At 49.8% G+C, this 287,530-nt stretch overlaps 1 protein-coding gene across 5 annotated transcripts; it reads right to left on the bottom strand.

Annotated features, from left to right (window-relative positions):
* Nucleotides 1-44,683: 44,683 nt before the first annotated feature.
* Nucleotides 44,684-237,102, bottom strand: NTRK3 (neurotrophic receptor tyrosine kinase 3). Of its 5 annotated transcripts, XM_035554697.1 has the most exons (20): nucleotides 236,855-237,102; nucleotides 209,496-209,570; nucleotides 208,133-208,204; nucleotides 192,272-192,340; nucleotides 185,757-185,914; nucleotides 183,789-183,931; nucleotides 183,049-183,190; nucleotides 180,595-180,891; nucleotides 176,802-176,825; nucleotides 176,027-176,097; nucleotides 174,178-174,280; nucleotides 136,546-136,734; nucleotides 84,367-84,497; nucleotides 80,223-80,395; nucleotides 74,950-75,193; nucleotides 66,127-66,132; nucleotides 53,742-53,757; nucleotides 48,364-48,383; nucleotides 47,769-47,927; nucleotides 44,684-44,869 (listed from the first exon to the last, which is right to left on the bottom strand). In XM_035554697.1, the coding sequence occupies exons 1-20, from the start codon at nucleotides 237,100-237,102 to the stop codon at nucleotides 44,684-44,686; spliced, it is 2,526 nt and encodes an 841-aa protein (XP_035410590.1). The 5 variants fall into 5 exon arrangements, with proteins under 5 accessions (XP_035410590.1, XP_035410587.1, XP_035410588.1 ...); XM_035554694.1 differs by lacking the exons at nucleotides 48,364-48,383; nucleotides 53,742-53,757; nucleotides 66,127-66,132 and adding an exon at nucleotides 64,627-64,701; XM_035554695.1 differs by lacking the exons at nucleotides 48,364-48,383; nucleotides 53,742-53,757; nucleotides 66,127-66,132.
* Between the last annotated feature and the right edge of the window lie 50,428 nt (nucleotides 237,103-287,530).

Here is a 287,530-nt window from a genome sequence, read left to right as displayed (position 1 = left end):
TTGAGCTGTGCTGAAGAGCAGTGTGCTTCTTCAATGGGTGCGTTCTACCCCTGTTCTCTGGAGGTCTTAAACACTACCTGTCATAGTGGCAGGTAAATATGGGACCTTGCTAAAAAGGCTGAGCATTTACAACAGCCTTTACAAATGAGGGATCTTGCCTGAAAGCAAGAGAGATGAAATTAAGACAAGTGCAAAGCACTCCTTTTAGATAGGCAAAACACAACACAAGATGGGGAATATGTGATGAGGCAGCAGTACGGCAGGAGAGGACCTTGGGGTTGCACTGGTTCACAAGTAGAATACGAATCAACCCCACAATGCTGCTGCAAAACAACTCATTGTATCCAACACCGTATTAACAAGAGTGCTCTTTGCCAGATATGAGAGGCAATTATTACAATCTGCTCAGGGATGGCAGAGCTTCAGCCAAGTGTGGGTGTCTGGAACTGATGCGAAACTTTGTCTACACCCATTAAAATTTTTGGAGAGATAGTCCAGCAGGGGGAGAAAAAAAGTGAATGATAAGAGGTTGGGCAAACAAGTTTTATAAACAATGATTAAAGACACTGCATTTGTTTATTTTAGGAGAGAAGAGATGGAAATGGGATGCAGAAAGTTGTCTTACACATAACTAGTACTTATAAAAAGGCTGTTAATGAGGTGTTTTCCATAGTCAGTGGCGTACAAAAAAGAAATTGCTTGAATTTATAGTGAGGATGATTTAAGATGTTTATTAGGAAAGCCCTTCTAATTCCTAGAGGGGTAAAAGCAGGTTGTGTAGGGAAGCTGTGGCAATCTCTTTCTCAGTGGAGTTTAGGAGTGGGTTAGACAAACAACTGTTAGGACAAATACTTTTTTAAGTATACTTGATCCTGCCGCTGATGATCCTATGAAACGCCTTTCTGCCATACATTTCTATAATTAAGCACAATATAAAAACACAGCCTCTTCCTTGAGGAGTTAAAAATCCATCTATAATTAGATAAAGTCTCTATCTTTTAATGATAAAACTAGGTTAAACGTGTCTTATGTGACAGTTCAGTTAATGTATCATTGTGGAACAAACATCAGGAGGGAAGGGAACTCTTTAAACTAAAGAATGGCGCTGGTGTAACAACATGAGTATAAAACTGGCCAGGCATAAATTAGGCAGGAAATTGAAAGAAAGTTTCAGACTGTCAGAACAGCGATGTTCTAAAACAGCCTTTCATAACGGGAATGCTGGGGGCAAAAATCAGAACGTGTTTTTTAAAATAGAGCTTGCTAAATTAATTCCAAGGGTTATACAGAGCTACTGCCTGTCATATTGGAGTCCGGGACTAGGAGATCCCTTTTGTTGCTGTATTTTAGGAGCTGAGGGGAACAAAAGTATTTTTATGCCTGTGGGGCTGTTTTTTTGCTGTGTATTGACACAAGCGTACCTCTTTCATCCCTGTGCTTCTTTCATGTGCGAGGCAGTTAATGATATTCCTTTTAAGAGATGAAGGTCACAGCTCAGTTTAAAATTGCATAATTGCGCTGCGATGAAGGAGAAAATTCCAACTTTTCCATCCCTCTTGAAGAGGACTGCAAATCCTCAGGTGCTGCAAATCTTCTTGACTTTTCCAAGGCTGCAAACACTTCATACCGATTGCGGGGAGTGTCATTTGGGGTTAATACAAGCAGCTGGGAGAACTGCCTCAGGGAAGAGCTGAGCCACTGTAGTGTGCTAAGCTGGAGCTGGATGCTCATGTCCCAGGTGGTCACCACTTGGCAGCTCGGGGGGGGACGACAAGGTGAGGTGTCAGAGTGGGGCAAGAAACTGCTGCAGTGCAATGCTTTGTGCCAAATATAGCGAATAGGACAGTGCAGGCTCAGTGCCAGGAGAGGAACTGAGCTTCTTTGCTGACAAATGAAACAAAGATGTGATTGGAAGTGCCATGCTTTAGAGGCATGAGCAATTTCCCTATAATCAATCATCCAAACCAAATTGTTTTCATTTTGTTGCATTATTTAGCAGCCTTTTGATGGCAGACAATACGAGCTGGATTTTGATTTTCACCTGTTCCTTATGTTGATGTGATTTGTAGGCTTTGGCAGTGGGATGCTGGGGTGAAGGAAAGCTGAACTGGATTTCTGTGTTTAAAAAAAAAACTTGGCAAAGATTATGTCTATGGTTATCAGCTAATCATTCAGCCATAGACATTGTTTGTCTGCTCTCATTAGGCTTGTAAAGTACCTGGCTATGCAAAGCTGACAGTGAAACACCTACAGAAGAGGATGTCAGAAGCAAGAGGGAGGGAATGAGGAGGTGATAAGGTAGAGCTGAGTTTGATGAGAGCCCCTGGCTCCTCCAGTAATAGCAAGGAAGGTGAGACATATTAAACTTCTCAGCATTCCTGGGTGTTGCTAGTTACGTGAAGCTACTGACATGGCTAGAGACCATGCAGAAACAGATAAATAGAGTAGGAGGGCCGATTCCTATATCCTGGGCTGACCTATATTGAACAATTCCTTTTCTTTTGCTAGGTGTAAGGGCATCTCTTAGATCTCCAAGGATCCATTTCACTTTGCCTTGGGCAATATGTTTGAGAAGGGGGAGAAAGGGGAAGTTTGTGGGAAGAGTGTGCTAAAGTAAATCCAGTGACTAGTTTGTTTCCTAACACGGATTCTGTAGTTCAGACATTTTCCAGCATTTGATGGTACTGGGTCAGGCTGAGAGAACTGCTTGGTGCAAATCTAATAGAGGAGAAAATTGTGAGGAGATATCGTAAGAATAATGCCTACTCTGGAGCATGTGCTTTTCATCCCTTCTGAGTCTGACGACTCTGGCCGCATTTCAAGTCGTGACCTGTTTACACCGTTCTATAATTCAGCTAGAGCCTGGTTTATAGAAGGGCACCCTACACACGCTGAATAACATCCTGTGTCCCTAGCTGAGACAAGAAAGTCTTTTTCCTCAGGCAGGCGATTCGCTGAGCAGGACAATCTCGTGCAGTAAATTCAGAACTGCTCTTAAGCTGTTCAGTAACAGGGTATGCCTCAGCAGGCTGCATCCCACTTCGTGGCCAAGATGCAAATATCACTGCATGCATATCAGGCCAGGTGTGTGTGACCTGTGCTGCAGCAAATGGCCTGAGACATCTCTATAGTGATCCTGTCCAACTGTGCAATGCTGCCCAGGGGACTCTTGGATTGGGACCTCCTGGTCCCACGGCAGGGAGCTGGTAGAAAATCTCCGCTGCTGGAAAATCTCCACTCAGCATGTCCAAGGACTGTCCAGTTTTGTTGTCCATCAGGGCAGGATGCAAGACTTCTCTTCTAAAGAGAGCTTTAGGACAGATAGAATTGGAGCCCAACATCAGGATCCATTTAGCTTTGGCTCAAAAGCTTGAATATTTGTCTAAGTATCACTGGTGTCTTTCAGTTTTCACTTAGCTGGCTTTCCAACAGTTACTAGTGGTGTGGCATGTGTGGGAGGGGTGATGGTGGGGTTCTTCTCACTGTCAAATCTGAACAACGACTAGGCTGGGAGCCTGTGCAGTTAACACTAGGAATCACAAAGGCATCAGGACCTCCTAGCACGTACCTGTAAACAAGAAGGGCATGTTGACTGCATCACTGGCACAGCAGATTAGCTCTAAGCACACACTTACCTCTCTGTGCTTTAGCCTCTTGTACAAAATGTGGGGATAATGCTACTTTTCCTCCTGCCTTTGTCCATGCTGCCTGTTTGGCTGGTTGCTCACGAAATGAGGAGTATTTCTTATTTAGGATTTCTATGGTTCTTTGTACAACGCACCCCTGATCACAGCAGGGGGCTTTCAAGTGCTGCTGTGTTAGAGTGAGCACAGAGATGTCCGAACCTGGCGGATGCAGCAGCCTGCGTAGCGCTAACGAAGGTTATAGAGGAGGCATGTGCTTGTCAGGCTGTAACAGTTGAAATTCACTGTAGGAAATTCTGCTTGTAACAAAGCTCTGTTTACAGACATCCCAACAGTAAGAACCATTATTTTTCCATTGCTAATTGGTTTTCCTTGATAGAGCAAATGCTTACAGGAGGTTGAATGGATGCAATGATCTTTATCTTCTTGCTTTCCCCAAGGTGTGCTGTACTTAGCCCACAAGGGTATATCTTCCCTTCTTCTTCATGTCTTTATTTTCCTTTTAAAGTGCCATTTAAATGTTGAGCAGTGCACAGCCTCAAAGCACTGCATATTTACGGACAATTCAAATGAAGTGTTTTTCTTCATTATTCTGAGGTGGTGAATTGCCCTCTCCTTTTATAGTGACTATCGAGATATAATGAAAATTTAGTCAGGGCTCTTGATGGCCACTTTGTGCAATACCAAAGGCCTTTATCTCTTCTTTCACTTCCTTCATCCTCTTTCTCCTGATCTTTAGAAAATAATAAAGCCACCTCTTGATCGTGGTGGTTGACGTTTCTAAGTTCTTTTAATTAAGCATGTTTTCTCTCCATTCTTCTCAACCTCGTCTTATCACTCCTCTCTGAGGTCAGATTTGATGGAAGCAGAAACTGCTTCAGACTTCAGGATTTATTCAGGTGAGACCAGCAGAAGCTACTGGCTCTTCAGAAAACTGCTTGTTTGCTTGGTGAGGAGTTAGAGGGTGGGACAAAGAGCAAAGGCCCTTTAATTCAGCTAAGTAGAATAAAAGTCAGTCTTCCACAGGCAAGCAAGGGATGAAGCTAGCTTAAACACTTCAATAACATTTGGAATAATGTTTGTCCACCATTTGAAACTCTGAGCCTAGCTTTATTTGAAAAGTGCACTAAATATTTCCCTTGAGCACCATCCTTTTCCCTGAACTGTCCTCAGTGTGTCACTACTTAATGGCTCCAGCCAGGAATCTGTCTCCCTGACCTCAAAGCCTGCCCCAGTGGTGAGGGTAAGTTTGGGGAAACACTCTGTAGCAGTCGTGAAAGGGACTTTTCGTTTGTCTCTGAACTATTGGTAAAGGCTGGATTTTGGATGGAGGTAACAAACAGAAATAGCTCTTTTTGCTTGGCTGGGCTGGTGAAAGAAGCCATGCTGTTGGTGCTTTTACTATCAAACTGTGTAAAATCATGCAGTCGATAGGTTTTTAGTGTCTTTGGGATGTGGAGAGGTTTAACCTTTTCTTTGGTTCCAATTTCACTGCTGTCCTGTTGCCTTCCTTGGTTCACAGTTTACCTTCCCTTACTTTCTTCTTGCTGGAGAGGCGTGGGAAGTACCTGCTGGGGGGAGGAATGTTTTTGTTTGCTTTTCTTTTGCTTTTTTTTTTGTTGTGCCTTGTTAGCACCAGTAGCGTGTACCAGCTGCTTCACGAGGGTCATTAATCTCTAGAACAAAACCTTCCATGCTGCAGCAACTGTTGAACCTGAAGAGGAAAAGTGGTAGCAAAATACTCTGCTGTCTTTCTGCTGTCATATTATCCTGTGTTTGATGGCTCTCTGCTCGCAGAAGTAGAGCAGTACTTAAACACTGAGCTCAAGTCAACCTAATGGCCTCAACCCTCACTTGAATAGGAGGGACAGAGAGCTGAGAAGTGACTCAGCATGTGCTATACACTTATCTGTGTGTTTGCATGTGCTCAGGGAGGCTTGTTGGGTATGTAGGCAGACTAACCAATTACCAACTTTGCTTATTCCCATCTCTTCTCCTTTTCCAGTGACCAACTCTTAGTAACCACGAGAGTCAACTCACAGGCATAGGTCCTTGAGATTCATCTCCCCCAGATGAAGGGGCAAAAAATTTCACCAGCCATGGGTGGTAGCTGTTAAAAGCTGCCTTGCTGAGGTTTCAACAGCTAGAGAAACTCATCCTGAGATGGTCTGTGAAGAAATTTCATGTTACAATGGCCACCACAGTCTGAGCAGCTTTACCCCTATGTCAGCCCATGAATACATGGCAGTGATGGAAGGCTTAGTCATAGCAGCAGGTCTCCAGGAAACCTCATGTGGGAGAATGTTGCCTTGAGGCAGCAGACAGCATTATCAAAAGGGACGTATGCAAAAAATGGGAGTTTAATTGCTGTATTTCCCCTTTATCTTAGTGTAATTAACAAGCTGGTGTCTCTGCAGCTTTAGTTGAAGGGAACTCTTAGAAGTATGTTATGGATGTGTTAAGGAACAGGGGAGCTGTGTTACTGGTACAGTGTTTATGAAGTCCTAGTGGCTCCTTACACAAAATCAGCAGACATCTCAAACTCTTGAAGAACAATCCTTTATTATAAAACACAGCAGTGAAATCCGAGTCCTCAACGTGTAACGTGGCTTAGCTGACCATCCACTTGCAGAGAGAAATAGGCACTAACACTTCAGACGAGAGGTGGACCGACATTTGCTGTGTGGCTGAGGCCGGCAACTATCTGTGAACGGTGACTCATGATCCGGTCAGACGCACATCCACACAAGTAATGCCAGCAGCCTGGTCCCAGCGGGACGTATACCGAGTGGGATGAGTCAACCCTGCTGTCTGCAGCGCTGCATTCAGCTGCACAGGAGGAGACACCTGCCGGTACCAAAAGGTGAGGGCTCGAGCTAAAATTTCCATTATGATTCAACTTAGTGTCATGTAAAAGCCTACCAGGTCTGACAACTTGTCTTGCATCTGGTGATCGCAGAAGTCTGCTTGGTTTGTGCCTGAAGTGGCATTTTACTGGAAAAACTGGGTTCTACCTCTTCCCTGTTCATACGTCCTTGATTTGCAGCCAAGATGACGTGTGTAGTCGCAGTGATGAGAAGAGAGCTCTGGAGTGTGAAAGCAAGCTTGGCTGAGCTTGGGTGCGAGTCGAGTTTGAGTGGGACTTATCTAAGGAGAAGGGACTGGCAATGGTTTCGAAGGCAGTACACTCCAGGCCTTTTACATTTCCAGGCCTTATCAGGGATCTGGCTGTTTTATCTATAATGGCTTTTCATAAGGGATGCAGAAAGCTACAGTGTGTTACTCGTGCATCGAGTATGCAGAAATCATCCTGGTTTGTAGAATGATAGGTGGAATTGCAAAACTGAACTTAATGACTGAGTGACAGTCATCTCCACTACGTGCTCTCAATATGATATTATGAAAGATCATTTTTCTCCTGCCTGCGAGCCTGAAAGAAACCCAGGGGAGAGGATCTCTTGGGTTTATTTGCTTTGTTTTTAATTGATTTTTCAAGATTAAAGCCTGAGTGAAAGTATCAGCTTGAAAGCCCTGGATACAGAGAGCTGCTGTTTTTGTCAGAGGATGTGCACAGGAAGCTATTGTCAGCCCATCTGGGTCCTGACCTACTGCTGTTGGGATGGTGTTGGTTAGTCCAAGTGATGTTATTCTGGGTGCTGTGACAGTTTCACAAGCCCAACAGGCTACAGAAGCTAACTGCTTTAGCTAAAAAGCACTGAAAACCAGGAAAGCTCTGGTATAAGGAAGAGAGGGGGATCTTTATTTCTGGCCTGATGATCTGTTCCAGGGTGTATGGCACCTTTCTCCAGGTCTGAGAGAAGCCAACAGCCTGCTTCATTCAGGTCTATGATTTTTGTCCGAAGAAGGTGAGGGCACAGTTGCAGATTGGACTCTGTAAATGGCCAGCAGAAATTCCTCACCTGTATGAATGTGTAGTTCCTTGTGAGGCCATTGATTCGTGTTCTCTGGTCTTTCTGGGCTCAATACAAGATCCCATTCAGCATCCCCTGTGTGGCTGCACAAGGCATTAAAACCACAGAGGTCTCTTCACTGAGCTGCTGACGGGTCAAGCATTCAGTCGGATGGTTGTGCTGTTAATCTGAGATGGCAGGGGGCACACAGGCACAGTTCGTTCTTATGCATGACAGTTCCAGCCTGGGTAGCTGTCAGGGATTTTGATTAGGCTAAAGGGTGTGTGTTTGATACTCTACATAATTTCTTTAGGAATCTGGAAAAAAAACTCTGGGTTCTCCTGTATTTTTCTGAAGGCCCTCTGCATTTTCATAATTAGCAAAGGTGCATATGTGGATACAAATGGAGATCTTGTGCTTACAGAGCTATTGATTGCATGCTTGTAAGCATACACGATCACCAATACCCTAAATGCAGCCCAGTGTAATGTGGCCCTTGCCATACTGAATTCATTCTCAACTTCTCTCATGTATCGCATTTCTCTTCTCTGCATATCTCTCAGCTGTGACACTGCTGCTGTTTTGGTGGATTGCTTCTTGTAATCTTTCTTTTTTCAAACGGTAAACTTGTTCCCGATGTAATTACTGTGATAAAGCTCTGTGGCATGACGGATCATCCTTAACAGCACTGTTGCTGTTGACTTCAGACAAGAGGATATTTTATTTCAATCCTTTCCTTTGCGGAAAATGTGGCAAACAGTAAACAAGTTTGTTTTCCTCAGCACCATCTTCTTCTGCATTAAGTCTGCCTGGCAGAGAAGGTGGTCCCCAGGTCCATCTTCCACGGCACTGAGGTTCCTGTGGGACTTCTGTGCAGCCTGGAATAATGCTGATATAGTACTGCAAGGTGGGCAGCGTCTTCTGCAGGAGGTGAATTTGGTCACCAGGACACATGGCCACCATGCTGATGGCAGCTGCTGATTGTCCCTCCTGTTGGTGCTCCCACTGAGGGTCAGTGTCTGCGTGCTGGGCTCTGCAGTGAAACCTCCACCCCGCCCTGAAAAACGGGGCAAAAGAGGTAACATAGATTTTTTTTTTTCCCTCTCTTAAACAGAGGAAAACAAATTTTAATCAAAACAAACTTGCTGATCAGAATGCAGAAGAAGAGCCTTATATGTACTCGTTGCCTGAATCCTGTTTGTCAGACTGTATGATCCAATGGATTTCTGAATAAAGGGGGAAAATGATTTGGGGGCTGGTCTGGCAGCTTTTCTCTTCTTACAATACTCAGTGACCTATCTTGTCTTTTGCTATTAAAAAATAAATAAATAAAATCTACTCACTCTCTGAAACTCATTTTTACTATTTGCTTTCACAGTCTCAGTTGACAACTAAAAGATGTAGCAATTGCAGCTTTCCAGGTTCCGTTGTACCGCATGCTCTGTGCCGTGGTGCCTCAGAACAATTTACAATAAATACAGGGATCCATAGGAAAGGGGGGATAAAAACAGATGAGTTGTCAGCATGATATAGAAGCGGGGAATTTGCTGGGTTTCTGAAGGAACCTCGCTGCAATGTGTTGCTGGAGCAAAGGGGGAAGATGCGATGAGAAAACAGCAAAAAGTGACAACTCCGTGGCATGTAAGGGATTTAACCTGCTTGGAGGAAGCATCTGAAGGACACTAGGCTGTTAGAAGGATGCTGGGGGAATTAGTGAGGCCAGCAGGGATTATGCTGCTTTGCACCTGCACAGTGTGGTGTGAGAGGTTCGGATGCATGTGTGCAAGTCAGGGGACTGAAGTTCATTTTGGGGGCAGAATGGATGAGCTGGAGTCAGTGTTGCCACCGGTTTTGAACGTGGTGATACGAACCGTGTCTGGGAACAGAAGCCGTGTTGTTTAAAGAGAAGTCAGCTCCAGGGAGTAAAATTTCCCCAGAACCAAAGTGCAGCCAGGAGAAGGGTTCATTGGTGCCTTTCCCTGTGAGTGCTGTGGATATTTCGGAGCTGTGGTTAGGAGCCTGGGCTGCTGTGGAGCCCAGGGAGCCTCCGGAGGCCAATTTCCATCACCTTGGTCCTTTGTGAGCCTAAGGGCTGACCTTGAGAGTTGCTTTGAATCCAGATGGAGTAAGGAGAGCTGGACTCAGGGGAGCCCTCTGGTTGTATTTCTCTGGTGACACAGCTCTTCAAGCTCAAGGACAGTAGCTGAACATAATGTCCAAAGCCCAAACCAGTCTACAAATCCCAGTGCTGCGAACGGGGAACTTCAGAAGGGCTGCTTCCCTCATCTTATCTCTCACAGACAGTTACTGTGTTCTTGATGTAATTATAGTGATAAAACAATGTGACATAACTGCTGGCTTCTATCATGGTATCACCACTGTTGACTTAAACGACAAGGTAATAATTTTATAAGAGACCTTTTATTTTTCTTTCCCTGGCAGCCACTAAGCATAGGAGCCGATATCTCCGATAAAGCACATTATGCACATTCCATGAGTCCTAAAACTTTTTATCGGTTTTATTTATGCGCTTCTCATCCAGGTGAAATTCTCATTTGTTCCTACAACATCTAGGCAGTGGCTCTCCCCAGCTAGCACAGGGACCGGCGTTTGCACAACGGGACTGGAGCCGCAGCAGCAGCCAGTCACGCTTGATGCTTGGGAGAGGAGAGAGAAAAATACCCGTTTCTGCACAATTCCCTCACTTTTCAGATGCTGGTGCATTGCAGACATGCTGATTCCCCCCACTCAGCTGGAGGAGGTGTCCTTGGGCTGGCTCCTGTGAGAGAGCCTGGCTAAAAATGAGCCACATGAAGAGGATTAGAGAGTGGACTCGGGCACCTCCCTTTTTTAATATATGAAAGCCCTGACAGCGTATACCTGTTGCTTTAAATTAGCTGGGAAGCTGAAGCCCAGAGGCAGACTGTGCGAGGAAACTTTCAAGCCAATGGGAATCTAATCATATGTATTTACGTCCCCACACTCCCTTATCTCAGCTGTACGTGTATTGATGTAGCTTTCACAGGAGCACAGAGCCTTGCTGATCTATGCTGCTGTCTCGCTGTCAATCAAGCCTCGCTGTGCGGCACGGGCCACTGGATAGGGAGGGACATGTGGTGCTTCTGGTCCACCTTACAGCCCTCCAAAATGACTACAAATACTTAGCAGTGCAATGCACAGATCTTCACAACGCCTCACAGAACCTGGAGAAGGGGCTGTTCTCCATAAACGTTTCCAGGTGACGTAAAGGGGCTGCACACATGGGGTCAGAGTAGCTGGTAGGACTGCTGGTGTGGCTGATATTTCCTTAACCAGCCAGCCTGGGTCTGAAAAATCCCCACGGGGCATCCCTGTGGCTGGGCTGCACGGGTTCCCTGCCCATTTCTCCTGGTTGCACCATCCCAGGTGTGTAATGCAGCAAGCAGGTTTGGCTGCTGAAAGCTGGAGCTGGGGACAGCCTTCAGAAGCTGTGCTTCACTGTGTGCAAAACAGTAAAAATACTTTTTATTTACCTGTACGGAGTTGTCAGGGAGGGTGATGAACTCAGACAATCTAGTTATAGGTAGACTTAGTGCTCATTTGCAAGATTTTGGATATTCAATTTTTTTTTTATTCTGACTTCCTTACTTTTTTGTTCGTTACAAGACATGAGAATATCTGGAAGAACTGATGTTTGCATTCGGTGGCAATCAAATAGAGGAAGGAATCACCCGAGAATATTAATGGGCAGCGAACCTTATAGTTTATAGTTTGAGCTTGTCAAAATGGCTCTGTGAGGAGTTTTGACAGTCTGCAGTTTTTGAACGTGAAGAATTTTTCATTGCTTTAAACCATCCCTGAGTCTTCCATGTGAGGAACATGGGTTTTATTTTGAAGGTTCAGAATTTTCTAGGGTTTGCCTCTCCACCCAAGTGGTAAAAGAGGAGGGAAAAACCTCAAACTTGCATAGTGTAAAATCATTTTTCTGTCTATGGTTTCTCTTGGAAAACAATATCAACAAGTTTCTGGGGGGTTAGACAGCTCTCTGGAGAGGCAGAATAGGATTTGAAAAATTTCTACCAGCTTTAATAGCTGTGGTTGGAAGCAAGCCCACTGAAGGTGAGGCTGTCGTAATGTCTTTCCCATCACACAGAAGAGTACAAAAAATGCCAAAGCAAACTTCCAGCAATTTCATTCCTTTTGCACTGGGAAAACATCCTTCCCCATGTTTTATCATCACTATTAGGGGAAAAAAGGGAGGTCTCTGCCCAACGTAGGGGTGCTGGTAGCTGTGCCCTGCTCTGCACTGGGGGCTTTCCTCACCAGCAGCATGCGGGGGGACCCGCGCTGCTCCCTGCCTGTTCGTGCTGCTCTTCCCTGATGCTGTCCCCTGGGGCAGTCCCTAATGACAGGCTGAGAAGTCGAAACAGGCACCAGGGGTAAGAGAAGGATGTAACTGCTGTTTTAATGCCTCTTTTGTAGTCTTTTCCATCTGTATTGAAGGTGTCTGTTTAATACCAAGTGATGACTGCCCTGACTGTCACTCTCTGGGAGATATTGTGTTTAGATGCCCTCCTGGGCTTTTCAGACAATCAAGCGGTGGCATATGGCTGTGATAAACAAATGCCTCTAAAAATTCTCCGCGTTGCTATTGAAGCGCTGGTCCTGCCGGACGTGTGACCCATCACACCGCGGAGCTGGGAGAGCTTTTCACCCAGCGCTGTCATTCTCCCAGCTGGCAGCTTTTGTGTGGCTCAGAGCTGTGGTGGAGCCCCAGACAAAGGAGAAAAGGATGTTTTAATAATAACCCTTTCTGCTGCTGATGGGAGCTGCCAGAAATCACCCTGGGGCTCCGGGCTGGAAAGGAACTAGGTTTGCCCTGGCTCTTGGTCTCACAGAAAGTGCTGCTCGTTGGAAGTGATGCTTGGCTGGGGATGGAAGAAGGTGGGCAATGAAGAAGAGGGACGAATCTGGGCTTGGGATTAATTAATATTGATCATAGGGGTGAGAGGGTACTGGACATCTTCACCAGTTATCCAAATGGGCCAGCAAAGAAGTGAGATCAGGCCTTTCTTTGTGCTGAGCTTAACCCTGGTTGCTGCTGAGGAGGAGATGGGATCACTCCCCACATGGGGATGCCTGGCTGGTTGGATAGAGGGTAGGTGGACAGAAACTTGTTGTCTGGGGACTTGTCTGTCATGCAAAGGAAGCATGTGACGTGGGGGCCAGCTGGGGAAAATGTGGGTTTAGATGCTGGGCCACACCAAGAGCACGTGGGAACGCTCCTGCTTCTGCCTGGTTTCCTTCATTCAATACCTCACCTGTTTCCTTCTTTCTTCTCTACTGTCTCCTGCTTTCCTGCTTCTCACATTAGTTATCACTGCATTTCTGCAGCCTCTTCCTCCTCTCCCCTCCCACCACCAGGATCTGTCCAAGAAAGGCCTGGAGCCCTGCAGGGATTTTTGTGCTCTTCTCATCTTTGCTACAGCCTCAGCTTGCCCGGGAGGTGGGCTGCGAAAGGACAGGACTCAGCAGTGCTTTCTTCTCCTGCCAGTGATGAATTTCCTCTTGCTCGATTTCCTCTTTCTAAGGCACACATGAGCCTCAGGGCCAAGCTTTCCACTGGTGTGTATGTGATAATTTTTGGAGTAAGCGTTGGCCATATGAGAGTGTTTAGTGGCTTGTTGCAGTACTGAAAAGGGAACCCATTCCTTCTAGTCTTCCCCTTCTAAAGTCAATCTGGTCACATAGTCCTGCTGCTGAGGGCTATGTGTGGCTCGGGGTTGGGGGAGTGAAGGGGTCCTAGCCTGTGTATTTTTTGCATTATATATTGCAGGCACACCTATGGGGCCATGCAGCCTCCCTACCTCTAGGTCAGGGCAATGATGTCCCAGGAAAACCGCTGCTTGGAAGTCACTGAGGTACTTAGCACTTAGGTCCTGCTCTCTTATTTATTTTCCAGATGAGTTGGTTCTGTAGCATGAGAATAAAAATATTAAAAGGGTTGAGGCACAGTGTCTAGGATTTTTTTTACAGAAATATAAGATCAGGTTTTGCCTTATTTAAATTCTTATTTCATTTTTAATAAAAATGAAATTCCAAATGACTTTACTTTCAACGTGAATGTTTATTTCCTAACACCTATTTGGGGGCAGAGGGTGAAAATTTTGACTTTTGGAGCTTATGTGCCTTTTAAATTTTTTTCCCCAACTTCCTTCTTGGACACTGTTCTTTGAAGAAAATTTCAGATTTTTCAGTGCCTTCATTTTCCTGTAGATCCCATCCTTTTTTTTTTTTTTTCATTTTTTTTCTCTTGATGGTGCCAATGGAGAAAGAGAAGGGATTGCCTATTTTAAAAAAGTAAAATTAGTTCTGATTTCAAAACAACATTTTGTCAGTGTGGAAATGAAAAAGAAAACTTGCTTCCTTCTTTTGAGGTAGCTTTAATATTCTTTGGACAAGGGAGGAGGGAGAAGGGAGCGGTGGAGTCAGTCCCCTGTTTCAGCTAGTCCAACGTAATCTCTCATTCTTATAAATATTTCAGCAGTTTTCAGTCACTCTGAAAGCATTATGTTTTGGCCAGGTAGTTCAGATTTATAAGGGATGTAACATAAATTAATTTGCAACCACAGTCATCTATATTATGTCACCTACTCAATCACAGGCACAGGAGAGCTACTGACCCAGGGCTACAGCAACTTCTTTCCAGGGCAAGCAACAAGTCATCTAAATCTTTCAAACTCCTTTCCTTTTCCTGTTGGTTTCGGGAATAACCTCATCTGTGCTGTGAGATCTCATTATGGTTCCAGGTAAGTGAAGTCTATGCAGCCAAGAGAGATTCAGTGCTTGTTCTGGTGCTTTTCATCAATTCTTCTTTTAAATAAATAAGAAAAAGAAATCAGCCTCTGCGTAGATCAAGATGTAGGTAGGTAGGTAGCTGGTGGAGGAGCTCAGCCCCTTGTCCTTGGCTGAGGTGGTATTGTCTGGGAGCTGGGCAGAGGGTCCTTGGGAGATGATACGGTTGATGAATACATGTTCTTGGAAGACTGGCACGTGTCCTGCCTGAGAACGCAAAGCAAGGAGCAGTATTGTGAGCTGACCCAGCTCGCAATACTTGCTGCAGACATAATGCTTGATTTACCATTTGGGTTTGTCTAGTTTTATCTTCCAGCTGCTGCTGGTTCTTACTGTTCCTTCCTGTGTAAGCAGAAACCTAAGATTTGAGATCTTTGTTACTGAAAGTTGTTAAATTGCTGTCCCCCACAACTATCTGTTTTTGATAAAGTGACTTGTACTCCTCTTGGTCCCTCACAGCAAGGCATTTTCTCCGCTTCCTATGGTGGTTTTTGTAATTCTCTTCAGCATTATCTCCGAGTACTACTTAGGACCCTTTGAAAAACGTATTTGTGAAAGCTGTTATCAGCATACTAGCATAGGTCTCACTAGTGCAGTCTGAAGTTTCAAGACAACTTCTCCATCCCTTTGCCTTTGACTAAAGACTGACTGACTATACGATAGACGCCACTGACTATACCCTTCTCTGGGAGATCAGTTACTTCTTTATCAGAAAATAACTCTCTTTGGAGTGCTTTGCTTTCTTTGTTCTTTCTCATTGCACAGAGACTCCCTCACGCTTCCCTGCGGCCGTCCTCCCACAGCTGGTAGGTAGATCTGTCCTGATTTGTTTGTTCTTTGGTGCATACCTTTGTGTGTGCCTCTGTTAAAGTGTTTGGTTTGCACAGGCCCAGAGTACCAGGAGGTCTGCAAAGCTCTGTTGGACCTCCCGCTGAATTGCTGTCTGCTGCTCCGCCAGCCTTTGTGTTGCTTAGTCGCAGGAATTTTATTCTGCCTTCCTGAGCAGCACTGGAAACACTGACTGGTATCAGGTAATACCTGTCCCCCTGGAGCCCTACAAAAAACAGCCTTTTTGGATGCTAATTCCCCACGCTTCCATCTGTCTAGTTTTGATTTCAGCTCTTTGACTTCTTCTCAGTCTCAGATTGACGACTACTTTACAGCAGTTGTGGAAGAAGCAGGAGATGGTGTGAGAAGGTCTGGGGAATGAAAGGGGTGAATGGGGAAAATGTTGATTTTGCAGGTACTAGGCACGTTATCTGTGTGTACACGTACACATATTACAATGCAGAGCATAAAAGCATAAAGTCTCCTTTAGCACAGCCCGTAATCCTATTAGAAGGATTACTCTGTTGTCCTAGGCTATCTGATCGTGGTAAGAACTCATTTAGGTCAGCTGTTTAGGAAATTTACACACACGAGAAAAAAAAATTAAATAAGCCTCTTGCTGTATTTCAGAGGGATCGACGAGCTCCTTTCAGACATTCTCTGTGCTACTGATTACATCCTTGCTCTTGTAGTTTCTCTGCATCCCTCTTAAGCCCTTATGTAAATGACTTGCTTTCAGCTTTTTACTTCTGACAGCAGATGTTGGATAGACGGTGTGGTAGCTAGACCCCAGGTATTTCCAGACCTTGAAAGGATTAGAATTTTAAATACTAAAGTACTTTGGTTTTTGCTCTCCCTCTGTGTGCTTGTGCACATTATAACTTTGAGAGTAAGGGTATGGGTAGGCCTGATTTGTGGGCAGAACTTAATGAAAGCTAAATCTGGTCTGGCAGGGCCCCAATCAGTTTAATCCCTGGTCTGCTGATTATCAGCAATGTTATAATTTAATTTGAAGCTTCTGTATTTCTAAGGTCAGTGAAGCACTCCCATGCTTTCGTTTGTGGAGAGAGGAAGCACGGTGGCAGTTGGTTCAAGTGCCTGCCTTCCTCGGCACTCCAGCAGAGCCAGGTATTAAACAGAGGAATACGTAAAGCAGTTGACCAAACAAAGCAGCTGGACACAGAAACGTAATTACACAGCCAGGTAGGAAGCCCTTCACGTTAGGAAAAGCGTGGTGGGAACCTTCACCTCCCAGTCTGGAATAAAGCCACATCTGTTCCAGGCTTCACATTGTATTTCACAGCCTCCATCCAAATCTTTACTGCAGAGCAGGGAGGGAGATGTGTATAAAAAAAAAATCTCACCTTTTGCTGCCAAAACACAGTCTGCTCACAAGGGACTCCATTCTGGTTGTTGGCTGAGTCTGCGTTGAGCAGTTGAGCTGTTTCTTTCCATCTAGCTGAGCTGTTTCTTTCCATCCAGTCAAGCTCTTTCTTTCCATCCAGAGGGATGTGTTGTCAGTGCACACATACAGGTGTGAATCCCTGCTTGTAAGGGATGTGGCACATGAAGTTCTCCAGCAATCGGAGGATTCTGCCTGCAGCCCAGCAGGGCTTTGAGGATATCCATGCTGCTGTATCTGTGCAGGAGCTCCAGATGTCTGGCAGACCAGTGTGGATTGTGTCTATCCAAGCTGCTGCACATACTGTAATCCCAACATTTCTGCAGGAAGCAGCTAGATCAACTGTGCAACATGTGTTTGTGAGGTTGGGCCCTTCCAGAAAGCACCAGAGATGGTGTGAATGTGCTACTGTGGATCAAACAGATGCTCTGGTGCATACAGGCTGCTGCAGCAGCTCCTCTCCTCCACAGGCGCTTTGCCCTTCTGCAAGAGAGCCTGGACTTTGCCCAAAGTCTACTCTTCTCCTGTGACGGGATCTGAGCATCAGCCAGGTTGAGATCTTGTTGTTCTCTCATACTGGTCTGGGATGTTGAGATAGAAGAGTGCTTGGTGAGGTGACGGGAAGCAAAAGGCTTCCATGAGCACAGAAATTAAGGTGCAGCAGTAGGCTTTCTTCATCAGTAGATGTCAGATTATAGTGGCAGGTATACCTCATTTGCATTGATGAGCAGGGCCCTTCCAGAGAGCCCTCAGGCAATGTTGGTATGTGGGATGTGAAGGGGAAGGAGTGGGCTCCTACAACCCACCATCATTTTTTTTTGCCAGTTGTTAAGGCTCGTGGATTCTTGGATATCTGGGAGATCCTTACAGCATCCTTGGTCTTGCTTTGTCCTCCAAGTTAGGACAGCAATTTTCTTTCACCCTTTCCTTCACCTCTTCACTTAGGTCTCCTTTGCTAGATTCTGGCTCAATGATCTTTGTTAATTCATGCTCTGCCAACACGTCTTTTAGCTAACCAGACTCTGTGCTTTAAGAGAGGATGTTTTTACTGCCAGATACCTGCTCCCTCCTCTGCATTTCCAGTGGAGTGCTGGTGACATCCAGTGTTTAGTTTGGCTTATCACTGGCATGCGTGTGTGTCCTATGCTGATATCCCCAGGGGATGGTATAGATCTAAAGACTTGTTTTCCCCCTCAGCTAGTCTGTGTTTGAATGAGGAATCATGCACCATGTTGGAGGTGTTTGTGACATATGTAATTCCACAAGAAGAAAAAGGAACCTCTGGGGCCAGAACTCCTAGGAAAAGCTGTCTTTAAAAGGAGAGGCAACTGTGTGCAAAGCGAAATGAGAACTCAGAAGCAAATCACAGCTTCCATTGGAGATAATGAGAATCTCAGATAGTAACACGTGTAACTTACTGAGGCCAGAGCGGTCCCGTCTCTCCGTTCCCCAGAGGGAGGCTTAGTGCTTTGTAATACTCGCAGGGTCACCGCTTTCTTCCCCTTTCCGAAAGCAGCACTGGCCCTGCAGGAGAAGGGCTGGAAAAAGGTGCAGAAGAAATGCCAAGGGCCAGCAGCCCAGGCGGCTCTCTGCTTGCTGCTTTGTGGCTGCATGGGGCTCACACAGAGGGACTCTATTTTCACAGCCTGACAGGGAAGGAGGACAGTCCCCAAAGCCCAGATGCTGAGCTCTCAGATGGGATTCGTGCTGGTGAGAAGGACTTTGCTGAAGCACTGCTGGTGGGAGGTCCGGTACAAGCCTGACCCAAGTACTCCAGAGGGGTAGTATGGGCTAAAGCCAATATTTACCCTCATCCCCACTTTCCACCCCATTTAGCTAACTGGGACAAACAGAAGATTTCCTCCCATGGAGTTTCCTGAAGCCGTCGAGTCATTCCCTGAGAGAGTAAACAGAAGCCCTGGCTGCTTGGGTCATTAAACACAGGACAAAGCACAGGGGAGCGATCTGTCACTGGTGGGCTAGGAGAGAGCAAATGGACCTTTCCATCCCTAACCGCCGTGATTTTCTTCACTCCTCATTTCCTTTATGACATCCAGCCCTGAATGTAGTTGCTGTTCCTGCAGCTGTGTGCCCAACCTTGGGGGCAGAACATGCTGCTGCTTTTGTTCCCAGCATCCTCACTCCCATTTCACACATCTTAGGAGAAAATAGCCTTTTCTCAGCAGGGCTCAAGCATCCTGGCATGGTGTTGGGTGCAAGAGAAGCCTCTGAAATTCAGCTTTAGACTTCAGCAATTTACAGATACCTGAACTGTAAATGGTGGGCCTGGTTCTAAAGAAATGGAAGTCTGCTGCACATTGATTAACTCGGGATGGGTTGTGCCTCTCCTTGCTTTGAAGAAAACTTGAGATGAAGGCAAGTGATTTTACCCCCGAGGGTGTGAAGGGGCCCTGGACTGTGCTGCTAAAACCTGTTGGAGCAGGACCTATTCTGTAGCTTCACCTCCCAGGTCGCCCTGTTCTCCAGGACCCCTGCTGCTGCCAGAAGAGCAGAGGACGAATACGTTAGCCTGCCCAAGACCAGAGGCAGGTGACTCCCAGCAGGATGGTTTCCCCATCTTCTAGCTCTGATGATCTTAGTTTATGCTGTTTGTTTTCCTTAATTGAATATTTTATAAATTAACATGATCTCTGCATAGTGTTTATCTTTCTCTCTGTGAGCCTTTATGGCCAAGATAGCCTGGAGTAGACTAATTAAAACACTGAACCATGACTGTACCCCCAGCCAAAGAGCAAGAAGACCATATAATGTATGTGATGCTGATACAGATCTGGGAGCTGGCGAAGCAGAGCACCAGAAGATCTGTCTGCCCATCAGTCTTACTTAAGAAGCCTTTTCTATTCATTGCTGTTGAGGCCTGTCTCTTCTCCACCTTAAATGGATGCTAAGATTAGGAGCCTCTGGGTGAACATCATCCTCCCAGATACCGGTGCTGCCAATGATGCAGTCAGGTACTTCTGCAGATGTTAGTGGGAAGCGTGAGCAAAACTGCACACCGTTACTGCCCGGAAGGACTCTTTTTCTCTGCACTTTACTGGTGAGCACTGCCTTGAGAAGCAGATCAGGTTGTCTTCATTGCCCCATAAATGACATGTTCATGCTTATCTCACTAGCCAGAGACAAGCCTGAACTGCAGCTTTTGCAACCCTAGGTGCCTTGAGAGCTGCCACCGCGGGGGCTGGAGGCATAGGAGTTAAGTCTCCTACATTCAGCTCAGAGACAGTCTTAAAGGGACTTTTCAGAAGGCTGCCTCCTTCCTTTACAGGCCTTTTTTTCACTATTGTTCTCTCAAGATAAAGAACTTGGCTCAGTAAAGAAGTAAGCCAAGCACTGTTTTATTGCTACCAGCTGAATAGTAAAAAGCCAAGCATAACCTGTTTGCTATTGTGCAGTGGTTAAAATCCAGATCAGTACTTTGCATTCCAAGACATTCTGCCTCATCCTTTTTCATAGATTCCCTTGCAAGCAGTAAAAATATCTTGCAAACGACTTACGCCCAGCCACAGAAGCCCCCATGTAAATATGCTGGTGCTCAATTACAGAGGGGAAGTGACTGTACAGCAGCAGCTATAGGAATCTTTGTTTAATTTAAATGAAGCAATCTCTTTCCACATCCGTAAAGGCACTCTAAAGTTAACCTCAGACTGCGGGCTGGTTACCTGCACAAACAAAATCAGATCATAGCCATGTTGGTGTTAATGCCTTCAGTCTTAGCTGAACAAAAGCTTCCTCTGGGCATGGTCTTTTAAAATGTTTGTGGTTGCTGTCTGCACTCATATATATCTACAAGTATCTGGCCCCTTAGCTGTGTAACCAGAGGTAGGTTCCTGACTTGCTGGGTATCAAAGCTCGCTCAGAGGATTAGTTCTTTCCCATCTGTGGTCATTTTAACCTCTGCAACCCATCTTACTGTGCCAAAACTTGTTGTTTTGGCAGCAAGTGCCTTCCTTTGTGGGATGGCAAAGTGTACAGTAGAATTAAACTTGCACTGAGAACCTGCACAAATGAGACCTGGAGGAGGCTGGAAGTAGAAGCTCTGCAGGGAAGCAAGGACACAGCCCTGGGCCATCTGCCTTGAGACTTATTCCTGCAAGGCTGTAGGCTCATTACAAGAGGAGCAGACCAAAGTTGTGATGGATGAAAGGCACCCAGTGAATTAGGGTGGTGAGAGCTGTGGTGCGTAAATTCATTCTGTGCCCTCCACGATGTGCTTACAGTCTCTTCTGAAGACCCTCAACATAGACTGATGGGTACAAATCCTCTGTCCCACATTATCCTTTGGTTGATTTCCAGTACAAATGTGGCTTCTGACTCTATTTTCCATTTACCAGTATTGACTATAAGTGAATCTTCTTGTAAGATCAGCTCCAGTCCACTTTCCTGCTTGTCCTTTCCCTCAACCATATTGCTGTTTGAGCTGAGCTTTTATTACTTCTGACAGCCAGGGTTGTAGTCTCAGCAGAATGGCTTCTCTAACACTTGCAAACTCTCTGCCAAAATTAGCTATTCTCAGATTTAACCTCCAGTTCCAGACACAGATTTCCAGTATCCCTGGCCAAAGCTCTTGTTCCTGCCATAGCTCACCTCATCAGCACCAGAAGCAACCTAACTGGTCTTATTGCTTCAATCTGACCCTACTCTCTGCCTTTAAAACACAATAAACCTGAAACCTCCCCAGACGCCACCAGTGCTGCCACCCATTCTACTGGTAAGGAAATAAGATCACCAGGCTGGTTTCTCTCTCTCTCTTTTTCCTTTTTTTTTTTTTTTTTTTGACTGTCATTCTTCTAGAGACTCCGACAGCCATTGGGAAGGGGCTTGTAGGGCTCGATCCCTCCTGTGCTTGGAGCAGAGGTGTTCAGGATGTCTCCACAAGATGTATGGAAGTGACAACTGCTGAAGCCTTCAGAGCTTATTCCACCCCAAGGTTTGGGCAGTAAGAGTTAAAGACGTTGGTAAGATCCTAGGCTTTTTGGTGCTCACCAGTTCCTTGTGTAGATAGGGAAAGTTTAGGCGATCTTGCTGTGGCGCTGTCATTAGCATGCTTTTGTTTCTAATTAATTAAAAGCAAAGATGAGATTCCCAAATTCATTTAACTTCTTAATCTTTGTTCTCCAGGGAATGACAGTGCAAAAAAACAGCTGGGGACCCAACATGTCATTTAGAAAGGGATGAAATGCAGTTAATCCTAGTTATATCAAAGGAAAAGTAAATTCCCATTTGAAAAGATTTTTTTCCCCTGTGCATTTTCCCCTCTCTCTTTTCCCATACAAGAACTTTCTTGTCCAGGCAGGTTGGGAGATATTTGTAGTCCTGATTGTTTAAATATTAATCTGTACTTTAAGATTTGTTTGTATGTGTGAAAGAGAGAGACAAGTGCAGTGGAATCTTACAAATGTGCTTTCTACCCACTGGATAGAGCTGCTGCAGAGTGTGCAGTGATGTTAGTCAAAGCCAGGGATGTGATATGCTTTGACAGGACCAGTCTATTACGGGTTTCAGAAGTACTAACCTGCAGCAGGCCCACGTTATTAGTTGGATGCGTGGGGCCTGAGTTTACCTAAAATCCATTCATTACTGTTCCTAACCTGGAAAAAAAAAATATTTTTTGAGCTGAAAGCCTTTGCAGAAGTGGTGTCTATGTTGCATAAGGGAGGGTGCTTCGTCTGTAAAGACAGAAAGCAGAGGGCAAGCTGAGAGGGTGGGCTCCCAGGGTGCTGGCTCTGAAGAAAGAGGCGTAGGCACATTTTATTCTGCAAGAGAAATGTGTGAGTTGAGCGGTATGTAAATCTAGATTAAAACTCTGCTTTTTCCCTCTCCAAATAGCCTTCCATGTAGCTGGTTATTATTTTGAAGCAATTTTGCTCTCTGATGATTCAGTGAGGGAAGCTGCTGAAACAAAACAGAAGTGAATCGCAGAATAGTTAATATTGCAGAACGGTATAGGAGGCACACATCATCTCTGGTTTTTGGGTCTCAATCCTCGCTCAAGGCAGTTAACCCTCATCCAGCCAGGGAAAAGAGCTGCAGCATCTGCGAACTAGCTGTTCACTCATGCTCGAGCACTGAATATGGAGGACACGTTACAAAATATTTGCAAACAAGCTCTAAGAAGTAAAAATTCATAAATGGTCTGGTGAAAACATTTGAATAATGTATAAATAAGACAGAGGGAGGACAATTTATGTAGAGGAAAAACAGGCGCAATTTTTCACTACGCATTTATTTATCTTCCCTTAATTGACGTTTTCCACTAAGGCAGAACGTGAGGCTGGAAAAAACAGAGACTTGAGGTTTGGGATGCCATGGTAGCAGTGCTTTTGGGGACAGGGAGCTGACCTGAGCCCGGTAGCACAGAGCGTGCTGCTCTGGCAGCATTGGGCTGGTGCTGCGGGGTGTGCTGAGGCTGCACTGGAGTGCTGTATGAGGATGTTTTCATAGCACCTGCCCACGGTCTGCTCAGCTACGTCCCACAGAAATCTTGCACTTTCACACACGCTTTTTGCGGGTATGCAGTTCTTCTAAGTAGACACGAATGATGGAGGGAACGAACATTTCCTCAGAAAGCAGCAAGTTAATTAATGGCTCCAAAGCACATTACTATAGCAAGGAGTTGATGCATTAGAAATTGCTTCCAACCACTGACTGAAGGCTATATCAGTGTGCCATGGACCTTGCATATATGCACACGGTTTTCCTCATCTTTGGTAAACATCTGGAGCTGAAATTGGAATTCAGACTTTTAAAACAAGTGAGCACAGAAACCACGCTCCCAGAGCATTTGAAATAAAACCTGCAGCTATTGCATCTGATCTGTACATCTAAATGGGTTCTGGCGAAGCCTCTAGAGCTCTGGAGAAGCCTTTCCAAATGGATATGAGTCATATACCACTTAATCATTTAGATACTAATGAAGATTGTTTGTTTGTGAGATCTCCTTTTCTGTAAATTAAGTTGGCTTTTTTGGGAAAGGCAAGTGTTGGCTTTGCTGTGAGATGTAACTGGTCTGCAGCTGCTTGTTAAAACCAAGCTGTTCTTCTTTGTGCCTGTATCATTGAGAATCACCATCAGGCATTGCTTCCTGTGATGGAAGTGCCTTCCATTTAAGACGAGAAGTCATGAGGTGGAGGGAGACTTCAAGGGGAGAGGAAAGAGAAAAGTAGAAAGGAAGTGTGTCCTAATTTTGGCTGGGAGATGGGCTTATGCATCTGTTTGAATGAGAGCACAAATTTGCTGATCAGACTCACTGCACTAATTTAACTGCACCATTCTCCTGCTCAGCTGTTGCATGTTGCTGAGGGAGCTGGGGAGGTGTACGGGCGTTGAGGAGGTGTACATCTCCTTTGCAGTGTTTGTGTTTCATTCTGCCTCATTTATGATATTTTCCTTGGAAATAAAGTTATTTCCACTGTGTAGGCTTTTGCTTTTGCTTTCTCTGTTTAACAAACATTAATTTTATACTCTGAATCCTATGGAGAATCACAGTCCACCTGAAATCCGAGATGACTTGAAAATTGTATTAATGAAGGCAATTGCCTTCCTTTTACCTGTGCAGCTAGAACTTCCAGGCAATTTCTTGATACCAAAACAAATCATGGTGCCTCATTCTACTTTATTCAAATAAAAATCCACTCCTTTTGCAATGCTAAAGGAGGTTTGGTTTACTCCCAAAACATAAGAAGGAATAAATCTAACTAACACCTAGGTTTCTGGATGGGGTAAGCTTAACTGGAAACATGCTGGAGAAGGGGAGGGCAAAGATGTCTTTAAGGCAGTGAGGTCAGCACAAAAATTGGCTGGTTGCCTCCTCCCAGAGGCTTCCCCAGAAGGCAGGACTTCAGGAGCATCAGGCATACAGTAGCCACGCTGCAATTAGAGGGAATCCTGTGCACCTGCTTGAGGCTCTAATGGATGGATGACTTGTATCATGTGTCTTGGTTTTCATTTTTTGTGACTCAGGTTTGCCATACGAAGATTTTCATATCTTGGGATGAAGGCACCTGCACTTTTAGACCTTCAGGACCTTCTGTACCTTTTATCTTTGATTTGATTTCATCTCATCTTTCTAGCAGCCTTTGATTTCCCAAGTGAATTAAAGTTCCAAATGTCATATTTCTGAGGATTGGCATAAAAGGGGTTTTAAAAGGGCTTATTCTGGAGCACTAAGAACCACATGCATCCAGCATTGAACAGCTCCCAGATGTGGCAGCTTCATTTAATTGCTGAAATCAGAGATGTTGGGAATGGATTTCATCTGAAAGTCTGATCTCCTAAAGTAAAAGGCATAGGACAACATTTGCTCATCCCCTGGAGATGCTGCCAGAAGTCTGTCTCTGATTAGCAATGTTAATGGAGTATTAACATAAGCCATGCCAGGAAGGGAAACTGTAGAACACATTATCATCAGGAGAGCCAGCTGTGTATAGGCGTGTAAAGATGATGATGAATGTAGTTTGTGGCTTGGGAAGCCGGCTGCTGAACTGCTCCATCCCCTAATTCAGAAGAAAAAAAGTGGGGTTGGACAGGCCAGCCTGCTCTTCTCCATGCCGTTGCACTGAAGAGGGATGGAACAGGGAAAGAGTAGAATAGATGTTGTCTTCATACGAACAGGGAGATGAAGGGGACTTCCCAGCTGAGTCAGTACTTCTGCTGTCACAGGTTGAATATTTTTTGGCCTAGCTCCGTCTTTCAGCTGTTCAAGATCTTGCCTTTTGTTACCTCTGTGGAAGGATGGTCCAGGGTCTAAATATTTTGATGGCTCTAAACATCTCCAGAAATGCTTTGTACTATTTATTCGAGTTTTGTAGGTTCCCTTTTTTTTCCCTTGGCTCAGAGCCTGTGAATGGTCTGATTTGGTTTGAGAGTGACAGTCAGAGATATTGTAAAGCTACTCATTTTCTTTATTCTTTATAAGCAAATATGGGCCGTACAAATCACAAATCTTCACATGCTTCCCCACCACATCATGGAATCACAGAATGGTTTGGGTTGGAAGAGACCTTAAAACCTATCCAGTTCCAGCCCCCTGCCATGGGCAGGGACAGCTCCCACTAGATCAGTTGCCCAAAGCCCCATCCAGCCTGGCTTTAAGCACTTCCAGGGATGGGGCATCCACATCTTCTCTGGGCAGCATATGCCACTACCTCACCACCCTCGTAACAAAAAATTTCTTCCTTATATCTAATCTAAATCTACTCTCTTTTAGTTTAAAGTCGTTACCTCTTGTCCCATCACTACACTCCCTGAGAGTCTATTTCCTTCTTTCTTGTGGGTCTCCTCTAGGTACTGGAAGGCTGCTACAAGGTCTCCCCAGAGCCTTCTCTTCTCCAGGTTGAACACCCCCAATTCCCTCAGCTTGTCTTCATAGGAGAGGTTCCCCAGTCCTCTGATCATCCCTATGGGTCATCCTCGTACATCTACCTCCCTAACAGTCTCGATATTGCCAGATGACAGAATTTGATTCTCTGGGCTTGTGCTTGAAATCTGGAGCCTTCAAGCTGTTAAACTCAGTACATCAGCTCCATTGTTTATAAATTGTTTCTACTTTGTCATGAAGAGAGCAGCGAGCTTTAGATCAGCAATACGTAGAACACTGAAGCAAAGTGCTTGTGCTTTAATGTGGCAGGGCCAACAGGCACTTTGCAAGTGAGCAAGATAGTGCTAAATCCTACTGATACAAGCTTGTTTTCATGGCTTCCTGATGGAGCTACACATTTCACCCATTGACCTTTTTGACATTTTCCTGGTTTCCCTCCTGCAGGAGTACTTCAGCAGTAAAGTGCCATACTCTGCTGAACAAACTTGGCATCTCGTCAAGCTGACTTATTTGGTATGTATTTACACTTGTAGACTTTAGTACTCTCCTGGCAATTGAGCTTCCTTCCTGCCTACATAAATATGATTTCATTATTAGCTTTGTTTAGCTTTGTTTAGTTGTTGTTCTGCATCTGCGTGCTTGCCTTTCCAAAGCTGCCAAAGAGAGTTGCAGGTGTTGATCTCAATTTGTGCCCAAAGCATCCTGAACTCTACACCCCACCTGCTAGCTCTGATAATAAGCAGCACTCTTGACCTCCTACCTAAAACAAAGCATAAAACCTCACCCTATTTTCTTTTCCTTTGAGGAGCCCATAACTTCTATTAGAACTAAAGCCTGTTTTTGTTTCTTCTTAGAAAAAATGTATTCAGTTTCTCTCAAAGCTAATTTTCTGCCTTTTCTCTCCTACATTCAGACCTGTATTTACAGAAGACGCAACCCAAGACAGAGAGGTTGCCTTTCCACAAATGGTCCCAGAATACTTAGGATTCATCTAGTTTAAATTCTCATGAAGTGCAGGGAGAGATGTTATAAGCATGATCTGGACAGAGATCAAAATCAGAGATGAAAACCTTATTTCCACTAGAAATGACATCTATTTGAGTAGGTTAGATGAAAGAGACAGGAACGTTCTTGCATGACTTGCTCATAACGTTGCGCTGGCCCTCCAAAGGGATGAGCAATCTCTGCTCCCGCTGAAAGTAACATGTGTCTATGTTGGTCAGGCTTTGTCAGGTACAGGCAATGGCTTCTTAATTCTCTCCTAGAAGACAAGGTAACTTTGAGGAAAATTTTCCTGCATATTTCTTGGAACTAATGTCTACTTCAAATCCTAGAACTGTGTTTGAACTAAAGCATTTCTGCTAGGGGGGAAGAAAAAAACCATAACAACAAGACCAAAAAAAAAAAAAAACAGCAACAAAAAGGCCACCACAAATCTCACTTCACCAGGCTGGGACCTGGCTCTATAGCGGATGGAGAAGCTGCTGGAGTAATGGTAGATTTGTTTTTTCTCCTGGGTGGGGGCTGACAGGAAAGGTTTCATGAGATGGAAGAGAGTCAAAGAAAGAAAGTGAAACCAAGCAGTCAATTTGCTAGCTGCAATCTTTGATCTGTGGCTGTCTGCAAACAGAATTGGAGCTCTGTGATTAGACGTACATGCTCATTATATGTTGTACTCTCCAAGCAGGCTTCGTACATACAGCACAATGTATTCCGCTTCCTTCTGCCCAAATATCTTTTTTCATCTATATTGCATTAAGACCTTGAGGCCTATCATCGGGGAAGGAAAAAATACAATTTTCTTATTGTACAATGCATTTCATTCCCAGCTGCTGTATTAAATTTATTCTTATTTGAAGTGGTGTCTGCAAGTATAAATCATTTAAGTTTATATGTTTTTGTTGCTGCGGCAACAGTTTGACTAATTGAATTCCAAAGTGTCTCTCTCTATTTCAAAGCTATGATAAAGGGCACACACATTCTTAGCAGCAGAAGCCTGAAGCGAGAGGCAGGGGACAGGCAGCCCTGTCAAAATGACATGTCCTCCATCTCCCCTGCATGGGCTTACCGGTGGCACCCTTGGCAGTCGGTGGGGAGGAGGGCAAGGGCTAGGAGGAGTCACTGCTACCTGCAAGCTCCCCCTGAATACAATACTCAGAAATGCAGTCAATGCCCTTAGCAGGATGGAGAAGGCATGGAAAACCAGCGACTGAGGCTTTGGGAAGGTCACGATTTCCCTCTCTGTCTCAGTGTTCCCCATCATTTATCAGTTCCCAGCCTGAAGTGCTGGAGTACTTCATGGTTTTAGACGTGCCCACGTTATGTTAAGCCCATCTTCTTTCCACAGGGACTTTTTGTGAGCTCCTGGGGCTTGTCTGCTAGCTGGGATCACACATGTTCCCAAGGTATTTCTTGCCCCGTCAGTTTTTAGGAGGAAAATGCTCATCATAGCTATGGCAGAGGGATAGGGAATATCCTGGGCAGCCCCAAATTTTCCCTGTGGGACTTGCAGTACAAATTCTACCCTGCTGTATGATTTTTTTCCAATTGTAAACTAGAGGTATGTGTTCCCCTAGACTGAGCCAGGAAGACTGGAACGCTAAAGATTGGCTCTTTGGAAGGGAATTTGTCCTGAGAGGATGGAAGAAGCAATTCCTTTCCAGGCAGAAATTTCCAGACAGGAACCAGCCTCTCTGTGCTATTCCCAGCTCGTTCTGGCCACTTTTCGTAGCCTAGAGAGAGCTCATTTTTTGTGTTAATTATGTAGGTGTTTATTACGGCCACAAAATGTTAATAGACAGCCTAATGGAAATCATGCTGGCTAATGAGAAGCTCCTGAATACCTGCTGCTTTTCTCTGGGAATAACGGCAGCCACAATTCAACAGGAAATAACTTCCCCCACTCCTGCCCTGTGCTTTTACCTTATGATTACATCGTGCTGTTAATTTTGTCTGGAGCTCTGCGACCTGGGGGAAGGCCAGGACCTCTCTCTTCTGTCTGCCCAGAGGGGATGGAGGGGTCTGCTTCCCTCTCTTGCTTTTTAAAGGGTAATCTGTGAAGGGTTTTACAGAGCTTGAAAAGGTTACTGAGTGTGCCTGAGCTGAGGGTGGCAGGAATGAAGTACAGGGATCCCTGATGGACTCGCTCCTTCCTTTGCCTGCCTGCCCCCAGGGGATGCTGTCAGATGCGGGGCATATGCTGCAGACTGACAGCCCTGTTGTAGGCAGTCTCAGCTGCTGTTTATTTTGGTGTCATTTTATTCCCAGCCCCATTAGATGCTCCACCAGCCACTCCATGCTCATGTAATCATCTCAGATAGACAAATAGCAGGAACCTGCAACAGGCTCTGGAAGGGGGCAGAATGGGGTGATTCCTAGGTAATTTGTTCAGATGGTAAGGGTTTTTTGTTTTCTTCTTTATTTGCTTTTTAATGAATTTCCAAAGATTTCTATTACATAAGTGCTTTAAATCAATAATAAAAGGAAACTTTGTCCATCGGGCTGCCTAGCCACAGCTAATGAGGTTAAAATGCAAACTGTCAGCCTCTTGTTTGTTTTGCTGGTGTAGAGAAGGGAAAGGGAGCTGTCTGATGAGGGGTGAGGCTGCAGCCTAAATGTGGGGCTCAGAAAGCAGCAGGAACAAATAACTAGTATGGCATTTATGGAGAAAAGAGCAGACTAAATCTGGGCTCCTGTTGAACAAGAGCAGGAGCAGGCAGAAGAGTGGTGGGTGGGAGTATTGGGGTGTATGTGTACGTGCTGGGTTGGGAGGAGTGTTGCACTGGGAGGATGCTGGTGGGAAGACGCCTGTGTGGTGGGTTGGCATGGGATGTGTAAACTCATGGGGGAAGGGAGGCTTCATCCATTGGAGATACTGAAAAGCTATATAACTGAAGCTGTAAAAAATAAAAATAAAAATAAAAATAAATTAAAAAGATACTGTTCACAAGGCAATATAGGAACTCCCAACTGGGACAAAGTTTCACAGTTTTTCCCCTGTGGGCAGAAATTTTCTGCTTCCGTCTTTGCATGCCAAAAATAAAATTAAAAAAAAATGTAGTCTCACTACTGCTGAAAGAGCCAAACAGTTCTCTTGTGGGCCATATTAGTGAACAGTTGTGAAAACACCGGATTTCCTTGTGAAGGTGGGATTTCTCAGTAGTGAGGAGCTGCAAATGAGGCAACTTGCAGGGGTCCATATGGAGTTGCTGATAGGAAACCAACACCAGGCTCTTGGAAGTGTTTCAGAAGGGGGCTTTCGGGAAACAGCAGAAAAGCAGTTCAAAAGGTTGGTTCTAGGTAATACATAATGCCATAAAAATAGCATCTGAACATCTTTTGTTACCTGGACACTGGTACCCGGATCCTGTCAAGTGATTTCTCTGGCATCCGTTGTCCCTGCTTTGAGCACAACAGGTTGTGCAGATTATTTTATGATCAATAAATATCCAGGCAGACACTGTGAAATTCCAATCAGAAAAATTTACAACATTAAGGCAGATATTGTATAGAAGGATATAAATAAATAGAAATTGTCAGTCAAATTCCTGGCAGCTAGAGTGTGGTGTCAGTTGCAGTAAATTAAGTGTTACTTCACAAATCACCGTTATGGTTTTGCCCAGTAAGTGTATCTGTGAAAAGGCTTTTTTTCAACTTGCAGTGGTAAAAATCCTTTGCTTCTGGTTATTTCTGCCTGAAACCAGTGTCAGGAGTCAAGGTGACAGTGGTGAACTGTGCCATATTCCTGCATCTTGATTCCAGTCCCAAGATGTCCTCAGGGGTGTTCAGTTTACGTGCTGAGCTCTCCAAGCAACAAAACCCCAAAACACAAGGAAGTTATTGAATCCTTTTTGAGTCAAGGAGGGCTTTCTGCATTGTGAGGGGGTTGCTTGATGTGGCGGTGTGGAGACCCACTGACAGAGGGGAGGAGCAGCATGGACTCTGTCGTTTCTACCAGGATGAAGTGAGCTGTGAAGGCTGTACCTGGGGGCGGGTGCGAAGAAGAAATCAGGTCAATAGTCAGACCTTCAGTTGCTGCACTTTGGACAATATTTCACCTATGGATTATTGCATTTTGTTATAAGTATTATACTCGTTGGCCTGACACAAGCTCTAAAAAAAAGCTCTAAAAGCATCATCTGGAGGTTCCTGTGCTGTTGGGATGGCTGGAAAATGTGTTAATTTTCAGCATAAACTTTTATGAATTAAAGCTGAATGTTCAGCATGGAACAGAAAGGAGAGGAGGACCAGCTAGTGGTAGTTTTGTACTTTATTTGAGAAGAGAGAGCTACATAAACTATGTCAGGAGGGTACAGGTCTACACACAGTTTCATCAATCAATAAATGAAGTTGTTAACGTAACACTGAGGATATGATACTTTGAAGAAGACATAGACACATGACCAAGGAATATTTACAGCTCTAACATACAATATATTTATATTTGAGAGAGAGATTCGTGTGCATCTGTGCGCACAGATACCCCTGTGTACACGTGGTGCACGCACGCGCACACGTAAATAGGTATAAAAGGCTTTAAAAAAAAAACTTACGTAATTCAAGAAATGAGTCTGCCTTTCATTTGCAGCAACTGACTATTTTTAAAGGTGGAAATGGTTCCAGTTTGTGGCGGTCTGGAGCGGAGGTTTCGCTTTGAAATCTCGGTTCTCCAGCGGTCGTTGGCTGAACCTGGAGCACGTCTTGGTGGTGTGGTGGTGGCAGGGGATGCATGAGGTGCGTGGAGGGGAGGGCAGTGGACGTATGGAGAGGAGGGGGCACATGGCCTCGGGGCTGGGGCAGTAAGGTGGAAATGAAAAAAATGACCTTTGGTGATGCCATTAAATCATCCTTTATACTAAACATAAATTATCGACACAGTTTTAAAAAAATAATTTTCTGTTTCATTTCAAGGCTGGGGAGAGAGGAAGGGACAATGCAGGGCAGAAGGGAAGGGGAGGTCTGGGGAGGGGAAATACCTCAGCACTTTAGTAAAAGGTCCCTTGACCTCACTGCAAATCCTTAATTTTAAAAGTGTTCTTGTAAGTCTGACTAACACTGTATCAGTCGTCCCCTTCCATGGTGGCAGTGTGCTCGATACACGTGGCGTGGCAGGTAGAGGAGAAGCAGGGACCCTACCTTGGCCGATACCCAGATCAGGGGGTATATGCCTCTTCCTCTGAGCTGGGGCCAGTGGAGGTGGGCTGGGCAGGCAGACATTGCGACCACCTTGCTCTTGCCAGGTTCTCCCTTGAGGGGTAACCTGGGTTGTTCCCAGAAGGGGAGAAGGGTGAGTTGTGATTTGGAGAAGGGGAGACCGCAGGATGGAAAAGGTTGAGAACCAGCAATTCAGTTGGCAAATAGGATACAAAGGATGTAAAAAAAGCCCCAAACTAATAAAACACATGGATTGGTGCATGGGGTAAAAATAAATAAATTAATTAATTAAAAAAAAAAAGACTGTCAAAAAAATCAATTCAGCAAGCATCACCAGAGGATTTGTTTTCTGCTCATGCAGACTTTCAGTGACATTAACAGAGATTAAAATAAGCTGGTTTAAATAATAGTAACAACAAAATCTCTACCAAAATATCTTTCCTCTGGGATCTAGCCCCATCCCCCTCTTGTTGCCAGCTCTCCTCCCAGAGTGAGCTGTGGATCAGCACTTTCTGGGGCCAAGCCTGCTTGTGTGGCCGAAGGCCAGGTCAGCTAGGTGTAGGAGCAGTTTCCTGGATGTTAAATATACCCTTGGCATATTTTGGAGAGTGGTGTTTCTCCTGGTGACAAGACTGCCAGCATGGGAAATGCCTGAGGGTGTGTACCCTCGATTTTACCTGGGGAAACCTTGTCTCTTTACCTGACACACAAGAGGCAGAGGGAGCTGTAGTGCTTGCTGAAAGCTAAATCAATGTCAATTGTTTGCCTGCACAAAAATTCTTTGTTTCTATTGAAATAACATAAGTAAAGTAGCACTGTGTTAAGACAAGGTAGGGGAGAGGAAGGTTATTTAGAGTATTTATTTATTTATTTTTGTTCTGCTTTAAGCCTATCTATACGAAGCTCTCATGCAAGAAATTGCCTCCCAGTTTAGCTGAAAATTTAAAGGACACTTCTGGGGAAAAAAAAAAAAAAAAAGAAAAAAAAAAAAGGCAATTCTTTTTCACACAGGGAATTGGCTGGGTGTGGGGGCTGAGCAGGGCAAGTGAGGGGTCTAAAACAAGACAGCCTGTACTGAAACCAGAGCAATCAGAGAGCAGAATAAATGCAGTGGAAACCATAGTATTTGTAAGGGTTTGAAGCAGAGTAGGTGGGACAGGGAGAAGCCCAGCAAGGCTGAACATTTCTCCAAACCTTCAGCACTCATTCAGACGAGTACATCATTTTGTAGTGACTGCTTCCTCACATCCATAGCACTCTTCTGGTCAGAACTCTCTACTGCCTTACCCCAGTTCATATCTGACTTTTACTACTCTCACTATGGCTGACCGCTTACTGAGAATCGAGTCCTTGCCTATTTGCTTCCACTCCCCATGTCCCAGCAGGCTTTCTTGCTCCCTTCCCTCAGCACCATTTGCTCTCTGAGCCCCTTATTAAATCATCTTTGCAGTCCCCTGCAATTTCTTCCTTTCTGGATGTCCCTTAGCATCAGAAAACTGGCCACAATTCCTTATTTTCAGGACTGTTACTCACAAGTTTTGAGGTTCTGTGTCTCAGGCACTTCCCAGTCCTCACTTTCTCTGAGCATCAGTCCAGATGTACCATAGTCACGACTGCAAATCACTGCTGGAGTATGTGGGGGAAGGATATGGAGGAAGCTGTTTGTAGGAGGACGTATGTTCTGGGGAGGGAGGAAGAGCCCATCTTTCTGGCCTACCTTTCTATCTTTTCTTCCTCACCCTATGTTTTTCAGAGATGGGATTGGACCTTCATGTCCCTTTGCATAGCTTCTCTTAGTGAAATCCCAAGAATGCAGGCTAAGCAAGGTGGATACTGAAGAACCTGCCTTCTTCTATACATGAGGTATAACTTCTTTTCCATTCAGAGCCTTCTCTACTGATGCTTGCTCTTTCCTGCATAGCTTTTCATCTTTGGCTGACTCTTTTCTGACAGTTCTCCATTACACAGTAATGTGACTTTTTTATGGATTGATGTTGAAATGATTTTCAGAGGCTACAGTGTCATTTTTATGCCCCTTACTTTGAATTTTCCAGGAGATCTGTCCGTTGATTCGTTACAAACAGTAAATTTAGCTGATGGTCAGAGCTGAATCACATGAAATAAATACTCAATTTCTAAACTGCTAACAGTATAGTCTCCCTCCATATGTCAGGCTGTCCCCATAGACTAGAAGATAGGAAAATTTCACAATCCAACTAAGAGACCAAACGTTCCCAGGTGGAACACAAGTGTGGGGAAAAAGTGGAGCAGAAGGTTTAATTCTGGGGGAAGAATTGTTCTCTCGTATCGGATTGATTGTTTGGCGTTTTAACCCATCCTCCATCACTTGAAAACAGATACTGGCTGCCCATTTTGTGTAGGAGGAAGGATGGGAGGGGAGAGGGACAGGGTGAGGCCGGCAGCCGCTGTCCCCGGTGCTGATCCCAGTCGGTAGATCCGCGGAAATGCCCATCCTAGTGGCTGTTTTTTTTGTTCTTGAGGATTGAACCAGTTAGTCGTCACTGGGAATATTATGTCCCTCAAGGAAGGAGGGGTGTTAAAAAAAAAAAAAAAGGAAAAAAAAGAGGGAGAACAACAGACACCATCCAGCAGGATCTGGTCTCTCTCTTCCTCTCCCAAATCTGCCTTTTACCTTAATTTCAGATTTCAAGGAGGCCATAAAGCAGGATTTGTCTTGTATTAGCAGAAGGAGACAAAGGAAATTAAAAGTGAGGGGAGGTTTGTAGGGTAGAGATCTGCTCTTGTCTTGATGGCCAATGTTCTTTGTTGCCAGGGTGAATATTCTGATTCTTTTCTCATGTACAGCAGTGGATTTTCTTGTATTATAAACCAACCAATCTTTTTCATATGCAATGTGTTGGTTTTTTTTTCTTGTGTAATTTCTCTTCTTCTCTCCTGACATTCTGTTCCTAACATCACAGCGATCATCAGTATCCACGGCCTTCACTGACTTCAGACAAAGTTGTGGGTGTTCAACCCCTTCAAGGTTTAGCCGGCTGTTGCACAAGAAGGTTTAGTTACACGGCAACAACAAATCACTCCTTTTCTGATTATTTCTATTGTTTCAGTCTAGCTACATGAGAAGAAGTCTGGACTCGAACAGATCCCAGCCGGAATCAATCCCAACCATCTCTCCAGCAATCAGAACAACCTGCTGGGGGCTGAGTAACAGCTGAATTCTTGGTGAGAGAAATTACAGGCGTAAAAACAAAATCAAATAGACTCCTTGTGCTCATTCAACATTTCAAGGCATATTTATAGGTACTGCTGCATGGCATCTTAAATATCTCAGTTTAAAAAGAAACTGCATTACTCCTGTTGGGGAAAATAATTTTTCTATTCTGTCACTTTCACTGTCTTTGCCCCTGATGAAAAAGGAATAGAAATACACTGAATTAAATACCCATTCAGACCTTGCCGTCTCCTCTTTGGACTGTCTGGATACCCCCAGAGATAGATCTGTGAAGATGAGAAGATCTGAAGGTCATCTGAAGGCCATCAAAACTGGTGTAGGAACATGACAGCTGGACAAGAAGCTGTTAATTGAAAGCTGGGGTTTTCTTGCTCTGTGAAGGTAGGAAGGGCTTGGTAGGTGAAGAGGTGACCTTGCAGTCCAGCTCCTAGTTGAGTCACTTCCTTAGACTCCTGCATTGCATCCCTCTACCTGCTCCCAAATCTCTCTGTCAGTCGAAAGAAAAGCCCAAGAGAAATTGTACCACTGATGAAGATCCCTGCATAAGGGAGAGAATTCCACCCTATTCCACTTTTACTTTCAAGATAGAGAGACCCTAATTCTCATACTAGGTAAGCAGGAGGGAAAACCACACAAACCACAGCTTTGAGCTCCCTGCTGAGTGCATCAAAGTAGAAACAAGTTAACAGGACAGACTGATAGACAGCTTTTCCCTCTAGCCCAATGAAATTCTTTGAAAAGGTATGAACAAAAAATAGTGTAAAAATTGGGGAGGATGTTTTTTTACACTTTAAGAGGGAGAATATTCTTCCAAAATGTTCACAGGATTATTGAACAATGGATCAGCATTCGTTATAGACATCTGATGCAGAAGGTACATGGCTGACAAAGCTTGTGCTCTTTAATGGTCTGGGAGAAAAAAAAACATTTAGCAGATAATAGTATTTGCCTTGGGAACAGTAGTCCGGGAGCCTCGAGTGGGGAGGACTTTAGATACCAAACTCAATCAGCAAACTTGCCATTGGTCAAGGACTTGAGGGAGCTAAAACGCCTCTATCACATGCCTGAGACTCAAGTGCTCTGTAATCTCTGTGACATAGACATCTAGGCACCATTGTGGACAGCACATGGCTGCTGAATGGTGAAAGCAGATGACTGGGCAGAGCAAAACCAGAAGGCCTCAAATCACAATCACAAAAGTCAGCTCTTGAGATTAAATCAACCCAGCCACCTGAACAGAAGGGTGTCACACAGCATTGCAGAAAAACAACTTACTACCAGACACAGGAGGGCTCTTGTAAAAAGCTCCATGCTCCCACTTCCCCCATGCCTCTTCCCACCTCCACACACACATACACACTCTTCCATATACAGCAAAAAAATATCAAGGTTACGTGTTTCCTGAAATAAGGTTGACTGAATAGATACACTTACAGAGAATTCTTTGTAAAGCTATAGCAAAATGAGTAAGAGTGCATCACTACCATGGGAAATAAAAAGAAAAGTAACCCAACTGCAATTCAGCCAGAATCATTCCAAACCCCAAAGGTTGGCCTCTTTTTTTTTTTTTTTTTCTTTAATGTGTCTGACATTTTATGGCATCAATAATGCAAACAAAGAGGAAATCATATTTGCAGAACACTAATGCACGGATGTCTAAAGTGAAATACAATACTGATTACTTTTTAAATGAAGCCACCAGGTTTTGATGTGCTGTGGCTGTTAAATTGGTCCATCAAATTCCTTCCCCAGTCCAAAGCAACAGCTTGACCTTCTCTATAACCTTGGATAGCCTTCTCAGCTGCATTCTGATTGGGAATGGTAAATGTTAGTTTGAAGTGATCTTCCTTATGGGCCTGATTTCAGAAGTACCAGGAGCACATAGCTCCATCTGAATCTGAGGGGAACTTCAGGCATGTCACCACTTCATAGTCTATTCAATGACTTTGACAAACATAACAATAAACCTGCTACTAAGACCTGTTGGTGAAGGGATGGATAGGCTCTGAAAGAGATTTCCAGACGTACTAGTGAGATTTTGCCCTTATGGTTAGTGACTAATCTATTCTGCATCTGATAGCTGGTCTCTTGCTTAGACCTTTCTGCAGATGACTGCAGAGGAATGCCCGAGTTTGAAAATAAGTGTATGAATAAGAAGGTGTGGCAAAAACAAACAAACAAATACTTTCCCTTCCTCTTCCAGTTTTTTAGATGTTAGTGGTTTGATTTTTTTCATGAAAAAGTGGATTTCAGAGATGCATCTTGAATACCACAGACAGGATTTTCTCTACACATGAGGGTGAAGAAGCTGTTGGGCTCATGCCTCTTGCTGCTCAGCCTGCTCTTCCAGCAAAAGACAAAAGGGCTTGGTTCTGGCCTCTGCTTCCAACTTAACAGTGGGAGCACTGAGTTCAGGAATCAGGAGATTTATTTTGTAATGTGCTCTGACTTGCACTGAGTGAGCAGTTTGAACTTCTTTAATTTATGCAGTTCTGGTTTGGTAGACAGAGTTAATAGTGCGCCTGTGGGCTAGTGGGTAGGGTTGGATGCCATCGACTCTCATCAGCTGGGAGTTTGTCTGCCATTCAGTCCTGGATGAGGTCTGATCAGTGCTCTGTGGGGATTGCATGCTTTGGAGTTAGTCAGTGCGAGCAGCTAATTGGCACTGGTTAACTAGTGCCGTTTAATTAGGTCTGGGTTGTTGGATGGATGTGTGAAGGGAGCTGTTTATCACTAGCAAAAAAAGTCAGCCTTGTGATGTAAACCTCTTTAGGGAATTAAAAAAAAAAATCAAGCCAGAGCTACTGTCACTATAGCAGGGTAGAAAATCAGTTTCAGCAGAACTGGCCTGGATGAGGTTAGAGTCATGCTCTGCTGGGGTCAGAAATGATAGCGGCTGCTCCCCGACCCTTTCTCCTGTGCAGAAGGGTGGGACACTATGGGCTTCAGCTGGGATTTACAGGAGATACCCCACATGCATTACAATGAGCTTTGCTGTAAAATTCACTGCACAGAGGTTAATCTAGATGTCAACATTGCCTGACAGCAGTGAAATTACTCCGGGGCAGTGCTCCTTCTGAAGTCTTAATATAACAGTCAATTCCATCCTGCCTGCAGGAAATGAAAGTTTTCTGCTTTGTGTGCGGAATCATTCGGCGCCAATTTTCTCACTGTTTGAAGTCCAAACTGTTTGTGGTCTTGGGATTCACCTCACATTAAGACTTTCGCTTCATTTAAAAACTCTGCTAGTCAAGTCCTGAGAACTGCAAGGACAGGAGCTGCATAGGGAGAAAAAGAAGAGGGCAGGGGGAGAAATCTTCTCTCTCCTACCACATCGAAATCAAACAGCTTCACCAGCCCTCTGTGCTCTGAACGCAGTGAATGCAGCAACTCAGTTATCTAAATATCAAGCAACAAAGATTGGGGAGGTTGGAAACCAGCAGAGAGAGAGAGAAAGCACACGAAAAAATATCCGGACCTCCCAGAGCTATGATTTTCTTTAGAGGTATTTCAGTCCTTCCCTGCTGGGACCTTGTCCTAAGAAGCCAGTAGTTCAGCAGTTAAACACCCCGACAGAACAACTGCTCAAGTTTTTAGCTGTAGGATCAGTCACTTGTGCCGGGCGGGAGATCAGTTCCCACAGAGGATTCCTGATGGTGTGGGGAAGTGATGGTTAGATTTGTTGTGCCTCTTTTCTCCTTGGAGAGATGCTACTATTGTGGGGTTAGCAGGAAAGAGGAGAAATACTGGCCACTCCTTCAGTCTAAAGAGACCAATCAGATTGGGTTTGTGAGAAATTAAAGACATCGAGATGAAAACAACCTATCAGCTCACTTGGATCAGCCCCAGGAAAAAAAAAAAAAAAAAAAGAAAAAAAAAAAGATTGTTTTCTTCTTTCTCTTTGGTCTCTTATCTCTTTCCTTGGTTCAGTTTGTCGAAGTTGCAAGCAATGGGCCTCCTATCACTTCTCTGAGGGAGCTGTTTCATTGCTCAGTAGTGTACTGGGAGGGAATAAGAGACATGGAAGAGCCCAAATGCTCACATTTTCATCTTCGAGCAGCAACTGACATCTCTGCCTGTGTCAGTTATGACACTGCCATCCAGAATGAATGTTTGAAAACACCTACTTTCTCCAGGCTTGAAACTCAGTATGTCACTTGCAAAGGGGACGCTCTCATTTTGGGGGACTTAACAGCTTAACAGCAACTTAAAGAAACCTTAAAGGTGTACTGATGCAAGAGCCTGATGGGGAGCACCTTAGTGTTGAGCAAGTTTGGCTACTCCTGGAAAGCACTGCTGAGAGGGGAACTTTCTTGTCTTCTATTTTGGATACTCATTTGGAGCCTAGCTCCACTCTCATTCCTGGCCAGATCAGGAAACAAGGATGGACACAGTGCACCAAAAATTCAGCTACTTGCTTTGCCGTTTCATTAACCACTGGGATTCAGTGGGGTAAAGGATGTGGGCACTCCCTGGAGGGGAAAATCAAGCAAGATTTAATGCAACTTTTGAAGATCACATTGCCAAATGGAACACCCAGATTTGCACATGAATGACTGATGATTAAGTGTTCAGAAGTACTTATGGTTTTGTGGGTTTGCAGTGACCCAGGTCTGCATTCTTTGATCCATAGCCTGAACTCAGGGAAACTCATGCACTAGATTTTGGGGAAGTAAGAGCCCTTCATGTGGAAGGAACCAGCTCATGTAGTATTATACTCCTGTCTGTGGCCCCGAAAAACTTAACTTTGTCATTCCTTTTAACAGTTGTATTTTGTTACAGGAAAAAAAAATCACAAATGAACACAAACCTTGCCTATTTTTTTTCCCTGCCTGGATAAATGGTCCCTTGCTTTTATTGGTATATGTCTCCTTTATAAACCAGTATTTGCCCAGTATTACATCTAGAATGTCCTAGTGCTCTAGTATGTTTCTATTTTCCTTTGTTTTTTCTTTGCTTGTATACACTGTGGTACTTAAAATTCTACGCCACACTCCTGAAACCAGTCTCAATTTCCCAACCCAAGATACTCACTTGCCTTCTAAAACCAGCCCTTCCCTTTCCTTGGCTTTTTTATTTCCCCACATATTTTATCACCTTGTTCCGCCCACTCCTGGGGACAAGCAGACGGCTCAAAGCTAATGATGTCTCTCAAGCAAGCAGCCTCTCTAAAGGCATTCCAGACTTTTCACATTTGTCTGTGCAGCACATGCTCCCAGAGCCACCTGTCTGCGATTCAACACCCCATGGGCCTAGGCCCAGGCCTAAAATGAGACAGCCCAGGCTCTTTTGCACCCCCAAAATATATGCATCAAGGGACATTTAGTAAGATCAAACAGCAAATTTTTGTGGGAGACAGGGTGAGCTTCCACTCTGGCAAATCATTGCAAGGCTTCCCTTAGTTACATTTCAGCTTTCATCTTGCAACCTGCCAGACCGTGATGGAAGGAAAAATAATGGCTGGAAATGACAAGACAGGCCACTGATGAGCCCATAAGGCTAGAGCCAAATTTACTGCCCACAGTTTGCAGCCCTGGCATGAGATTGCCATCTCTACCGTGCACTAAACAGTGCCTTCACCACCAGGACAGCATCATGTCAGTGACACCGTTAAGGGACTGAGTTGGTGCTCACATTTGCAGTGCTCAGGAGCAGAATGCTGCTCGAATGGGCACCACGGCCCCTTGTCAGCAGTGCCCAGAGCAGCATTCCTCCCAGCTCCCTTTCAGGAAGGCCCTTCAGAAAGCTGCTGATGGTGGATGTTGGGTGGTGGGAACATCTGCCTGGGCACACTGGTGTGCTGGGAGTGAGGCCTAGCCTGCCCTGGACCTGGATGAGACCTGCTGGTGTTCCCGTGCAGCAGGGATAGCTCTCCCCTCTTAGCAGAGGCCGGGCAATGGGATGTCTCTCTCTTGGAAATGGAGAAGGAGCACATAATCATTTCTCTGTCTCCAAATGCTGCCCACGAGACTTATTGGAACTCTGTGATGGTTTCCCCCATATCTGCTCTTCCTCCTCCCTTGACATGCAGTGGGGCAGTGGCAGGATCCCCTCAAGAGCCCCTCGTTCCACAGGGAAGGGACCATCATCCATGCTGAAGGGCTGCTCCTCTTCTGGCCCAGGGAAGGTTCTTCTGCAAATGAGGTCTCAGGGTGTTCACCAGGAACTCGGCACAGATGCTTTCTCTCTTTCCCTCCAAAACCAGGCCTCTCTTCCCCACCTGACCAGGCCTGTCATACTGAAAAGGGATGCAGCAGTTTCAATCACATCTCCAAAATACAACACAGCCCCTTCTTCCCCGCCAGCAAACCTCCATCCAGCACCACCAGGCTAAGGGGCACAGGGCTGCAGCGGCAGCCAGGGAGATGTCACCGCAGCTCGTCCTGCTCTTCTGAGCAATTGCTCACAATTGGCTTTGACAAAAGGGCCTTTTTCTGAGGCAGTCACTGCACTTGGTGGGACTAATAGCAATGCAGACAGCCTGAACCTTGGTCTGAGCCAGTTCACATCTTCTGGGGGCCCATCCCCTCACCTCTCACAGACTTATTCCTCACCACGTGGCCCAGAGGCCTGGTGAGATGCTCGGCTCCTGCGCTTGCCTCACTGTCGTGACCACACAAATAGCTGGCACGAGGGACAGGGCGGTCGGTGGTGGTGGGGAGGAGAGGAAGGAGGAAAGAAGGAGGGAAAGGAATATATAGCTGTTATGCAGGATGGTTCTAGGGGAATAGCGTCAGCTATGGGAACACAGTGTCTTTAGGTAATTTGTTGTGTAAAGGCCTATGAAACTGGTAAACAGAGAAATGAGAGCCAGAGAGGCGGGCAGACAAAATGGTGGCCTGGCACAGGCCAGCACAGTGCCTGGGAGCCACGAGAGCAGGAGGCCTTTTGGGTATGGGGCAGGCAGCCCCAGGAAAGGGATTTCTTCTGGAGGCACTGGGCTATGAACAGCCATCACTTGTTCTCCCTGCATACACTCTGAAGTCCTTTCAGCCAAAGCAGCCTGCATACAGAGAGCCATGCCAGAGTTAGTAACCCTTCAACCTGTCTTTTTCACTTCCAAAGATGAACCTAAGCTGGCGGGTGAAGAAAAAGGCTGTGTCCTTACTCCCATGTGGTTACTGCCACCCATCCCCTCACCTAAGCACAGACTGAACCCACAGACACTGCTGCCACCACAAACTTCCTTGGAGAATTGTCTCCTGCCTCATTTGAAACCATAAGGTCAGAGCCATGAGTGGGAGGTAGAGAAGGGCAAGAGATGAGGAGAATGAGGAGAGGATGCAAAACCTTCCCTTTCAGTAGCTGGCCATAGCCAGTTCTCAGCCAGTCTCACCCATCTCCTCTTGCATCCTGGCCCTGAACACCACTCTGGCTTTGGGAAGGAGTCAAGATCCCTTCTGCATCTCCTCCTCCCCTATCTGCATTCCCTCCCAGACAAGCACCACATCCGAGCAGGCTATTTTTGTGCCGGCGATTGTCGCCTTCTCAAAATTGCCTTGACAATGCCTGTGGCATCTGCTCTCTGCCTCCTGAGAGCGGCTGCCAAGCTGAGGTTTCCCCCTCATCCTCCACTACTGGAGGAAAAAAAAAAGCAACCCAGGAATGTTTTGTTTTCTCAGCCCAGTCTGGATGGGCACAATTCAGCGTTTGAGTCAGCCTTTCCCCAGATAGGGATAATTTCCTGCTCCAGGGAGGTGGGCTGTAGGGAGGATGCTTCTCTCTCTCCCTGGCTGTCCCCAGCACCCCCTGTCACTGCTGTCAGCCCTTTATCCTCATTGAGATGCAAGGCTGGCCACTGCAGCCATCCACTGAGCTGTCTGCTCCTGAAGGCACCTTCCCTTCCTTCCCCCCTCCTCTCGGGGCTGCCTGTGGAGCTATTCTTCAGCCTCTGCATTTCACAACAGCTCAAAGGCAGATGCATCAATCCTTTCAGGGGATGGGGACGTGAGGAGAATGGCAAGGGGGCCGCAGGCAGGTGTTGGTAGGTTCCCAGCCATCTCACAAGCCTTGTCCCCCTTCCTCGCCCCCGCTGGCTTGTGCCTAAGGCTTGGACTGAGGCATGGGGCAGGGATGGGGAAGGGAAGAGGATGGGGAGGGAGAGCACTGGGATATGCTGACCCCATAGGCATGCTCAGCTGGCATGCAAGCGATTCCCAGCTGGTCTGCTCACTGCAGCCTTCCCCCATGCATGAAACAGGGGATGCAACCCTGTCTGCTGAGGGTCTACACCAGTATGGCTGTGGTGTGGACAGCTGAGGGAGGGGGAACAATCCCATGGCCTCAACGAAAGCGAAGGGTGGGGAGAAAAGGCAGGGGTGGGGGACGGGGGGGTTGTTCCTCCCAGCATCGCCATCTCTGCCGGGCACAGAGAAGAACGAAACTCCTGTCTCGCACACCAGAATGGGTTGGGATGAATCAGGAATGGGTCTTAGGTTGCCCCTCAGCCCAGGGGGGGTCCCTTCGGTCCCACTGCTCTCCTGCCCTGCAGAGGGAGGGAGGGCTGGGTCCGGCCGACGCGCTGTCTGCGGGAGGGCAGCTGGTTCCCGGCGTGTGTTTTACCCGTAGGTGCCACAATCCTTTGACTGTGTGAAAGCCTTGAGTCTATACAGTTAAGAATCAGCAAATTAGAAAAATTGTCCTGAAATGTTGGAGGGAGGAAAAAAGGCAGGAAGGCAGAGAGGGACAGGGAGGGATGGAGAAGGAGGAAAGGGCTCGGTAAAAGAGTTCATCCAGGGGCACTGCCCTGGCTTTGCGCCCATCACCTGTGGGCTGGGAAGGAGGAAGGGAGGCAAGGACAAAAAGGGAGGACTGATTTCACACATTCAGTGCATATCATACAACCGGGGCAAGGCTTTCCTCCCAGAGCTCCTACCCAGGCTGGCATCACTGCTGTAGCCAGACTAGAGCCCTGCCCAACAGCCCGAACCATACTCACAGCAGGGTTACAATTCACTGCTTCATTGCTCGGGGGAAGATACCTTCTCCTTTCTTCTTTTCTTTCTTTTTTTTTAATTATATATATATATATTTAAGTACTTTTTTTTTCTCCCTTTTTTTTTTAAGTCTTATAATTTTTTCTGTAACAGCAGCTTCTTTCTGTATTGGTGTGGAATTTATATATAGAGAGATATCTATAAATATATATATGCCAAACTGCCTTATAGGTCATTGTTTTGTAGGATTTTTGTTGGTTTGCTGTCTGTTTTGTTTTGTTTTGTTTTCAGTGTTGTATGTGTAGCAGGCACTTGAGTTTATATGAAGATGTTTGCTTGGGAGCTGAGGGGCAAAGGACTTGGGAGGGGGAGAGGGAAGGAAGGACGGAAGGAAGGAGCAGGGACTTTTGACAAGTGGCCACTGCTAGCCGAGGATGTCCAGGTAGATTGGTGTGGCCTTGCCCAGAGCATGAAGGATCTTGTAGATCTCCTTGATATTGAGCCGTTGCTGAGGTTCTCTCTGCCAGCAGCCCAACATGATGTCGTAAACCTCCTTGGGGCAGACTCGAGGTCTTTCCAAAACTCGGCCTTGGGTAATGCACTCAATGACCTGAAAGAAAGAAAGAGAAGAATCACTCAGCACCAGCTGGATAATGTCCTGTCCCGGATACTTCCTAGCCATTGAGGGAATGGAAAAGCTGAGGAGCCTAGAGGTCTACAGATCCTCAGTGCTCATCTGTGTGTCAGAAATGACGGTTTTACATTGAAAAGTTTGTCTCCAGAAGCAGTCTTGAAGCTCCTCAAAACTTTCATCATTTGGCACCTCCCTCCCTCACTGCACCCTCCAGGCAGGAGGTTACAAGCAAATTGCGTGATGTTTTAATTGAAGTTGTCAGGTTTTTCCTGATAGTTGAAGAATGAAAAAAAAAAAAAAAAAGCTTTACAATCCCCAAACTAAACTGATATTTCACACAGCCGAAATATTGTTTTATTTCCCTGAAAATCAAGAGTCCTTTCCATTGTAAAGCCCGGGAGAGTTCTACGAGAGAGTTCAGCACTTCTCTTTCTACCTTCATCTCCAAGGGCAGCTTTGCTTCATTTTGACGCAGAAAAGCAGTTGAAAAAAGAAGAAAAAAATTTCATCTCAAATCACATCTGTGACGGAGAAAAAAAAACTGCAGTGCTAACAGTTTGTTCTGGGTCAGGTCAGTGCTGCTAATGAGAGAAATGTGAGCTCTTGGACAGCATGAAATTCTCTTCAGAGGGATGCTAGTGGCATCCCCTAAGTGTCTGTTTGAGTTCTGCTCACCGAAGGAATGGATGCAAAGGGAACGAGGGTATGATTTGTCAGAGAGCTGCTATTACCTCCTGGCCTCCTTGGCTGGAGCCGATGAGTCCCGGCATTGCAGCGTGCGAGTGACCTGCCACGCTCTGCAGACAGACACAGATCCCAAGCAGTGTGTTGAGGGAAGCCACCCAGCAAGGGGTGTTTGGAATTTATCAGTTATGAATAGTAATGGCCCTGCCACACAGCTCAACGGATACTTATCGCTCTGCTGTTTGCATATAAATGCAGAGGGGAGCGATTAGGATCTGCTGAAAGCTGGCCAAGGCGGATGCAGTGTGCAGAGAAGCCTGCATCGCAGGCAAAGCTGTTGGCAGCACTGACATGTGAGAGGAGGTAGGAGGTACAGGAGGTAAGTTACGGTTTCTGACAGGCGTCCTGGACATGCAGAGGAGTCCTGCGGTGGGCCCTGTCTCTCCAGAGCAAAGGGCACAGGGCTAATGGACTGGCCGAGGCTTTCAGATTAAGTTGTTCCCTGCCTCATCCACGTGCTGTGGAAGGGTCTCCTCCAGCCTTGAACAAACCTGCTGAAAGTGCTCTGGAGGCACGAGGCCACGCAGGCACTGCAGGAAGGAAGGCAAACCTAAGCCTTGGCAATGCCCTCATCTGAGGTGCTGCTGCTTGGCCCACCAGGCCCTACGGTGGTGGCCAGGCTGCGTTGCTCTGATGTCTCCTCGTCCAGGAGCTGGTGGAGGCATCAGTCCCCTGGGTTCTGCCCCCTTCTCCATGACCCACAAACGAGCCAAATGAGAGCTAATACAGCTCCCTCCCAGCAGGATAGTGTGGTCTAGGTGAGAGCCCTCAGCTCTCAGAAAGAAGTGGATGCAGCAATAGGAAAGGGAATTACACAGCTCTTCCAGGGACAGTAGGAAAACCAATACCCTGCATCTGAGCAGCTCTTCACTATCCCTCCTCCTGCCAGGGGTACTTTTCTCAGCCCCACTACCCTGCAGAGGAAACTGAGGCAGAAAGCATGAGGACAGCTGAGCTCTCTTTTCCAGCGTGCCTCTCACCCATGTACAAGCCACATGTGCTCATTTGTGTGCGTTTGTATTTACCCTCCCAGGGAAATGCAAGAGCAGCTCATTAAGTAGCGTGACAAATAACTTCTGTTGCTGTCTATTCCATTGTTTGTGTCTCTAAAATGTTTGCGTGTGCTACTTTGGGATATGCAGTCAGGCCCCATTGAGCACACGAATGGGCAGGTATTAGAGATGTAAAGCAACACCTTGGATTTGCCATCTCTGCAACTCACTTAATTAAGGGATCTGTATCCAGAAAGCAGAAAATGCACATTTCTCATTACAAAAGGTGAAATTTCTGAAATCCATTAGATACACAGTAGGATAAAAATGTGCAAGGTTCTCACATACGGCTCTGTCAATGCATCTGGCTCCTCTTCTATAATACCCCCTGCTATTCTGAGCAAAAATCTTCCAGTGCATTTCTGCTGATGTGCCTCAGACCTCGGCTCTGACACTCTGCTAATCCTAGCCAGCCTTCCCTCGACTTTTTTACAGTGCAGCCGTACACTGTTATTCAAAGAAATAACAAGGATGAACCAGCCCCTTGGGTCCCATCCTCAAGGAACAGGGGCGAACTCTATAATAGGTGTCCCCATGGCAAACAGCCCTGCAGAAGTGTGCCACATGCCATATAACATGCTTCAAACACTTTCTCACAAACTGAAGGCTGCAGTAACAGTGTCAGCTACAAAATAAGGAGAAAGAGAGCATAGGAAATGCAGGGCGACTCAATAACTTATATCTGAGCAGTAATTTGGGTATTCTGTCAGCACCCAAGAGTTTATCAGGGGCGGCTGTTACGGAGGTATGTCAGGAACTCGGAGGGCAGAGACTGCGGATAACCCATTACATGGCTTTGGCAGAGCCCTTTGATTCCTGAATGCCTTGCTTTCCCCAGCTGTTAAATGGAGATAATGACACTTTTGCTATCTGAAGTTTCTTATCTCTGTATCTGAAAAAAGAAATAATTTGGAAAAAGAAAGAAATAATAAGAAATAATTTGAAAAAATAAATAATCTGAAAAAGAAATAATGCCAAGGAGAGGACCATCAGTGTATGGATTGCTTTGCAAGCAGTCTGGAAAGCAGAGATGGTAACAAGTAGTGTTTCCAGCTGAAGGTATCTCAGCACTGTTGTACCTCTGTGTTTGAGAGCTGGAACCAGGGCTGCTTCCCGTACGTGAAGATCTCCCAGAGGATCACCCCGAAGCTCCAGACGTCGCTCTCTGTCGTGAACTTCCTGTACATGATGCTCTCCGGAGGCATCCAGCGGATGGGCAGCATGGTGTGTCCTCCAACCTGCAGGAGGACAAAGGCACGAGGAGATCTGAGTAAACAGAGCCCTGGGAAGGGAGCAGCCCTTACATAATGTGAACAAACACAGGGCCTCCCCGTGAGCTCCATCAACAAGGAGCTGCTCGAAAGAGCTAGGTTGGATGCTGCCTCCCTGCCCACCCAGGGGCTTACCCACCAGTCCCACCTGGTTAATACGACAGATAGGGAGTGAAATGTATCGAGATAAATGACGTTGTCTCCTCCCAAAACGGGCTTGTAAAGAAATCAAATGACAAACTGCCAAGCACATCCTCAGACCCTACACTGGTGGTGAGCCAGGAGGCAAGGCAAGGAGCAGAGCATTCAGCGAGGTGCTGGGATGAGTTTTGCAGGGCCTCGGTGCTCTGAGGCACCCTCCAGAAATACAGAGAGGGCTTTGTCCCTCCTCGGCAAGGCTTGCTAAAATCCATACACAGGCATCTGCACATCACCTAATTGCGTGGAAGATTTTTGCACTCGTAAAACTGTGCTACAGGCCTTTTCAAAGAGTGCTTTGAATATGTAAATGACTGCAGGACCGCACTGCAAAAAGGCGGTCTGTTTGTAAAGAACAGGCTCTTACAGGCAGGGATATGCCCAGTGTTTGATGGAGGCGGGAAAGCCAGCCCCTTTGGAGAGCCTGGAAATGGAAGAGCCCGTGGGTGAAGTCCCATCGGGGCGTGCTAAGTGAGGGAAAGGCCCTCTCTCCATCACAGTCTGCCCTTCTCTAGGGCACGTGAGTCCAGCAGGTGAAAACATGCAAAGATGTCGAAAGCAGATGGATTTACCTTCAGATTCACTAGAGATTTCTAAACAAGTGTCTTTAAGCAGGGGAAGTTTGTTTTTTTTTTCCTCTGTTCTGTCCTACACAAGAAGCACCATCTGTGGGGAAGCAGCTAATTGATAAGCCCAGCCGGCGCTGGAAGCAGCACAGCCACGAGGCTCCAGCACTCGTTTCTGCTGAGGATAAAGTGTCCAAGGGTTTAGCGGTGATGAGAGACAGTGCTTTTGTGGTGCTGCTCAGAAGTCTGCTTGTCTCATTATGGACACCAAAAAAAGCAAGTGCTAATAACTTTGTAGCACCGCAGCTGAATCAAACAGGCAGAAATCTCTCTGGTCCTATGAAGGACTGGGGGAGCGGCTTTCTAGTTTTCCTGCACGTGTGTGGCTATTCAAAATAATGAGGTCGTTGTGCTTGTTTGGATGAAAACGTTTCTTGTACAAACAAAAGCTCTCCTCCAAGCTCCTGGCTTTCCAAAGCTCCCACCGGTTTCTGTGCCTGATTAAAACCAGAGTGGGGAAGGGTCAGTACAGAGACCAGCCGCATTTCTTGGAAGCAGGAGGGACAGTTTTGGGGAGCACTGCTGGAATAGGTTGTGAAATGGGGACGGTGCCTAGCATGCTTCCTGCACGGAAGGTGCCAGCCAGATCCCTCTGGGGTCTGACAGAATTTGGACCTGGGCTCGCCACATTGTGCTCAGAGGTCTCTGGACCAGCCCTGTTTCTAACTCTGAACGTCTCTTTCTACAAAAGAGAGAAGGAGTTTAAAAAGTCTTGGGAACATCTTTCATTCCTAAGTGCAGAGATGCTCAGAACTGCGATGCGTGAAGATAAAAAGCTCCGTGCAGCTCTACAGCTCCTATGCAGAGATGCCTCGGCTGGTGTGGTCTCAGATTGCTGCTCTGAACTCCCAGAAATGTCCTCCCTTAATGGAAATGGAAATACTCTTTCCTTGGTTTGTTCCTTTGAAACCCTGTCCGCAATTTTAGCTCTTTCCTGCTTTCTCAGCTTTTACAAGTTGCTTTCCCTTTCTATGAAGGGCTCCAAGGAAATGTTATCGACAGAACATGACATACATCAAATTTGATTGTTGCAAAAACTTTTGCACTAATGCTTACTTTTTTCCCCTTTAAGTAGCTCTAGCTCTTCAGTTCTCTGGCAATCTCAAAATGATTACATATCACAAAGCTCTCTGCATTTGCAATGTCCTGAATCTTGCAGGATCATCTGAGATCACAGGTAGTACAACATACTGAGCACATTTAACTGCCTTTCGAAGAGATCTTAGGGCAGTTCAGAATCTATGAACCAGACCCTCAGCTTACACAAACAGTATGAGCACTACTGCTTGAATGGGAGTGCCCTGAGTCACACCACTTGAGGATTTGGCTCCGAAAGCAGCAGAGAAGCCAGTAGACCCATTTCAGTTCTAATAAACTACAGCGCAGTCAAGGTCTTTGGTCTCCTCTAGACACATCCTAGTGACAAATTGCCAGTAAAGTGACATACACAGTCAATAGTTGTCCCAAGGACGTGACGACATGATCTTGGCTTAGCTCATATGGTAGAGTCCAGCGACTGCCAAACTCTCTGTTTGGCATCTCTGCCCTCTATGTCACATGAGACGTATCTTTTACTAAAAATAAATCCGGTACTAAGTAATACATTAATTCTGGGGAAAAAAACAAAGCCAAGCAATGCCCAGAACTGTGCGGATCCTGACATATGGCTCAGCTGTGCTCATAGGTAAGCACCTCAAAGGTATTCTCTGCATCTCACACAGAATGCCACATTTCTGAGAGCAAATGTTGTCTCGCCTGCTAGCTAACTGTATGCAGAACAAGCATCAATTAAATTGCACCACAAAATCACTCCAATGCCTAGCTTAGCACACAAGGCTGAGTATTACATTTTAAAGCATTTCCTTTGACTGTCCCTTAGTGCTCCCACTGCAAACTGATTAGGATTAAAATTCCCATTTCACAGATGAGAAAACAGATGCAGGAAGGCAGGGAAAGGTCCTGCTCTGAAGCTGTACAGTGAGCGAACGCTAAGTTGAGCCTTCCTGGTCTGCAGTCAGCTGTACCCTGCTTTCTGCTGATGTAGCAAAATGATTTAGAGCTGAGCACAGATGGATTGAGCTACTGATGCCATAGGAAACAGAGTGTGTCCAGGATGGAGGAAATCTTTTGCATAACACGCAGTGGCTGTGATCTGTGTTATGCCAGCATTGACTTGCACGTGATTGCCACGGCTGCACGCTTCATTTACAGGACCAGTCATTGCCAACAGCATGAAAGCAAAATGATGCTATTAAATCAGGCTAAAAAAAAAAAACCTAGATGCTGCTTTTTGGTGATTTTTTTTCTTTTTTTTTTCTTTTGCGGAGCCTGTTTACATGGCACGTCCTTGGCTCTGGAAGGAACTGTTAGTGTGTCATTCGAATCTGAAAGTTTGCTTTGGTCAAGTCTCTGCTCATGGCAGACTTCTGAACTAAGTGACCTCGTAGGACTCGCGGTCTTAATGCTCATCAAGAGCATGATACTGCTGAGTCTGTTCTGAAATAGTCAGGTCATCTTCCCACCCATCTTCCTCCATCCCTCTGGGGAGCCAGGGACAGGAAATCCCAGGCCACATTCAGGTGCACATCCCAAAGCCACTAAGGACAAAATGTCCTCCGACAGCAGCACTGCAGCATCTCCCCCAGAGGCACTCCACAACCTGGAAGAGGCTTTTGCTTTCAAGCAAATACGGCAAGCAAATCCTTTGCTGTTCCTCCCCTTAAATCCTACGATGCTGCCAAGCTCACCCTTTCTCCTTGTTATTTTAATGCTTCATAGACCTGCAGACTGGCCTCTTTATCCCATTGCCTTGGCTGTCTAGCTTTGCTTGACATTTTTAGCTCTAACTTCCTCTCCCTAGATCAACTCCTCGTGCCCACATTGACATGTTATTCCCGCTGCTTTGCTCTTTCGGTTTGCAGTGCTATCCTGGTAATAAATAGAGCAGTCAGTGTGTATCCTCTGAGCTGCCAAAGTTTCCTTCTTCTGTCTCCATCTCAGGGTTGCAGCATCGTCCACTCATTTCCATCACCTCCTAATGGATACTCCCAAGGGCACGACCTGGTCTCCAGCCACATGTTTCTGATACTCCAGGGCACCGAGGCTGTGCTCTGAAGCTTCATTACACATCCAAGCCCCCAGACGGCGAGATAACCAGCCACCCCCTTTGAGCAGCTTATTGCTGTATTACAGCTGAACCTCGGGGAGCTGGGGGAGGTTCGTGAAAGGCCAGCGTTAATGGCCATTAGGGAGAGAGATAATTACTTAATGCTAGTACAGCACTTTGAAGATGTAAAGCTATATAAGTGCTATGTACAAGTAGTATTATAAGGCTCTAGGTTTGTCTGCTAGGAAGGAAAGCGGGTGTCTAGGGAAAGGATTCTCCTTGTCCCAGCTTTCTGAATGACATCCAGCTGATTAGGAAGGGAAAAGATGACATGTCATCCCCGATGAGTTCGACAGTACAGCAGCAGGTAGTGGAGCAGCAGCGTTCAGCAAAGGCACTGCAATATATCTGCAGTTTGGGCCACTTGCAGAGATAACATGTAAAATCAAAACCAGAGCAGAGCTGAAAAACCCTCATGAGAACTTTGTATGCGCGGGAATCCAGACCTCAAAGCTCTGAAGGCAGGTATTAGCAGGCAGCACTGCTTCCCCCCTCCTGGCCCCCACGCTAGCTCCAGGGCTGTACCCCAAGGCAGCATTCAGAGGGGGCTGCTGAGCCATCCACGCCGTGCTCACAGCTGAGGGCTGCTGCAGAGATCTCAGCTCAGAATGGAATTTGCTCTCTGGCATGCTATAAGGCTGTGTTTTCTTTTTCCTTTTGTGCAGTTGCCTTCCCAACTTTGAAGTAAAAAAGAAAAAAAAAAGTAAATAAATAAATCAGTGCTCTGCTTCCCAAGGTCATTTGACATTTGTTTTCCAAGGCCATCTGACAGCTGTATTCCTGCTCCTGGCTTACTTTGGGGATGTTCTGCTCCTGCTCCTGCCTTGGGAAAGTCACAAGAACCACCATGAGGTGTCCTTGTATGGTGCAGCATTGCTTGATCTTCCCTTAGCATGCAGGAAGCTGGGATGTTTGAGTTTGTACAGAATCACGTAGCAGTAGTGGAGACCTTGGCACTATTTCTCTCCAGGAGAACCCACTCAACACATCACCTCTCTTTAGAGGTAGCGATAAGACACGTTCCCTGACTGCTGCCTCGGTTCCTGCTGCTGTAGGTAGGGATGACCCGGGCTCCTCTTTAATTGCAGACCTGGCTGTCATCCCGAGCTGGGCTGCACTACAACACGTGTCCTTTAGACCTCAGCTCTAGGAGCTGGGTGATCCCTGGAAGATTAACTCTGACCATTCCCCCAGCAGCCAGATGTACGGCCTCATCAGGACAAAAAAAAAGGTAATGGAAACGAGAAGCACAAAAAGCTGCATGTTTTGGCTAAGCTGAGTTCTTGGACAAAATAAAAATAAAAATAAAATTGAACAAAACCACTGTAGATTGTGCCCTTGTGAGCTGAAGTTTGTCAAATAAGGTTGGGGCAGGAGAAGGTGGCTTCTCAGGGAGAAGGCAAAGGGATGTACATGCTCATGGGTGAAAATTTTCTAGGAGGAGACAGTCCTTCCTTGCCGTCAGTGCTGGATCCAGAACTGAGAGACATCTAACTATCAATCAGATGTGCCAGCTTTTTACCTGTGTGAATCCCGAGAGATCCCTGGGCAAAAGCAGAGGGATCAACTCTGACATGCCAGCCAGATCGGGGCTTTGCTAATGGTTAGCTGTCCCAGAGTTCATGGTCTCAACTGCCACCTTACTGGGCTCTTAAGCCCCTAAGTACCTTACATCAGAGGCAGCTGCATTAAAGTGCACGTTGTGACTGGATGTGATTCCCCAGTACTTCATCTGTAATTTCCTTTCGGTTTATTCAGGAAGGAAGGTGCTAGCTGTATCTTAGACAGCACCATTTCCAGAGTTATTCTCGCCTCAGAAATCCCAGAGCTGTTCTCCTGACTCTGAAAGGCATCGTGGGTGTACCAGCCGCAGGCTGAAGCCCCCGGTCCCTCCTCTTCTAAAAAATTTGTAAGATGTCCCTGCAAACTCTCTCAACTGAGGTCTTGCCTTCAAGTCTTGTACCTTTGCTGTCCCCGCTGTCACAGCCAGTGCTGAAGGTAGGTTTTAACACTGTCAACAAACAGCGAAAAGCTTCTGCCAAACATTTCAACTGACTCGACTCATTGTGTCCTCTCCGTGCCTCACTCTGCATGTGTTTGCTACACTCTCTGGGCATGGTCTGATCCTGTGCCCATCCTCACCCCCCTGCACCCAACCATCTCTCCCAGGCCCTGGAGGTGCTGCAGTGTGGGGCTTGCAGCCTACTCCTCTGCATGCCAGTGAGTGAAGACACCATTTATAGCTATCTGCAAGGGGTCACAGAGGGTTTCGGGGGCTTACATGGTGCAGAGTGACCGTAGCCATATCTGTTATGTGCACGCACCTGCACCGGGTGTCCCAGACTCGCCCAAAGCAGGAGAGGTGCCTGCTGCCAGAAATTGGACTTACCCAGGGAGAACATGGGGAAAGCAACCAACTGTCCCTGTCGCGAGGTGATGTAAGGAGCCAGATGGACTTGTTCAGGAGCAGGGAGAGCTCAGGCAGGGTTAATGCGAAACTGAGAAGGGGGTGAGACCTTCCTGCTGTCAGTTGGACTCTTTGGCAAGGGACTGTTTGTTCCCCCCAGCTGCACATACTGTGTTTAAACATGAGCCTAAGAATAAAGCCTGCCATTGACATTGTTTTTCCTTACTTCATTTAACAAACTAGTTGCTTTATGACCTGTAATTCTGCATCACGTTGAATCAAGCAGTGTAATTTGCAAGCAGGGACGGTGGCCTTTCTCCCTGTTCCCCTCATCTCTGCTCCACTGAGTGTGTTTTAATCCCACGGTTTTCAGCATTCCTAATGAGCCATTAACAAGCTGCCAATTACTTACGCAAATGAGGGGGGGCAGACATGGAGGGGTGGCTGTAGCTAGAGGTAAATTCTGCTACCTCAAAACGGCCTGAGATAAATCACTGCTTCTCTAAGAGCTGCCTGTACCCAAGAGTCCTCTCACTTATATTATCTGCCATCTAAAAATGCCAGGGGTAATGCAGAGGATGGTTAAGAAAAGGGAAACAGAGGAGTAATTGCACATATATTTTTAATTATGTTTGCCAATAATCTATTTGGTGCGCTCCTTACCACAGATCACCACTCCCCTTTCCTTCCCAGCTCTCAAAGCAGCTAGGAGAGGGCTGCGCAACCAGCCTGCAGAGGAACAAGGGCCAGTTTCTCATTTTCATGTAAAAATAAATGTTCCAAAAATAATGATCTCCATCACGAACATGGGACGTGAGCTATGAGGAAGATATATATGGGAAGAGCAACTTTAGTTTGCAAAGCACTTGGAAAAGAGGTCAGTGAGGCCACCTCAACTCTCGTCCTACCGGGCGCTGCTATAGACGCCTGCCCCCCAGGCCCACCTGCTGAAAGCTTTGTGGGGCCCAGAATGAAGATACCCCGCATTAGGACATCTCAGACAGCTGAGGGAAGTGGGAGCACTGGGATGGATTCACCAGTGGGACACCCGATGGCTTCCTAGGAGTCCCACTGCTTGGCTGTGGCTTGGTGCTGGGTGGCTGGTCAGAGGGATGCATGCAGATAGTGGCCTCTGCGTTTTTTTGCACCACAGCCCCCACACGGGCACTCCATCCAGCATAATCTGGTAAGCCACTAAACCCTTTTAAACTCCAGCCATCAGATAACCAGTTTGTCAGGCACCACATGGATTTACTGATTTTCTCCACAAGGTAGGAGACCCTGGCACCGCACCGCGCTCTTTTTTAGGGCGGACATGCTCAGAGATGTGCAATACCCATGAAACAGCACAGCTATTAGCTGGTTCCAACTTCAAAGGGGATCTGCAGTCTGCAAAGACTGCGAGCACCAACAGAAATTGTCCATGACTGATCTGCATTATCGTTTTGCAGTGAGCCGGTAATACTACAAGAAGTGTTTAATAGCTCAAAAGCTAATCAGATAGAGGCTAAGTTAAACCATCACGATGCAAGGAACATGTCCATCAGGATTCTACTCTTGTGGCAACACAGGGAATGAAAATCAGCTCGGTTTCTGGCTCCAGAAAGTAGGAAGAATATTTGACCAATAAATCCTAACCTGGCGATATAAAAGCAACATCTCGTCGTGGCCTGAGAAATGCAGCTTAGGAAATAATATCAATAAAGCACTTGCATGTGCTATCACTCTATGCTAAAATGCTTTCAGATTGGTATCTCATAATCTCCCCTTCCATCGTTCCTCTCTGTCTGTCCTGACAGTGACTCCCCTCTGGGTAACCAATAATGCTCCGTCTTTGTCTGCAGCCAGAGCCATCCCTGACTGACGACTCTACATGATTTAGATAAGGCTCCATTACTTAACTTCTGGATACTGGATAATCAGTTCAACTGCCTTGGCATTAATCATAATAATATTCAAAATTCATTAGGCTAGATTGTTTGGGAATCTATTTCTTATTAATGTCAGATTCACTGAGCATAGGCCTGGCAGCAGAGAGACACAAATTTAATACAACGCAGGGCATGGGGACTCCCAGCAGAAGCAGAGCCCCTTCCCTTACACACAGCTGGGTGCTGAGCTGACAGTCTGTCATCTGGGAGGGCTGGTGGATAGCAGAGAAACACCGTGAGCATGCTGCCTGCCGGCTCACCAAGGGGCATCTATAGAAATGTGTAGAGTGTGGAGATTCTGGGGAGTCAGCTCCTCATGTAAATCTTAATAGCATCTGTTATTTCCAAAAATTGGGCTGGCAACTTGGAGATTTTTGTGCACAATCGTAGTGTGGAGGCACAAAAAATAGAAGTCTCTTTATGATAGGAATCTGCTCCTTGCTTTTCTGAAAAAGTATGGTATTTTAGCTTAGAGGAATGGGCTGTAGTGCTTTACCACGATGAAAAACTTTCAGCAATAAAGTAGCTGGATCGTCCCTTCTAGCTAATTTCCTGTAGGCCAGCTGAGGATGGTTCCCAGTGCTGTACCTAACGGTTTATTTGGCCTGTTTAAGCATTTTGGGTGCTGGTGCTTTCCTTCTGGTACGAGTTCTCACCCTGCAGTTGAACAATGGTTGCTCAGCAGGGAAACATCACAGAAATACCAAACAGCTCCAGAAGATGCTTATGCTTTCTCTCCTAATGAAGGCAGTGCAAGCACAGATGGCATCTCACACAAACATGTTGCAAGCCATGTTAAAATAAAGAGCTCATTATCGGAGGCTGCAGTGTCACACCTACTAACGAAGTGATTAAACTCATCAGTGCCTGTGTGAAAGCTGGGCTGGCTCTGGCAGCGCTGAACGGAGAGCCATGTCCCACCACAAAGGCAAACCCCAACATCCTCCCCCCATACACACACGATTTTAGCCACTGCAGAGACACGGGGATTAGATGAGGCTAATGGCTAAACTTCCAAAGTAGGGAAGGATGCCCTCGACGTGCCCTTCCCATGCCTGCCTCAAGCGTCCCTGTTACGAGGTGGTGCAGCACACAAAGAGCCCGCACGTGGTGGGCAGGTGGAGGAGAAGAGCGCACCCGCACCCGTCTAAGGCTGGGGCTTGGCTGCAGGTTCTGATGAAAAACAAACTAAACTTGAAACTGAAGAGTTGAGCATTTCATCCTTCTCTACTCAAGCACTTTTCACCCCAGACATCCTGTGCATTGAAGTTTCCTCTGCTCTTAACCAAGTTTTGCAGATGTCCTTGATTAGGACAGAGTTGCAGGAGTCCTATGCCTTTTAACCACTGTGAGTTAAAATCCTTCCTCCCTGCTTTACTTAGCCAGGAGCTTAAATAAATAAGCAAACCCACAAACACAGGAACCGGGTTGCAGATGTCATTAGAGCCTTCCAGCACTAAGTGGCCATCGCAGCGATCACTGGTTGCCTTCTGCTCCCCGTCCTGCGGCCAGCCAGGTGCTTCACCCCACCGAGCCCACTGGGATCATCTCACAAGCCCAGCACCTTGTAGGACACATGTGGCTGTTTTTGCCATGAAACAGGACTAGCTCCTGGACGGCCAGCTCTCTGAACAAGGCAGGTCTTCCTAGTGGAGTCTCCAGACACCAGCTCTCCATTAGGGTTAGCCACAAGAGGAAGGACGGAGAGAGAAAGTGAGCCTAAAGAAACCACTAATGTTCTGCAGCGTCTGGTAGGATGAATGACCCCCACAGACATATGCTGAGCAGACAGGACAGTCCTCAATTATGTCATTGCTGGAGCATTTACTTCAAGGAGAAACGTGACTGCAAACGCTGGGCTTAAAGCCCTGGCTGGTTTCGCTGCCTCTGGATAAGCTGCTGGAGCCCAAGAGCATTAGGTATGTGCATGCAGCATGCACAGGCAATGACACGCATGTCTGCGTATGAAACAGATTTACAGACCCAGGAGAAGAGCTGGAAAAAACGTGTTAAGTTCCATTCTGCCCTCTTTCCCTTGTGAACGAGGGACATAAAGGATTTGCTAAGGTATTGATGGGCACCAATTCAAACATCCCAGTGGGCAACCCCCAGCTTCCCTCAGGAAATCATAAGCAAATCTTGCCTACACAATGGAAAATTCCTGCTTGCCACACTGATTTTCCCCTGCCTCGTCTTCAGCATTTTATCCTTGTGCTAACTTCTATATACTTCCCTCAATAACATTTCCTAACCTTTAGGCTCACAACTATGTAAATATTTGCAATCAGGCAGCACATCTCCCCCCTCTGATCATTGCTTAGCCAAACTATTTACGTACAGCTCTTTCCATCCTGCCTCAGAAATCAATTGCTTTCCCCGTCTTTGTTTCAGCTTTACCTCGCCAGAAGTTGTTGACCTTATGGCTACTCTTTGTGGGCCTCAGTCCCGGGCACGTGGCCGTGCAATATTTAAAATAAGGATTGCTGGAGAGGCACACAGAGATTTCCATTTTGCTCTTTGGTGTGGGTTCTCCACGTGCTCGCTGGGGAGCTGTCACCCCACAAGGGATCGTGCGTGGTTTGAAGAGGACAGGATTTATGAGGATGAAGTGCAGCGTGGCCCGGGGCAGGCACAATCTCACTTCTCAGCGATATGCCGTGTATTGATCACGGCTGACTCGTGTTTGTTAACCACCCAAGAGGTGAAATGAGCTGCTGCTGGAATTTGTGCCTGGTAATAAAAGGTGTATGTCAGTCTTCAAAATGCTTCGCGAGTAGCTGCTTGATTTGGGTGCATGGAAAAAAAAGAAGAGGTTAGGTTCCCTAACCTCCTGGCTCCCGTAGCTCCCTCAAAGCCCAGCTTTCTGCCTCAGCTTCCCTGCATTTCCTAGACAAATTGCTCTGTTTTTTCCTCCCTCTCACTGGCTGAGAGGTGTTCTTGCTGCCTTCTCATTGCACCTCCCCCAGCCTGAATTTTAAGCTATTTAACAGCTTTAAATGCACCTAATGAGGTTTTGGTCTGCACTTTGCTGCTGGCCCTCGGCTTCTCTGACACTGGGAAGAAGAGAGGTTTGGAAACCTATGGCGGATTTCCCTGCGTTGGAGGTCTAATTATATGGTAACTGGTGACCCTGTAAGTACAGGGTAATCTGCTGTGTAATGCCGGAGTAAATTATCCCACTACTGCTGTCTTTTCCGCTGCAGCCTTCTGCAGAGATGGAAATGCAGCCGGCTAAATGGTAATTAATCTTTGACACCCACCCAGGCCGGTGAGGAGCAACCTGTAAGAGCCCCCCGGCTCTGCAGGGGCACGGGACCTGCTCGGGAGCCACCGCTGCGGTGTCACCTGGCCCTGCTGTCACCCGGGGACCAGAGCAGGGGACACTTGGTCACCCAGGTGCCAACTGCCAGGGGCAGGGCGTGTGGGCTGTGGCTCTGGAGCTGGATGAGGTTGTCCCCTGCCCAGGATTTAGGCATTGCTTATTCGGAGGGACTCATCCAGAGTCATTTGCAGGAGGAGGGCATGCACGGGTGGGTTTCCTTGGCTGCCTTCTGGCTGAATTTGGCCGTGGTGGTGTCCCGAAAACACCTGGGAGGGCAGAGCCGTGCCCACGTGGATGCAGGTTGGGAGCATCAGCACCCTGAGTCAGCAGGATGGGGACAAAGGTCCCGAGAGGCTCCTCCACAATGGGGGCAAGCTGTCTGGGGCACTTACTTTCCCTTATCACAAGGGAGGTGGGTGTGAACGGCACCAATACCTTCCTCTGAAGCCACCCAAAGCAGCTAGGCACAGACCCAAACATTCACCCATCCCAGCTCCAGGAAAACCAGCGGAGAGATCTGCTTGCTGTCCACCCATCAGGAGATGTTCCTCATCCTCTCCCCACCTTAATCAGCCTGCTGCTCTGGGGCCGGGGGCTGCCCGTCTAACCCCTGGGATCTTTATGGCGATGAAATATATTTGTACACGTTTTAGACCTACTGACATCCTTCCCTCTGGAGAGCCTCAGGTTTTTATAGTAACCCCGGCGATGGTTTTCAGGTAATAGACTAATAAAAATTTTAATTTGTTAGGAACTTTACGGTGGGTACTGTACAATTCTTATGACATTTAAGTAGTGATTAAACAAAACAAAACAAAACAAAAAAAAAGAAAAAGGGTTTCTGAGTGAATTTCTTTTCCAAACAGGAGCACTGAAATAGAATGTCAAAAATCCCACATGCTGGTACCCAGAACAGCTCTGACACCTCCTGCTCGTGCCTGTTTCACTTGAATACCTGCCAAGTTAAATAAGCAACCGTGTTTTTGTCAAGTGAGCCCTCCCCCTGAGTGGCTCCAGCAGTTTATGCTGCATCTCAGCCTGGATGTCTCCATGTGCCATTGCTCTCCATGGGCTGGGTCAGAACTAATGTGTGCTGCTCTGGCTAACTGCATGGTTTTGCACCTCTGCCCTTCTCAGCTTGGCTACATGTACTTATTTCCTTCCCCCAATTCCATTGCCACCTCATTGTGCACTCTGATTGATCAACAGGACAAGAATGAGAGCAACTCAGAGCTCTAGAGCATCCCATCGTCTCCATGGCATGCAACAAGCAGCGTGCCACCAGGGAGGCTGCTGCACCAGCCCTTTTCCTCTGGCTCTGCAGCAGTTGGGCAGTTTGGAGTGAATAAGGCACCCCTGAATGAAGCAGCGGCATTTGAGAGGCCAGCTGCCCTTGCAGCAATCTGGGTGGAATTTTATTCTGGCTTTTGTCACGGACTTTCTGTGTGCTCTGTGCTTCCCTTCCTAACCTGTAAAAAAAGGGGTGATGCAACCCACTCGCTTCACAAAAGTGCTGTGCAGGTAAAGGCTTGTACAACAAAGCAATAAATGTCATGGAAAAGCCTGCCAAGAAAGGGGAAAATAGGCAGGTGTTTAGCTCAGGGTTAGTTACACCTTGCAAAAGAGACAGGGTGTTACACAATGAATATTATGTAGAAGAATAGCGAAGAAGTTCCTTTGTTCCGTGAGCGTTTCTGCCTTGTACCTCAGCTGGATTGTACAAGATTAATGGCAGGCGGTGATGTAAAGTCTGCACTACAAGGCAGAGGCAAGACGTGTGAGCTGAGGCCTTGCCATTGTCATTACCTGACCTTGCACGCTCCCTTTTGCAACCTCAGCATTTTTTTTCTCAATAGTATTTCTGGGTGGTTATTTTAAGAAAACTGTGTTAAGTTTCTTGCTTCCGTGCCAGGCACCTGCTGCTCGGCGAACGGGCCGTGACTAAGCACGGGCTGGAAATTAGAAGAATCTGCAAGTTCGAGCAACGAGACGCTGGGCCTGTCTTCCCTTAGGAGCACATTTAATAGTGCTGCTTGATTATGAAAAGATAAATCTGATGTGATTGATGCAACAGGGGTTTGATGATCCTGGGAATCCCTTCCTCTCCGCTCCTAATGAATTTATTTTCTAAGGGCGGGGGGATGCAGTGCTCTGATGGCAGAAAACAGCAAAATGTGTAGATGCCTGCTGATGCAGGGGTCTCCATCCCCAGATTTATCCACTTCCCATCACCAAGAAGCGAGAAAGGATCTCTCTCCTGCTTCTACCTGTCCTGAACACACCAAGTGGAGATGGGTGCAGGGATTCCCCCTGCTTCTTTCTTCATATTTTCCAGCTACCAAGAACATCCCAAATTCGCTCTCCTTGAACCAGTACACCAAGTGTCTCAGCTCACAGGTTCCCTATGTATTTCCCCTGTACTTACCTGTCTCCCAACACCATAATGACTGTCACTTGTAATTTTTTGTATTTATTTATTTTTTTGTGGATGTGTAGCTCCTTGCTGAAGATGACCAGGGATCACCTTTTAAGACTGGGGAACTGAGGCATAGAAGCACTAGCTGAATTTCCTACGGTGACAGGCTACACTGGTAGCATAGAAGGGGCCTGCAGCCCAGTCCAAGACTGGGATATCACTTCTTCTCCATGCACCTAACTGGGATCTGCCTTTCAGAACAGGAAGAACAGAGCAGAAAGCATTTTTCAGCAGAAGCATTCACTGGCCTGGGATTTCCATCCTCTGTCAAGAAAAAGAGCCTGAGCTTGGGGTTTCTGAGGGCACAGTGCAAGGTTGTTTTAGAAGGGATGCAGAGGGCAAGCAGTTATGTGTTTTTTTTTTTTTTCCTCTTGAATAGTTATAATTCTTTAATTGCTACTTACTAATAAGTGAAAATGCTGTGATTTCTGCAGGATCAAATGGTACAGGATAAGCTGTTTATTAATTGGCATGCTTTCAAGGCTGGGAAAAAATAATAAAAGAAGCAACGTGGTTGTAGACGATAGCTATAAACATGACCCAAGCATTACCTGCCATGACATTTTAGCCAAGGGGTGGCTGTCATGTTAGTGCTGGCCACGCGACTCTGACAGTGAATAAGAATCTCCAAAATGTAGCTATTCACAGACATGTGCTACATCTCTCTGGGGCCTGATCCTGTGAATAATACCAGGTACAGCACTTCTGCATGTCAGTGCTCCTCTGGTTTCCCCAGGGATTGCTCGGGCAACTGAGTGCTAAGCCCAGTGGTAAGTGGTTGCAGGATCAGATTCATAGTCTGCCGAGCATTTTGGATGAAAAGAGCTATAAAGAAGTCACATATTATTATGTCACATTGCAAAGGTCAAGTCCTGTATTTGTTCTGTCATAAGGGCATGATTGAAAGGCAAAAAAATAGTGTCAGGGTACAGGGGGAAATCATTTTTTAAAAGCTGCCTTCAGGCCTGAGGATACAAAATTACATCAGAGCTTAGAACTAAATTCCCATCCACACCCTGCAATTTGGTTTTGGCTCAGAAAGGCATAAACGTAACAAAATCACCTTTTGGTGGCACGTCTTCTTAACTGCTGACATAGCCCCTGTAAAGCCAGTGAGACCTAAACTCACACTCCCTTGTGAGTTGGGCAGCAGTCAGAAACTGCCAGAGCCCTGCTCCAGCAAACCCACCGAGCTGCTTTCACACCCCATAGGCATTCGCTGGATCCCTGTTGCTGCTGGGACAGGAGCGCAGTGGTGCTGGGAGGAGGCTGGGCACTGCAATACCTGGTCCTCCATCACCTGGCCAGGAGCACACACCTCACCCAGCCTTGCCACGGAGAGGTGAAGGGTTGGGGAGTTGGAGCCTTTAGCTCTCCCTGCCCCCAGGAATTTGTCCAAGTCATGGCTACTTTGCGAATATTTATGTGCATCTCTTAAAGCTTGCTGGCAGAGGGAAGCTATTGAGAAATAAACTGGGGAGCCATCACTTTTCTGCCTTAACCTGTTAGGGCTTATCATGCTCTGCACAGCGTCATTGGGTGGATTAACTCAATCCAAAACAGACTTAAGCAATGGCTCCCCAACTTTCAGGATCCACAGAGTGCTTCCTTGTGCACAAGCAGCAAAACCACAATGGGCAATCGAGTTCAATATTTGCTCCTCTCATCAGCTCCTGCAGCTGACCTCCAGCAGCCCTGCAGATTGCCAGCAGCAGCCTCCGGGATGCAGCGAGTGTTGGGGACCCACCGTGCTGCATCCCACCTCGCTGCATCCCAAGGCTCCAGCATCCAGCACGCAACACTGGGATGAGGGCTCACCTCTGTGGGAGAGGGGAAAGGGGATTCACCAGCCCTCAGCTGGCTGGCATGGCTCCCATCAGCCACCACCTGAGCTCTTTTGCGTTGCCAGAGCATCAAACCCACACTGATCTCTCCATGCTGCTGCACCAAGGAGGGAGGGGAGCAGCGGTGGGGCTCTCAGTCTGCTCAGTGGCAGCTGCAGGCACCCAGCTGCTCAGACACCGGGGCTGTGGCTAGACTAGCAAACAAAAGCCATGAGGGTTTGCATGTGACGGTCCGACTGTTTAAATGGCCAGCGTTAGGTCCCCGTCAATTCAACAGCATCCAAGCAACTGTCAAGAAGACAACACAAGCCAGGGGTGGTCCCCGGTAGGCAGAGCAAACACTGACGTGCTTGGAGGTGGGAGAGCTTTGCATGGAGATAAGCTATGCTGAGCACGCTGCCATCAGAACCAGAGGACATCCCACGCTGTTTGCTAGCGCAGACACAGCCTGAACGCCCACGGAGGAGAACTGCACTGAGGACTTTTGCATTCATCCCGTTACCTCTCCATACAAGCCCCAGAGAGCTGCTGGAGTAGAGAAGCACGGACATTTCCCACCGCACACGAGAGCCCCTCGGCTGCCACACGCACTAGACCCGACCTAGTCCCGAAGCCGCTCTGCCCCACGGGTGTTTCCACGGCCAAGCAGCACCAGTCCCCCGCCTCCAGCTGCCCCAGGGGTCGGGATCCACTCACTGTTGCAGCTGCCGGCGGTGCCAGTCTCTGTCGCTGCCACGCTGCGCTGAACTGGCCCTTCGGACGCGGCCCTTCCTGACAGTGAATGGGCGAAAACAAGGGAAGGAGACAAACAAAAGAGAAGGGGAGGGTGAGAGAGGGAGGGAGGGATGGGGGGGGATGAAGCAAGGGGACAAGAAGGGAAAGGGTATGTCTTTAACCGAACCGTACGTCTTTCACTGCCTGCAACACCCCAGCTCTGCGCAGCCCTCGCCGGGAGGGCACGGGGCAGGCGAGCCCCCAGCCCTGGTGGCTGTCACCTGGCACCCCACGGCGTCACCTGCACCAGTGCAGAGGGAGGGCAAGGGGCGAGCACTGGTGCTGGGCAAAAGCCAAAGTGGGCTCCGGGCTCTTCAGACTTCTCCTTGGCCAGAGAAGCCCCATCCCCTGGCAACCCTGAGTCCCTCTCTGGAAGAAATTTTAGGGGTCCTGAGAGGCTCCTGTGGATCTAGTACCTAAGCTTCCAGCTGCTGGTCCATCGCCAGCCCTCCTGGGCATGATGCAAGGACCCATCTGTCTCTGCCAGTGGAACAAGACCCAGACCTGATGTCTGTACTCAACCAAGCTCAGGGGCAGCCAGAGTGAAAGGGCATCTTTGGCCAAACGTCCCAGTGAAGCACCTGGTACATCACCCTGCTTTTCCCCCAAAGCCTTTGTCCCATCAGTGCTGCTGCAGGTGCTCGCAAAAATAAACCCTATGAAGGGATAAGGGAATTGGAAAATACGATGCTACAATTTCCAGTGCATCGAGGCAGGAAAGGTTTGGGGAATGGAAGGGAGGAGAAAGGGCAAGGATCTCAGTGCGCAAATTAAAAGTAAACCATTAGCAAAAAGTCTGCTGGCTCTTTAGCAAGATCTTTGTGTTCCCACCAGGACAAAAACGAGGCAAAATCCCAGGATGAAAGGGCAGTTGGTGAGCATAGTGGTTTGGGGGCAGGCTTCTGGCTGTGGTCCTTAGGAGCTCAGGCTGACAGCTGCCCAGGGAAAACCCAAAATACGGGCTTAGGGTGTGTCTGCCTAGTCATCACCCCGGGCGCCTTCCCACCCTGCTCCAGAGGTGAAAACTGAGCTGCTAAATGTAGCTGACAGCTCATTCTGCTTGGGGAATTGCTCTGAGAATGACTGACTCGCCTCCCTTCCCAAAAAGTTGAGGTAGGAAATGGGTGGGGGAAAGGTTTAGAAAATTGTTTCACGATGGTTGTTTAAATTGCCTCTGCATTACAGTGTTACAGTTGGGGAAAAAGAAAGAGAAATATCTATCACATAAATCCGCATCCTAAAGCCAGCTGTGGCAGAGGTATGGACATTGGAAGGAAGCAGAGCAGATGAAGTCATCAGCAGTGGGAAAAAAAACATCAATATAATATAGTGCAGAACAAAGCAAATTCTACCTCAAACGCAGAGCTGAAAGAGAAACATCTTCTCCTGTCAGATCTATTACCATGCATTTATTCCAATAACAAATAACTAACCCAGAGAGTAACCCAAACCTGATTTATTCCTCCATCTAAGTAAATATGAAGAGGCAGCTGAATCTGACTCTAAAAACCACTGATCTCATATGTTTTTCTTGTATGTATTAGAAAAATTAGGAGTGGAGTTTCTGCCTTACTGCCAGGGGATGCTGGCAAAGCATCTGAGCTATAGATATTGTATCTTGTCACTAATGACTGCAGGGAACTAAAAGGGATTTGGATTTTTTTAATGCTTCACATTAATTGATAGTTTGGTCTCCGAATCCACAATGGAACACAGGATTTACTATATTGGATCAGTCTGGTGGCCCATCAAATCTGGCGTCTTGCCTCAGTGATGCTCAGAAAAATTATCTGCCAGCGTCTTTGCTTGCAAGGTGGCTGGCCATTTCTGTAAGGCCATACAGCTGAAACAGAGGAAAGGTCCTTCTGGTCTCTCTAAAAGACTGAAACATGGTTTTGGCTAGGCTTATAATCATCCCTGTATTACGTCTGTTCTTTTTTAATGCAAGGAAAAAGCTCTCTGTGATTACAAACATTTCCAAGAGACGTGCTGCTGTTTTTCCTCTTGGTCACCGCAGCTCAAAGAACAAGAAGGTGAACCTGTGTTTTCAGAGGGTAAATGAAAACACAACTGGGGCTGGGAGGGGGGCAAGATGCCTTGTACTGAGCAGAATGATATTGATTAGGCAGTATAAAGATTTCACTCACTAATTCCTTTAGCAATCTTATCGTGTGTTGCCCACATAATTGGATGGGGAAGAGAGAGGTGGAATCACTTAAGCGTTCAAAGCTCAATACGCACCAAGAAAAGATTCCTGTTTTGTGTGTGTGTGCAATTTTGTGCATCGTTGCCCCTTGATTGTACATTGAACATGCTCTCTTTGACAGCCCAGTCCTAAACAGCCTGTTTATTAAAGACAGCTGCTTGCAAACAGGGGCTTTCTCCATCCAGCTGGCGTGGAGAAGGAGCTCTGTGGCTGTGAGAGAGGCAGGACCATGAAACAGGGGGGGAAATCAGGAAGGGAAAGCCCATGGGAGTTCTGGCCATGCAGGAATCAGGAGGGAAACAAAATATGTTTTCTTTCCATATAAATATCTTAATTAAGGATTGCAATGAAGAAATTTGCTTCTTATTTTTTTCTAGGGAGGTATTCCGTTTGTCTGGAAGTAAGGCCTGCCACACTGGGGAAAACCTTCAAGTCTCACTTGAAAAACCACTAAAAGTCACACAACACATCAGGAAAAGGAATAAATAAAAAAGCAACCCAAGTCATTTTATCCATGGTCCCCCTAAACTGGCTATTACACCTCTGACTCGGGTTCTCTCACTGCTCACCCCCAGGGCTGGGGCTGCTCCCCACCCTTCCTGGCTGATGGGTGGTCTCATGGCTGCCCCCCTGGTAAGGACACCTGAGAGCAGGGTGCTGCAGGTGGGAAGGCAGGAGAAGGCCACTGACAACTTGGGGGCGGTGGGGAAATGGGTCCAACAACCCACAGAAGGTGAGAGTTTGGCACATCCAGGTCTCCCCTAAGTGGCGATGCTTCTTCCAAAATATGGGTGATTTTTTTCGAATGCTCAGAAACACACACATTGTTTCTGGTGTACCTGGGGGTGGAATAACGCAGCTTCCTGGCATATGGTTCTCTACCTTCTTCTGCTCTAGCTACACTTCTAATCAGGCCACCTTGGTAACACCCAGGAATTGTGATCTCCTCCGGCCTGCTGCATACACAACCTTTCCTTGTTTCGGCACAAAGGAGCACGTTCTGGCTGGATCTCCATCATGGGAGAGTCTCTGGCTTAAGCTAAGCACCCTGCTCTTTTCCATGCATCTCACAGTTTTTAGGCTAGTGGGGTGTTTGGAGCAGGGACTGCAGGAGGAATGGAGGATGTTACAAGCAAGCAGCTTGTAGCAGGTGGATATTCACTCTTGGGTGGGTCTGCTCCTCAAGAAAAAAGACTGCTCAAGGATGGGTGGCGTTCACAAGTAGCTTCCTTTGCCTCTCTGGATCTGTTTGCTGTGTTTGATTACTTCTAATAAATTATTTTCTTCCACAACTCTGTTCAACCACTTTTTTAGCCCATCCTAACTGTTGGCACATACCATCTCCTGGGACAAGGAGTCCAAGCACCTTACTACCCACTGTAGCACCTCCATTTGACCTCAACCTGCCATGAACATCACCAGCTGCCTGAGATCAGGACATATTGCCTACTGTTGTGACCCCAACAAATGGGAGGCCAGGTGTTAAAAACAATCAAGAAGCCAAACTGCAAAGCTTTAAACTTCCCCTGCACTCCGGAGTTCAATCTGCTGGTTAGGAGAAAGCACACACCTCAATTCAAACCTCCGAGAACTGGACTGAGCTTTGAGTTAAAGATCGTAAGCTTGATTAGCTCTTGGTGAGCATGCGAGGGTTTGGGGGGCACGTGGAGGGGTTAAGTGTGAAGGTCAGCGTTAGAGACAATATTAAATAAAACATAGGAGCCAAATGACTTGCAGTGCAGCGGCAGCAACATATCCCAGGCAGGAGCAACGGTGAACATGGAGGTCAAGTACCGTAGCAGGGAGTTTTCATTTCCCCAAAACAAACTGCTCTTTTGTGTCTCAGCTTCAAAGAAGATGTCACTAGATTGTGAGAGCTCTTCACCTGCCACATCCCTCTCATTACTGAAATGAAATAAATGGCAACAGCATGAAAACAGCAACTCAAGCAAGAGAAAGACAGGTCGACAGTGAGGAAAAGGGAGGGGGGACAAGGTGCGAGCGGAGGGCTTGGCAGGGTGGAGAATTAGGGCAATTACCATTTCTGAGAAAATGCCAGAAATACAACACAACCTAATTTCCCCAATTAATTCCTCTGCACTTGAGCTGCTTTGTGTGAAGGGCTCTTAATGTTTCAAACAGGAAGAAGGGGGAAAAATAAAGACTCTTCAACATTTGTTTTTTTTTCCCTCAGTGCAGAAATGAGCAAGACTTGAGAAAAAATGTCTGTCTGAAACACAAGATGATGCTGTTACATCTTCCTTCCAGGAGATAAGGAGCTGTGCCATGAATTCAATTTGCAGAGGGTTTTATAGGAGCCACAGAGATATCAGAGAGCAGCACATCCAATATCACACCGACTTTTCCTGCACGCAGAGCACACCAGGACGAGCACAAAGACACTTACCCCATGTACCCACAGCGGAGCAGTTCCCTCACCTCCCCTCTTCCCAGCCCTACCACCACTTTGGGGAAATTGGCTCTTTTGCCCCCAAACCACCAGCAGGGGCAGCTGTGAGGCACCATGCTGTGAGCCACCCACACCTCATGGGTCATACAGAGGGTGATGGCCATGAAAACAAGGAAAGAACAAATAAGGGGTTGGGGTGAGGGGACACATGAGCAAGCAGAGGTTGAAAAGGGCATGTAATGTTTTCAACGGCATATGAAGGCTTCTGCACATAGCAAGACCATGTCTCTGCCTGGTTGGCCCATCTGTATCAGCACCAGGGGTCTCCAGAAAACATCACCAGGTCACTCTGAGACTCCCTGCCCCTGTTTAGGCATGACAAAGCAAGACATGCTCTCCAGGATCCCACCTGTTACATGAGAAAATGAAAGTCCTTTTCACTTCTAAGTCCGTTCCTTAGTGTACTGTATAATTACAGGTATGAATCCTTCCCAACACCCTGGGAGAAAGGGTGGAGAGAGAGTAGCACATTATGTTTTCCACCTGAGAGAAGAGGCAGAACAGACAAAAGGTGATACTTTACTGCTTAGCATCTGCACAGCATTTAGCTGCTGGAAATTGTCCTTTGCTGGAAGCTGAATGTGGCACACATACTGTACCATGTACAGAAGACCCCACAGCACTGTCAGCACAGCCAGGGACTGAGCTTGCTCCCGTTCTCCTGCTGGCATTCCCTTTTGTAGGTGATGGGGCCAGCCTCTCCTTCCCAGGGCTTGCTTCAGAGAGTTTGCACTGTCCACATTTAGGGGAAGAGGGTTGGGTGCTAACAGGGCTGGGCAGCAGTTTTCCTCATTAGGATCAATCCCCCATGCTGTAAACGTGCTGCGTGAGACGGACAGCAAAGCAACAGAGTTTGGGAGGACAGGAAAGCAGCAGCTGTACGACCGAGGGACACACACACAGGCACTGAGGAGCCCTGGCACAGAGGCACAGAAAGTGCTGGTGGGCAGAGCTAAACCTCTGCAGTGGGTTCAAAGCTGGTGGGGACAGAGCACCGTGGTCATTGAGGGACCCTCTGTCTAGAAGAGTGTGGGTCAGACTAAATCTGCTTTCAGTGTAAGGCTTGTCTATTAGTCTTATCTGCCACGCTGAATGAGCCTCCAAAGGAGCATGACCCAGGCAGCTGCTAAACCTCAGCGATCTATTACTTGCATGGAGACTTCGCTGGAAAAATAGCTGACTGTAGCCCAGGAAAAAAGAAAACAATTTTGATCTCTAGGGAGGAGAAATAAAGTAAGAGATGGTCTAGATGGGAGATGGTCATCAGAAGGCAGCCTGACAAGGGGCACTGAAAATTATAAAGAATATGGTTTTTATGTAGCCATTTTAAAGAGAAGAAAGAAAACATTTAGAGAGTAAACCTTCACGCTTCAGAGGAGGAGGCATCTGCCAGAGGAATCCTAGACTTTTTAAAGAACACTGACCTAAGGCCAAAGTCATAGCAGAAATGTTGTTTTGGCACTGATGGTCTAAGGATGTGAGAGCCAAGGTTCATAGGAAGAGATATTAATCTTTTATTAAACCAACTGATATCACTGAAAAAAAAAAAAAAAGAAAGAAAAAGAAAAAAAAAAGAGCTCGGAGAGGACTTGTGTGTCTAAAATTCATTCTCTTCTTTTTTTTCCCTCCAACAATATCAGATGTTCCAATAAAAGATATTGCCTCTTCCTGCAACCCTTGTCTCACCCAAATCCAAAGAATGCTCCAGAGTGGTGAAGACACAGAAGTAGGGGGTGGTTTTTATTATTCTGTTTAGCTCTGCATTGCCAGAAATACAAATTTATTTTCAGAGCCATTTGCAAATCCTGCATGTGCCCTTTTTTTTTTTTTTTTTGATGAGCAGGTGTCCTCCACATGATGACCAGTGGCTTGGAGTATGCTCAGGACAGATCTCTGGAAAAGGATCCCTAAATTCCCTGGGGGTTTCAAGCCCAGCCCAGGACTTGGGACAGGCTGCCAGAAGGTCAGGACATAGCAGAACTGGACAGAGGGTTGCCTTAATGAAATTTAATGCCTGCATAAATCCTCTTCTACTCAACCTGTGTCTTCACTGCCGATGTCCCACCCATGTCAGCACATTACCTTGGAAGTTATTGAGGACTGTTGACTAGGATTTAAGACTGTGCTCTCTTCTACAGATGAAGAAATACTGTCCTCTCCCTGGGCAGCTGCCAAACGACTTTGTTTTGGAATTGTATTACTCATTCTGGGGCAAGAAAGGGAAATGATCTGGACATTGCTGGAGCACAGCTCGGCGGGTGGCTCTGGGCAGGCTCCACGTGCCTGACCTTCCTAAAAAAGCCCCTACTCACATATGGTTTTGAAGGAAAAGCGAGGGAAAAAAATTCCTCCCAACCCTTTTCTCTCCAATATGGATATATTCTGCCCTGTGTTCCCATAAAGCCAAAGATTACATGGCACATTACACAACATGTCACAGAAGTGCTTCTTCAGCAACCCTGCCTTTTCTCTTCACACAGATGCTGGGCTACTTCTCCCCAGTACTTCCACCTTCCTCTGCTTTCTAATCAAATGCCATTTCACCTCTCCCCTGCCTACACCTCCACAACCATCCTCTCTCCAGCCTGTCTTGCTGAAATGAAGTTTAAAGGCAGCAGCTGATGGGATTCCTCTGTGCAGCACGAGGAAAAGGACACATCTGTCTCCAGGCAGATAGAGAGGCATAGAGAGGAGAGGAAACAAGCCTCTCTGCTGCTTTTGTTACACAAATGTTTGTTTTCTGTATCCAAATGTGTAACAGGAAATTAAGCAGTTCACCTTTGTAAAGCACTTCTGCATCCCACAAATGCAGGAGCCAGATGGTGTTTTTTCTTTGTTTTAAAAGATTAAAAATGGGAAAGAAAGGAAATGCCTAGAAGTTAATCCTCAGCCTGGAACACACTCACGCATCCACATGCCCACATCTCTGTGCTTGTGGGGCCCGGAGCAGCTGGGCAGGAGCAGACACTGGGACCCAGCAGACTGAAGTGAGCCCGCCTGCGGAGAGCTCCAGACCTGTCACTTTGCACCGGCCTCAAAATTGAGTCCTTCACGGTGTTCCCAGAAGATGACAAATTGTGGCGTTCCACCCACCCTGCAGCCTGGGCACATTGGGATGTATTTTATAAAAATCACCTGAAACAGAGCTTTGCTCCAGGCCCTACCACTGGGAGCAGCAGGCTGTGTCAGTGGTAAAGGGATGTGCACAACCTCTGGGGATCAGTCCCGGGAATTTTACCACAGGTGGATGGGACCAGGGAGAGCACAAAAGAGTTTCAAAGTTCATCTCTTCAGCCACATCTCCACCTCCCGTGGGGAAGACCCAGGAGCAGTTTGGTTCTCACACCTGAGGTCATGTGTTCTCTCTGTCCGTTCAAAAGCCCTCCCTGAGGGTATCTTGGTGGATTTTGTGATGGGTCTGTGGACTTGAAAGGATTGTCTCAGGAGCCTTGAAGAACCAGCTTTCACGCCGGGGGTGTTAGGAATTAAAATTGTGAGGAAGACAGAGCAGAAATGCACAATTGTGAAGCCAAATTGTTTTTCTTACCTATGTTTACAGGAGAAAATAAATGCTCATACCAAAGTAAATATGGGTAATCAAACCTGAATTTGCTGGAATCCCTCTTTGGACAATAACAGAGAAAAGGTCTCCATGCATGCAGAGCACAGAGTTGGTGAGTTTTAAAGGTACCAAAAGTCAGTGAAAGCAGAGAAAGGAAAACCACCTGAGAACACAAGGCTGTGCTGCTCGGAAGCTCAGCTGTTGCTCTGGTACATGGGTGATAACTAGTTGTTTTGGGCATGCACGGCATTTGTGTGAGCACAGAAAAGTCTGCTAGAAAAAAAGAAAAGCCTTATGACATTGCACAAAAGAGCATGGAGCAATCATCAGCAGAGTGTTTTGCACAGACAGGATGAGGTCTACAGGACGCCACCACAGAGAAGACAAAAAACCCCACTACAGTGAGCTGGCCTAACGAAGTTCTTTGCAGTTCTCACTTCCTGGGGGCCCTCCAATCCTTTTTGTGGCAATAGCAGCAAATTGTCCCATTGCAGAAAGCTCTTGGTGCTGCGGGTAGACAGCTTCTGCTGGGATTGTCTCGAGCAGTAGGATATCACCTGCAGTAGGGCTAGGTCTTACATGGCTGAAGGAGAGGACCCAAGTAAGTGTGGATAACCTCACAAGCTGCTTCTCCTCCTCCCCTGGGCTCTGCATTTCCCTACTTGCTATTTCCTGATGTTTCTGCAGTGATGGGACCACAGCCCCGGCAGTCCACTGAGACCTCTTCCCAGCATGGGCTTTTGTGCTGCACGGGGAATATCGGTTCCTTCACTGGCAATTAAACCTAGCGATAAGGCAATGTCCTGGCCTTGGAGAGGTGATAAGTCTCAGCAGAAACTTGATCATGTTTTTCTTCCTCCCTAGCTCCACTTGGCAACTGCCTATCAAATACAGAAAATCTTTCCAATCAGATCAAGCCCACAGGTCAACCCTTTCTTAAGGCAGTTGATGGAAATCAGCCTCAAATCCAGACATCCACGTTGTAATCAGAAATAAACCAGCCTTACACCAAGCACCAGGCAAGAAACCCCTGCTCTTTTGCTTGAAGAGCCCTTCCCTGCTGGCAGATGGCCCAGCCACAAACCCCTGCCCCAGTGTGCTTCCAACACTTTGCTCATCCCAGTTTCTCCTCCAGCAGAGGACGGGTGACAATGCCACTCTCTCCCTAGGGACGTTGCCATCCTGGGCAGATAGGGCAGTGCCACCGGGCACAAAGGGAGTGTGCGAGGCAAGGGGACAGAGCGAGCATAAATCACAGGAGATAAGACTGCAAAGGCATTCCTGACTCATCGAGTCAGTCCCCAGAGACTAGTGCAGGATTAGCCTCTGCACTAAGCCCGGGCATTTTTATCTAGCTGCTTCCTGAACTTCTTTAATGACAGGCCCTCAGCAACCTACCTCTGGCAAATTATTCCATTGTCTAAATGATGTCCCTGCTGGAAAAAGTGTTTTGAGGTTGAGCTTAAATTGCCTATTATTTCCTCTTCCATATTTTATGCACTTATCAGTCAGTCTTTCAGTTGCCTTTTCTCTAGGTCCCTGCATTAAGTTTCTTTAATCTAAGACAAGAGGTCACAGCCTGTAGTCGTTTAATCATCATTGTCACCTCTTTGGATTACCTTTAATTTATCAATGTCTTTGAAAAAAAATGAGGAAGAAAATAGGAAGGAAGGAAGGAAGGAAGGAAGGAAGGAAGGAAGGAAGGAAGATCAGGATGACTTCAGAGGCATCCCAGAGGCTGTGGCTGTGTGCTGGGGTGTCACAGAGCAATGTGTGTAGGCATCTGCAGGGATGTCTGAACTGCAAGCATGCCCAGGACCGAGAAGGAGTGAGAACAGTGGTTCAGGGATAAGGCACACATCAATGTGCCTGATGGACACCTGTGTGTGTGTTTCACTGAGGGAATAACCAAGTGTGTGAGCCCGAGAGCTCCATAAACTGATTTACAGTCACATTTCCTAGTCTCCCTTCTCTCTGAGCATCGCACTGCCGCTGGAGCTGCCTTACCCTGTAGTAATCAGTGCTGTAGACGTCTCTTGACATCCCAAAGTCTCCAATCTTCACCAGCAGGTTGGCTCCGACCAAGCAGTTCCTGGTGGCCAGGTCTCTGTGGACAAAGTGCTGGGAGGCAAGGTACACCATTCCAGAGGCGATCTGGCTAGCGATGTGGAGCATCTGGGATAGCCCTAGCTCCCCTTTGGCTTGTCGAGGCTGCCCGTCCACGAGGATCATAGCATCTGGGCCATGTGCCCTACAGGGAGGAAGAAGCAAAAAGCACAGGGTTGGGTCTCAAAAGTGACCAGGAGATGGGGATCCCACATGGTCGCTGGTCCTGCTGGGGTGGGGACGAGCCCCCAGCTCAGCGGGGGGAGGATGCACACACAGCTCCAGGGGAAAGAAGAAAGGAAAGCTTAAGAGAACAGGAGGTTGGGTGAACACTTGGTGGGTGAGGAGGTGCCATACATCATTCTCCTATCCTTACTCTTCTCCAACCTGTTATGGCCCCTGGCTCCTGGGACAGAGGGACCATTGCCTTGAGGCACCATGGCCATCCTTCTCTCTGGTAAGACCTATGCAAAACTAATGGGCTTCCAGATATTTACATGTTCACTCTAGTTAATTCTTACACCTTTGAAACCTTCTCAGACGTGCAGACATAACCCTCTTTTCTTCCACAGCCATCCCATTCTTGTTGCCTACCCTCTTTATTAATCCCGAACAGCCTCCCCTATTTCACCCAAACACCACATCACCAAACAATCTCCCCTCAGTCAATACCAATACAACCAGAGATCACACGAAAGCTTTCGAGAGAACACCAGCAGCTTCATCCCTAGAAATTATCTTTTGTACCCTAAGCTATCACAGAGGTAACATGGGTGCTGTAAACTACAAAGGCACAGGTAGAGGTGCAGAGGTTAGACCTGGATGTCAGCAGAAGCAGAGAACATCCTGGGCAACAAAAGGAAATATTTTGCTGAACCAACTGCATTGTAAATGCAGGACTTAAGGTCAGCCTCATCCCTGTCCTGTCCCCTTTTTAATTCCCTCCCTCACTGTGTACCAAGCCTGTCTTGTCCTGCTCCCTCTGTGATGTCTCTTCCCCAGTGGAGCTCACCCTGCAGTGGACCCTGTGAAGGTGGAATAACAAAAGCCCTCATATTTAGGGAAAAGGAAAAGACTTTGCTGTGACCTTCCTCCTTGTGACTAAGACACAGCACAGCATCTCCTCTGAGGCTTTCACACTGTTCTCTTTGAAATGGTTCTTGGAGTTTCACCCCTGCCACCAGCAGTAACTCCGCAGAGAGCTACCAAATTGAAATGCAGGTGCAAAACTTTCTCTCCTTCTTGACACAGGACTGAACAACCCCCGAGACCCAAACTGTTTCCCTCCTCTGTCTGTTTCTTAATTGCTCTGTTGGGCTTATGGTGCACCAAGGAATTAACATCCAGGCATTCAGGGTTCAACCAACAGTTGTCCAAATGCCTTCAGCTACCTCCCGCTGCCCTGCCATCGGGTACACAGCTCCAAAGGTCCCCTCCCGGTTGCAGGACAGCTGGAAGAGGAGACAAACTCCAGAAATGAGTGCTGAGGGGCCAGGAGTGTTTTGGGGAGCCACGAGTGGTTGATGCTGCAGCGAGCGTCGCACGGGCAGCCGGGGAGCAGCACCGCAGGCTGCAGGGCTGGGGCTGCCCGGGGAACCTTGGAAGCTTTTGGGCATGGTGAGAGCAGCAGAGTACTGGAAGGACTGCTAAACACGAGGAGAAGCTGCAGAAATAACTACTCAAAGGTTTTAAACAGCCCACCCTGGGCTACAGTTTACCCCAGGAAATTACCTGGTGGTGACCACAGATGTTGACAGCAGGTGAAGCTGAGCCAGGACTGAGCAGGTTAACTAAAAACTGCAAAGCAGGACAAAAATAGCTTCTAAAATTGTGCTGGACAGTTTATATCAGTCATGCCTTGCAGTTACACCATATTTAGCCGCAAATGATACCTGATGTCATTGAGGGTAAATATTCCTTGGTGAGAAGTGAAGGATATATTGCTTTCTTATTACTGCTACCTTTTTCAAATACATTAATTGTCCCCAAAGAAGTCTGCATCTGAAGGGAACAGGTCATGTTTAAAAAATGGTCAGCCAATGCCTTTATTTCCCTGGCTCTTTGTACACCCTGCTATAAGAGGAGATATCTGGGTATGTCTTACAAAATACATATTCCTCCCTCCCTCCCTCCCTTTCTCCATCCCACATAGGTATAGTCTAGAAGAAAGAAGTATCAAGACATTCATGAGATTAACAGGAGGGATATTAGTGCATTTAGTTGCATCAAGAAGCCTGCAGAGAATATGAGAGAGATCTGCCCACCTCTCCTTGGAGCAAGGGGTTTAATTCAGCCTTATGTAAAGGGCGTAAGGCTGGGTGGATCCCTGTCAAAGAATGGTGGTGTTTTGTTTTCCTTTTAAGGTGTGATGGAGGTTTTTGTCAACATGGGGAGAAAAATCACCTCTCTCTGTGTGCTCCCTCTGCTGCCAGGGCTCCTTCTGTCCCAAGGCAGTCTGACTGTGGGACTGCTCCGCTGTCACAAAAAGCTCACTGACACAAAAAGCTCAAAACTACACAACTTTTCAAACAAAAGTTACCTTCTTAGGTAACAGCAAATGGCAACAGCTTATGATAGATTGCAAAGAGGACTTGTAATGGCAACATGTAAATATCCCTACATCAGATTTGCTGCTGCCACAACCAGAAACACAACAAAACCTAGAAAAAAAGTGACTGAAGGAAAAGGAGAAAGCGATGGGGATTTTCAGTGAGCAGGGTGGGAAGGCAGTTGTTGCAGACCCTCCAGCAGAGCGTGCTTGGGAGCCCCCAGGCCACATACACCAGCCCTAGGGATGCTGTGCTGCCTGCAGAGTAATGTCTGTATTTCTTCATGGCAGGATCTTTCAGAATAAGTTCCTGTTTCACTATCCATTTCTTTATTTATTTGTTTATTGTGCTTTTCTCCGGGAAGCTGGGTCTAAAGTCTGCCTCTTCCATTTTATAGCTTTTCCAATTTCTGCAGATAAACTGGGAAGAGCTCAGCTGAGTGTCTCTTACAGACACACCATGCCCCCGGCTCCAGTGCCTGGGGGCAGCCGTCTCTGCTATGGGCTGGGTGAATCATGCCACAATAAAACCTGCTACTCGCCAAGGGATGCTCAGCACTCCTGCATCACCCACGCTAACTGACCCCCCTTGCAGCTCTCATCCCCCTGAGTGTCCCCACCAGTGCTGCTGTGAGCAGAGCAAGTAGCTGACCTGACAAACAAAGCCCAAGATTTTCTTTCCATATAACCCCTTTGGTGTTTTGAGTTCCTGTTTGCTGGATACATCTTCCCCTGTCCCTAAAGCCAGCTTTCTTTGGGACACAGTGGGATTTCACTACCTATCACACACAGCAGCACGTAGCTGCTTGCTCCATAGCTGCATGAGAAGGAGAAGCTGGCAGCTCAGTGCAGCTGGACAATGGGAGGCTGTAATTCAGGGTACAGCACATCTAGAAAGCTTAGCGTTTTTCCTTCATAAATGCTAAAAGAGAAGAGCTTTCCTCCCCAGTACTGGGCCAGGCCCTGGACATGTCCATGGCGGGGGTGGGATGTGGAGGTGTGGCGGTGCGTGGCTGCAGCACCAGCCTTAGGAGCACGTCGTTGTGTGGAGCAATTACGTGAGGCAGTGGCAGCAGGCATGAGCTGTCCCTCAGAGACAGCAGGAGAGCCAGTTTTGGGCTAGTCTCTTCGGGAGGTCAATTAGAGCAGCGAAAGAGGCAATGCCTCAGCTGTAATATCTACCTCCTCTAAGGAGAATAAGGCTGCTGCTTCTGCCAGGAAAAAAGATGGGTCAATTTTCTTCCTTCCTAGTGAAGTGCTTGAGGAACGTGGCCTCTCACGCTCTGCTGTAGAGTGGCTTCCCTCGGTCACAAGGCTGAGGCTCTGACCTTAACACTGCATCGCCAGTCTGTACTATCCAGGGCATGAGACAGGGAGTGAGCTATAAACTTGTATTTGATCTACCCACTGCGATGCCAAAATGAGGCAGAAAACCACTGCAGGGGTGTCCCCAGCCACTGCCCTGTGGGTGCTCCAAGGGATCTGCAGACAGCTTGGCCCTGGTTGTCAGAGGAAAGAAGAAGCATTTGGCATCTTCCCCCATGGTTCTTGTGCTGCGGGTGGTTGCTTAGAAGTGAAAACCTCGGGAAATGATTTGTTTCCTTGTTTTCCTTGGTCAGAAACAGATTGTGATGATGGAAAAATAAATTCAGAGTGTATCCCAGCCCCAGATCTAGACCTGAGGTGCTCAAGCTTCTTGTTCCCACTGCAATCATGCTCACACTTAACAGTCAAAGCAGGAGAATATCAAGGGTCCAATTTTCTAAATACTGGGAAATAAAACTACTAATTATTTCAAGAGGTAAGTACCACTCCACTGGCACGCAGGTTGCAGAGCGTAATTTCTGTATCAGGGTAGAACAGCACCACAAACATTTCCCCACTGTTGCTCCCTGCCCCTCGCCACTGGTGGATTCAGGGCACACAAACCATCTGCCTCGTGCTGATGAGATGGCTGAATGATGGCTTGGGCGGGGGGATCTAGCAATTTGTGTCTCTCTAGAGACAGGGAGGCAATTATGGCACTTGGTCTGGCCTTGCCTAGCGTCTCCAGTAGCACGGAGCCACAGGTTAGGACATTCTGTCTGATAAGATCTAGGGCACAAGCACCAGGGATGGGCTGTGCAGGCGCTGCCCAAGACCCCTCCAAAATTTATCATTGTTTTTCTGCATACAGAAATGAGAACTATAAATCAGTAAATGCCCGGGACTGCAATCAGATCAAGGGCTCCAGAAAGTTTCTCTGGGGAGTATTTTAGTTGTGGTGCTATTGAAGTAGAAGCTGGGTGACATGCATGGAGTTGTGGCTGGTGACCTTCCAGCCTCGGGAGCTGTAGGGCGTGGATGCATGGGACCTTCACAGGGCAGAGAGGGACTGCAGCCCCACTTTCTGCACCTTCAGCCTTGCAGGGGTGGGAGAAGAACCTTCTGGTTTCCATAGCTCACCTGGAGGACAAACCCTGGGACTGCCCAAGAGGAAATGTTGGGGTAGGGCCATTAAAGCACCAGATCCGGTGAGGACCCTCATCTCCTTTGAAGCACCCGCTCACATTACCCAGCCCACCAACACCCACATGACTGCGATGTCTCTGGAGCACCACATCCCCTGTCGCCCCTTCGCACGTACCTCAGGAACTTGTTCAGGTCCCCATGCTTCATGTACTCGAAGACCATGATGAGCGGGTCGCCGTCACCACACACGCCGTAAAACTTGACGATGTGCTCGTGCTGCAGGTTGGTGAGCAGCTCTGCCTCCCTCTGGAAATCCTTGCGGGCCGCCAAGGTGGGGTCTTTCAGCGCCTGAAAGAAGGGACACAGACACGCACGGGGTGGGCTCAGGCAGGGCAAAGCCAGAACAAAGTGGTTGAGGCATCGCAGAGGAGCTGATGGAAGGGGATAGGAACCACTGCCACCACCAGACGCACTGTGAGGGTGGGCAGTGGGTGCTGGTGGCACCACCTCAGCATTTTGTTCATGTATTTACCAGCCCAGCGGGTTCCCCAGCTCATTTCCCAGGAAGCAGCAAACATGCCTCAGAGGGTAATAGCTTCCAATTATTCCCAGCTTGGGCAGGATTCGTACTGGTGACCTAGGGGTGAATGGCTTCATATCTCATTATTATTAAATTCCTGAGCCAGCCAGTCCTTGCTATCCATCTTTTATTTTGAAATAGCTGACTATACTACCTTTATTCAGAAGATGGATTTGCCTGGCTGTGCAGTTATTGTGTGGATTTTTCAAACCGCCTCTGAAGAAGGACACTGTCAAGTATTTTCTCATAATTTTTAAAATCGTGTTTTTATTCCCTGCTGTTTATAACAGCTCCCCTGGCAGACCGATGCTGAAATAGGTATCCTTATGGAGAATATCTCATCTTCCACATTTGAGTGCACCAGATTGCCATTGCAGGGTAGGTTGCGGGCTCCAGGCTGTGTGCTCCAGCCCAGCATTGTAGGGCTGCTTTGAAGATGCTGTTGTGGGTGCAGCTGGTGATTGAGGAGGATGCTTGGAGGCCGGCTTGTCCATGCATTATTGGGCAGTTGCATAGGAGAGCTGGTTTGAAAGCAGCTTGTTGTCATCTCAGGATATCAAGGGAGGGCTCTGCCATGAGCACTTAGCAAAAAGTTGAAGTCCAGAATGTTTGACGAGACAGGACGGCCGTGAAAACCAGCAGTCTTCACAAAGATTTAAGGAAATGAAGAAGCAGTTGTAGTTTTGAGTCAAAGAACCTCAGTTATACTATTTCCATCCTCCACTGCTCAGTACCAGTCTGGGCTTTAACCATGCAGCTGATGGGAGTCAAAAAAGACTTAAGGCAGCTTGTTTCAGTTTTTCCCAGATCTGATCTGACTCCTCTCTCTGTGCAGCTTCACCCGCAGCAGCTGGGCCCAGCAGGTCACTCTCCTGTTACCTGCACACACACACCTTTCCCCACACCTTGAATCTCCCTGTGACAACAGGAGAGGTGACATCAGCTGGCTCTAATTTATGAGCAAAAAGGGGTGCTGAGGATCTAAAAGCTGTGTCTGGAGGAAGGGGCCCAAGCACCCTGCTAACACACCTCGGGCTGGTCTGTGGCTCTGCAGGGCTCAGTGCCACCCACAGCAAAGCACTGCGGCTGCCTTTCCCCATTGAGCAGCTCTTCTGCGAGGTTTTTACCTAAGCCTCAGGACACTCCTTCATCTCCTTCTTCTGCCCCCAACCTGCTAGACACACGGCATAATTTTATTTTAATTCTGCGTCCTCTGGGATAGCTTGACTAGAGATATTTAGATGGATGGTAGTTACACTGCGCAGATGGCAAAGCATCCATCCTTATCTCAGGCACCCAATTACTTTTAGTCATTTAATATCTTCATAATGTTGATGCTACCTTTTTTTTTTTTTTGCCTTTTTTTTTTTTCCTCCAGGAAAACACTCCTCCTCCCCCATCACTCTTTTCTCCATTTTTTCCTGTAGTTGCATGTAATATTTCAGGTTGCAGTGAGTTCAGGTTTCCTCTCCTTCACACGCTACCATTTCCTCGAGGTGTTAGGACTGTGACTTTGTAAATATCACACAAAATAGGGTATTAAAAAACATAGCTAAGGTTGCACAGTCAAGCATTTAGACGTGAAGCAAAAAGGAGCTGGAAGTGGAGGAATCAGGAAAGAAGATGAGGAGTGGAGGAAGACGAGAGGAGGTCTCAGCAGAACCAGAGGCAGAAATATCTCTCCTAGGAAGGCTTGGGGTGAATTGAAATTTGTGCCTCCTTTGCAGGATTGCTACAAATTATCAGGCAATTCACTCACTATCTGTAGGTTGCAGCTCTTGCCACCAATTGTCAGGTCTCATGACATTGCCTGGGAATTTCTTGCTCGTGTGGGATCAGGGCCAGGTCTCCCCACGTGCCGTGTGTTTGCTGCAGCAGCAGGGCTCAGCATCGGTCTGGTACCTGCTGCCTGGAGCACTGGAAAAGCAGGTCAATAACTCCGTCCTCCGGCTAAGCCGACCGTTTCAGCTCAATTTCCCCAAGTCTCCGTCTGCCCTCTGCAAAATGGGGATCGTACAACCCCAGCACTTGTCTGGGAGGCTGCGAAAGTGAGCACTCATCTAGGGAGCTCTCAGACACGGGAGTGAGCATGACAGAGGAGAAGCCCATAGAGAAAGAAAATATGTGTTCGGAGAACATGCCCTGAATACCAGCCCTGCCAGCATTCCTGGTGCTTGACGCTGTAACCCCCACGCTCTTTGCTGACTATACTTTTTGTGCACTTCTTAAGATGTTTTTAGAAGCAAGCTGAATAAAACAGGAAGCTTGTCCGTGCCATCACATCAAAACTCAGCTTATTTGCAGGGCTGCGATCTTTAGATCTGCTGCAAATCTGAGTCCACTGAGCCCAGTGAGGCATGCAGCCACTTTCTTTGCCCGTGTCCTGGCCCTGGGAGGGAGCCCCAGACTCGGGCCTGTGGACTCGGCTGCCCTAAAAGCAGCACGTCCTGCTGCTGCCAGAGCTGCAGTGACCACGGAGGTAGCTCTCAGCCTCCATTGGGAACATGAGATCTTCAGGAAATGTAGCCAAATCTCAACTTTATACACAGAGCCCCTTTATTTTTCTTTCTTCTTTCTCCTAAGACTGATAATGTGGTCCAAATTAGAAGGAATTCCCCCCACTCCACTCCCCCACCCTCCCCTAAACTGGGAAAAAGCCAGATTGCAGGGCCCTGCTCTGATTCTGGGTCTGTAAGACCTGGTAGGATGAAAGGCACTCTGGAGATGTAAGCTCGTAATAGCAATTAGCGGAAACAAGTTCGGATGTTGTTTCTGTCTACATGCAAATGAAACTGAGCAGAGACCTGAGAGACAGGATCGCATAAGGGATGGCTGGCATTGATAGGCAGGTGCCAACCCTATAATCAGGCAATTAATCGTGTGGGTACCTGCATTACCTTACTCTTAACCAGTCTCTGAGGTGGAAGGTGCAACCTTGCAGTTCATGGCTGGAGCATGAGGGGACAAATTAGCTTAAAAAAAAAAAAGTGAAAAGGCTCAAACTGCTGATGATTAAAGCAACCCTGAAGTAACTGGATGCCTCCAGCACTCCAGCATGGACACACATTACTCTGTGTGTCTGCTGCCTGGTGCCACCTGAGAGCAGAGCACACTCCTGCCATGGTCCCTGCGCCCAGGGCCACGCTGGTGTGGCACAGCTCATGTGAGGACCCTCGCAAGGATGTAAAGAGCACAAAGCAAGCCAAGCTGAACTTGTATCAGCTCAAAATCACCAAGAGAGGAGCAATCTGTGGCCACGCAAGCAGGACCTGAGCTGTCCCGGTTAATTCATCTTGCAGCAGAGCTGTCCCAGCAAACAGATCCCAGCAAGTCAGTTGGTCGTGCTTAGCTTCAGGTGCTTATTTTTGCTGAGGCCTCTCTGTATCTTCTGTATGTTCGACAAAAAGACAAAATCCCAGAAGAGAAGGTTCCCAGTCCCTCGCAGAGGGAAGGTGGGCTCCACACCACGCTGCTGCAGCCGCACGGCGCTGAAACCTCCCAGCCCAGCTCCAGCTCCGTGTCTCCTGGCCCCATCGGCAGGAAGAGGAGCTTTGGCATTGGCAAGAACAGACGATCTTGAAGCGAAACACTGAAACTTTGTGTGACTAAGTGGATTTACCACAACCTCCAGCATCAGATAAATCTCCACCCCTGGCCCCCAGCCCTCCCCTGCCTCCCTTTCCCACGCAGGCTCATCCAGCCCCTGCTGCACTCTCTGCCATTTGGCCTTGGGATTTACCTTCACTGCCACCAGCATTTTGTCATTGGTGGGGCTGAGGTTGTAACACTCGGCCAAGAACACCTTCCCAAAGGCACCTTCTCCCAGCTCCCTCTTCAAAACGATGTCTCTCCTCTTAATATGCTGGACATCTGTTGGAGGGAGGGGGAGGAAGAGGGAGAGGGTTGAGGGAAGAATGAAGCAGGGTTAATTCAGGGAATGGAAAACAAGTAATTCAATTTTCTAGCAAGCTGCAAAGGATCTGAAATTGCTTTGCAAAAATATCTACAGGGATCTTTTTACCCACCCACAGAACGCAGCCATCTCTGGGATGGAGCTAGTCTTATGCAAAACATCTGCGAGGAAAGTACTTGAGGTTTATCACGTAGTCACTGCACGCTTGTAGCAGGCCAGTCCTCAGGGAGAGGAACCTTTGGGGTAAAATCTGCCACAAAGACCTAGATCTTTTTAGAAATAATTCATCTCCTGTGAGGCGTAGCAAAGGTCGCATACTTCTGATGCCAGGCCAGGTGAGATTAGGAGGTTGAGTTCCCAGAAGCCGTTGGATTTTGCATTTCAACAGGGATCAGTTTAAACCCAAACCCAAGCAGATTTCCTAGGCTGAATTTTGGCAAGTCAAAGAGTTCCCAAGGGGGAGAGAAGCACTGACCCCCCTGCACCTTAGGGCACTAGCAGGAGCTGGTTGAGGGCACCAAGCCCTGCCCTGTAGCAAGACCCTGACCCCGCAGCCATCTCCTACGCAACCGTTCCCTCAGAAACCAGGTCACCGCGCTATAAAGTCCCCGGCAGAACAGATGAACTCAAACCATTAGTTTCAATGATCCTTTCCACTGACATTTAGGATGGCGAGGACTGACAGAAAATAGCAACTGAGGTTCCAGGAAGAATCAAAAGAGCAATAGCTATTCATTTAACAGGGATACAGAAGCCTATAAAGATTGGTCAGTGCCAACTGTTCACACATCAGCTACTGGGGTCGTTCATAAGGCTAGATCCGCCCAGGTATTAGGCATGTACAAGGGAAAACAACTACAGTGAGATCTCCATAAATGCAGGGTCACGATTAAATGCCACGGATTGCAGGGAGAGTTTGGGGGTCTCCATGTTCTCATTTGGGGATGACACTAGGGCACGGCTACTTCCTGACAAAGCTCCAAGCACCTTTCTAGCATCGCAGTGCCATATAACTCCTCTGGAAATATGAAGAAGCATTTTTTTTTTTATCCTCGAATGAACTGTGAAGGCAGATAGAGATGAACAGCCACCACAGCACTGTCTGGAAGCATGATGTTCAAAACTTCATCCCTCTAAATTTCACTTTGCTGGAGCTAACTGCCTGCCTTTGAAGAGTGTTGTAGCACAGATCACCTGCGGCTTCAGCTTGATGGTCACAACAGGGCAGTGAGAGCTACACACTCTTCTCCGGTTCTTGGTGAGCAAAAAATGCTGCATTAGAGGTCTCCTCAAACAGAGGCATTAGATGGGATAATGCCCTCTTCCCATTCCCATCCTGAGGCTTTATCTTTGCTCTGGACTGCCTTTGAGTCTTTTCCATCTCTTCCATGTGCCGCAGGAGCTGTATGAGTATGCACCCCTCAGCTCAGATGCATTTCCCTTGTGGCACTGGATATACAAGAGATGGAGGTGACCGGCACCAGGTTTAAATTGGCTGCAGGGAGGCATCACTAAGCAATCACAACCTGCCACCAGCTCCTGCCACCCAGGCTTGACTCAGTAGGCACTGACACCGGCCCAAGAGAGCAAATGCCTCACAGCAACCTAGGTACAACTCAACGCATCAAAAACCCAATGGCTTGGAAGAGTAACATCATAATAGCTTTCATACAATTAAGATTTCTCATTAGGAGCCCACAAGCGGGTTTAAGGAGCTGCCGTCTCTGGCTCTTTTGCTTGTTTGGGAAGATGGATGCAGCAAGATTGCATAAGCAATGGGCCTTGTAATGAACGATGCCTGTGTAGAGAATTCCCATCGACCTTTTCATTAATCGTTCAATAGACTGAAAACTGTTAGTAACCAATATTAATAATATTAGCAACATTAACGCAGAGGATGGGAGGCACATCCAAAATGACTTTGGTTTTAAATCCGCAATGACAGCCAGAGAGAACAAATCACATGTGGACTTAGCTTTCTCCACCTGTTTCTGTTGGGTGTTTAAGGAATACCTTGAGAAATCTGAAATATTACATGTTGAAATGTCAAGTGATGCACTTAGGTGAGGAAAGTCCTAATCTAAGAAAAGCTCAAATGGCTCAATTTACTTAATAGAGTAAGGAAAAGTGTTGTGGTTTTTGATGTTGTTTTTTTATTTGGTTTTTATTTTTTATTTTGTGTGTGTGTGTTTTTCCTCCCTCTTTCTCTTGGCAAGCATTTCTTTAACACTCATCACTATAGTACCTAGTATTTACTGTATGGACAAACCATGTATTTGCATTCTAGGACTCCCGATAAACAGCAATCAAGAAAGCTGCTGGGAAATGATCCTGTATTAAGAGGAACCCAAGCATACTTTTAAAAAATTGGAATCACAACAGAAATACAGCATTGCCCCTTTTGATGTGAGATGAAGTTAAAAAGGAAACTGTTGCAGAATAAGCAGTGATAGTATTGGAAATTATTAACACATCTAATAATTGGTAACATCATGAGAACTGAAGCAAACCTCTCTTTCTGAACTCCCTAGGGTCTTGCTCCAAATTTTCAGCTCCCAATTTTGCTTCCCAACAACGTATTAATAAATTATGAGACGTTTCTGAGAGCCAGTGTCCGGACTGTGTAATTATGTCTACATTATTAAAATAATATCCCATCTGTCTTCAAAACCTAGATTTCATAGCAAGTTGTTAGGGTCATCTGTGAAGCTTCAGGGAAAATGCGTATGAAGAATTTAAGGAGATATTATGACAGAAGGAGATGAACCAAGAGAGAAATGTTGCTGAGGTAGCAGACTCATATAGCACTGCTGGATTTAAAGTAAACTTTGATGGTTATTTAAAAAAAAAAAAAAAAAAAAAAGGGTTCATGAAGTTAAGCAGTTAGACAGCAACTGGACAATCTTAATGGAGAATGAGAAAATACTTTTACTGATCACAATTTCCCTCAACCTTGAGCAGCCATAAATCTTGCTTCATAGTATTTTAGGCACAAATGGAATAATAAGTGAGTTACAATAAATTGCTTTTTCACATGCTATAAGCTTAAAATACTGAAGTTTACATCAAATTCTTCCATTAGCAGTGAGATCAGCGCTGTGATTAATCCTGCATTATTATTAAATATGGGCTTGAAGCACAAAGCGGTGAAGAACCTCCCCGGCGCTGTCCGGATGGCTGTGTTATTGCGCTAACCTTGCATCTACTCTGTGCTCGTCTGCCCTGGCTGTAACTCATAAGGAAGACCGAATAGCCATGAAAGACGCTGTGCTGCAAGGGCACCTGGGAGGCTCATCTGCATAAATCTGTTTACCTCCTCCTGGAGGAAGCTGAGCCCTGTCTGATAAACAGCTGGTGTTTATTTGTTTTAGGCAGGCATCGGTGCACTAATCTGTCTCAGCTGTGTTGCGGTCAGCCCTGCTGACAAGGTGTATGCAAACTGTCTTCCCGTAAGTACCACTCTTATTTTCCTTCCCCCCCTGTACCATTAACTTATAAAAACAAGCCAACAAGACAGTTCAAAAGAAGAATCTATGCGGGAACCACAGCAAGACCCGACAGGAAAATAACCAGACTTGACAGCATGATGGGAATTCATTCAAGGCCGTGCTGTATCTACAGGAAGGATGTGAGCGCACAACACTGAAGTAATTCCAGTTTAAAATGAAACATCTTGCGGTCCTTGTTTCAGGATTACTATACTGCTGTCTGATACAGAAGAAGAGTAGGCAGATCCTCCACCTCCCTTCTTGTCCATCAAAGTTTAACACGTGGAGAACATGTTTTGAGCCCTTGCCTCTGCTGTAGTTCTGAATAACGCATGAACCGCAGCAGCAAACAGCCGACCTGCAGCTGGTTGGGAATGCCCCACAACTTCGGTTCAATGATGCTAGCACGTGGCTAAGCAAGAGGGTTAGCAAGAGGGTAAATCTGGGATGCTGCACTTGCTTTTACAAATCACCTCCAGAGCAGAAAGCTTTCTGTTTCTCTCCAAGACTCAAGGCAGAAGGGTTGCGGCTTTGGATCTGCGATGGGATCTTGCCTAACCTCCTCTGAACCTTCTGCAGAATGGCTGACTTTATCTGTGCTTAAAGTGCATTCAGTCAGAAAAGTGGCTGTCTAAAAACAGCAGCTTCTTCCTCCCTGTATTTGTTCCCATGTGTCCCTTAGTTGCATCTGCTCCTGTTCTTGACACAAACATATTCTATTTCGCTAACCTCGCAGACCCAGCACAGCCAGGGATATAGGGGAGGAGGAAGAGGGAACAAGATTAATTCTGCTTTCCTCCTCATACATCAATCTACCATGCCCTGATAGGTTGTTTCTGTACTAGCCCCTGGGAAGGAGCCTGGAAAAGCCAGAACTTTTTCACTTATACGACTGATTCAATGACTCTTCACCCATGTTTTACACTGATATTGCAGAATCTCTCTTGCTTATGCCTTGTGTCAAGGCAGAAAGACCCCAGCTGAACTTCCAAATCCCAGGTAGAGCTTATAGAGCTGATGACAGATGGTGTGCAGTGAAAACACCCTTTTTCCAATAACAGCTACATTTCAATCACATGAGAACAAATTGGGAGCTTGCTCGGGCCCATTTCATGAATCTAATTTTCCAATTATTGTCTCATTTTCAAATCAGTCCTGGGGGTCAGGCAAGGAAGAGAAGGGTTCAATGATACAGCAAATTCTGCATTTGAGATTCCCATCACAGCCAGGGTCCTTAAAACCACAGTTTGATAATATTCTTGCAACCTGCACGAGCATGATGCAGTGTTTGGACACAGACGACTACAGTGGGAGGTAAATGGACAAATCAAACTCCAAATAGAGTAAACCATAAGCAGTGACAGTACCTAAGTCACAACAAAATGCAAAACTACTTAAGCTGGATCACCTGTTCAAAATGGAACTAGATCTGAAATTAATTCATCGCACCTCCTTTCAAACTCCTGAGCTTCTGAGTCTCTCTGGGTGCAGTATTTTTAGTGGATTTCTTCTCCTTGGACTTTTAATTCACAAACAACACAGTTCTCTGAAGAAACAGCGCAAACCTATGGAAACCTTTTCTTTTACTTTTGCAGCCCTCTGTATCAGCAGCTTTCTTTTCTATCCTAGAAATGACCAATATGAATTTTCTACCAGTTTCTCCTCCTTTACACATGGCTGTGTTTTCCCTAGAGACAGCTCCTTTCCTGCACCTCGCACCTCTCTGTCATCAGCTCCTCCCTCCCTTAGCTTTGTCATTTCATGTCATTTCTTCTCTCTTGACCTGGCTTCCTATTTCTTGCCTTTCTTCCTGTCCAGCCTCTGTTTTCATACTGACTTCTTTCAGATGTGTTTTTAGGGTATCCCGATAGGAGTCTGATCCCGGGCTCTTTGTGGTAACGGCCTTGATTTCCATAAGCTCCTAAAGCCTCATTTGCATCAACAACACTCTATAAATGATAACAACAATGACATTTTTCAGTAGCAGCTGAGTCATTTGCTGTAACAATTAATTTATGCCAAATAATTGTCTCTTTTTTTTCCCTTTATACATAAGTTTTCCACAAAAAAGGTAGCAAAGTTCTCAGTTAGTCAATATGATTCATTCACTTCTTGCCTGACACACTGCTGAAATAATTCTTATGAATAAATCCTTCATAGCTTGCCTGCTCCGTGACAATTAAAAGCAAATAAACCAAGCTCGCTATTTGCACTGGAAATTGTGTCATTAAGAGGTGTAACTACCAAACAGAGTGCCTTTCATGTCAGGCAGTCAATTGCAATCTCGATGTCAACCAAGTATCTCAAAGAGTTACCCAATGTACCTGATCAGAGTAAAGTGTGCGGATCGGGTAGGACCAGATCAAAAAGCCTTGACGCTGGAGGGCTGATAAGTTATTCTCTCACAGACTTGTCTTGTAGTGAGAGAAGATAATGCATAAGCTAGCTGCACAGGGTCTGGGTCTCCCTCCTGGCCTGGTGCAAATCCATCAAAGGAGGATATTGATTTCAATTGTGGGCTGCTGTGAAGTACATGTAAACAAAGGGAGAATCAGTCCCACCTCATTTTTAAAAATGGAGAAATAAACAGGCTGTTTCTTATCTCCATACAGATTCCAAGTAGGTAGCCTTCCAGTTTTGGTGGCTCCTCTCCCAGCTCTGACATGAGCAACCTTTGGGAAAAGGCCTGGGCACACACTTTGGCAGCTCAGCGCTGTGCCCAGGCGCTGGTTCGTCGCCAAGTTCCTCTGTCAAGGCACCCTCCAAGGACTCAGGTTCAGAATAGTTGTGATTATAAGCACCAAGCAGTTCTGAGAGTCCTTTCAAAAAGGCCCCAAAGCCATGGAGTTTTAGCTAAAACATGTCTGGATCTCCCTCCATGGAGCAGGCCTAGTCCTTGGCTGAGCCATGTGGGCCCCAACCCGCAGGTATACTGATGTCCTTCCCCCCCCTGCTTAGCAGACCCTGCAAGACCACCTCGGTCAGACCTTTCTCTGCTAATTCTGACAGCTCTCACAACCATTTGTGTGCGTCCACACAGCAAAAATAGAGAGAGAGACTTTCCATCTCACATCTTCATTACTTCAGCTTCTCTCCTTTGGCCTTGATAGAAACAACCTGAAACACAACAGATGCTCTCACTTTTACTGTTACCCCTCTCTTTGCATCCCTCCCCAGGCTTTTCTATCTCCAGCAAGCCTAAATGTGGCATTTGGCTTCACAGCTTCTCTTCAGACTTTTTCATGTCTTCAATCTTACCAAGGTGCTGGCAACTTGCTTTCAGGCAGCCAGCCCCTGGTGCCTGAATACCTATTGCATTATTCATGATCATAGTCATCCATAAAGACCTTAAAAGGCACCTATATTAGGCTTCTGCAGTTCTTTGTATTTTCTTGTCATTCCCCTCGTTCTCTGGGAGCAGCTGCAAGGCACCAGTGCAGATCCCAGATGAGGAGAGGACAGTATTGCCCAGCTGACCTAGAGCTAATGCAGTACACGCTACTAAATGGACCTTGGTAAAAATAAAATAAAAATTAAATTAAAAATAAATACTACGTCCCTTGATGCGTTTAGCTGGACAATCTGGGCTAAAAAATAATAATAATCCAGAATACCAGCCTGTGATGTTCAGTGTAATCAGGCTCAAGAAAATGGGAGAACAGAAGAACAACCTCTGCAGTCTGCATCTCTGATCCTTTCAAAATACCTTACATGCACCACTTCCAAGCAAACCTCTGGCAATCAGGCCATCATCAGCTCCTCTGGCCTTTGCTGTTGCGATACCACGTGGAGAGGAAGCACTGACCCAAAGGGCTGCCTTTCACTCATCAGCTAACTCCACCAGCCACAGCTTGAAGGAGAGCCGCTGTTCTGCCAAACAGCCCTGGAGCTGCACAGAGTGCTTTGATGAGCGGCAAGGAGCGGCTGGATGAGCACCTGCTGGGCTGCAGTAACTGGAGCTGCTGCATCTCTGCGGCAGCACCAGCCCTGGTATCAGCCACACAGCAGCACCGAGAGCCCCCACAGCAGCCAGCAGCAGCAGTCTGCACGTACAGTATGCTCTGAGGTAAAGGTGAGCATCAAGGGATGGGGAGGTGTGCGTGTAGGAGCCGAGAGGAAGATGAAACACAACCACAACTTCGACCAAAAGATCAATGGGTGCACGCCCAGATGCTGCCAGGCTCCCATGCTGCACTGAAAACCAATGTCTTGGTTTGTCAGTGGGTGTCACAGGGTGGTGTGACATGCCTGGGGAGTTTAAACCGAAATCAAAGCTATCTTTCATTTTCTTCATTTAAAAAATCTGAAAAATAATAATAATGTTAAAAATGCATTTGGCACCAACCCCACAAATGCCTTTTCAGGGAAACCTAGTCACAGCTTGAAGTACCCATTACTCCTATAAAAACAAAACATTTTCAATCTCTCAGTTCAGTCCCATAAGCCAGAGCACAAAACACTTGGTAGTTATTTTTATAAAGAGAGGAAGATAAAGCGTCCCATGACTACAGGGTGCAGAGCAGTCTCAGCTGGGATGCACAGCACTTTGCAGAATCCTACAGAAGCACGGCCATCCTGTGAAGATGGCATGTGATGAGATGTCACTGGGTGAGGACAGATACCCTTGGTCCCACCTCTGCAAAGCATGGGTGCAGGTTTGCCCCACGCCTGCCCATGCCTCTGTTTGCACTGGCTCCTCTGCAGCTCCCAGGGGAGCACAAAACACTGCTGATGGGACTAAAACCTTATTAGCATTCCAGACAAAAGACTTAAAAACAGACAAAACTCCCATCGCCTCCTGCATCCCCCCAAATAATTGCTGGCTGACAGTAGGCTCCAAAGCCAAAGTGTTAAATATACAACTGGGCTCTTCTGAGGAGCAAGACTAAGCCCAGCAGGACAAAGGTAGAAGAAGGACCAGAGTGGGCTGCAGTGGACTTTATTGGGTAAACGCCCAAGAGCCCTATGACAATGCATCATAGAAGGGACTTTGCATAAAGTATCATCCTCACCGACTCGGTACGCTCCAGGATCTCTCAGAAGCAGGGGTTGGGATTCTTAGGAAAAGGGGTTGTGAGAGGGGAAGTGAGTCTTCCTGGCGAACGTGTTTTCTTTCCACCAGCCAGGCCCCTAGGTCCCCTGCTGCCAGAGCGCGCAGAATAAAACATTAATTCAATACCACACATTTAATTACACATTATTTGAAAGTGAATTTATTTAACGGAGGAAAATAGTCTTCAGAGAGCATCTGCCTCCCTCAGACTCACGCGTCTGCTGGGAGGGGGGCTTGGAGAGGAGATAGGAGGAATAATGGTTTGTTTTACATCAGCAGCTATTGCTGTTCAGCTCAGCCCTTCAAAAAGGGAAGATTTTAAAGAGATAGAGTTGTGTTTTGCAGGAACTTACCGGCTGATTTGATTTTCCAGCTACTTTTCACTTGATTGGAAAGCGCTGCTGCAGACAGATACCACTTGTCTTTCTTTTTCATTATTTTCCCAGGGAAGGGAGGGATTACCGGTAGAGGGATGGAGGAGGATTGGCTGCCCCTCGAGGGACTACGCAGCAGTCAGATTTCAGGCTTAAGGCTTTAACAACACAGTAATCAGACACTTAGCAGCATCCTATTGCTGAGATGGATAATCACAATAAAGCTGGAAGCGACCAGGTCTCAGCAGCAGCCTCGCAGCTCTAAGAACGTCTCCCACCAGGAACACAGAGGCTTACCTTCTGTCCCCGAGGTGGCTTCCAAGGCCCTTGGCTATCGGCTTCCCCAGCCTGAGAAGTCACCACCACAGTTCTGCCTGTGCCCCTCAGCAGGGACCAGAAGCCTCCCAGCGCCTGCTTGCAGGCGATATCAAGGCTCACCTTTCCCCAGTCAAATCTCCAGTGCAGAGAAATGGGGACTGGCTCCGGTGCCTGGCACAGGCATCCCCTCCTCGACTGTGTATAAATCATGCTGAACTGCTGCAAAGCCAGAAAAGAGCTGTTGGGTCCACATGAACCTTTTTTCCAACCATTATGCCTGCATAGAGTCTTCCTCCCACTCCTTAATTTGGAATCATCATCAAAAAACTCTCTCCCCTCCTCGACAGCTTTGATTAGCCAGCAATCCCCACCTGGGGGGGGTGATGGAGGCAATGGGACCAGCTGGTACTTACCCCTGCAGAGGGCACATCTCTGAGGGCTGGATGTCCTAAGGTGAATTTATTGCTCTTTTCAGCTTCACCAGCCGAATCCTGCTGGTGCCGGCCTGGTCCCAGCAGCCGCTCTCAGCCATGCTGTCGTTTGCATGCAGACCCAGGTAGATATCGCAGCACTAGGTACAGGATTTTAGGTTAAGCTTATCCTTGCAATTCTGAGAATGTAAGTATTTGGGGTACTACTGTTTCAATATTGTCCAGTTTCCATGGATTTGGGGGTCTAGCCAAAAATATACACTGCTTCTGCTTAGTCTAGTTCTGCTGTCATCATCTTCCTAACAGCTTCTAGGCTTAACCTGCCCCACTATAAGTGCCAAAAATCCCTCATACAACAGTGTCAGACATAGTGAACACATTCTGTGGACCACGCAGCTATTAGAAAGGTGGCATTAAAGAAAGAGGCAGGGTTTGGAAGCCGTCCCAGGACTGATTCACGGCTGTGGTTCACGGCGCAGAACCCACTCTGAACAGAGTAAGAGCTGGCCCCAAACTTGGGTGCAAACCGGAGTGGTATATTTAGAAGAATCACAGTTCCCGCCAGATGTGAAAGTGAGAAAAGGTTTTCAGAAAAATCTGTTGTGACACAATTTCTGGACCAATTCAAAGCAGGTGATTTTGTGAGAGGGCCTGATCTTCTGAGCTTTCCAACTAGAGCTCCAGGCAGGTTGGAAATGCTTCTGATTGCTGTCAGCCTCACCATAATCACAAAGGAAAATGAAAATTTGGACAAAACATGGCATTTTCTGCTTTCTGTTGTTGTGGTGGTTGATGATGTTTTCTGTTTTCTATTTACTCCTGGTAACTCCATGTCCCTATGTCTTCTCTTGCCCCATGCCCAGTCATTCTTCCACCAGTGGTTTCTTTGCTGGTCATTAAACGGGAGGCTAATGCAGCCAAACTCATGGAACAAGAAAATTCCAGAAGTGAGGCCATATGGAGTGAAAACATGAGGTGCTGACAGACAGATCTCAGGCTAAAGTTATGATTTAATTAGAAAGCCTCTCTCCAATTTGCCCAATTTCCATTTCTCTCCTTCCTTTCCCTTCCTTCTCGCCTCCTCCGACTCCCTTTCTCCTCGGACTGACACAGGAGGTGCACGCACATCTATGGCTTGATGAGGTGTTCCCTCAGACTCATGTTTTCCTAACACCCCAAACGGACCTTGCTCTGTCTTTGTTTCTGCCTGAGGTTTCCTTGGTTTTCTCCCTACTTGTTCTGCGTGCATGACACTATCCCGTTCTGCATCTTGCCAACTCCTCCTGCAGAAGGAAACCCCTGAAGGAGGAGTAATGTGAGCCATTTCTGCCTGCTGGGCTCTAAAATTTCTGTGGTTTGGGCAATTTCGGCAATTGTTATGAAGCAGCAAATTATGCAGAGGAAAAAAAGAGAGGACGGATCATACAAAGGAATTAGCTAATCTGATGGGGAGAGCAGCTGGTCCTCATTCAGTCACACAGGTCTGTGAGGAGCTGGTGCTTCTTCTCCTCCTTTTGTCTGCGTCTGAGTCAGTCACAGGTAGAACTTGATGAATATTGGGCTGTTGCTTCTGCAATGCTTCACACAATGAGAAATCCCCCTGTCCTCCCATGTCCTTCTCGTTGCTGAAAAATGAGCAGGACCTCTGAAAGGCAGAGCCTTGCCTCTGTGTGGGCTCCAAAAGTGCTCCAGGGTGGGATCCAACTTGTTTCATGGACACTGGCTGAGCAAAGAGACCACCTTGCCAATGGCACCTTCCTCTCCTTGGCAGAAACAGAGCGCTCTGAAAAGCCAGGGGTGAGCCAGAACAAGTTGCCTTTGGACAAGGCTTTGCAAATCTCTCTGTCACCAGGAGTTCAGGACTACTTGAGGAACCACGTCTTGTTAGGACACCGCCGTTCCTTCCCTGATGCTATTGCTTTATTGTATTCCCCCCGTGCCCTGCTTTTATTATGATTACAAATGAAAATCTGTCTTGGCTTGTTGTCTCTGACACTCCCAACGCAGGGAGAAAACAGGGTAATAAAACACTGTAAATGTATCCATTTTCTGTCTGTCATCCTTCAGTGATGCCTCATGCCATTACGAGCCAGATGGGTTGGGGTAAATTTTCACAGAAAAACATTAAAAACTTCACTGTGTGAAAGAAGAAGAAAAAAAATCCTACAGTTTTCTCCTGTGCCAAAAAAATCAGCGTCTGCACCAGGGGAAAAATACCCAGTTGATTCTTCTTAAGGGCCCTGGTGAGACTCAAGAAAACATTCTGCAGTGCTGGTAGCCTCAGAAGACATGATTAATTGCAGATGGTGAAAAGGTGCATGTTCAGTTTTAACTGAACTATGCGTGAGGACTGGATGAATGCTAAGTTGGTATTCGAGACACATGGGGAAGGCAACCTACTAGGATCTTCAGCTACAAAAACAAGATTTTATATATATATATATATATATATAATATACGGCTTAACAGCTTAAATTTTAAACTTGTATGCTGAAGTTTTACAGCAAGACCATACTGCTAATGGAAAGGAGAAAAAATGAGCAAGATTACTGAAAAAAAAAGGAGGGAAAGGAAAATAATGTTTTGCAGTTAGCTGAGGAAACAAAGGCATGAAAGGGATCTTCACTGCACCCCCCAAAGCTAGCAATAGCAATCTGCAGATGAAAGTATGTGGGTGGTGCTGCAGAGCACAGAGCGGGGCATAATGGTGGAAAGATCTCTGAAATGCTATTAGTTTGTTCTCCTCACTAGCCTAGGACAGGTCTCATTTAATCGGAAAATGGCTTGAACAAGAGTATATACGTTGCTTTCCTGAAACGTCTGAATTGGAGGGCCAGCAGCAGATATTGGGATGGTAACATGGAAAAACCAGGGGCCAGTTCCCACTAATCTAATCCATCAGTCTGCCGGCAAATCCTGTTTTGTTATTGCAATCTGAGCTTGGACAGTGACCTCAAATTCAGTTTGTATTATAAAGGTCACCTTGATGTCTTTTCTTTATCAATCAGAGTTTAAATCGAGTCCCTTAACCTTTTCCCAGAGCAGAGATTTTTCAAGCTGGTAATGGGCAAACCTACACACATTGAGATCTGAGTGCAGATGAGTACCCGAGCTTCAAACCTTCGCTCCAACTCCTTGCATCTACGCTGCCAGGCTGCAGCTCTTCTGCAAAGAGAGCTCACGTCAAGTCTCAGTCACAAGGTCTCCAGACTAGAAATTGGAATTGCAGAGAAAGCAGACAAAATTAAAAAATAATGAAAGTAAAAATAATTACCGAGCTGTTCAAAATCATATCTTCATTTCTGGAGGGAGTTCAATGAAGGAAAAGATTCCTACGCTGTCCAGCTTGCTTCTTTTATCCTTTCCTCACATATAGCATGGCATCTCTGTTGTCTGAATTGCAGTGTCCCCAGATGTTGTCTTCTCTGGTGTGGGTACATGCCTTGTGCTGCTCGTGGTATCGCAGGAGGGTCGCAGAGCTCCTCTCTCTCCACTTCTTTTCTCTCGCTTGGCATTCCTCTCAAACACATCTCAAACAGCAGATTGCTGGGTGCTTTTGGGACCTTAGCAATAGTCAGAGCTGGTGAAAAATCATTCACGTCCGTGGTGTTGCAGCAGGGGTGTCTCTGGCTCTTGCTTTCGCTATTTTCTTGTAGGTCATTAGCAGCAGTTATGAAAAACACAGATGATTAAGGCTGACCTCCAGGACACATCACGTTCAGCCTCTTTCCAATTGGAAACGCTTCTAGCAATAACAGTATCTCCTTTCTGTCATTGCTCTCAGGGCAAGATTTCTTCACGGGCTCTTATTTTAAATCCTACACCAATGTTTCTGCCCACAGTCATTAATCTCTGATGCTGATCCTTGTCAAATACTTGCTGAAAATCTGTAGGATGTCTGCTGAATTTCCTATACATCCAGTGGCAGCTAGATCCACGGGGAATCCCAGCAGATCAGGTAAGTGAGATCTCCCAGTACTTCGAGCCTCATTTTTGACCTTTCCCAGAGTGCTGCTTTCCCAGGTGTTCTCCCACAGCATCCTTTAAGGTTTCAGATTCCCAGGAATTTCCCAGAGCAGGCATTAAACTCACCGGATTGCCTCTTTTCCCCATTATGCCCACCACCTTCCAACCTCATCAGTCTGCCCCACTTTAGACAGGCAAATTAAAATGTCAAAGAAGAGCTCAGTGAGTTGTGTGCGTGCCCACATGTGTGGATATTGTGGGATGTGCTCTCCATCTGTAGAGGATGCTCACCTTGTCCAGTACCCTTCACCAGCTGGCCACTGGCACGGGGAGATCTTTCTCTTCACCCTCTATAAAATCGGAAGCAATTTTGGCAGATGAAAAAATATGTAAATGTAATTACCTCTCTTTCCACTTATCACTGATATAACTGACTTTTGTTCTCTGTGGCCACTCTGAGTTCTTCATGTACCACTCCTGACATAAGCACTTGCTCCTCCATATTATCTGGCTCACTGTTCTCCTCGAACTGCAAGCCCATCCTTGCTGTGAGACCGGTTTTGTTGTCTCTCACAGATACTTGTGTGCAAAAAGACCTTGCTATCTGAAACACGCCCTCAGAATCCCATATGGCTCCCGCTTTCCATTGCTTTGCTTTCTCCCACTTTCTTCTTCCTCCCCTCTGCCGTCCCTGTGATATTTCAGCAGTGCCCCATCATGGTATCTCCATCTCTTCCATGCCAGTCCTTTCATCCCTTATTTCCTTTAGTTTTACTGGACTGAGTGTTTAGGGCAGCCTTCCCAACTGTATCTTGAAGGCCTGCGTTAAAGCCCCGCCGGCTTTCTTCGACTTATTTTGCATTCCCCGTACGGCGGCTCGCTGAAAGGTCAGTGGTTTCGTACGGCTGCCCTTTCCGCAGACCCTCCTCAGCACTTCAGCTCTGCGGGGAATAAAATCACTGCATCCTAGACGCTCTTCAATTTCAAGTGTATTTATTACGGCCTCTCAATTTCCTTTAATCCATCATTTCTTCTTCTCCTCCCCCCGTGATTGCCTTCCTTTCACTGAAGTACACGTGCACTGAAGGAGGCTTTTCCCTCTGACCCTCGCTGCCCTCTCCAGCCCCATCCCTGCATCGACTCGCTACCAGTGTTCTGTGCGCTGATTATCGCTCGTTACCCGTGCGGCTTAACGAACCTGCTGGGCCCTTTGCAAACAAGTGCAATTGCGGCAGAGAGCAAACTCCCATCGGTGACCCCTCGGGACGAACGGAGGGAGGGAAGAACCATTTTCAAGCACAAATTGCCTGTATCAGCAGCACCGAGATGACAATAGAGACTGAGAAACTCTCCTGGAACAGCCAACCTTAACGACAAAGTGCACCTGCATCTGCCAGAGTCTTGTAGAACAGCGAACTACTGGGGGCTCGAACTGTATTTTCATGATGCATGCCCCTTAGGAAACAAGGCTGAGCATAAAACCAGAAACAACCCTGCGGAGTCGGAGCTGAAGCAGCCCAAGAAGCCCCAGGTGATGTGAAAGACACCCACATGCCTTCCTCTGTGTTACACTGTGTGAGCACCCACGCACACGGGGGTTTAATCGGTGTATTAAAACACTGACACAAACAAACAGGGGCTGCCTTCATAAGCTAGAATATCCTTGAGTACTTTGTAATTAACCGGGCTTGTTAAACCACTTAATAAGCAGTAGATAGCATGTCTGATGCCCCTGTGCCTTGGCTCACTGGAAAAGCCAGGCAAGAAGTGCTTAAATAAGAAAGGAGTTCAGTTCTGAGATGAACCTGTAAGAAATATCATTTCGTTCCCTGTCAAAGAGCTTCTGCCCAGGGCAGACGCAGCTGAGACCAGTGCCTGGGTCACATCCTTCTCCGGTCACGGTCCCCATGCCTGCCCCGGGTGCTGTTCCCTGCCTGGCCATGTGCTCCTCCAGGAACTGCACCAGCCTGGAGACACACCGTGCCTCAGTTTCCCTTTCTGAAAAAGACCATCAAATTATAGCCTCAGCCAGAGCAAGTCTTCTTGATTTTTGATCACAGAAGTGCTCTAAAAACCTTCACTAGGACAGATACAGAGAAAGGGAACAACACAGCAGGATTGTTACACCACGCACACAACACTTCTCAGCAGCCACCAACACTTAACAGACTAACGGTAGTTTCAAAGGACCCTTCTCTCCTTTGCAAACTGTCTACTGAGAGCAGTCACCCTGCACATCACTGCACACCAATTTCACACGAGAAAAAGTATCTTAGCCCTCAGCATCAAGTAGAAGGAGCTGAGGGGAAATATATTTCCTTGTGCTTACCCAGGCCCTTTCCTTTCCAAACGTGGAAGCTGTTGGGCCATATCAAGCTCCCTGAAGACACGTCTGATCCGGTTAGGGAAGAGGAAGGACCTGCCACGTGCTTGCTCCATGATCAGGCTGCTCCCAGGCTGCATCGGTGGGTCGCAAGGGAAAGAGGAAAAGGCAGGATTGGGAACATGGGGCAGGAGGCACTGTGGGACACACAGGGGCTTTTACCTTGCCAAACCTTGGACCTTTTTCCTCATGGTGTCTGATCTTCTGAATATTCTGAGGAAGAAGTACCTCACAGCTGTTTCTCAACCCGGTGATTGAGGACTGTCACGTATTTAGCAGCACGTTAGCCTCCAGCATGTGGCTTTGGGTGGGATTTGGGGACTCCATACAACACAGTGGTGCTACCCCAACTGTCACCAGCTCACAAAGCGTCCCAAAGTAATGAGACACAAGAAATTATACAAACAGTTTTCTGTCCAGCCACCTTTACCAGGACCCACACTGTGAACACCCTTTCCTCACTCCCTCAGGGGTTCAAGGAAAAGGGAGAACTCAGAACGAATGCAAGCAGAGCGGATGAGACACCTCAGTGTTACTTAGCATCCCTGAATGCAGAATGGGCAGGCAATGCCTTTGTTTTATTCGAAATTCCAGAACATCCTGGCACACCACCACCCACCCATGCCCCCTGAAGCCCAGCTGGCTCTAGGGCAGCCCTGTCTCCATTCCCCCCCTGCTCCCCCCAAGCCCAGCAGCAGCTCTGAGAAGCAGGGCAGAGAAGTGCTCTTAAATACAGCTCCCTGCAAGTCCACCCCGGGCCCTCCCAGCTCTGCGGCTAGTCCTAGATCCCAACTGGATTCTTCTTTTCATTCTTCTTTGTTCTGCCTCTCATTCTAGTGCTGAACCCCAGGCCTGCTGCCTCCAAGCTCCCTCCAAATGCTGCATTCATCCATTTTTAAAGGTGACCTTCCAACTTTAAAGGAAGTTTGCAAGCCTCGCTGTCTTCATTTGCCCTCTCCTTCTTTTCAACCTGCTCTGTATTATGAATTGAAAAGCGCCCAAAAGGTTTCTCTATTAAAAAATAAAATCTTTAGAAAGAGCACAAGTTTCCAAATCATTTCTCTCCCAGTTTTTGCAGCAGCCTCCGTGGGTGTCACGGCACTTGCTGCAAGCTGCCAGCTCTGCTGGTGAAACTTTCTTGGGCTCCCGGTCTCCTCGCATCCCCACACATGCCCACATCTGCACCCCCCTGCCTCGTGCTGTCGCTGCTGTTTGGCAAAGCAGTGCTCTGAAATCTGGGTAAAAATGACCTTGGAAAGGGCAGGGATGGAAACGGGGTTATTTTTAACTTGGATCATGCTAGAGACCTGGGTTAGGCTGTGGCCTTATAAGCTCTTGTGCTGGCACAAATGAAGGGCAGCAAATAAATGAAGTTCTTTTTATCTCACCTTGTTGCCAAAGCTGTGTCTTCCAAGCCCTGGGGCCATATAATGATGGAAAGGGAAGATGTTTGCAGCCCTTAGCTATAACAGTATTATTCTTACCAATGAATTGGTCACAGTAATTAAATAGGCAGTAACAAAGCAATACAAGTGTTTCTTACTGTTGTGGTACATTTTGCTATTTAATCAGGAAAGACAGGACCTGAATTTTTACTGCAATAAAACTGAGATAAGGAAAAAAATGATTTTGTAAAATGAAGGCTCAACTTCCAGCCCTTTTCTTAGAGTACAGCTTCAAACAGAAAACAAGTAAACAAACCAACCAACCGGTCCCTCTTCCACCAGAGTTTTCACTTTTTTTACAAACCATTCAATTGCATTTTCCCCTGTGACTGTTTGCCAGCTTCAGCGCTAACCCTTCCACCTTGCCTGACCCCAAGGCACACCTGGGACTCTTCGTTCTCCATCAAACGCCATGTGTCCACGTTCCTCGCATCCCCACTGTGCTCTCACACGCTCACTAGGACACACTCTTTACTTCTTTAAAGAGCAACCATCAAGCAGCACAACAAGGGAAGTAGCTGACTAGTTTCTTGCTACAATTATCTACTGAAAGTAGAAAAGTATTTTGGATTACATTACCTTTAGAAGGAGGGAGGGTTTCCCAAAGCAAAAGCAGGATCATGAGGAGAAGGTGCTAGTGGGTCAAGATTTAATACAATAAATAATGGAAGGTTCCTTGCCTCACACCCTCAGCCTTTCCTCAGCTCTGATGCTGGGATTCATCTTTGGGATATGAATGATTCATGGAGCCTTAAAATATATATAATCCATACCTCCTAGAACAAAGAGTCCTTATTCAGAGAGTTGTGAGGGAGCAGAGAGCAGCGTGTGCGGTGCCAGCACCTGGGCTGGGATGTCCCTTGGGAGAGGACCCACACGGCTCCCCATTTCTTTCTGGACCCAGAAGCTGTCCTGAGCTTGACGCTGAACTCTGCAGGAGTCCCCAGCTCAGTCTCTATGGCACAGGGACATGCTTACTGCTGAGGGTTTCGAGAATTGCTTTCTTGAATCATACCCAGGACCAGCTCAGGGACAGAATCTCCTCATCCATCCCCAGCAGCCAGAGCATACAAATACCACCAGTGCACTGCAAGGGATTTAAATGATTTATGCAGGATTACAGACAGGGAAGCTCTAGTGAAAACTTACCTCCATGTCACAGGCTAATAGACTGAGGACTTCACCATCCTGACTTCCAGTTCTCTGATCAGATGACCACATTTACCGATGGTATCTCTTCTCTCGGAAACACACCACAATACTTCTGCCAACAATGTTTAATTCCTACTGCGCATATAAACACAGACATGCACACATCCTGCACCACGAGCAGTGAACATTGACTTAGTTCTCCAGACGTGAATGTTACCTCAAGAAACTCCACCGATGTCATGCCAAGGTGCCCTCCTTTCCCACCAAAGACATGGTCTTCCTCTGACTCCTTGTTGGGGAACCTAAGCATGGGTCTGGGTAAGATCTGGTGAAAGCCCCAAGCCCATGAGAGTCCGTCCTTACTCCACATCCATCATAAACACACAATGCCCACCCTGCTCTCCTGTGCTGCCTTTGGGGGGTCCCATGGCTTGTATCCAGTAAGCTATGGGATGCCTCCCTCCCTATGATAACAGCAGGCAAACCTGAGCTTCAAGGTACCAAAAGCTAATGGCACAGACATAAAATCATTACGATTGGGAAAGACCTCCAAGATCATCTGGTCCAACCATAAAAGCTTGAACCATCCCTTCAAGAGATCATCCATGTGGCCTGTTTTCAGTGGTTGTTTCAGGATCAAAGAGCCAGGTTGAATCTGTGCTGTATCTACAGCTCATCAGTACTACTTTTCCTTGCCTTCTGGAGTCTTAAATAATATACCTTAGAAGGGACATTGCCAGTCCTTACCCATTTGAGCACACCCAACAATATCTCAGTATCTTTAATGCCTGGGAGTCTTCTTTACTTCCTGGACCAACTCGCAGGAGTCCCCTCTGGTTAACAGGATTAAACTGAACTTTTCTTTCCTGGTTTCCAGCTCTCACCCAGTGCCAGATCTGTAGCGTTTCCAGCCAGAAGAACCCCAACTAGTCCCTGAGCAGGGACTGACACATTCTCAGGTATTGTCTCATGCAGTTATCCTTTATGCATTTAGACCAGTTCCATCAAAATAATTCCTTCTAGAGGGCTGAATTCAGTGTATTGCACACAATAGCTCCCTGGAAGGAGAAAAAAATGACACTTACCTGTCTTTAAGCGAGTCCTTTTTCATGCAACATCTGTGCACTGCGAGATGTGATGGCTCTGGGGACTGCGTATCTCGCATTGTTGTAGCAGTACCGAGCATATGACTTAAGCACTCCTAAATTTGTAACCCCCTCCGGCACCAGTCAACGAACAAATGTCTCTCAGGGAACACAAAGCAAACCCGCAGCCACATTCACCAGTCCATGGGGGACTGAACCAGGCACTACCATGCAAGCAGTGACTGTGCACAGCTGCTCCTATGGTCCCCACATATCACTGGGAACTGATGCAGCAAAACCAAAAATTGGTATTGATCCATAACCTCTCTAAATTACCAGGCACCAAGGCCTCTTGAGGAGATCAACTCTTTGGCCTGGCAAGATTAGCTCATGGTGGTGGCGTTTGAAATGTGCACACTGCATTATCAGGATGCCACTTTAAATCTCCATTATTGTCACCAGGGGCTGAATCCCTGTGGACCCAGATCCCTGGACACAAGCAGAGCTTGCAAGACCACGAGCTGCTTCTCTCTTGTATAAGATGTTGCAATACTCTCCCTTGCCTCCTCAGTCTGGTCCACAGACTGCGCTTATCCCTCCCTCCCCCTGACCCCAATTATCTTAATAAACAGCCTGGACACATCTCTGACTCACTTAAGATAATGATGACCTGGCCATGATTAGCTTATTCAGACTTCCTGGCAGTTTACTGAGCCTAATGTGACTCCAGTCTGGTTCTTTTGGATTTCTCATGAAAGAGGCTGACCTCTAGCAGCGGCTGCTCTGCCATTAGCGGGTGGAGACCTATACACAGATCAAAGTCAGGCTGCTCCCAAAAATCAGGCTGGAGCCATGAAGGCTACTTTTTCTGAAAACAGGCTCTTAACTACTCCGAATGGCATAGGTAGCATCGGTTTCTCTTGCCAGCAGACAGATCTGGTAGGGTGGTACCACTGCCAAGGTATGAAATGGAAATATGGGGGCAAGGACAACCCCAAATACCATAGTACTGAAGAGCATCTCTGCATGTTAACATCTCTGGCTGCCTGTCTGAAACATTCACCCACCCAACCTGAGAGCAAAAGCAGCACCATTCAGCCAGTCTCACAACATGAATATATGAAGCAAAGCAAAGTGGAGGAAAAAGGCTAAATAATCTGAAATCATAGGCAAATCCTTACAAGAAGTAAACTCATCTGCAGGATTCGGGCACAGGTCACAAATGACTCACTAAAAGCAGAGCAAATCATTTAACCAGTGCTTGGAACAAATCCTTCTGCTTTGTATAGAACAACCAGAACTTATTCCTGCTGATTAGTCAACAGTTACACTCACAAGTTCAAAATTATTATCAAAGTTCAAATATAATTGTCTTGTACTTGCACTTTGCTTCACTGCTGGAGAGACCATCATCTTTTCTTAGCTAAGGAATCATCTTGCACTTGTTTACCAAGGCTGGGAGTGCGGCTTAGGATTTTCTTAACTCTTAACTTGACAAACTCGAAGCCAGAACTCCAACTCAAAGCCCCAATCTGCAAAAACCCAGTTAACACCATTTTGAGTTTCTGTACAGATTTCAATAGGAGCAGGCACTTACCAATTCTCAGGAAGCCAGTTACCAAATCCCAACAAGGAAGATGGACAAACAACCCCCAAAACTGCTGTGACATATCCAAGGAGGTGAAATTCAGAACTGAAGAGTGACTTCAGGAGCCGAAGCAACCAAACTGAGTTTCCAGCAGAAGCAGAGGCATCGTATTTGCACCCCCCTGCCCAGCACGTGTCTTCCCCAAATGTCAGCTTACAAGGGCTTGGGTGTAAGAGAGCACCAAAGAGAGCAACACGCATTTCTCACCTGTTTGGTGCTGCTTTTCAGAAATTGCACCATTAGAAACACAACGGAAGCCACATTGGGCAAATGAGCTTATTTTTACAGTTGGGCTTCCTATGTTGTTCGTTGGTGGGTCAAGGCAAAGCTGGTCAGTAGGGCTAAATCTGTGTGATCCCCCACAGTGTGGACGTCGTGCAGCCTCCAGTGCATGCCTGCGGCACATCTCCAGGCCACTGAAGATGTTGGGACAGCAGCTGATGCTTTGATGCAGAGCCTGGCACACCAGGCCACATGTTGGCACCACTAAGGAGCCTGCCTGTCAGGAGGAGGCTGTGGGAAGACATCAGGGAAACCACAGAAAGTAAAGGCAAAGCAAAATGAACCGTAATAGCAGAGGGAGATACATCGCTTCGCCAGATAAAGCACGTTTTCCAGCTGTGTGCATGCTGGTCTCCCATCACAGTCTTTCCCATTCAAAGGGGATGTATGCATTTTCCCACAGCTTCTTAAACTTCTCTGCTAAATGATCCAGGCCTAGAGGCACTGGGAGATACACAGTTAATAAGGACTCTTCAGCTCGTTGCATAAATCCTACCAGAAGCACTGCAAAACGTTAAACAAAAATGAAGTCACCCAGCATTGATTTCTTGTGTGCTCTCTTCCCACCACGCACCCAAACCTGCGTTTTTAAGCTCTACTTCTGTGTCTAGGCCTCTTTATCCTCTGCTAATGCCCAGGCTTAACCCTGAGGATGTGTAGCTCGCTCTGGGTACAAATTGGAGCAGAGTGGTGATGCACTGCTGCAGGTTGCTGACACTGCAGAAGCACCTTCCTCCAACTGTCCACAGCTCCTGAGACATCTGCCCCGGTGTCCTCCCCTACCAGCAGGGCACAAACACATGCTGGGAAGGTCAAAGACCTGGTGGTAGGAAGACTACCACCTTCAAAAGAAGCTCCAGCCTTTTGGGAAAGAAGGGTTGACTTCTTAAAAGCACATCTAAATAAACAGAAGAGCGGTAAAGAACATCAAGACTCATCCTGTGCAACTTGGATAAGCAGCTATGGAGACTCACAGCACTCAGCAGGGCCATCGTACCCTGATCATGACCTTCAGCATCACAAGTATCAAACACTCGCCTGCAGCAAGTCCAAGCCCAAGGTCCTGCCAAGCCACACAGTGCTTCCTTTGCACAGAGAGGTATTGTGCCAGAATTGTACCATGCCCATCACACTCACTCCAGGCATGGAGCTAAAAATGACTCCATCTTTCTAGAGTCAAAACACAACGAAACAAAACATCACTTCTCTGCTCATCCCATGCAGGGGTCACGTTGTACAAGACCTGAGAAGGCAGGGCCATGACTTTCGGGAGGAGCTGATATGTACCACTGCCTGCGCCCTACCAAACCAGTACCCAAACTCCTTCAGTAATAAGCTCCGCAAATAACTCAGGAGCCATTTGAAGCCAGTGTGGGAAGGGAGAGCAGAACAGCAATATTAACTCATGGTCTGGCTCTCTTGAAGAGCATGGAGCCTTCGTACATCAGGCAACAGAGATGACCAAGAAGCAAGCGCAAGGTGAAACAAGTGCCCAACCCCTCCACAACACATACCACAGCCCTGGAGCATAGTCACGCTAGCTCCTTGGGAACTGAGCATCATAACCATCAGGGGAACTCATACCCAAGGAATCAGTTGTCCTGAAATACCAGCAGCCTAAGTAATTCGTTAATCAACCTTTGTTCGCAGTGTCGCTGGGCTGTGAGACCTGATAACAGACCCTGGTGTGGTGGGGAAGATAAGGCAGGGCTTCCAACACCCATGTTTGCTTCCCATAGCTGAAAAAGGAGAGGGAAACGAGGACAAAATCCAATGCATCTCAGCTGGCCAGCAGATGTATAAGGTTGTACATCAGGAGACAAACATTCATCCCAGGCATTGCAGAAATCCCTAAAAAAGTAAAGATCTCAGCCATCATCCGTCCTGTGAACAACGACACCCAATCACTTCTAGAGACATTCTTATCAGAAGGGAAAAACAAGCAGAAATGCACTCAGTGTCATTTTGAGATGTTTGCTTGAAATTCATGCCAGGAAGTTACAGCAACAGAAAGATGCTGGAACAAGTTTTTATCTTGCTCATCAAATTTCTCACCAACTTTCCATGATGGTTCCAGCACCATCCACCAACATCAACTCAAACAAGTCCCCAGCCTTATGCTCACCGTCACCTGCAGGTTGTCACAGAAGCTTTAAGTCACAGAAATGACTTCTCCCAGTGACAATACAGACACGAGACACAGCCTCTAAGACACATCCTCGAGCCAAGCCTTGCACATTGCAAAGCAGCTCCTCCCTACCCCTGGAGCACCCAACCATCCTTATGTGAACGCTCAAGGAGAAACCAAAGTCTGCCACTCACCTGGCACCCCACTGCCTCTACATCACACGCATCCTTGCTAGTTTAATAGGATAATTGTCCCTAATAAAGGGACAACAGTCCAACACGCAAACAAGAGGACAACTTGCATAGCCAAGCAGCAACAGCATGTTCTGAAATGAGCACTGCAGCCACATCAACCTTTTAGTTCCCTGAGAGATAAGGCTCCTAATAAAACTCCTTCCGCTGAGTGCCGAAGCTTGCCTTGACAAACCCTACCACCATCTCCCAGCAGTACCACCTTGACCATTTTGAGCTACAAAACCCAACAGGTTGTCAACTGAGGTCAGCAGCAGAGATACAGGAGCAAGAGCCACACCTGAGCAATGTTCACACCACAACCGTAAATCCCACCCTCTGCACCCTCCCGAAGATACAAACAAACCAGGCTCCCCACACGTGGAACATCTCGTGAAGAAGTGGACTATAGGACGTGTCATTGTGAATGTTTATTTATTACGTCTTCAAAGAAGAGACCTGATGCAGCTGTTTCGTTAGAAAATAAAGTGTTTATTAAGAAACTAGACATTGAACACCCCTATAGTCTCTGTGAAAAGGGACCGTCCCATTTCCCATTAGCACAGGATGATAGTTATGGCAAGATAAGAATGCTCAAAGATGGAGGAGTCTCATTGACAGAATATGAGGTAATGATTTACAATAATTAAAAATAAAATAAAATTAAAAAAAAAAAAGAAAAAAAAAGAAAAAAAAACATCCTTAGACTTGCTACTTAAAGCCACCAATCGGAAACGGCCATGACTGGCTTTCGTTTTCAGCAGTAAGGAACCAGAGACTGTAACTGGTGTTAAACAAATTGAGACATCGATCACAGTGGGGAGAACTGCTTTAAATTATGCTGTACGGTCTGGAGGATTTCTTCTAAGCAGAGATGGACCTGAGCTGCAAAATTCAACCCTTCCTCTGCTAGGGTGTTTGGATATAGGCTTCTGGTTCAGGCCCACGGATGTGTCTCTACGACTGATACACACAGTTGAGAGCAGAGTCCCCTGAACAGTGCTAGGGAGAGGAGACAGTTCAGACGGACGAGACATCCCCAGGTCGGGTGGGCGACTCCCAGGAGATGGAGAATTCAGTTCAGACAAGCACCCAGTGATTCGCACGCTTCGCGAAGCTCCTCCTCACTCCGTGAATCCGCAGAATTGAGGTGTGAGTAACGAATGGCCGCGGCTCCTCTCTCGCAGTGCACCTCTCGCATTTCCAGCTCCGATGCGGGCAGGAAACATTGCTGGAGTTTGGTCGTGGTTTCTGAAGTGATCCAACCCGAACCAGGCCTCCTCGTCCTAACGCAGGTGCCCCCCTACAGCACGTCCGTTAACTTAAAGCAATCTGCCACCATTTCTCCCGTACTCTTCTATTGCACTTTACCTTTCTGAGTGAGTGAACCAGGAAAAGAAGCAAGAGAATGGAACATTCCTGGGGAAATCCCTATGAGAAAGCTGATTAAAAAACCTCCTGGCCATCTCCAGGGCGGTTCACGTAGAGCACGTGTAAAGGCAGGGAGAAGCAGAACATCCCATTCTGAGGCTTCTGCCCAATTCTGGTGGACAGGGACCAGGACTCCTTCCAGTGGCAGCGACCCCTCAGGGCTGGTGATTTGCAGACATCCCTGGAGTGATAAGGTCATCTCGGGCCACTGAGAAGGCAAGAAAAGCTGAGTGGCTGGTGAGCAAGGTCCTGGTTCAATACTCCTCTCCGAAAAGGATCTGGCCAAACCTGAAGCTTTTGGGATTTTGTTTTTTCTCTAGAGAAAATCCTCTTTGTTTATAGGTTTTCACCGATATGCGTGAGCAAATCTGTATTTCCCCATACACGTGACATCCAGAGAGTCCAAGGAAAACCCTGCAAGTTGCCACGAGGGCAGCTGACTTCTCTTGAGGACAGGATCAAAGGGTTTATTTTTCCATCTGAGAGGCTTTGGATGAAGTAAGACAAAAGTGGGAAGGGAGAGGGGGAGAGAATACAAATACCGGCCAGAGAATAAGATCGATATTCCTGTTTATGCCACAGAAGAAGCAACAGAATACTTATTTTTCCTCCCCTTCAGTCGGTCTGCCTCGAGCTGATCGTTCTGGGAACGTGACTGGGTTACATTCAATCTCTACTCGAGTGGGAATACAGGGGAGAGCTAAATGGGGCTGGAAAAGGCCCAGCAACTGGGACCTGCGTGCGCCTGATACGGTTTTCCACTTTGCTTACTGCCCTAGTCCTGGCAAGGACACGGACCCTCCTGCGCTATGGATTCTCCATCCATGCGGGAAGTCCAGGCACCTCCTCAGATAAAGCTCATCATTCAAGCAGCAGGGAGAGACCAGAGCACGACAACGATATAGTCAGATCCAACGAGCTGCTCTAACACACAGACAGACAGACAGACAGACAAAAGCCTCCTAGAATATGTGCACTTCAAAGATAACCACATCCTCTTCCCATCAGAGAAGTAAGATTTTCTTTCCGTTATTATTCCTTCCAACATTATTTTCTGTGCAAGAACTGGGAGCGGGGCTGCCTTTGCTCTTACCAAAAGTCTTCGTTCTGCTTTAGTTTCTTCCAGGCTCCCGCCTCAGCTCGCTCTGGGAGACCTCCCATCGCGGTGCCACAGTAAGAGGTGATGGCGGCATTCACTGGGTGTTGCGAAGACACAAGCTTACAAGGAAAACTCCAAGCAGGGAGGAGGACATGACTAAAGATGTCAGCTTGGTTGGCTTGGTTGGTTTTGTTTTGTGTTTTATTTTAAAGCAAAAGTACAATTATTTACTGTGTTATTAGGATGACTCTTTTCAATTGAGTTTAATTTTCTTTATTTGCTCTCATTGCTGCTGTTGTGCCTTGCAGGAATATTTAACGAACACAGCGACCATTGGAGGAAAGAACAGCCCTGTTATCTGGTGACAGAAAACCACAGTTTCAGTTGGCTTTAACGTGTGTACAGGCAGGGCTGTAGAGTCCTATTAGGAGGAGACCTCAATCCATACAGACCACGCTTACTGCTTCCCACCATTTTGAGGGCACAGCCTATAAACTTGACATCAGAACAGGGACTTTTAAGGAGTTTTTAAAAGCCATGACGTCCTTTGCTGAAATAAACACTGACATCCTCAACATAAATGCCTTGGTTAAGAGGTTTGGAATGTCCAGGGAGGCTTATTGGATTCAACATAATTTCTCTGAAACCTAAAGGGGGAAAAAAAACAGAAAAAAGAAAAAAGCAAAATAAAGTAAACGAAAAAACAAAAAAGAGCAAAACTAGAAAAAAAGAGAGAGATATCGACACACATGTAATTATTAAAAAAGAACCAAATGAATAACCAGCAAACGGCTGCAGTTAAATTAAAGCCAAAATGCCCTCTCTGGGCAGGGCTATCTCGCTCTCTCTTTCCACCAGGACCAGGCAATCATTTCACCTGGTGCATGCAGGCACGACTGCTCTGAGGATAAGGGGCATGCAAGCAGTCTGGATGGAGAACTGGGAACAACTCTCTCGTAGAGGTTCCCACTAACCAAGGGTGGAAAAGTCCTAGTTCCTATCTAGTCTACCCTTCCTTCTAGACAGGGAGTGAGGAAAGTGGAGGATCCTTCTTATATCTTACTCTTCTCTAATAGTTTATTTAGTCTGGCTTAACATTTCTGAAGCATAAGAGTAACATTACAAGGCTGGGGAGACCTGACTCTCACAACCCCTGAGACTTCCTTAGCCTCAGCTGTCCCATGTACCCTGATACCTGGCATGCTAGAGGCAACTTCTTCTTGGACAACCCCACATCTTTAGAAGTAATTTGAAGGTTTAGGATTTTCCAGAAATATTGGACAGATGGAAAGGAAAAATAAGTGGAGCAGAGAACACATGCATCCACCTTCCTTCAGTCACAGCAAACTTAGTGAGCAAACATAATGTTTTCAAGGACAGTATTAACCATCTCTTCATAACGCCCCTGCATTGGGATGTTGTGGCCAGGGAAACCCACTACTGGGGGTTTCTAATGTTTCTGATATAGAAATTATTTGATGTTCTTTACTATTGAAGATGAACATTATTTCCTGAAGTTAGATGCAAACTTTCAGGACTTGTGAGAGAATAGTTCTCTGGGCTGGAGGGAGCAAACCTGCTGTGGAACACTGGATAGGACCCCAGGAGGGAATCCTTCATTGCTAAATACATCCTATTTTTGTGCTAAATCCTGCAAGTTTCTTGCAGAAAAGAGTCGTGGTTTTCTTCAGGTGTCAGCTCATCAGTTTTACATTACTTCCTCAGACACCCATTTGTAGTAGTATTTCTACAACTGAGTCCATCCCAGTGGAACAGGATGAGACACGGCAGGAACAGGCAGATGTCACTGAAGGCAGCTGCTAAAGCTGCAGTGAAGTTGCTCTTGGCTCAGAGCAGGTATGTATAACATAACAGGTTTTTACACCAGTTTTCAAAATCCTCAGTGCAAAGCCATTGAGATGCCAGGCCCAAGGCACACATGGCAGGAGCCATGGGATTGCTCTAATCTGTCCCAAATTCTTATGGACCCAAAGGGTTTTTCCAAGAAAATTAATGGGATTCCTTAGCTGTGTGACTGCTCTAAAAAACGGAAAAGTTCCTGTTCCTCATATGGTCTCAGGATCCTCGACACATCAGGTAAGTCAGCCCCAGTCTGGCATCATTAGGGCAGCATGAAGCAGCCTGGAGGTCCTTGTGAATTGATCTCAATAGGAAAAGTGCCTTCCACTAGGCTAGGAATGGAAAATTAATCTGAACCAGACAGATTTTTTTTTCTTATTTCTTCTATTACCCTTCTATTTCTCTTTCTTTTCTGTACTATCTTGTTCCATCAGCTCATCAGACACATGCCTCTTTTGATGAACCTGAGGATGCAGACAAAAGCTGTTTGTTTGGTTTAGAACTGCTCAAACTTGTTTGGGGAAAACTATTTGTTATTCTCAGTGGCCCTGATGGACTAATCCACAGGGGAGAGTAAAACAGGCTCAGCTTCAGTTCGTGTGTCATGAACAAGATTCATAGGCAAATTCCAAGTACTGAAATATCACTAGAAGTGAGAAAGAGCCTAGCTCAACTCTCAGAGCCAAAGCAGAGTTTAAAGTGCTGATGCTTTGAAAAGTGTATGTAAACTAGTCCATTTCTTATCAGAGCCACTGGGAGACAAATAAACATGGCATCCCTGAACGTCACTATTTATCCTGTTTTGTTTTTCATAATATAAATATACTTTATGGTCACCAAAGGATAGCTGGGAAAGTCTATACTCAACAATATCAAGTATCTCAGAGGAGCACTCCCGTCTGCTTTATTTTCTTTGCATTTCTTAGCTCTGCTAAATTAAGGCAATTCCACTTCTGCTGTACCACGTGCAACAGACCTAAAAACCCACTGGGGACACACAGCCTCGGCAAAGGGACATGTGAAAGATCAGCAAGACTTAAGGCTGGGAATGCCAAGGGCTTTGCTCTTGGTTGTCAACACTAAGCTCGGAATCCCAGCTGCGGGGACCTCTGTTGACGGCAGGGGGTTTGTGGGGTGGGACTGGGGTAGGGGTTATCCCATAACCGACGTGCAGTCGCTAGCGAGGGACAATGAGGGACGTGGCAGGAGGATAGCCTCTATTTCTGAAGCTAGGGGGCTGAATGCACATACTGATGACTTGGGAAAACAATGAAGCATCATTCGCTTTGGCATTCTTTCCTGATTTATTAAAGTTCCCAAAGTATCTGAAAAAAAAACATGCTTCTTGGCTGACTGACCATTCCTCTTTCCTCACTGCTATCTCCCATACTGTACTGCTACCTTCACCCCCATTCTCTTGTATGGAGCAGAAACCAACAAGGCTCTTGCTACGTTTCACTATCAGATGTGAGATGGATGATGTTCGCTGAGATGTCCGGGGTTAGAATGGGTGAATCTCAACAGGTTCAGAGTTTGGATTCTGCAATGACAAATGCAATCTTTCCACTATCACAGTTTTTAGGTCATAAAAAAGTAGCTTGGAAATTTCTTAAAGAATGGGCTTGTTTGTTTGTTTGTTTTGCCCCTTTTCCCCCTCCCCCCAAAATAACAACAACAACAAAAAAAGCATTCACCTTTTTGGAAGGTTGGGGAAATCTTAAAAATAATTCTTTTTGTGAAGTTTCACATTTGTCAGTGCCAGTTGAAAACTGGGAGAAAAAAAAATACTGTCTTTGATATTGGTTGCAGATTTGGAGGGAAGCTCCCATATATAAGCCTGAAAATAGTGAGGAGGTTAAAAAAAATAAAAAATAATAAAAAAATCACCAAACAAAACAACCAAAGAAAAAAAAGAACTGACAAAAATAAAAAAATAGAAAACCACTGTAGATTCAAAGCAAAAGTACTCCAAACACCTACAAAATTGGGAAGGGTCTGACAGATTAAACTTTGTGCCTGTCCCTGTTCTAGGGAGACGACATTTTATATTAAAACTTAATGCTGTCTGTCTTTCCTAATAGTCATGGTATGGGAGTGGAATAAATGTATGGAGAGCGTTGGAGAACAGGGGAGGAGGAATGAGCTCAGATTTGCTGTGCAGCTCTAACAGCTTGAGATGGAAAGGGCACATGGGGCATTTCTCTAAGCAGGCTGGGGGATGTGGCAATGAAAGGACAAGAAGATTGAAGGCAACCAAACCATGCAATCAGTTTTTGTCTTCAACCCTGGCCATCCACTTAGTCCTCCAGAGCCGTCTTGAGTTTCCCAACACCCTGACTGGTGAGCCTCAGCCACTCCTCCCCATGCACATACCCAATCCAGCCTACGGACAGCACCTTGCAAGGAACGCCCTGCCTGCACTGACTTACAGCAAGACTAAGGAGACAAAAGAGAAAATTTCACCTCGCCATCACTGTTTGCTTTCCAGTAAAACTGCAACTGTTCAAACATTTGCCTGAGATTGCTCCAGGCCACGTGAGAAGAGCATCAGGGAATGGGGCGTGCAGAAGGCAAGCGAATGACGCAGAAACGATGCACAACTCACGGCAGCCCCATGCACCACGGCGGCAGGAGTGGGACAGCCCCGTTTTGAAACCCATGGGTGGAAACTGCTCTTAGAAGAAAAGCAGCATAAATTGCTGTGGGAATGGGTGAGAAAAGTAACGGGATGTCATACAATGCCTGGCAAGAATGGATTAATTAAAAATAGCAAATTAGGGGCAACAAGCTGGCCAAACACAACACTGCTATCCAGACAGAGTGACAGAGCTTTGATGTCTCTTCTATGTTACAGCAGAATTTGAGATATGAAGGAGATATCAAGGAAAAGCAATAGGAGACTCCAACACCAGTGTACATTATTTTTGTCTATGCACAGGTATGAAGTATGAATAGCATCAAAGGGGGCATGAAAACCATCAAGCCTGGACCTCATCCAGAGCGAATGAAACAACCATCCATCTAGTCAAAGCCAGGATCGATATATCTATACCTAAGAGGAACACAACACAGCAATCCAGGTTTCCTGCCACGGTTGGGTTCATCTGCAGGGCTCTGATACAAAATCCTCTTTCTTTCTCTCCCCCAGCACGTAACAGGGTGAGAAGTAGCCCAGCCTGAGGCTTCGCTTGCCACAACAAGGCAGGTCACAGCAGCCCAGCAGAGGCACACCACGAGGTTCTCCACAGTGCTCTCAGCTGCAGACAAGCACGTCATCTCAAATCAAACAGCCTGGCCCTCCTCTCACTTACACCAGCTCATCACTGTTGACCACAGTGGAGAACTGCAAGACATTTTAGCCCGCAGATGAATTTCACGCCAATACACAGACCTCAAGCAGATCTTCGAGTAGACAACAACACTTTTAAGGTTCACAGAGAGGTTCTCTGAGCTATAGATGTGCTTATGGCTGTTCATTTTCACAGAAACAGGGTCCTTATCCGCCTCCACACCAGCTCACCTTGCATTGTTGTTCGTTTTCCATGGCTTAACCTCACTCATTAGAGTCTCCCACTTTAGTCAGTGAGATCTCACACCACTGGAGACCTCTCGGGGATGTGCTAGGTGGAGCTCTAGCTATGGTTTGTGGCATCTTCATCTTCTCCACAACCCAAAATCATGAGCAGAGGATTGAGGCACCGTATATGTTTTTGAGAACAGGAAAGGGAAGAGATGGGCTAAGAGCAAGAGAAACAGCAGAAGCAACTGGATCCAGAAGATCCCATTTCCACACAAGTTTCTCTTATGCTTAACTAAAGCTAAGGAAGGGATAGGACAATACTGCAGACACCCAACAGCTGAACAACGTTCCTTGAGAAAAGGGCAGTGCTCATGGCTTTCCATGCAGTAAACTCTGTAAGACTGTGTAAGACTCATTAAACCCTTGGTCGGAGGAATTCCAGCATCCGTAGCATTTCTGCTGTTGCTGCCGTTAATGTGAGCCATTTCTATATTAGCTGGGATCACAAGTTTGTTTTCTCTGGAACTCCTTCATGGATGGAGGAGTTCCAAGATACTAAACGATGTAGCCTGATAGCTCGGGAGGCAGAGCTCCAAGATTCCCCCACAATTCCCCTTAGGAAAAGCCCCAAAGTGGGAAAGTGCTTACCAGGGTATAAAATTTAAAAATATAAAATAAGATAAAAAAGGAAGAAAAATACAAAAAAGTCTATTTAAGACCAAGGACAAAATAAAAAGGCTATTTTTAGGCCTGCTGCAGCATCTGAGATGCCCTGTGATTTGAGTTGAAGCTATCCTCCCTGTCCAGAGGCACAGCCAATGCTTTCCTCCAGACTGCACAGAGGTGCAGCTATTTAAAGCCACTCGGAGGCCCACTGCATGATGGAAAGCAGCCAGATCAGTCGGGCCTCCTCGGTTTTGTTTTCATTAGATTGAAGCCAGAGTATGTGGAATTATTTGTAGGAGGACCAGGGAAGGGGGACGGGCTGGGCACTCAGCAAGTTCCACCATAACATGCAGAGGTTAGCCTCACCTCAGTTAAATTGTACAGGGTCAGTGAAGGTATCCGAGCAGAGAGGATGCCTTATTCTGTCCCTCCTGACTCCCACAGCCGTGCAAAGGTGCATGGCAAAACTCTTGAGGTTTCCACGCCAGCCATGAGAACAAGCTGCAGGAAAGCTTCCAAATGCCTGAGAGCTTGGTGGTAGCTTATAAACTGGTGCTATCAGGCTATTCTGCCCCTGTCCCTCTGTGTGCCTGCACCAGGACGTCACAGAGCCTTCCCCTCTATAGCTCTCACCGACTCGAGCATCAACAGTGTCTCCCTGCCTCCGTAAATCCCCATTTCTCACAGTCATGCACTTCCTCCGCCTCTGAACTCCACAAAGCCCACAGGACTCAGCATCAAAGATCCCATCCCAACAAGTAATACCTTATTTTCATATCACTTTGGTTTTCAAATACTGTTTTTTTTTTTGGCCCTCGGAGTGCTGCCGATTTAAGAGCTGCGCGCCGTTTCGCAAGAGCTTCTCATTTCCACTTTGCCTGACAGGTATTCGCGTCCCTCTGTTCCCCAGCCGCTTTAGATAGCAGGAGTTACCCTGAGCGTTTTACACGGAGCTATTGAAACCACCGACTACTCTGCTCAGCAACGAACATCCGCCGAGAAAGAACCTGGTCGGGCTCGTGCTCCGTAATTGCTGATTAATTCCAATTACTGTACAGCCGATCCACCGGTACCGCAGATCGCCACATCAAAGAGCCAACCCGCAAAGGAAGCCCCTAAGTTAGAACAGCAACAGCCTCGTTACAAACTTCTTTTCAGCCGGGGAGCGCTTCATAAACATTAATTTGTTACGCCTCGCTCGTTCCCTTGGGAGACAGGAGCTGTTGTATTCATTACGCAGATGGCAAAACTGTGGCACGGGATGGGAACGGAGTTTGTCCGAGGTCCCCAGAGGAATCGATGCCAGGGCGCGAGCAATACACAGGGAAGAGCCCCAGCTCCCGGGTCCCATCCTGTCCTTGAGACCTGGTGCCTGGAAGGGGGCAGGAGAGCTCAGTAAAGCCAGATGGTCAGGACGTGAGCGCAGACACCAAAGGAGATGCATACGGTGGGTAGGAAAGCCCAGAGCTCTGCAGGCTGCAGCTGGGACCAGACGGCTCCGACGATGCTCTCCTGCTCCTCAGTGAAGATGAGGCTGGCAGAGGAGCTGATCAAGGGCCAGAATAAATTCTCGCTCGCTCAGGTCTCTTTAGTCTGCCATCTGTTCCAGCAATACCTGACTTCATCTGGAAAGGCCAGAGCTGCCTTCCAGGAAGCCCAGGAGCAGTACAAGCCCAAGAGCCTGACGTGTCAGGAGAAGCTTCCTTCGGGAAAGAAGATTTAATAGAGTTTGCAAATCGAGGCTGGAAACTGAGGAGCGCTAGAGATCTCAGCAGGCAAGGAGGCACAGAGCGCTACAGAGGAGTTGTAAATGGGAAGAGGATGAGCTGAGGGCAAAAAAGCACTGTGAGAGCAGCAGGGAGCCTCGAGGAATGAGGTTTTGTTGATTTTTTCAGCTGTTTGGATTCAGGGTTGTCTGGTATTGTTGTCCTTCGTCTGTGTTTCTCCAGCACTCCTACTCCACTGATTGTTTTGGAAATGAATGCTACCACCACAACTCTTCTTTCCTTCATAATCGCCCCACTAGATGGTTCTTAAAACAAGTTGCACCAAAATACCTTAGAAGGGTGTTATTAAGCTTTTAAGAGGGGAGATCCTCACTCCATAATTTCCTTCAAGACCAGGTTTTGGTACCTGCCAACACAATGGAAGCTCTCAAACATGCATCCCAGGGCACTCCTAGGACTGAGCTTTCACCAGATGAAGAGGACAGCAAGCAGAGGAACAAAGCTGGTGCTAGGATCATGCTGCTCCTAGGGAACAGTGTTGGTAGCACCAACTAGGCAAGTGGCTGATATCTGGTGGACTTCATTCTGCAGAAGGGGAGAAAAGGCACCGCTCCCACAAAACACGTGCAACTCAGCAAATATTTGCAAGAGAAGGTCTGAAAACCCAGAAAGACCCTTTTCACTGCTGCCAGCAATGAGAGATGAGGTGGGTGGGGAGCCCCCAAACTGCCGACCCAGGTTAACTTCTGGTGTCTGCCATGCCAGGAGACCCTCACTCCTCCCTGCAGCAGACAAGGAGCTGTGCAGAGCAGGAAGGTCCTGCACATCACTGCAGGGCAGCAAACGAAGGCCAAACCTCAAATACGCAGCGTCTGTAAATGAGGCGTTTCCATTCAGAGGGAGAAAGACCAGGCTTGCTTTCTTGTAAGATTTTTCCAGCAAGCAGCCTAGCAGTGAATTTTTTGCCCTGTCAGTCAGATCCAAGCTTAATAAACTACACGACCGCCAGACCAGTCTTTGACCCAGTTTCATTTTGGGTCTGAAACTAAGTCTCTCTCATCGAGTCACCTAAACGTACAAGGTATTTAGAGCACTGCAGCCCAATCTCATTTCACACCTTATAACTCCGTGTGAGCCTTTGTGTCTGTCCCACTTGTATCACGGCACGTGCTGATCACATCTCAGCACAGACAAGGGACGGAGAAGGGGCTGAGCTCTCAGACCTGCAGACAGGGAGGCACTGCAACACAGCAAACTCTGGGAATTTAACTGCCCAAACCTCATTTTCCTTCCACCAGAGGACTGCACGCTTGGGGAAAAGGGAAACAGCTCTACTTAAAAAAACACATTCTTTCTTCTTCTCCACCATCCGTCACGCAGCGGGCAGAAGTCCTGCCTATCACCCCAGCAGGGCACGTCCTCCTCGAAGCAAGAGCTGCCAGAAAGTGCCAGAAGGAAGTGGGAGCTGCTGTGTGCAGGACACGTGGGCTGGCCCGTGGGCAGCGCGTACGTGGAGCACGTGGCAGGGAGCAGGGGGACGCGGAGCGGTGCACAGGAGCCGTGAGCACGCACGTGTGGGGCTGAGAGCACAGCCCTGCCGAGCATTTACTCTCGCTTTACATTACGGGTTTAATGGCTTTTAACGGGAGACTTTGTAAGCGATCAGGAATCGGAACAAAAGGAGCTGGGGGAATAATTATTCTAACCAGGGGAGCTAAAGAACACGGCAAAATCGTGTGCTGAGCGATCATGCTAATTAAAGGCACCCAGAAGAATCGGGATAGAAACGCCAAATGGTTTTCACTCTGCTGCCCTAATCCACTGACTGCCTCCTCGCCTTGACTCCCACCAGCTGTGGGAAGGACGGCTCTGGGTGAGTTGGCTCGTAGCAATAAAGGGACCGAGCTAAACAAGCTCCACAGGGGACTGGTCCCCTCTGCACCGAAGGGCTGAAGCAACGCATGGCCTGCCAGGTTGAACAGCAGCATCTTCTCTGCACCACCGGGCTGGGGGAGCAGATGCCCCTGCAGTCCCTGGCTGAGCAGCGAGGTTTCAAACACACTTTGCAGAAGACGAGCAGCTGCTGGCAAATACCAGCACAAGGCTAAGCACAAGCCACGGTGACCACCCGTGTCCTTTTGTGCCGGTCAGCCCTGCAGCATGATCGCTTCTCTGCAACAGCCATGGCTTTCCAAGGGATAAAGGCATCTTCTAAGCAGTGGAGATCATCCTGATCTTCCAATACTTAAACTGACAGTCCTCATGCTGAGTTTTCATGGCACGCTAACACCCGAAAAGCAAGAACTAATGCTACAACATGGGAAATTTTTCACCCAGAGAAAGTGGAGACTCAGAAAATGTCCACATCATAAGGAAAAGAAACGAACGTACAATTGCTCCAACAGGCTGGAGGCTTTACAGAAACAAAATCTTTCATGGCCTCAGCCTGGTGAAAACCCAAGCCTGATCCCTCAGGATCTGCTGGGTGAGACCTTTTCGGGAGGTCAGGGTGAGACCTTCAGACTGTGTTGGAGCCCAATAGGTCAGCACACGCCAAGGCAGGTGTGTGCAGGGAACACGACACAGCGATGAATTCCCATGCTGAGTCCAAGGCAGGCCTCAGTCCTTTCCAACCCCCTGGGAAGGTCCACCTCTGATACCTGCTCCTGGGAGATATGAATACTTTTTTCCCTGGTTGTGCAGACCTGGGTTTTGTTGCAGCAGTTCCCGCTGTTGGCACAGAGTCTAAGTTATGTGTAGGAGAGGTGGGGCAGCAGAACACCCATGCTAACAATTGCCATCAGGTAACAGCTTACTATTTAAAAAGCAATGGTTTGTTTGTTAATCAACGGATCCATTAACACGGAGCAAATGCCTCTCTAATGGACACCCACAGAATCGCAGGCTGAACTATTTGTGTGCAGCATCTTTTGATTGATTCACCCTAAAGATCATCAAGTAAATGAGAGAGGATGTAATATTTCTCCAGGAAGCATTCCGCAGCAGATACATTGATTGCAACGCTCAGCCAGCTGCCGCGTGCCGGTCTCTTCTTAAAGAGACTTCGTGTTTGATTCGTTGATTAAATATTTCAGAACTGCAAACCAATCAGGGGCATTGATTCGCTTTTGCCAGATGCTTGGTCCATGGAAAGCTGGTATCCTGCCAAGGAGGAGGATGTGAGCGGCCAGTGCCCAGCCTGCTCCCATCTCCCTGCCCTCGAGCTCACGGTACAGGTCTCACGGTCCTTCCCCAGCCAAACAGGTCACTGCCATGCTTCTGCTTCTCTGCCTCCTCCCACCACCACTAAATCCTTGGCCCAAGCCAAGGGAGCCTGCTTGGTGGCACACCAGGAGCACAGAACTGTTGACTCAAGTATTCAACTCTACTTGTACCTGAAGCTGCAAAGTAACGGCCTGTTTTGCCAGCCAAAGCCTCTCTGACTCCTGCTCTGTCACCGCAACGAATCTATTTTTAATTGAAAGCCCGGTAATTGCCCAGCTGGACAGGAGGAGGTAGGGATGAGAATGAAGACTATCCCGAGAACTAAGGAAGAAAGTCCAGAACCCACGAAAAAAAGAGCAACGAAGTGACCAGTGAGAAATTTGCCACCCCAGCACTCCCAGCTGGCAGAGATGGTCCACGAGCCGAGAGCTAAGTACTTGCTGCAATTTTAATTTTGCAAAAGCAGGTGTGTTTTTGTTGTGTTTTTTTTTTTTTTTTCCCTACAGATCAAACACTGGACTGACACTTCCTTTATGAGCTGCTGCAAAACCACCTTCTTCTGAACGTGCCCTGCAAAAACGCCGCGACGCTGCCAGTTCCTGAGCAAGCCCTGCCACTGCTCGCCCAGCCGCAGCCCTGATGGAGCTGTCACAGCCGCCCTGGAGGAGCCCAGCAGGGCTGCTGCCACCTCCTCAGAAATGACACACTTCTTTCGCATGCAAATGAAGCACACAAACTGACAGCAGACCCTCCTTTTCCCCTCTGAGCTACGGGGGCGAAAGGTCTTGGAGGCAGGCGCGGCACGTGCAGGTGGAACACGGAGGTACAAAGGACCAAGCATCTAATTGGAGGCAAAATGAGAAAGCTAAACACTCACCCGGGTCCCACGGGGAGACACAGCTAACCCTCCCCTCCGGAGATAAGCTCCATCAAGAGAGAGTCCAGCCTGCTGGGATAATGACTCCTTGAGGCATATCAGAGGTGCCAGCATCTATAAATGGGGGCCTTTCTCTGCTGTAGCTTCCATCCTTTCTCCCCTTCAGTACTGGCAGGGAAAAAAAAAAAAAAAAAAAGCGCCTGCAGGTCCCATTCAGGCTGAACTACACGTGCTGTCACCGTCTCACAGCCAGGCAACAAGGGAAGGGCTGCAGGTATAGGCTTGGCCGGGGATGCTCAGCTCCTGCCCCCCATTTCCTTTCTTTTCAAAGGAAACAAGATTGAGTTTGTATTGACTACTGAGAAAACGAGACAACATTATACAGGACACGACCCTCCACAATCAAATTAGGTCACTGTAACACCATAACCAGCACAGAATACGTAGCTGTGATAGCGCACAGGATCAAGGAGAATGTTTTTATGCAGCAAATATTAAAAGACAAAAGGAAAATGAATCATATCAGGACATCAAGCGAAACCAGAACATAAGTTTGGAGGGGCAGGAACAAGCAGCACGCCTGTCTCAAGGCTTCCCTCACCGAACCTCCCTGCGCACCCTGCTCAGGCTGGGTTGCCACTTCTCAGAGCTTGCCATTAGAAGCACAGCAAGTGCTGGCAAAGAGTTTTGCCACCTCCTGCACAGCTCCCTTGCTTCCCCTCCCCGCAGAGCTGACTGTTTCCAAAAGAGCAAAGCCCCTATTCCCAGAGCAGCTTTCCAGCCACGGCCCCCACTCTGTCAGCAAAACAGCCGGCGGCAACATACCCAAGGTGCTGATTTCAGGAGTGCTGAGACCTGTTTCGATAGGGGATTTAGCGTCCTACATTTGCTTTAGGTCACCACTTCTGCATCTATATATAAATTGCACACAGATCATCAGAAAATAAAAACTGAAGGCATGGTCCAGCTACACAGACTTTGCCATCGTGGCTTGGCACCCAGCTCTCCTCCTGCCTCTCATGCCCAGCTCACGTCTCTCAAAATGTGCTGTCCTGAGCTCTCAGTCTCTCGTAGGTAAGCCCTTATTACCCAAACTATCACCAACAGAGGCCGATCCATAAAGCTGCTTCAACAGGGTGGGATAAGTGGGCGTGACAGCAGTGGCATTCACTGCTACTCTAGGACTGAGAAGATGTAGGTGTGGGGCCTGGGCTCCACACGAGCTGGGAGGTAAGCACTGCCATCCAGGCAGGTCCAAACCCAGCTCAGCACAACTCTCCCAGCGCCTGCTCCTCCCTGTCGAGTGGAGGAATACGCACTCATTACAGTCATCCTGCTAAGCACGGGAGGGAGGACACAAAGCTTCCTAAAACCCGAGATTTACATACCAGTTTGCGGCAGCGGTTTCCCCACCGCGTAAGGAGTACATTAACTTCAGCCAGCCTGATTCTCCAGAGATGACGAGATGGAAAAGAGTGATCGAAGTAAACTGTGATAGAGTTTTTGATTAAGAAGCTGTTGATCAATAAAAGTTACCTGCAGGGCACAGAGTGTTAATGAGCTACCATTCCTTCAGCAGAGCAACACCTGAGCCCGCACTACCTGCTCAACACAGCCCACAGAGGTCAGCAAGACTTCGCTACGCTTATTCCCCAGGACTGACCGTGTGAGAACATGGGCCACTGGGCAGGTAGAGAGACCTCAGGTCTCCCCTGCCCTCCTTGTTGTTAAAAGGGTGATGGTGTAAGAAGGAAACAATATGACTTTAGAGAGAAATTTGGCTCGAAAGAGAGGAACGAAAAAGCTTAACAACCTGATTCAAGGCTTGAAATGCTATGTTTGGGGGGTGGGCGAAAAGAAATTGAAAAGGCATCCATAACCTTCTCAGACAGCTCCATTAATTCAAAGAGGCCTTCCAGCTCTGCAGCCGTAGCACCAGCACCCAGCACATCCACAGGGAACAGCAGCTCAGGAGCAGGAGGGAGCAGCCAGCCAGGCTACTTGTCCCTGCAAACGGTGATGTGATGCTCAAAATGAGCCACAGCACAGCCCGCAACTGCTGTCATGCTATTGTGCCCCCAGCAGTGATGTAGCTGCTAAGAAGTATTAGGTGTTAATACTTATTAATGTCTTAAATTAATCCCAAAAGGTTCCACAGCATTAACGAGTGGACTTCAGAAAGGGTTTCTCGTAATAACGCAGCCACCTGTTTAATAGCACACAGCAGCAGGGCTGCACAAGGGTTTCAGAGAGCAGGTGGAAAGAAGAGCTTCGGATTAAAGCTACAGAAGAGAGACCAGGCTTTCATGGACAGAGACAGAGAATATCATTATGTCCACCCGAATTCGGCCATATCATTGTAACTAATCGTTTTACTCCTCCAGAAATATCCAGTGACCACAAGGAGCTGCTAGGATCCTTGTATTACATTTCTTCCCGAAGTTGTCTCCTCTGACAGCCCAACCCAGCCTGCCTACGAAAGGGATTTGTTTTCCCAGAACTCACTCAGCCTTCCCATCCTTGGAGGGTCTAGGGAGAGTTGGGAAAAAAACATAAACCGACAGACAGGATACTCTTTCCGGAGTGTCCCAAAGGAAACAGAGGGGATGAACACATTAGGATTTCTCCCCAAGTTTCTCAAATTCTCACGGAACTGGGGTTTGCAATTGTCCTCTGCAGAGACCATGTCAAGACAGATCATTAATACTACTTGATGCCGAGGATCTTTAGTATTAAAAAGCATAGCAATTACTTAGTCCAAATCTCCATATTATTCATAAGATCCATATCTCTCACAGATATAATATTTACACTACTATGGGGAAATGTAATAAATAAGCCAATAAGCACTTCCTTCCTCCAGGTCAAGATGAAAGTCTGTATGCTGGAGAGCGATGCTGTCCTCGGGCAGCAAGGCTTGTATCCCAGGCTCCCCGCTCAGCTTCATCAGCCAGAAACTAAAGCCAAGGCAAAAAATAACTGTTTTTCTTCCCAGCCCAGCAAAACTCTAACCAAGCAGGCCAGGAGGCAATGCCTAGGTGGAATGAGGTCAGCACAGCTCCTAGGAGGTCTCCAAGGGAAGATCTTTTCAGAATTAGTTGGCAGAGAAAGCAGAAACGTGTTAGGCTGTAGCGTGCCCCCCATGAAAGTGGAAAGAGATTATCTACCTGGAAAGGAGAAGGAAAAGTTCAGAATCCACGTTTTGTTGACTTGCTATGTACAGCCCCAAGAACTATTTCGTCCATCTAAACTCCTGCCTGCACTTGGCACCAGCCTGGCTGGGAAAGGACCTCGGGTGGCATCTCAAACACACGCCGTGGTCCAGCAGGCTGAACGTGGGCCTGGCTGCTGGCTGTCAGCAACCCAGCGTGACCTTGAGCAAATCAATGTCTTTCTAGCTGCCTTCCCTCATCCATAAAATGGAGATGAAGATTCTTGGCAGCCCCTTGTTGGGCTGGAAGGAGAAACGCGTCTTTTCAGGAAGCAGTATAAGTGCAGGATGCCAGGTCCCTTCTCTCCTTTAAGAATAGGGGAAAATACACCCCACCTCTCAAATACACCCCACCTCCCAAATGCTCAGCTCCCTGCTCTGCTCTCAGTGAGGTTCCCCTGACATCTGGGCTCTGCTGGGATCTGGCGCGAGAACAGGACGGTCCCATCCCACCTCTGGAATTTGCCCAGGATTTATTTTTAACACAGCCCCGACTGTGAATGTCTGTGGTGGGATTCGCATGGTCTCACGCTGATCTCTGCCTCTGAGCTAGTCCCACCCTGGCTGCGTGGATAGCTAGTAGCACCGAGAGAGCAGACGGTGCCATCGCCCTCATCCCGAACAAAGGGTTGAACACAGGGCACCGAGCATCCCATCTCCCTCCAACGTAGGAAGGGAGCCTCGGGGAGTCGCCTCAGATGGAGCATCTCATGCTGTCCGGGGGCAAATTTGTTCTAGAGAATGGCACACTAAACACAGCCCGGAATTAGGCTTAAAATGACAATTTCAAAATTGTGGAGCCCTCTGCCAAGCTCTTTATGTCTTTTTGGCTTTGGATTGCGAGCAATGGGGTGGAGCAGAAGCTGTGGCCGGTCCAAGGGAAGGCTCGGAGAGCGGGCTGCAGCCTTCTGCTGCATCGAGACCTCAGGTATGTTTTGAGGCACGAGGTCCTTTGCTTTGGCACCCACATGGTGGCCATCGTTTCCCCCCGCTCAGCGTTCCACATCAATTACAGTGCAGAGATGTAAAATGACTGATACTTTTAATACAAAGGCCCTGTCATTTATTTATTAGCTGGCGACAGGCCCCGCAGTCCAGGATGGATGCATTATAAATCAGCTGCATTTCTAACCATTAAAAATTCATCCAATTCATAATGTAGGACGCCGGTAATTTCCTTATTAGTGGTGAGTGTGAAGGATTTTTCTTTCTTCTCCCTTGGTTTTTCTTTGCTTCTTTGCGTTCCCAAAGATCTTGCTCATCTGAGGATTAGCTCAGCTTAATCCTACAAAAGGGAGGTGGAAGGCTGGGGGAAGGGAGACCAGGGCTGAAGTCATTTTGTTCCACTGTTTTCTTCTAATTGCAAATTTGCCATATAAACTTAGGAGACATAGCTGCCTTCTCTCCCAGCCACACTTACAAGAGTCAGAGAGACTGCTCATCCTGAATTTAAGAGATGCTTTTAGGGAAACGAGTAAAATAAATCCCTTTTCTTTGGCAAAGGGGGAAAAGGAGATATAGTGGCAGGACACGGAAGGTTAAAGTTTTTTAAATCTATTAGCGATATAAGAGCAGGTACCAAAATGCTACGAAGTGGTATATTTTTAGAAGATCAAGTGTATATATTATATAACATATATCATATAGAATATATATATAAATAGGTAGGCGTGTTAGCCGTTAGGCTCAGTGCTCCAAATCATTGAGAAAAATAGGTTAGTAGGGCTGAAAGGAAGGTGTGACATTTCTGCAGACGCATGACTGCTCTGGAGAACTGCTGCACCTTCAGCACAAACCCAGACTTGGAGCTAACACCAGGAAAAGCCTACGCCCAGCTGCAGAGCATCGCTGGCTGGGGTACTGCACCCAGTACGGACTATGCTTAGCTGCGGACAGCAGGACAGTCCGAGCGGTGATGTGGTACATACAGGCATTTTCATGCTCTCATTGAGTCTCTATTTCTGTCTCTTAAACAGATCTGTTCAGGTAGGGGCAGGGAGAGAGGGCGTGAAGAGCAGTTTCGAACAGGGTTCAGCATTAGGTAACTCGCAGCCTGGTTAGGAACAAGCGTGCAGGAATGTGAAAATGGATTATGCAATAAACCCTGCCTTAATGGGAGACAAGCCAGGGCATCGGGAGCAATCCTTACACGCTGTGAATTCAATGTACTTTCCACCTCAAGACACTCGCACACAAATCTTGCGTCAGCTCCACGTGGCAATGGGTTTGCTGAGTTCTCAGCGTGGTCGGCTCGCATCGGTAAACCATGCCGAGTTCAACAAGGCTAGTGCTTTATGCTAAACCACGGCGCACCATGGATGCTCCAGGTCAGGCCTTCAGGAGCACAGCAGCAGAAGTGCCCAGGTGCAAGTGAGAAGAGCGCCCAGTCGTGCCACCGCTACCTCGATGCAGCATCAGCATCCCCCATGCCACCGGCCCCGCTGGCAGCCATCCCACTCCCCCTGAAACACTCTGCAACCAAGAATGACTATTTCTACATTTTTCTTAAATGGAGAAGATCTTATTTTGCGGGTCTTCCGGCGGTTTTCAGAATTGAACAAAGTATTTTGATCTGTTTAGCCCAAAATCAGCACTCAAGTTTGTTATTTTTCAACCCCTCCCGATGATTACACAACTCCCCTGTTGGATCCTGGGCTGTACTTCTTGTCTAGTAACTTCAGTGCTGTGTGTGCTGTTGTGCAAGCCTCCGCCTCCCCCAATTCCTAAACATTAGCAGCTATCTTTAATCAGGACTTGTAATTTAACTGGACAATGAACAGAGAATGAGAGCTTTCAATCTTCTAACCAGAAGACATCTCCTGTCTGACCACGATGATTTCCCCATGCACCTCTGAGCTAGATTATAAACCTGAAAACCACTCTGGTTAGATTAACAAGTCACAACGAGATCCTGCAAATTCTGGGAGCTTCCAGTGCCCTTAGGAGTACCCCATTGCCAGGACCACAGCAAACCACAGACCCTTCCCTCTGGCCCCACGAGCACAGAGGTGCCCCAGCCTCCAGATAACTTTCCCAGCAGCCAAGCATTAGAAGCCACAATAAACCCATTAAAAGCGAGATAAACATTTAACTGATGGCCAAAAGAAATCAGTACCACAAACGTACCGACATGCACATACGAACACGAGCTATTTTAAAGCAACCCACACCATAATTCACACCATCAACGAGCCATTAGGAGAATACTCTTGAAACCTCCTTCGTTACCACTGGCACCAGCACTGCCTGAGATTGCAGTATCTCAGGTCACGTACCGTGCTTCTCCCTCTCGCCTTTCTGGGACGCAGTCCCAGGCACGAGGAGCGGTGGCTGATGAACAGAGCTCTCCTTCCTCTGACAAGGACACCTCTATCAGGTTTAAGAGCACTGCGGGGTCAATGAGAGCACCTGGACATGGAGAAGCATTGATGTCCGAGGACACAGCCGTCACGTAGGGAATGAAACCCTCCTTTATCCCCCATCCGCCTGAGTGCTTTTCTCTCGCCCTGCTGCAACACATCTTGATTCATTCCATGGCACGGGTGAAAATCATGCCTGTGCTGTCAGAGCCTGAACACCCTCTAGAAACTAGAGATGCAACCATTTTTGATGGCTTTGGGCCCAGCAGGGGAACAGGCTGGGCATTCAGCAAAACCCACACCTGCCCATGCGTGCAGGGAGGCTGACGTGTGCGTGGGAGCTGAGGGATGCCCCAAAAATAGTAGGAGGGTGCAGGTAGTAACGAGTGCTTGAACAAGGGACAGAGGCGATACAGACCATCAGGAGAACGTTTGTACATCCTCCCCGAGGTGATGCACACCTTGGGCAGTTGTGGTCCAGGCTGAGGGACTTCGAGCCTCGTTACTTTGGCTGTACAGGAACAGACGACCCATCTGATGTTGGGACAAGGCTGCCAGGCAGCGAGGGCTGTGCTAGAGCTGCTCCAAACCCAGGAGGAGTCAGCTCAGAGCCTCTCCTCACCTCGATTGTTCACTGCTTGACAGCTGATGCATCACAGGCTCCCTTCCAAAACCCACCCCAGGTGGGCTAACCCTGTTTGCTGCCCCTACAGACATTGGGATTAAAGTGTCCAGAGGAGAAGCCTTCAGGTCAGAGGAGCAAGCAGATGGTTCTGTATCAGAAAACGCTGCCCCTGTCCTGCATCACCGCTTGATGTCTGTATCTGGCAGTATTTCCTCCACCGGAACAGCCTCTCTGGCGGCTGGTCAACATCAGCAGCACAAAGCCATGCTCTGCTTGATTTAAGGACTTCTCTTCCTAATGAATCCCCATCACCAGGAAAGTCCCTGCCTGATGTGCCATCACCACCACATCTTTGCTGCCAGCACCACCTCCCTGCACAGGGCTGGAGCCTGTGCAGCCACACTGATTGCGGGTGTTGCTACAAACATTTCTGGTAAGCACATTAAAGATATACAAAATGGATATTGCCAGACTTTCCAAGACAGCAGGAAAAACTCATCTCTGTGGCATCTTCATGGCAGGAAGGTTTGAAGATTGACTCCTTGAGCATAAGGTTGAAATTCAAAGTGTAAGTGCAATAGGTGGGGTCATCTCTCCACTTCTGCTAAAGCAGACTGGGCTTCCAAATTCTGGAAAAAGGGGATATTTCTTCCACTTGCTCTTTCAGAGTTGGATGAAGTGATGCAGAACATAAAATAGCTCCAGGTAAGTAGAAGGAAAAGCAGCTGAGCAGGCTGAAGAGAGTTCAGCAGGCTGGATCGAGTCCCAGTGGTCACACGAACGCCTCTGGTAGGTGTTGCAGCCCGGTGAAGGGGACAAGACGGCAACGCTGGGTGCAGGGCAAGGCCAGTTCTGCTCCCAGGGGCGACAGGAACAGTTGGGTTTTGTTGCTCGTGCTTTTCTTGAGAAGCCTGCAACATCTGCACTGGAAGCAGCCAGCCAGAGCGTGGAGGGGTTCTTCAGCATCCAAATCTTTTGCAGGATGTTCACGTCAGCACCTGGGGCTCAGAGCAGTTTCTATCAGGAGCAAACGTAAAACAGGAGCAAGGGAAACTTGGAGGCAGAAGGTCTTTGCGTGGACCTCTAACGCATCCACCTGCCAGTAGCTGAACACTGAAATCAGGGCTTTTCCTCAGACCCGAGCCAGAAAGCTAGGCTTTGTCAGTCCAAATGAGGAGACACAGAGCCGAGTAGCAGAACACACACAAATGAGTTTAAAACTGCTCAGATTAAATTCCCCAGAAGTATCTCAGGCAGTTGGATGACGAAGGACAAGGCCATAAGGCAGCAAGGAACCCCAGTGCAGAAGAGTCTTAGACTGCGTTGGGTCCTGCTGGAGAAGAGCCTGGGGCTTCTGAGTTAGAGGACAGAAAAGGAAAAGAGAAGTTTGGAGAAAGAGCAGAGGCGTGTAAGGAGGCACCGAGGCCTGTACTTAGGCCCCAGGCTGGGCACGGGGCAGCAGAGCGCTGCTGTCACCTCACACTCGGCTCCACATTTATATTTCATGAGAATAATATTTGACAAATCCCCTTATTCCTAGGGGCAGAAAAAAATCCACTTTCCACTACCAGTAGTTTAGGTTTTCTTTTTTAGAGAAAAGAAACAGAATATGGCTTAATTTTGTTGTTTTTGATGAAAATGGGAACATGAACTGACCAAAAATAGAAATGCTGCAGACTTTCCAGCTTCTCATGCCCAGGATGAATAAAACACACTAGGCGAACAAAAAGAATTAACCGTGGCAAGATAAATGCCACGGTTGTAAATGTCCTTCCCATTTTGTTTCCAAGTCCTATTAGAAGCAGAGGTAAGGAAATCCATTTGTTTAAAAAATATGATTTTTGAAATGACCACAATGTTCCTTTTAAACTGCATTGAAAATACAAGATGAAGACAGGGTACTGAGTGAAAGAGTGCTGATGGCTCTTTTATTGTGTGATTTGCCTTGTTTTTTTCTGAAGTACTTCTTTTTAGCCGATTACCATGTATGTACAGTTGGTGTAATTATATCTAATTACTTAATTAGCGTGAATACATGTAATTACTAACTTCAAATATGTAATTATGTCAGGGCAGCCTGTAATAAATGAGGTTGAAAAAAACCCTCATTAGGACGCTACAGAAGGACGGCTGCTCCACCCGCGTGGAGGATGCATCGCAGTCCCGAGACCACGCCAGGAGGAAACTCAGCCCTGCAGGAGGAGAGCACAGGCAGCATCTGCCAACGACCCCTACCCAAAACCAAGCCCCTTGCCCCAGGAGCAGAGCTTCTCAGCACCGGTGGGAGCTGAGCATCACCCCTGGGAGGTAGGAAGGGATCTGGAAAGGATCTGCCACCCAGATTTGTTTCCTCCACTGAGCTTTGGATTTTTTTTTCACTGCTGCGTGACGTTCTCGAGGAGACCTGGTTTGTCTGGTGAGAAATACCAGGGAGCAGAACAGCTCAACTGTGCCATGGCATTCGGGTACAGCTTCAGAGAGCAGATCCAGGAACAAATCTGCATCAAATGATGCACTGTGCTGGTAAATAATTACTACTGTTAAAGTAAAACAAGCCTCCCAAATGTTTCTTCAGAAACATTACCAGTCTTTCACCACAAAGATCTCCAGCTACTCATAATTACCCATTTTGTGAATTCAAATCCTGAACATCAGGAGACGGAGCTAAGCTAAACAGCCCCTGCTTACTGCCAAGAAGCACATGGGATGACGACGGTGTCCTACCTACAGCTTGAAGGCCACCGATGAACTTATTTCAGGCTGATGCTCCCTTCATTTTTTCTACTGACCAGGAGTTATTTGTTGTACTGAGCTGACATTTCCTGCCCACGAGGACCGATAGACATTTTCTGGACACAAACGTGGGTAGACTGGATCTTATTTGGTGTTACCCAAACCCCCAGCCTCGGAATAGTGTAGAACCACATGGCTCCATCCCCACATCAGATGTTGTGTCCACAGTGCTTGCTCTACAACAAGCCCTGTTCTTCTCCTCTCATCTGTTTATTTCCAAATGTAAAGAGGTGCAAACTCATCACAACCTGTCGCTTCTCCTGCTGGCATCTGCCAAGCAGACATGCCACTTGGTTGTTCTTCCACGTGCCAAAGAACAGGAGGAAAAGTCTATTTTAGGTTGTTCTTCTGCAATTGCTTTGCGGTTGTTCTGTCCTCGTTGTCACTCCTTGTTGCCCGACTTTCCAGGTGGCACTGAGGATGGCTGAAATGAGGACTGGCTGCAAACCCTAGTGCTGCCCAGAATGCCTTGGAGTTAATGTGTAAAGATAGGGGAGCATCTTCTCAAAGAGTTGATGTTTTGTCATGAGAAAATGGGGTGGTGCAGCTTCTTCCATGGCTCAGCCTGAAAGGGAGGAGGATGCTGAGCTCAGCTCATCCCTCCTGCTCCTCTAAATTAGAGAGACACAAATTTGTGCAGGTCCCAGGAAGTGAGAGGTGGCTCCTGCACCCTTCATCCCATTGATGGGAGGACAGCACCTCCTTCTCTCCTGGAGGACACGTTAGCTGGAGGAGAGCCCACAGGACAGCCTCGCGCAGCGGGAGCAAGAGGGGCTGCAGCTCCGCGGGCAGGGAGCTGCTCGCCATATTTCAGCTGCAATTCCATTATGCAGAGCTAAGTGGCTGGGAATAAACATCCGTCATCCCTGCGTGATAAGCGATGTTTGCTAGTATAGAGGGTGACAGAAATCTATATCACATCAATGTACTATTAATACTGCATTAAGCACATAGAGTTCGCTCTCTTCATTGCAGTGCGGTAATGGGTATCGGCATGTCCTCCACCCAGACAACATCCAAGAGCACAGGGACACTTGCAGGAGGAACGAAGGAGAAAAGCTGAGCGATGGAAGGAGAAATCGCTTGCTGAGGATGTTTTTCTCTATTATCGCTTTTGCACAAAGTGGAGGCTGGGTGCCACGGAGCTCCTTCGCTTGAGGATGCTGCGGCCTTGCAGATGCGCTGAGGCTCGGCAGGTGACAGGAGGGAGGTGACTCCTTGCATCAGTTTGGGCTCAGCTGGGCATCGAGGCCCTCCCTGGGCCAGAGGAGCTCTCCTCTCTCCAAGTGGTAGCAGAAATGAAGAAATGTTTGTGTCCAAGTTCTGCACAGGGGGGAAGAAAAACCCTCCAGCGAGAAAACCATGGGGAGAATGGGAGCAACAAATACTCTCCAGCTCAGGTTTAAGTTGAGCAGAATACATCAGATCAAACAAAACCCTTACAGCTAAAGCTCCCCAAAGCACGCTTAATTTAAAAGGTGAATTATGAAACTTTCCAGCCTCAAGCAAAGCCACCAGTGAAGTCAGAAGTTTTGTCCAAGTGAAGTCTTGGGGACTAAAACACAACACACACCAAATTCAACTCTGCCTGAGGTCTCCAAGCCTGTTTTTTTGCCTTGTGAATGGCAAGAAATTCCAAAAAACACAAGAGTTTCCAGCCTGCCAGCATCCAGCTGTGATCTGCCTCTTGTTAGCACCCAAATGTAGCACCTGGGAGGGGAATTTGGCTCCATCAGTGCTGCCTCACAGCCCCAGGAAAGCTGGAATACAGAAGCGAGCTATTTGTCGTGGATTTCCAGGGTGTGCACAGTTATTGTTATCACTGCCATTTTTCCCGTGGCACCTTCCACAGGAGAAAAGGCTCCAGGTGCCCCTCAAGGCACACTTTGAGATCTACAGATCCTAATCAAACAGCCCTGTAAAACTCCAAGGCCAAATCCTGCTGCAAGCAGCTTCCCTTGCAATCCATCCCAATCTGACAAGCCCCACAGGGCAAATGCTCAGGACAAAACTCAGTCCTCTGGGTTTTAAGCATGGCTGCTGCACCCTTGTAACAGCGCCCACATACTGAAATGGTTGCACAGAAAGAGATCTGAGAGAGAGCACAGAAAGAGAAGAAAAAAACATGGGGGGAACCCCTCCCCTCCCCCCAAGCAATCAGGGTTTGTAAATCATTTTGAGATGAGGTGCTATAAGCAATATATAATATATAATTAACGGCACAGCAAAACCGCGCTACCTTCAGCTTCTCCGCTCCTGCCTAATCAGCGCCCTCCTCCCCCTTCTCTGCAAACAGACCAAATTTAGTGCATTAACATGAAAATCAGAGGGAAAGCCAGGCGCGTTAACTGAATACACCCCTTCACTCTGGTGACGGTAGAGCTGTGATAACGGCTCGGGAGCAGCTCACGGCGCCCAAGGGGTCTGCCCCAGGGGCCCCCTAACGGAGCAGAAAGCTGCGGGTCTCTCTCCTCCAGCAGGAGGAGCGATGCCAGCAGAGGGCTTTATGCTGGCTGAGTTCCTGCAGGTTGGGAGTTTGGCCTCCTCCCAGCGCTCCAGCTTCCAGAGGCTGAGTTATGCTTCCTGCGCTCGTGAGTCAGCAAAGGGAAGAGAGCAGGAGGCGACTTCAGTGTGGCACTCCTTGCTGCTGGGCTGGGCCACAGGAGATGGGACAAGTTTGGTTTTTCCTTCCTTTTTTTTTTTTTTTTTTTTTGCAAGCTTTTATTTATTTGTTATTAGATCCGGTTCTGCCTGGAACCAAGAAACGCCAAAGGGATGAGCAATAACAGGAGAGGAACATCGTCTGGACCTCCTGCATTGCTCAGCTTGCATCTCAGAGCTGGTAAAGAGCAGAGGAAAACTGAGCTGCCAGCTGTGAGCTGCGCGTCGGGGGGGCAGGGGGGCTGCACCTCCCAGCCCACACGAGAACCAGTGGGGAACTCCCAGAAAAACATCCTTTTACCCATTGCTTTTCTTTCACGCTCAGAATTTAGGAGCACAAAACGGAGGACCACTTTACCACCACCTGCTATCCTAATGAGCCGAGCTCACAACCCAGATTTATACCGAGAAGCTGCGAAAGCTTTAGAGAAGCCCATGAAAACAAGACAGCCAGCATCTGAGCCTACTGTTCTCCACGCATCTGCCCCATCTACGGCCACGTGTCCTGAGCTCGTCCTCGGCCCAGCGGGGAGCCAAGGAGGCAGCCCCATGGCTGGGAAGCTGCTGGAGGAGGAAGGGGAGGCAGGTCCTTTTCCCCAGCCAGGCAGCGGGTCACCTCCGTCCCCGCAGCTCCTGCTCATGCCTCGGACCCAACAAGGCAGAGCCCGGCTTCAAATGGCGTTTTTCAGGCAAAGGGGGGAAGGTGACTGGTGGGTGGCGGAGGGAGGGTGAAGGGAGGTGAAGGTGAGGGTGGAAAGTCTCCTTGGGAAGAACCTACATGTATGTTGTGATTTCTGAGACCTGAGATTCGCTTTGGTTTCTGGACCATACCAAGACCCATTCTCCTCAAAAAAAATATCCTTCTCTCCTTCCTCATCCTCTTAGCCTCTTCCTCCTCGCCCTTCTTCCCCCATCCCCCCACCCTTCCCCTGGTCTTTGCGTGGGCTCCAGCCGGTTCGGGCACTCACACGTGTCTGGCTTGTGGCAGTTGTGACCTTGTCGGAAGTACTGGGGGTTCTCGATGACAGGAATGCGGGTCATGCCGATCACCACCGTGTCCGGGCCAGCATCCAGGGACGAGGGCGTTGTGATGCCGTGGTTGATGTGGTGGAGGGGACTGGCCGAATCCTCCTCGCCGCTGATCACTGCCACGGGACCTGCGAACACCAGACATATCCATCAGGCACGGCAGGGGAAAGGAGACCTAAAAGCCAGATTGTCACCAGCCTGCCCTACCATCCCTGGCCCCATCTCCAGGGCCAGTTTCTCCGGGCATCTCACAGGGAAGACACCTCAAGTTTTCCCTGATGATTGCAGGGTACCAGATTGAGCAGACCCTGCTCAGCTCACACTGTGTTCACGTCCCTCCTGCCACAAAAGGCAACATCTCCCCTCTCCCTTCCCAGCCCTGAAAGGCTGAGCACCAACAGACAGGCTAGGAAACAGTGAGCCAAAATACTCAGACCCCTGAGATGGGATTAGCAGGAGTCTCCCAAGCCTCCCCAGCCTCTGCCACCCATTCATAGCTCTCACCAGCACAAGAGAACAGAGGAAGGTTCCCATCCGAGGAGCCCTGTGCTGTGCTGGACCCCATCTTGAGGGCCACAGGCTCCAAGACTAGCAGAGAGGAGATTCGCCAGCACGATATGGAGAAAGCAGAGCCAGAGCTGCACCCCAGCTCCCAGCACCCCAGCCAAATGCTGCCCTCCCAGGCTGGTCTGCATGCCTCCCCCAAGCCACATAGCACCCAATTCCACATCCTCGTCTCCCTCTTCATAGCAGGTCCTAAAACAGCAGTAGGCCCAAATACACCCAGAACAACCTCCCTCCCAAGATGGCCGAACCAGAGACTGCTCCAGCCCCGCCAGCCTTCCAACCCAGCCATGGCTCCTCACACCTAAGTGCCTGCACCCAAGAGCATCACTGCTCTAGCCAAGGGCAGGCTTGTTCCCAAAGGTAAAATCCAGTCATGAAGGAAAGAACTTCCATAACTGAGAGCCAGTGCCTGCCTCCCAGACAGACCTATTTCATGATATTCATCTATTCCTGAATTTTAGGTATAAGCTTTGTTTTATTTTTAGGCCTTCTAATTTTGCTATCAGCTGCCAAGGCTGGAAACCTCAGGGGAAAACAGCCCTTAATATATTATTCCCAAATTCCATCTATTCTCACACATCCCAGGGGCCTGACCTGCCAGCCCACAGCAGCTCCACACAAACACCTCCATCACAAGTTGAAACCCTTTAATTCCCGCTGCATCTATTGGTGCTACATAAACATGGGATCCCAAGGAGGGGGCACTAAAGAGACCACCCTGCAACCTGACATATATTCACAGGGGGTTAAAAACACTCAGCTAGAGATGTTCCTTTTCTCTTGCCTGGAAGCTGCCGGGGACTACCAGCAGGTCAAGCAAAGGTGCTGCATTGAGGCTTCAGGCCTATTCAGGCCTTTTACCTAAGTTCCATAGAAAACGTCTCTCTCCCATCAGCAATCTATTTCTAATTACACAATTACTTTATTATGCACCACTAGCAACAAAGAGGGGAGTCTTCAAGCCATTTTCCTCTCCGGAGTCTCTGGGAGGACAGGGTGAATACTGGCTCCGCGCAATCATTCTGCCTGCATTAATCTAGTCTAAAGGCTGCTCGTTTTTGAGGCATCAAGTATTATTTGGTCTTCCAAGTGGGATATAATAAAGTTATTGTGTAATTAGCAGAGTCCTGGCAGCTGTGACAGGTGTTTTAGTCGCAAGGAGAAAAAGTCTCTCCCTTTATTGTGAATTCCTGCTGGCAGGTTCTTGATTTTTTTTAGGTTAGGCCCTGGGCCAACGTGACTTCCAGCTTGTGAGACGCAAAGACAAAACTCGGCTCTTGCCATGAGATGCCTCTGGTGGGACTACATACACTGTATTTCTCCAAGCACACAAAGCAAACAGGCAACAACTGCGGTTTGGAGGAGTTCTGTTCTCAATGTTGTCAATTCTTTGCGTGCAGACCCGAAGGACTGGTTCTGCACGGTGCATGAGTCTCCTCGGTCCTGTTCTGTGCCACCGGCTGGGCTGTGCTGGGAAGGGGCCACCTCTGCTTTTTGAGGTGCACTTCCCAAAAACAATTCATAAAAATATCAGCTGGGTATAGACTGGTATCACTGACCTGAGAAGAGACCATAAAGACCACTAAAAAACACAGATGACGGAAGCATCCCCCTGGTACGTGCGGGTTAGAAGGACATGGCTATGTCCAAAGGAGTAGGGCACAATGACCAAGGTACTTGTTAAATTAAGCATCGCCAGCAGCTACTATTACCTAATGTTCATATGGCAACTTTCATGCCAATAAACAGATCCAGTCTGATCCTCTTTACACTCTGCAGGTGTTTTTGTTTGGTTTGGTTTTTTTCTCCCAGCAGCTCAGTTCTTCAGAGAAGGCTTTCTACGTGTTTTATCCCTAGTTTCACACCCCATATTTGCATTCCCAGTCCCTAGCAAATACCAGGTACTCTGAAGTAACTCAGCCAAAATCAGTGCTGCACAGCTTGGACATCTACAAGACCTGTCAAACCTCAAAAGCCTCAGAGACAAGCTCTAATGCTCCACGACCCTCTCAGCCTGCAGAAGGGGAAAAACAAGCAGTTGCAGTCAGGACACCACAGGGCTATTACACCACACATATTATGCCCTTGCAATAATCTATGGAGGTCTTGGAAGAAAAAATCCTGAGAGTCCTAAGGATCATACCATGATGGATGCAATGCACCAGATTTCAAGATTTCAGAAACACTTCTGATCACAGTAGACATGGAGCTGGCACAAACCATTTGGGCAATTCCTCCCCAGTATCCCCAGGATGTAACTAGGTTAAAGGCACAACTTAGAGCTGAGGACTTCTCCAGGTTTCCCCTATTTTTAACAGGGGTGGTGGTGGGAAGGGCATGGGGCAGAAATCAGTGCAACATTAACTCCTGCAACACACTCATGGTTTCTCATCACGTTCAGTCTTTCATTCCCACCTCTCCTGGGTGGTTGCAGCTGAGATCCAGCTCCCTCTAAGCACAGAGCCACTTTCTTGCCCCTCTGAGACTCAGAGGAGCACCAGGTTTGCTGCACTAGCCTGAGACAGACTTTAAAAACATCACTGATATCAAGCAGTCACTGATCACTTTTATAGGTCTGACTACTGCTCTGGCACTCAAATATATATACTGTTATCTGTAACTCCTGGAAATAAAGCAGCTACCTGCACTTCAATTTTTTTAATCTGTCTTGGCAATATCATATATTTTTTGCTGCTAAGTAGGTAAAGAGGTTTTGTTTCTGATGTATAATGCTGATGAATGGCTTTATTTGGAAGAATTCTCACTGGCTTCAGAAGTGGATTTTCCAGGTAAGGTTAAAGAAAAAAAAATGGAGTAAGAAAAGAGTACAGTTTTTAAGATTTAGGTTTATCTTCCACTTGACAGAGGAATGGGCAGAGGATGTAAGAATGAAGCCAGTTTTGTACAGTAAAAAATGCAGAATAGTCAAGGGTTGTCTGGAGGCAAGTCCTTGTATATAGTCCTACGATCTAAAAACACCATGAAATATTTTTGGAGTGCCTCTGAAATTTAAAATCTAAAGAGTGATGCAATAGATTTTGTGGTGGATAAATCAGTCTGTGCTCCAGACAAACATATTGTGGATAGTGACTACAAAAAGTGTCTATTTGTTAGTATTTTAAGAAGCTTTTGTATGTTCTGAGCATCAAACGTGGCATAGCTATATTCTGAAAGGCTTTTGATGCCTCCCCTTCCATCCAGGCAGAGATCTTGCCAGCCAGGAGCATCTCCACGGCCTTTAAGGACAGGGTTTAGCTGCGCTCCATGTTAACAACATACAGTTCTCCTGACAGAGAAGCAGTATCAGCAGCAGTGATGGAGCCACAGAGCTGCAGGGAAAGGCTGGGGAGACCTGAAGGAAAATTCAGGTCCGAATTAATTTCGTGTTACCCAAAGAGGAGTGAGGCTGCTTGAAAATGCTGTTCCTGGAAACATCATGAAAAATGTCACTGTTCTCCCTTCCCTTCCACAGTCTCTACAGTCAATTCCTCTTCCCAAGAACACACCTTCCTTGGACAACACCGATCCCAGCCTCTCCTCCACCCTTTCTTCTCCCCCAGCCTTCTCAGCAATGCCCCAGTTCTTCTCCTTACTCCATCTCCCCACCTTGGTATCATCATCTCTGCAAATACTGAGCAAATACTCTTCCAGATTGTCCTGAAAGCTCTGCTTTTCAGAAAATCTCTTATTCCCTACTCATCACTCTTCCTTGTGACTAAACTGGAGTTTGGCATGGTGGCTTTGTTCCTATCTGTCTGAAAGCTCTGTGAAATAGGTTATATGTTTTAGTCCATGCCTGTGAATTTCCTGGCTCATTCACAGTGTTATATGGACAACTAGTTATTTAAGAAAAATAAAGCAAATAATAACAAATAGCTTAAGGACCCCCCTGTTTGCATGATCACATCATAACGGTAAATTATTTATCAAGACTAAGAGCTATACTTTCTGATAAAGCACAGGCTCAGGATTATAGCATGTTTTATAAATAACCACAGATTAGAGAAGATAAGATAATGGTCACATCACACACATCCATAACATAATGAATGCTGCAAGGCAGACGGGTGAAGAACAACAAAAACTCCAGCTTGCTATCACAGTGACCTCTCCAAAGCAGCAAAAATGATGGAAGGTGTAGAAAACATGACCTCCAAGGGAAAACTGAAAGAATTATGCTTTGTGTTGAGAGAAGAAGACTAGAGGAACACGTGATAACAGCCTTCAAATATGTAAAAGGTTGCAGCAAAGAGAAATATAATAGCTGTTCTCCATGTCCACTGGGGATAAAACAAGAAATAATAGGTTTAAATTGCACTGAGGGAGATTAGGGTTTGAATGTTTTCTCTAATGCCTAGCAGCACGGATGGCTGAGCACAGGAATAGATAACCCAGGGATGTTCTGGGGGGCTCTGCTGGCCGGTAAGGGAAAGGTTAAAGAAACTTCTTTCAAGGACAGTTTAGCTCTTGGGCCTGATGCTGCTCGGAGCTCTCCCCGACTGCAGCACTTTCCATCTGCAGTCAACCTCAGCAAGGAGAGCTTCTCCCTTTTGGATGCTTCCAAAGCAGCTCCAGGCAGGGACTTCAGCTCCCTTCTCTGTGGCAGCTGGAGATCAAGAATGTCTCCATGTTGTTTCACAAAGGACAACTCCATCCTACACCTGGCCATGTGCTCAGCACAGGAATGAAGTTTGCTTAAGCAGAAATGCGAAGGCAAGAGCTCAGGGCTGCAGGGCATCCCTCTCTCTCCACCCATGCTTCTGGGAGCTGTCACTCATAACATAGTTTCTGATCAAAAATGATCACTGCAAGAGCTAATTGTGTCATCCGCGTTTGCCTGTGTAATATAAAGGAGCCATATAATTAACCTACTTAATTAGGAACTGTATATGACCCATAACTAGAAGAAAAAAACTCCTGTAAAGTGGGTCACCATGCATTGTATAGCAGCACTGAAGCAGGACTCATTAAACCCCAATGTATATTACATATAAAATCCCCTCCTCCTCTGACTTCAAACCTCTGTTGGCACTTGCACATTTCCCTGATCTTAATCTTAAATGTTATTCTTCAAAGGGACTGTATCACCGTTGAGCAAGCAGATAATCCCAAAACAGGATCTCTGCCGAGCTTTGCAATTCGGAGCTATACATCCACGTATACACGTTTATTTATAACGCAGACAGAAAACTAACCCCAAACTTCAGCTTCTCAGAAAACAAACAAACAAACAAAAATGTTTAAGAAATCCCAACCTTTTGCAGGAGCTGAAATCAAACAATCCCCCAGGGCTGCTCTCTGAGCCAGCAAGGGAGAGAACTGAAACTCATAAAACAATAAGTGAAAGCACAACAAATACAATTAAAACTCTAGCCATGCTCAGAGTGAGATCACATTTACTGTCTCATAAAAAGAGCCTTGTCCTGTCAGGCAAACAAAAGGAAATCAATTTCTTAATTTTTATTGGCAGATGCGGGCACAGGGCCAAGTCAGTGCTTGGTGCCTGTGCGGGACCCGCTTGGAGCCAGGCTGCCGTGGGCTCCAGCCGTCCCCTGCCCTCCTGCCAGGGGAAGCAGTCACTTCTCTGTGTCCCCTGGGATGTCCGTCCCAACCGCTGGCTTGTCCTTCGTGAGATGCCTCTTCCCTGAACCCTAGCTTGTACAAAATGCTGTGGTTTAACTTGAAAGCCTTGTAAGCTCTCCCTGTCCTTGCTTTGTCACCTTCAATTCAACCACATCCAGTTTTCCGGATTCTTTCCTGATCAAACAGTGCCACCAAAACGCTGCCATTTGCCAAAGACCATTTCCCTCTTCAGAGACTGATGTTTCCTCCTCTCTCTGAGTTTTCCAGGTGTTTGCAGGGGGACAGGAAGGTGCATCTTTCCTCTTCCACACCAGCATGGAGCATCGCTCCAGCCCAACTTTGGTGGAGAATCCTCAGATCTCTCCCAATCCCCCCATGTCTTTTTTTCTTTTTTTTTTTTAACCCACCTTTCCCAGGTTATTTATGGAGCTTAGATATGAATCCTCTAAGCCTTCACACTCAGGAACAAAAACATTAAGATCATATCATATAAAATGTAAAGTCAACACATATGATGGCACAAATACATAAATCCAGAAGAAGAAGCAACAGAAAATGCTGAGATGATCTGATCATTAAAAAGAGAGGTATTTAACAAGTCATGGCCATGTGTGACAGCAAGGCCCACCAACAGGAAGGCAAAGCAGGAGTTTTTGCATCTGTGCGTAAAGCTCCCAGCCCAGCTGTACCAAGGTGCTTCAACTCAGAGCTCACATAACCAGGCAGGAACTGCAAACAGGCTGTGGGAGAACCACAGGAGTGTTTTGGATCTTACAGCACAAAGACCTGCTGGCTCTCCAGCTATTGACTAGGCCAACACATTCCCACGTAACAGGGGAAGGATGCCGGATAGTTGCTTTGTTGGCCAACAAGCAAACTATTTCACCCCAGCGGCAGCAGCTCCCAGAGCAGCGAAGAGAAAGACAAACACGTGTTGGCCAGTGAAGGGGCCTGCCCTGCCCAAAAGGTGTCGGGAGAGAGGAACAAGCAGCAGAGCCACAGCTAGGAGCTTACACCGACATCCCCAGAGCTGGTGGGGAGGGATGGGGTGGCTGTTGTGCACCGCACCTGCAGTGAGACATCAAAATGAGGTCCCCAGTGCCTCGCCTCCCACGTACAAAGCCATCATTTCCACCCCAACAGGCTGCATCCTGAAGCCAAAACCTCACCTTCTTCCCCCAGCTCTCCGGCTTCACCCAACCAGAGCTGGGCGCCATGCTGTCTGCCCCAAATTCTCAGCTTATTGCCACTTACATTTCCCCTTCACCCTTTCCTTCCAACTGGAGCTTCACCTTTGTTTTTTCCAGCCACGTCTCCAAGCTGTCACCTCGGGGGCACCTTGAGCTCCAGTGCAGGGCTTTACGAGGCGCGAGCTGGGCAGCTGCTGGGTGAAGGCCGCAGCAGCGCCCATTAATCTCCTGGCTCACTCATCCCTATCACAGACACGCCGTAAAAATGATATAAGCATTTCATTCAAACGGCACTGCAGAGGGAGTGGGGAAAAGCACAGGGCCGATTGATTTCCAGTATGTCTGCTCTTTACCTCCAGGTATAAATACAACAGCAAAATCAATCGGAATAACATCATATCAGCTCTCTAATCTCTTCTGTTTGCAAGATGCGCTTTATATACTGCAGCGGTTCCTACAGCCGGCACACTTGTCTACAGGAGGCACCGTCCCACCCCAAATCCACCCACCCGGCTCCCAGCCCCTGCGGTGCAAGGCTCCGAGATCTGCGGGTCCAAGCCACGGCATGGAGAGGTCTCTCAGCTCGATGAGCCTCGTCCCCACGAGACCAGCACCGCCGAGCCCTCGCCGAGAGCTTGGGTCACGTTAGAGCTCGTTAGAAGGGAGATGCTCCCTCCCTGGCATCCCGCGCTAAGTGGCTGGCTGCTCGCTCGGGGTCGACGGGCACCCAGGCGTGCTCGGATGCGCTGCCAGACACGGGGACACCGAGGCTGAGGAAGCAGCATATGCTTCCCCCGTGCCCTCAGGACCCCATAGCTGTACTCATCCGAGAGCTCGCACGCGGCCCCATAACATTTCTCCTCCTCACGGGCACCCAGCAGCCGAATGACCTCGTGCCAACACCCAGGGCTGCCTGCTCAGCGCTGAGCACACGCATTTCCTTTCTGCATTTCCAATTTATCATCAGCCCAAGGCTTTTATCCTTTCTCCTGGCCCCCAGCCACTGCAGAGGGAGACTGTGACAAACTGATAGGCATTTTCCCCGAGCCCTTGCTTGGGTGAACGCGCAAATGCAGCGTGAGGCTGGAGAAAAAAGGTTGCCTGGGGCGGCATCAGGGGCTGTCCTCCGCAAACTTCAGCTCAGCCGAGCTTGGGGTGATGCTCCCTCTCCCACCTCAAGCCAGATCCTGGCTGAAAAGCTGCAAGAGGGAGCAAAACCAGAGGTGGTTTAAGCTGCTCCTCAGCCTCACACTGCAATTGAGCCAGGAGATGGACTCCATCACACCTCTGGGGCACTGACCTGAGCCAAGAGCCTGATGTTGCAGGAACCTGTATATCTGTGCCAGGAAATACGTAAAATGCTGAGAACCATGGACGGTCCGGTCCCAGAGGCAGCAGCTGGGACCACTCCTACCCAAGGGTTTCCCTGACCTTTGCCAAGACCCATGCCCAGCTCTAATTAAAAACCACCACGCAAGGAGAGAAGGTGCTGTCGGAAGCAACTCCACAGCACAAGCCGGGGCAGCAGCACGTGCTCCCCACCAGCCAGGACCACTGCACACAAAAGAAAAACACCATCTGTGGGCACGTTCCTCCTCAGCCTCCTCGATGGGCCCACAGCTGCCTCCGTCCCCCTCCCACCGCTCCCTTTCCGGCTGCCAGATCAGTCCTGGGCCGTCTCGATCTACTTGGAAAGCTTACCCGCCATGAAAGCAAACCGCTTGTCCTCTGGCTCCAATCTCTTACCGAGATTAGTGCCAATGGAAGTGTCACCACCAATTTCATAATGTTATTGGATGGACGCAGAGCCGGGCCAAGTCCCGTACTCCTGACGGGCCATCAAAGCGGCGGGGGTGATGGGTAAGGAGCCAGGCGGCCCTGACAGGAAAGGCAAAAGCTCAGGATCAATTACCCTGACGAGGCTATCTCGGAGCCACATCGCTTTGTGCTGACACCAGCCCCTTCTCCCCGGAGCCCCGCAGCCCCCACGCCACGGAGGCTGATTTTCTCCAGCAGTAACCAGAGCCCCTGCGAGCCCAGAAAGCTGCGCGTCCCCTCTCCAGATATCCAATTTATGAGACTCCCGAGACACCGAGGGATTGCGCTGTCATTACAGGACATTAATTTTCAGGCCTCCCTTATTTTGGTTTAATATTCTGTCAAGATAAAAAATCACACATTAAAAAATAAATAAACGCCCCGCTCTGCATCGCTCGGAGGTTTCAAATGGAAAGGAGTGCTCAAAATGTAAAGTACCTGGCACAACACATGCTTTGTCTTCGTTTCGTGTTTTTCTTTCCTTTTTTTTTTTTTTTTTCTTTTTTTCCCTCTCCAAGATACTGCTTGCTTGGACTGTGAAACTGGTCAGTACTGCCATCTGGTTCTCATGCAGCAATTAGTAGTACTCTTAATTTTTCAAACAAAAATAGGCTTTGGTTATTGGTTTTTGGTCTATTTTTGACCTATTTAAAGAGGACTTTTTATGAAAACGGCAAGCAGTCAGGACTGCTCATGGCAATGGGGTGGGTTCCCTTCCCACGGACACGCCGCATGCCTACTCCCTGCCAGCAAGCAGCGACTGCTTCTGCTCAGGGTGCAAATCTATAGACTGAAACCGAAAGTCAGGCCCATGCTTACCTTTAGACAACAAGTAAATCCTTATATGGTCAAAAAATAATAAAAGGCAACCTTTGCAACCACACTTTGGTTTAGCTCATGCATGGGAGTGATGACAATTTAAAACTTCTCCCTTGAAAAAGCCCATCAATAGTTTTCCTTTTTTTTTTTTTTTAATTCCTCCACAGCCCTCCTTGAGATGATCTCCAGCAGTGATACCAGTCTCTCAGATTTATTCTATCCCAAGATAAATAGCGCGTTTCTTACAGAAACAAAACGTATTTAATGTGTATAGCAGTTTATATCCTGAATCTGCTCCTGTAATATTATGAGACTCTGATGGAATATAAAGTCTATGTCAGAAATATCCACAAACAAACCAAGAAATCCTTTTTCCTCCCACCGAGTGATGGAGAGGGGACGCAGGGCTGGGGTTTGGGCAGCCCAGGTGCTCCCCAGGCAGCACTGGGAGCACTGAGTTTTACTGCAAGCCCAGGGAGCAACAATTGCTAAAGGGAAAAATTTGCTTTAAAAAAAAAAAAAAAAAAAAAACGAAAGGGGGAGAAAAAAAAAAAAGAAAAGGAGAGGTCAGAGGCCTTGTAGGTTTTCCAGAACCTGCTGTAAATTTGTGGGGTGGAGGAAAGCCCTCAACACTTCCCAGGCAGAACTGATTGGCAAAGGACCGACGCATTTTGGCTTGACTAAAACCCACCACAGCATCCACACACTGGCGTTTTCCTGCCACGTCCTACTTCAAAATTTATATTCATTGGTTGTAAAGGTGGTGGCTTTGCTTAAAAGTCACAGAAGTGGCCTCTAGGGAAAAGCTCTGAAATTACAGCTTTCTGGGAGCTGCTGGCTCATTTGCAAAGAGTATCACCAGCTCGGGGCCTCCTCTGCCTTGCTGGGACCCTCATCAGGTATGAGAGAGGTCCCACAAAGGAGAGGAAAGTGGAGGGGATGAAAAGCCGGGAGACAGGGAGGGGGACACAAGACAGCTCCCCACTCTGAGAACTTGCTGCGTTGTCTATCCACCAGCCCAAACAACCCCTTTAATAAATTAGAGAGCTATTCATTGAAATGGCTTCCTCTGTCCCCACGCTGCCAGTTAATCTGTAATTCAGATAGATCAGTCAGAAGGCAAGAGTCCAGCATATAAAATGATTAATTCCTCCAAGGCCTGGGCAAATTTCCCTTTATAAACAGCACAGCACTCTCCCCTCCTCAAGGCTGAGCTACAACAGGCGTGTACGCGGCTCCCATCAGAGGTCAGCCAGGAACATCGCTCGCATTCAAACACCACCGCTAGCAGACGCAGCGCCACATCCCTGCGCTTGTGGTGCCAGGGCAGGGGCTCTGCCATAGCCCTCGCAGGGAGCTTGCCTTCTCACCTCCACACCCACGTAGGAACACCCTGCCTCTTGCCACCCTGCCAGCCCGAGACCAAAGCCTTTCAAAGCAATGTGTTTTTTTAATGCAGTGAGTGTAAATCATCCTCCCGAGCAAGCAGCCTGAGTTGCAGAAATGCAGCATGCACTGATCCCAGTAGAAAAAAAAGCTGCTGGTGCCCAAGGAGCTTGGGGCAGGGCACGTCTCCCAGCCCCCACATCCACATCGCCCCCAGTTCCACCTCTGTCCTTTCCAACGTCGGCAGCTAACCATGGCACTGACGTGAGCAGATGCCACTGCACAAGCCTGGATGATTTGCAGGTACCAGCAGCACCCACCAGAGAAGGGGAGGGCTGAGCTTTAAGGGCAGAAGAGATCTCAAGTTGTCACCAGAAAATAGCTTCCCATGCCAGCAGGGGGTCACGGCCTGGGACCCAGCAAGGGAAAGACTCAGAGGAGGCCTCTGGCTCAAAGACAGGAGTGAAGAAGCTGTGCAGATGGAGCAGCTTCAGAAAAGGAATGAAGGTGGGAGTTAACCAGATGGACACGCTGCCGCGGGCAGCAAGAAAATGGGGACAAGTCATATGAAACTCCACGTGAGACCAGGGACACCTGAACACGATGCCAGCCCCAGAGGCTGCAGAACATAAACAAGCAGCTTCCTATAGCCAGGAGAGAGGCAAGAAGAAGAGGAAAGCCCTACTGAAAAGGGCTCACAAAAGGAGGCAAGAGACTGGGCATCAAAACAGCCACCCAGCATGTGGCTGGCGCAAGCAAGAGCGTGACGATGTGAAGGGACATTAAGGCAGGCTCTTCGGAGCCGTGCTTTTGACTCTGCTGATTTTTTCAACCTCGCTTGCCAGCGTTTAAAGTGTAAGAGGAGAAGAGCCTTTGCCAGCCAAATCCCTGTCTCCCTGCGCATATTTCACATCCTACCCCCAGCTCCTTCAGCAGCACCCTGCAGGCAAGTGGGAGGGAAGCTGCCTCGCGTTAGCCCGCGAGCCACGAGGGCAGAGAAAGACGGGCTGTTTGGCATTTACCTCCGTGACGAAGTGCTGCCTCCCTGCCCCGCACCCTGTGCCCCCAGCACACATCTCTAGCTTGGCGGGTTTGTAGCTCTCGACAGGAGACACGACAACACATCCAGGCTGGGAAACCAGACCCGAAGACGCACAGAGGTCGTGCGGCTCCTCCATCTGCACCACCGAGGGAGCCGCAAGGAGCAAGTTGGGGAAGCAGCATCCTCACCCACAGCATGGCGAAGGGGGGGGGGGAAATAGTAAAAGGGAGCTTGCACGAGGCTGGCAGCTTTCTAGCAAGGGGCAGCCCATATCTACTGAGCTCCAGGCCAGGCATCGCTAGCACAAATCCCACCTCGGGCTGCCAGAGCATCCCGCAGCAGACCCTGCCAACCCCACTCCTACCTTCACCCACCAGGCCGGTAGCACCCTACAGAGCATGGTTTGAGCATGCAGGCAGTGCAAACGTGTGCCTGGAGGGCAGTACGAGGTGAGGACAGGCAGGGAAGGGAGAGCTGTGGTGGCAGAGGCACCTGGACCACAACCAAGCAGCTTTCTAGAAGCAGCTATCGCGTCTCCGCAGAAGTAGTGGAACGGAGCCACTTTTCATCCTACCTCTCAAGGAAATCATCGCTGCTGCTACGCAGACACAATCACGTCTCCAGAGCCTTTTAACGACAGCTCTTTAGGGCTGAGTGGGTTGATGGAAATCTATTCGTGGGGCTGGCAGTGCACGGCTGGGTAGCGACACTGCCACTGACTCCGTGCCTGGGGAGGGGTCACAAAATAAGAGAGGTGTTGGGGGGGAGCTCCAGACAATGCCCAAGCAACATCTCCTGGGAGAGCCATACCTGTTCCCTTGACAGCAAGCCATCGACGCTAATTCCTTATCTTATCTTTCTAGACCTTCTGTTTAAAGTAAAACAAAACCATTAGAAATGGGGGCGCTCTCTTTTCTGTTTTCCTTTAATTTTGTGCTCCCCTTCTAGAGGCAACCACCTCTCGGAGACGGATGGCTGCACATGCATGTAAGCCACATCAGGACAGTGCAGAGCAGCATAAGGCTGTCTCGTCCCCAACACTCACACCCTCCAGGTAGCCCTAAGCAATGCCAGGATCTGTGCACTGGGTAAATGAGAGCACAGGAGCACGGGTTGGCCATCGCTCTCTGCTTATTTTGCCAAGCCCATGACTAGAGCAGAGGGATGCAGGAAGCTCTTACTGTGGGACCCTTGGACCTCATCACAAAGCCCTCTCTGAGCTTGGCGGTGGTGGCCGGGGGCTGCTTTATCATATCTGCCATCTGTTTGCTTGCTTTGCCATCCTCTGCTCTTCCTGGCTACGCTCAGACACTCCTACCTGTTCTCCGAAAGCTTTCCTGGGTGTCGGTAAACAAACCGCAGGCAGGGACGGGAGCAGGGAGGGCGAAGGCAGAGGAGGGAGAAAGAGGGGAGAGAATCAAAATTTAATTAAAGATACTTTTGCTCCAGGGCCTCTGAAAATTACAAACTCATAAATCTCTTCGTAAATGCCCTGAGCGGTTGCTATGCCAGGCCGCCTACCAGTCCCACCAGGAGGGCCATAAAGTGCGAGCATGCGGCTCGCCGGCTCCCTCCCTCCACCTCCACCCTGCAACATCAGGCAACCTTGAGCAGCCTGTCAAGCCCGTGACAAGTGCTTTTGCAACCAGGAGCTATCAATCTGCAGCCCTGTTAGTGGCACGGAGCAGAGAGCGGCTCCTTCCATCTGCAGATGTGGTGCAACAAGAGGTGGGAGAAGGGAGGGATGGGGGGCAAGAGGAGTCCCGGCAAGATGGACCAGCAGAGTCCCAGAAAGCACCAAGTTCTTCCAAAGCATGCTTTCTAAAGAGTATGGCCAACAAACAAGCGTAAATCAAGACCTGGATCCATAGGGATTTCTGCTAGGCAGTGCCAATCTGAGATACTGCAGGCAAAACCCCATCCTGTGATAATTCCCTAATTAATCAGCCCACTCTTTTCTTCCATGGCTGCGACAGAACCTCACCAGAGGACACGTGCTTGCTGTCCAGCCCGATGTACTCCTCACCGGGGCGAAGCATATAGATAGCGAGCATCTGCCACCCAACAGCAGCAGGAACAAGCTGTTTCAACACGTCCCTGGTCGGGCACGCAGCGAGGAACAGACTGAGCGTCCGGCACGTGGGGGTGTCGCACGGCTCCGCTATATTTAAACGGAGCTCTCGGTACCGCCTCTGGTTGTGCTACACAGCAACACACGTTTGCCAGTAGTCTGCCATAGGAATCACAGAATCATAGAATATCCCGAGTTGGAAGGGACCCAATAAAGATCATCGTATCCAACTCCAAGGAAGGCTTGGAAAGGGGATTCTGGGGTCTTTTTCACCCTTTATTCACAACTTTGAAAGTAAGAGTGGTCACTTTGTAACGTGGTCTGGTCTCAGCCCTCGTCTGCTAAGTAGCTGGGTAGTGAAGTGGTAATACATTTTTGCTTGCTTTCCTTTCAAGTGGGCATCAGTGGGTGAAAACTGAAGGTTTTCCGCAGAAGGAGAGACTGGTATATAATAAAATTGTTTGCTAAGCTATATCATTGGTTAAACTGCAACCAGAAAAACAATAAAGAGGTTCACATAAACTTTCAGGATTGCTGAACCCACCGTAGGCTACACTTTGAATCATATCAGCTGCTCACTCATCCAGTAACACCTATTTTCCATGACATTGAGTCCAGTGGGATAGACCAGCGCTGGTTATATCAGGAAGCCGAGGCAGATAAAGTAGAAGTCCTCTGCCAGAAAGGAGAAGACAGAACTGCTCTGAAGAAGCATCGCCCACACCAGCTTTGGCTGTTTCTAGAACCAAGCTGAACGCCCAAGTCTTTCTAGGAATTGACAAAAATCCCACATCCCTCGTCCTCTCGATAGTTTAGGTAACTAATGCGATTCTGTTTCAGGTCATGAGTGGAAGCAGAAGAGCCGAAAACTCAGGCAGGAGTATCTGTAACAGGAAAGCTTTGGGAGCCAGCCAGTTTTCCAGACCATCCCTGCCAAATCCTCCAAAGCATGCTTTGAAACACCCAGGACGAATATAGACTATTTGACTCAAATTCTGAACAAGCTAAAGGGAGGATATCAACAGTCCACTCCGAGACTTTGTTTTGCGTTTCTACACCATCTGCTAAAGCACGAAACCCCGCCAGGCAGAGGCGGCAGCACAGAAGACACCACGTTTTCCAATGGGTACATGAGGGGTGCAGGCAGACGCCCAGGCTGGTGTCCCCCAGCTCAGTACCCCTCGTCCCGCTGGGCCGGGAATGCACGGGGGCAGATCTGGAGGCAGCTCTGAGGTCGGGTGTTTTCATAAATGGGTCTGCACGGCTTCATTGAGGTCTCTCTTCCAAGGCTGCTCTCCAAATTGGCAATGTAATGCTTGGAAAGCTACGGAGTACAAAGACTGGAAATCAACCCGAGAAAAAAGCAGCAACTCGCCATGCAAATGAGTGCTCTGGCAGGAGCATCAGCAAAGGGGACAAAGAGTTCAGGGCAGGAACAGGGCGATATAATGAACATGTGTCTCTCCTGTTCTACAAGAGCATCCTGCTATCACCCGCGTCTGTACCAGTTCAGACCCATCAATCTACATAATTATCTACAGTATCTAAGCATTTATCTACAGTGCTTATTTACCTAGGCAGCCTGTCTCCTTATTCCATTTATCTTTTTATAAATCGGTAACTTTTGCCTCTATTTTAAGACAATGGTGGCGGTTTTTTTTCCCAAAAAAATTCTCAAAGCAGCCCAGTCCCCAACGGAGATGGGTCCCTCCTACTGCTTCCTCGCTGCAATTCAGGAAGAATCCTGGGGAGGTGGTGGGGTGGGACGGAGATGGGATGTGTGCCCGTGGGGCAGCAGTGCCTGGGGAGGAGAACGTGTCGTATGACAATGGGCTTACACGCAGGGTTCAGGCTTGGAAGTGTGGAATATGCTGCCACGGGGTATTTCTTTTTTCGGTGTAAGCCAGGATGGCAGCTGACCCAGCTTTCTCCTTCTACCTGCCTAGTTGGATCTTTCTCTTTCCCCGTCTCTCCGTACATGCAGAAACGCACGACCCTGGCAGTGCTCTGCTCTCTCCCCCACACAGATGACTTTGCTGGGGATGACGTGCCCAGCACCTCCGGCTTGAACCCCTGATTTTTCCAGCAGGCTTACAGCTCTTACCCTCAACTCACCATCAGAGAATCGTGGCACAGAGACCAGCCCCTACCAGCATGGGTGCAGAGCACCCTCAGACCCCACAGACAAGAGAGGTGGTGCTCAGCTCCACGTCCCCCATGCTCCTTCACTCGTGGCATTTGTCTCCTGTTTTATCCTTGTTTTTTCTCCTTGAAGAGCGAAAAAGGCAAACAAGAGCTTATAAATTATCAATCCTTCCTGATTGATTTTGCTGAGAAAAGCACATAAAACAATCACACAACAGAGGAGAAGAATTTAGCATTTCAAGCAGGGAATGGTGATGCTGCTGAGACAGCTCTTTGTAGGCAGAGTGCTCCTGAGCTGCCCAGCAGGATCTCATGGCTCCAGCCTCATCCTCCTGCCCTTCAGAAACACACGGAGTGATAGTCCAGGGCTGACCCACAGCCTGGGAGCTTACACTGCAGTAGAGCAAAACTTCTGCTCCCTTTGCCATGCCTGCAAGACTCCAATTTCCACCCGAGGAGTTGCATCACAAGCTAAGCGAGGCTGTTAGGAGCAGGTATGTGAATATCAGCCTGCAACAAGTCGCTGCTGTGAATGGTTCATACAACTGCAGCCCTCCCATTCACGCCTAGCTGCCTACTAGCTGATAGTTTTGAGCTATTTTCCATCTGTGAACCCCTAGGAAAAAAAAAAGGCAAGAAAAGAAAAAGAATTCTGTCAAGTGTTAGCAGCTCTAGAGTTTCTCCAACACCACATGCAAACTTTCTGAGTTTGAGTCTACATTGAAATGGTAATCTTTCTCCAAAAATTAGCAGTAACATCACCCCACTATCAGCTACCAGGCTGCGTGTTTCGTGTCTCGACAGTTTCATCAAGACCACAAATGCCTCCATACTAAGCTGCTTGCCACACATACAGCTTATAGTTTCTGTTAGGGAATCAGCACAATATTGGAGCTACAATGTTTTCCAAGGCAGCTGATGAAATCACCCAGTGATTACTTGCAAGATCAGAGACAGGAGAGAGCAAAACAAACCTCCCACGTCCCTCTAGGAACTGATATCTGGGGACTGGGTCTCTCCAGCACCAGCATGTCTGTCAGGACAGATATGAGCTTGGCTGAGAGCAATAATTTAAAGGAGATGAAGAATAAGGGACCCTAACACAACTACCAAAAGCTTTACTTACACATTCTCCCTAGCATAAATAAAGGAGCTTGAGGTCCCTGTTGTACCTTCTGCTCATAAGCTGCCACCTCTCACAAGTCCCTCTCAAGTGGCTCACCAACATCTTGAGTTTTGCAGACCACCAGCTGAAAACCAGCACTAGACCTGATGCTAAACGTGCCACACAGAAAGAAAAGTTATTACCTGTGCTTTAAGACAGCCAACAGCCACACAGTGTTACAGCAGCGAGGGAGTCCTGTGTTTTGATATGTTCCTTTTTTAAAAAAAAAAAAAAAAGATACTTGCACTCCTTCCCATCTTTTCTGTTCTGTCGTCTTTGGCAACAAGAGCCCACTGTGCTAAGCAGACATACAAGCCCAGTAGCTGGATTTTGGATGAAGGAAAGTATTATTCACTTTGCAGCAAAGACGCTCGTGCATGTGCCCGTCTCAGCATTGGATTTCAAGTCGTCTGAGGTCTTTGTTTGCTTGGGTTTAATTCTGAAGAAAAGAACATTTTCCACACTGTCTAAACCTGGCTTACTTCAAACTCCACTGTAAAAGGCAGGAGGAAGTTTTTGACCACACAGCAAAATATATTTATATATAATATTTAGAAATAAATAAAGATGCTGAAAGAGGTTGGGGCTCATAGATTAGAAATTATATTCCTTCTCTGCTGCAGTAATGATCTGATTGGGATCCAGTCCTACCACTTCCTTCGTGCACTAAGTCATCTTTACAGAGCTGAAGTTGTCCAAGGGAGAGGGATGACGGGAGGGGTGCGGGCGGCTCCGATGCGATGCGGTACCAAAAGGATTGTGTGTTCACCCTCTGGTCACCCTACAAAATGAGAAACTGCCTTGGGTGCTAAAGCACCCTTTCCAGGGGGTTGGCAACAACGTCTCTTTAAAACCACAGTTTCATCCCTACAAAACAAATTGTGTGTGTATTTGGATCTTGTGCAGGAGCTGGAAATCTATCCATCCCTTTCAGTCTGTTATTTCCCCTCTCCCCCAGACTTACCACCTTCCTTGCAAATCTGGCTTTCATCTCTCTCTTGCTCCTATTTCCAAGCTGCGTAGGAAACCAAAAAAGCATGCCAGCGCTGCTCCACCAAGTCGTATTCCGGCTGCTTCTGGCTAGATTTTCAGGATATAGTCAGAATATCCAAGTTATTCCTTTTTCCTGTCCTTAGAAGTTAATTATCTGATCCAGACGATGCTCACAGCCCAGACGAGCAGCTGGAGAACTTTCTCCCCGATTTGCTGCCCTCCTCCACGCTTCCAACTTGCAGCAATTAAGGACAGGCTCCCTCAAAAGTGGCCCGAAGCCTAGCTAAGCTCCTAGGGCAGTAACATCCAAACACATGTGCCAAGACCAGGGTGAACAACGGGACAAGATGCAGAGATGTGACCACCTCAGGGCTACTCGGTCACCCTACAGGAGTGACAGGAGAACAGGGCATCAATCCCCTGTCCTAGGAGGCTGAGCAAAGGAGATCACGGATCCCAACATGCTCTCCCCATCCTTGTAGGGATTGGAGGTTGCTTGGCAATAAAACACCCGTAGTAGAGATTAAAAGGCAAATAAAGAGCATTTGCTGTCTAATGAAAGATGTGATTAACCTACAAAAGTCACGCATACAGGACCACTGGCACCCAAGAGGCAGTTTCTGCAGGACTCCAGCGTAAGAACAAATCAGCTCAGGTCCCCTAAACCCCCCCAAGCTGCATCTGCTGGGGTGTGGGACTTCCCTACCAGAAACCTGCCCCACAGCCCTGGCGCTGCAGGCTCCTATGGGGAAGGGCTGCAGCTGGTCCCGGTGTGCTACCAGCAGGGCTTCATCCCTCCCTCACCCCACCCTGAAATCATCACACGATTACAGAAACAGCCAAAAGAGATCGTTAATCCATTCCCGTAACTCAGGAGCTGGGCTACTGGACCACAAGAAACTCCAGACTATTTTGCAGACTCGCGCATGTCCGTGCCAAAGCAGCAGAGCACAGCCCTGATTTGTCACACGCCCTCTAGAAGGCAGCCCACGGGGCCAGAAGGGAATATTTTCTTAGAGGTGGTGACATCAGAGAAAAACAAGCCCTGGCCCAAGCGGCTTCACGGCCAGAGATCACCGGCTGCAGCCTGCCAACGCCAGCGTGCCCTGGTAATCTGTCGGGGCTGCGCTTAGTGCCACGTATATGGGAACAGCATATCCTCTGTGTGCAGTTCAGCCTCCTTTATCAGCCAAAGCAACGCGTTTCCAGCAGGGACAACGCAAAACGGCAGATCTAAAGCTGATTTGAGCATTGTGACCGTAGCATTGCACACGGGGAGTGCGGCAGGGCTCGGGGCAGGGCTGCACAAGGCTACCACAGCCAAGCCTGCAGGCTGGGAATGGCACTCGGGGCAAAACCTCCACGAGCTGCTCGTGCTGTCAGTCAGCATGGAAATAAATCAGTGCCCCTGCCTCTATCCACACACCTTCTTTCTTCTTTTCTGCCACTTGGCACTTCAAACTCAGCCAAATTCATTAGCTTCAGTCATGTTTATGTATAAAGCACACTAAATAGCCACAAAACAAAAGGAAAATTTTGGTCTTGGGCATAAAATACACTCTAACCACGGCAGCTGAGTTCACAAGGACAATAAATTCAGTAGGTCTGAGCTGGTGTATACTACAGCCTCACACCCAGCCACAAAACGCTCCTCTAGAACAACGGCCAAGACTTGCTGTTGCTCTTTAAATGTTGTTTCCCAGGGGTGAGCATCAGTTTACTGCGTGTAGGGAAGATAGGGAAAGCTTTCATTCTTGCCCGGGGATTCATTTGGCTGCATTTCTTGTCTCATCATAAGTTATGTTTTTACTTACACTTTATTAAAGCATCCAAAGGCCTTTGGGAATGGATGCCCAGGAATAAAAGGGGGAAAAAAAAATGAAAATCCCCACCAGGATCAGGATTGCTGCCTTCTTCATGGAGACTTTGTACAGACTCAAGCCAAGGCTCAGCCTGATGGCACCGTTTACTCCGAGCCCATGACCTGCACCGATTGCCATCCCCGCGGCTCTCCCAGTCCCCCTACTCCTGGCCGGTGGCTCCGTGCTGTCCCCACGCCTCTGGGACCTGCCTATGGCACTGGGCAGCACACGTCCTCACGTCTGGCTCATCCTGCCACACCACCAGCATATCTTGGTTCCTTGCATACACCAAAAGCTGTTTTATGAGCTTAGATGGTTGCTTTAATGACGCTGTGAAATAAAATAATAAAATAATCTAATGCTGCTGAACGCCGCTCCCTCCTCCTGCCTCCTTTGCAAATTACCGGGATATTGTCGCTAATTATCAGGCTCAACAAGTGAAATCATGCCATTTGCTACAGACACGTCGGAGAGGTGGCAGGGGAAGGAGGTCTGGGGGCAAGGAGAAGAGGGGAGCAGGACAGCCCCGCAGGCGGGGAGCTGTGGCACAGCCCCTGGGTGCTGGTCCCGGCGTGTTTGTGTTTCGCCGTGTTTGCTTCTTTTTTTTCCCCTGATGTTTACTTCAAGCATCACACTCTGAGGGCTTATAAAGAGGATTAAGTGGTGAGGAGGTCTCACAGAGTTAGGAGGAATTAATCAAGCGGTAATCAGAAAGGAAATTAATCTGAAGAGTTAATTAATCAGCTGAAGCAGGGAGACTGCAGCCACTCGTCCCTATCATGCCTTACAGGTTGCTACTGCATGCACCGGCACAACAGCAGGGAAGGGAGAACACAGCCAGGCATGGGGGTAACGCAGAGAGCCCCTTACCAAGGAGAAAGCAGCAGCACAGTGAGGCTGTGAGTTTCCAGCCTCTTTTTTCAGCCTCCCACCAGGCAGGGACCTCAAGGAGGACATCTCCGTGCAGGCACTGTGGGGAGAGCACTGGTCACCTGCCTGCCACAGCACAGCTCAAAGGTCTCCAAGTTCCCAGGTGTCCATTACAGGGGCTCCTCAGTGCTCCTCTTACCTCTTGCCTTTAAAAGGGGATCTAGATACGCAGCTTTTCGACTGTTTAATTGATTCTCTGCACCCCAAATTCGCCTTTCCTGCATCCTTAATATTCTTTTTTGCTTCTCCGTTGTTCAACTCCTAAATATGCACCGCTGGGAATCAACTCCCGTTCACTCTTGTCCATCTGGATTTTCTACATTTAGCTTTTCTTTTTCTTAATCTCTTCCTAAAATACAGTCCCCGTAGAACCTTAATCATTCCAGTTGCTCTTCTCCGAATTCTTCCAACAAGGCAGCAGGCAGAATGTTTTGCAAATTTGCTCTTGCCCCTTCTGGACTTCATTTTGACTAATGCATATTTCCCTTGGGATGAGACATGCCCCACACAGGCTGCTCGATCAGGGATGCTCAGAGCTCATTACAGCCTGAAGCACTTGGGGGAAAACCACTCTGCAGCTCACGGGGGCTGAAACTTCATTCAACACAACACATCTTTGAACTTAGGGAACCTAGGCCAGTTAGCGAAGACATCTGAAATCTCATTAACTTCACCATTATTATTATTAGACTCTTTTTATACTCCGAGCAGGCATTTTAATTGCCTGGATTGTCGAGAGCAGCTTCTATTGTGTGTCCTTCAGACCGCGAGCAGAGCTTTGTGTCTCCCGCCTGCCTACGACCTGCCTGCAGGGAGGTGCAGTGAGCCTGGAGCTGAGCCCAGGGGCTGGGGTCATCCAGTGGCCCCACAGCAGCTCCTTCCAAGCCCTTCCTTCAGAGGCCAGCAGGAGACATCTCTCCAGACAGCCACCTTGTGATGACTGGGAGGTCCTTATGGTGGCTGCTGCCTTCTCTGAGATGAGTGCCCCAACCCCAGCTCAGGTGGGCTGCGTTATCCTGCAGAACAGATGTCCTCCCTCCACGTCAGCAGCCCAGAGTGATGAGGAAAAAGGTAGGCAGACCAAGGCTTGTCCTGCAGAGCCAGAGCTCTCTCTTTAAGCAAAGGGACATCTCCTTCTGCCACAGTGGGGTATCAGAGGCGAAGTGACCTGCCTGCTGCAGCTGGTACCACTGCCAGAGAACTGGGACACAATTAGGATGCGTTGCAACAGAGCAGCAGCATTAAACTTCTCAGTAGATATACATCCTTCTCCCATCCAAACTATTCCAAAACATTAGGAAAATTACATTTCACGGGAAAGGATCTGCGGAGCTAAAGGAATAGCTGAGAGATGTGGTGACATTATGGAACAAGAGGTGACAAATGACTACAGAGAAACCACTTGGAGCTTCAGCATGGCCAGAGCTCACCTGCAGTGAGGAAGCTGGGTGGGGACCAGCCGACACTCATAAGCAACGTCCTCCATCAGCTGAAGGCCCCATAATACACCTCAAGCAGCCTCAAAGGTAAACATATCCACTCCACAACTTACTTTGACTCCCCAGTTGCAACAGCCATGCAAGCTGCTGCATTCATTCCTGTCATTCCCTTCCCTTTCACACCGGTATTACTCCCAAGGAAGGCAGGGAAGAGTGCCCTTCTCTCCTTAAGCACACATCATGCTCACATAGAAAGCTCCCACACCACCCAAGGCTGTCCCTCTCCTACTTACAAGCTCATCTCTTTTTCCTTTTGGTATAAAAAGGCTGTTTTCACGCATACTCTAGAAGCAACAGTGACCTTAAAACAAAACAAAACCAACCAAACAAAAGCAAATCAGAAAAAAAAATACTGCTGTTGCATAAAGAAAAAGCTAAACTCTGCAGAGCCCAGAGGCAACAGCAACCTCCCCCATTCTTCTGGATATTCTGACCCAGCTTCCCCTGCTCTCTTCCCACCAACCATGCCCTGCTTGACTGTAAACTGCTGGATCCGTTCATTGTAACTCACTTCTGTAACTGTCTGTTATAAAAAAATGGATGTGAATAATTAATAGCCTGCCCAGCACTGCTGCACACACACCAACAGGTATCCAAAATGCTGGTTCTGATCTGGAAAGCTCTCAATTCAGGGCCTCAGACACCTCGGCAATCGATGCACCTTGGCATGGCGCCCCGAGAGCTGAGATAAAAGGGACGCCGCTGCTCCTCTCCACACTAATAAGGCCACAAAGCGGGCACATTAGCAGGCAGCAGCTCCCTGCTTTGAAATCTGCCTCCCCTCCGGTCTCCAACAGAGACTAAGGAGCAAAGATGTAGTCCCTGGGAGGCTTGCCACTGCGTTCTGACTTTTCAGGGTGCAACGCTTTTTATTTAGGCTTTTCAGGTGGAAGTTCAAAGGAGAAGACGTTAACCCCTTGTACTGCACCCCAGCCTGCTGCAGGAGGATCCCATGGCATCACCTGCCTGGCTGCCACACGGGGCTGGAGATGGATTGACAAAACACCGGGATAAAGAAATTTAAATTGGAAGAATAAACACCGTGCACATAGGCAGGGATATGAGGGCTTGAATATACATACCCACAGATAAATGCACACCTCTCAGATGATGCTATCAAATGCATTACTCCCCAAATCCCTGCAGAGCAGCAGACCATCTCCAAAGTCGTATTAGTGCAGAGATAATGCAACCCCATTACCGAGGCTCCCTCTCCCTCTCTCAGTTTCTATGTTGATGTTTGCTCTCTTAATTTTAAACACCAGCCATGTATCTTGTGGCCCAGCCTGGGACCGCTTTGCTCAAGTGGCAGTAAACACATAGCTTAATTCACTCGTTCTCCAGGAGAGAAAAAAAAAAAAAAAAAAAAAAAGCTTTTCCTGCATGAAATATGCCCGCCTGCCAGCACGATGATCGAGGCAGGGCGCCGAAAGCTGCTGGAACTAACTCAGGCTCGGGGAGCAAGCAGACCACGCAGGGCTGTAAGCAGAAAATCTGTACACGGTGCTCTTGTCAGGGCTAAAATATGCAGGTGGCCCGTAGCGGGGAGAGGTGCGAACAGCGCACCTTGCAGTGCCAGGGGGCGTTCACTAATTCCCCAGGAGAGCAACAGGGTCACGGAGAGGAAAGCCGGCAGAAAAGTCTTTAGGGAGCCGGCCCCTGGGGTCACAGCACGCAAATCTCTTGGAAACCTGGCTCTGCTGCTCTGAGCTCTGAATCACTGCCGTGCTGGACACCTTCCTCCTCCGCCCTCCCCAAACTTTTCCAACCGCTCTAAATCCACCTGAAGTTCAGGCCATTACTCTCTGTCTATTCACCTTCTGAAAACATCTCTAATCTCCCTTTTGCTGCCTGCGGAAGGCTGTGATAATGTATCCTCCTTCGCAGCTCATCTTTTCCAGCTGACACGATAATAAAAAGTTTAATAATAACAAGCTCCAACAAAGAGCACAGTGAAAGAGTGCAGGAAGCACTTCTCACCGGCAGATGCTGGAGAGATCTGCCAGAAACGTATACCTCTGAAGACGCTTAGCATACACTTAGACTTCTCCCAAAATCTGCATTTGCCCCTTCTGAGAGCTGAACAAATGGCATGAGGATGGTCAACACTTTCTCCCTAGGTCTGAGGAGGGCATTTCAGGATGCTTTCACACTTAGCTTCTGCATTTGCCTAATGAGAAACCCACCGTTCCTGGATGGCTGAGGAGGGAGCCTGCACTGAACAGTATCATTAAGCCTCTGCAAAAGCTACTTCAGCATCAAACCGCTGTGTGCGAATTAAGCAAGACAGACTTGTTAGCAAAGGGTAAATGAAAACCCAGCCCCGCAACGTTAACAGCCTGCGAGGCGGCGTTTCTGTTTGCATGGCCCCTGACCCTAACATGCTCCGGATGGCTCGCTTGCTTGTGGTCACAGCAGGGAGCCTGTCTGTCCCCAAGCTTGTCTCTGTCCTGGTCTTCACACTTAGACCATACAAAGTTGCTCACTTTGAGTTACTGTGAGCAAACCCTTTTTCTCTCATTAATAAACCATTTTAAGTCCCCTCCCCTACTCCCATCATGTATACCTCAACACTTGTTAGACATTAAACCCAGGATCATCAAAGGATGTTGCAGGAATTACAGTAGGATTTGTCCATTAATTCCCTTCAATACTTTCTAAACTCCCACACTTAGAGAAACGCTGGCACGCGTGTCCTTCTCAACAGGTAACCGCTAATGAAATTATCCAGCAGCAGAGCTCAGCCCGTCGGGTAGGAGGACCCCCAGGATGCTCTGCCAAGCTGGTGGGGCTTGAGGCTGCGAGCATGCTGACGAAAGCTGGAGTAGAGGCACGTCAGCGGGTCCTCACGCCTCCAGCAGCTCTCATACAGCATCCACCCACCCCACAGCCTGCGTTTCCTGCATCCACAGCACGAGAAATGGCACAACTGCAGCGTAATCTGTGTGCGCGGCATGCCCCAGAAATGGGGATAAGCTACCTCGAGCAGACGAGGAATGCTCGTTTTGTTATCCTCTAGGAGCCAATATTTACTAGCAACACTTCCCCCAGCCCACACCCTCCAGGAGATTATGTCTTAATATCCTGAGGACTTTCTTTGGTACCGCGATGTGTCTGACCCCCCTTGTGCCTCAACACCTGCAGCACAAGGCAAAAACAGAGGCAACAGCCTGCAGCGCTGCTGCTCGCTCAAAACATGCTGAACAGCAGAGAACAATACACATTACGTTACCATATCCAAAACTTCACTCCATCCGTACTGCAGGAAGGTGCTTGGATGCCTCTGTTGAGCCTGCCCTAAGCAGGACAAAGACAGGAGGTTAACAACCAAGGGCTGCCACCCGGGTCCCCCTGAGAGCAGCACGAGCGCTAGGATGGCCTCTGACTGGCGAGGAGATGGGTGTGTGTGTTCTGCTTTGGTTTTGCTGTTACTTGATTGAGACAGTTGGATGTACCTCCTCAATAATTTAAGCTGACAGAGCTGTGCTTGACTCTATGTTAACTAAACCTCTTTGTCTAGGCAGCATCCTAGAAGCATCCATCAGAAGCAAGCATCCAGACCTGCTACTTGAGGACAAACAAATGAAACTAAAATTCAACTGCCGCCTCTCCATCTCCCACACCACTAACCAAAATGGGAAACCATTGCTACTCCTCTTCTCTCTGATCTTCCCCATCCACACACCCAAACAGACCCAAACACTGGCCGCGCTCCCTTCTCTACCACCCAGGACACCTCAGCCCACTTAGGGAATCATTAGCATGAATCCCAGCCAAGATTATTTATCCTTAAAGAACCTTCCCGACAGCAAATCTCACTCCAACCTGGCTCTGCAGCTCGGCGCAGACAAATAGGCACTTAGTGCCAGCTGCTCACAGCCCCATAAACCCTCTCCCTACCTTTATTCCCCTGGGATGCCTGCACAAACTCGCACGTAACACACACGCGCTCCCCACGCACAAGGCACTCAGAGCTGGGTTTCTTCTTTCCCTACCTGATTTGTTCAGGATGACACGAAGCCTCAAAACGCATGCATTAGTCTGACAAGAAAGCGCCTGGGCTGCTGCATCGCCTCTCCCCTTGTTCTTCCACGTCCTCATTTGTTCTCATTTTCGACCACGGGCTTCACGAGGAGATGCCTTTGTGTCTTCGCACACATTATAAAGTGTAGTGGTGTCTAAAATGCTCTGTAGATAGTGCTGGTGGTGCAGGGGACCGTAAAGTTTTCAGAAGACAGGCGTATTGTGGGAGAGATCTCTAATGGTAAAGCCTGACGCAGTGAAAATACATGGTTTTATGATTGGTTGAAAACCAGGATTTGTCCTCAAAACACAGTGTCAGGCAGCTTGCAACCTCCCTGCCTGCCTCCAGAGCGGGGTCTGAAGTCTGGTATCAAAGAAGGCTGCAGCACCGCTGGTCAGCGTAGACAACAGGAGTTTGAACTGAGGAATCCTCTGCAAAAAGAGAGCTTGCACAGCCTTCTGCAGACTGCAGGCTAGCTGCTAAATAAATGCTTGTTCTGGTCTTATCCAAATACTAAAGGAAAAAATAAAAAAAAAAGAAACAATGCCTGGCATGCGTTCAAAGGCCCAGTAGCACATCAGTAAAAGACTCAATTGACTAAAATGTAATAGCACCTTTCCTCTTTTAACAAAAGTAAAGCAGAAACTCATTGCTTTTTTGGCAGGCGAACAAAAAGCCTGCCCATACAACCGGTCCCAAAACCGCAGGCTGAAACCCTGACAAAGCTTTGGCAGAAGTGCACCCGAATGAGACTTCCTTTTCTGAAGCGTCCCTCCACCAAACGCAGGCTTCAGCCTCTCTTTTGGGATGCATTGAAGAGGAAAAGACTTTTTTTTGGTGTGACGTTATCACACAGCGACTTCAGCAGAAGTTAAATCGATGCCTTTACCTACACACCTCAAAAGGTAGGAAGGTGCTCTCCTTTGCCCTTCTGACATCAGTTTTAATATGCCAGGGTGGAATACACGTGCTCTGCTGATGAGGGGTTTTGGCACATGCTGACATCCCATTAACTCCAATATCACGCTAATAGACAGTAGCAGCCAAGGAGCGTTACTTGAAATCTTTAAGCAGACAGAATAAGCCCAAATCACTCCTAAATACACCAGCAGCATAATAAACTTGGTTAGGGAAAAAAAAAAAGGCAAGAAACAACCAACACATAGTGAGGACCATACGCTTTCCTCTTTAGAATTAAATGACAATACATAAAAGGGGGGGAAAAATCTAAAATCCAGCTGTCCTGAAGCAGCAGATTAGAAGGGGAATTCTGCAGACAGCCACATATAATTTCAATTTCTATCATGACACTTCAGATGAAGAGAGACTGAGAGCAAATAGGAGACAGATGAATTAATACTCTTTAAAAAAAAATAGAGAGAAAATGAAATAATGGTCAAAGTAGCCAAGCAAAGTCCTAGTGCAAAAATCAACAGTATTTCCTCTCCTGGTTCCACACCATGGGGACAAACCTGCAGCAGTCTATAGCAGGATACTCAGCAAAAGCACTCAGCAGCCCAAAAGGCATAAAGCGTTATTACCAGATGTTGCTACCAATTTAATTCCGAGCAGAGAAACTCGTTGACAAGGCAGCCGTACAGTAAATCAGTAAAGAAGTTTCCCGGTTTATACGTGTATGTGTGCGCATATGCACACAACTTGCATTTGTTCTCATGGCTGCCGTGCAGAAGAAATTAAGAAGTCTAACTTTGAAATTTATAGTAAAACATCAAAGGAAATATTAAGAAAAAAAATTATTTAAGAGCCTAAATGATAGCAGGATTGAGAGGATGAAGCAGTTGGTCTATAAAAACAAATCACGCTGAACTACCTCCACAGCCTTATTTTCTCCTGATTGAATTACAAAATTAGTCAATGAAGGCTGCAATATATTTGGGCTTAGTAAAATATTTGATAGCATCTCAGGAAAAAAAAAAACCTTACTTGAAAAATTAATTTAAATTGGCTTGGATATGAGCTCTGCCGTACACCAGTGTTAATATTAACAGTAAATTTTACTCGTGTAGCTTTCCCGGCTAGCGGCAGTCTGGGTGCCCACAAAACCTCCCCAATGCACAGGGTGAAGGGCAGAGGGTGGGGGTGAATACGGAGTGAGGGGCTGCAAAAACGGGGCATGGGTACGGCAAGGGTTCTGCTCAGGAGCCTCGCCACCAGGGTTGGTGGCGCGTCTGGTTTTGTCCAATATCTTCGGTAATTCTTTGGAAATGAAACATATCCTGCAAACTAGCTAAGCGGTGTATACGTATCATTTGCAGGGTGGGGGTGGGAGCTGTATAATTCCTGAAAGCACCCACTGATGGAGGCAGCAAACTGCAGAGCAAGGAGGATTCCTCCTCACCTGCTCTGCTGCTTGCCCACCAGCCAAGCGGCACTGCAGGTACAGAAGTGACACGGGCAGCACATCCCTGAGCCAGTGCACACAGCCACAAGTAAGAAAACAAAGACCCAAACTTCAAAAACATTAAAGAAAACCAAATTTTTGTGCTGGAGACCCCAGCCTGAGGGCTCCTGTGTGCATCAGCACCGTACCCACGAGCTTCACCCGCGCAACAAGTGATGCTCACACTGAGCCACCTCTCCTGGGTCCGGCCCCAGAGCATCCTCGGTGACCAGCACAGAGCAGCCCGAGCCCACGCACAGCGGGATGCTGCGTGCCACATGGCTGCCGCACGGCTCCCAGCAGCCAGACAGCCAGACACACAGCAGCACCACCATGCCCAGGCATCCCCAAGCCACTGCAGCCTCCCCACGCAGGGAGAAGCACGAGAATCTACTGAAAATCCAAATGGAAAAAAAAAAGCCAGAAAAAAAAAATTGATTAAGGAGACTGAATATTGATGCTAGGCTATTGTTGCCTAAAAATCATGGGGTTTTTCTTTCCTTTTTGCACTATCAGACATTTCTCCTTCATGAAAAAATCATAGCTTCATAGGTCAGACCACGCTGATTATCACACCCCGCATCAATCAGTAAAAGACCGTGTTGTTGTTAGGAGCACTTTGAAGGAAAAAATTCTCTGCTTATTGGCTCAGATCTGGTAATTGTGGGAAATTCCTGCTCTGTTTTCCTTTCCCCAAATCGGGACTGGGGCCCCGTGGGAGCATGGCAGCCCCTGGGCCAGATCAGGAACATCCCCGCTGGCTCCCTCCCTTTAAATAAAAGCCACCGGCAGGTGCAGAGGTGCCAAGGGGCTCCCAAGCAGAAGCACGGTTGCAAGGAGAAGGGGTAGAAATCAGCCCAGAGGGACGGATCTCCGCAGCACATCTCAGCCCAAGGACAGCAGCAGCTTCACCTGCCTCCCAAGCGCTGGCTCCACTTAGCGTAATGATTATTAAGCCCTGTCAGCAGATATGAAACCAATGGATGCCGCTCCACAGGCAGGCGCTTAGAAAGCCGCCGAGACGCCCCTGCTTACAGGTTTTCGTTATCCATCTGGAAAATTGCAGATGTCACAAGAGCTTTTAAAGCATCAAGATGAAATCGTCTTGTCAGCAGCAAAAAGGGGCCGGTTCCCTCGCGCCGATCCCAGCAGCTGCCTCGGCGCCGCAGGCTTTCGCTGGTGCTGCAGCAGGACACCGATCCTGCTGGTGCCACCGAGCTGCCACCCCCCAAAATCTCAGATTATGGGAGACCAGGGTGAAGGAAAACAGTATTTTTCCCCTCGTGCTTATTCAAAGCCTCTTTTCTGCTGATTGCATGAGGCTGGGAGAAACTTGCAGCTTGCTGGGGACGAAGCATGCAGAGATGGTGATGCAGGGGCCTGGCACCAGCTCCTGTTTTAGGTGGTTCAGGTCAAACGAGAAGCAAGGCAAAGAGCTTTTAATCCAAAATCCATGTAGATCCATCAGTTCTCTCTGCCACGACTGTATGGTTTTGTCAACTTCTGTGGGTTTGGAAGCCGCTGCACTGCTTTGGCTCAGGTGGCTTCGAACGCAGGTGTTGCAAACCCACCTTGCCAAAATCTGCTCCTCTGAACGGGACTCTGGTCAAAAGTGGCTTTTTTCCTTTTCCACAGGAAAACCTCTCGCTGGTCACAAGGTGAGGTCTTTCGGCAGGATCAGGAGACACCCAGCAAAGCCACAAATCCACCCCAGCGCCAGCACGTGTAGGGTGCTGGGTTGCAGAGTAACAGGCCAGATGAACCAGGGCCTTCAAGCACGGCTGGTGACTCCTGCACGCGCTGGACAAAGCAAATAATATGAAGAAAAACTTTTCTGTAGCTAGTGGGAGCCAACAGATAGGGGCAGCAATGGAGCCATGAGACACAGATGACGACCACGATGAACACCAGATGACCACCACGATGAACACCAGCTCCAGGCTCTTCTCACGCCTCAGGTCTGGGATCAGAGGGGAAATCCTGCAACTGCTGCCCTCCTGAGCACGGAGCAGAGCACTCTGAAGGCTGATGATCCACCACGGGGCTCCAGGGCCAGCAGCATCTGGGCACGGAGCAAGCAAAGGTGCCCACGAAAGGTCAGGGAAAAGAGCTTGTGGGAACTTAAGAAGGAGGCTCAGGGCTTCCTGGGTCACAGAAAACTGCTGAGCTGATTTTTTTTTTTTAACTGCTTTTAGTAGCTGCCTGAAATAGGTATTTTGGTTTTGTAAAAGTAACTCAAATAGATGCTTGCTGATGGCTGGTCAGCACACTTTACAATTCCTTTATAAATAGGCTATTAATGCTCCTGGGAGTGGGAATAAGTCTTACTTCTAGATCTAAATAATTGCTGACCTTCTAATTTCTGCTGCAGGTTTTTTGGTGCACCTCCCCAGCCTCCAACAAGGGTGGTTCCCTGCTCCTGCAGGCAGCACCAGCCCATCTTCCAAAGCCTCCACCAGAATAACAAAACCTGGGAAACGGGCTGTGAGCACTGACTACGGGCAGGAGAGCCTTGGTAGAGATGAGACGCAGGAGCAGGAGCCTTGCCACAGCCCCCTGGGGAGGTGGCATCTCTCCAAGGTTTGTCGAGGAGCCTGGGGCCACGATGCCACAGCCTCACTGGTTATGGGCAGCAAGCTGAGCAGAGACCAAGGCACCCACCAGCTGGGAGAGCTTCATGCTTTATCACCTTGAAGCCACCAAATAAATAAATAAATAGCACGGCTTGCACTTCAGCAGAGAATAAACAGGCATTTATAGAAAGGAGCCCCAGTGAAACCACATGCCCTTTCAATCCACTTCCCAGGCAAATAAAACCAAGCAATATTGAGTGCAAGAAGTACATCAAGGGGCTTTTAAAACAAATAGGAGAGATACCAACAAGGAAAGGCCCCGACCTCAGACAAGACCATGCGGTTGCTCTGCTTGCACACTTCAGGGGGGTGGCGAGGAGCTCTGGTTGCACAACCAGGGTCACAGAAAGCAACAGCAATTGGTTCCAATTTCCAGTTCGTCTGCACAGCTCACCATGGATCCTTGAGCTACCATGGTTAGACATGACTTTTAATGTATGGCTGCTTCTCTCCCAGTTCTGTGCTGGCACTACTTTGTTCTTCCTTCCTCCTCCTGCTACACGACAGGAGGGTGCTCTCCCAAGAGGCTGAAACAAAAGGGCCCCGATCACAGACTTCCAAGCACCTAACCCTTAAAGTTGAGGCTCTTTGAGCTGCACAGCATTTTTTTCATTCCTATACACCTGCAAACCAATAATCAGGGAAAAACAACTAGTGCATGATTATCGCCGGACTCAGCCAAGGCAATGCAGGTCAGCATTAAGCCTCATCTGAAAGGTAGGTCATGTCTCTTGTACGTATTTTTTCCTCCCTCTTCAAAGCTGCAGCGATAATTGCATGCCGAAGGAGGAAAGCAAAAAAATAGAAACAAAAAAACAAATCAACAAAAGCAAAAAGCCAAGCATCCGATATATCTTTGCAGGAGCAGGTCCTCTTGAATCAGAACCCTGGAATTGTTCTGCAATCGACTCAGCGGACAGTTACCATCTGTTTATGGAAAAAAATGTTAATAACCCCCAATCATAATCAAATAGGCAACCACTTTACTTTAAGTACCTATTAACTAATGCTAAATTACAATGGAACAGCTCTGCAAGTACTTCTGACATCCACATGCATATCAGCAGTGCCAGCACTTTGATCAGGGCTATTAGAACAGATACCGAGTGAACTGATAGCGATGCGATTCCTGAAACATCACACAAAATGTGGGCAGTGTTTATTTACTGGTCTTTCTTTTCTCCCCCTACCTCCTTGGTTTTTTTAGAAAGAAAATACATATTTGCTTTTGCACAGATGTACACACCGCCAACCACATCAGACCCCACGAAAGCCCCTTCCCATGGGATTTGTTTTTCTGTCCCAGGATATGTATCTATATGGATTCTCTGGTGCCCGGGAAGGCTCGAGGTATTTCCATCAGTGGGGCATCACCCAAGTGGTCATTCTTTATTCAGCTCCCTATTTCCACTGTGTCTGTAAAAATTAGATCTCTAAGTCCTTCCCCCCTCTTCTCTGGGTGGAAGGGGCCAGCAGATCCAAAAACTGCTGCAGACAGAGAGGAAAAAGCAGAAGAGCTGCACGCACACTTGCACGCGCAGACACAGTGTGAACACACCTTATTTCTTCAGGAAATCAGATTAAAAAGCTATAGGTTCTTTGCTAGCTGTAACAACTCTGAGCCATTAGCTAGCACCGCCTCCACCAAGGAGGAAACCTCATTTAGGAAATATAAGTAGTTTTTAATCACAGAGCCTGGAAAACAGTTCGTCTCAGCAAAACAAGTACTCTTGTCTCTGGATTTTTTTCTAGCTTCTCTCTCTCCATCTCTCTGCAAACACTTTTTTTTAAAAGAAAAAAAAAAAAAAAAAAAGGTTTTGCAGCACCAGGAATACATCACACAAATATGCATGAGCACTCTCTCTTTATCCCTAGATACTTGCAAATGTAACAGGAAATAGGCAAAAGCAGCGTATATTTTAGTCCATCAACCTAAGCATTTATATGGCCTCCATCACTGTGCCATCCGAACATTTTGTTAGTCCCAGGACTTCTCTGTGCTGTTGTTATTGTTTTATGAAATTTCATTTTTGTTAGTCCCAGGACTTGTGTGTGGCTTTTTTTATTGTATTATGAAATTTCATTTCCTGTCATCTGCTGGGATTCTATTTCAATGGGAAGACTTGGGTTTATGAGGCTCCTGCTTACAAGGCTGACCCCAAAAGGTGAGGCGTAAAACCTTCCAGTGGGAGCTCCGGACACGGAGATGGAGAAACAATGAGCGAGTGCAGGATGCTGCTGGGCTCCTTCCTCCCAACTCTTTCACAAGAGGAGCTCTGTGTGCCCCTCTCCTGCCACCTCCACCACCCCACCTCCGGTGGTCCCACAGCCCCCTTGCCTACAGGAGCCGCTTCACCCATCCCTACCCCTGGGATGTAGGTAGGGGGCTCCAAGGATGTGCTACCCACCAGAAGGGGATGAGCATGGGCACACCATCCTCTCCCTGTCCTCCTCCAGCACACGTGCCCTGGAATGGTGATCTCCTTTTTCCACCTAGCAGACCAGCCCAAGGATGCTCGCCAACCCAATGGGGTCTCCAGCCCCATCAGCCCAAGCACACCTCTCTCACCAGGCAATAAACCATCTGCTGAACATTCGGCGATGCAGAAGGAAAAAGATGTGCTCAGAGAGGCTCATGAGGTACTTTGGGTAACGTGTCCAACACGAGCACATGATGTTCTGCGTCCCTGACAAAAACAACAGGGAAAAACCTGCTCCTGCAGGCCTGCCAAGCTGGGATTTCAACAACAAGTGGCAACGTATCAGCTGGCTGGGAACAGCTCCTGATTCAGGGAGTGATGCACTTTCCCACAGAGACTCGGGGTTTGGTGTTTTCTGGTTTTTTTTTCTCTTAATCAACGATAGCATGTTGGATGCCACACATGATGGCTCCTGCCCAGAAATTAATGGGTAATGAGTGACCCAGAGGAAAATGCCAACTAAGAGAGATTTAGAGGCGTTTGCTGACTGCAATGTGTCCAGTACGAGGTGTCACAATAAGGTAGAACCTGTACACAAGACCACGGGACGAGAGCTCAGGACCACTCAGTAAAGTCATCTGATGGTTTGATAGGATCGCAGAAAGGTCTGGGTGGGAAGGGACCTTAAAGACCATCCAGTTCCAAACCCCTGCCATGGAAAGGAAAAATCAAGGTTCTGGGCTCATAGACCGGTTGATCAGCGAGGAAAGAAAGTTTAAAAATTACATTTTTTAGAAATTACATTTAGGAAAAAGCAGAGGTGACCGTGACATTTGTTGAGGGGGCGAGAACTCAATCAGCTGCCAGGGCAGGCCACAGCCAGGGTACTGCCAAGCATCTCAGCCACCACAAGGCCATGGAAGAGTGGCATACATGTTGCGGATGAAATGCTGAGGTTTACTAGCAAGTTTGTTGCAAGGGAGGAAGATGCAGGCTAGAGATGTAAAGCCTTGTTGCATAGCAGTTGACACTGGCCCCACAGCAAAAGAAAAAGGCAGAAACGACACTAGAAAAAAAGCAGGAGGATCAGAGGAGGTAAAGCCATCTGTGAGGAAGACTGCTCACAGGCCAGGAGGATCTGCAGCCTCCAACAGGGAGCAGAGCTTAGGTGGTATGATTAGGCTGCCTTTGCTTAGAGAGACAGAGATAACAAATTAATCTTATCTTTAAAACCACAGAGATATCTCTGTAATGAGTCGCAGGTGCCATAGGCACTGGCAACGTCATCAACAAAACTTTTAGGAACTCTGCAGAGCTGTGGTTTCATATCAGAGATGAGGAAATGCAGCATAATGAAGACGAAAAGAGGCTTTTCTGGTTACATGTGGGTTTTTTTCCTCACAAGGACTGCAACACATGGGTCCATCACAGCACACCTCTGGTTTCTGGGAATGCAGAATACCCACTAACACGCATAGCCAAGCGCCTCTGAACAAGTACCACATCTGTTCACCGAGACCGGTTATTCGCATCGTGTTCACTCCTCTCTGATTCTTCCATTCGGGTCAGAAGTTACTTTTCCTTTTTATATTTGTATCTCTAAGCCCCATCAGTGGCAAATGCCCAAACGCTTTAGAAGCGTTCTGACGAATCCCACCAGAAGGCACATAACATCATCTCAGTTCTACAGATGGGGAATTAGAGCAGAGGCAGAGGTTAAGACAGCTAATTGACTACGGACACTGAGTCAGTCAGCAGAAGAGCTGGGAATTGATCCCAGGAACCATGTCTTCCATTCCTTTACTCCACCCACCAGTCAGTACACCCTACCAGATGGTTCCTATCATTGGACATATGGACTAAATATTGCTAAGTTGGTGTAGAAGATTTGCTATTTAATTAAAGTCCTGTCTTCCATCTCCATAGGATGCATAGGGGAAACTCCAGCCAGAATCCCATCTGGACCCACTCAGGATACGTCTCCTTAAAGCAAACAAAGCTCTAGGCAGGCACAAGAAACATTTCCAAACCTGTCAACCTGCCCTACAACGCAGACACCAGCAAGGCCAGGCAGCAGGCTGCGACTCGGGAGCCTTGGCAGCAGCTCGTGTTTGCCAGAGCCTGGCTTCAAAATAGCCCCTGCGTGAGCCACTGGCTGGGCTGGGAGGGCTCTGTCATGTGAAGGCTCATCCTCCTGCCTCCAGCGGGCACCACCAACGCTCCCACCTGGAGGCAGCGGGACAGTCACAGAAATCAGATGGTAGCCAGTCATCGGCTTCCTTCTGCCACTAGCTCCAGCACAGCACAGCAAAACGACATGGATGCTGGAGGAGCGAGAGGCCAGCTCTGCACAGCAAGCAGCAGAGGCCAAAGTCACTTGAAAAAACTCCTAAGCGGTTATTTTTAAGCAGAGAAGGAAAGTTTCCAACAGAGAGACAACAGAAAGACCTTCTACATCACTGAAAGGCAGGCCAGCGTTTGCTTTCCTGACACGGACCTTACAAATTTATAGCAGCACCTTGGTCCCCACTCACAATCAGGCAGAGAATTGATGCACCTGTTTTTTCCAGAAGAAACAGGAATAATTTCACATCCTTCTGTTCCCCCTCCACACCCTGCCCTCTGCGCCCAGTGCAACCGGAGGGAAAACCCTTACATCAGGGCCACAGAAAGAGATTTCACCCAAGCACATCCTCCTGTGAGAGCAACTCCATTAGCAAGTGGCTGCAGGGAGCAGCCAACGTTCTTCTGGACAGCCCATGGGTTCTTTTACAAAGAAAACATGCTGCCCAACATTAATACACGTGCATACAGGTGAGAACCACCAGCCCACACATCTCCACCGCTCTCTTCACAACAGAAGAAGAGGGCTGGACAACATCCTCTGGGCAATATCCTCTTCCGAAGGCTTTGCACCAATATCGACAACATAGGAATAAAGCCACAACACCTTTCCATGGGCGCTATAAGGACCTGGCAATCCTGGAAGGTGCCTCCTGCTAGAGGAAAGAGACTGCACGTACCTTTCATCCCGAACTTGGACCGCCGGCCATACTTGTTGATCATAATAAAGAGGACCACCAAGAGGACACAAGCAAAAGCTGCCAGCCCAACCGCTATGGAAACCTGGAAGGAAAAACTTGGAGTCAAGGCAGTGGAACTGGGGAGAGTAGACTGGAAATAGAGGCACCTCCCTGCCTTTCTGTAGGCTCATACCACCTGCTGCAGCCCCATGGGCATCAGCTGTGGAGGAAAATACAGCAAAAACAGAGCCCTGATACAGACTGGAAGCGTCAAGGGCTGCTTGGGATCCCTTTGTCAGCAGTGCTGGTCTGGCACCAGTTCTCCCAAGCCTCTCACCCCATGTACCTGCAGGAAGGAGGACCTCTACTCCAATGCCTGGCCTCTCCCCTCACCACACATCATGAGCTGTCATTTGCAGTGTCACTATTGTGCCCTGATGTCACAGGGCTAAAGCTATACTAACCTCAGCTTGGAATATGCAGGAGCAGAATATGCTTTAGAAAGGGCAATTCTCCCCATCCAACCATCCCTCAGGTCAAAAAACGGGGACGGGGGGGGGGGAACATAACCACAAAACAGAAGTAAACAAGTAGAACCTTCCCCCCCCCCCCCCCCCCCCCCAAAAAAAACCACATTTTTTTTCCCTAAAGCCTCCAATGGTTCCCTATTTATTCTAATTTTTAGTGGTAAATATTTATGCTATAGCAGTGTCCAAAGTCCTTCACTGGAACTGTGGTTCCAGTGTGTCAGTGAACAAGCAGAGAAAAGAAAACCTCCCTGCCCTACAGGGTTTACCAACTCAGGCTTATTTTAATATTTATGAATATTTATTGCTTCAAGTCTTTGCTCAAGATGCTTTCATTACATTGATGTAAACAACAATTTCTTTGGCATTTGTCCAATTGTTCTCCTGTACTGCGTCTTGTGTTGCATTTAAACTTCACTTCATTTTACAAAACTGTCTACTCTAATAGAAAAGATATCATTTAACCAAAAAAGTTATTTTATTGTGCAACATTCTTCCCTGCCCTTGATACATCAGCTATGATATTTTTAAATTTTTCATTTTACCACACATTATTTTCATCCCCCAGATTGTTTTCTCTGCTTTATATTTAATAATCAGCGCACATTATTACCCTGATCCCACTGTTCAAAGCTTCCACTTCAGCTATAGGAGAGTTTCAGTTGGATGAGGACTGAAACCAAGGGGAATTTTGTTTTGCTCATTCTGTTAACACTTGGTGGATTTCAATATCTTAAAACTTTCATATAGCTAGAGCAATTATATAATGTGTTATTTTTTTTTCCAAAACTTGTACACTTCTTTTTTCTCTACCTGGATTCTGTAAAAGAAAGACAATGGTGAGATCTGATAAGCCAAGGGTTTTCTTTCCTTTTTATTTTTGGCATGCCCTACAGAGCAGGAGAGAGGGCAAACTGGCATTGACAAATTTAAACCCAGCTAAATCTGAGTCCCTCACAGGGCTAGACTTAACTGTTTGATAATAGTATGAAACGCACGGCCGGCTGTTTGTTTGTTCTCTGGGTGCTACTTTCCCAGAGCAAGAATTTCTGACCTGCCAGCAGCAGCTTCACAGGATGCCTGATTTTCAAAGAGCTGCCTGGTTCCATACTGCAGACCCAAGAGGCTCACATGGTTCACATCAGAACTTTGCTTGCCCGACACAAGCCATAAAATCCTTCTGATTGTTGGCTGTCTTGAATCACAAAGGAAGAGATTTTGCCTTGCAAACATCTCAGAACAGCAGAGGTCTGTAAATACTGAGCCGTCATTAACGAGAAATACGTGCAGAACAGTTCTGGTGAGAAGAGGACAGGACTCACCCCAAAAGTGTCCTCCTCTGGTTTGTGGGTCACAGTGATGGGTGGGGTGGGACTCACTTCGTAATCACCAACTGAAACCAAAACACCAAAGAGAGGATTCAGTGCGACTCCCACAGACCTCCCAAGGCACCTGCACGCCCCCAAAGGTGGTGCCTGACCTACAGAGGGCCGGTTCGCTCCGACTGAGGCTGTGACATTTTATTTTACCAAGATCTACCATCAGAGTGACCTCCCTGTGCAATTTGGTAGAGAAAACCAGGACAATGCTGATGACACTCCAACCTTACAACCTACAACCAAGAAACATTTGGGTTCCTGGTCTGCTAAGGTGGGTGGCCTCCCACTGAGCTATCTCCTAGAAATGTACTGGGTTAAGTAGGGCTAAAATATATCAACTCCAGCATAATTTGGTCCAAAGAAACAGTTACTTGGATGGGTTTGGGAGAGGGAGAAAAAAAGGAAAAAATCTGTGGAGAAAACACTATGAAAATTCAGTCCCCCTTCTCATCTCTCTCCATATTACAGAGCATGCTGTACATGGGCTATGGTACACAAGGTCCTTCTACAGGACCTCACTCGAGGGATTTGAGCATCTCCAGGGCTTTAGAGACACCCCAAATGATCAAAACCTCCCCAGTAATCTTGCTCATGTGTGGGGAAGCCAGGGCTTTGTGACCTCAGCCTCAGCTTGCTTTTGACTCACTGATTTTTCACAGAACAAGGGGAAAGAAAATCAAAAACTCCCACAATATTCAAAGTGCAGGGAGACACTTACTTGAGACAAAGTTGTCCGTGCTCTCTGTGGAAAGGACAAAGAGAGAAGCAACACAATTAGCAGCACAGCAAAGGGAGAGCAGCCTCATTCCCAGCCCCCTCAGACACACTCTACCCCCAAGAGCCCAGGGGGTACATTTCATTTTTTGTCCTCTTGGGCAACTGTAACTGGAAATTGCAGCAGACATGTCAGCAGGACATGCCAGGGGTCAGGACTGAGTACACAGGGGCCTTGGTCTGAGATGGGAGCAGAAGGACGCTACAGCAATGCCAAAACAGAGAACGATCAGCAGCACATTGCATGGGACTTCTGCTAAATGGCTCAGCTTCCAGCAAGCGAGCAAAGCTCAGCAGACACCCGTGCTCAGCTGGATGGAGGTGAGGTAGAGGCAGATTTTGTCAGTCTTCACCCAGGGACGAAGTCCTACAGGGACAAGGACCAGCTCCCAGGGAGAACAGCCCAGCTCAGGGCAGGGGTTTACAGGAGACCTTTTCTGGGCTCCCTCAAAAGCCTACTGAATCACTGGTGGAAGCTAATAATGCCTGTACTGGATATGTATGGAGGCAGTGTCTGTCCTAGAGCTGCCTATTCCCCAAGACAGACACGCCAGCCCCTTGTGTCAGCCACTTGACTGCTCCAGACTATTCAGTAAAGCCCCTTCAGCTCCGAAGACGGCCAAGGGCTCTGACGATGAGGTCTAAAGCTCTCAGTGACACTCAGTTTACATAGCATGAGAACAACGTCAGCTCTCAATTCACTTGCCCATGTAAGAAATTGAGCCTGATATTAACTGGAGTTTACACAGCTTTGCTGGCAGAGGGCTCCTGGAAGGATGAGAAAATGCTCAGGCTGAAACACGGGTGAGGTTTGGAAGGGAAGCAGAAAGCAATCCCTAGGTGACAGACACGGCTTTCCAAAATAGGGGGAAAAGAACTGAAAAAAAAATATTTTTGCGTCAAGTCAAGCAGAAACAACTTGTCTTGGCTTTTCCTAGCAAGAGAAATAATTAATTAGGAAGAAATACTTTATTTGGAGAATTTTTATTTTTTTTAATCTAACACAGACAGTCTAATCATAAAACATTCGCTGACTCTACATTTTCTTCTTTCCATTTTTCTTTGCTGGACTAAAACTCAGCAGAAACCCACAATAATTTTTTTCCCACTCAAACCTCCCTATTTTTTGAAGCATAAAACATAACCAAGAAATTTCAGTCAACTTGACTTCTGTGAAAAGTTCCCAAAGAACTGAACAGTCATCAAGGGGGAGGTAGGCAGACCAACCTCTGTGGATTAAATAGGGAGATGGCAGCCTGTGGTAGAGATGCCAGTGACAACATGCAATGAGATTTTTACTGGAAATGGCACCAGTTTGCCCTGGGAGCTACTGTCCTTGCTCCAAGAGCCACAACATGGCAGAGAGACAGGTTATGGAATAACAGACATCTCCAATCCAGCTTGTAATAGCACATTTCTCTCCCAGCCCAGGCAGCACAATCTGGCTTTGTACCAACTAGAGGTCGCACACCAGGGGGTTCTAAAAAACACTGTCACGGGTTCTTTCCCCACGCTGATAAGCCTTCCAGATCCTGCTTTCATTAAGACTAATAATCCCATCCTGGATAGTTTTAGCAAAACTTTTGCATGTGTGAATAGCTATAGGCAATAAGCTTCCCGAATGAATCACAATAGGGAACCTTCAATTTGAGGCATTTTCTGGAGGAATCTACCTTCAAACGGGGAAATAAGCGTCAGCTGCATTGAGTGTTAATGTCAGCTTTGGCAGCGGATGGAGCAGCGAACTTCAAGCAAAGTAAATTACAGCCTGGATTGTGCTGACAGGGTCTACCAGGGCGAGGAACAGGCTGGGACTTTGGATCAAAAGAGATAAGAGAAATGGGTCATTTCTTGCTGGAAGAAGGTTCAGAGTCTGAAAGCACTCCACACCAACAACACATACAAGGTGTGGGTGAAGATGCGCCAAGGGCAATGTTTTGCTTATATTTCACAAAAAACAGATTCTCCCGGAGCCTCTGACACAAGAGGTGCTTCAAACATTAGTATGCCCTCCACATCACAGCACGGCTCAGATCCGTTTCCAAAATCAGCTCTCCAGAACAGCAGATCTGTACCCTTTTCTGGAGGTCCAGCACCTACTTAGAGCTGTCCCCATTTCACAGACGGGGAAATGGAGTCACAAAGGTGGGACCTGGCAGAGCTGACACTGCAAACCTGTGCCTCACCTCACCCACCTACAGTTCATAAGCTGCTCTTCCTTCCCGACAGCAGGAAACATAAATAGGTTGGATAGCCATACAGGGCATCATCCTTGAGGCCTGAATATAAATTTTCCACTCCCATTCATATCAGCTCATTTGTTCAATTGTCAGATCTTCAAGGCAGAGATTTGGGTTTGCATTTATGATATTTGACCTGCGGGAAAATTCTGTGTACATATATGGTGTGATATAAATAATAAATGAGACTACCATTGGTATTTTTCTATATTTAGCAAACGTCCTATTTTGTTGGATTTTCTTGGGCTGCAGGGGCCAATTTAGAGCTGCCACTTTCTCATGGCATCATTCCTGAAGGCAGCAGCACGCAGCGATCTTAACCCCATGATGGCCAGCGTGATGCTGCAAAGCCAGAGAGCAGACAAAAACCTTCCACGTTCCTACAGAGCAGACAAGTCACCACAAGGTCTCTGCTGCACCCCCAGAGCTGGATCTTCATGTCCTCAAATGCTTTTTTGCCGTTAAACTGTAAGTCACTCGGGAGCGCGCTGGGGCATTCCGAACAACTGGTTGAGAAATCCTAGCAAACTGATGCAAAGCAACTAATTGAGCTGTCGCCTTTTTTGTAGGCCTGTCAGCCTAGAATTGCTCATGTCACATTTAGAAAGAAAACAATCCCGACACTGCTGCATCCAGCTACAATCATTTCTCAAATGCAAGCTAGAAGAAAAAAAAAAAAAGATCTGCATCACTTTAGAGGGGTTTCCTTTCTTTAGCTTATAACAACAACCACATAGAAGAATACTCTCTCTCCAAACATTATCTTCTTAGGGGTCCCCAGAGCTGATCCAAAATCCAAAATAATTAACCAATCCTACACCCTTCTCCCACTGAAATCCCTAAAGATCTTAAATATATATATTGCAGAATATGTTACAAAACACAAGCATCTAAACAAGTTAATCTCTCCCCTCTCAGTGCAATTTGGACTGACTTCCACCAAAGCTCCAGATCAAATTCTTCTTCTTGATACAAGAAAAAAAAAAAAGTGGGATTTCCTGCTATTAAACTGCATTGCGAACTCAATTCCTACACTGATCCACATCAGGCCTCATTGACACGTGGCTGATGAGAACCAGGACTCCCAACATAACACCAGCTGGCAGGTTTCAGGTGAACCACGTACTCAGGGTCAAAATCTTGCAGAGCTGCTGAAAACTTGACAAAGGTAAATTTACCCGGTGCTTCTCCTGTTATACATGTCAGTTCTCATACTCCCAGCCATATACCGGATTAGATACCTGCACCTCTGAGCTTTCAATGGAGCCTGATTCTTCGCCAACTCTCTTAATTTTTGTATTGATCGCTACATTAAAAAGAGTCACGACACCAAAGCACACTTGAGTAAGAAAACAGTACTGGTCAGAAGAGCTCTCCACAGGTGACCTCTTCCAGAGAAAGGCCTCCTTGGGTTGGATTGCCTAGGCCTTCTCTAGGTGCCAGGATTACTATTCAGATTGAAAAAAAAAATGTAAAGAGAAAAACTGAATATCCTACCTGGAAAAGGCTTTTCAAGGAAATGTCCCTTGATGGTTTGGTTGGCTGAACCCAGCTGGTTGGTGGCCACTATGGTGTAGTTGCCATTGTTGTAGTGAGTGGGCTTGTTGAAGAGCAGGCAACCCTCAGAGACTTCCCCTTGCTGGTAGAACTCCATGTGGATGATCTCCGTCTCCCGGAGGACCTGGCCGTTGTGCAGCCAGTGGAGGGTGGGAGCTGGATTCCCATGCACTGCGAACGCAATGCAGTGCTCCAGGTGCAGCACCGGCTCCTCCAGGGTTAGGATGCGAGGGGGATCTAGCAGAGAGAAACATGGCAGGCTCACAGCAACCCAATACCCACGTCAAGCCTCGTGCACTGGGGAAATTAAGATTATTGAATGTGAAGCCTCCAAAATCCCTTGTTCCTTTTATTGCTCCCATGGATGTCTGCAAAGAAGGAAGACTAAGTCATGAGAACCACTCAACGCTCCTCAGCAGGAGGATCTGAACCATAACCTTGGGCTTGCAAACGGGGTTACAAATTAAACACAGGGCTGGTCCCTTCACCAGCCAAGAAATAATGAAGCTTGGAGCTGCCTGGTCCACACGCTTATGGCTGCACTCCTTCCCCCTGGGGATCACAGGGAGGCAGCCTGTTCCCATGGAGGACACCACCACATAGTGCCATCATGGTACATGTGTGTGAGGTGCCAATGGGGGATCTTCGGTCGCAATGAGCACTTTTGGATTTCATAAGCTGTAGAAGCAAGTATCCCCCAGTGGCTGCCGGCCCTTGAGGGTTTCAACTGCCTGAATATCCCAAAGGAGTTCCCACCCGTCGAGCACCCTCCAGGGGTGTTTTAATGAAAGCGAGGAGAGTAGGAGAGAGAGAGAAAAGTAGAGACACCACTTGCAATTTATTGCATATGCATCGTCTCCCCCCACACCGGGCACCCCAACAGTTCAACTGCTGCTCTGCCACTGCTTCTGAAACCCCAGTTATGACATCTAAAAACTAGGTCCCAAACCCCAAGACCAGCAAGGTATGGACCAGAAGAACAGAGTTTAGTGCAAAGAAAAAGGACACAGAGATGTAGGTCTTCCCTAAAACTCTCATTTTCCTGAGAGCATCCAGCTGCAAAGACAACCCATAAGGAAAAGCAGAAATCCACCAACTTTGACCCCATTTTTTGGAAAAAGGCCATGCATTTTTCAAACACTGAAGGTGGTAGAAGAGAACAAGGTGCAGACCTGGTGGGAGCACAGCAAAATTCTGCCCCCAGCCACCCTGAACCACATAGCCATGTCCCAGCCACCTCATTCCATTTGCAAGCCTAGATCTGCATGTGGCTTATTCACATCTTCCTGGCAAGGATGATTCAAAACAGGCATCCACCTACACACAGAAACCCAGATCTTTTTTGGCGTGAAATTGCAGCCTGAGTGATGGGTCTGGGCAACGAGAGCAGGGGTAGCAGAAACTGTCAGCAGCTTAGAGGATTACACGGGTGAAAATAGGCACTGGCATCATGCTGTTTAAGATGGGGAGGAAAAGCAGCTAAAACGCACTGCAAAAAACACCCGCCTGCTGACCTCTGAGCTGATGTCAACTTTAAATACCTCCATTCTTCAGTCCATCAATACTTACTGGGAGGAAGATGAAAGAAGAAAAGCATCTGCTCTCCTCTTTCCAATCCCCTCTGACTGCCCTGTCTTTCCAGGACCCCGTGGCTGCTGCACTGAACATGGACCACATGGGTTCACCGAGACCTGCCAGAAGCACACATGGTCTCCACTGCCTAGCAGGGTTGGGGGATTGTTGGGGCAGATTTCCAAACTACAGATTAAGGGCAAATGTTACAGACACAGCAACGTATAGTAAATCTCAGCTGCTCGAGAGCGCAAAGCTGTGTAAACTTCCTCTTAAGGTCAGGTTTGTGTTAAGTTATATTAGAAAGCACACAGAAGTTTCGCTACTTGCAGCTGAGAGTGAACGGTGGAAATCTGACACGTGTGTGTTTACACGGCGCGTGCTGTTTAACTTTGTAGGAGCAGATCTAGAAAGAAGCAATAGCATCCCTGAAATTAGAGGCAAAATTTACACTGGCTCTAGCAAGGGTGACATTTAACCTCTCACATAGCATCAGGGTGAGCAATCCCGTGTTTGTAAAGAGAGTTTTAGCCCCTCTATATCTTTTCCTCAATCTGCTAGATCTGCCAAGAGACGAATGGTGAGACAACCACCACCAGCATGGCCCTGTGGATCCTGCCTGCATAGTGCCCATTTCTGCAAGAAATTTTGCAGAGTACTGACCTTAAAAGAAATGTACAAGGACCCATCTCTGTGCTCTGCTCCTAGTTCCCATCCAAAAAAAGTGTATCACAAGTAAAAATTGGCCATGCATTCACATAGTTCCCCGGGCAGCCCTCACTCTGGCCTCTGTGTCATCAAAGCCTCGCCACAGCTACTTACAGTAGACGGTGAGTAGCACGCTGGCATTGCTCATCCCCACCACGTTCTCAGCAATGCAGGTAAGCAGGAATCCGTTGTCCTCACTGGTGACATTCACCAAGGTCAGATTGATGGCGTGAACGTTGGTCCAGTTGAGGTTGGTCTATGCATCACAGAGAATCATAGGCAGAAATCAGCATCTGGTGGCTTCCCTCCTCCCTGCTCCTGCTCCCAGGAGGTGAGGGTTCCAGTCTCCACATAAAATGCAAGAAGGGCTTGAAAATTCAAGGACAAGTAGGACCTGGGGGAGGTGAGGCATTTCCTCACCCAATTAAGTTCACCGTTACGTATGAGAAGAACTACTGGGAGGTGGAGAGCCACAGTGCTGTAGCATTGATAAACACAGCTTGTCTCTAGAACAGCTTGCTTAGCTGCCTGCTTCAGCTACAGCTATTGCAGACACCTCTGTAAACAGGTAGTTTCATTAGAGGAGACATGAGTAAAGATTCAATTAGGGAGCACTGAGATATGAAGCTATCTCATCTTCACTTTCCTGTCACATGGAGGGAAGGTTTTGCAATGCCCTTCAGATGCTTCCTAGGTTCTCATCTGGATAAGGTACAGCCCCATTTTCCTTTGGATGGGGCCATTCCACATTTCCCATTGCACTCTCCGACATCTACCTGAGCCCTGCCCTGCACGCATGGACGTGGGGATCCCACACCTGCAGCCGTGCCTCTGCCCAGCAGCAGGGCCCCTACCTGGTGCGTGTTTATGGAGTGCAGATCCGCCACCGTCCAGTCGACGTCGGGCAGCGGCGAGCCCGAGCCGTTGCAGGTTATGACAGCGTTCTCCCCTTCCCGCACCGTCAGGTTCACGTGGCTCACGCTGATCTCCGGGAGGTCTAGGAGGGCAGACACCGAGGTGCTTAGGTGCAGAGCAGCATTTGCTGCAGCCAGCCGCAGGATGTGTACACATGGACCCAAATCCTGCCAGGCTGTTTGCCAAATCAGCCCCATCACCTTGCAATAAGCAGCAAGAGGCAATAGCACAGCATTCTCCTACCAAGGGAAGGAGGGAGCATGGAGACAGGAAATAGTGGGGACTCTGGAGAAATGCCAGCTGAGCAGACCCTCCCATCAGACACTAATCCAAATGTTGTGCCCAGTTCTCATTGCCCTTCCCCTCACACAACCACGCTCCCTACCTCTTTTAGCTCCACCAAAGCTGATTTCAAGGGCAATCACCTGTGATGGCAAAGCTGCACACACTGGGAGAGGATCCAAAGTGTCCCCACCTCTAGGGACATAGCACAGAGCACCTAACACTTCAGGCAAGGACAGTGTTCCTCTGATTTGTAATAATCAAGAGATGACGACCAAGGATGCATCTTCATAAAAACCACAGCTCTCCTAATAAAAGGTGCCCTTGTTCTTCCTTGGTGGTGTCAGAGAGATTCACTGATCTATGGGGGTTCTGATTTACACACTTTCTTTACTTGCTGCCCCAACAACCAAATATCCCTGCAACATGAAATAAGACAGAGCTGGCTGCAAGAAGGGCAAACAGCCTTCTTGCGGGGATCAGTCTTTCTGGCTTCACTGAAAAGCCAAGCAAGTCAGAGAGTGTGGGAGAACAGTGGTCCCCTTCCATTGTAGGACGGCAACATCCAACATGCTGACCCAAAGACAGGACCCTCTGTGTTCCTCTGTGTCCCCTCAAGTCTAATACCACTACTGCTGGAATCACCTCTCCTCCCATCCCTGATCCCTACGTTGTTTTTTCCCCTCCTCTCTAATCCTTACAGATTATTCTTCCCATTTGTGGAGGAAATTACAGTGCTTTCTCAAATCTTTTTAGTTCATCCCCATGCAGGCACACTTTGGCCAGTTTCCAGAGCTTAGTAAAGGGACATCGTGAACTTGGGGAAAAAATCAAAAATAAAAAGTCACGCAAATCCAAACACATGCTGTTTGCCTACTACTGCTGCAAGAAACCAACCCAAATTCCTAGAACAGAGATCGATAATCGAAGAAAGAAAACCTCTGGTTGTCCTCCTTTTTTTAATCCTCTGAGTTTGACAGCTGCTAGTGTATAGACAGTTTAATTGTTCTGTTGAAGGTACACATCCTTCCCCTTACACTACAAGGAATGCTTTCCAGTAATAGCAACAGCAGAGCAAAAACTGATACCAGACAGGCAGCTGACGCATGAACAAGGTGAGGGATAACTATCGAACACACCTCATGTTGCTCCTGGGGCCACTGGACTCTGTTAATCAGCAAGAAGCAGAAAGAGACACATGGTCACTCCTGCCTCATCCCTACAGACACAGGCTTGCAATTGAAAAAGCAAGGAAAATGGATAAAGACATGTATTTCCTAGGAGAATTTTCACTTATCAATATGCCATTTCTAGGATTTGTTAGACAGAGGAAGAGCAACAAGAAACATATAACTTCTCACAACCACAGCATCGCACATTGTCAAGCAATAGCATTATAGTGAAGGAAATCCCCCAAATCCCCTGATACCTTCAGGCATTCAAACAGCAGCCCCGCGTTTACCCTGATACTCTATTTTTAATCCACAAACCACAGTGATCAGCTTCAATCATCTTGTTCTTGACCACGTGGCAAGATATTATGGCATCAGCTTCCCTAAGTAAAGGGGTCAACTGGACAGGACAGAACAGGACAGGGCTCCCTCCCGGCACGGGCTGCCCCTTACCGCACTGGGTGATGTTCATCTCCTGCAAAGGGATGACGGCTGTGTCCATGTTCATGCAGTAGAGCTCCTGGGACTGCAGGTTGGCCTCGCCCTTCTCCTGCCAGAGCTGGATCCAGCGGATGTCGCAGCTGCAGTTAAAGAGGTTCCTCTCTAGTCTCCTACAGGCAGAGAGAGAGAAACGACAGTGGGGTGGGGAAGGAGGACCAGGGAGATCTCCTGGCTCTGTGCTCCCCGGGGACAAAGGGCACCAGGGAGATGCAAAGGGCTCTTTTGAGCTGATGGAGAAACTCCTCCATGGGGTATTCTGGAGCACATGGTTCCCATCTCCTCCTGTTCCGGAGAGGATGGAGGTTGTGCATCCATGTGCTCACACACACTCCTCCCTGAACAAGGTTTTACATCTTCCAGGTCAACACACATGCACTCAACATATTTCACTGCAAGGACTGCACAGCCACGGCTCAGTCCCACAGTAACGCCACCCCGACACCCCAGGCATTCATCTCTCAGCGAAGAAGCAGCTTCACACTGCCCTAAAATACTGATTCACATCCTAAAATCCTAAATTGGTGGGGGTCCAAGACCCTGCTGGAGAAAGCACACCTCCGGCTCCACCAGCACTCAGCAAAGCTGGCAGTTCTTCTCCTGAGTACTGTGTACAAACAGAGCCTCCCAGGGCTCCAAGACATGAGCTAATGTGCAGGATATCATGCATTTTAATCAAATCAAACAGCACTGCGCTGAGACCCTGCTGACCCGGCCGGGAGAAAAGGAAAAAAGCACTGCCTTTAATGTACTTCATTTAAAACACACTTATACGTTTTATATACAATGAATGTTTATTATTATCGATTTTCCAACCTATTAACCATTTCATTTACATTTTAAAGCCCTACAGCTCCTTGTGTAGATGCAAGAAGGATGGGTCCCAATATGGGGGAGAGCCTAGTGCTCAGCCAGGACAGAGCTGCCAACCCAGGGGGCTGTCTCAGGAGAAAACCTGGACAAACAGAACTGCCCCTCACATAACTGTGAAGCAGAAGAAAGCAGGGAGCAGAGAATTCAGCACTGAAAAGGTAAGCTCGGTCACCCCAGAAAAGAAGGGCTCCTCCAAGGGTCAATCCGTTGCTCCACGTAGCATTTGGATCCCCCCATCAGACGAGGGGAAGCTGCTTTTGTGGTCTGTTCCACATGTTACTGCAAAATTCATGCTTCCTTTTACAAAATTAATTCCACTGACTAACAGGATTTGTAAACAGCCTTCCAAACACGTGCAGCTGCTGTCTGGTCTGTAACGGTACTGCAAAAGCAGGAGGAGAAGGGAGCTCCTGTCAGCACCCAGGGCTGTTGAACTTGAGGCCTAATGGTGTCAGGTTGATCCTCCTCATAAAACAAGATGTCATCTGGTTTTTATTTTTATTTTTTAGAACAAACAGAGTCAAACTTCACTTCATGCCTTTTTATTTTTGCATTCCTTCCCAAAAACAAGCACCTAAGCCTTCACAATACAGGTACAAGGCCTAGACAAGAGACTTGAAGGCCAAAGCACTACGTTTAACGGGCCAGAGCAGACTGGCACAGCAATTTGGTGGGATCCAGATGACGAGGCACTCTCTCCACACTACCATAGGTACAGTCAGTGCCTTGCACAGGCTTCAAAGCTTCATTACAGCCCCAAATCCAGAGCCCACAGACCCGATGTCAGCACTGCCAGCAGGGCAGGAGCAGGGGACGTGGTCAACATTACAGGACAGCACATAAACAAGCAGGAGCTCAGCTGATGTTAGATCAGGTGGCTGGAGACCTACCCAGGACCAGGCAGGGAACAGTGGGAGCTTAAAGGCACTGGGGGAGAGATTCTGCTCTGCTACAAATATCCTCACAAAACGAGGCTGCCGGGAGAGCCGCTGTCACAGCACTGTAAGTAAGAGGAGGCAGCCTTCCCAGCCCATTGCTAATTCATGAAGGGCCATGAATAATACAGGAGGAGCGTGCTTCAGGGCAGAATTTACCCACAACCTGCCCCAGCACCAGTGATGTAACTCACTCTAATCGAGGCCCCCACAGGGGCTTTTGCACAAATTAACTCCCATCACTGGCTGGACATGCCAAGTGCCACCGGCTGCTGGCATGGCACCTCGGTGTGAGTGCACTGTGGGTGTCTAGATGTGCATACAGATGCGTGCACCAATTTTCTCTCACATGCTTGCAAAAGCACACTTGACACATGGAAGATGCCTTTCCTCCTTGCTTGGAGCCTTCCCTACCATGATGGCTGGCTCTCTAGAGAGGTCTACAGGGATTTCAGTGCTCAGTCTGCCCTGGACCTGCCCCCAGAAATGAACCCCCACCTTTCTTCTTGGACCTCATCAGTGTCCCAGCCTTGTGGCATGCATGGCTCATTAGGAGCTGCAGCCCCTTCCAACCCTTTCTCCTGCAATTGCTGTAACATATTTGCTCTTTCCTGCTGCAGATTTAACGAAAGCTAAAAGCAAAGGCTGGTCAGAGGCTGGGCTAATGAGCACACGACAGAAGCGAATGAGGATATAGCTCTCCTCAAAGACCACGTTGGCAGGCCTTGAACCATTCAGTCACCCCCAGCCAGCTTGGTCACCTCCGTTCCAGCATACGACAGAAATGAGTAAAAGCCTCCCCACTGCCTGTGACCCTCTGCTTGCAGAGATAAGCACACCTCCCCTTCCCTGCAAAGAGGAGAAGCACCTCAAGGAGCTTCCACCACGTGCTGTAAGGCACCACCACCACCCAAAGCTGAGGGACTTCGCACATGAAGCAGGTTTTTTTTAGCTCGGCAGCTAACAAAGACACACGCCCTGTCCCCTGTCTCATCAGCTAAAACAAAGCTGTCTGCAGCTAGAGCCTCTCGGAGGGCAGCTGAGATCGCTGCCACACTTGTGCTGTCTGTTTTGATTCACATAAAGCTGCTGCCGAGGTTTCGCACGCTCGCAATTAAAACGCTCTCCTACCTCGGGACTCAGCCTGCTTCCCCGAGCTGGAGAACCAAAGAGCGCCCAGCGGGGAGAAAGCAAAATCTATTTTCATTTTCCATTTCTATTTATTTCCCAGAGCCAGTGCTTCTCGTGGGGGTGCAGCCAGACTTGTTGTTTCCAAAGCTCTTCCAGAAAGGGAAGGGCTTAGATAGGGAATGATGCGCGGTGTCCGACAGCTGAATTAGCTAAGGCTCATAGCGTGTGAGTACTAACCGACCAGCTCCAGCTCTATTAGTGTGACTGTTGGTGGCAATAAGTTTTTAAGCTAGAGGCACATTAAATGTTAAGTCAGGCTCGTAACAGAGATGCTGCTGTACCCCATCCCTACCAAAGCCTCTTGCTGTAGTGTTGCAAAAACCTTCTGCAGGGCTTGCCGGCGGGGACTGCTCGTGATAGAAATGGTCCGGGCAGAGCAGCGAGGTGTTCAGGACTACGGGGTTTTAGACAACCAAGGAGGTAATTGGATCCAGAGTCTTAGGTCTTTCCGGGAAGGAATTTCTTGAAATATCAGCCTTAAGCTCTCAGAGGAGATGACAAAGGAAGCCAAGGACATGACAGAGGAAGCCAGCTGTGACTTGTGGATAAGAAAGGCTCTAAGCCCAATGTTTATGAGCTGTTGCAAGTGTCAGATGCTTCCCTGCGCACACAGAGCTTCAGGCTTTGCAGAGCTGTGTACACACTGGCTTCAGCCCTGCCGGTCAAGGTCAGCCCGTGCCGTGGGAATTGGGGCTGGAAACCATTCCAAGCCCCGCTTCTGGCCAGGAGGAGGAAGAGATAATATCCTTTGGAAGTGTGCCTCATTTTTGCCATCCCTTCTTCAGTGAGTCAGCAGGGGACAAGCTCAGCTCTGTTCAACAAGAAAAACTCTGCTTTAAAGTGTTATTTTTCCTAGCTCGAGATGCCTCGAAGGCAGCCTGGAGGCTGTTTTGAGCCCCAGATTCACAGCCACCTGCCCCTCTCATGGCGTGGCACAATCTTCACATGGCATGAACTTCATGTTAGCCTTCTACTCTCGCCTCCATGAGGGGCTTTGTCCAGCTGCACGTTCCCTGGCACACTCCATGTCATACTGCTGAGGCTCTTCTCCCAGCACCCTGCTGGAGACAATCCTCCCATCACTTCCCTTCCCACCCGCTCCGAGCTGCACATTGAGGTTTGGCCTCTGCTGAAGTCCTGGGCCACATGTTCCACCTCCCTCCCAAATTCTGGAAGCCTCCTTGGAGCTCAGCATGCCAAAAAGCTGTCTTCTACTCATCCATCCTCTGCACTTCTAAAAAACTAGAATACAATAAAATATGATATTTCTACTTTTGCACATCCTTTACCAATTTCTCTCCAGCTTGGGGATCCATTTATCCTCATTAGCAGCTGTAGCGCTCAGGACCACGTCCAATCAATGAGAGAAAACAATTCTTTACCTTAATTCCCAGCATCTTTACGTGAATGATTATTCAGAGCACATAGCTCAAGCTACACCTCCATGAGGTCTTCTCTGCAAAGCTCAGCAGTTTCCTGGCCCTGGGAAGGATGCTGCAAGCACATCTCCATGCCACATTAACACCAGCTGAAACCTTCCTCTTCTTTCCTGCTCTAGGAACCAGCATCACCTCGTTATCCTGGTTGTGCCCACACCACCTGTGCTCATGTGGAAGAAGGGCCCCTGGCGACACGGAGCCCAGAAGGAAGACGTGACGGGAACTAGCAGTGACAAAGCATTTCTTCAGAACACCACCGACCCGACCAGGCTGTGGCTCCCGCTCAGCAGCGGCAGGCTCTAAGCCTGTACCTCTAAGCTGATCACTTGAGCCCGTGCCAGGGGGTGGCGTGCCAAGAAGCCTGTCAGAGCACGATGGCAGGAGACGTCCAGACGAGTTGGGCGCTGCCAAGCCTCTTCAAAGGAAATGCTGACACCACGCTTCGTGACAGAGCTGCTGTCCCACTCCTCTCCTCTTCCTATCAGCCGGTCCCATGACCTCCCAGGTTCCTACCCACGTTACTCCTTTCATTAATCAGGGCTCGTTATCGCTGAGAAAACTGCTCCGAGCACAGCTCCGATGGGAGCCAAATCGTTCGCTTCGTTTCCGTTTGCCAGGCTGCAGATTCCTGGCCCCAAGTGACTCTGCTGACACACAGTGAAGCCACCAAATTCCTTGCCAGCATCAATGGCGTGGCTCAACGTGGAGGCATCCTTCATCTGGTGGGGACAAGTACACTTTGCTGCCCAAACAGCACCATCTCAATTCCCCTTGGGCTGGTATTGGTCTTTTGAGCCTGACTTGGAAGACCTGGGGCGTGCCCAAAGAAACAAGATCGATCCAAGTGAAACAAAACCACAAAAACAAGCTATGTTGGAAGCATCCCCATCAATTTGCAGGATCACCGCTACCCCAAGCCCTGCCGGTGCCTCTCGCCCAGGACCACAGCCCCATTTGCTCCTCCACAGTTCCTGGGTAGGAACCATCAATCTGAGTTTTGCCAGACAGAGCAATGACAAGAAGTAAAGGTCTAAGCATACAAATGACTCATGCTATTACACTTGAAACCCGAGCCAGGCTTTAAAGAAATATTTGGGGTTGTAATCAGCGAGAGGACAAATCCCAGATTCAGCATTTTAAGTTTGCAAGCCAGACTCCCCAATAGAAGGGCGTTTCTCTATTTCTAATATCACTATTAGTATTTTTCATTTAACAATTTGACAGAAATAAAATACACTGCAGTAACACCGGTGATAACACACTTACTCCCACTTGAAAGACTGTCTTTATTCCTTCATAAGTCACTTCTGGCTTACAGCTCTATTGATCATCAGCGAGGATGAATGGAGCTTCCCAGGATCCTCTGGGAGAAATCCTACATATATATATATATATATATATATATATTTAGTCCCACCAAACAACTATTTCTAAAATTCAACAAAACAGGTCATCAGGGCAACGCTCCATTGATTTCACGTCCACTTTTTCCTCGAGCACAGCACTGAACGCTCCATCAATAATTCAGCAGGCTGAAGGGCTCTGCTGCCCCAGGGGAGACCCCATCTCATCACCCACACGGGAGCGGGGAGGCACCTCGACTGCTAGAGACCGAGGGAGTCATCCACCTAAAAAGCAGGGTTGTCTTCTAAAGAACGGCCGGCAGCTAAAGAAATACAGCTGCTGTTACCCTCCAATAGACAAGGACCAAGTCTTTGGGAAGATCCACTCAAAATCTGGCCCAGTGAGTATTTCTAGAGTATTTCTAACCTTTTCCCAGGGTCAGCCAGCCATTTACTACCCCCGGAATGACTTGTTCATCATCCTGACGTTAATTAGCCAGCCCCTACGAAGTTAAAAGAGAAGCAGTTCTGCTCCGGTGCTCGCGTAGCCAGGGAATCCTCCCAGGGAAGGTGCTGCCCACTGGACTTTTAGGTAATTATTCACGGGCTTCAAAACAGCTCTATATAAAGATCCTTTCTCCTCTCAGCCTCCCTCTTCTCCCAGGGGGTACCTCTGGGATGGGACTTACAGTTCGAAGAGCCGCAGCGTCTGGAAGAGTTGCCATGACAGGGTGGTGAGCCGGTTACCAGAGAGGTCTCTGAAAATTAACGGGAAAAAAGAAGTCACCGTAAATAATTCCCCCTGCACATAACCCTACTGCCACTACAGAGCCTGTCATCCTCTGCAGGGCTGTCAAACAGTTTAGGACCTAACTCTAGGTTTCCTAATGAGAGATTTTAATGAGGATGAACCTGAATGGAAGTTCTCTTTTTATTATTTTTTTTACACCCAAAGGGAAAAATGGTTTGTATCCTGCTGGAGTGTTAAAATAATAATGAAAACAAAAAGATTTGTCTGATTCTTGCCCACAAATCTGAAGCTCAACCAACCGTATGCGGAAAGAACAAGCCTAATTTTGTAAGTCGAACAAAAAGTTAAGTACAAACACCGTGTTAAAAATATTAACGACCGGGTTGAAGTGACAGAACTACGATTACCCAAGGCATCATCACACAATACTTAGTGGCTGTGCATTAGAAGCATCCCGTTCTGGCTGTTTGCACCCAGGGGCGTCACCGCCACAGCAGCTGACAGCTCCCTGTCCCTTCCTCCATCTGCCCAAACTTGCCAAAACATAAATCTCATCAAAATCTTAAAAACATAAACCTCATCTACCCGGGAGAGCTTCGTGACCTGGTGGATATCGCCTCTTCGGCTGGAAGCCAGAGAGGATAAAAGAGTGCAAAAGGAACCTGAGAAGTACTAAAAGCAAAAGAGAAGAGGTGTTTTTTGGGGCAGGCTAAGCAGGGAGGAGGCAGCCACATGAAGAGAGAAGCCTCAGGTTGCCAGCAGGGTGAGAAGGAGTAATGAAATCAGGCAGCCTTTGGGGGAGCAGGGGGGAGGGTGGCCACATGTGCTGGCAAAAACCCAAATCCTCCCATGTCTGTGTGAGCATCCAGAGCTCCAGGAAACACAGGAGGGGGCACCTTGCATCCTCCTTCACCAATCGCAATCCCATCCCCATCAGCTCCCTTCCCATCACGCCCCATCCACCACCACGTGCCCCTGCAAAACCCAGCTCCCAAATTCTGAATTTAGGAACTGCTGCAGCTCTCACACCAAAGGCTCTTCCTGAGCCTGGCAGACACCAGCCCAAGCACCCCGATGGCACGGTGCTGCATCATTAAATCCTGGCTCTGCCTCGCATCAGACTACCCTGCTGTGTAAAGCCCCGCAAACCACAGGTTCCTTACTTCACACGACCGAGATCCCACCATTCCTAAGGCTTTAGACAAATTGCTTCCAGCCACCAACAAAGTTTAGGAAGGCAGCAAAAAATAGCAAGTGATGTTAAGCAGAAGAAAAATTAAAAAAAAAAAAAAATCACAGAACTCCTTCCTTTATCCACCCCGGAGCACTCGGCACCTGGGAAGTTTGCAAAGACAGATGAAAAGTAGGAGGGGAAGGAGCAGCTCGCTTCTAGAGAAAAGTGAGACAGTAAACTCCCTCCCCCTACACAGGGAGAAGAAAGAAGCGTAAAGGGGATGCAGGAGAGACAGCAAGATGTGGGAGAGAGGCAGAGATGCAGAGGAGGGAGTGAGTCTTGCTAGAATGTCCTTTCTCAAAGGTCATGTTTTGCTACATTAGGCAGAAATGTCAAGAGAAAATTGGATTCTGAAAGAGAAGAGAAAAAACAACAGGCTTTCCACGCAAATAAGGGAATCAAAAATAGCATGATCATGTTATTACAATTTAGGGCACAGAGAGATGGAGAAAGGAAGCGCCCTCACTAATGCAGGCAGCTTTGCCAGGCAGATGCGCTCCGCTTTTCTCCTCCGCTCTCTGCAAACCCGTTCCTAGCACCCACCTGCCCCAAAAAGCCACGACCCGCAGCGAGGGTTAGGGGCAGCGGAGGAGCATCTTCATGCAGACGTCTGCCCCTGCCCTAGCAGGGTTGGCACAGCTTGATCTGACCATGGGACAGGTCAGGAACGATGCACCAGCAGCTCTGTGTCAGGGCAGGCAGGACACGGGCAGGGAGGAGCGCGTTTGTCACCCAGACACGCCAGACACCTTAAAATGTCAACAAGGCCCTCGTAAAACGGCCCCTGGTATTAGCGTGGAGAGAGAAACACATCGTTTAGGTTGCAAAGGCAAACACTGGAAAGGTCAGGAATGCCAGGACCGGGTGTGCAAAGGGTCCGTCCACTGGCTGCACGGACATGGAGCTGCTGCAGAAAAACCTCCCCGCCCAGCCCCGATCTCTCCCCAGAATAGATCCATCCCCTGTGCCGGATGGGGCAGGTTTCCTGGGGAAAATAGCGTGTGATTATGTAATTAGAGACGGTATCACAGTACATGCAGACGAGGAGATTAAATTACGGCTCCACGGGTGAACGAAGCTCTGGCATTTTGTAACTCCTCTTCGGCGCTCGCAAGGTTCCCACCGCGCTCTAACCTCAGCCGTGCGCACCGAGCTTCCCAACATTTGTAGGACGTAGGAGAGGAGGATTAGGGGAAGAGCAAGACCTTCCCCAGCTGGGACTAGCCCTCTCCCACCTCCAGTTGCTCACTCTGCTTGGAAGGCCAAAAGTCCATTATCGCTTTCATGTCCCCAACATTTCCAGTGACCTGAGACCGCCTTCCACTCATCACTCTCCAGCCACCCCCAAACACTCCTCAGCCCCAAACTCCTCACCCATGCCCAAATTTCTTACAGTCTTCCCAGCCTCTGCATCCTCCCATCCCAGTGTCCCAATAAGAGCTGATGCCCATATCTCCCCCAGCTGCTCCCAAAAATCCTTTGCCAAACTTCTCCCTCCAAGTGGATCAAAATCTGTTCTGCCTATGTGAGACCCTGGAGAAATAAAGCTGGGTGCCACAAGGCTGGGAAGTGTGGGTGTCACACGAAACTCAGGCAACTTACCTGGGAACACTACAGGAGTCTCCAAGCAATACCAGAGGGATTTTTTTTTCTCGCTTTTTAATTCGATTGAATTTTGGCACACACATATGGGGAGAGCAAAATTAAGTCTTTCCTGCAAAGCCTGCTCCTTAACGAGCAGTATTCCCCCCTCCACAGGAGGGTGCAGGTGCTGGGACAGAAGCATCACCAGTGTTTTCTGGCTTGAGCCAAACAGCCCATTTCCCCCATTTACCACCTGAACAGCTTTTATTTGAAACTAGAAAGAAACCATTAAAAAAAAAAAAAAGCCTTCAGCCAGGAGCAGACACCCAACACAGAAAACTTCAGCCTGAGCAATTAAAATTTGGCAGTTGCAGGGAAGTGGAAGCAGTCGTGGAGCAGAGAGTGCCAGACAACCTTTCTAACAGGCTGTGCATCAGCTCCACCTGTAATAAAATCTGGCACGTCACGAGCCGAGGAGACACAGGGGGAGAGGAGCAAAACGCCTTCCCCGCGTATTTCACGGCGGCAAGCACGAGCGTGCCTCGGGACGGAGCTGCCATCAGCACTCCCATAACGCTGTCAAGCTGCTGCTTTGCCATGGGACGTGTTCTCCATCACTCACAAGACACCATTTCCCCCAGGGCAGCCTGTAGAAAGAGCTGCCAGGGGGCTTTTTGCCTCCCGAGGAGGTCTCGAAGCTGCAGGGAGGGACACGAAAGAGGGACCTAGACCCATGTAGCCCTGGAGCAAGGGGACTCGCCTGAATGAGGAAGCAGCGTGTTCTTCTTTTCCCTCAATTACCCAGCTGCCAAAAGAGTTCCCACTATTAAAGCCATTTTTATTCAGCTAAATTAAGCCGGATGCCTCATTAATGACACCAACAAGCAAGAGCCCCTGTAATTAAACTGTAAGCTATATTATATGGTTCAGCCCGACACGGTGGCAGAAACGCTGCTGGGGAGGGACTCTCCTCGCCTGTCCCTCCTCCACTCGCCCTTATTTCCAACCTGACACATTTTCTCCTGCATGGGACAAGTCTTCCACGTATTTTAATAACACGGTGCTGCTCTGGAAGTCCTGATTGTGGGATTCACTGTGCGGAGCAGCTGGGGTTGGAGGAACTCAAGCAACAGCCTGGCACAAATTTGAGGTGAAAAGTACCCCCCTCAGCTGCCCTCCCCAGCACGGGACATGCCAGTGGCACCACGCCGACTCCTTTGGTCCCTCCAGTGCCCTGGGCACCCCGTCCGACACAGGGGGGGCTTCCCATCATCTCACAGCTCGCTGGGGATTTGGCTCAGTACAGGTGGTTGCAGGAGAGGACAAGGATGGCAGCTGGAGGTATAGGGGTAGCTACATCCAGGCTTCATCTCTGCAGCAAGCAAGGCACTGAAATTTTGGGTTTGAAACAGCAAAATGCTGGAGAGTCACTCTGGGGCTTACCCGTCTCTGGCAGATGACTCCAGTGACCTCTAAAAGCAGCACCACATGCCCCAGCTCCTGCCTTCCCTGTCACCCTCCCTCCCTTCCCTGTGTAGTAAGCAGCTTTATTCGTTAAGGGAAAAAACAAACTGTCTTTTTTTTAATGAATGTGCTAAAATTACCCCAGCAAGTCCCAGAAGCTGTGGAAGTAGGGGCCTCACCACAAGCCAGGCTCTGCAGACATTGGGCTCAACTGAGATCTCTGACGGCTCAGCACCAAGCCCCAGCAGGACACACCTGAGGCAGAGCCCACAAAAGTACCAGGCAATGCCAAGCACACCCAGAAAGCAGGGTTAGGCAGGGCAGGAGCTGCCCAGGCTCCAGACAGAGTAAAAAAGCTTCCAAGCTTCAATCTTCCCTTGGGAGCTCAGACACCGCAACTCCCTCCTTGCTCACGTCCACGGCACTGTGCCACGCTCCGTGAGGCACCTGACCTCGCACGGTGCATCCCATCACATTATCTCATTCACCCCAAATTACTTCTTGTTCTAAGGCTAGAGACAGAATTTGCAACAGTCTCCCAAACTCAAAGCCTCCTCCATCAGAGGAGAGCAGAAGACCCTCATCGGGGAGGCAAGGAGAAACCCTGCCACCCCGAGCGCGCGTCCCTCCCCACCTCCTGCTTACAAGATCATGATTTGCAAATCCCGAACATCACTGAAACAGGATCGAAGGAGGTGGAGAGAGGCCGCTCCTCCACATTGTTCTTTAAACAATAGCATTAAAAAGCAGAAGTAGCAGAGCAGGGCGAGGGCGTGCGGCACCACGCCTCTGCCCCAGCTCCGCGGCACATCTGCCTCGCCTCCCACCGCCCCTGCCAGCGCGGCCAGCCCTCTCCTGCTGCTGCCTCCAGCCCGGCCCAAGCACTTTCAAGGCCATCCCCGACCCTGTGATATCTCCACACCCTCCAAGTCATCTCGTCAGAGGCATGTCCCAGCTGCACTAGGCTTTGTTTGGAGGCACCGTCCCTCAGAGCTCGTTGTTGTGCACGGTTTTGGTTCAGCACACGGTGCAGATGGGAGCAGCCACCAGATGTGGGTAATAACATCCCCCGTGCTCCGAGGCGGATCAGATGCAGGGATCCGGCCCTCCCGACTACATTTGTTGTGTGCTGTTTACACTTGCTCTTCTCTGCAGACATCTGGGCTCTCCCAGGACTCGAGGAAAGGTTAAAAGCTAGGTCAGCCCTGCAGTCGCTTTCCCTCTGCCTGCCAGCTTCCCCGCAGGGCAGAGTCCAGCAGCATCCACAAAATCCACAAAACATGCGAGGCTCCCGCTCAAGGAAAAGAAAATTAACATGCAACAGGCAACAACCCTTCCCCCTGGCTGTCCTCCTGCCACCGAGGTATCCTCAGGGATGTTTTGACCCCACCCTGCTTCTTTTCTCCCAACCTGTAGTCCTCCTAGGCCTGGAATATAACTCTACAATGGGTTTTTCTCCTGCTTTGACACACAGAAACGATATTGGAGATTTGTACTGATTGAGAAAAAAAAGGGTTGCCAGCCGACAGCTCCAGCAAGGGGCTGGGTTTATCCTGCCTGCTTGCTTCACGTTGCGTGTTTCTTCAAGACAGAAACAGCAAGCGACGGGGGAATGCCTCCTACTCACAGGTTTCCAGCAGGCCCAGAGGAAACCAGACGGCTGCAGGAGAGAAAAACCACCCCGCTGCGCGGAGACACGGCACAAGGAGACAGCACGGGACTGAGAACCCTTAACGGGCATTTCCCAGAGAGGGGCTGGGACAGCAACGAGGGCCCTTCAGGTCCTCTGAAGAAAGCAAGGGGTACAAAAATGAATATACACACATACACACACCTATATCTCCCAGCAACAGCAAAACAACAGGGCATAAGGCGGGCTAAGCTCTCGGCAGACACTGCTAAATGGTTTCCAATTAATTAACTGATTACATGATAGAACAGAAGGGGATTCAAGTGAGAGCTGTTGACCTTTAAGAATAATTAATATCATCAGGATCGCAAAACTTGTCCAAGAAAAATAATTAGGAAGATTCTAATATTGCCTCCAAAGCCAGGCTGAAGGGGGAGAGGAAGGTTCTGGTTAATTTGCAAGCACATTTCTCAAGTATTTCCTAGCAAACCCATTTCTTCTTTATATTTACTTCCTGTAGAACCAATGCAGGCATATTTCCCTACCCCATTAAACCCCGCCCTTCTCTCCAGACCCCTTTTTCCATCATTTTTCCATACCTCACCCCTTGGCCACATGGATCCAGCATGGGAAAAGGGCTGGAGAGGCCCAAAGCCAAGCGGGAGCCACAGCAGTGAGCTGCCTGGGGAAGGCCTCACAAACACCCTGCAAGGATTTTGCAGGAGCAGCCAACGTTTCTTGTGAGGGAAGCATCAAAAAAAAGCCACAGCCTTGGAACGAAACCCACCTTTGTAGCAAATAAATAAGTTTCCTTTGCTGCTTATTACCGTTCCAACTTCTGCGGCTTGACACTTCACTAAATTATAGATAAAAGGAAAAATGGTCTTCCTGGGCTCAGGAAAGGCGGCGGCTGCCAAAGAGCCATGTTTACAGCAGCTAATGAAAAGAGAGCTGCCATTAGCCCCCAGCACTCACCCACCTCCCTGCTGGGGGCGGCGAGGTGCCCGCGTCCTCCTGTCTGCGGGGAGCAGAGGCTGGACTCTGCGAGGGCGCAGAGCTGGGGGCACGGGGCTGCGCTCATGGGGGGAGGACAGGCTGCAGGGCTGGGGACCGCGCTTCTCCACAGGGACCACGCTGTCTGCCAGCAGAGCCGGCAGCTGCCTCCCCTGTGCCGTGTGGAGGCTCCTGGCCGCAGCGGGAGGCGAGGCCGACACGCTCTCGCTGCGCCCCGTCAGCCAAACCCTCAGCCTAGCAGACAGACAGCGCCGAGCAGGGAGCTGCCTCGCGCCAGGCTGCTGCTTCCCCCCGGGGATCCGTGGGGAGCAGGGAGGCAGCAGGTGCCTGAGAGCACACCTGAGCGCGGGCGTAGCCTTTTGGAGTGGAAATGCTCTTTTTTGCAGCTGCTGAGCGCACACACACAGGGGAGAAATGGGCTGAGCGGAGACTTGCCTACACCTACACCCGAGCCTTGGCGTGATGCACCTCGTCGTGGCTCTAGGCACACCTGGCTCAGGGCAGCAGGGGGCTGTTGGTGGCTAAAGGCAGCCAGATCCTGCTTATTACAGCGCTCAGTTATAGCCATGCCAAAAGCAGGAACATGTTTTGTCCTTGGCAATTAACTCTGTCAAAAAAAAAAAAAAAAAAACTCACAAGAATATTTTTCATGTTCTCAATACATCTCGTACTTAAAGAGGAGAAGTATCTTTCCTCCACCCTTTATCTACAAATATTGGTCACCGTGAGGAGTATTTTTAAATGAAAAACATAATCACCACGAAGCACAGAGTGCTTCAGACTGCAGCAGGCATTCCTTCATTATTCTGAGACAGCAAATTGCCCACAATTATCAACAGGCACAACTGGATAAAACAAACATTTAACCAAGCCCCACGAGCTGCGGTTGCAGCGAGGCTGGATGGCAGCTCTCTAGTAAACTCAGCCCCAGCCAGCTGCCGGGTAGCAGTGCTGCAGGATGATTCCACTCCTGCTGCAGAACAAAGCCGGTGCCAGGAGCCACTGCAGTTCAGAAAGTTTATATTGCATCTGTCAAACAGACATCTCGGCAGCCTCGCTTCGTACGGAGGGAGGGACAGAAGGATAAAGGTGTCGCTGGCGAAGGAACCAGGCTGGGCTCTCCTCGGTGGACTCACACTGGATTGTTTTGCACAGCTTGCACACAGCCAGGCGTGCACTGCCACTGCTCCCCTCGCTGCCCTGGGGCTGGAAAAGGAGGGAGGGGATGCAAGAGAAAGGAAGAGGAGGCAGGGAGGCCATGCTCCAGGTTGGAGCTGAGAGAGCGGCAGGGAAGCCAGGAGGCTTCAGGGCAGGCAGGGAGGCCGGGTGAGAGGCAGAGAGGCCTGGGTGCAAGCAGAGAAGCAGGGAGGGCCAGGAGGCTGCACTCAGTGCGCCTGGGGCTGGTTGGAGGCAGAAGACAGGGTTGGAGGCAGGGAGGCCTGAAAACCTGGAGGCTGAAAGGCCCGGTTAGAGGCAGAAAGGCCAGACATGGGCTGGAGGCTTGAAGCAGCAAGGCTTGGCCACAGGCAGGAGGATCTGGGTAGGAAGGCAGGAGGCCAGGGATGGAGGCCGGAGGAGCGGAGGGCGGTGAGGTCGGCCCTGTCCGTGGTGCTGAAGCACGGCCGCACAGAACACGCCGCCCGGGGAGGCCGTGCAGACACATGGCCTCGTGGCTCCCCGCACAACAGAGGACATCCAACACACTCCCTGTTCAACCCGAGGGTCAGATCTGCCCCTCAGCTTCCATCCTCTGGTCACCCCCAGCTCCTGGCAAAGACAGACTTCACGCTCCTACGTCAACATCCCAGCCTCATCAACATCCCAGCCCCTCGCACCCAGTAATTCACAGCTCGTCCCTTCACCAATACAAGGAGAGTTGGGGCTGGTGGGAAACTTCCCCCCTCCCTACGTTTTTCTAATAAAGTTTTATAATTCCAATAAAACACACGACTGCCTAACTTATGACATTTGAATTCTTGCCTAGTCACACACCATCATGAATTAATGTCCCATCATTCATGCCCTGTCGTGTCTTATTGCTCAAATAACATATGATTTGAATGTTTCTATTTTTCTGCCCTGGTGCTTATTGCCTGTACATCAAAAACGGAAAGTCATCCCTGCAATCAGCCTGTTAGAAAACCAGTGTCATGGAAAGAGAAATCCCAGGTGAGATCATTTGTATGGTCACACAGCTTTCACTCATCCTGCCATGACTGTTCTCTCCTCCTCCCAGCAGCTTTCCATGCCCTCGGGTCCTTTCTGGAGAAGTTCCTCCTCCCTGCGTAGTAACTCTTACATTGGCCCAGGAAAATAAGATATATCTTATACCACATCTAATCAGCTGAGCCCCAGCATTTGGGGAGAAAGCAAAAGGAACAGCCAGAGGAGGTTTCTGGAGTGCCTTCATTCTCCAGTGACCCCAGGAGCCTAGGAACAAAACCTGGTCATTGTCACCCCCAAGTTACCTGGAATCAGCTCATTGTGTGCGGCTGGTTTTCTCTTCTGAAAGATCAAAAGAGATGGGGTGAGGCTTAACTACGAAACAACTACACCTCTGCCTCAGGACTGCATCCAAGAGGAATTTTTGGCGTCTCTTTGAAGGGAAGCTCACAACAAGACGTGTCAGGCTGTTGTTGCACAACGAGGACTATGTCACAGAGAATGAGCACCTCCCCAAAAAAAACTGTACATTTAGAGTTCACTTCTTACCCCATCCTGAAATACTTTGCCCCAAACCTGAAATAAGGCTTGTAAAGAGACCAGAGAAATCCCCCATAACAAGAAACAGCTGGGCAACATCTTTCAAAACATCCCCAACATCATCTGCAGCCTTTTTAAAGGAAAGAAAGGTAAAACAGACACATTCCAGAACTGCAGTCTCCCCTTTCACACATCTGCCAGAAGACAACTGGTCAATCTTCAGAAAGGGAAATAAATCCCACAGCCACACAACACAGCTAGAAACAACATTTCAATATCTCAAAGGAAGGAAGAAGGGCCAAAGCCAGAGCAAAATCCTGAGAGTCCAGGTACTAGAGTGATAGGCACAACATAAGAACCTGAGTAAGCAACAAATATTTGTGATAGCGTTACTATAACTCATCTTACATTGCAACCACATCCCACAATTCAAGGCTGGATATCACTAGAAAGCATACCAGGTGTTATGCTGCAAACAGATCAAATAAAAGTAGAGAAAGCAAATGTTGTTATTCCAGGTGGAGAATTAAGGCAGGATAAATCCTACCCAAGGATGCGCAGTACTTGAGTTAGAAAGTTTCTTTCTCAGGTCCCATTAGTGTATAATACACAAACTCACTGTTCCACCTCCTATTTTAATGCAATAAACCTTGTCCACAGCTCATTGAAGCAGCCTGCAGTCAGAAATCCTATACCCAGCCCTCCGAACGCAGGTCAAATGATTTCAACCCAGCCTGAAGGAAAGCCACAGTCCTGCAGGGACCTGGGCTCTCCTCTGGCCTTGCACAGAATGACTGATATAACCCAGAACCTGCCTCTGCTGCTGCAGGAAAATGAGTAGCTGCTGTTAACTGCCTATCAGTCACCTGCGGTAACAGCTGGGAATAAACACGCCATCAAACCCACCGCTGGTGATTAGCATAGCACTGCGCTCATCCAGGGTACAGAGCAGGCGGGGATTCAGACAGGAAAGTTTATGGAAGCAGAGGAGACGCTGCTGTTTATTTTAGTGACTGCACTATAAGTGAGCCCATCACTTTATAGAAGAACTAGAGAGACATGAGGGAAAACGCCTCCAAGTAAATCACAGCACGGAGGCTTGCTCCAGGAAGGCATTCGGGCAGTAACATCTTTAGAGTGCAAGCTGGAATCAAATGGTAACCAGACTGTCTGCTTGGAGTAAGGAAGGAACATTCAGCTAACAGAAATGAAAGGCCATTTAATTTTTTCTCATATTACTTTTTTTTTGCCTAGAGTCATGGGAAAAAAAAAAGTTCCTATTCAGTCCTCTGCAAACGCAAAATAAAACACAATAAATTATCAAGGAGCTGGTTTAGTTAAACACATTTTACTTCATACTCCCAGCGAGCTAAGAGCTCACATATAGTCATTTACTGTGCCCCAGCTGATACACAGGCCTTGTTAGACTGCAGTAGCTTGAGAGTACAGAAAGGAAATCATAAACAATTAACACATGACAGTTTGGATTAGGAGGAGACTGCCAAGATGAATACGAGCGCAGCGTAGTGATGAAAGGACAGAACATGGAGAAGTCATCAGGAAGACAGAGAAAGGGTAATCGTACATCCAGAACCAAGCGATGGATTGCAAGCAGTCAAGGGTGTGGAGTTGTTTACAGGAAGAGAGTAAAAGGAGAGAATTTAACTCTGCCTCCTATCCACGAGTGGCTCTTTTAGAGCCAGGCAATAGATCATTAAACACAAAGCACAGGAAAACGACCCTCAAGCCATGACTGAGAGGGAACGGTGCTATACTTGCAATGATTCAAAGTCTGATATTTTGTTTATTTCTTTATTTAGTGTAAGATCTCGATCGAGCTCCCAGACGCACAGAGCAAGGAAGGTGAACCTTGCCAGCCTTGCAAATCTGTTGCCTGCAGCATGCGGGCCTCAGCTGCTGGAAGGCTTCACGTGCTGTCCCAAAACAGCACTGAAGAACATACAGAGAAACCTGCCAACCCTGAGCTGCCTCGGCCACCTCAGTTTTCAGGGGACACGGCCCAGTTTCTTTCCCATCGAAGCCTAGAACCATAAACGCCTCTGGGAAGTCTTGTGTCAAAGCCCCAGACTACTTCCACTAGCAGGGCACCAGTTCGTGTGACGCTGCACAGCTGCAGGAGCCCAGCCACGACACCAAGGTCAACTCCACCCTCAAAGCAACACAACCAGAGGGCTGTCAAGGGGGAAAAAAAAATATATGTACACACACACCACTAACAGGATGACACAGATGAAAACTTCTGGAGAACAGAGGACCATCTAATCACATGATACTCCAAAACAAGTGCAGCCTGCACAAAATACTCCCGAAGCCCACTCTGGCTGTACTCGAGGACTCCATCTTTAAGATGCTTTGGTGAAGACCAAAGGAGAAAGCTCTGTCCTCAGTGCCATCATGCTCTGGAAGGCAGCACCGAGAGCTCTTTGACAGGAGCTGTGCCTCAGCCAGCCCACAAAACAATTTCGAGCATGTATAAACCTCCAAAGATAGCTTAAGAAGGGCTTCTAAATGCAAGCAGAAATGGCAATTATTAATTTCCTAAATAGAAATCTGACTACTTAAGCTTTATTTAAAAGTGTGCCTGTCTCTATAATTACACAGCCTTAATTTGTTTTCTTTACTCCACAATAAATAAATAAGGTGCACGCAATTACCCTCTGCAAACACAAGCCCGTGCCTCCTGGCTGGCTGGCCCCGCATGCAGCTGCCCAGGAAAGCATTCAGAGGGGATGAGCCTCTTAAGAACCTGTTTCCCACCACAGGGACACTCAGACACTGCAAACAAGTCGAATTAAATTGGCCAAACTGTTCCAATGTTACTTACTAGGAGGACGGGCAGAGTAAGACTATGTAGGACTTTTTCCTTAATGAGCTGTGCTGCATACAGTGACATAGTAAGTATGCATTTAGATTGTTTATGTCTCAAATTTAGGAACTATATCATCCTAAAGCCTCCCTGTACATCTCAAGCCAAAGACTGAGGTTTTCTGTCATCACTAAATACTTCCTACGCTCTTCTGCACAGCCTACTAACACTAATTTACACAGATCTGGGCTACGAGGACTTGGTTTTCCTCAACCTAGACCTGCATGTCCTCACATCCAGTGCATGGTGTTCCCCAGGACCCTTCTCCCACATTAGCTAAAGCTGCATAGAAATGGGACCAGGAACCTGTCAACACAACTTTGCCCAGCAAAAAAAAATAAATAAACTTTCAGAGAGAGGGCACAGAAAGGCACTGGATGACATTCAGTTTACATCAGATCTGCATCCATCCTGTTCAACATCCAGCCAGTGCTTGTTCTAGAAGAAATCAATGGCCTCAGCCCAAGTGCCAGCAGAAGAGGTAAATCCACACTAAAACCCAGCTATATTTTGGATTAGTTGTGTCTAACAGTGATCGGTTTCACAGCACTACTGTTTGGACAAGCCATGGAGCCTTAGCTCTGCTCATTCAAGGAGAGGGATCCAAAGCTATTTCTAGGTCTACACCTCTGGCTCCTTGTCATCCACTGCTCCTCCACCAATTCGATTTGTACAGCTTACATCTTACATCTGTACAGCTGATTTCAAACCTTAAAGGTCAGGAACAACCCTACCAGCCTGCACTCAGGAGCACGTGGATATCTACCACCTGGCAGATGAATGCTGAAAACCCCTTGGTGGTTTTTTCACTGGTGCTCCCTGACTTTGCAATGGGGAAGGGGAAACAAACAAACAAACACACCGAACCTCATCCGGAACCATTATTTTAAACCCCCACAAACCTGAGCTCCTGCAATTACAGCAAGAATAAGTGATCTGCTTGTGATTGCACAGCTGGGGTCTGAAGATGAGTGCGTGCACTGAGGAAGGACCAGAAATAGAAGCTGCTGGGAGAAGGCAGAGCTATCTGACCCATCTGAGAGGAGGAAACCTTGATGAGAGGCACTGGGAAAAAAGTCACTTCAGCAGGAGGCTGGGATTCAACCCAGGATGGGGAAGGATGCGGGGAAACAGCTACTGAGCCCTTGTAATTTGTACAAAAGCTTCGTGTGGAAAAATGCCTGCTGCTGTTCAGACCCAGCTTGCAGCACCCCACAAGGTCCAGCCCAATGCCGGTCCACTTTGACAGTAAAGCCTCTGTGTTGTTTGTTAGACACATTTGGAGTCTATAGGCTCAACTCTGCCTGCACCCATCCAAACACTCACAGCAGTAACCCCATGAGCCTCAAGCCCAGCATCCCACAACCCATCCAGCACCGCCACCAGCAACCACCCCACAAGGGGATTGGGACAGCATCCCTCGATCCTCTCAGCTACTGTACCAGTTAAAGCAGCCCGAGACGTACAGCAGAGTGACACTTCCATTAATCCTTTTATCCCTGGCACCTGTGTGCAATGGCTGCCGAAAACACCAGGCCCTCAGCGAGCTGACACCAAGCTGAGAAGCGGCTGGAGAGCAGCTGAGGAGATGCCCCAGTGCGCTTGCATGGTCCCATGGGCACGTAGGACTGTGACACCACACTCTCCCCTATCAGGGTCAGAGAGCCCCAGGAAAAGGAAGCCAGCACCATGACCCAAAGGGCTCGAGGGAACCAAAATCCCCGCAAGACCCAGGTCTCCACCCCCAGAGACCGAGCACCCGCCACCAGGAGCAGCCACTTTGCAAGCACTCACACGCCAGGACCATGCAGTCGAGTGCCAGCACCAGCATCAAAACCCACTGGCGAGCACCAACCCAATAATGCACTTACTTGCCTCGAGCTTCAAAAGGCAAGGAAAGAAAGATGTTAAGAACATGATCAATCTTACGCAGCCTGAGCAGTAAACAAACACATATTTCATCACAACATACCAACCTCAGCTCCTGACACAAGATGGATATGTTTCTTTTTTTTTTTTTCCCCATCTCAAAAGTAATATCAAAAGACAAAAACAAACGCTTGCTGAAAAAACAGCAACAATTGCATGTGCACACATTAACGACACGTTCAGACTCAAAACGAGCGTACGTCCTCCTAATTTCCTACGATAACCAAACTAATTTAATCAGGAATCAAATGTTATTCATCTTTATCTGTTATATGCATAAACAGCAACAGCACAATTGACAAACTACCCCCCAAAAATCAATTGCGAGATATATTTTAGAGAGAATGTTTCCCAGTAACAAACATCTACAGAAAATACAAAACAAATGCCACAATCAAAATAATAAAGCACGGAAATGGGGAAAATCCCAGCGTTCAGTGTTAAGGAGGTTTTATTATCGCAAAATATGCACTTTTTAAACTCAAAATGGCCCCATGTTTGTTTGCAATGCCCTTAACTATTCATGCCCTTTGGTACTGCAGATCTCCTATTTAGCAAGTACTTTACCGTCACTTAGCAACTGTAACCGCTTTTCCAAAAAAAAAAAAAAAAAAAAAAAGCTTTGGGTGTTTTCAGTTTACTTCATCTCCGAGCAGACATTAAAAGACAAACATACCCGGCCCTGCAGGCCGTGTCCACCTCCCTCCCCATCCTGATGACCCCATGCAGCCACACACTGCCATTTTCCCCCACTGGTATCAGTTTCCAAAGAGCAGGGAGATGCTTTTTAGATGCTCTTCATCCAGCCCATCAGCTCACACCCAAGGTTGTGGGCTTCTCACCAAGCCTTTTTCACCCCACTTTTTCCTTTCCTTTTCTTTTTTAAAATCTTTATCAAAGCCAAGAAGCGTTTGATCTCGGACAGGGTTGCTTTGACAAGGTATTTTAAGCCCATGAAGCACCATCCATGCTCGCCCAAAATTCAGGGTCTGTTTATCACCTTAGGAAAAGCAAGTATACAACCAAAAGAAATCAGTGCCTTTGGGCTTCAAACTTGTGGAAATTCTCTGGGACACCGTACCTAATGGCTAACGATACCCCAGGAGCTGGACACTTGTGCAATATCCCACAAAACCACTACTCCTGCCCTTTGGCACAAAACTTCCCCATCCCATGCTCATGGCAGATGCCAGCTTACAAATCCAATAATTAGGGGCAGAGCTGGGAACGTAAAGGCCACCTCCCGGCCCTGTCCCCTTCAGCATCCTCCCTCCCTCCTGCTGCTTTGGGGTGTTTTGGCCACAGCCTCGCTGCAGGAGCAGAGGGGACGGGGACAGGAGCAGAGCACACTCACATGTAGCGCAGGTGAGGGTTCTTCGCAAAGGCCCGGGGCTGGATATTTCGTAGTCCTGAGTTCCTGATTGTCCTGGGAAGAGATTAGAAAGAGCAGCAATGGAATCGAGGCTGAAGACTACTCTAAAGCCCCACGCTGAGTGCCAGAGGCGGTGCCCCAGTGCTGGAAGTGGCAGTGCTGGGAGCCCTCCGGGGAGGCACATCTCACCCCAGACAAGTGCAGAGGAAATTGGGCTTTGCACTTCCCTCTGGTACGGTGGCCACACGGGCTCTGCACGGAGCAGCCGCTGGGCAACTCCCTTCCCCCTGCTCCACCAGTACAAGCTGGGGTGGCCCCAGTCTCCACAAGCAGCACTGCCTGCTCCCCCAGCACCATCTCCCCTCCCACCAGCCTCAGGGAAAACCCCTCTGCATGGAACTCTGGCAGGAAGAGGTGAGCATTGTGCTCAGGAGTTATGGATGTTGGAGGGGGATCCTCTTCCCATCCTGTTTCGAGGAACCAGGATTTATCAATACCTGCTGCAGACAAAAATATTGTCGCTGGTTTCTTAGGTGAGACGAGAACAGCAGTCAGCCTGCTTTCAAGGTGTGTATTAAGTGTACAGCTTAATGGGGTTCAGTTACTGAGTGCTGACAAATATACACCTTTCCTCCTGCATGTGGGCACCCTGGGCCTAACATAAGCTCCCAGCAAAACCCGTTAGCACCCCCTGATGAACCCTGAGCAGCACTGTTCATCCCAAGGGAGCAGCACCCAGTGGAGCCCATGGTGCTCCCAGCTCCAGGTGGGTGCAGGAGGGGGAGTTAGGAGACAGGGGTGTACCCAGGCTTCCCAAGCACCTAGCAAAGCACTGCAGTCTCACAGACCTCAGTTTCCCCACCTGTGATGGGCAAGATGAAGCTCTCCTGACACCGGGGGGCTGCACAGGGAGATGCCATTCCCTTATTGTGCAGCACCACCGTGACCGCAGCTGTACGAAATGAGAACCAACAGCCCAGCATTGAAGGATCGCTGGAGACAGCTGGAAATTCACATTGTGGGACTGAAATGACTCAGAACAATGCACAAGCCCAGCACCAGAACAGCGGGGGAGAAGAGAGGTCAGGGCTGATGTGTGTTGACAGAGCTGTCAGGAGCTAGCAATCTTCCTTCTCACAGATCCAGCAAGGACCAAAAAAATCACTTCATCTCCATTTTGTGAAGTCTCACAGCAAAAACACCGCAGAGCCAGCAGCTTAAGCAGGCTCCGAACACCACGGTGCAGAGATGGAGGGAAGCTGCAGCTCCTTGCTGGAGCTGTTTGCCTAGGAAATGAGGGGCTGTGCAGCGCAGCTCTCCTCCCCAACATGCAAGCCATACTCACAGCCTCTGGAGTCCCGTGTACAGCTCCATGTCTACGGCGTTCAGCGTCTGCAAGTTCTTCCAGTTCTCTATGTGTCTGTGAAAAAGGAGGAAAAGCTCAGCCAAGGCGTATCAGAGCATCTCTCTGCCCAGGCAGGGCAGCACAGCATTGTGCCCCACACCTCTTCCCACCTTGCTTCAGCCAAAACCTTTAACTTACAGAAGGTCTGGGGCTCGGACATACTCTGGCTTCAGCATCCATATCCCCAGACATATGTGGTATGCATCATGCTGCCAAAATTAGCAGTTTTCTCATGCTGCTTTTATTCTGTTTTCCCAGCACTTTGGGTGAAAAAAAAAAAATAACATGGTTTTACCCAGAATTTCGAGCAGAGGAGGTGCAAACAATCCATTGCACATCCTTGGCGAAGTCATCGCCCCTCTCTGTGCACATCAGTGAAATAACGCCACAGCCAAGCAGCTCATGCAACACTAGTCAAAGTAAACAAAAACCTCTCAAAAAATGGGGAAAAAAGGGGAAAAAAAAAAAGTCCTATTTATCCATTATCTCACTGGGGTGGACAAAGAGGGCCCTGGTCTTTGCTGGCTGGAAGTGCTGCTGGCAGGAGAGCACCAAAGTTAGTTTGGAAACCATGCCTTTATTATAAATTCCTCCATCGCCCAGGGTGCTCTGGCAGGTATGTTATGGAGAATGAAAACAGAAATAGATCTGTCACCGCAGGATCGTTACTCAGTAAGTATTAGAGCTGGCGGAAAGGTGACAGATCAGCAGCCCCAGAGAATGGGGTCCCCTGTTATCAGGGGAACAGGAACACAGCTACAGCATGGCCATGGGCCCTGCTAATAAGCCACAATGCTGCAGGGTGGAGAAGTTTGATTTTCATCAGCCAGGCAGTCCTTGGCCAGCTGAGGCTTTCTCCCAGACTGAACTCGGAAACCCTCCCACCAGAGAGAACATTTTCAAGAGGGTCTTTCCGGGGAGCATGTGGAGGTGGTGGTGGAGAGGAGAAACATTTCCAAGTGATGTAGCGTTGGGATGATGCACTGAGAGCCATAGCTTCTGGTTGCAGGACCACATGCAGTGGTCCAGAGGATGAAGAAATGGAACAGGAACTCTCAACCACTTCTGGAGCAGTCACAGAGGCTGTACATTCCTCCTCCAGCACTCGTTATGTCTTGAAAAACGTGTTTGTACAAGAACAAACAGCAGTACATAGACCGATTTGAGCCATATTCCAAATACTACCCAGGTAAAGAAAAATAAAGAAATAGATAACCGAAGTCTGGACTAAACCTAAATTCTGAGCATATTCCTGCTCTGCTCTCACCATCCAAGGAAAGGAGAGACCCACAAGAGTCACCTCTGCTTTCCACATGCTCCATGACTGTCTGCATCTCCAGAACGATTAGCATAAGGACACAGCACAAACTCCCAGCTGGGTGCTGCGTGACAGCATAAGTTACGGTTCATCCTCAGTGACCTGTGCACCAGCTTGGATCGCCTGTGTCCCAGACAGAATGAGAAACAGGACATTATCACAGCCGTTTCGTGTTCCCTGCCAAAGGCCCTTGCAAGCTCTTGCAGAACAAAGCACAGACTGGGAGGCATCACTCAAGTCACTCGACAGCTCGCTGAAACCCTCCAGAGAAAGGGCAGCTCTGCAATTTCAGGTCCTGGGGCACGAGGCTGCAGGTCTGGGTTACTGGGGACTTGCCACAAAATATCCTGGCCACACTGGGCAAGGCTACACACACACGTTGAAGGCATTTCCCACCTGCAATCTCTCCAACCCAAATGAGAGTGTCCTCCAAGGAAAAAGAAGAGTGGCAGGAAGGGGATGGCATGGATTTACCACTGGGGCACGCTGGAGCCACAGCATCCAAGCACTGACCTATGGGCAGGGATGGAGCAGTCCTGAGCTGGGGAGGAGGCAGCGGCCAGCTTGGCTCTTGTTTTATTGATTGCGTTTGCTAAAAAAAAAGTCAGGGTTATTTTTGAGCTGACACTCAAAGCCAGATACACAATTTTAGAAGAGGTAGGATGAGACCTGAGCCTGTGCCCAGTGACGTGCACAGGCAGAACTTTCTGGGGACTCAACATTTGGGTTGTGGGGATATTGACAAAGCTGTAAATCTGACAGAAGCACCAACTTCTTGGCCCACTCCAGGCTCAAAATTAAGTCTCTTTCTGTCCACAAAATGGTACACAATAATTACAGAGTGGGAGAAGAGAGCCATAAACTGGTGTTGTCCCCCATGGGGCAGAATGGCCACTGCTCCACAAGCAGTTGACGCCCCCAGAAATGACATTACACCAGCCTGTAAAAACACCTCCACAACCTGTGCTCCAGCCTCCCAAAGTCAGCCTGTGAGCTTTGTGAGCCAGATACACCTTGCTGTGTTATTTAACATACACGCAACACCCATGAAGGGAGAGACGAGAGAAGCAACCATGGAAATAAATGCGCACACACTTACGTACAGGATAATCCCACAACACAGCAGCTGCTTTACATACAGCACAATAAAGGCAACAGCATCATCTTGAATTAGGTGTGCAGGTCAGCAAGGGACTGCGAGTCCTTTTAGCTACACAGACACTTCCCTTCATAAGGGCCCCCAGAAACAGCTCTTCTCCTTTATCTGTTTTTTGAACTTAGCAGGGGTCACTTCCTAGCTCCTAGAAGTGACAAACCAGTTTTGGTTCTCAGGCACCCTGAAGACGCACCTGGAAAAACATTTTCTTTGGTTCCTTTTTGTTTCTGAACGAGTAGCGTAACTTTGTCCTGGTTGGATTTGCCTGAATCCACTTTAAAAGCTAAACAAAAATGCATCTTATTATGAAAGTTCAAGGAGTCAAGCTGTGATTGCAAAATTGGCAGCTGTTGCACAGAGAAGCAAAACAACCAAAGAAACTCCGCTTCTAAAACTTAAGTCCCCCTTCACGTCCTTCAGCCTCTCAACAAGTTCCTCCTCTTTTACTTCCAGGGTTTTTGCTTGCCCTAGAAAGATCACGTCCTCCCAATTGCCGGCCAAAACAGAGACCTTCCCTTCTCCTCTGCCTCAGTTCATTAACCTGGCAGGAACACGTGTGCAAGGTTCAGGCCAAAAAAACAGATGTATCGACTCCCAGCCCTGCCCTGTTCTACGCAGTCAGGCTTGGAGGTATGAATTACAGGCAGAGGGTTACTCCCTTCTCCCTGCAGACTCCTCTAAACACACATCCCCGTGACATTCCCCGGTTATTACTAAGGTAAGCTGCTCTTCTGCGAGATGCAATAGCTTCAAGAACAACACCCTGCTTCCCAAATCCTGAACTGATCTCCATATACACATCCACCTAGACTAACTTCCAGTGTTAATATCGAGACCATGTGAAATGCATCACTAACGAAGATGACAGTGCTCGTTTTCTTGAGGGGGGAGTGAAAGGGGGACGGGCTGCTCGTTTTAAATACTCGCTTCCTTCTCATTCATCGTGTCTGTTTGGTGGGTCCTGGCCAAGCCCAGGTCTCCCTGCACTGCTGAGCTGCCTTTCACAGACTGAACAAAGTCCTGTTCAGTAGTAGCTGGGGTTTTGTCTTCCCAACTCGTACTGAAATGCTGCACCACAACTTCCCTTGCTTGCTCTGCTTATTTCTTACCAAAATAGGCTCGCAAACATCTTATATCCATTTTGTCTTGTGTCAAAATAGTCCTTGCTTAAGCAGCTTTTTTTCCTTTCCTGGCATTTACTCCTCCTTCCTTTACAAGCAAAAGCCAGACCCACCCAGCTATCACTTATAAATTACACAAGGTCAGCTCTCCTAAGGCAGCACGTCTGTACCGAGCAGTGAAGTGCAAGGCAAATTGTCTCAAGTGCCTTGAAGAGATACTGACTCAAGTCCCAGAAGTGATGCAGATATATTGCTCAGACAGTCCTGGTAGCAAGGGTGTTTTGCTTTTGGTTTCAGACCCAGCACACGATGGGCACTTACGCCTGGCGACCTCTGCAATAAGCACCACGCTGTAAGGGAAAACAGCACTCCATTTTCTTCACCAGGCTGTTTAAGTCCCTGTTTCTTGAATAAGAATGACCAGAAACGCAGAGCAGTCTGCAGGAGGGCTCTTAAAAGAGCAGGAGCAGTTCTCCACTTGCACTGGGAACGCTTTGACTCGCAGCCTGAGGTCACACCGACCTTCTCACAGACTGGTGGCCTGTTTTCACCACAACCCAGCACCACTCCAAGCACTTCTGTCCATCGGGTCATTCCCAACTGACACGGCTTCCTAGCCGACAGCAAAAGCCCCTGTAACCTACATGCACCTTCATCCCACTTGGCATTACAGGCACTTGGTTTTGCAGCTCTTCCCCTTGGCCATCCTCACCCGCTTTGTGCTCCCACAGCCCCAGCTCTAAGCCAGCAGCGAAGCCCATGAGCTGCTCTTGCCCTTTGTGCTGGTGTCCTCACGAAAGCAGAAGCTAACATCATCCCCAAGGAATTTCAGCGGTTATCTCCACTTGCAATGGCTCTTCACCTACACCAGGTGGGCTACACCATGCCTTCTCCCCAAAAAAAACTTAATGACAACCCATTCCTGACCTAACACAGCATCACATTAACCTCTCATCACGAAGTCATCTCTGCCTAGGAAATCAGTCACCAGATACAGAGTTAGCCTGACACAAGCTGGCTTTAGGAGGCCTACCCTGTCTTGTATCTCAGCCTTCATTTATGAACAGCCTTTAAAGCCCATTGAAAGCCTTGTAGAGCACCGATGTCAGACTAATGCTGAAGGCACAGCTTGCACACCATCCCCATGGGAACAGCAGTTCCCACCATTCCCCCAGAGGTGTTTGACAGCAGGGGCTGGTGTCACCTTCTGGAGACCACGCAGCAAGCCTGCACGGTGCCACGTGCTCCTCTTCCAGCTCAGGGCCAACGCAACGAGGGAAGTGGAAACATCCACGGGGATTTAAATGCAACCAGGCTCATTTTGTCCCACGTGCATGAGGCGGCAGAGGTAAAAAGGAGCAGCTTTTGCCAATTTACCAAGTGATTAGCTCAAGGCTACTTAATGTCACTGGCCTCCCTTCACTCTCCTCATACGACAAGGATAATATTTATCTAATCTCTCTCAGCTTTTCAAGCGCTGCGGTCAATAGCTAAAAAAGGCACTCGATAAGCACCGAGTATTATATAGCATGCGTACACATGTGCTGCCCAAATCTATATCAAGCCCAGATTGAAGAACGATGACTTTTCGTCGGGATGCCATCAGATCCACTCACAGCCAGAGCAGATGAGGGGTTTGAGCCACGCTACACAAATGCCACATCTCGCGTTGGGATGCTGGGCAGCAAACACAGGATCACAGTCCAGCAAGCAAGCAGACTCTGAGACACACACGCACTGCTTTTGGAAAGGCAAGCAGAGTGTTTGACTCCTCTCTGGTAGGGCCACAGGAAAATTGGTTTGTCATCCAGGCACATTATACCTCGTGATGCAGACAGAAGAATTAATGTTCAATTACCTTATATGCGTAGCATTATAAACAAGCCACATGGCACGCCAGTGCCAGACTGTGCAAATATTCTCCCCCTGCCATCAAATTCATAAAGAGAATTCCTCTGTTAACACTCTTGACCACTAAGCCCTGCCTGCTCCAGGCAGAGCTGCTGCAGAAGTCGATGGGAGGCCCTGGAGGCTGGGAAACCGCTGCTACCCGTGCCACCACCCTGGCACAGGTCCCATGCCCCGTGGCAGGGCACACCACGGCAGGAGTCGCTGGCCCCTTTTATCCACGGGGCTGAGGAAGCCGTAAAGAAATCAGCCATCTTTCACAGCATCGTAAGGCGCTTATCGCATGCATTTAATAACCAGAGGCATGAAGGACTTGATTCTCTCAATATGGAAGTTATAAAATTGAATTGGTAACTGAGTATTAGAGGCAAGCGCAGCTGAATAAAGACTTATGAGGGCAATATTTTCCCCATTTAAAGCGTGGGCTTCCCCTTCCCAAAAGCGCACAGAAAAGTCACACAGCAGCAGACAACTTGGCATCATTAAGGATAATTTGAGGTCAGCGAGAGAAGGGGGGGAAGGAGGGAAACGCAAGCAAATCCAGCTTTGTGGAAATAATTATTAGCGTAACCCCACAGTGTAATTATGATTCGTCAAGGTAACAATCATAAAACACAACACTGTGACACAGCTCCCTCTGCACCAGATCTGCTCCTCTTTCCAGGGCCACTTAGAGGTACATGGGTGCTGTGGAGGATGCTCCCGGTTACCCTCCTGTAGGTCCAACCATCATCAGGTTGGGCATCCAACCCAATAATCCAGCCTGGGCTCTTCTGGAAAGGCTGGGCAAAAGGAAAAGCCCTGAGTTCCCACTCCCAAGCCCCGTGTTTGTGTGTTCAGCAACTTTCCTATGATCTCCACAAGCCTCCAACTCATCCCCGGCCAGCCTCTACATCCCACACCAGCTCTGGCTGGTGACTTATGGAGCAGACAGGACCCCTTCCAGGGACAATGTTTCAGCGTTACCGGAGGACAGCAGGCTGCCCAGACCCAGCATGGACAGATTGCTGCAGCACACGGGAAGCAGTACTTTCCCATTATCACATGCTAAACCCAAGGTTTTTCAGCACAGGTAGAGTTATGCCCAGCCACTTGCTTTCAGGAAGGAAGAAATAGGTGCAAGGGGGCCAGTAGAGCTGAAGAAGTACCGCGGGCAGCAGGGCAATGGCCACCAACAAATATCCTCCTTAATTTCCCAACATCATTACATCCCAGCTAGTGCTCAGACAAGATCTGAGGTGTCCCAAACCCCCACAGAGTTTAAGAAACCTCATTTATCAGGGATGACCAACAGTGGAAAGGCTTCAGGAACCTGTCCAGGGCTGCAGCATCACCTGCACGGGGAGCAGGGAGGGGACGGTGCCCAGACCCCCTGTGTACAGGGTGGGCTCATGGCTCAGCACCTCCTGCAGGCTCTCTCCCTACCTCATTTTTATTTATTGCCTATCCCTATCCGACCCTTGCACGGCCTTGGACACCACCAGAAGACAGAGAGCACAAGATGGCTTTGTTCCCACAGACATGAACGTAAATACAGGAACACAACCACCTCAGGATGAAGCATCTGCCCAGTGCAAACGAGAGCTCACCCCATGCCTGCAGCATCAGCTGTAGCTGTCTCTCCTTCTCTGAGTGACAGATTCAAAAATGACGATTTTCCCCCAAAAAACACATTTCTTTTATTATTATTCTTGGGCAGGACAGTGCACAAGGGCAGCCCTCTGCACCAGGAGAGATGTGGGGCTGCAGCAGACAGAGCAGAGGCTCCTGCTAAGGACCGCTGCCTTAAACCTGTGCGTGTCCGATTTCACTGCATCTTCGAAGCAGCCGTGCAACTGCCTGGGAGGAGAGGGCAACCCAAGGGGAAAAAGACAATTCCCCCGGGAGTTTTGCACTGAGCACCAGCCCCAAGACAAGAAAGCAGCCTTTGCTTTATGGGGTGCAGAAAACCGAAAAAACTCCCCTTTTAGGCAGCAGCCAGCTCCTCGCATGCCTGCCAGGTCAAAGGAAGGGATGCTTTTATCCATAGGATTTCATAGACAGTGATACCTAGCAGCGTGCAGCATTCTGTGGTCTTTAAAGATCAAACAGCATTTTATAGAGGAAGCAACACCCTGGTCAAAATCAGCTGCAGTAATCATAGTCAGCCTTATTAAACCCTCTCTGTAACTTCAAACAGGGTCAGACTCCCTCACTCTCCCACCTCCGAACAGGTCCGTGGCTGTTCAGAAATTAAAGTATATAATATATACATACAGATGCGTGTACACAAAAACTCATGCAGTGAGACAGAGCTGCCAAACTCCAGAGGCAGCTGCACGCCTCCCCTGCGGAGCACAGAGCCTATACACATTAGCAAAGTGAGGGGATGGACCATGGGTATGGCATAGCTGCGTTCAGCTTGGCAGGAGGAACCCTAGGTACAAGTAGTGCTACCGAGCATCTTTCTTTTTTGTTGTTTTTTGTTTGATTGGTTTTTGTTTGTTTGGTTGGTTGGTTTTTTCCCCAGCTCTTTGGGACTACACCTCCATTAGACCTCATTAGCTCAGCCCTGACCCAAAGGGGAGTGCTGCCAGACACATGCCCAGGTTACACTTCATGCTGTGCCTGAAGACAGGAAAAAAAAAAGATGGAGAAAAAGGAGAAAATAAAATCTCCCATGGACTGGGTAAAGAACAAGGATGTAGGAGCAAGAGCCCAGCGAGAGCAGACACGAGAGCCGGGGACAGGGCTGCAATCCTCCGGCCAGACCTGTTGCCGCTCCCAGATCTGCCCTCGGCCATGCATCCACACAGACCTGCAAGCACGTTTTCTGAAACCACAAAGTCCCTGGGAGTCTAAATCTGGGAACTTTTACAGCCACATCAGCTCCATCCCGAGCCCTGGGTAAATTTAGCTGCAAACCTTTGGGCTGCGCAGCAGACGCTTCCCCCCAGCTCCTCTGCCCGCATCCTGGTGCGGGAAGCAAAGCTTGGAGATGCAAACTGTGGGCACTGAAAGCTCCGTGTGCTTCTGATGGCTGCTCAGGGGCCAAATCCAGCATCCTCCCTCCCCTCTCAGCACCCCCATCCCACCGCATCCTCCTCCGCTCCCCTGCAGCCTGGCTCCCAAGGCTTTCCCACAGCCCCGGCACCAGGCAAGCTGCCGGCCCCGCGCGGCGGGGGCACGGCCAATCTGTCCTGGGCTGGCGTCCTGCTCCCACGAAGCGTTTGTTTTCCCAAGGAGCCTGAACTTTGATCCTCCAGCAGTTTGGCTGCCCCGATGTTTACGAAGCTCGAGCGAGCGGGCAGCAATGCCCAGCTGGGCTGGCCGGGGGCCAGGCTCCCAGCCGCTCTGCTCGGGATGAGCACAGCAGCTCGGGGCTGCGAGGGACCCGCCGGGGTCCTTTCCTGGACGCTGAGCCTCCAAACCCACGGGCTGGCAGCAGCCTTTCATCAGGAGAACGCTCAGATTCCCGTGGCTTGCAATCAGCCCTAGCAGGGAAAATAAAATCTCCCTTTTTTTCCTGCATACATTTCCTATGAGGGACACACCTGGCGGCTTGCTTATTGCAGAGGCGGAAGAGCAGGAGCATTACTCAGGAGCAGGGGATGCACGCTTTGCAATAGGGTGGCAGGGCTGGAGGGGGTAGCAGGTGTTTAGTGGGAACACGACTGGCTCTTAAAAGGGGAAGCGAGCCAGAACCTATAAACATGACACAGGCAGGAGGAGGCAGGGTGGGGAAGAAAGGAGAGCAGGGAGGGAACAGGCACTTTAAAAGTTCCTCTCCCAGTGCTCCGCTTTGTTCATGTAAACGTGAAAGAAGGGCTTTGGGAACACGTTACACGAGAAGACGCTGACAGCCAGAGGTGCTAACTGGGCTGTTGTGTCTGAGCAGACCCAGCAAGGCTTGGGACGGTTCCATCCCGTACGTCAGCTCAGGCTGCGGTTCCTCCAGATAAAGGCACAACTGAATTACAAAAAGCCTGCTCGCTCGGCACCTCGGGGGAAACCAGCACGCACGCAGCCAGGGCTCTCCAGTGGCCAGGGATCACTCTAACCGGCCACTGGGGCCGAGCTCCTGCCACATCCCCTGCCATGAGACACAAGTACACGATAGTTTGGTGCTCTTCGGTGAGGTTCCTACTCCTGGAGTATTCCTAGAGGCTGGCATTACATGGGCAGGCACAAGAACCTGCAGGAGCACTGAGGAACCCAGAGGTCGCACCCAGCTGTAATTGCGGAGGCAGCGACTCCAGACCACGCTGATCTTACTCCACTGGCATTGGTGATGTACTCAGTTGGATACGTTTCTTTTTGGCACTGTTTAGGGTCGTGGAGCAATTTCTAAGTAGATCATCAGACATCCTTGCAAGGATTCTTTTTTTCTTTTTTCCCCCCCTCCAGATTCACTCCGCCTTTGCTTCCACCCCTCTGCAGGACCTGGAGGTCCCAGCACCAGCCCAACCTTGGAGCAAATCCCACAAGCCTGTAGGGTCAGCAGCAAAGAGAATTTCTCTCTGCACGAAGAATAGGGACGCTGTGTGCCGCCGGCCCCAGGGGCGAGCTGGCTCGCTCGCAGCCTGCAGCAGCTGGGGCCCAGAGCCTGCGCCGTGTGCCAGGCTGGGGCTCACTGGGGACAGCAGCTGGCGGGGGCAGCCCTCCTGCACGCCAGCTCCTTTTCCCTCTGTGGGTACTGCAGTGGGGTGGAGAAGGGCCGCTGTCGTGCTCCCCCTGCTGCAGAACAAGGCTGGGTCTCATGGTACCCGATGACGTTGAGGCCACCCGCCATTGTGCCCTCCCCTATTGCCCCCAGGCCACCTTCAGACTTGCCCGGTGACCAGCAAACTGCCCCAAACCCCACCGCTGGTCCCCAAGCCCAAGGCACCAGCTAACCACAGATACCCCAACGAGCCGCTCTCCCATCTCCCCCGCTGCTATGCCAGCACAGCCACCACACCAGCCCACCAGGGCATCACAGCCTGCCCTGCCCTGCCCAGCGGCCCGATGCAAACATCAAATCCAGCTTCCACATTCGGGGCTGCGAGGGCATCGGGGCTGTGTGGCCACAAGGACTGAAGCAAACACCAAGCCAGAGAACTCATCCCAGGTGAGGGACACCCCACATCACACCCTCTGACCAACTGCTTCTGCCCAGGGCAGTTTGCAGCTGGGTTGTTTTTATGCATTTTTTTTTTTTAAATAAACAAACCAAAACACATCTTTTCCCTATCTCCCCTTTGAAAAATCCTGTAGTTGCTATGGAAATGGTCTCATCAGTATGGGAGGAGCACCACAGTGCCAGCCAAAACTCCCCGTGGCTCCCAGTTGACACCACTGCCTAGGAAGCGGTCATGCTGGAGGTTATCCTGGGGCATACCCGGAGCTGAAAGCAGCCATGGGCACCAACTGGAGAGTGATACCTATCCAGGAATCAGGGCAGGGATCTGCAGTTCTCCCAGGAATAAGTAAATAAATCAAGACATGCTCACGCTGGCTGAGGGATGAGATGGGTACAGCTGTAACAAGACGCAGACCCCGTGGCAGTGCCCCTGCTGTGAGCAGGGAGGTGGGCACGGACGGGGCAAAGCTGAGCTTGGCCACTGGTCCTGTGCACCTCCCCAGGGAGATTTCTGCCCTTTCCTCTGTACTCCAGCATCCCTACCTCGGCTACTAAGCAAGCAGGGTACAAACAGCAGCTGTCACAAGCTGCAAAGAGGGTCGGAGATCAGAGCACCAACCCCAGCACGTTGCACAGTTGTGTGCCCCAACACATCCACTGCACGCACCAGGCCAGCCCCTTCTCCCACTCTACAGCAGGGCCCGGGCACCTTTCAGATCCTATACCATGAGCAGATCCCTTCACTGAAAACCCTGGTGTGGAACCACCCTGCAGCACCAGAGCTCGGGCCAGGTCCCCGTGCACCCAAGACCTCTTGGCACAGGGATGAGCGCTCATCCCCACGGCATCCCTATGGCCCTGAGCCTCTGCAGGGTGCAGGGTGAGTTTGTTCACCTGCTGCATGCATGGAGAGCATGACCTCCAGTCTGAGTGTGCTGCAGAAGCTCAGAGCGTCTGCTTTTCTAAACACCAGTGGGAAATGCATCTTCCCCAAAGGATCCCACAGCACAGCCAGCAGTGCTCTGGTGCTGGGGGCGCCATGGCTGTGTGGACACATCTGTCACCAAGCCTGGATTTAGGGAGCAAGCTGGGACCCCCATCTCCATCACCCCACCCAGCTGGGAGATGGGAGGGACGTGACCCCCTGCCCCAGCCCAGGGTGCGTGCTGCCTCCAGCCACACCAAGGAGCTGTGCTCAAGGTGTGTCTGTCACCTTGTCACCAGCTGCAGCCCGTGACAAACAGCAGCTCCCCCAGCGATGACAGCAGGGCAGGCTCTCCCCGCTGTGGGATGCTGAGGCATGTCTCAGCCACCTGCCCGCAGCCAGCCTCAGGGCTTTCCCCAGCCAACCCCACTGCAACATCACTCCACGCCCGGTATTTTAATCCCGATGCATCCTGGTGATGAGCTACCGAGCTGCCTGGTGGAGGGACACACGACCAAAACTTGTCAGCACTCACCGCAGACCACCACGTGTGAAACTCATTTCACGGCATCACTGCACGCTTGGCAGTGAGCAGGCTACAGATGCCGAGCTGGTGTTCCCCAGTTGTGTCTCCCAGAGCAGGGTTTTTCCTACATCCATGCTGATGCCACCATGCTGGTCTCACCAAGCTTCTCCATTCTCCCCCAGCAGCCCTACACGAAGCCTCGGGGTGTGTCACACAGCACATCCCACCTTTTGCTCTTGGTCCTGCGTGCAAAGGGCACGCACACGGGCAGTGCCACCAGGCACCGTGATGCTCTCTGGCATCCATCGTGTGATGGGTGCAGGGTGGGTCTGAGCTCAGCACAAAGCACTGCCAGACCCTGCTGCTCATTTGGGCACAAAAGCCTAATTCAAGTTCTAAATAACCACTTGCATCACCAAACTGCAAGGGGCACATCCAACTCAGGAGCCACGTACATCCTCAGTCTTGCCAGATCCTGAGTGCCCTCCCAGAAGAGCACACCCAAGGGAGAAGGAAGGGCTCAGCTGTTATTGAGCCGCTCATCTTGGTCAGAGATGCTGCAAAAGGAGCCTGCGCTCTGTGACACACGCCATCCTTTCTGGTCCAGATTTAACAGGTTCAGGACCTAAAGTACAAAGCAGCAGCCTAAACGCTTCCCACCCCGATCATTTTGGGCAAAGCAGGCAACACCCCGCCTCTCTTGCTCCCTGCTGGCAGAAGTTTCGTCGCTCCAGCCCAGAACATTTTGCTCCGCAGCTCTGGGAGCGGCTTCTGCAAGAAGTTCCTGCAAACCTGCCTTGCAAAGCAAGGGAACCATCTGCAAACGCAATGAAGAGCCCTGACCCAGCCACGCTCACACCAGGGACAGCAAGCAGGCTGGCGCTGGGGGAGCAGCAAGCCACGCGTGGCCCTCCTAGGGCACCCAAGTGACACCAGGGTCCCCCGCGTGCCATCCCGGCTGCGCCCCGGGGCTCCCAGGTGGGAGCTGCCGGCAGCACGCCGCCTCCCCTACCGGCTCCCCGCAGCCGATACGGCGAATAAGATTACAACAAATATAAACTAATGATACAGCTGTCAAGGCAGATTAGACTGCACAGTGTAAAAAATTGCAGGGCTGTTTAGTCACAACAATATAAGATTAATTTATCAATACAGCTTATGTGGCACTGGAGAGATAACAAATTGAGTAAGTGAATCTTTTCTACACCTTGCACGGGGAGGGAGGCTCGGACCCGATGGGTGCACGGGGCTGGGCGCCGCGAGGTTTTGTGGGCTGGGGACAGCCTGGGGGGGGCGTGCACCCCCGTTACAGGTGCTGGGCTGGGATGTGCATGGGTACCACGCACACACAGTTATTTACTTGCACATTTTCAACCCACGGAGTTAACACATAGCAAAAATATGCGCAGCCACCTCCACCCTTTGGGGGCTACAGCCCTGCAGGCACAGGCAAGCTTTTGGGTACCTCTCAAGGGTGCCCAACGCTGACAACATCCCCGGCAGGCCCGTATCCTTTCAGATCTCCCCTACGTTGCCATCTGCGGGTTAAAAATGTGCAAATAAATAAATAGCTGCGGCGGTAATGAGCCCGGGCTTCGATCTGTGAAGGTGAGAGCGCAGCGGCAGCCGCCGCTCCGAAGGAAGCGCCCGTTTCTATAAATATTGAAATCCGGTAATTATCATCATTAGGACTAGTTGTGATTTATCCGTAGCTCAATCCCCACAAGTAAGAATGGCATTTATTTGCCACGTTTAGAACAGCTAAAAATACCTCCCCGAACCTCGCCTGGCCCAGAACCATCCCCGTGCCACCGCCCTCACGAGGGGCTCGGCCTTGGGGAGCAATGCAAAGAGGGGGGGTCCCCGTGGTGAGGGGGCCTGTGCTCCCCCCAAGGGCGGTGGGACCTCAAGCTGGTGCTCCTCCACCTTCCAGGAGCCATTCCCAGCTGTGCCCCACATCTCCCCACACAGTGCAACGTCCCCTCTAGGAGGCTGCCTCCTCTTGCATGGAAGATTTCTTTGCATTCGTAGCAAAAAGCGCAGATTTTCTTGAAGCATCCCCGCCAGACACATCTATGGATGAGTGTGCTGGAAGCCCTTGTCCTTCCTGACATCTAAGGGCAGGGATCGATCCATAAAACCCTGCAAGGAGCACTCAGCTCCCCAGCCCCTGCCATCCCCCCCCTTGGGGGCACATCCACCCATATCCAGCTGCCACCAGAGGTTTCCCAGCCTTGTCCTCAGCACTGCCGTGCTGTAAGTGAGGACCTGGGGTGCAGGCAGCTATCGCAGGAGGCAGAACCGTGATGGTTTTCAGCCCAGAACACGACCCCAGACAAGAGAATCCCCCATCAGATGGCCTAAATCACCCCGGGTCACCTCCGGCTGCTCCAGCCGGGCTCGCTCCGAGGGCGAAGATTTCCCCAAGGAAACATACCCGGCTCCCTCGGTCAGGGATGTTCTTTCTGACAGTCACGCCGAATATTTCGCCCGCTTCTTCGCTAATAGCTGGAAAAACAGCCATGAAATGGGCAGCCTGGCGAGCCCGCGCTGTGAGGGGGCGGCGGGGATGAGGTGCAGGGCCCCAGCAGCGGCGGGTTCCAGGTCCGTGCCCTGGCCCCAAACCCACCCAGCCCCGCAACCACCACCTGCTGGTCCCCAACCCCAACACATCTTCACCCCCAGCCTCCTCCCAGGGCAACAGGAGCCCTCCGAGGGCTTTTTCCCTTTCATTTAGCTCTCACTAGTTCGTCAATACTCTAACAGGATGCCGCCAACTCACGCCACGTTCCTGTTTTTTCAATTTAATTTCATTTTTTAAGCCCGTCGGTAGCTCTGCTCCCCCAGCACCCGCTCCCCCAGCCCAGCCCGCTGCTATTTGCTTAGGGCCCTAAAGCCACTTTTCAGTCCATTTGGCAGCGTCATATCCAAGGCAAACTGAACTAATTTTAAGAGTAAGATTTGGTGAGACACTATATCAAATGCTTTGCTAAATCCAAATATATTAGGATTTCCACATTCTGCTCAGCCACTAATTTTGAGATTCCATCAAAAAGAAAAAGCAATCAGGTTTGTCTGGCAAGATTTATTCTTCCTAAATCCCTGCTGTTATTGCTCATGCTTTCCTTATCCTCTAGTGCTTCACTTTCTTAATACTGCAGGGCTGGAAGTGTTTGCTAGAAATTTATTTTTGCTATTTATATGGATTTTTAAAAATCTGCCTCTGCTCTCCTCCGCTGCCCCCTGCCTTCTCCACTGCTACCAGCATCCCCGTGCCGCCACCACGCATCTCCTCCTCCATCCTCCTCACAAGCCAGCGCAGGGTGGTACGGTGAGCCGGCGTTAACACACGGCTGGCCTCACTCACAGGATGCTGGAGAAGAAGAATAATACGAAAGGACGACGTGTTTCTGGCAGCAGGAGAGAGGTCTAAAGGAAACACCGAGCTCGGTCAAGCCCACAGCATCACCTCACTTCTATCGAGGACTGGGCAGAATTAAGCCACAGCTAGCACTGGTGGGTACATCTCCAGCAGGAAAAACAAAACGTATAAGGGGCTGAGATCTCCTGCACCGCTTTGCTCTGCCAGGAGCCAGGCAGATGTCTGAACTCCAACAGTGCACGGCAGCCCTGCCAGGAGCTCCGTCCCCAAACGCCCCAGCGGCCCCCTCCTGCTGCGAGAGCGGGGCAGAAGAGCTCACACATCCCAGGTGAAGCTAACGAGCTCCTGCTCGTTAGGAGAAGAAAGGCAGCTCTGCTCAAGTGTAACCAGCTTCTGCTCCCCACGTCCCTGCATGCAGCAGGGTTTGGTGTTTCGCAAACCAAACAGCAGCCAGCAGGCAGGTCTCACAGCTCAGTGCGCCCACCTACCAGGGCTCCTGTCCGGGCAGCATCCAAAGACCCCGTGTGGCCGCAGCAGAACAGCGGGGCTACCAGCCGGGATCGAGGCTGAGCCACCAGCTCCAGCACAGCCTGCTGCAAAAATGGGAACCACCCGGCTCGTGGTGCTGAGCCGGTGCCCCCACGCCGGCCTTCCTTCCCTTCCCTGGGGTCAGGACCCAGCCACAGGCACGGCAAAGCTGGGCCACGAGATGAACCTGAGCTCTTGAGGGATAAATGGAGATTGTCTTTTCGCTCTGGCTATTTTTACCTCCCCAAAAATAAAGCGGTCCTGGAGGGGCAGCCCTCCCGAGGGCCGGGGTGCCTGCAGTCAGGGGCTGGCAGCACCCAGCTGGCCGCAGCCCCCAGGCTGAGGATGACAGCCCCGTGCTGCCCCCCTTTTAGGAGGGATTAACCCCCAGGGCAGCTGCCCTCCATCACCCCATCCCCGCATCCCCCCCCCCCCCCAGCATCACCGGGGTCAGGGGGCTGCACGGGGGCTTGGGATTTACGGCCGATGCATGCAGAGGATTTACAGGGAAGGGGCAGTTTCAGGGGACCTGGAGCAAAGCACCGGTGATTTATGGGGTCGGCAGCAATTTACACAGCAGGTAGCAGCACCGAGGAGGCAAGGATTTACAGGGGCAGGAGAGAAGTCCTTTTTTATTGGTGTTTATTGGGAAACAAGGACCTCCTTCCCCTAATTACTGTGACCCAGGGAGGGGCGCAGAAGCAGCTGGATTTACAACGAGCCTCCCCCTTGCTCTGGAGGTCACGAGCAGGCCAGCAGCGGGGACCCTCCCATCCCAGTGTGACCACAGATGGTTTCTGCTCAGCCACAGCACCATCAGGGGCAGCTCAGCACCTCCCTGGGCTGCCACCGCCCCACGGCAGCGCTCCAAGGCTGGGCTCAGAGCTCAGCCTCTCCAGGGAGGCTGCAAAGAGCAAGGCCTCTGACATCTCAGCAAATCTCCCCTCCGGGGTCTGATCAAGCCCATGTGCTCACGGGGAGGCAGGCTTCCTCCTGCAGGGCTGCCCAGGCTCCTCGCGGGTGCTAACATAATGCTGCTGCTGCTCAGCCCCCAGGCCGGAGGCAGGATGGGCACGGAGACACACAGATTGTGTCTGAGCAGCTGCCAGGGGGTTAGCTTCAAGGGCTGCATGTAATGTCAAAAAAAAAAAAAAAAAGTAAAGAAACTTATGGGGAAAGTCATCTCTGGTTGCTGCTTCACCATGTTTCAGCATCCTCCCATCAGCGTGGGACACCTGGGGAGGTGAGACAGGCACAACGCTGCCCTCTGCCACCCCATGAGGCTACACGACCAGATTCCCAGCACAGGCTTGACTTAAAATGCAGAAGCAAATCCAGGAAAACCTCAGACTCCCAGCCCTCCCCTACCTCTGCTCCCAGTACAAGCTGAGGGCAGCCTCTGCAAAAGGAGCGTTGGCAGCTCATCAGGGCACCGGGAGCAAAAATTCAGCCCTGCTAGCAGGAGGACACCCCTAGATGACGTGAAACCCCACATCCTTTGTGCTGCCCCCATACAACTTGGGAACAGCCCGGAGATGCCAGCACAGCCAGCCACCACCTGGTTTAGGACAGACACAGGTACAAGAGTACAACATTGCACCCAGGCAGCTCCCTCCCAGCAGGGAAAGCACCTTCCAGCAAATCCACTCAGGCATTTCATCCCGTGTTTTTTCTAGCCGCCCTCCAGATTCCCTGTTTCATCCCAGGTATGCGCACACAGCCAGCAGACCACATACAAAACTCGTGCAATATTTGCACGGCACACCCGAGGTTTCGCAGCACTGACTTGCTCAGCATTGAGGTGCAATAGGACCGGGTTCCTCTGGCAGAGGGGAATAAAAGGTGCCAGCCATCGACCCCAAACACAAGCTAACATCGAGCCCTGCCCAGCTGGCGCTGCAGCTCCCACACCCAGCAGGCACACGGCGTCCCACGTCCCCGCCAGCCCGTGCCCCCACCCCCCTGCCCCAAAGTTTGACTAAAGCTCAGGAGTATCTTTGCTTTTATAAATCTCTGCCTTTTAATGATGGCTTCAAGGCTCAGAGAAAAAAAGGCCCATTAAACTCACTGAATAAGTTAATGGGGCAGAGAGAATCCATTTCAAAGCCACCCCAGGCTATTTTCCTCTGGAGCTAAAGCCTGAATAAGCAAAAAGGAAAAATTAAAACTGTACAGTGCTTTGCCAATAAATAACCCCCAGTGTAATCTGCTACAGGCAGGCCTCCATTTGCAGAGATAATAGGATGCAGATCAGCTGTAAAACACCTCCCCTTGCAGGGACCACCACCTCCTGATTGCAACTCGCTGTGCACGAGGAGCCCCCACCTCCTGCCTGTCCCCTTCAACCTGCTGGGGCAGGGGAGGCACCGAATATCTTGCAAAGAAGCACCAAAATCCGGCACTTCAATCCCTAATATTTGTGCTCCAAGCACTCGCCCCTGCTTGTCTGCATCTCCGCCTCATTTTTCCCATCCCTCACGGCTGCTCATGTCCTTTCTCCCCCCCTTTCACCGAGGGTGCTCTGGGCTCAGCCCTCCCCGACCAGATCCCACACGCAGCTGCTCCTCCTCGAACACTTAAAACACAAGTGCGTGTCCCAGAGAGGGATTAAAGAAAAAATAAAATAAAAAATCCCTGTTTGTAAATGTTGATCCCACTAGACGCAGTTTGTTTACTGTTTAATATTTAAAGATGCTAATTAAGTCTCTGAATAAATAAATCTATGCTACCCGCGCCTTTTGGAGCCAGGGAGCCCTCCCATGGGGCCAGGGCAGCCCAAAGCACAGCAGGGCCGGGGCAGCCAGCCCAGGGCGTGCCTGAGCATCCCACCCCATGAAAGGAGGCTCATCTGCAGCACAGAGCAGCAGCGCCAGGCCCAGCTCAGGCTGGGGACATCAGGGGACCCAAGTCATTTGGAGCCAGAGGGAGCACAGGCAGAGCAAGAGGCAGGAATGGGGGTCTGCGAGCAGTAACAGAGCTGCCCAGAGAGCAGAGCCCAGCTGCACCACAGGAGCCAAGGGTTGGAGCACCAAGGGGCCAGAGCCACAAAGCCCAGGTGCTGGGGGTCATAAAGAGGGGTAAAAACTCGTGGCACCGCAGCGCAGAGCAGGCAGCCAGGGCTGCTCCTGGCACAACCGCTGCCCTGCCCAGGGGACCGCACAGCTTCGTACCTGAGAGCTCAGCTCAGCTCCTCTCCCCAAGCCATCCCACAGCCTCACCAGAAGCACAACAACCTCTGTCTCCCACCAGCAGAGCAACCCTTCCCCAACCTCCCACCCGGTACCTCTTTAGCCTCATTGGGCTCTGCCTCCCCCAGACCAGCTCCACCTGCGCCATGCTCATTGCCATTAACCCCACGGGCTCCCTCTTGTACAGGCTCCCTCCCTGCAGCCCTTGGGTGCCTTGCACACACTTCTTGAGCTCAGGTTTTGTTCCTGAGGACACCCTCCATCTCCTGTCCCAACCCAAAGCAAGGTGGCAGGGTGCTTCCCAAAAGAGCACCACATCCACCTGGCTCCATGCACCCCACAGAGCCCGTCTTGAGACAGCGGCAGAGGTGTCAGAGACCCCATGAAGCTCAAGCTGGGAAATTGTCCCCAGCACCACTCCATTTCCCTGCACTGGCACAGCACACAGCATCCTTGACCCCATGTCCTGCTGAACTCTGCTCCCCAGGCTGCCCAGCAGCAGCCACCGAGCAACCCGAGGGCTTTCTGCTCGCTTTTTGGGGAGTGTATTTTGGCTGCGAGAGCACACGGAGGTGGAGACAGCCAGAACTGGGACCAGTGCCTGCCCCAGCAGTGCTCAGCTACATCCTGGAGGCAGGAGGTTTGGGGAACATGAGGAATATTTGCTGGTGATGCAGCTCTGGAGGTCAGCAGCACCCTTGGCACAGCGCTGTCCCCCAGACAGCCTCAGTCCTGCATCGTTGTGGCTCAGCTGAGCGCCCACGTCCCTCATTTGTGCACGGTGTCCCCAGCAGCACCTGCATCTGCTTGAACATTTCCACATTAACTTTTTTCCTTGCAGGATCCACCTGGGCAGAGCTCCGGGTTCGCTATGTAAGTGACAGCCTCGCGCAGCCCAGGGGCAGGGACCCCACCACGCTCTCATCCCATTACCCATTTCTCAGCCCCCCAGGGACAGCACGAACAGCTGGCAAAGACATCAGCGCCCCACGGCCCTCACCAGGGTCAAGGATGAGGTTGCTGGGAACATATTTCCATGCAGGAATGAAATATGATGGGCTGGGGGTATGTCAGCTTGGGGAGGATGGGAGGCTGTGGGGTGAAAAAGGATCACAAGGGGATGGGACAGAGGGGACAAGGGGGCTGGGGAAGACTTGGAGTGGCTGTGCCAAGTCCATTGCCAGGATATTTTTGATCAGATAAGCTGTTTTCCTTCCCACGTAGGCAGGCTGAAGCTGGGAGAAGGGGAAGGTGGGGGTGATGGTGTGTGCTGGAGCAGGGACAGTCCCCAGCATTCCTGCGTCTGCTACAGCAGAGCCCTTGGTGGCAGCTGGAGAGAAGCCTGCTGCGCTCACAGAGCTGCCTTCTCCTTCGGCTTCCCGACTGCTACGTCACATGAAAACAAGCTAAAAACGCCGCACATTTTCCTGGTGCTGCTCTTCCAGGCAAGCAAGGGCCAGAGCCGCAGGCGGGCATCACACAGAGGAGACAGGGCAGGGTCCCCGTGGGGCTGCGGCAGGGAACGGGGTGGCACATTGGGGATGGAGATGTGCAAGCACAGAAATAAATCTGCATTATCCTAAAACCTGCATCATCCCCAGCCTCCTTTTCCCCCGGACCCCATAGTGACACAAGTTGGCTGCTCAATAGTTTTACATAAGCGGGGCGATGACTGCTGAGCAGCCTTCCAAGGGGCGCCCAGTGGAGGAGAAGATTTTAATCTCTCTTCCTTGAAGTGAAGCCGGGCCCTGAGCCACGGAGCAAAAGCACAGCTCTGACCAGCGCCCGCCACCCACCTCCCGGCTCAGCACCCCTCCAGACCCAGACCTCACCCCGAGGTGGTGCTGGGGACCCATTTGCTGTTGCGTTGCGGGACCACTGGGTGTCACAGCCCTTCCACCACGCTGGCGGCACGTGCCCGCTGCCAGCGGGGAAACAACCGGCTCGTCCTTGGCCCCGCTGCCAGGGAGGAGGAGACTTCTTTTGGAAGCCCCACGTTGAGGATGCTGCAGGGTCAAGACCAGTTTCCTACCACTTTTTCCTTTCTCCATCCCACAGCGGGCTCTTCTCAGCCCCTCTCTCTAGGGAAGGAGACGTGGCCTCTTTAATCCTCCAGCCTCCATCCAGCCCCTGCAGCAAAGAGTTAATTGGAGGAGCTGAGAGCACCGCACTCACCCCGGGGGCATCCAGAGACAGCTCTCAGCCTGTGCCCTCTTGCCTCTGCATCCAGGATTTCCCTGGGGACGCCTCTCATGGCTGTTTGACACCACAGGACTGGCAGCCTCTTTTTTATCCCCCCTTGTGCTGGGCATTCTCCTAAGCCAGGGATGAGCAGAAGGATCTCCGTCCCTTGGTATCGCTTGCAGGCTTGTACTGCTGCTCCGTGCCTCAGTTTCCCCATCAGCGAAATGGGCAGAGGTTTTAAGGGCTTCTCAACCAGCAGCTGTGACAACTGGCAGCGCACCGTCCCTATCAGGCCCATCCCACCCAGCATTTCAAACAGACCACCCGCCTGTGGATCAGCATCCTCCAAAAAGCTGCAAACCGCCCCAAATCCCAGCTCGGCTCTGGCCAGGTCTCCTGCGGCACCGGTGCGACAGCTCCCTCTGCGTGGGGCTGCTCTGACCGCGTCCTCTGGCAGCTCCGTGGGACGGGTCCCGGGGGACGGCGACACCTCGGGGTGCTGAGCAGGGGGGGACCTGCCCGCAGGGATGCGAGGCTGCGGAGGCACCGGCAGCAGCCTCGCCCGAGCCGTCTCCCGCAGCCGCTTGCCCTCTAGCGGCTCAGCCGCCTTCCGAAAGCAGGAGGGAAGAGGCTGCGAGAGCGGAGGAGAGGCTGGGGAGGGAGCGTGGGGCAGAAACTCGAGTGGGCTGGGGGCTGCAGCGCATCCAGTGAGATGTTCGTGCACAACACGCGACCCTCGTGTGCGTCCCGCAGCAAGGAGCTGCCCCTCTGTGTCCCCCCCCCCGCCCCCGGCCACGCAAGGGGGGTTGTTGTGTGCCCCTAAATGCAGGAGGTGGGAGGGAGAGAGGGAAACTGGGGCAGACCGGAGCCCGCAGGCTGCTGCCAAACACACCTGCTTAAAAAGCATCCACGCAACCTGCCCAAACCCCCGCTGCAGGGAGCCCAAAGCTCAAAATTACTGCTATTTGCCCGTGCCCCATAAATAACGCCGAGCAGGTGAGCTGCGAGCATTACTAGCACTCAGGTTTGAGTTCTGCATCACTGAGAGCGAGCTGTGGGATCCCCGGGGACATCCAAGGGGTCTGTCTGGGGGTTCACAGAGAAAGCTGGGGTTGCAAATGCCCCAGGCCAGATGTAACACATCTCCAAGCCCCAAAGAACAGCAAGGTAAAGGTTTCCTCAGTTTCTTCCCCCTAATCCTTGTTTCCCTCGGTGGAACACCTGCCTTAGGCCTGGAGCATCCTTCCCAGAGCATCCTCCCGGCCCAGGGAGAGGAGCCAGCAGGCAGAGCTGACCCGGAGCTCCCCAAATCCCACAGGAGACAAGGAGATGCCACATGCACCCCGAAACCCAGCTCCTACAGCCCAAGCCCTGGGTTCGGCACAGCCAGAAAACCCCTGGGAGTCCTGGCAGGCACCAAAGTTGTCTCCTTCTGGACAAATACCTGGCACGGGCCCTCGGCAGAGGCTGGGGCTGGGCATGTAGACATGGACAGGCTGGGATGAAGCACACAGGGGCACAGACAGACACTGACAGGCCAAAGCAGGTGACCCAGCCCAGCAGCAATCCCACAGGCAGCTGAGGCAGGGCTGTAACTCTCCGGTGCCTGATGCCCTCTGCTCCCAGCTTGGCCCTGGCTGGGAAAGCCAAGCTGAGACCTGAGCAGCTCCTCCAAAACCCATCTTTTATAGCACATCTGTCCCAGATCCTTCTGCTCTGCCCCTGCACAGAGCCTGGCAGGCTGCAAAAGCACAGCAGGCCGCAGACATTGCCTGTGCCAGGAAAGTGCCTCCCTCCAGGACTGTTCAGCAGAAAGGCCACCAGGGCAGGGCACGGACCCAGCAAGCTTAAATGTTCCAAAAAATAAGGCAGCACCCACTTCAGACCTGATCCCCTGCTGCAAGGAGCAACACCATGGCAGCCAGGACAGGTACTCCCAGCTTAAGCTGCCTCCAGGACACCAAAACCATCGTCCCGAGCATCCCGAGCACCTCCTTCCACCCACACAGCCTTGTGCAGTGCCCGCCTCCCCCTTGGTGCCTTGCTCTGGGACAGCTGCTCTGCGCAGACAAGAGCTGCCCAAAACGAAGCTGGATTGAATTAGGGACCTTTCAGATGGTCTCTGCAGCAGCCAAAACCTCAGGGACCAGGCAGAACAGCGGGACGGGGCGGCTTTGGGGAGGCAGAGCCCTTGGTCCCCAGGGAGCATCAGCACACGAGGCACAGCAGGCGAGCTGCGGCTGGTTCAGAGGGGGAGAAGCCTGGGCCCTGTTGCACAAAGCGGAGCCATCCCAGCACCACCAGTGCCTGTCTGCCCACCGTGCCAGCAGCGAAGGGGTGCTGCAGCCCTGTACCCCCTCCTCCGGAGCCCCCAGCTCTCCCCCCGCCATCCTGTGCACAAGTGGGGGCTGGCACCGCTGCCCACCCCCGTGCACCCCGCTCTTATGCCTTTCTCCCACCCTCAGCCATGCCCATGGGATGGAGCTGATGCTGCCATGGGACAGCCCAGAAGGAAAGGATGGGGCTGCTCCTCCTGCCCCCAGGGGGAAACCCCAAGGGAGATGCTTCCCCTTGGGCTTGCGAGCAGGTGAAGCCCCAAATTCCTCCATCCCTCGGTGCTCCATGATGATCCATCTCCTCTTGGACTGTTCTGAACTTGTCCTGTCTGCCTGAAGGCACCTACGAGCTGCACAGATACACCCTACAACTCTACCCGCTGGGGGCATTTTACCCTAAATAAACCATTCTCCCCACCGATGTCAGATAACAGAGCGAGGCAGCCAGGCTTTCCACACAGGGGACATCTCCCCACCTGGAGGGAGCCCAGGGGTGACAAACACAGGCCACCGCCACCGCCGCCACCTACCTGGCAGCATCTCGGCAGTGCCATGGCAACAGCTGAGGAGTAGGGAGGCCCAGATGGCAAACTCCTCCGTCCGTCCTTCCCCACGCGCCGTGCCGGAGCACGCACGCCCTGCCCACGCCGCCAGGAGGGTGGCTCCCCGGGCACGCGGCACCACAGGCGAGCCCGGCCTCCCCCAGGCCCCTACGGGGAAATATGGCCTGGCTAGGTGGCACCAGCCTTGCCCAGCCCCGTGGGGCACGGCTGGGAGAAGAGAAGCAGCAGGAATCAGAGCAAAGGCCTCTGGCACCCAGAGGTGGGGCACCACACCGAGGGCACCCATGGGCCTTGGCCTCCCTGCCAGCCTCTGTGGGCAGTGCCATGGGCCAGGTGCCTCCCGTCCTCCTTGCTGTGGTGGCACCTGGGTTTTGTCTGTCACAGAGATGGCAAAAATAATCCACAGCTCCTGGTGGGGACATATCGGGGTGGGGGGGTCATGCCCTGCACTGGGTGTGAGGTGGGTGCACCCCCCAGAGGTGGACCCTTGACGAGCTGAGCCCGTATTTTGGACACGAATAAGGCCCTGCTTGCCCCCCCCCATGTCCCATCTTTCTGTTCACCAGCAGGAGAGGGTGGAGCAGAGCCCACCACCCCTCCCAGGCCCTCCCAGGCCCTGAGCATCACCTCCCCCAGCTGGGGGGACGGGGCTTAGCCCCCTGCTCGCCCCCGAGCCCCACGGACAAAGGCACCTCTGCCCACTTGCTGCCCACAAACGAGGCAAGCCGCCTAACGAAGCCGAGCCCCCGGCGAGCATGGCAAGCAGGGGAAGCACCACGCAGCGCCGATCTGAATCAGACCCATCTGCTGGAGTGATTCAGCGGCGGCCAGGCTGGGTTCGAGGCGCCCTCGCCCCAGCACCCGCTGATGGCCAGCAAGGAGAGGCCAAATATCGAGCATGGAGGGTGCTGGACCCAATGCCAGCCATGCAAGAGCATGAACCTGGGTTCCGCCTGGCTCTGAGGGACTCCTCCTTCGCTAGGAAGCAGCCTCACCACCCAAAACATCCCCCTGCTCCATCAGCATCCCACACAAACCACCACCACCTCCCCAGGAAACACAGACCTCCTGGGGAAAGTTGGCACTCATGTTCGGTCTGGGCCCCTCGTGGCATTTTGGGGCTCAGCCCGGTCCTGCACCCTCCTGGTCCCGGGCCCAGACCTAGGGAGGAAGGTGTGGGGCTGGCAGCAGCGCAGGTGGGAGCTGGAGGGGGAGCAGAGATGCAGCCAGCAGAAACCAGCACCCTGTCCTCACCCCCGGCTAAGAGCAGCTCCTCTCCAAAAAACAAAAACAAAAACAAAACAAACAAAAAAAAAAAACAGCATCTGCGGTTCTGGAGTTGGGTCTTTTTCTTCTTTTCTCCTTCTCCTTTATACAGGCTGCTTATCAGCATTTTCCAGTTTCAAAGCAGTAAAGGCATTTTCTGGGCACAAAGGACTCGCGCAATAACACCTCTCGCAGCAGTTCAGACCCATGTGTGCACCTGACAACACGCACTCGCTGCCGAGCCTTCCCGGTGCTGGCCATCCCACAACGGGTTAAAACCAAACCACAACAAACAGCGAGCACAGGGAAAAAAAAAATAAAAAAACATGAGTTTCTCTGACTTCCCTGAGCATCACCCACGTCCCTCTGGCAGCGCAGAGGAAACGCTCCGGCCCCGCGGCGCAGGATAAATGTGGGGTGTTTGGAGGGTGGTGGTAGCTCCACGTTCACTTTCCCCACTCCTGTGGGGTGGGCAGAGAGGGTTTGCTGGCCGGGGGACAGAGTGAGTGTGTGTGCTGCAAATCTGCCTGGGCACTGCATGGACCCGTGAGCCAGCGGGGAAAGCGGCTCCAGTCATCTTTCCCCAGCAAAGGTGACGAGCAGAGCTGCGAAAGAAGCACTGCAATTACTCCATGGCTCTGCTGCAATTGCTCTGTGACCAAATAAAACAGCCTCAGGACCCGGCAGAGCACCCTGCCTCCATGCAGCCATGCGATTGGGGTGAAAAATAAATAAATAGCCCTCCATTAGTCATTTCAAACCTTGCTGCATTTAACTGCCAGAATAAAGGATTCCACCTCTTCGCTGCTCAACTCCCACTGGCAACTTGCTCTGGGGGCTACATTTCCCTAAATGCTCACATTTCAATTAGCATTAGAATAATGAAATGGCTCAGAGTTCATCTCACCCAAAAATGTACTGGAAAATAAAGAGCCGAGATTGGAAGCGATGAGGGTTTTTCACGCAGACACACACGCACACACACAGCAGGATGGATTCAGGAGGAGGAAATCTATTCCTTTCTCGACTCCACGCTGATGAGATTAACATGGGCTTTGCTAACTGCCTCTCCAAACAAGGATAATGCAACTTCAAGTTGATTTTCCAGATAAACAAGCATGCAAACAAACGCAAAGTGCTCAACTAAAAATATCTCCCGGCTCCGACGCTTCTCCCCACCACCACCCCGAGACGAAAACACACAAACCCTGCCACAGCTCCACGGCGAGCTGCAAAATTATGACAATGCGAGTTAAATTAGTTACTTAAGGGATGTCGTGCTCTGCCCTATTTCCCCCCCACATACCCCTCACGGAGGCGAAACCGCAGATTCCCCACATACACCCACCCAGGGCAGAGAAGAGAACATTTTCTGTTGTGGGATGAAAAAATGACACTCTAATCAGCTCCAAAGTCTGGAAAAAAAGAGCGAGCAGCTCGGAACTTGCTTTTCTTGCCCGATTTGGGTATGTGTGGCTGTGTGTGGCTCTGGCCGGGGTGTTCTCCCCCCTCCCTTGGCAGAAGCAAACAGTTAAAGGCGGCAGCAGCTTCAGCATCCTCGCCCGCTGCTCTCTCCTGCTAAGGAACCAAACCTCATTGACTTTATTCCTTTTAAGCTTCGGCCAAACTGTTGCTGGGCTTTTTTTTCTTTCAGATGAAGGAAGGGAAAAGCCCGATCCTTGTCCTCCGCAGGCTGAGATGGGGCGAGCGGAGCCAGGCAGCGCAGCAGCACCCAGGGCACCTGAGCCCAGCACCCGCAGCCCAGCCCCGCGCCCTGCCGCCGGGGAGCCCACTTACATCGAAGTGATGTTCCTTGAGATGTCCGTGATGTTGATGCTCGTGTTGCCATTGCTGCTGCCTGAATCCTGCCCTTCCAAGAGAGGGAAGAGGTTCCCATCATCCAGCTTCTTGCAATTGATGTCTGTCTTGCTGCAAAGACAATTAGCAGGGCAAGCCAGCACCGAAAGCAGATAGTCTCCCCAAATGCTCCAGAGCAAAAATACCCTCCAGAAAGTGCACTTGGTAGGGCAAAGAGAGACATCCATCTCCGATTGCTGCTTCTAAAAAAGAGGAGGAGGAGGAAAGGGGGGATGGAGGGAGGGGAAGGGGGGGAAAGGGGGGAAGGAAACAAAGACGGAGGGAGGCAAAAAAAAAAAAAAAAAAAAAAAGACACACAACGAAAAACCTCAAGCGATCAGATGCAAAAATCCTCCAGCAGATGAAATCATGCTGGCAGCTGGCTCGGAGAGGCTGTAATTCCCGCTAGGGCAGCGGCAGCGGGCGGGGATGCATGCTGGCCCGGCCACCCGCCCGCCGCTCCGGAGGATCGCAACGGAGGCTGGGGAGGCAGCCGGGGGAAATAAATAAATAAGGCAAACGGTGCGAAAGTCACCAAGTCCCACCTACTGGGCAGAATTAAAATTGACACACCTGCAAAAAAAAAAAAAAAAAGGGGGGGGGGGGGGAAACACAACACAGCCCCCCCCTCGCACACACACACAAGGAGGGAGAGGAGGCTGGGGAGAGGAGGGGGAGACCCCCCCTTCCCATCGCTTCCCTCCCCCGGCCTGGGCAGCCCTGCTGCAGCGGGCACCAAAAAAAAAAAAAAAAAAAAATAGCAGGGGGAGGAGGAGGAGGAGGAGGAAGAGGAGGAGGAAGGCTTGCAAAGCGAGCCGGGCTCTGCGCGCTTCCCTCTCCGCAATAAAAAGGATTCCCCACCCCCCCTCCCTCTCCGCCAAAATCAAGGCAGGGGAAGGGGGGGAGAAAGGGGAAAATCCCACCCCAGCAGGGCCGGAGCCCCAGCCAGCGGAGGAAAAGTTGCAGCTGGGGTTGAATTTGTGCTGGGGGGGGGAGCTGAGGGGCTCTGGCTCGGCTCCTGCTTTCTCAGGCTCTTTGGGAGGAGGACGATGCTGCCTTTCGCTTGGTCGTTGGGTGTTTTTGGCCCCCCCAATCCGGACAGATGGGTGGAGGGGAAAGGAAGGCTGGACTGAACTGGAAGAGAATAAAAGCCAGTGTGGATTACAGCAATTTAAAATATATATATTTATTTATTTATTTTCTTTAGAGGATCCTAGCAAGGGGCTGATCAGACGGCTGGGTGGGGGGAAAAAAAAAAAAAAGAAAGGCGGCTGGAGAGCACCCAGGAAGGACTTTCTAGAAAAGACACACACACACACACACACCCCTCCGAAAGGCAGCAGGGGCTCAGTCGGGTGCCGGAGGTGCAGGCACAGCACCCAGGGCCGGGGGCTCCCATCCTCCCTCCCCTGCTTCCCTCCTGCAGCAGATTCTGCAATCAGACATGCAAAAAAAAAAAATCCTGAAAGAGGAAGACTGAAGTGTTGAAAAGGCTGAGCTCAGAGTGCCGAAATGGCATCAGGAGAGCAGTGAGTGCGAGCTGAACAGCAGAGCAAATTAAGATGCATGGTGCATTTTTGGCAAGCACAAACCCAAGCAGATCAGAGCGCTGCTTAATTTGCTCGGCTTTTCTACAGCGCTTTTCTGCATGCCTTTTTTTTTTTTTTTTTCCCCCAATAGTTTCATGTCTCTGCTCCTCTGCACAGAGGCACGGCGCTAAGGGGACAGGAGAAGGGAGGAATTACAGGTGGAGGGCTCCAAATATTTCCAGGGTCTGCCTCTGCCAGGCTGCATGCCGGGAGGGGAGGCAGGCAAATCTCCGTGGGGGGCTCAGCCATCACCTCCGGGCTCTGCTGTGCACCCCGAGCCATCCTAGTCTGGCTGAAGAAGCAATAGGATTTGGAAGAAAAAATTAAAATAAATAAGAAAATAAAAGAGAAAAAACAATAAGGAAATGCAGGGGGGATTTGTCCACCCCCAGCCATGCCCACGGGAGCTGGTCCCAGCAGGGCTCGCGTGCTCCCCGATTGCACGCCCCCATGTCACAGGCCTGGAAATGCCCCTGTGGGGCACCAAGGATCAGTCCTGCTCCTGGGGGGGAAAGGCAGTTTATGGGGTGCCCCTTGGGGAGCAGGGCTCCCGTCCAGTGAATAAATGGCGAGGTCGGAGGGCTGGTTTCTCCCCTAGCCCCACCTGCTTGGAAATTACTGAAGCGAAACACCCGGGTCCCCATGGAGGAGCCTTTGGGGACCCCCCGCAGCCAGCCCCGTGCAGGCTTCTCCCCCTTCTGCAGGACGTGAGGAGATGGGGATGAGGATGAGGAGGGACTGGAGGAAATGTTCCTCCTGCTCCTGGACTGACCTGGGTGGGAACAGGAGGGAAGCAGCTGTGTGTGCTGCCAAGACCCCCCAGCAAAGTCCCGTCCCCCCCTAGTCCTGTGCTACCCCTGGAGCTCGTTCTGTGCTTCCCACCTCCCTCGCATGAGCAAGGCTGAACTTGGTTGAAGCAGGAGAGGTCTCTGGTTGTGTGCTGGGGGCTGTGCTGTCCTGGGAGAGATGCTGGAGCCCACCCGTGCCCTGATCCACTGCCCCGTGCCAGGCTGACGGGCAGGATTTGTGCCAAGGCACAGCTTCCTCTGCAGCGAACAGATAAAGCCGCCGCTCGTGGATGAAATGTGGCTGGGCAAAGTGGGGGAATGGAGCAGACGCTCAGAGGAGGTACTGAAGAGGAGCTCTTGGGGGTTCACAGCTCGTGTTTGCCAAGCAAAACATCCTCATCTTCCCCCAGATGGAAGGGGATGCTCGGCGAGGCCACCCCTTGCACACCTGTGCCCAAAAGGGGCCGGGAGCAGCGGGGAGGTGCCGGCGGTGGGACCGTGCCACCCCTGCCTCCATCCCTCGCTCCTGCTCCGCTTGGAAGAGGGAGGCTGGAGCGGGGCGTGAGTGATGGGGCTGTCAGAGCACAGAGATGGTATCTCGAGCAGAGGCCTTGCCGTTATTGCTCTGAGGGATGCTGGCAAATTGCTCTTTCAAGAAGCATCCCCATGAAGGATGAAATCGACGCCTCCTGCAAGAGCTCTCCCCCACAGGGATTGGGGGGGCCGCGCTGCAGCTCCTTCCCCCTGGGCTTGGGGGGCCCCCAGAAGCTCACTCCAGTCCAAACGGGCTGTTTTATTTGCATTTCTGCACTTCCCACCTCCAAAGCTGCCTGTAGCATCGCTCTCCAGGCTGGCTTTCCCTTTGGGATGAGCTTTCCTCCTGCCACCGCCGTCCCCAGGTAAATGCCACCGTGCGGTGCCACGGCCACAAGGCGCAGCTCTGCTCCAGGCAGCAGGCAGATGAAAGCCACGGTGCTGGGGGGCAAGCCCACAATGAGCCCCGTGGTCCTGTATGTGCTCAGTCATCACCACTCCACCGAAGCCTCCTGCCTCTGATCTCCATCCATATTGATCCGGCAGGTCCACGCCGAGGCGCACGCCGCCCCGCTGCCTCTTACCAGAACAGCGCTCGCTGGAAATGATGAGCTGACATTTTTCTGGCCCCCTCTCATCCAGAAGGACGTGCCCCTTTGCAGAGATTTTGGACGTGCCATCGGTGCCGGGTTGGTGTTGAGAGGAGAGCCCCCAGCTCGCTAAGTAAATGCTGGGGGTGCTGCCAGCACTTCAGGGCTGGTTTGTGGGTACGACATCCCCCCAACACCACTGGCATGGGGCTGCAGGAGGGAGACATCACCCTGTGGGGCCAAGAGGACTTTTGCCCGAGCCTCAAAAGTCATGGGAGCATCAAAAGGCGCACTCCTAAAGCAAAGCCCCTTGCTCCCACCACCCCGGGAGCAGCTCGGGGGCAGCTCTCATCCTGCACAGCGCTCAGCCTGGGAACACACAGGGGGATGCTCACGCCTGCGGGCACCGAGAGCAGTGTGACGAAGGGTTCAGTCTCCGTGGGGACCTGTCCCCAGCAGGGTGGCAGCAGATTTAGGGGCCCCAGGAGCCGATGGAGCCATCGCAGCAGATGAACTCTCAGGGACTGCAAAGAAAGTATAGGGGAAAGTACCTAACCAAGGACTGTGTGCCCATATAAACAGGAATAAGCATTTCTGGAGAAAACATATTCAAGGGAGGACGAAAGGAATAGCCCTGTCACAAAGATAACAAATATTGCTGTGCTTGTATTCATGGCTCCAACCTGAACCAGATTCCCACCTAGGAAGCTCCCGAATTAATGTGTCTGGAGAGGGGGAAGGTCTGGTCATGGCAGTGATGTCTGGGGAGGACAACAGCAATGATCAAAGAGAAAAAAAAGACGGAAACAAAGGTCTTAGAAAGTGCAAGGGAAACACAGGAGCTTAATGCAGAGCAGATGATAGCTGCAGTCGGGACACCAAGGCAACACGGCTGCCTGCGATGCCCTGGGTGGACCTGGCTGGTCTCTCGCCAGGAAGAAATCGGAGCAAATCCCAGGCAATGGGAAGGAATTGCAGACAGCAAAGCTCCAGCGTGGGGGTAGACTGAAAATCCTGGGGGTCTGCCTGGGAGAGGGGTGCTGGGGACACGGGGGTAGGGCTGAGCACAGCTGAGTGCGCACTTCTGCTCCCCCTGCTTCCTAATGTAAGAAAGGGCCAGCAAAATTAAAGCTGTTAAAAGGATAAAGAAGGCCTGGGAAACTCACTGACATGTGATATCGCCTCAGCAAGGAGCTGAGCAAGGCTCGGAAGAAGATCAAGGAGATCAGCATCGGAAAGCACGGAGGACAAGCCACCATCGCAGCTCCGCCGAGCTCTGGGCACACATCAGCCCTCTGATTTCCCTCCCCTACCTCCAAACCTCCCCATCACAGCTCCTGCCCACCACGGAAGTCCCAGGATAGAGGCTGCGGGTGTGCTGGAAGCAGATAAGGAGAATTAAGGTGCGGGCATTGTTCCGCTAATGGCCTGCCATCTGCGTGTCTCATGGGTGCCCTGCATCCTCCAGCATCCAGGAGGGGCAGAGCTGGGATAACCCCGGAGCAGGACGCGGCACCTCGCCGCCGTGGTGCTGAGCACCCAGGTGAAGCAGCACCTGGATGGTGCTCGGAGCTGGCTCCAAGCGCCCGGGTTAAGTCACTGCTCACCGGAGAATCGATTCCCCCTCACCCCCAGCTCTTCCCTGCACACGCACACAAACGTGCTCCCAACCCCTGCTTTGTGAATAAATCGGATCGCTTTACAAAAAGCTCCCCAGCCTGTTTGTGACTTCAGCTCCAACCAATTTTCCTTCAAAGGTGACTCCCTTGACTCCGGGAAGAGGTGCCAGAGTGGGCTGAAGCAGGGAAGAAACTAAAATAACCAGCTCTTCATAAAACAATTTACCAAAACATTTTCTGAGGGTGCTCGGCCAGAGAGATCTGGTGAAGATGCTATTATCTGAGGCAGGGTAGGGAAGGCAGCCTCTGCACTCTGTCCAAGCCCTGATGGGGGAAGAAGACCCAGCCCCATCTCAGCATCCCATGCCTCGATGTGCTTCCCAGGGCCGGGGAGAGGAGAGGTACTTGCAGACCTGTTGGGGAGATGGCTGTGGCCCCAAAAGGGCGTCAAAAATCCCTGCTACCTCTCTCATCTCGAGCATGAACTGAGTCATTAGCTGCTTGAAATGGTTTCCTGGCTCACCAGGGCAACTGCGAAAGCCTGAATTTAAGACATCTCCCTACGCCATGAAATAAGACTCTCAACCCACCACAGCCTCATGGAGGAAGAACTGACCATGTCAAACCCAAAGGGACCATGACCCACACAGCCTGGATTAGCCAAAATACCCGAGTCGAGCAAGCAGCACCCCAAAACACCCCAAATCCCATGTGGGGATGACAGCAGCTGGGGCTCAGTGGCATAACTGTGTTTTGATCCCTTGTGCCAGACTTCCTCGGCACACGCTGGGAGGTGATGCCATCTCGCAGGAGCGGCCTAGCTGCTGGAAATATCTCCCGCAGGTTCTGCTCACCTGAGGGGCCAGGGGGGCCCAGGGCTGGGGTTTGGGGCAGGTTTGGGCTCTGCAACAAAGCCCTTTGCCATCCCCACGGTGCTGGGATTAACCTGTGAGCCCCCGGGAGGCAAGGATGCGCTGGTGGGGATGGAGAGGTGGCTGTCCCCAAGCTGGGACAGATGGTGCCCAGGTCAGCCTCGGATGCTGCCCCCAGCCCCCGTGAGCTGCAGGGGGGGTGGAAGGCAGGAGCCTGGCTTGTGAGCTGTGGCAAATGTCCTGCCAAAGCATCTGCAATAAACAAATGAATAATTAAGGGAGGATATACATTAGCCCTTGAACATGCTCCAGGTAGAGCTTATTTTAGACCTTTAGGAAAACGTGTGAGGGGAGGAGAGGTGGGGGGGCTGTAAGGGGCCATGGTCTGCAGGAGGACGGGGTGGGCTTGGGGCTGGAGGTGGAGGGTCAGCAGGATGGGGCTGAGATGCAGGATGAGGGATGGGTGGGAGAGGCAGATGGTTGGGGAATCCATGTGGGCCATGGAGAAGAGAGATGAAGGTAGTTGTGTAGGCAAAATGTCCCCCATCCCACGTTTTCTGGGTGAATCCCACCACCAACACTTCTGCTCCTCCAACAACGGAGGTGCCCAGGGCCTGCCCCAGCTCCTGGGGGCTGGCCACTGGCTTGGGGTGGACGCTGGATGGAAGAAGTGCTCATCACCACCAACACAGAATCACCACAGCAAGATGGTACATCACGACTCCATCCTGTTGTGGCCGTTGATGACCACAGATCTGCCACTTGAGGTGAATGAAGTTGCCTGCACAGAAAACACTTGGGAGATTTTCTTTTCCTCGGCCATAAGGCAATCCTGCTCACTCCTGCCTGCCTCCTTCTCCAGATGTGTGCCTTGCTAAAGATCCCTGTGTTCCTACAGGCAGCCTACCAACGTCACACCCACCTGACTGAAGCTCAAGGTGCCAAAAAAACTCTCCAACCTCCTGCCCAACTCCATCCCTACAGTCTAAGAGAGCATCCTACAGCAGGAAATGATCTCTTGGGTCATTTTGGCCATGGTGACGGACACCAGAGCTCCCAGCTCCCCATGTTCACCTGGGGCACGGCTCTGTAGGGCTGTGGGACACACCGCCAGGGCTGGGAGGCAGAAGACTCCAGCAAGCCCTGAAGATGTAATGTCGCTTTGTTCTCCACGTTGGTGCCTGTATCATCCCTGCCCTGCCACTTCTAACACCAATGGGGAAAAGACAAAGCCCAAGATCTCACAAATAAATCTTTGTGCTACTGAAAGGGATAAATCCCCCCAACTTTTAGTCTGTTGCTGAGCACTTCCCAGCACTGAGCAGTTCCCACTACCAGGGCGCTCCCCCTGCCCTTACCGAGAAAGATCTGGCTACCGTGATTTATGCCTGCCGCATATCCGAGCTGGCTTGCCCCACACCTCTGCATTCAGGCTGGAGCTGGAAGCCACACAGGAGCATCAGCTAATGTGAAACACAACCCACCTTCTCTGCCGGGGGGGTCCCAAGAGCCCATCTTTCCATCCTCCCCTCCCCTGGCTCAGCACCCGCTGCCAGGCGAGGCTGCGGGCTGCCATAGCCAAGCCCATCAGCAGCATCGACCAGCATGCTGCCAGCCCTGCTCTTTCCCCCAAGCTGAGGAGGCTCAGGAAGAGCCGTGGGGAGGGATGGATGCAGAGCTCTGCCAGCCGTGGTGCTCAGCCACCCGTTGCACCACGTCCCGGGAGCCCGAGTCGGTCTGAAATCTCAGACACCGGCGAGTTTTTCCTCCAGCAAAGAGCTTCTGCTACCAGGAGGTATCAGTGAAACACTTGTGATGCAGTTCAGCTGAGTAAAATAAATAAAAGTGACTAATGACTGATTAAATATTAAAGGATCGCTTTATTTTTGCAAATACACAGATGACTGCACACAGCTGAAATCTGGAGGTGGCCCCTACAGCTGAGGCGGCCAGGGATGGGCCATGAAATGGCACCGGGCTTTTCCTTACCCTGTGATGAGGAGCATCTGGATTGAGACTTCTGCTTCCCACCAGGACGGAGCTACCCATGTGCAGATTGTCCAGGCAGAGCTTCTGCAACCAGGACAGAGAAGCTGAGCCTCCAGGCCATGCCGTGCCAACCAGAGCCAGTAGGATTTGCCTCGTCGTGCTGCAGGGCTCCTCTGGCTCCCCAGCCTGCCTCAGTGACATGCCAGAGCTACCTAATGAGGTTAACATTAATATTTCCTCCCTCTGACCATTAAAGCTGCCTGGTGGGGAGCTCCTTCTCCACCAGTCCCACCATTCTGCTGGCTCCAGCAGCTGCTGTGTCCCTCCCTTCCCCTGCCACAGGGTGGAGGAACATCTCCTTCCCCCGGGGCACCATCGCCGCGTCCCCCTGGGCACCCTGCAGGCACGCGGGCTGAGCAGCCAGCACATCTCCAGACGGCTGGGACACGTGAAAAGCACGTGCTCGCTTCCCAGGCAGTTTGTATGGGGAAGAAGAGGCACAGTTTGTTATGAAATAATTCTCTCAGCACCATCTGGTTGCTTGATCCATCCCCAAAAGCCTGCTGGAGAGGACCGCGCTGACCCTAAATGCAGCTTCCTTCCAGAGAGATTGCAACTGAGTGAAAATATTTTTTCTTGCTGCGAGTTTTACTTTTTTTTTTTCAGTAAGAAGGAGTCAAAGAGACACTGCAGCAATACATGTACACCAGCCCCAGCCTCTGGAGGAAGCAGAAAAAGTTGTTGTCCTGGGTTTTTCCCTTCCCCTGCCATCTGCAGCTGGCCACAGCCACTGCCCAGGCGCAGAGAGGGACGGCGCTCGGTGCAAATCCTGGTTATCAGGAACTCCAAGGGAAAGGAATGAACCAGTGCCAAATGGCGAAGGATAAAATCAATATGGGGAGAGCTGTTATTTAAGCTTCTGAGCTCCGGGGTATTACAAACGTTGGAGAGCAATGAAATAAAAATGATACATAAAGTGACAACATCATCATGTCTGTATAACTGACGCCCTTAGCAGCTGTTTGGTCGGAACAACAGAAGTAAATCCAAATCTGTGCCTGCTGCCTAGGGCTGTCTGGCACTCCTAAGGGGGCACTTTGTGATCAGAGAGAAAGGAAATTACAGGGTCTTTTTGCCAACTGGATTGTTTTTAACCTCCTTTGGTCACCGTGCCCTGGAAGCCCGGAGGACCACGCCATGAGATCCTCACCCCACAGAGCAGCCCACAGGCTCTTCTGGAAGAGGCTGGGTCTCTGTGGAGGTGGTGGAGACCACACGGGGAGCCCAGGAACCTCAGGTGGCAGCGGGGATCCCTGGGCACAGGAGAGCTGCCGTGGCCAGGAGCTGCCCCTTGCAGGACGCTGGTCCCTGGGCTGTGAGCTGTGCTGTGCTGCACAGGTGGTGCTGGGGACAGATCCAGCAAACATGAAACCAGGAGGGAAAACACTAGGCTGGCTTGTGAGGTGTCCTCTTGCTGCCTTCAAGGCTTTCTGGCACCTTCTTATCACCCTTTAAAGCTTCCCACACCAGTACAAAGCAATAACATTTTCATTTCTCTCTTCATTGGTAGAAAAGCAAGGTTTTTTACAGCTTTCTCTGCCTCTCGATCGTCTCCCTTCCTATCGACAAGATCCCCAGCTCTCAGCACCAGCTGCCATTCCCCAAGAATTTCCTTCTGCCCGGGCCCGTGTGGCACCTTCGCATCCCGTGGTGCATCCCATCGGGGCATCCCGGGTCCCCCAGGGAGCCAAGGGGGTGAGGTTGGGCTGCAGGATGGTGCGGATGGGGAGCGAGCCCCAAAACTAGCTCTGGGCTCTTTAGGAGGCAGAGGGACACCGCAGAGCATCCAGACCTTCTACTGACTGCGAGAGGATGCTGCTGCTGCGCGGCGATTCCTGCTGCCACCTTAGGGAGAGCAAAAGAAATGCCAAACCCGGCTGCTCTCGCAGAGCATTCGGCGTTAAAACCCAGCTCCTGCAAGGCCGAGGCAGGAGTTTAACCTCCGTGCAGCGAGGGGTGCCGAGGGATGGCGAGCACGTTAACCCCGCTCCGGGCTGCGCCCCGCAGCTGCCGCTGCATTAACCCGGCTCCAGGAAGGCTCCAGCACAGAAGCTTTTAGCGCAGCCCGCGCCGCACGCTATGGGTTTGCTGGAGCAGAGCAGCAGCTTCCCGCTGCCCCAGCACCACTTAACCTCCCGGAGATGCTCTGGGATGCGCTGGCAGGCTCGGCGGGACATGCGGGCAACCAGAGAAGCGGTGCCAGGTCCAAATCGATGGCACGGCCAGGGGCAGCAGGGACAAGCCAGGGCTGGCCAAGGTGCATGGGCACAGGATTCTCTTTTCTCCTTTCTTGCCCGTGTTCGTCACCTTGGCACGCTGCCTTGGGGACACCTGGCATGGCCTGCAGCCCTTCTCTGCCCAAAGTGCCTTCCCCAGACTTGTGCTTCCTCCAGCCTCTCCCACCACAGTCCCTGCAGCCCTGACAAAAGCTCATGGCTGCTCGGATCCACCCCAGGGTCTGTGGTTTTCTGCCACCCTCCTGCCTGCTCCCAGTTCCTAACAGCGGTGGAAATGGGGGAGGAAAAGGGGGTGTTTTGGACCATGAGCTTTCTGGAAGGAGAAATGAGAAGGTTGGGATGGGATGGGATGGGATGGGATGGGATGGATGGGATGGGGAGCTGAGGTGTAAAACAGGGAGTATTTCCTACTCTCTGCTCTCCCTGATGCTTCCCTGCATTTGGGGAGAAGTAGAATGGCCCTGCTGCAGCCACAGTCACTGCCTAACCCACAGGTACCTCCCAGCCCATCCAGCATTCCTGGATTTGAATCCTTCCCACCTCCCCTGCCGCCCCCCTGCTGGTGCACAGCTCCCACCCAGGACCCCCGTCAGACGCAGCGCGGAGGTGGGCGGTTACACCACGCCTCACCCACCGGAGGTGTCAGGAGTCGGGGAAAAGAAGAAGAAAGGGGGGAAAAAATAGAAGCAGAAAAACAGCCTCTGGGTTTCTCTTCTGTGGAGCAGCACGGGAGAAGGGAAGGGCTGGGGGGTTGGCAGCAGAGCTTGGTGGGTCCCGGGGGGGCTGCAGAGTCCAGCAGAGCTGCAGCAGCTGGAGCGTGGAGGAGCAGAGCTGGAGCATCCAGAGCAGGTGGAGCAGGAGAGGCTGGGAGGGCAAAACCGAGGCAGGAGCATCTCTGCTCACAGACCTCCCGAAACCTTTACCCAGCAGCGTGGGCTTGGCAAGGCGTCGGCACCGGAGGGTGCCCACCTGTTGGGAGCTCGGGGAACAGCCGAGGAACTTGCCAAATTGCAGGCTCCCCATGAGCAGCAGGTTAAGGCAGGTTTCCTTGGATACAGGGAGCTTTCCAGCTGTTCTGCAAATGGCCAGGAGGAAACCCCAGCCCTGCTTTGCAGAACAGGCAGGGATTTCTGCCCCGCTCCTTTGGCTGCAGGGCAGCAGGGAGGGGATGCTCGGGGCCGGGTGCTGATCGCTGGCCGAGGGGCACCCACACTCGTGCCTAAAAGAAGGGAGCACGCTTCTTCTCATGGTCTTCTATCCTTCAGACTCATCCTGCTAGCCTGGCTTCAACACTCTGCAAGATGTCAAGAGACATAAAGCCCTGTGGGAAGGTGCGGAGCCAGCGACAGGGTCCCCAGGTGCCCTGGCAGCACCGCCTACCAAAGAGAGGGTGGCTGGAGAGAGGAAGATGAAATGCAAGGAGTGACTTGTTTATCTGGTACAGCATTTTCTTCTGTTTTATGCTGCTGGTTTTCTGGAGGGGGTTAAGCTGCAGCAATGACAATCTGCATGGGAGAGGAGTATGCCACTCCAAGCACAGCTGTCCTGGGAATCAGATCCCAGCTGGAATGAGATTTAGCTGGCCTTCAAAACAAAGCCAGTGTTGCTGATTTAAATGAGGATGCTTCTCTCTAGTTGGAGGGGGAAGGTCCCTGTCAGATGCTCGGTGCACGTCCCAGGACAGTGACAGAGATCCCTGCTCCTGCTCCCCCAGCCCTTTCTCATTTCTGCTGCATCTTCCCCTTCACTTCCTCGGGTCACCATTAGGAAGGTGCTCAGAGACGACACCAGCAGCAACACGAGGGAAAGCAAAGCTTCCACGTCAGTGCACATGACTTGGCAGTGCAAATAGCTTGGGATGCACAGTGCAGAAGTATATATTATTAAGCAGCGATAAATGAATGAGTTTCCCGTACTCGCCTGGTGGGTGGGGGCAGGAGGACTCAGGAAAGACCCAGGGACCCAGCAGCCTGGACTGCTCCCTCTCAGCCTCTATCGAGTGGCTTGTTTTCCCTGGCCATTTGAAATTGATTCAATTAAGATTCCTTGTGCATTCAGGTATAATAAAACAGGGACAATTAGACCTAATAAAACTCAGATAGTTGTGTTCAACCCTCCTCGTGCCCTCTTGTTCCTTACACAACCTCATACGAGAGGCCGGGGCGTGCCTGAAGGATTCAGCGTGAGAGATCGTTCAATATATCCTGCTCTGGATAGCCCCAAAACCCTACAGAGGAGAAGAAATAGACAACATGCTCCCATCCAATGACCCAGAGACCAGCCCAGGTGCAGACCCTTGGATGATCTCCTCATAAGGACCATCCACCACCTTGGACCATCTCTTATAAACGAGGTCTCCTGTGCACACAGTGAAGGGAAAAAGGCTACACATCATGCTTAAGGCAGGGCTTAGGACCAGAGAAGTTAGAGGGAAGGCACTGCATTTCTTCCCCAGCACTGGATGAAGAGTGTGTGGTTATGAGCATGGCTATCAATGAACCACAAAGCCTTTTAGCATCCATTATTTGCAACTGCTGCTGAGCAAACAAATGCGACCACATCAGTCACTGGGCCCATCCCCTGCTGAGAGCAGTTCACATCAGCCATGCCTCCCCCCAAAGAGAGAAGAATAGTTGACCCTGCGGGAGCACGGTGTGCACCCATCCCCCTTTCCTTCTGTAGCTTTGTCAAGAAGGGACAAAACGGGTTATCTCACCTTGCCCCCTTCAAGGGGTCTCCTTGGGCCACATCTTCCTCCCCGTGTCAGCAGAGTGACCCCCACTCACGAGGTGGGTTTGGGAAATGTGCACAACCCCACTGTGCTCCTGTCCGAAGGCAGCACATGGAGCCCCCAGCATGGGCACCAGTGCTTTGGGACCAGATCCATGTGAAGATGTTGGAAAGCTGTTAGGAGGAATGAGAAGATGAAGACAGACCACCCCCTTCCCCCAAACTGCAAAGGGAACTGCTATAGCATGCCAAAAAACGGGCTGTTCCCATCGCGCTCTGCTCCCTCTGGATGTTCTGACTGAGCACAACCTTGTTTGTACCCCAGAGCCCCATAAAAGGTGACGGAAGCCCCTGCCTCCTGGAACAAGGAGTCAGAAACCAGTGCCTGCTGCTCCGTGCCTGGCTGGAGTCCCTTCCCCATCCCCGTGCACACCTCAGGAGCAATTTGCCACCCGCAGCCCCGTGCTCTGCCCTGACACTGCCCTCTGCAAACCTCCTCCAGCCCCAGTGCTCCTGCCTCGGTGGGGAGCAGGGACGAGGCTGGGGGTCAGCCCCTTGGGGTCACAAAGGGAAGCCACTCCCAGGGACATGAGGGATTTGGCTGGGATCCCAAGGGCTGGCCACACCGAGCAGACATTGCTCTCCCTTGGCAGAACAGACAGCACAAAGCCCTACAAATTCCTCTTCCCAGCCACAGACCTGCCCTGGCCTCAGAGCCAAGGCTGATGCTTTGCCAGCACGTCAGGACCCCGCACCCCTCCGCCTGCTTGCCTGTTTAACAGGTCTCCTTATTTATTTATTTTATTGCTCTGCCTTTCTTTTCTTCCCCTCCTATTGCTATCTCTTTTCCCTTTTGTCTTTTTGGTCTTTTTTTTTTTTATTATTATTATGAGTTGTGCTGCACTTCTTGGTAAAGCACTTTAATCCATTTTAATGCCCCAGTTCTGCTCCTCAGTGACAGCCTGGTGGTTAGTCTAATGCGTCCCGCTCACCTCGGGGTTACTAATGAGGTCACAGCGAAGGCAATCTCCAAACTGAATAATTCACTAATCAGATGCTGCAGACTCCAGTGGTAAAATTTATTTCTGACACCTAAACAGCAAATGGCTTTGTGGACACGCACGCACGCACGCATGCCTGCACACGCGCCTCTTTTCTTTGCCATTCTTCGGGGATATTTTTGGTAAATTGGTGCTGTGCCATACGTTTAACGACGGGTCTCCCCACAAAGGAGCCTGGCTCACCCCGAGCCCAGGGCAAGAAAGAACTGCTGTGATGGGCAGCTTCGTTATCTGCTCCGTGATTGAGTGCGATGAGACCAGGATCTGGGGATAAAGGCGCACGCGTGCCGTGATGGAGGTTGCTGTCTGTCTTCTCCTGGCCTTTGCCTTTGGGGACCTTCCTGGATGACTGCTTGGAGAGGCTCGCTGCTCATCCAGACACAGAGAGAACAAGTTAAAGAGAACCAGCTAAGGAGTGTCAGGGCGAAGGGCTGCTCACCTCTGCTGCTTTGTGTTACCCAAAGAGCATGGAGTGAGTTCCCTCTTGTCCTTTTTTCATACCGAAAGCAAAGTCTGGTTTTCATACGTGCCACCCCCAAACATCTCCGAGAGAAATAGTAGTAATAACCCAATTAATTAGTATTGGTAATAGTAAAAGTCACAGGGAGTCATTAATAATAATTAACATGCAGCATTCCTAGAGGAGGCAGCAGTCTGGGAAATTTTGCTTGTCTCCTGCAAAGCCTGAAAACAGGTGGCTGCTGTTGTGTGCCTGGTGGGTCCTCAGCATGGGGTGCGTGCTGGCAAAACCTCCCCATGCCTTGGACCTGAACCAACACTGCCTCAGCAGCCAGGCGGAGCTGGGAAGCCCTGGGAGACTCCACGCTGGATTCCTCAGCCCGGAGAGGTGAGGACACAGGGGGAGAGGCCCTGCAGGTGCATTAGGGGCATGGGACACTGTCGTGTTCAAGGTGGGAAATAATTCAAGCAGAGAGCATTTGAATTTGCCCTGCACACCCACATGCCTTCAGGACAGCACCCGAAGGTTTGGTTTTGCTCAGAAAGGAGACGAACAGCGAAGTCTGAGAGCGGCGGAGTCAGCACTCGCATCCTGCGGCCGGCTGTGGCAATTACAGAGCTAAGTGCTCGCTTGTGACAGGACCTGTACAAATTAGCCGTATGGCTTGGCACTTCCCTGCTCTCCTGGAGATCCAGAAGATGAGTTTATCCACAGAGCCCGTTCACGTCTGCTGGAGCAAGGGGCACCAAAGCTCCATGCGGGGACGTCCAGCAGATCTGATGGCCCCATCCCTGACATGAGCTGCTGCCGTGCAGGACCAAGTGGTGCTGCTGAGAGCAAGCCACAGGCTCAAAGGAAGGCAGATCAGGTTCTCACGAAGCCCAGGCAGCTGCAGGCAGGGGGTTCCCTGCCCCAGACCCCCCAGCCATGGCAGGGATGGGTGGACACGGAGCTGCCACCTCCTGCCTTGCAGCAGGGGTTGAGCGGGGGTGAGTGAGCTCATCCTCGCCTGAAGCCGCCCTTTGATGTCCCCCAGTCCCCCTGGGGCACGGGTCACATATGGCCCAAGCACGGAGCAAACCCTAAGATGCAACATGAGCAGGGGGAGAAATTCCCTCGCTGCTTCCTTTTGGTAGCACTCTGACGCTGACCCCTTTTTGCAGCGGCGTTTCAGCAGCGCTTCTGTTTGTGGCCGGGTGTGAGGAAGCAGTAAATCCCAGTTCCAGGCCAGCACTAACACAGCGTGGAGCCAAAATGGCCTGGTGATGAAATGTCTCAGCGCAAGCAATGACCTGACAAGATGCCATCTTTTCTGGAAAAAAATGAAAATAAAAAAAGGTCCACCATGAGACAGCACGAGCCCCACAGCAAGGACAGGCTGTCTGGCTCTGGGGAGAAGGGAAGCATGGAAAGGACAACAGGGAGCAAAATAAGGCGGGTCCAACAAGCACAACAAGGCAGCAAAAGGGAACCCTCAGGTCCTGGAGGATCCAGGAGGAGCATCCCTCACCAACTGGAGCAGGGTACCCGGGGCCAAGAGAGCCTCCTCCAAGTGCCAGGCACTGCCAGGCTCCCCGCCCCACTGCTGAGCGAGATTATGTGATAAATGATTGCATTAGTCCGGACAGCTTCTCATTTTCCTCCAATCTGGCCTGTCTGCCCTCTTAGCACGGGGCTCCTGATAGCATTTCTCCCTTCACTGACTTCATTTTTCCTGTTAGGTTGTCAAGCTGTCAGCGGGGAGAAAGACGAAGCACGGACGAGACTGTTACTGCCAGTGCGCCCGGTGCGTCCTGTGCATCCCCGGTCCCTGCCCCAGCCAGCTGTGAAGAGGGCTTCTGGCTTGACAAGGGCTGGTTTCTCCAGGACCAGGGACGTTCCCACCCTCTGCTCATCTTCAGAGGCTTCCCTGGGCATCATACACATCTCCAGCTCCAGCCTGTTCCTGCCTCTGCCTCTGAGAACACCAAGGATGTGGTGAGGTTTTGGAGAAAGTAAGGGTAGAAAGGTTTTGAAGACACCATCTAGCTGAAGAATTGTGCATTAATAACAGTTTGGGAGGCAAAGTCTGCAAAAATATAGTGGTTTCTGTGTTGGGTTATGCAGATTATGCTTGTGAGTCCTTCTGAGATGTGCGGACACCCCTGTCCTGGTTAATTGCTGATGGAGAGAAGCAAACTGCTGGTGGGAACCATGCCAAGTTTGTTCTGGTGCGGCTTCCTTCCCTGCACTGTCCGCCTGATGTTTCTGCTGCGAAGACAAAATGGGGAGGTTTGGGGAAAATTAGTTTTCGTTCGAGTCTGCTGGGTAATGTGCAGCTTGGCTTCCAAGCAGGCGTCCCTCCTGGCACCACAGCACTGTCGAGCTGGGCTGGAGGCTCCAGCAGGGCTGTAGCTGCCCAAGCCTGCCCTGGGGTCCCCTGCTCCAGGGCAGGCTCACGGTCAGGGTGCCACAGCTCCATCACTCATCTTCAGTCCCACATAAATCTTAGGGGGATGCTGGGGCAGGCTGGTGAGCTGGAGGCTTGGTCTGATTTGGGGGCAAGACACACACCCAGAGGTGAGCTCTTGGATCTCTCCTGGGTCCCTTAAGCTATAAAGGCAATGGTCCAGACAATGCTTTCGGTACCTTGTTCACACACATGGAGGTTTTTGATAAACCCCAATCTTTAACTTGACTTCCAGAGAGAACATTATCCCATTATGGCAGCATTTTAAGTCAACACATGCTTCCTAAAAACAAATGTCTTCAAATCCAACGGCCCCTGGGCAGAGGAGTACCACAACATGCAGAACAGGACTCGTTCCTCCGAGTGTCAGCTCTGTAAGGGATGTTCACCAACAGCTCCCCTGAGCTGCTCGATATTCCTCCATTTGCTGATAACGTTGGCACCTTCTGCACATGTTCAACACTGGTGATGTGCCGTGAAATCCTAGGGTGGAACATCCCATAGCTGGAATCCTCCCACCTGGGTGAGAGCAGGACTGGGAGCAATGGTCCAGGTACCTGCAGCATCCCTGGGATGCTTCCCTTCCTCAGAACACTTTGCAAACATTAACTCCCCCTGCAAGAGAGCTGGGAAAGCCCAATTATTGCTGGTTACAGAGCACCCCTTGTTTTCTGTTGGCACAAAGAGAGGAGGGACTCTCATGTCTCATTTGCCCTATGGAAAGCATTGAAATCAGTCAATGAACGGGATCTTGTGTCCTTTCGAGGCAGAGGACAAAGTCACCTTCCCTGCATGGGGTGGGAGCAGCTGCTGGGGACAGGCTGAGGCAGGGCAACTGCTCTGCATGCCCATATTTTAGGATTATATAGGGTCTAGGCAAGAGGCCAGCATGTGGAAACTGGCAAAAAGTGCCAATTTTCTCTTCAGCTACCTTCACATCCCTCACTGCGCCCCCTCATTAGATAGCCTGTTTAGCTATTTACTGCTAGATGGGCTTTTTTATTGAACTTGTCAATATTTGCATTTGCTCCCTTTGAAGCAGGTGAAGCTTGGATAAAGAGGCAGAAATCAGGTGGATCTGCACAATTTCCACACACCTCATCTCTCCGGGTTTGACAGATGAAATATAATTCAGGAGCAGAAAACCTTCAGCTGGGGCAAGGGTTCAGCTCAGGAGGAAGGTGCAGAGCTGTTGGAAGATGTCTCGGAGATTAATTACCAGGTGTGGGCTTTCTGAGGAGCCTGGAATTTGGGGAGACTCTGGCAGGAGATGCAGAGGGTCTTGTGGGGTCCCCTCTCCTGCCACAAAGGTGTTGGACCCATAGCATTGAGCTTATAAACCCTGACACCACCACGAGTAGATGCAGCTCTCCGAGAGGCTGCAAATCCTCCCAGCTTCCCTAAACTGCATTTCTCCCCCTTGGCTCTCCGACCCATCCCCACCTCTTTGCCCCAGACAGGCTTTCCCTTTGGAGATGCCCTCTGTGTCCTCAGACAGCCTACCAAGACGTGCCTGCTGCTGGGAGGGAGAGGGCTTCTCCGCAGGGAGCAGATCCCGTAGCTCCTGGTGCACGGCTATTTTCAGCTAATTAATCTCAGAACAAAGAGACATCAGTCACTGCGGGCGCTGACGAGGTGTCAGCCTGCTGTTGGCTGACAAGGGTTGCTTTTTCTCTCCCACTCCATGGAAAATGAGGCTCCCTCACTGCCACCAGCCCCTACCCCAAAAAATTTCTTCTTCAGCCTTCTCTCTCAATGGTTTTAGGCCCAAAAGTTCCAATGATTTCCCCATTTTTTTCTCCTCCACTGGTTCAGAGCTAGGTTGGAGGGTCCAGCAGGTTAAGTAAGGTGGCAACTAGTTCTCTGCAGTAATAACTTCTGCTCCTGAGCCTGCCAGCACAGGAGGACAATTCTCCCCAGAGATGCTAGCTATGGGACCTGCCACATGCTGGCGGCTCAGACCACAAGCCCACCTCCCTCCCTCTACTTCTTCCCCAGCCCTGGAGACCCACAGGGTTTGCACCAGCAAGACTTGCAGCCACCTGGGTACATCTGAGCAACTTGGTGGCTTCTCATTCCATCCCAAAATCTTCCTAACAGGCAGGAAAAAAAATTTCTCCCAGCCAGGTTCCTGCAGAACCCACTTTATTTCCCATCACAGAGTGTCTCTTGGACCTCGTGGAGTCTGAGCTTAAGGAGATGCTATCATAAAAGGGAGGAGAAAATAAATAAATAAATAAATAAAAAGTTCTCAGCCATTTTCTTTTAGTACTTCTCTGGAAGGAGGGTTCAGCTCCCCTGGGAAAGGCTGATCTGCATTTTGACAGTGACTCAGGGACACAGGGCCCAGCGGACCATGTAAGTATCAATTTTCCAGAGTGGGCAGACCATGTGTAATTATGGACCGTGCCAGGGTTTATGGCTGGAGAGAATCTCTCCAACTGACACTAAAATGTTTATGAAGTTGTTTTGATTTTTTTCCAGGAGGAAGGGATCCAACGTGGACCATCCAGGCCCCTCTTTCTGCCCTTTCCATACATCAGACCACCACATGTATGGGCTGAGCCCTGGGGGAAGGATAACCAAGCGGTGAAGGGCTATAAGCTCCAGAAAAGCAGAGTAGGACCTCTGTCTCCCTTCTTTGAAACAATGTGAGAAGAACAAGAGATTGAGCTGAGACTCTCAGCAGCTCTGAATAAGAGAGGAGCACAACTCAGGGTTTGCTTTGGGCCATAGGTATCAGGTGCTGAATGTAGGCAGGGTGCTGGAGGGGCTGGAGATGGACCCTAGAACCTCACATTATTTCTCCTGTCTCTTTAGTATCAACGTTTTGTCAGGACCAACCCAAAAACCAACGAGGCAAGTGCAAATACACATCTGCTCCATGAGAAATGGTGTAGAAGAGGCCCTCACACAGATCCTCACAAGAAGACTTGATTTGGGTCCCCTGGCATAGGCTGAGTCAGCTTCCACCAAATCTGGTGAAAGCAGCATGGAGAAGGTCGGTAGCCACCTTCAGGAAAGCCAGACCGTGGCTTCGGCACCAAACCTGGCTAAACGGCCCCGTCTTCCTCCTCGCAGAAGCCCTCGTCTTTTATAAAAAGAACTTAGCGATGAATTACAGGGAACGAGCCATGTGAGACACCAGGCAGTCTCCTGAGAAACGTTTAGACTAAATCTAGGCTCTCCAGTGAGTCAGTAGCAAAGTAGGTGAGAAATAAAATGCTTTTAGGAAAAAAAAAAAAAAAGAGAGACATTCTGAGAAAAAAAAAAAAAAAAGCCCTTAGAGCAGACTTTTAATAACATGGCCATAAAACAGTGGAATGAAAAAAGGACATGAAATAACAGGATTGCCGCTATATTTTTTCTAATTTCTGAATCATCTCCTCTTCTGGGATGGATAAGTGAGCATCATGGGGCTCCACCTGCGCCCACCTCACTTAGATAGCCAGCGAGATTCTCCCTCCCTGCCACCTCCTGCCCCCAGCCCTCTTCCAAACACCCCCGAGCGTCCCTCCCACTGGTGGTACCTCCCCGAGCCCAGGAGGTGTCAACAAGGCGATGCTGGCTCGTGGAACAGCCACAGCCCATTCGTGCCATTCCCAGATAGCTACCTCCAAGTAGACACCCTTTGTGGGAGAAGAGACATTTCCCTTCCAAAGTAATTACTCCGCTTGGAAGCACACTAATTAGCCTGGAACAAAGTGGCTCGAGTGTCCGCATGGGGAGCTATTGTGGAATAGCTTATTCTGTCAGAGCTATTCTGGGCAATTTCCTCTCACAAACAGGCCATGAGATTTAATTTTCCTTCTCTCTGCAAACAGATGAAAGGTCTCTGCTAACCAACCCCAAATCATCCCAGCCTTCCCTGCCAGGAGCGAGCGATGGGTGCAAACTGTCCTGAATTCTCCATTCTCCTCTCCTTGGAACTCCTAAATTCCTCCTTATTTATTTCTTTCTTTATTTATTTTTAAGGGAGGGGAAGACATAAATCAAGAAGATTTGCCTCACCACAACACTGGACCTGTTCCAAAGGGTGATGCCTAACCCGGCATAAATTAACCCAAACAATGGCCCTTGAGGACAATGCTGTGAGCACCCAGTGAATGCACAGAGGACTTACGCAATGCGTGTTTACAAGACAAAGGAAAATGCAGAGAGAGAGGGGAAAAAAAGGAAAAAAAAAAAAAGCAAATAAAAAGAAAAAATAAGTGGTTTAGCAAAAAAAGAAAACACAGTACTCCCTCTTAACTGAGGTTACATTATTTTTCAAGAAATGCGTTATACTTTTCATTAGCCTAGAATTAAATTCACCTTTCCCTGGAATATGAGATGGGAATGAGGAAGATACTGGGGCAGGAGAGAAGAAAAACCCTGGGCAAAGTGGTGGAAATCAAGCTAGACCCATGTCTGGCTGTATCCCTGGCTCAAACATGACCTTCTTATCCAGATTTCTGGACATCTTCTTGGCACAACGTGTCTTCTTCATCTCCTTCTGCACACAGAGGTCTTGTGGATACGGAGAGGAAGAGCAGACTGGAGGGGATGGTTTTGCTTGCACCTGATCTTCTCAACATCTGTCCCACTTTATGACAGCTCTCTTATTTAAAAATAAATCTTTGCCAAAAAAAAAAAAAAAAGAAAAGAAAAGAAAAAAAAACCAATACCACTCTGCAATTTGTTCCTCCAAGCCGGGCTGTTTTTCTGGCCCTGATTTTATCAGAGTGGAGACAGGCTGTCCTTGCAGAATGATTTTACCATCTTGAAAATGATTACAGAGCTGCACAATGCCTTCAGCTCCCCGTGTAACGATATTTTTATACGCTGCCTCGTTAGATCGCCGCCCGGGTTGAGGATGTTTTCAAACATCGTCTCTCCACGGCCGGCACACCGCAGCACCAGGAACAGAGTGACGAATCGGAGGGAGTTCAGAGGGCAGCGGCAATAATCGGAAACCTGATTTACAAGGAAACGTTGAGAAAGCCGAACCCGTTTTGTCTGGCTGGAGCGGGGGACTGAGCATCCACCCACAAGGATCCGGGAGGGCAAGAGGCAGGTGCTGGGGAAGGTGGCACTGAGTGTACCAGCAGGGGAAAAAAAAATAAAAATAAAAAATGAAAAGCCATAGGTGTTTTATACATTTTGTTTTCTGCAGATCTGGTGTGTATTCGTGGAAGGATCACTGCTGGAGAGGCAGGGAAAGGAGAGACCCTAGGGAACAGTCCTGCTGAGGTGGCAATGGAGGGCTCGTGGGCTCTGCTCCATCCCAAACCACGCAGCATCCCAAACCAGCCGAGGACATCCAGCCACCAGCACCCCGACTGCAGGGCTCACCGTCACCCCTCAGAGCCACCCCGGCCCCATCGTGTGTCTGGAGGCACTGACGATATCCCTGTAAATAGAGGACATGGCGTGTCGCACGCTTTTTTCCTTTTTTTTCCCCCTTTATAAATACATGTGCTGTAGCATGGCTGCACTCCGTGATCCGAGGGTGTGAGCAGCCTGTGATTAGAGGAGAGCGAAACGCTGATTGTGGGTTAATTAGCTAGGCTAATAAACTGCCTGTAGCTTCATTTAGGAGAGGAACTGTATTTCATCACATAGAAAACAGTGCAGAACATGGAGAAGAAGCGTGTTTTTTCTTAGAAAGATCAAAATTCAGCTTCTGATGAGGTTTTTCTAAAGGAGCTTTGCTTTCTTCACGTCCTTCTTTTTTTTTGGTGGAGGAGAGCTGGGAAATCCCAGTGCCTTCCCAGCAGCATTCCTGCTCTCAGGCCTCACCACAACCACCAAGCACCCTATAAAAAGCCGAGGTGGCTTTGTTTGGCTCTTCCTGATGCCATAGGTGGCACCCAAGCATCCTGACACCACTCATCCCACTGGAACTGACTGCCACCAGCCCAAAAATACAGCAGGCAGGGACCAAAGGTGGGGCAGAGGGTAACAAAACCTTCCCCACATGCCCATGTCCACGAGCGGAGAACAACCTTACGCCCACCTCTGTTCTGGCTGCCAAGGCGCCAGCATAAAAATAAATCCTCTCCTGTCACATTCCAACATATTAATAATGACACTTAATAACTTCTGCCTAATAGCCTCCACGTTTGTGGGGGAATCTGTGACACACCGAGGACTGGACACGCTGCCTAAGCACACGCAGCGTGGTTGCCCCATATGTCGTACAGCTTGCATTAAAAAGAAAAAATGGAGAGGGACACGCAAACAGGGAAAAATGTAATGTAACTTTTAATTGAACTTCATGTTGCTGGTAAAATCAGGGCTGACAGCTTTGAAGATCAAGGGTCTTCTCTTTATACGGAAGATATAAGCACTAAATGCTCATGAGTATGGCCAGATCCTCAATCTGGAGGATTTGGTGAGGGTTTGAGAAGACTTTTCTCGGTGTGCATAGCATCCCCATCCCACAGCCATGGGTGCTGCAGGTACCACGAGTGGGCCAAGCTGAGGATGCTCAGCTCTCAAGGGCTGAGCCTCGACCATGCCCAAGCCATGCCTGTGCCTTGCTCCACATACAGACAACAGATCTAGCCCTGAGGGCAGCTAAATAGTACCACGTATTTAGGACATGGCACAGGAGGGGAGTCAGGCTGCTCAGGCATCCCAAGGGGAGTGCTTGAGGCCAAGGTGCCCAAGGCAGGCGAGAAGGGGTCTCCTGGGGGGGGCTCAGGTGGAGGCGGTGGCAGGGGAAGCGCCTGGGGAGGTCCCCCCGGGCCTCAGGCTTCGCCTCCCCCATTTGCAGCCCTGCTCCTCTTGGCTGAATTTCCATCACGGGTTGTGTTTCTGACTCTGCTCACCGGGTAATTAGAAACACTCATTTGAAAAATAACAAAAACAAACAAACTAGGAGTCAGTCAGACCTCATCGGTCAGGACTGCTCTGAAGCAACCAGCAGCTACAAGCATGTACAGACTCTGATTCCCAGCCTGGTTTGGGGTGAAGGAGAATCACCTTCTCCATGGAGAAGAGGTTGCTACTTCCATTTTTGGGGGGAGTCAGAAACCCCTTCTGCATAAATCCCTGTGCTTGTTACAAAGAAGAACCAACCCAAACTGACTCACGGGTGTCCATGTCCCAGAGGAAGGCCACCCTGTGAAACCACACTGCCATTTTCTGCCCTGCTCTGATTGCCCGGGAGGGAATTTTGCCGCCTAAACCCTACACGTGGGGCTTCAACCACCTAAATCTCCTGCCTGGGTAACAAATGGATGAGGCTAGAAACAGTGGCGATGGAAACAGAGGGGGGGGGGACAGGATGGGACGTGTTCAGACATGGTGATTCAAGATTCTTCCATCAAAATCCTTCTAATTGGGCATTTACCTAAGCTGCATTCTCTGCCGCACAAAACCATTGCTTAACGCAGTGCATACAGTGAGGCAATTGCCTTTTTATTTTGCTGGTTATTATTCCTCACTGGAAACAGAAAGAAAAAGCTATCACTCTGTATTTTTTATCAGGTTTCAGCCACTCTGGCTGATGTTCAATAAAAGAAAAGCTATCTCTGTTAGAGATGAGTAGCCCTTTACAGAGCAGTCATTGCCTACAAAGTAACCTTTAAGCACCTGGCTGTCTCTTAAGTTAATGCAGGTAGAGGATGGAGAGGAAGTCACAGTCACTTCTCTCTGTTTGAAAAATGCAGCTATTTCTCCTAAAATTCAGCAGCCAGCCGCACGCGTTGATTGGTTTCGTTGATGTTGTCGTTCCCAGTTTTCATGAAATCACGGCACAAAGTGGCGTGGCAAAGCCCACACATCCCATGCAGTGTCCCTGCAGCACCTGCTGCCCTCAGGGACCAGCACCAGGATCAGGCAGGGCAGAGCACAGGATGCAAGGCTCCATGATGGCCAAGAAAAAAGGGAAATCCATGTGTCACCCACTGCCCCTCTCCATGCACCTCCATCCCCATAGGCACTGAGCCACGTCAGCAGGGACAAAACCCCCATGGCTTTGCTGGCCCGGCTCTGTGGAGAATGGGGAGCACTGGAAAAAACCTCAGCCCTCCCCACGCGACCCGATCCACGGCTGCATCCTGCCTTAAGAGGTTCAGGATTTAAGGTCCCCCCGGCACCTACCCCATAAGTGACAAGCAGCTGTCAGCAGCTCACGGGGGGCTCCGGCTGCCTGCAAATTTCCGCATTAAAGCTGTAAGCTCTCATGCCTCACTTGGGACCAATAAAACAGGATAGGGTAGAGGCTGTCGTGATAAATGGGGCATAAATCACACCTCCCCCTGCCCCCTCCCATTCCAAGGGGGGGGTGGTACTGCCAGAGCCCCCCCGGGCCCCGCTTCAATATGCCCCGACAGGTCCTCTCCTGCCTGCGCAGTCAATTAGGACTTCATCAGAAATCAATTTGCGAGGCCCAGCTGAGATGTACCTATAGATCAGGCGATGCCAAGTGATTATTACACTAATGGAATATTCCATTGATTAATTGAATATTTAAGTCCTGAAATGTTAGCCCTGCTGTCTTATCTGCGCCCTGTTCCCGAGCCGAACAGCAGAGACACCGCACCGGTGCGAGGAGCCAACCTCCAGCCTTGGGCTTTTTGGGGTGAAAGACAGAGGGTTTGGTGCTGATCACACAGGGGGCATTTTTCCCTCTGTGACAGAGTGCCCTGAGCTGTTCCTCAGCTGGGGCAGCAAGCACCCTGTACTTTCTGGCATGGGGGGCTTGGGCGCTTCTCCTGACTTCTCCACGAAAGCCCCGGGGGTGCAGAGGGCAGAGGTGGCCAGGTGCCTCCTGCGGGGGGCTCCCAGGTTAGCGGCTGGGTGAAACACCTGTGTAAGTGCTTTGCTGGACTAGGGCCATAATGACCAAGAGAGAGAAATGAGACGGAGACATGGAAGGAGGGAGGGATGGGATCAGGAAGAGGAGGAGAGGTGTGCTGCAGCTGGAGTAATCATCACGGAAGGGCCCGGCGGTGGGTTAAGGGATATTCCCCCCGACTTGTATTACACGGGAACTCAGCGGAGAGCCATTAACATCATGAGCAAGAGAGAGGGCTCCTGATCTCTCCACAGAGCTCCCACGCCAGGCAGAAGGGCTCCTTCCCCAGCTTGAAGTGTGCCCATGCCCAAACCCTAGGGTTGGCTGCTGGAAGAAGCAGCCATCCGACCCAGAAAGGTGCCCAAACAACTGGAAGGGAGCATGTGGAAGACAAACCCCATGCCTTGCTTCTGGCTGGAGAAGATCAGGTGTCCCCTCGGTACCCCAACCTCACGGCTGCATCACCTTCATCATCACTGGGGTCTCCCGGTCTCCCCTATTGCCCCCAAAGCGTTTTGGGGTCTTTGGCCTGAGCAGTAGAACATGTCATAGGCAGCAGCATTTCCCCCCCCTCCCCCCCCCCCCTATTTTTATGTTGTTGTTGTTGTTTTTTTTTTTTTTTTCTGAGCAGGAAGGTAAAAATAAATGGAGAGGAAAAACAAGTATTGATGAAACAGCTAGAAGGGAGAAGAGAGCTTTTCTTCTCGCTGAGAGATCTGACCTTTCAGCAGGAGCTCCAAGAAACCTCCAGGAAATGTGCCTTGCTGGCATTTGCCGTGGGTGAAGCGCTGGGAGCTGTCAGCCCCTCGCCCAGGAGATAACGCTGAGACGTTCATTAACCTGCCGGCTCTGGGTGCTTTGGAGACCCCAGGAGCCTGGAAACTCCCTGTCGGTGAGATCAGGTTCTGAGAAGGTGCCTGAAATCCTGGTCCTCCCAACTCATCCTTGCCAGGTCCCTGTCCTGCTGACACAGGAACTGGAGGGGAGGCAGAGAACGGGCTCATGCTGTCAATAAGGGAAGGACGAGATGCAGAACGATGGGCAACCCATCTCATCTGTGCGGCCTGGAGCTCCTTTGACCTCCCCTTAAGCAGAGGGACACAGGAGTCCCACAGCAAAGGTGTTAGAGCAGCAGACAGACACGCTGGGGGAGGCACACCACCTCCATCTCCCGCTGTGCAGGAAGCAGAAATCTCTTTGGTGAGCCCCAAAACACAGCCCCTGGGGCAGGAGGCAAGGCAGGACCAGCAGGAGGGTCAGTGCCAAATACCACAGCTAGGTAAAGCAGTGGACAATGCCCACGTGCTTGCGGGGAGAAGAGAGAAAATCGCCAGGACTGGACTTGCCTCCTCCAACAAGAGGTTGTCCTGCCCAGCAGAGAGCTTCCCTGCTGCCCCACGTCCTCCTGCCCAGGGAACCTCAGCTTCAAAGCCAGAAGACGGGGAGAAAAGTGGAGGTAGCGAAACCATGGCGTGAAACACCAGGAGAGTTCAGGCTAATAAATATTTCAGGCTGACAACTATTCCTGTCCTTGGGAGTTCATTCATCAGACTCTCAGCAAGGCCTCCACGTCCCAGGACCATAAATACTCAGGCCTATTTTAACGACGCCTTTTGGTGTGGCTAATACCAAAATCACAGGAAACTTTTACAGCCCAACCTATATCCTTGGTTATTTCAGTGTAAATTATTGCACCTATAAAGGCTATATTCAAATATACATCTGTTGTAATTACAGCCCCTGGCTGTGCGGGATCCTTCTGTAAGCTGATTGCACCTTGTTTTGATATGATTCCAGACAATGACAACAATTTGGAAACAATGGCAGGCATTAGTACCTCAGAGATACACACAGTCCCAAATCCACACACAGGGAGAGCGTCTGCTGGTGGAGGGAAAGTCTGATCCCGAATCAGAAAGAACTGTTTGTCAGGAGTAGGACTCACAGGATTAGCTTTTGGGCAGTATTTTGTAGTTTTTCCTTAAACTAGCTCCAAACAGCTGGGTTGCCCCGATGCTACCACAGGCAGATGAGAAACCCCAGTCAGGCACCAGGAGCTTCATGCTGAACGCCTCAGCAGGAGGGAACCACAGCCCTTCACTGAAACACATCCCTCCCTGCCACTGATGGCATGGAACGACAAAGGGGAAATGTGCTCTGCTCCTCTCTGTCCCATGAACAAATTCACCCCCTTACACCAGCCCCAGACTGTGACATCCCCACACTAACCAGGCTCCTCTTCTCCTACCTCCGAGCACCATCTTGGTCTCAAGCTCTCCAGGCAGAGCCCTTGCCTACCGGGCACTCTTAAGCACATTTCATTCATGAATTAAGTCCCTGACAGCCCATATCTCCATGATCAATATGTTTGTTTATTAGCAGCAGCTGCTGTGTTTTAGCAAAACGGGAGGGCTCCAGCAGGAGCAGTGCGCTCTAACCACAGCACGGGGCTTGGGACGGGGAGGAGAAGGACCTCCTGATGGCAAATGGGAGCCGGGCTGGATAAGATTTCACGCTAATGACCCTTTAATTGAAATCACTGCTCGGGACAGATTGCTCATCTCGGGGAGAGCTGCGCTGATGGCTCCCGCTTTGGCCACTCCTGAGACGAAGCCATTAACTCAGGAGCAGTGAACAAAAGCAAGTGAGGGGGATATGGGGAGGCCATCCATCGTCAGCACAGCTGATCTGCATGCCCAAGAAGCCCAGGCCAGCAGCTGGTATAAATGGAGACCTACACAAAGGGAGGAGAGGGTGTGTGGCTTGCTGGGTCTTCTGCTTTTTCTGCAGATCCAGGCTGGATGCAGCTCATCCTCAGAGCAGGGCTGGCCCCATGTGCTGGTCTTTTGTGCTTAGGAAAGGGAAGGAGGACACCTCCCCACCTCTCAGTGTGGCTGTAGCCTTTGCTACGTGTTTGTTCCATCTTCCTCTCTCTCAGTCTCACTGCATGGATATTGCAAGGCAGCAATGCCTGTCCGCCCTATTGCATCCCAGGTGGTGAGATGGACACAGAAAAGGAGGAGCTGGGGAGAAAGGAAAATCTTGGTCTCCTTTCTTCTTGTGCAAGTGAAAAAGCAAATTCTCTCCCTGAGGTTCCTTTTCAGTTTACGTCCCCTGCCATGGTAGCAGGGCAGCATCATGCAGGAACACAGGCAGGGCTGGCCTTGTCCAGACTGGAAGGGTTGGCACATGAGGGCTCTGCCCTTGGTTCTTGCAAAGCCTCTTTGGGCATCCCCACTGAGGTGCTGTGGTGAAAAAGCCAGTGATTAGGAGAACTGGGCAGGTGTAAAAGCATGCAAACACCCGAAAATATCCACATGAGCTTTGAGAGGCAAGGGTTTGCACCATGCCAGCCGTGCACCTGAGCGAGAGCATGCTGCTGCTGGGTGGCAGAGAGCTGCAGGAGATGCTGCAAGGAGCTGCCCACCACCCTGGGGGCCACGTCCCCCCCCCTCCAGGAGGAAACCTCCCCGTCCCCTGCACCCTTCATGCCCCAAGGTGCTAATGAAACCAGGTTTGTCAGAATCAGGCAGCTCTTCTGGGCCTGTTTGTTAAGTGGAAATGTTGATGTGCGTCTCTTGCAATGCGAAGAGAAGTCCGAGTGCACAGAAAGGAGGGTTACGGACCTGCTTTGAATGCATTTATTATTCCCATTAATTACTATGCCTGCTAAAGAGGACCAGCTGTTCTAGGAGGCTGTGGTACCAATTTATCAGGAGAAGATTCCAACAGAAGTCACAGAGTTTTCCTCTGAACTTGGGAGGATGGAAGATGGAGGTTTTTTAATTAGAACTTGTTATTAATGGGAACGTAGCAAATTAAAAATAGTCTCCCTCCCCCCCTCCCTATTATACGAAGCTCTGATCTCAATTAGAAAGATCAGGGACTAACCATTGAATGGGAATTACTGAGATGAAAACTGATTGAAAGACAAAAAGCAAAGACGGAGGCATCGCGGGGAGAGAACGGGGATGGGGAACAATGAGCGGAGGCTGGCGGAGGCTGCGTGCAGCTGACGGGGGCAGAGGCTCAGCCAAGAGCTGTGGCTTTCTGCCTCCCCCTGTGGCGAGGACAGCCTCCGGGGATGGCTGTGAGCAAGTGTCCTTTGTAGCATCCCATCCCTCCTCCTCCCATATCCTCCTCCCATCGCTGTAGGACCCCTTGCTCAGTTTGGGGGCTCCATGCCCCCAGCTCCGCCCTCCTGCAAGAGTCCATCCTGCACCACCTCCCTGAGCTCATCTTGCTCTTTCCCAAACCCAGGAGCCCCAGGGATGCCCTGGAGCTCAGCAGGAGACCATCCCGTTGGTCCTCAGCCCCGTCCACCGCATGTATCCCCACGGTCCCAGCTTGGAGCAGAGGCTGGTGGCAGGATCAGGCCCTGCAGGTGCACAGCATTGGTTTGGGTGAGGCTTTGAGATCTGTTTGCTTTTATCAACCCAAGCCGTGCCGCGCTGACCAGACCCATCTCCCACATGAAAAACTCAATTAATGACTTATTAGCGAGAACCTCTGCTGCTACCTTCTCCGGGCACCTGAGGACCAGGGCCCCTGTCTTCCTTCCATCAGATAATCCACACCATATTCCAGGGCAGGCAGGGACCTTAGGCTGAAATTACAGCCTTGCTTACTAATTGCTGCATGTTCTATCTCTGTAGGTATATCATTGCCAGCAATTAGTGCAAAATCCTTTCCCACTCTTGTTAAGTTCCTGTGCTGCAGTTAAATACTCCCAGATCCCATTTAAATGATTTCAAATGCAATTCATTCTGGCTCGTTAAATAATTCCACAGCAGTGTTTGTCGTCTTCTCTCTCTGTTTTCCAACAGCCACTTTCTCCCAGAAAGAGTGCGACAACTGAAGAACAGAGAGGAAAGGGAAAGAGAAAGAGATAGGAAAACTGAGAAATTTGGGGTCCATCCTCTGCACATATATTTTCTCTTATGTCTTCCCCCTCTTCTCCAGCTGTGACTTTGCTGGCAGCTGGATTTTGTGGGGGTCCACATGCTGGTAAAGGGCTGCTCAGGTCCAGCTGGGCTTGCCTGGAGGGAGCCTTGCAGGTGGCTCTGTGGACATCTCACTGTCTGTTCCATGTGAGTTTCTCCCTCTTTGGAGCCTTATCCCTTCTGTCCCTCCCCTTTCCCAGCTTCCATCCCCACACCCCCTGCTGCTGGTCCAGCATCCCAGGGCACTGCCCACCTCACCCAGAAGAGACCACCCTTTACCTCTGATCCCCCATTAGGTGCAGGTGCAGTGGAGGGGAGCAGGCAGGCTGGACTGAGCTCGCTGCCTGCCATCTCCACCTGATGTGGCACCCCACAGCATTCATCTGCCACAAAACACAGCTTTCAGTCAGAGCCATGGGGTCCTGCCCTCGGACCAGGGCTGTCTCTGCCCCTTGAACACATCCCTCGTGCTGTCCTCCACAGCACAGCTGTGCTTCATCACCTTTTGATTTCATTTCCTGGCGGTGCTGCCAAGTCTCACATGTCCGCTGCAAGTTCCCAATACTCGGTATTTTCCTTAAATCTGCAGTTCCCCGAGACAGGTGATTCAGCAAGACTCAGCTTCCAGTTTACACCGAGAAAGAAAAAAATAAAAATAAAAATAAAAAAATGAAAAGTTCTAGTTCTTGTGGCCTGGGGGGGAAATAAATAAAAGCTGTGAGTGGTATTTGAGCACAACCTACTAATTCCAGAGCCAGAAGGCAAGGCAAAAGAAAACAGGATTTAATGTCGTTGTTTGAATTTGGAGACAAGGCTCCTGAGCTCCGAGCATCGGGGTCAGCGCCATGGCATCGCTGTGCCCCCGTGCTCAAAGGGAGGTGAAGGAGGCGGGCTGGCATCCTCAGGCTCACCAGGAGGGAACAGCACCCCGTCCATCAAGAATATCCAAACACCCGCTGCAATTCCAGCAGCGTCTTGTTCCCTCCCATATCCGCATGAAATGCTGCTGCCTGAAAATGCTGACCTGCTCCCACCAGGGCTGTTAGGGGAAGCCAGCTCCGTGCGCAGCTCTCCGCAGTCCTCGAGTCCTGGGGGTCCCAGCCTGCTCGCACGGAGCTGTGAAAAGGTTGCAAGCAAAGCAATTTCCTTCCTGCCATTCAGCAGTCCGCGGCTGTGTTTCTGTTTGGAAGTTTGTAGTGGCCCTTGGGTTGGTGAAGCTGAACGGCGCTGTATGAAAGGTGCTGGATCGTCGGCGATGAAAGGTGCAAGAAGAGAGCGCTGGCACCAGGAGGGCAGCTCCCGGGCTGCCTGCCGAGGGAGGGAGAGAAGTTCACGTGGGCAGAGGCATTCAGAGGGCGCAAAACTTGGCTTTGTATTGAATTGTGTTCGTTTGAGGGTTTCAGAATGAGTTTCAAGAGAGGGGCACGGATGAGCTCCTCAAGCCGCTTTGTTCCCAGGGTGGAGCGTGGCTTTGCTCCCAGCCAACGATCCTCCAGAAACGCTTTGATGAGAAATGTGAATTTAGCTGGAAGGGAAGGAGGCACCCAAAGAGATGAAAGCGGGTTTCAGAAATGTCACGAGAGTGTTCACACAGCAAAGTTTGCTGCTGAAAATTAACTCGAGTGGCCGCAGACCGGAGGCTGGGATGCCAGCTCATTGCCAGGCAGTCACGGGATGGTCCTGAAAAACACCTCTAAAATAAGTGGGGCAATGGAAGGGAAATCTCCGCCTGAAAAATGTGTGTCCCCATCTGTTAAACAATATTCAGGTGCTCCTGCATTTACACTTTCTCCAGATTTATGCGGCGATGTCTTTCGAAGGCAGATTGTCTATGAGAAGAACAGATGGAGGGAGCAATCCTCCCATCCGAGCTCTGCACCAGGACTGAAGAAGTTTGTAATCTGCTTCTTGTCTGCAGAGCCAAGGCTCCAAATGAAGCCCCCTCTGCTCGAACACGCTGGGTAGCTCAAGAACTTGTGGCAGAGCCCAGAAAACCCTGGTTTTCCTCGTCCTTTTTCTGCAGGTTTTTCCATCAGGTCCTGTTCTGTGAACGCAACAACGGTGCCAGGAATTTTTTCTGTGTGAGCACCGAGAACATGGGGCGAAGAGAGCGGGGCAGCCGAGACCAAATTTCCTGCTTCCCCACAGGTACGGGAGAGCACTTTTCCAGATGTCTGCCTGCTCCCCAGGCTTCGTGCCACACGGGTGAGCGAAGCCTCCTGGGCTGCCAGCCCGCTATCCCCAGCCTTTCATCAGCACCGAATTTGCTGCGAAATGGGAAAAATCATTTCGCGAAAGCAAAATAATCCCCAGTCGTATCGGCATCCCGGTTCTCCATCTCTCTGTTTCCTCTCTCTCTGTTGACATTCAAAGGAAAACAATGTGATTGTTAATTACAAACTGTTTTGAATGCATGCAGGAGACTGTTTCAGAGCCAGAGCCAGCCCAAGGCAGGAAGGCTGAGGACACGATGTGTGCCGAGCTGCTTTAAAGGGCAGCAGGTTCCGCTGTAATTAATGCTGATGCAATCACCGTGCCAGACACGGGGTGGAAACCTTACCTTGTGCAGCTTCCCACCCGTCTCTTCTCTACCTATCTGGCTTCACTTTGGGCCGGGTGGAAAACGCCGAAATACCAAGGGAGTGCTTTGCATTTCAAAGAAGTTGGTGCATAAGGGATGTTGTGATTCATTAGCTGTCCCTCAGCGCATCGGTGTGCCGGTGCCCACAGATAAATTGGCAGCCCCTACTGGAATTCTTAGGCTTGTTTTCTGCTGGCAAGTCCAAGGAGCAGGGAGCACGGATGGGATTGAGGACACCAGCCCAAGGCTGGCAACTCAGCCCCCGTCAGGAGAAGGGCAGAGCTGGAGCTGGGTGCCCCAGTTAATGCTCCAAAGTGTCGTTTTCCCCCAGTCTGGATGATCTTTTTAATCCCTTCGTGGTCCGTGGGGAAAGCACTGTCACAGCAGCCTGACGATGTATGGGATGAAAGAGAGCTGTAAACACAGGAGAGGGTTGGGATACAGTAAAAAGGTAAAATATACAGGTATGGAGTGGTGTGCACAGTGCCTTGTGCGTACTGGGCAAGGCTGAAACAGGCTCAGGTGCAGCCACGGGGATGTGTGTGACACACGGATGGGGACACATGGATGGGGACACACGGGGCAGACCCAGGTGTGTGGCACGAGGGCAGCTGAGAAGCAGCAGCTCGGGGCGGAGGGATGCTCACAGGGTCCGGCACTGGCCCTGTGCACGGCGTGCTCCTGCCTTGCATGCTCCTGGCTCCAGGTAAACCTGGGGGCTCTTGGTGCACAGCAAAACCCGTGGGTCAGGAGAGGGGTGGCAGGGACAAGTACGGGTGGCAGAGAGGGGAGGAGAGGCAGAGAGGTTTGTGCTTCCACCTGCTCCCTGCTCTGCCGTTCAGAGGCAGCCGGGCTGGGCCGGCTGTAAGGAAGGAGAGAGCGCAAGCAGGCTCCTGTGGTGCTCTCTCCTCTCTCTGCTGCCCACACACTCCGCGGGACTGGGAGCTGCAGATTGGAAGGTGGCTGGTGAGCAGAGCTCGTCTCAGAGCTGAGCCCCGCGCCTCCCGGCCAAGGAACGCACAGCAGCCCCGGGCTGGGCAGGGAGAGGCTTTGAGGGGGGATTTCCCCAGGGGACAGCTCCGGGGAGACCTTTCCTCAGCCCCCAGAAGAGCGTGGAGCAGGCAAGGGGGTGTGAGCCCACGAACGGGCTGCAGGGTGCCAGGACAGCGAGGAAAAGCAGAAATGTCCCGCGGGGCTCCGCAGGGTGCAGGGTGGCTGGCCAGGCTGTCTTCTCCTTGCCATCTCTTGGAAACTGCTGGGAAGGGGGCGTCCCTTTGCTCTGAGCCCCCCGAGCAGCTCTCACCCACCCTGTGACCGCCTTTTTCCCCTCCTGTCCTGCTTCCTCGCCCACAACCCTGCTACTGTTCAGCCAAAGCACCCGGGGTGCTTTGCTGTCCCCTGCCCAGCTCGCCTCCAGCTTTATCCCCCTGCACCTGGCTCCTCCTCCCCAAAAAGGCTGCCCAGGAGCACCGCAGCTCCATGGCAGACCACATCCTCCGGCACCTCAGCTTCTCTCCCCACCCAACCCCATCCACGTGCCCCCACATCAGCACCTTCCCTCCCCGCAGCCCCCCAGCGTGGCATCGTGCCAGCGGTGCCCCCGCCTCCGCAGCCCCAGCAGCCTCCCTGAGCCCACTGCCATCATTTCAGACCCCCACCCCGGGCCCCGACCGCCAGGAGAAGGGACCACCGGTGGCCGTGGCCTCGCTCCGCGTTGTGGCTGCGCTCCTCCTCCTCCTCCTCTGCTCGCAGCCTTCCTCCCACGGGAGCGGTGACTAATGCCGCTCGCGCACGCTCCTCCGCGGCGTGTGTGCATCATCCCGCGGGGGTGTGCGAGGGTGAGGAGCGGGCGCAGGCGGAGGAAGGGGGGAGAGCTGGTGCCAGAGCGTGAGACGGGCTGGGGAACCTGCGTGGGGGCTCGGGGGGGGGACAGCCCGGGGGCTGCGGGCCAGCAGCAGGGCGCAGCCGGGGCTGGGGACATCCAGGTGGCACTTGGAAGGGGGATGTGGTTCACGGGGTGTTCATCGTGAGTGGGGTGAACCTGGAGGAGCTGGGAGCATTGGGAACACTGGGAAGAGCACTCTGCTGGGTGGTTTTATTGGAATCAGGTGAGAAAGGGGGAGTGGGGGGTCAGGGAGAATGGCTGAGGGTGAGGAGGAGACAGTGGGGTGGCCCAGCTCTGCACAGTGTCCCTTTTGTGGGCTGCTCCATCACCTGGGGGTGTCAGACCCTCAAGAAAAGGAACTGTCCTGGGACAGGCACCTTAGGGAGCTTTCTCTGCCCCAGCTGTCCCACCAGCCTCCCTCCAGTCCCTGCACAGGGCAGTGCCTTGGGGACCTGGGGGACACAGGGTGCCGAGGGATGCGGGATGCTGAGGGGTGCAGGAGGCAGCCCCAGAAATCCAAATCCACACAAATTCTTAACCCAGCCAAGGAAAACCACGTCGCACTGAGGTTTTCTCTCACCTGCAGTGGCCCATCCAGCCTCGGGTGCCTGTGTGCCATTTATCTGTGCACGGGCGCTCTCGTGGAGACCTTGGAAGTGGCTCCCAGGGGCTGCAGGCCTGCAGCCAGGGCCGCCCTTGCTCCCTGGGGTGACCACAGCCAAGAAGATCTCAGGTTTTGGCTGCAGGACGGGTACCAGCATGCAGGCTACCAGGTACAGCAACGCCCCAGGTACAGCAACCCCCCCCTGCTCCCGGGACATCCAGGAGCGAGACCCTCGGCCCTCGTCCTTGTCACCCTGCCGAGGGGAGGCCGGGAGGCTGCAGAAGGGAGGCCCGGGCGGTGCGTTTAAACAAGACGGGTTTAACGCGGCTCTGTTTTCCAGGCACAGGGGGGTGGTTTTCTTTACAAGCCCACTTAAGAGCGGAGGAGGGCTGCAGGGCCGGCGTCCCAGCGGGCTCCGGCGCCCCGCGCTGCCAACCGCAGCCCCGCGAGCCCGCGGTAATGGCCTAGAGAGAGGGGGAGAAAGCCAGAGCCGTCTGCTAATGCGAGCAGAGCAGACAGAGCTGCCCGCCGCTCCTCACCCCCTCCTCCTCCTCCTCCTCCTCCTGCCTTCGCCTGAGCCCTGCCCAGATGGTCATCCTGGATTTTGGGGCCCTGGGGGGGCTGGAAGGGGATGGGGTGGGGACGGGGATGGGGTTAGGGATGGGATGGCAATGGGGTAGGGATGGGGTTAGGGATGGGGATGAGGTTATGGAAGGGGATGGACAGGCAACTGGGGCGGTGGGTACGATAGGAAAGGCTGTCACTGAGAGTCTGGGTGGCAATGTTAGGGAGCAAGGGACCACGAGACCCTCCTGCACCTTTCCTTCTGCAAAGCTGGTGTGCTAGCAGCCACACAGTGTCTGCACAGACCCTACGCAGGGTCAGAGATGTCCCATCTGCCCAGCATGTCCTCGGGGTTGAAGGTGGGAAGGTCACTGGCAGGTGAGCCTGGCTGCAGAGGACAAGCCTTTAGCAGGTCTGCTCGTTTGGAAGGAAGCGGGGTGCTGCCTGGTGCAACCTCACAGCGGGATGGACCAAGTCCACGTCGCTGGCAGGAGGCAGGTTCAGTGCTCACAGCCTTGGTGCTCCTTTTTATCGGCAGTGTCACCGTCAGATGGGACAGGGATGGATGCAGAGCACAGAGCCCAGACTCTGCCCAGCTCTCACCAGAAGCACGCCCTGGGACAGTTTAGGTATGCTGAAAGTGTCCAAGCCTCTGTTTGCAAAGTTCCCAGGTGCAGCAGTCGGCAAATATTGAAGCAGCAGGTCAGCATCTGCGCTGACTTAGAGAATTTCTCGAGACCTAAGGAATCCCCTGAAAAGCCCCCAAACCTCACACCCCATCACCGGCCCAGTGACCACAGGAGGCGTGAGCCAGCAGCGGTGGGGATTGGTGTCATAAACCATCAGCAGCTGCTGGAGCCCCAGGCAGGAGGTTTCTTAGAGGGGCCTGCGTATTTTTTGGCACCTCCAGACACAAAAATTGGACCCCCAGGAACGCCCCATCCTGGGCTGCCTCCATCCATCACATCAGGGCAGGCTCTTCGGCCACCCCTCACCCAGAAGGGTCTCAGGGCTCCTGGCAGCCACGAAGCACTTTGTCAGCTCCTACAGGCAGGTCTCTGCTCCAGGCTGAGCCCCTCAGCACCAGGCGGTGGTTTTGGCACCGAAGATGGAGCAGACACTGCCTGCAGCTCAGCGGTGCTGTGCAGGGACTGCTCGCAGGGGTCTGCTGCAAGCAGGTACCTGGCCAGGTCCCCTGCTCGGGCACCATCTACCAACACCCTGCTCCCGGCAGTGTGACCACAGGTTTGTGTCAGCTGGAGATACGAGGCTGAAATGAAGACAAATGAGAGCAGAAGGTATGAAGAAAAAAAAAATAAAACGAAAGAAATCCCTCTTCAAAACACATTTGAACTCAGGATGAAAAAACAACTCGGCAGTGAGGGTTTCTTTTCTTCTTCTCCCCAAACTTCAAGAACTCAAATGTGGGTGTGAATATCACTTTAAGGATTTATAAAATGACACATGGCCTCACCTGTCAGCATGCCAAAATCTGAATGTCGGTTTTAATTACACCGAATATTTTACTTTCTTATGCAGAGGCATAATCAATTATCTTATTTAAAGGCATTACGATAATGTGTGTGTAAAATGGAGCCATTCCCTGTATTGCATTAGATTCTCTAATTATAGGAGAATGTTTGGAGCTAAAATGTCAGCCTGTCATCTGGCGGGTGTGTAATTCATGATCTGCATTCGCCGGCGCGGATGGAACTGACAAAAATTGCATCCATTCCCTTCCACAGCTTTGGCCTCAAATTTGCCGGTCTGGAAGTGACAAATCCCCCCCACCCATCAGCACTGAATACAGAAAGTCCTGTCCCATCTGATCCCATCTCATCCCATCTCATCCCATCCCATCACATCCATCCCATCACATCCACCCCACCCCACCCCACGCTATCCCATCCCATCCCATCCCAACCTAACCCATCCCGTCCCATCCCGTCCCATCCCATCCCATCCCATCCCATCCCATCCCATCCCATCCCCAACACTGTAGGGACCTGACTTCAAACAAGTGCTTCCTGCTTGTGGGTATTTGTAGCTAAACCTCGGTGTGCCCAGAGGGCACCTGTGAAGCAAATCCCATGCTCTGGCTGAGCACAGCACCGTCAGGATGTGTCCAGCACCATCCTCCCACCCCTCCTGGTGGGAGAAGCCAAGGCAGGAGCGGCAGCGGGGCAGCACGTGACTGCAGAAATCATCGGGGACTCTTATCCGCCCTCCTCTGAATTACTAATAACGAGCCCCCTCCAACTCCCTGTTATTAAAGCAGAGGGATTAGATAAAAATAGTGCCTGTTTCTTGGGAGCCCAGCCCTTCCTGTAAGCATTACCCACGTGGAAGCAGCCCGGAGGCTTCCCTCCTGGTTCCAGTTAGCTGGTTTCTGCAGGGCGGCTCGTGGTCCCGTCCGTGCTGTCCCCTCGGGGTCAGCAGCCACGCGGGGCAGCAGGGGGAGAGGAGCCCCTTTAGAATCAGGGGAAGGACAGGCTTGGATTTTTTTGGATTATTAGCCATTAATTATGCAGCTTTCGCAGTGAAGGAGGAATACGGCACTGGATGCTGTCAGACAGCACTTTTAGAGGGCACCCCAGGGGGTGATGAAGATGCCCCCCTCGGCTGGGCACCATTTCAAGTCACAGCAGGAGCGGGGTGAAATCTGGAATTGCTCTGACAGCACCAAACTGGTGATGCACACAGGACGAGGGGCAGCGAGGACCTTCACCCTAGGCGTGACACCTCAGCAGCACCATGACGAAGAGGATGGTCCTGACGATGAAGAGGATGGTCCCAAAGAAGAAAACGGAGGAGCCGGGTGTGCTCCTGGGCTCTGCTCATCGCCCCTGCACCTCCAACCCATGGAGATGGCAGCCCTGGCACCGCTTCCACCTTCCCTCTCTCCCCCTGGCACACGGGTTTCATAATGGAGGCATCCCAAAGCTGCCAAGGAGCCGCGTCATGCCATTAAGAGGCTTATTAAAAAGTGATGCTCCGATTTAACACCTATTAGCCAGCACAGCGCCCTTCCTCTGCGCGGGGGAGCCTGCAAATGGAAGCCCCGGCTCCCAGCAGAACCCTAAGTGGCCGAGTTTAACTTTATGGCTCCAATTAGAGGCAGTGCTAAGGCAGCCCTGGCGCTGTGGGTTTATTAACACTCGTCCAGGAGCAGGCTTGGGCAGGGCTGTGCCAGCCCTGTGCCCTGTGCCACCGCGGTGCCACATCCCCGCCGGGGCACAGCGCAGGAGCAGGAGGAGAGCAGCCACCTTCCAATCTGGAGCAGTTTAAACAGCCTTGCATGTTCAGGGATGTTTACAGGCCACTTTTGCCTAATAAAGTCATTTTTTTTAGCAGCTCACATCACCCTAATTACTTGTCACCATAATGCAAGACAGCTCTCGTGCGCTGCGCTCGCAGGGCCAGCAGGAGAGGCATGGAGACATCCCGCAGCTCCTTGGGCACGGCCCCGCAGCCACCTCCATCCCCAGCAGTGGGACTGGGGACATGCAGCCCCTGCACCCTGCAGCTCCAGCACACCTCGGCAGGGCCCAACGGGGTGCGGGGGCAGGAAGGAGGGCAATGGAGGGTCACAAATGGGCTCAGAGGATGGAGATTTGGTGTCGCGCGTTCCCAGCCCCAGCGCTCGAGGGGATTTCCCTGTGCACCTGCGCTTTCCCGTTTCCCCATCGCGGCCCCATAAATCAGCAGCCCCAGCCCCTGCGTCCTGGTGATGGGATGGGAGCAGCGTTTCGGCATCTTGCTGCTGCCCCGGGACTGCGAACCTCACACTCAGGTATCTGTCCTGCAGCCCTTGGCCAGACAGACACCCCAGCCCTGAGCCACCAGGCAGGGCCAGCCCAGGAACTGGTTTCAGAGCTCACCTCCAGCACAAATCCAGAGGCACTGGGGACACCCACTGCCCCATTGGACCCCCATAGCCCACCCCCTCCCTTGCTCTCCCTCCAGCCCCCGCGGGCAGCAATAAAACCCCGGGCAGGGTCTCCTTGCTGCAGCTCCCTCCCCATCCCCACCAGCACCCGTCACCCGGCGTGCCCCCACCAGCACTCCGTCATTTCCCCGCACCGAGTGACATCCAGCAGCTCTTCTTCCCTCTCTGCTCAGCCAAACAAACAAACAAACAGTCCCGGGCCCTCGCAACCAGAGGAAAATTAGTAGCAGGTGAAAGCAGGCTTTAATGAGACCAAACTGTTCCTAACGCAGCCGGGGAACAATGTTTCTTTCCCCTCCCTTTTGCTGTTCTGGGGTTTGTATGGCAAAAAAAAAGAGCACGGGGAATGCTTTTTGGCTTTTCCTGAGCAAAGCACACATCTAAAGGAGAGGGACCTGTGTCCCCCCTGCTCCCGGCACGGCTGCCATCAGCCACCTTGGTGGGATCCAACCCTCAGCCCCGTGCGAAGCTCTGCGGAGTGGAAACTAATGGAAACAAATAAAAACTTCATTCCAGCTTAACTTGAACTATTTTGTTTCATTCTCAGGTTGCTTAACTTGCTTTGTTAAGCCTTTAAAAAACAAGGAGGATCAACTGCAAAGCCTCAGCCCCCAGCATCTGGGAACAAAATGTCCGAAGCCTGGGTTCCAGACAGGCTCCCGAAGCATCTGGCTGCGGTCACAGGCTGCCCGAGAAACGCTGCAATGTCTTGGAGCCGAAGCGAGCTGCGGTGCTCGCCTCCAGTCCTTGGGTAGCTTTTGTTCTCCCCGGCACTATTTGCTCCACGTTTGTTTACACGGAGAAAAGCCCCCCCGCCCCGCTCCCCAGCACGTATTGGAGGTTACGGGGTATTTATAGCTCAGCTGAGCTTGCTAAATGCCTTCTTCTAGGAAAACAGTTACACACGCTGCCTGTCCCGACTCCGTTTAATCCCTCTCGCCCGGCTGCTGCCACCGGGAACCCAGCAGGGGCTCAGCACCACCCGGGTCCAGATGGGCACCGGGTTCAGTTTGGGGACACCACCGGCTAGGTGGGAGCAGCCAGGGAACCCCAGCTGGAGTGGGACAGCTCCGGGAATCACACGGATGCACAGGAGGAGCATCCCGATGCTGGAGGACCCCACGTTTTTCCTCCAGGTACTGCCTGGACGATATCAGAACGGAGCCAGGAGTGCCACCCCCTGCCTGCCCCCTGGCTGTCCCCAGGGCAGCTCCGAAGCCACCTCCATGCCCCCGTCTGGCGGTGCCCATCACAGCTGGCACGATTTACTCACCAGGCTTTGCTCACTGCACGTGGGCACAGCTCGGGGCTGTCCCTGGGATGCTCAGATCCCCCCACACCAGTGCCTTGGCTGAACGCTGCTCTGCTCCCTTTTAATGCATAGGAGGGAGACGGCTGAGATCACCGTGGGGTTTTATTGTCAGATTTGGCAGCCTTTTCCTATTTGCTTGGATTGAGATATAAATTGAATTCGGTTTTCTCCTGCTGACTCAGTTAGCTGTTATAGGATAGCGCGTGGTAATGTATCAGAGGGGAAAGATTTCTTTTTCAGGTGCGTGCGAGGTGGGGTTCGCCGCGCCCTGCCCCGCGTGTTCCCGGTGGGGCTTTGCATGGCCAAAGACTTCTCCAGCTCCTTCCCGTCACCAGCCAGCCGCAGCCACAGCCGGCTGGGGGATTTTTTGGTGGCACCCTGGCTCCTCTTTCCCCGAGCCCTGCAATGTCTCGGCGCAGAGGAAATCGAACCTACAATGAAATCATTTCCTAAACCCGCTCCCCACCCGTATCCACCCCCTCCCTCGGTCCCTATCGGTCGCCTCCCTGCGAAGAGCACAGCAAAGCAGTTCTGGGGCTCTTTGGCTGCTCCTGCAGCCACCCCCCTGCCGAGGAGCCTTCAAGCCCCCTCCACCCTCGTGTCCTCCACCCGTGCAGACCAGCACCAGCTCCGGCTCCCCAGCACCCCTCAGCCGTGCCACCAGCGGGGACTTTTCATGGCAAACCCATAAAACCCTCCCATGCCCGGCTCTCGGCGGGGGCTGCAGGTCCTCGCAGCATCCCTGAAGCCACAGCACACTCTGCAGGCGCTCCCACCGCAGTGCTCACCCCAAACCTTCCCGGGGTCCGACCCTGCATCACCGCTTCCTTGATCTCCATCCACCCCTTACACCCTGGGGACGGTGACACCGGGCTGTGGAGGGGCCCCTGCATGGGACAGACGACACTTTTAGGGACACGGTGGCTGCAAGGATGCCAGAGCCACCAGGGATGCTCCTCAAGAGCATCCCACAAACTTCAACGCAGCAAACCCACTGCTGGAGCCCCGAAAGGCAACAATGCCCTTCAAGACACTAAAATAGCTCCCAGGTGTGACAACTAAGCAGAAAAACCAGCACGTTTTCTCTCCAAAGGGTTTTGTTGGTAAAGGCACTGGGCAGCAGCGGGGGTCTCTCAGCTGGACCCGTCTGCCACGCGTGTCTCAGGCACGTGCACCTCCGGCAGGTATGTAAAAATAGAAATAATAACAACCTCTTCTCTCTTTCCTGCCTGGTTGGATAAATAGCTTAATTAGTTAATAAGGGGTTTAATTTGTTGTGTAGCTGCGTGAAGAATTCGCAGAGGGCGAGGTAAGTCGATAAGTCAAAGAAATGAGCCTTAGTGGGAGCCTGGGGAGGGGAGGGCTGGCTGTGCCGTGGTGCTGTGTGCCCACCACGACCAGCTGCTGATGCCAGCTCTGGAACGGGGATTTCTTCAGCCTGGTGTGGCTGCCCCTACGTGCTCTTCCCTTACCCTGGTGTAATGGCAGGAGCTGCCCCCATCACCCAGTCCCCTTGGCTGGGCTGGCCAGGGCACTGTGTCTCTGCCCCATCCAAAACTCCCTGCCCGCTAGCACCCATCCACAGCAACGCCTAAAATTACATAAAATGTGTCTTTACTCGGTGTCTGGGGCGAGCGCTGTTAGATGGAGAGGAGCAGGATGGAGGAGATGGGCTCCAGCACTGCCCTGGGGTGGCTGCTAGCTCCCAGCCCCAGGGGAAGCCCCAAGGCTTCTCCCCAGCCTGCTGCAAGCCAAGGAAAAGCCACAGCGAAACTCTTGTCCCGCACCATGTCCCCTTTGGGTGCCACTGGAGGTAATTCCCAGCTCGACGCCTCGCCAGAGGCAGGAGGGAGGCCCCAGCTCCAGGAAAGACAAAAGGGCTCTTTCTTCATCAGCGTTAACCTCAGGCAGCTCTCGAGAAAAATCCCGGGCAATTAGCGGAGCATAAGAAGATTTATAATTGAAATGGAGTTTGTAGCACTACAGGCGGCTCCCTCGAAAGACATCTCTCATCGCAAAGAAAAAATAAAGGGGAGAGAAGAATAGAGAGAGGCAGAGGGGGAGAGAGAACTAGTTAAAGAGTTTAAAAACCCCGACCAAAACTCCATTTAGTTTTAACATTGCATGATAGCTTTCATAATTCAGAACAAAGTGCAAAGCTCTTTAATGAGGCCATTAATGACCCTTTAATTTACTCCACCAGGGCTGAATTCATAAAACATTTATGTTCCATTTACACAGGATTTTCCTGAGACTCTCCGGGGCAAGTCCCCATCACAGAGCAGGTGGGATGAAACAGAATGCTCTTCTCTTCTCCTCCTCCCCTCTCCTCCCTTCTTCACCCTTTGCTGAAGCCCTGCGTGTGTCTTTTAATTCTGCTAGAGAGGCTGCGGGGACCCTGGAGGGAGAAGAGCCATTTCTGACCCTTCTGCATAGTAAACAGATGCTGAGCACTCTCTTGTATTTCTGCTCTAGGAAACATGAAACCCTTTTAAGATCTAGCTGGAGCATCAAAAGCCGGCCTTAATATTTTTATTTAATTTTTTTTTTTTACATCATTACAGCCCAGCTCCGGTTCAACACTCGCCTGCCTGCCGGGAGAGCTCTCTGTTGCGATACCAGGTTTGCTTTTGGGTCATCTCAAAGCACCCAGGGACGCGTGTCCTGCCTGATTTCCAGGCTGCTCCCCTCCGGTCAGGGCGGTGATGGAGGAGGCTGGAAGGATGCAGGTAGGTACCTCGGCTGCTGCTGGCTCCTGTGCCTGCTGGATGGATGGATGGATGGCAGCCCGGCCAGGCTCAGCAGAGGTCCCTCAGCACGATGCTGGTAGAGGTGGGCTCAATATATTAACATTTCTCATCCCAGCAGATGTGGGAAGCTCGGAGGGCACACAGGGAACAGGGGTGGTCATGCCCCACTTGCAGGTGATGCTCCAGTCTGGCTGTCTCTTGATCCAAACAGCTATTTTTCTCACCGGTTTTTCTTCTTTTAAAGGTTTCGAGCAGGGAGAGACACCCAGGAAGGTGTAACTGCTTGCATCGGCTGAAACACCCTTAAAAAAATAAAAAATAAAATGTCTTCCTAGTTTATTGCAAAGATCTCACTCTCTTTTCCCCAGACAACATCAGTTTCGAGCACCTTCTGATAAGAAGTGCCATTAATCCTTGCAGCTGGGCTCTCAGCACCTGAAGCTTGCTCTCACCAGCCTCAGGACCGTTAAGCACTCTGCTCTGCTTCTGCCTTTGACCTAAGGAGGGTTTCTCACAACAGCAGGCCAACACCCAAGGCAAACTGGACTTCTCCAGGTACCCGTACTGTTCCCAGGGGGAATCCTGCCCACGAGCCGGGGCAGGGCCTTTTTTCCCACAGCACTTGCCCTCTTCCCCTCAGATCCAGGTTGTTTTCCCTCTCATTTCCTCACCTCTGGTTTTGCTGACGCAGGTTAGAAACCCGACAGACCGTAGCGGTACTGACACCGCTGGCGTCGGCGCGCTCCGTGGGCCATCCTCCTGCTTCACAGCTCACAGCAGCGCTGACGCTGATGCCCTCGGAAAGGACACATCAGCGGGGACATGCACGTGAGCCACGTCGGTGCTCATCAGCACTGGGCTGTGCTCGTGGGGTTGTTTTTGTAGGGTCTCCAGCACGCGCTGGGATCCGAGCACCAGGTTGGTTGTCGCGGGGTCGTTTCTGACTTTGGGGGAAGGAAGAAGAGAGGAAGATTGCTTGACCTACCTGGCTCATTCATGCAGAACTGCTTGGCAGCGTAGGGTCAGGTTTGTCAGAACACTTACATCACAGAAGGAATTACGGCCAAAAGAAATTTAAAGCACGGATAAAAACAAACAAACAACAACAACAAAACCTAACCAGAGCTATAAGCGCCAAGGGGAAAAAGTAGGACAACATTTTCCAAGTGCTCTAAGTGATGTTGGAAACTTGCACTCAGAACTGATCTAAGCACTAGAAGTGCCGGGAGCCTGACACGATAAAGGGGTAAAAATGGTCCCAAAGCATTCAGGGCTGGTTCGCCCGGTGGAGCCATGGTGGTGCTGGGGCACGAGGCCGGTGAAGGGGAGGGAGCAAGGGGGGGGAGATGGGGCAAAATGGGGGTGGTGCAGCCGGCAGCAGGAAGGGATGCTCTGCAGCCAGGTGCGGAGGTAGTTTGCACCTGGTCCTTAGAAAAGGTTGTGGAGCACAGGGGTGAGAGAAGCTAGATTTCCTGGCCGAAATCAGCCCCCAGTAGAAACGAAGAGGCGCAGAAGGGCACTAAGGGGACCCCTTGGATGGAGCTGGCTGTGCACAAGGCTGGGAGCGTGTCTTGTACATTTGTACAGTGACAGCTGACTGACAGCAGGGAAAGGAGCCAGGTCAGGGACCACAGAGACCTGCTGTCACAGGGGGGGAAATGGTTTAAATATATTTAGTGAAAACAAAAACTTTCCCTTGCACACAGAGCCCCTGACATCACGTAAACGCGCAGCTCCCTGCTCCTCCTTCCCAGTTACCCGCTCAGCACCCCCCTGCTTACAAAACCCATCTCTAGGGGAACCCGCTGCTGAAGGCTTCATTTTGCCTGGGTTACCCACGCCGAGCATGCAGCCGGCCACACGGGGTCAGGAACTGCAGGCCCCTGGAGCTGCCAAGCCTGCGCTAATTTCTTAATCACTTCCAGGCGGCTCGCGTACCTCCAGGGCTCCGAGGGCTGGAACACCCGTGAGGGCACGCGGTGCTCGAAGCCAACAGACACCACCTTCACCAGGATCTTTTCATGCTTTAGCTGGGACCAGAAGCACACGGTTTCAGGCACAGCTGAAGGACGCCTGCAGATACATCCAGGAGCGACCCGAGCTCCTCCGAGCAGCCCCAGCTCTCTCTCCAGCACTACAGCCCACTGCACGGCCACCTGAGGATCCTCAAGCATCCGTTTCCCTCCTGCTGCTTTAAACTCCCCAGGAGAGGGCAGCCGGACTGCTTCAAGCCTCAACTTGATCACTTCAGGAGGTGTTCGAAACCCTCCAGGAGGTGGGCAGGGCTCCCAGGGTGTCTGTCCCACTGGGGGGTCGGTGCTGCCTGAAAATCAGGGTGGTTTCACAGCTGAACCCCGAGCTGCAAACAGGGCAGGAGGCCACAGGGAGAGCCCCGCAGGACCGCTCTCCTTGGCACAACTGCTGGGTCTCCTCATCAGGAGCGATACGCTGATATCACTGATATAACGGCGTAACTCTCCATCGGGGCAGTGGCATAATGGATTTACAAGGGAGCCGTACACGCAGAAACGGGCACTCATGCTTGCTAATCCCTCATAAGCCTATAATTCAGATTCTTTTTTCCCCCAAATAATAAGTGCAGATCTGTTAAGGCCCCATCGCTCGCTGCATGCTAAATTCCTTTTCTTCCTGTCTGGAACCTGCTGCATGCCCTACAGGTGGGGGGGGGACAGGGGAAACGTGCCAACTCCTGGCCCATACAGTGACAAATGTAATGGTGCGGGCTGGACATCCCACCCCGTGGCTTCTCCATCACCTGCACCAGCAGGGATACGTGGAACAAGCCAGTGCCTCCTCTCTGGAGAGCCCAAGGATGCCTTCTGGAGGGCATTTCTGCATTAAAACTAATCACAATTACTCACAGGAGTGCAAATAAGCAAGGGAACACCATGAGGGCTTGGTGGCCTCCCCCAGCCTTCCAGGGAGTCTTGGTGCCAGACAACTTCTCATCACCGTTCCCCAGCCACTACACACACACACAACCTGGAAATAATCCTCCCAGGAATGACAAAGTAATAGTTGCTAATTACAGAATTAATTTATTCTTTGGCACTAATAAAAAAAAAAAAAAAGAATTTGTTACAAAGGAGGGTAAAAAAAAAAAAAACAATCTAGGGCTTTGTTTAATTAAAACCACAATATACCGAAAAAACAAGGAATCCTAATGATACAGACAACGCTTGTTGTGATTGTTTTTGATTGTGTAATTAGTCAACTACAGAAAAGATGCTTTCTTTTCTTTAAAACTGTGGGGTTTTTTATTATTATTGTTTGCTTTCCCCTTTTTATTGAATGCCACCATCCTCAGGGCGCACAAATCGCAGCAGCAAACCGCTGCTGCCAGCCCTTACCTGCGGGCAGAGGGGTCACACCCTCGCCTCTCGCACCCCATGCCCACCGAGGGGCAGCTGCAGCACGCTCCCCGTGCCCACCATGGCTGCTATCTGGGGCCGACAGTGCCGTGGAATCGCGACCCCAGCCCCGAGGAGCTGGAGCTGGGATGGAGCTGGCAGGCAGAGCAGCCACAGCCTGCTGAGGAGGGAGCCAAGGAACAAGCCGTTAGCCCGGCGCTATATATATGTTATGCTTCCGTGTCCTGATGTTAACCAACGTTATATATATATATATATATATATATGTTTTAAGTATTCATATATTCATAGCTATAAAGGCCTTTTCTCTACTCAAGCTAAATTGTGTAACCGTGACCTATTGTCCCAGAAGGCTTTTTATTCATGTTAAATGGGTACTGAGATTATAAAGCTCCTTGGTAGTAGGTGCACAAGTGTTCTGGAGGAGACAGGAGAAGATGGATGGTCCTGTGGAGGCTCAGCAAAGAGGGCAAAGCAACTCACGACAAAAACACGAGAGCTGAGCCACGCTGCAGCCTGGCTGCCTTCGCGTCTGAGAAACAGCAGCAGGGGCTGGCTGTCCCCTGGGTGAAACCAGGGGTGTCACCGACCTCATCCCCTCTCCCCAGGGAGCTGGTAGCCATACCCACGGCACGCAGGAACACCAGCATTCAGCACATATCCCTTGCACACTCACACATCCCCTGTGCACCCCCGGAGAGCCCACAGTTCCTCAGAGGTGGCTCCTGGGATTTGTCACCTCCACGCCATCAGAAAGGGATCAGGACAAGGGCTGGCCCCGGTGCCAGGCTGCTCAGCGGTGACCAGGGACGCTGGTGTCCCCTTGCTCCGACACAGCCAGGGTGGAAGCGGCAGCGAGCTGGCTGCCATGCCGCTGCCAGATGGTGGATGAGATTAAAAGAATTTGATTTTCAAATAATCCATAAACCTGGCTGAGCTAATGTCGTTTCATATGCATTATCTTGTAATCCCAGGGAAGAGAACATTTCAGAGCAAAGAGCCTTATTCTCCCTCCCTGCAAGGCCTCTAACAAGCTATAGATAATCCCCTTTTTGTTGGAAGGTACTTACAGGGGACCTCCAACACCCAGCACGCAGCACGGGGGCTGCGGCACTGTGCCTGGAGGGGACACGCAGGTGCCCAGCACCACGGGGGCTTTGTAGGGGTGAGGGCAGCACTCAGCAGGGCACAGGGACACCTCCAGCTCAGACCCACAGGAGATGAGGGAGGATGGAGGAGGGAATTTGCCAGTCCTGCTCCCTCGTATTACACAGGAGCACGTGCTGCAGCACTTTGGGTAGGGGCACAGCTGCACCCTCTCTTCTAGACAACTCCACTTCTATCCCCACCCTTGGGGATAAAGCCCCAAAAGCTCAGCTAGGTGAAGCCGTGTCCAACGCCCTCTCTAAAGCAACCCCTGCACAACCGAGCCGTGGGAAATGGCCAGAGGAGCTGCTGACTTCTACCTGCCTGCATCAAACACCCACCACCACTTTTTGCCCCTCTCTCTACCCCATACAGGTCCGTCCATCCCCCCCCATGCCCCCAACCCTCCCACACCCCCACAGCCCTAAGCATCCTCCATCACCAAACCCAGCCTGCCTGCTCCCTGCCTCTTTTCCCTGCTCTCGGGACTCCTTTGAGCCTCCGGTTACTTGTCAAGGCTCCGTGGAACAAACACGACCCCCTGCTTGTGCCCGGGACCCTCCGAGGCACAAGCCACCAAACCTGGGCACAGTGGTTAGGAACTGGCGGTCCCTACGCCAGTCTTCAGGCTCCCACTCTGGAGAACAGGAGGTGGTTTTAAGAGGGAAGGGAAGCTCCATGGACGGGATTTCCCAGTCGCTGCCTGCCATCTAGTGCCCAGCACCGAGCCATTTCACAGGCAGCAACACCCGACTCCATCCTCGGTGGAATTTAGATCTTAAATTGGAGGCAGAGACATCTGGGCATCGGGCCCCGCACAGGGAGTCCCCACCGTGCTCCTCACTCCGCAACAGGGTGAGGGCTTGGGAACCAACCCAGGTGGGCTGATTTGTCAGGAAAAAGAGGGCAAACAGCCCAGAGCACGGGGAGGTGACACCACGTAGCTGCCCGAGGACACACGGCGCTGAGCGCAAACCACAGCTCGGGAGGCAATTGCTGCTTTGCAGGGGCACACGGCGGTGTCTGACACAAACGGGCCGCACCGGTCACTTGGAAGAGCCAGGCAGGGCAGGGGCTCACGAGCACACAGAAGCAGATTTACTGGTGAGCACGGGGCTCCAATTGCCTCCAATGCTTCCCAAAAAGCACTAGGCGACATTAGCAAGAGGATTACTCAGAATTCAAAAGCAAATGGGATTTGTGACCTGTTACATTAACCAGGGACTGGGGAAAGCTCTACAGAGAGAGCACGCTGCTGGCAGGTCACCAAACCAATTATTAAGAGCTCACAGATCATGAAGCCAGATACATACACACATCGAGATAAATTTCTGTTTGCCTGCAGAGCAGGACGCTGGCTGAGCCTCCCTCCCAGCCCGGCGTGCTTTTTCTGTGCGCCCATTAAACCTGGATTATACCTGGTTCCTTTCCCCAGTAATTCACTTTCCCCCACAGGTTTAATGCGGAGGAATAACATTTGGGAGGGGAAAACCTGCAAGGAGAAACATAACGTGCATAATTGCTGTGATAGATGAGAGCGAGCAGGAAGCGTGGAGGCAGCAGCCCAGCCAGCAGGAATCAGCCTTAAGTTGCAAACTGTTACCTGGAAAATTTTTTCCTCAATTTTTGCCTCAGTTAATTATGAGATGGGGTGTAATTACGAGATGGGGCATTTGCTGTAGCTATATAAGTGGCCAGCTCCTGCTAGCACCCTTCTTGCTTCT

Source organism: Cygnus atratus, chromosome 11 (assembly GCF_013377495.2).
Source record: "Cygnus atratus isolate AKBS03 ecotype Queensland, Australia chromosome 11, CAtr_DNAZoo_HiC_assembly, whole genome shotgun sequence".
Lineage (NCBI taxonomy): Eukaryota > Metazoa > Chordata > Aves > Anseriformes > Anatidae > Cygnus > Cygnus atratus.
The sequence above is the reverse complement of the archived record's forward strand: the minus strand, read 5'-3'. Positions and strand labels throughout refer to the sequence as shown.

What these genes read in the sequence shown, in the direction of transcription:
- NTRK3 (XM_035554694.1), bottom strand. Translation starts at nt 237,102, where the DNA reads ATGGATGTCTCTCTTTGCCCTACCAAGTGCACTTTCTGGAGGGTATTT. An exon ending in CCTTGAAAAGCCTTTTCCAG is followed by an intron (nt 176,826 to 180,594) that starts GTAGGATATTCA and finishes TCCTTTCCACAG; the next exon opens with AGAGCACGGACAACTTTGTC. An exon ending in CTGCCACAAGCCAGACACGT is followed by an intron (nt 84,498 to 136,545) that starts GTGAGTGCCCGA and finishes TCCCTCCAACAG; the next exon opens with ATGTCCAGCATATTAAGAGG.